Genomic DNA, 288,358 nt, shown 5'->3' with positions numbered 1-288,358 from the left:
AGGAGGAATTAGTCTGTGTAGCTGTTAGCAAAGATGGTCAGATGACAGAATGGAGACACTGGAAGATTTGGTAAGTTTCAAAATATCCTCAAAACTAGAAATAGAGGGCAAAGAACCTTCAGGGTTTCCACTTACCATTTCAGCAGGGAGTCAGACTATGTAGAACTGCGTGTATGACCCTGGGGTAAAGAGCTCCACCATGTCCCAAGCCTTATAATCTCCCTCATGTCGTTATTTTTTGTTTCTTCCTATTTTTCTGTAGTGATTAGCAGTAGATTGCTCAAAAATGAAAAACAATGGAATTTATTTGAGGTGCAAGAAGAAAAAGAGGGTTAGGAGCAATAAACCAATTAATCAACCTTTCATTCAATCTAGTATTTCTTATTATTCTTTATCATCACATCTTTATTTTTAGATTTACATACAAGTCGTGGAAATTTATTTATTCCTTTATGTCTTAACATGACTTTTCATGCCTTATGTGTAGTCAATCGAGAGATGCAGAGCATCAGGGCAGAGTGAGCTGCCCCCACTGAACTATCCCCCTCTAAGACACAACAAGGACACGCATACTCCAACAGAAGCTATTCACACAACACAGGGGACATCTGAGGCACCCACACAGCTATACACCTGAGGATTGAGGTGCTGGAATCCCCAGAGAAAGTGGAAGGAGGTAAGAGGAGCTCCCTTCCTTCCGCAAGGACTGCGACCTGAGGCTGAGACCATGCGGCTCTCAGAGAGAGGGGGCGGGGTGGCTCTCCTCGGAAAAACCGGCACTCACCAAGATCCCTCACAGCCCATGGGGAATCCCCCTATGGAGGAAGTGGAACTGTCTTGAGGGTACTTTCAACAAACTAGCCCCTCAGGAGAGCAGGGAGTGATGGCGAAGCGAGAAACCTCTGAGATCAGGGAGACAAAAGTAAGCGCCCTCCCCCACCTGTCCACCTGCCCAGTGCTTCAGCACAGCGGCCCGGCAGCCTCAGCCCAGGTGGTGCCCTGGCCCCAGAGGTGGCAGCTCCCAGGCACCCGGGCACCGGCGGTGGTGACCCCCCAGCACCTGGGCCCCACCAGCGGTGGTAGCACACCCACACTCTGCCCCCAGAGGCAGCGGCCCCCAGGTTCCTGGGCCCCAGCAGTGGTGGCAGCAGCATGCCCATGCCCAGGCCACAGAGGTGGCAGCCCCCGGGTGCCTAGGCACCAGCAGCAGTGACCCCCAGTGCCCAGGCCCCACCAGTGGTGGCAGCACGCCCATGCCCAGGCCCTAGAGGTAGCAGCCCCCGGTGCCTAGGCACCAGCAGCAGCGGGGCATGTCTGCACCCCCGCACCAGAGGAGCTGACTCCCAAGAGCCCCGGCACCAGCAGCTTGGGCCTGACTGCGCCACAGCCCCAGCTGCTTTGGCTTGACTGCACCACAGCCCCAACTGCTCTGGCTCAACCATACCACAGCCCAAGCTCCATCAGCTTGTCTGTGTCCCGACCCCAGCTCCTTTGGCTTGGCTATGCTCAGGCTCCAGCTGACTTGGCGCCAGCTACTTCGGCCCAGCTGCACTCCAGTTCCAGCTTCTTTGGCCCCAACGCGCTTCAGCTGCAGCTGCTTCAATCCACCTACACCTGAGCCCCAGCTGCTTCAGCCTAGCCACACTCCAGCCCCAGCAGCCTCCACTCAGCCGCTCTTCAGCTCAGCCAGGAGCTGACCAGAGCACCTGTGGATCGAGGTGGGCACAGAATACACAGCCCTTGACCCCCACCCAGCAGCAGCAAGAGGAAATTACAACCATATATTTTCACTATGAGGAAAAATAAGCCAACACCAACAGGCACTATGCAAAAATATATTAAATCTCCAGACCAAAAGGAAAATGACAAGCACCCAGAAATCAACCCTGAAAGCACAGAAATGTATAACCTTAATGATAGAGATTTCAAAATAGCCATCATAAAAATGCTCAATGAAATACAAGAAAACACAGATAAACAATTCAATGAAATCAGGAAATTCTTCACAAAAGGGATTGAAACTATAAAGAAAAACCAATTGGAAATCTTAGAGACAAAAAACACAATAGAGGAGATAAAGACAAATCTGGAAGCCTTAAGCATCAGGGCTGACAATGTGGAGGAAAGAATTAGCAATATTGAGAACAGCAATGTAGAAATGCTCCAGATAGAGGAAGAAAGAGAACTAAGACTAAAAAGAAATGAAGAAACTCTCTGAGAAATATCCAACTCAATTAGTAAATCCAACAGAAGGATTATAGGTATTCCAGAAGGAGAAGATAGGGGAAAAGGAGCAGAGAACTTGTTCAAAGAAATAATAGCTGAGAACTTCCCCAAACCTGGGGAAGGAGTTGGAAATACCAGTGAATGAAATAAATAGATCTCCTAAATATATCAACATGAAAAGTCCCTCTCCAAGGCATATAGTAGTAAAGCTGGCAAAAGTCAAAGATAAAGAAAAAATATTAAGGGCAGCTAGACAAAAAAAATAACATACAAAGGAATTCTTATCAGGCTCTCAGCTGATTTCGCAACAGAAACTTTACAGGCTAGGAGAGAGTGGAACAATATATTCAAAATTCTGAAAGACAAAAACTTTCAGCCAAGAATACTCTATCCAGTGAAAATAGCCTTCAGATATGATAGACAAATAATAACCAACCCTGATAAACAAAAGCTAAGGGAGTTCATTGCCATAAGACTCCCACTACAAGAAGTGCTCAAGAAGGCCCTCATGTGGAGGAAAAAAAGAGAGAGGGGATACAAAGTTTTGAACAAGGAGGAAAATAGGTTGACAAAACCAGAAAAATTGCAGCTGTCTATCAGAGTAGATTAGCAAACACTTATTATAAAACCAAAGGTCAAAGGAAGGAAAACACCAAAAATAAATATAACCTCATCACTTTAAACACAAACTCACAACACAAGATGCAATAAGATGTGACAACAATAACTTAGAAGGGGAAGAGGAAAGGGATCAAATTGACTTAGTCTAAGGGAATAGGAGGCCACCAAAAAATGGACTATCACACCCATGAAATTTGTTATACAAACCTAAAGGTAACCACTAGCCAAATAATCAGAACAGAGTCACATGTGACAAATAAAGAGAAAACTAAGAGAACCCCCATACGGAACTACCAACTGGATTGGTAGTCAGAAACACATGGGATGAGAAACAAAAGAAATGAAAAAGAACCAGAAAATGAGCGATAAAATAGCAACAATAAGCCCTCATATAGCAATAATTACCCTAAATGTAAATGGACTAAACTCTCCAATCAAAAGACACAGAGTGGTGAGATGGATTAAAAAACAACACCCAGAAAAGAAGTCAAGATGACAGCGTAGGCAGACTCTGAACTCACCTCCTCCCACAGACACAGCCAATTTACAACTACTCATGGAAAAATTACCCCTGAGACAGAACTGAAAACTGGATAAGAGGAACTCCTGCAACAAAGGACAATCCTAATTAAGGTGAAAGAGGCAGAAACTCCCTTCTGGAGAGAAAAAACGCTGCCTTCACAAGCTGCCAGCTTCATGGCTGCCCAAGAGCAGTCTAAAGGTACGCAGCCCTCCCTGGAGGCGTGGGGCTCTGAACCGGGATCGCCCCCACTGTAGGCACTTTGTGGACCCAGCACAATCGAGATGAGTGACATAATATCTGACTTTGCCTGCTACTAAAACATTGGGGAGTAGCCCCAGAAAAGCTGGTTTACAAAGAAATTAAAACCGGCTCTTAAAGGGCCCATGCGCAAACTCACCCATTTCAGAAAGCAACCGAAAATCACTAGAAAGAAAAGTGCACAGTGCTTTGGTGAAAAGAGACTCACCTGATAGGCTCTGAGTGCATTGCAGTGAGAGGTGAGACCTCTCCAGGGACTGGGACATTGGCGGCAGCCATTGTTGTGGCCTGGTGTGGGCGTGCTGACACAGACACCATTGGAGTTCTCCCTGGGGCCTGCTAGCCCAGGGATGCTGCACCCGCTAGAGCACTGATTTAATCCAGCTCAGCCAGGGCAGGCAGCCCACCCTAGAGACTGGCCCCACCCAACAAAAAGCCCTCAGGCAACTTGTGGGCTTGCATAGATTGGTGACTGGATTCTCTGCAGCCTGGCAACTGAGCTGACTTTGGTGGGACAGGGCGTGCACAAGGAGCAGGTGGAGAGTGTGGGGTGGTGGTGGAGTGTGTGGGGCTCCCGCCATGGAGACACTGAGTCCACTTCAGGAGGTCAGGGCACACACACGGTGCAGGACTGTGTTGACTGTGTGTGTTGACCTGTGGGTGGCAGGGTTTGTCAGCTGCAGAAGACTTGTGCTTCTCAAAGACCCACATAGGGGGTTTGCCCCACCTTCCAAAGCCTGAAACATTTGGGAGCTCTCACGCCTGAGGCCTGTCCCACCCAGCTGCAATCCTCAGAGAGCTGACAAGAGACCTAAAGGCTGGAGACTTATAGCGATTGTAAGCCCCTGAGCCTAACAACCTGCCACGCTGGGGGCCTACTCACTTAAAAGAAATACTGCAACACAAATGTGGTATTAGAGCTTGGAGCCAACTGTACTGGGGCTCCCCAGGCCTGATAAAGAGACTGAAGGGCCCACAACAACTACAAGCAGCTGAGCATTACAACAGCTGGCCAGGAGCATAACTCAGCCTCCCTGGGCCCCACAGAGAGAGCAAACAGGCCACAACAGAAGGACACACGTAGCCCACATATGGGTCACCCCTGGAACATTGAGAACTGAGGGAAGCACACTGCAGGCGTCCTAAGGCATCACTTATATAAGGTCATCTATCCAAGAGCAGGAGACATAACTGACCTACCTAATACATAGACACAAGCACAGGGAAAGAGACAAAATGAGGAGGCAAAGGAATACATTCCAAGTAAGGAAACAGGACAAAACCCCAGAAAAGAAACCAAGTGAAACAGAAATAAGCAACCTACCTGACAGAGAGTTCAAACAAAGAGTATTAAAGATGCTCACTGATCTGGGGAGAAGAATAGATGAACTCGGTGAGAATGTCAACAAAGAAATGGAAGATATAAAAAAGAACCAATCAGAAATGACGAATACAATACTGGAAATGAAAAATTCACTAGACGGACTCAAAAGCAGTGTAGAGGATACAGAAGAACAGATCTGCAAGCTGGATGAAAGACTAGAAGAAATTACCCAAGCTGAACAGGTAAAAGAGAAAAGAATTAAAAAGAGTGAGGACAGTCTAAGGGACCTCTGGGACAACATCAAGCACACTAACATCCATGTTATAGGTGTAGCGGAAGGAGAAGAGTGAGGCAAAGGGGCAGAGAATATATTTCAAGAAATAATAGATGAAAACTTCCCTAACCTAAGGAAGGAAACAGACATCCAGGTACAGGAAGCACAGAGATCCCTAAAAAAGATAAACCCAAAGAGGTCCACACCAAGACACATCATAATCAAAATGTCCAGAATTAAAGATAAAGAGAGAATCCTAAAAGCCGCAAGAGAAAGATAAGTTACATACAAAGGAAACTCCATAAGGCTATCAGCTGACTTCTCAGCGGAAACTTTACAGGCTAGAAGAGAGTGGCACGATATATTTAAAGTGCTAAAAGGAAAAAACTTACAGCCAAGAATACTCTACCCAGCAAGGTTATCATTCAAAATGGAAGGAGAGATGAAAAATTTCCCAGACAAGCAAAATTAAAGGAGTTTGTCAACAAGAAACCAGTGCTACAAGAAATGTTAAAGGGACTGAATTAAGGGGAAAAAAGAAGACCACAAATAGGAAAAATTATCTATTTCCATGATAAGAGGGTAATGGATACAAATGCACAAAAAAGAGGTTAGATATGATATCAAAAACATAAAATGAGGGAGGAGGGGAGTTAAAGAGTACAGCTTTCAGACAGAGGTCAAACTAAAGAGACCATCAATTCTGTGTAGAAGGTGAAAGGAACAGAGAAGGACTACTAAAACACTGAGGAAAAAAAAAGATAAAAAATGGCAGTAAGTACATACTTATCAATAGCTACTTTAAACGTCAATGGACTAAATGCTCCAATTAAAAGGCATAGGGTGGCTGATTGGATAAAACAACAAGACCCATACATATGCTGCATACAGGAGACACACTTCAGACCTGAAGACACTCACAAACTGAAAGTGAAGAGATGGAAAAAGATACTCCATGCAAATGGCAATGAAAAGAAAGCTGGGGTAGCAGTACTCATATCAGACAAAATAGACTTTAAAACAAAAACTGTAAAAACAGACAAAGAAGGGCATTACATAATGATCAAGGGAACACTTCAACAAGAGGATATAACACTTGTAAATATCTATGCACCAAGTGTAGGTGCACCTACATATATAAAGCAATTACTAACAGACATAAAAAGAGAAATAAACAGTAACACAATAATAGTGGGGGACTTTAACAGTCCATTTACACCAATGGATAGATCATCCAAACAGAAGATCAATAAGGAAACATTGGCCTTAAATGACACACTAGAACAGATGGACCTAGTAGATATATACAGAGCATTCCATCCAAAAACCGAAGAATACACGTTCTTTTCAAATGCACATGGAACATTCTCCAGGATTGATCACATATTAGGCCACAAAACAAGTCTCCATAAATTTAAGAAGATTGAAATAATACCAAGCATCTTTTCTGACCACAACGGTATGAAACTAGAAATCAACTATAGGAAGACAATCAGAAAAGCCACAAATATGTGGAGATTAAACAAAATGCTACTGAACAACAATTGGGTCAACGAAGAAATCAAAGGAGAAATCAAAAAATACCTGGAGACAAATGAAAATGAAAATACGACATGCCAGAATTTATGGGATTGTTATGAGAGGTTCGGGGATTCGATCGGAGATGTAAAAGACACTTTCCACTCCAAACAAATGGACCGAAGGTATATTTTATTATATAGAAGATAGTAAAGGCTACAGTCTGCAAACAGATACAAATAGGTCAAATATTAAGAGGGAAAAAACATCAGCCCGACTGGAAAGGGAAAACACCCACATCGGCTGAAGAGAAATGACACAAATCAAATGGAAAGAGAAACACCAGGTTGACCGAAAAGAGAACACATCAAATCAATTACTTCATATCAAATCAATTACTTCACATCAAATCAGTTACTCACAACATCCACGCCCCACTGCCGGGAGAGCCCTGTCAATCGACGTGGCTGGGCAAGGATCACACGTCCTGGGCAAGGTGTCCCTTCCACAGGTGGAACTCTCACTAGGGCTCAGTTTCCAGCAGTTTTTATATCATCAGTAATTTTCAGAGTAAGCAATTACAGAGTTTTCAGAGCAAGCATTTAGTGTTCCCATGCATAAAATGGTTATCAGTGGCGTACGTGCACTGAGCCCCCTGGCTAACGTCCCAGCCCAGTAGTTGTGTACGTGCAGTGTTCTCTTTGGTTATCGTCCCAGCCCAGCACGGATGGCCAGTCCATCCCGTGCTACGATGCTCCAAGAGCCTTGAAATGTTACAACTTGCAACTCTCTCCGTGGGAGAAAGGCCAGTTCCCACCACACAGAAAGCAGCTTTGTATTTCTGTTTGTGCTGGTGGCTGTAGGTCAACGGAGCGGCCAAACATGGCTGTACTCATGTCAAGACAGGGATACAGCAAAAGCGGTTCTAAGAGGGAAGTTTATAGCAATACAGGCCTATCTCAACAAACAAGAAAAATCTCAAATAAACAATCTAACAATGCACCTAAAGGAACTGGAAAAAGAAGAACAAACAGAGCCCAAAATCATTAGAAGAAGGGAAATAATAAAAATCAGAGCAGAAATAAATGAAATAGAGACTAAAACAACAATAGAAAAAATTAATAAAACCAAGAGCTCGTTCTTTGAAAAGATCAACAAAATTGACAAACCTTTAGCTAGACTCACCAAGAAAAAAAGAGAGAAGGCGCAAATAAGTGAAATCAGAAATGAAAGAGGAGAAATTACAACAGACACCTCAGAAACACAAAAGATTATAAGAGAATACTATGAAAAGCTATATGCCAACCAATTCAACAATCGGGAAGAAATGGATAAATTCTTAGAATCATACAACCTTCCAAAACTGGATGAAGAAGAAATAGAGAATTTGAATAGACCAATCACCAGTAAGGAGATGGAAACAGTAATCAAAAACCTCCCCAAAAATAAAAGTCCAGGACCAGACAGCTTCCCTGGTGAATTCTACCAAACACTCAAAGAAGACTTAATACATATCCTTCTCAAATTCTTCCAAAAATTGAAGAAGAGGGGAAGCTCCCTAACTCATTTTACGAAGCTGACATTACCCTGATACCAAAACCAGACAAGGACAACACAAAAAAAGAAAATTACAGGCCAATATCACTGATGAACATCGATGCAAAAATCCTCAACAAAATACTAGCAAATCGCATACAACAATATGTTAAAAAGATTATACATCATGATCAAGTGGGATTTATTCCAGGTATGCAGGGATGGTTCAACATTCGCAAATCAATCAACATAATACACCACATTAAGAAAATGAAGAATAAAAATCACATGATCATCTCAATAGATGCAGAGAAAGCATTTGACAAGATACAGCATCCATTTATGATAAAAACTCTGAATAAAATAGGTATAGAAGGAAAGTACCTCAACATAATATAGGCCATATATGACAAACCCACAACCCACAGCTAATATCATCTTCAATGGTGAAAAACTGAAAGCTATCCCTCTAAGAACAGGAACCAGACAAGGATGCTCACTGTCACCACTCCTATTTAACATAGTACTGGAAGTCCTAGCCAGAGCAATCAGGCAAGAAAAAGAAAGAAAAGGGATCCAAATTGGAAAGGAAGAAGTGAAATTCTCACTATTTGCAGATGACATGATTTTATATATAGAAAACCCTAAAGAATCCACCAAAAAACATTTAGAAGTAATAAACGAATACGGTAAAGTTGCAGGATACAAAATCAACATACAAAAATCAGTTGCATTTCTATACACTAACAATGAAGTAGCAGAAAAAGAAATTAAGAATACCATCCCATTTACAATTGCAAGAAAAAGAATAAATATCTAGGAATAAACTTAACCAAATAGGTGCAAGATCTGTACACCAAAAACTATAAAATGTTGCTGAAAGAAATTGAAGAAGACACAAAACAATGGAAAGATATTCCGTGCTCTTGGATTGGAAGAATTAACATAGTTAAGATGTCCATACTTCCTAAAGCAATCTATAGATTCAATGCAATCCCTATCAAAGTTCCAACAGCATTTTTCACAGAAATAGAACAAGGAATCCTAAAACGTATATGGAACAACAAAAGACCCTGACTAGCTAAAGGAATCCTGAGAAAAAAGAACAAAGCTGGAGGTATCACACCTCTTGATTTCAAAATATACTACAAAGCTGTAGTAACCAAAACAGCATGGTACTGGCATGCTGTCATGTGTGTCTGTAATAAAAACAGACACACAGATCAATGGAATAGAATCGAAAGCCCAGAAATAAACCCACACATCTATGGACAGCTAATCTTCGACAAAGGAGCCAAGAACATACAATGGAGGAAAAAAAGTCTCTTCAACAAATGGTGTTGGGAAAACTGGACAGCCACATGCAAAAAAATGAAAGTAGACCCTTACCTTACACCATACACAAAAATTAACTCCAAATGGATTAAAGACTTGAATGTAAGACCTGAAACTATGAAACTTCTAGAGGAAAACATAGGCAGTACACTCTTCGACATTGGTCTTAGCAACATCTTTTCAAGCACCACGTCTGACCAGGCGAGAGAAACAATAGAAAAAATAAACAAATGGGACTACATCAAACTAAAAAGCTTCTGCACAGCAAAGGAAATCATTAACAAAACAAAAAGAAAACCCAACAATTGGGAGAAGATATTTGCAAACCATACATTGGATAAGGGGTTAATCTCCAAAATATATAAAGAACTCATGCATCTCAACAACAAAAAAACTACCAACCCAATTAAAAAATGGGCAAAAGACCTGAACAGACATTTCTCCAAAGAAGATATACAGATGGCCAACAGACACATGAAAAGATGTTCAAAATCACTAACTATCAGGGAAATGCAAATCAAAACTACAATGAGATATCACCTCACACCCGTCAGAATGGCTATAATTAACAAGACAGGAAACAACATGTGTTGGAGAGGATGGGAAGAGAAGGGAACTCTCACACACTACTGGTGGGAGTGCAAACTGGTGCAGCCACTATGGAAAACAGTACGGAGATTCCTCAAAAAATCAAGGATAGAACTACCATATGATCCAGCTATTCCACTGCTGGGTATTTGTCCAAAGAACTTGAAAACACCAATGCGTAAAGATACATGCACCCCTGTGTTCATTGCAGCGTTATTCACAATAGCCAAGACTTGGAAGCAACCTAAGTGCCCATCAAGGGATGAATGGATAAAGAAGATGTGGTATATATACACAATGGAATACTACTCAGCCATAAAAAACGATGAAATCCAGCCATTTGTGACAACATGGATGGACATTGAGGGTATTATGCAAAGTGAAATAAGTCAGAGGGAGAAAGTCAAATACCATATGATTTCCTTCATTAAGTAGTAGATAATAACAACAACAAGCAAACACATGGGGGCAGGGATTGGATTGGTGGCTGCCGGAGGTTGGGGGGAGGGAGGAGGGTGAAGCAGATGGTTCGGCACAGGTGTGTGGTTATGGGTTGTAGTTAGTATTTGGGTGGTGAGCATGATGTAGTCTATGCAGAGATAGAGGTATGGTGATGTACACCTGAAACTTGTACAATGTTGTAAACCAGTGTTACTGCAATAAACAAAAAATTAAAAAAAAAAAAAAACACCCAACAATATGCTGCCTCCAGGAAACACATCTCAGCTCTAAAGACAAGCACAGGCTCAGAGTGAAAGGATGGAAGACAATACTGCAAGCTAATGGTAAACAGAAGAAAGCAGGTGTTGCCATACTCATATCAGACAAAGTTGACTTCAAGATAAAACAGGTGATGAGAAACGAAGAGGGGCAATATATAATGATAAAAGAGACACTCCACCAAGAAGACATATCACTTATAAATATATATGCACCCAACACAGAACCATAAAGTACATAAAGCAACAATTAACAAACCTAAAAGGAGATATTAACAGCAACAGAATACTAGTGGGGGATCGTAACACCCCACTTTCATCAATGGATAAATCATCCAGACAGAAAGTCAATAAGGAAATAATAGACTTAAACAAAAAACTTGATGAGATGGACAATAGATATATAGAGAGCACTCCATCCAAACACAGCAGATTACACATTCTTCTCAAGCATGCATGGAACATTCTCAAGAATAGACCACATGTTGGGAAACAAGGCATGCTTCTATAAATTTAAGAAGATTGACATCATAACAAACATCTTTTCTGACCATAACACCATGAAGCTAGAAATCAACTACAAGGAAAAAATCGGGAAAGTGACGAAGATGTGGAGACCCAACACATGCCACTAAACAACCAATGGATCATCGATGAAGTTAAAGAAGAAATCATATTTGGAGACAAATGAAAACGAAAATACACCATACCGAGGCCAGCTAGGTGGTGCAAGTGGTTAAGTGCACATGCTCTGCGGCGGCGGCCTGGGGTTGGCCAGTTCGGATCCTGGGCGCGCACCGACGCACCGCTTGTTGGGCCATGCTGTGGTGGCATCCCATATAAAGTGGAGGAAGATTGTCATGGATGTTAGCCCAGGGCCAGTCTTCCTCAGCAAAAAAGAGGAGGATTGGCAGATGTTAGCTCAGGGCTGATCTTCCCCACAAAAAAAAAAAAAAGAAAATACACCATACCAACTCATACGGGATACAGCAAAAACGGTCCTGAGAGGGAAACTCATAGAAATACAGGCCCAACTTAACAAACAAGAAAAAGCTCAAATAAGCAACCTCAAACTACGCCTACTAAAAAGAAGAACAAACAAAGCCTAAAGTCAGCAGAAGGAAGGAAATAATAAAAATCAGAGCAGAAATAAATGAAATTGAAATAAAAAAAAACAGTAGAAAGGATCAATGAAACTAAGAGTTGGTTCTTTGAGAAGATAAACAAAATTGACAAACCCTTAGCCAGACTCACCAAGAAAAAGAGAGAGAATGCTCAAATAAATAAAATTAGAAATGAAAAAGGAGAAATTACAATGGACACCACAGAAATAAAAAAGATTATAAGAGAATACTATGAAAAACTATATGCCAACAAATTGGACAATCTAGAAGAAATGGATAAATTCTCAGACTCATAAAACCTGCCAAAACTGAATCAAGAAGAAATAGAGAACCTGAATAGACCAATCACAAGTAAAGAGATTGAAACAGTAATCAAAAACCTCCCCCAAAAATAAAAGTCCAGGGCCAGATGGCTTCTCTGGAGAATTTTACCAAACATTCAACCAAGATTTAGCACCTATCCTTCTCAAACTATTCCAAAAAATAGCAGAAGATGGACTACTTCCCAACACATTCTATGAGGCCAACATCACCCTGATACCAAAGCCAGACAAAGACAATACTAAGAAGGAAAACTACAGACCAATATCCCTGATGAACATAGATGCAAAAATCCTCAACAAAATATTGGCAAACTGAATACAGCAAAACATTAAAAAGATCATACACCATGATCAAGTGGGATTTATACCAGGAATACAGGCATGGTTCAACATCCTCAAATCAATCAATGTGATACACCACATTAACAAAATGAGCAATAAAAACCATATGATCATCTCAATAGATGCAGAGAAGGCATTTGACAAGATCCAACATCCATTTATGATAAAAACTCTCAACAAAATGGGTATAGAAGGAAAGTACCTTAACATAATAAAGGCCATATATGACAAACCCACAGCCAACATCAAACTCAACGGGGAAAAACTGAAAGCCATCCCTCTGCAAACAGAAACAAGACAAGGGTGCCCACTCTCACCACTCTTATTCAACACAGTACTGGAGGTTGTGGCCAGAGCAATTAGGCAAGTAAAAGGAACACAAATAGGCAATGAAGAAGTGAAACTCTCGTTGTTTGCAGAGGACATGATCTTATATACAGAAAACCCTAAAGAATCCTTTGGAAAACTATTAGAAATAATCAGCAACTATAGCAAAGTTGCAGGGTACAAAATCAACATACAGGAATTAGTTGCATTTCTATATACCAACAACAAACTAACAGAAAGAGAGCTCAAGAAGACAATCTCATTTACAATTGCAACAAAAAGTATAAAATATCTAGGAATAAATTTAACCAAGGAAGTGAAAGACCTATACAATGAAAACTATAAGATATTATTGAGTGAAATCAATGGTGACATAAAGAAATGGAAAAATATTCCATGCACTTGGATTGGAAGAATAAACATAGTTAAAATGTCCATACTACCTAAAGCAATCTACAGATTTAATGTAATCCTAATCAGAATCCCAAGGACATTCTTCAAGGAAATAGAACAAAGAATTCTAAAATTCATGTGGGGCAACAAAAGACCCCGAATAGTTAAAGCAATCCTGAGAAAAAGGAGCAAAGCTGGCAGCATCACAATCCCTGACTTAAAAACATACTACAAAGCAATAGTACTTAAAACTGCATGGTACTGGTACAAAAACAAGACACACAGATCAATGGAACAGAATTGAAAGCCCAGAAATAAAACCTCACATCTATGGACAGCTAATCTTCGACAAAGGAGCTAAGAACATACAATGGAGAAATGAAAGTCTCTTCAACAAATGGTTCTGGGAAAACCGGACAGCCACATGAAAAGAATGAAAGTAGACCATCTTCTTTTGCCATATACAAAAATTAACTCAAAATGGATCAAAGACCTGAAACTATAAAACTGCTGGAGAAAAATATAGGTAGTACAGTATTTGTCATCGGCCATAAAAGGACCTTTTTGAATTCCATGTCTACTCAGACAAGAGAAACAAAAGAAAAAATAAACAAATGGGACTTCATCAGATTAAAGAGCTTCTACAAGGCAAACGAAACCAGGATCAAAATGAATAGGCAACCCACCAGGTGAGACAAAATATTTGCAAGCCATGTATCTGACAAGGGATTAATCTCCATAATATATAAAAAAACTCACACAACTGAACAAAAAAACAAGCAAACAACCAAACCAAAAAATGGGCAGAGGAAATGAACAGACACTTCTCCAAAGAGGATATACAGATGGCCAGTAGGCATAGGAAAAGATGTTCAACATTGCTAATCATCAGGGAAATGCAATCAAAACGACACTAAGATATCATCTTACACCTGTTAGAATGGCTATAATCACCAAGACAAAAAACAACAAACTCTAGAGAGGCTTTGGAGAAACAGGAACTCTAATTCACTGCTGGTGAGAATGCAAACTGGTGCAGCCTCTATGGAAAGCAGTATGGAGATTCCTCAAAAAATTAAAAATTGAAATACCTTATGATCCAGCTATCCCACTACTGGGTATCTACCCAACGAACCTGAAATCAACAATCCAAAGAGGCTTATGCACCTCTATGTTCATTGCAGCGTTACTCACTATAGCCAAGACGTGGAATCAACCCAAGTGTCCCTCAACTGATGAGTGGATAAAGAAGATGTGGTATATATATACAATGGAATACTACTCAGCCATGAAAAAAGACAAAATCGTCCCATTTGCAACAACATGGATGGACCTGGAGGGTATTATGTTAAGCAAAATAAGCCAGAAAGAGAGAGACAAACATCTCATGATTTCATTCATATGTGGAAGATAAACCAATACATGGACAGATAGAACTGTTTGGTGGTTACCAGGGGCAAGGGAGGTGGAGGGTGGGCACAGGGGTGAAGGGATGCATTTATATGGTGACTGACAAACAATAATGTACAACAAAAATTTCACAATAAAGAAAAAAAGAAATGCAGTTACTATGAAATACAAAATAAATTAGTTCATCAAAGTAGATGACTATCGTAAATAAAAGTCTGTACTTACTTTAAATTCACAATATTTCGACCATGATTAATTTATTTTGACTTAAAAAGTAATATGCTTTTAACTTATTTATATATGAAAATGGTATCAGACTGGAAAGTTAAATATCCAATATGTTAAACAAACATTATTGAGCCCCCGCTATGTGTAGGCATGTGCTAGACCTTATCACGTCATTTTATCTTCCCAATAGCCCTATGAGGTAGCTATTTCTATTTCCATGTTTTAGATGAGATAAGCTGATAGACAGTCAATGACTTGCTCAAGAACACTTACTTAACAAGTGGGCAAAGCAAAATTTGTACCTATCTCTGTCTGATTCTAAAACACACATTTCTCCCACTAAACCACATTGCTTTCGTGAAAAAAATATTTTATAAATATTCAAGCACCCTATGTTACATTTATCTACATAGTAGTCTGTTTTATTAAGATTCAGTATTCACGGTTCTATTATATGTGAGAACCATCACAGTTTCCAAAATTAAGATTTCCAAATTGCTTCTTCCCAAATTCCGTGTAAGGCTGTATGTAGGATATGAGAATAAACCTTCATTGGTAAACAATTATTTTTCTAATGTCCTTTGATAAAATAGCCTTCTCTCCCTGCGTATGTGAGCTGCTTGTAGAAAAGATAAAAAAAGACACCAAGAAGCCCTCTCAAGACCTGTTGTAAGTCTGTGAAAATGATATTTTCCTCCTTTGTAATTTCCATTTCATATCTGCAGAAAGACATTCCGGGCAACAGGGCTTTGACATTACTCTGTTTTTTGCTTTGTCCCTGACAGCAACCAGGTTTGCGGTCATCCCTCAGAGACACACAGCCTGTGGAGTCTTCTTCTCTAGTTAAACCATTCCCAGGATGAACTCAGGCGCCAGCCCAACCAGGTTGTCCTTCTGCTCATTACCTTGTGAGGAGTGGAATATGCTCATTACCTTCCACTCTTTAGCTCCTCCACAGTCTGAGGAATATCCCAAAGCCTATCCTAAACAAAAAAAAATTATTAAAAAGGCATTTGACTTGGGAATCCTGTTGAAAAATCAGAATTGCACTTGAAAACTAAAATGTACTTTTTAGGAAAAGCTGGTCTTTCTGGTGAACCTAATGCTACATAATATTCAGGGTAGCCGTATGCCAGTGACCAAGGCATCTGCGGGTGCTATGAGATGTCTGTAAGCTTCTTTTGTTCAGAAAGACAGCTATCACATCCCAAGGAGCCTGTGAGTGAAGGAATTCATCTTATTGTCTACAAGCTTTGGCATACAGTGGCATAAGCAGTCCTCAGCTTGCAAATGGGTTGGACTCCAAATTAATGTCAGTCTCTGATGGGTTTTCCACTAAAATCCATTATTAATGTTGGTCTATTTCTCAGACCAGCCCACACACTTGATATAAAGTGTAAGTAAGAACATTCAATTAGTTTCTAAAACAGAAGTCATTCAGAGTCTAAGCCGGCACTTGAAACCACATCTCCACCCCACTGCCACAGCCCTGGCAGGAGAGCTAACCTCAACCTTACTCTCGCCACCCCACAAAACGCTGAGGCAGGGCGAGTAGGTTCACTCCATTCTCCAGCCATGCCTCCCTGGTCTGCCTTCAGAACACCACAGGGTCAGGAGGTAGGGAACTCAAGTGAGTAGAGGTGGAAAGATGGGGTAAGGTGTACACAAAGCAAGAGAATGGAAGAGGGGGAAAAATTGAGGGTCACAGTCTTCTGTGGCAACAGTATGGAATTCACGCTCCCCTTCCTCCCATGTCAGTCTTGCCCTGTCTCCTGGTCTCTGACGTGACCAGCTTTAGGAAATGATAAGGGAGCAGTGGGCTGAGAAGGATGAGCCGCAACAGGGCGAAGTCTCGGGCCCGGGGATCACAAGGTCAGTCATCTTAAGTGTTCGTGTCATGAGGGTCACTCGGGCGCTTATTAAAAATGCACCACCCAGAAGGGTCCAGTTCATCAGCTCTGGAGCGCAAGCAGCCTAGGTGATTTTGAAGCAGACCACACTTTGAGACACAGCTATTCTAAAAGTAGAAAAGGAAAGAAATAGACTAGCCTTTATTGAACGTCTGTCTCCGGTATTTTGAATACGCACAACATGAGGGATGTAATTAAAATGTGGTTCTCCTTTTGTCTCCCACTTCCCCTTTAAGATGTGTTCAGTGAGGAAGGCTTTCCTCTAGTTCAGGTGGGGGAATGTGGTTGATTTTTCTCGTTCTCAGGAAGCTTCCCCCCCCACCACACCCCTACTAGTCTGTGAACCCCAGCTTGGGCTTACCCTGCTCCTCAAACTCTGACATGGCTGCAAATCCCCTGGAGATCTTAAAATGCAGATGATTCAATAGATCAGGTGGGGCCTGAGTTTTAGCATTTCTAACAGGCTCCCAAGTGATACTGATGCTATTGGTCCTAGGACCACACTCAGAGCAGCAAGGAGTTAGAGGGCAGACAGAGTTGAGGAAAGAGGATAAGAAATGTGTCACTTGGATTAGCACCATCATGAGTTGGCTCTGGGCCTTCTGGGCCTGGCAGGTGTTTAAAGAAAACTGTCTTATGGGGGCTCTCATGGGCTCCTCAGAAATTGGTATCTCTGGGGTTCTCTGACTTGCAGTTACCCTGACCCAGCTTATACATCTCTCTTCCAGGTTCTCACTTCTTTTCTTTTACCAGTCCTTAGGAATCACAGATCTATCTCTATCTTCTTGCTGCTAGGGTCTCTTTGAGCCTCTGGATGCCCCCACAGGCCAAGACTAAAAAGATCTCTCTGCCTCTTTCTCTCTCTGTCTCTGTATCTTTCTGTGTGTCTCTGTCTCTCGTTCTCACTCTGTCTCTCTCTCAGTGTCCACAGAACCTCTGCACAATCTTTGCCTTGACAAATCTTGGGAGTGCAGGCTGATCCCAGAGCAGCAGGAACTCCCTTGCTGGGCCACCACGGCCATGGGTCAGCTCCTCTCTCATCCTCTCAACTTCCCTGGTGAGACACAGCCACAGGGATCACACCCTACGCTTTCTGAGTCTCCCTCTCTGGTCTTGAAGTTAAGGACCTGTTATCTCCCTTTAGGAGATTAGCCAAAGAGATAGGGCTCAGAACACAGCTTTCTCCAAAGAAGCCTGTGTCGCTAAATTGTTATGTTATTTGGCAACAGATAAATGACAATGTTATGTTTTTTAAAGCAAGGGGATAATCAATGCAGAATTGAGGATAATGATTACCTCTGGACCACAGATCTAGCTTCAACGGTTTTGAAAATGTTCTAGTTCTTATGTGGGGGTTCACATAAGCACTTGTTTCATTATCCTGCACTTGAAAGGATCAGAACACACAATCCCAAAGTATGCTGCTTTGGCATATTAACTATTTTGAGTTAAAGGTACTTGAAAAATAGCATATGCAAGAAGGGTACTCGGAATTTCCCTTTTCTTCCTGAAAGGGCGAGATGAAACTCCCATGTGAAAGATGCCCCTCCTATAGCAGGAGGAAAGAAACATTCTTATCAGCAGAGACAGAAGTGGACACAAAGGGAAATCAGTATAAAACAAATGTACTTCATGTACATGTAAAGTTTTATTACGTAAAATTTGTATGCTTTTCTCCTGTTAATCTGTCTTGTGTCAGTCCCAGCCAGAGACACTGAGATTGTAGAGGAGAAGTTTTACTTCCCCTACACCTTGTGACCTATATCTATTTTTACATATCAATTATTACATGAAAAAAAGGAATTCCCAGTGTGTAAGTATATGTTATCAATTGCCACGTAACAAGAATTGTAACAACAATGTCGAAGACTTAGTGGCTTAATTGATGATTTATTCTTGCTCTCAATTTTGTCAGTTGACTGGCAGTTCCTCTGCTCCATGTGGTGCTGGCTAGAGTCACTCATGAAGCTGTCGTCAGTAGGTGGAGGGGCTGGGCTGGAAGGTCCAGGAAGGCCTCACCCTCGTATCTAGGGGTTGTGGTGCTGGCTCTTGACTGGGGCATTCTGGTTCTCCTTCACATGCCTTTTCTTTCTACGTTGTTTCTGATCATCAACAGCCCTTCCTTGTGACCTTCATCTTCAGCAGGATAGCCTCGAGTTCCTTACAACACGGCAGCTGGGTTCCCACACAGCAAAAGCAGAAGCTGCCTGGCCGTGAAGGGCTAGGCCTAGAATTGGCAGGGCATCACTTCTGCCACTAAACCTGTGGGTTGAAGTCTGTCACAAAGCTAGTCAAGACTCAGGGAAAGCAAAATAGAATCCATCTCTTGATGGAAAAAATGGCACATGCGTAGATAAACGGGAGGATTTGTTGACAGCTATCTTTGAAGAGTATCAACCACAGTAAGCCATGGAATATTTTTCCCATAAAAGAAAGGAGGGTGATCTGGGTTATAAAAACTGATCTATAGACATAAATCTAAACTTAAGAGAATTTGATGAATTCCACTGTTCAAATTGTCATCACTCACACATATTTCTATAAGGTATATGTTCTCACATGTTAACATCAACAAAGAAAGATTACATGGAAAATAAAAGAAAGAAAGTCTTAGTTCAGAGAGGAAGGACATGTGTAAAGACAGGTTGTGGGGCCGTCAAATTATCTATCCCTCGCAAACTAAACATTCCCAAAGACTAAAGATTTGTAAGGAGGATTGCTTGACTCCAAAACTATTTTTAAAAGTGAAACGATAGTTAATTCTAACTGATGCCAACTCACGAAAGTGAAAACTCCTAATTCTCCTGCCCTAGATGAGCTTCTTCATTTTACTATCCTATTTCTGTTAATAGAATCACTCTTCCCCTATCAGTGAATTCTCTAAATGTGGTGGTAACTCTTCCTTTCTTCCTCCTATCAATTCTTCCTTCAAAGTATTTTTCACATTCGCCCTCCCCCTTCAGCCCTGTACCCACAGTATAGCCCAGATTTTTATCGCATTAAAACAAGTCGACTATAATTTCCTCTTGTCTCTGATTTCATGCCCACCCCCCAAACCAGTACACTTGAGCATTCCAAAAATGCTTCTTCATCTTTCCATGCTGCCATTTAAAAATTTCATTGACTCTTCACTCTCTTCACTGCTCCTAGTGGGGGCTGGGAGGATGGTTTTCACAATCAACTAAGGGATATTTTCAAAAAGATGTCTCTCTTGGGAGATTCTGTCTGCATGGCTACTCCCTGCCTGCCCTCCTTCCTAACTCCCCCTCCCCACCCCACACGCACTCAAGAAGAGAAGAATAGTTACTGGTAGGAGTGTGTCACATCCTTTATGTGCTAGTATAGGGAAAAAACCCCTGGACTATAAGATAAAGTCCAAATTCCTCATCAGACACTTGAACTCATATCTAATCTATTTATCTTCTCAATATTTTTCCTACTACCCTTGGCTGAAAACCAATTACTGATAGAAATAGGATTAAAACAGTTAGGAAACTTGGTCCCCACTAGCATGAAGCTTACCACATAATGAGAGAGAAAACCACTAGACAAATGAACTCACGTTAAGGGAAAAGCCAGGGTGCTCTCGGCAGTGAGACAGCGCAGGCCCGCGGCTCCACGCGGGAGGAGAGCTTCAGCGTCCTCAGTCACCCTAGATTCAGAAGAAGAGCTTCTCCACCTGGGTGTCAGACAATAACTTCCTCTGTATGGAAATATTACACAAGCAACTGTTTCTTCTCTCATTCTAGGCTCACCTCATGCCAAACAAGGGCGTGGGCTAAAAGCAGGCTCAAGATCCAAGATAACATGACAATTTTCTGACAGATCCTGAAAACAAGTGAGATATATTCTGGTAGATTTTGCTACCAGATTTTACACCCAGGGTGTCTAAAATGGGCAAGAAAACAAAACAAAAAATGGAGAGACCGTGGGTGTTATTCATTCACATATTGTGGGTTGTCCTACTGTTTGTTTTGTCAGCTATTTTTATTAATAATGAGCAAAACAGAAAAAAAGACTGAATCACAAATAGAAGATGCATATTTAGGGTCTCTGGCTAAGGATCGAGAGATGACAAAGAAAGTAAGGGGCAAGGCTGATGGCTTTCTCCAAACCAGCCGGGATTGAGTCTCACACTCCAGCATTGATTGTGTACCTCTCACTTCCACCAGGGGGCGTGCGGGCAGTCAGGCCTTGGGATTATCCTCTCAGGAACCGGGGCCTGGAAGGTGGGAAGAACACAGGCTGTAGGGCCAGACAAAGCTGGGTTTGACTCCTGGTTCCAACACTTTCTAGCAATATAAGCATCAGTTTCCTCCTCTGTGAAAAGGAAAAGATAAAACCTTTCTTGCAGATATTTTGGTGCACAGTAAGAGATGGTATGTGTGAAGAAACTGGTTCACAATAGACTTTCAATAAATTGTAGCTATTATTTTTGTCAATGCTAGGCCAAAGTCACCACTATTTAACAAGTAACCACGTATCCCAATGAAAAAAGCACAGTGAGACCACCGTGTTAGCAAATCTTTCCAACAGCTCAAGGAACCATCAAAACTTCCTAGCTGTGGGATGGTAGGCACAGGTATTTAACTTCTCTAAGTTTGTTCCTCATACACATGGATAATAACATCTAACTTCTAAGGATTAAGAGAAATTGTTATTTTAAAGTTTAGGTCAAGTCAGTGCCTGGCACATAGTAAGCACCCAGTAAATGGTAAATGTTTTATTACTATTCCCCTTTTACAAATTAAAAAGTGAAGAGGAAAGACTGACACCGTTATTTTCAAGATTCTGAATTTCCAAGCATCTAACTTGACAAGTGATATCAGCTCCCATCACCCGTGAGCACAGACGAAATTACAACCCTGCCTGTGAACTTTCCCTTTCAGGTCTTCTCTTTCCTGTCCATACTGTGTTTCCTTTGCAAAAGAGGCATTAATGTTTTTACAAAGAGTCCTACTGGCTTATGTATTTTATAAGGCACTATGGAAAGTTAATTTCAAAGGCCTTTTGGTGGGGAGATGGTAATACAGCACAAATAAATTTCATCATTACCATTTTCTCCTAAGATGATCATGGTTAAGCTTTTAATCACGTACAAGGGACTAAAGATTACATCATACATATTTTGCCCGTCAGACATTCTTACTCTAGTTCAGCTCCCTTGAATTCCAGAAGACATAGGCCATTTAAGATGCCTCATCTAAGAGACTTCAGAGTCATTTCACCTTCACAAATCTTGGGGATCTCTGTACCATAAAACTGGATCCCGTGGCAGGTGTACTTGGGGGTGGGATATTTCCTGTGAGCACTGGGTGGCTATTAGCAGACAAACACCTGACTCTCTTAACGTGGGAGGAGTCAAAGAAGAAGGGCTATGGTGTTTGAGGGGTTTAGGTTTGCTTTCTAGTTTTAAGCTTTTATTTGAAGGGCAGACTGAATTGAGTCCACACCAATGTGACTTCAGCTGAAGGGAGTCTGGGGTACACACTGCAGCCCAACAACGTTTTTAAAAACATCATTTAATGGTGAGTCAGCGTTTCTGGAGAGCCTGCTCTGCTCTGGGTACTGCTGGGCCCCGCGACAGAGTTGATTGAAATAGACCCTTATATTTCTCCCTGTTGCTGAATTTCCAAGTATTGACTGGCACTTTTCGCCATGCTTTAAGCCTGCTACGTTCTTCTTTATCTGTTGAGGTACCTTTGTTTGGAGATGTGGTAAAGAATCTTGAGTTTCTCTTCCGCAGCAATTCGTGAGATAATTATTCTCCTCCCTTGACTGACTTCATGTGGACACGGCCAACCTAGGTCATTCCGGTCAAAACAGCGTTTCCCCAAACAGCGGAGCTTTTTCCCTTGTCCTGAATGAAGCCCATGAGGCCCTCAAGTCAACCTCCAGCAGACACAGTGGGTCACAGGTGCTTAATAAGCGTTTGATTACATTTAGATTTTCCTTTTATTATCTAGAAAAGTGCTGCTTCACCTTCTAGGTATGGATTTGGTTATGTACCCTGAAAGCCTCAGGTAAAACGATGTATAGACTCCTGTGCAAGAGCCTCAGAGTAGCACCAGGAGGCCGAGGGATGCGGGCCACGCAGCACGGCGCGCGCCGGGCCTGCAGGGGGCCCCGCCTGCGGCTCCCCCAGGCCGCGTCGCAGACGACCAGCCGCGCGCGCTCTTTGAGCGTCTGGGTCCTCGTCTGCGCGTTTGGAATAGTATTCCCAACTGCGTGAGGTTATTTTGAAGATTAAATAATATAATGAATGTAAACTGTGTGGTACATATGAGACATTTAATAGATGTTCGTGTCTTTTTTTCTTCTCCCCTAGGAAAAATTTAACTTTGCCAAGTTTGCCAAATAAGGAAAAGGCCCCCAAAGTTGCTTGCTACTGCACGGATTATAGACTCGTTCTTATTTACCCAAGTTCTTGAGACGTGTCGGGCACATTCCAACACCAAAGGAAATTAAATGTTCCCCTACCATCCACTCTACCCACCAGGGCCCCAAAGCACGTTAAAATAACATTAGGGCGACGAGGAAGCCGCAGTCGGGCTGGCGGGGACAGCCGCAGGCCCCGCCCCGGCGGCCGGGCTGTCCCGCGGGCTCCGCAGCGCTGGGCCGGGGACCACGAGGCCACGCCGCCCCCGCGCCCCGCCGCCCCGGTCCCCGGGGGAAGGGAGGGCGAGGCGCGCAGGCCTCCGGGGCACTGCGACAGCCTGCTGGGGACCCCCAGTGGTCACTAGGAGTCATAGGTTTCTCTGCGAAAGAAAGCTTGTGGCCTGGGGGAAGAGATCTGAGCTTCAGGTATATCTGTCTTCCTTCTCTCCCCAGGGATGGGGCTTTTTCTCGGAAGTTAGTGGTAAGAAAGCAACCACTTTGTAATCTGAACAGGCCTCAGGTTTAGAAACTGAAGTTCTATGTGGCAGGGACATCGAAAAGATGGCTTCGAATGAGGAGAGAGATCTGCAATGTTCTTGGTAATCCTCAACAGGAAAGCAGGAGGCAGAGCACGCAGGTTGAGGACTGAAGGAAGCATTAGTGTCCTCCACGAGCCCTGCTTTGCCGAGGACAGCCGTCCCTCTGACTGCACACAAGGGCCCGCGCCTACATCCCCTCCTGCAGACACAGGAGAAGAAATGCGGCAGTAAGTCAGGAGTGACCGGCTCATAAACGTACCGCTGTGGCTCGTGTATTTCTGCTTCCTGAGTCTTTATTCCTCTAACGCTGGAGAAAATAAGCAATAATAAAGCTGTACAATGCTGGGGAATAAATAGTAAACGATTCAGCCTAGACTCCAGGCGCGTCTGGAGAATAGAGACGGACCCAATAGCGATTTATTTACAAGAGGTACCAAGACACTCCTGGGTAGGAACTTATCCTTTTTGGGAAAGACTAGGAGAACACAAGTTTGTTTCAGAGAGGGGTGGTAGGGCTGACTTTGAACACAACATAGTTTTTGTCCCTCAGATTAATCTCCAACTCAGCCCTCCAGGCTGCTCAGCTCTTTCCTGACAATGAGGGGGCCAAAGTTCAGTGGTTAGACGAGGCACGGCAGCTTCAGCAGGACCCAGAGACAGCAGCCTGGGCAGAGCCATTAAGACCCCACCTTCGGAAACTTGTCACCTCATTGTCCTTGCTGTCCCTGCCAACTGCCCTGCCCCAGTGGTCACTGGAGTTAGAGCTGTCACTCTTGGCATCAGCAGTGACAGGAAACATTGCCCCAGACTGCCAGAGCTGAAGAGGAAAGTAGCAGACAACACAGGTAGGCAAGGGGCTAATTTGTTCATTCAAGCATCCTTCAAGTGTGCTTGCTGTGGTGGGTTGAATGGTGGCCCCCAAAATATATGTCCATGTCCGACCCCCATCACCCGCTCTGTGAGCATGACCTTATTTGGAAAAAAACATCTTTGCAGATGTAATTAAGTTAAGGGTCTCCAGATGAGATCATCTGGGTGAGCCCTTAATCCGACGACTGAGAGACACAGAGAAAGATGCAGAGAGACAGAGGAGCGGTCATGTGCAGATGCAGGCAGGGGTTGGAGTTATGCAGCCACAAGCCAGGGAATGCCTAGAGCCACCAGAAGCTGGAAGAGGCAAAGAAGTCTTCTCCCCAGACTCCGCAGAGAGAGCACAGCGCTGCCAACGCTGATTTTAGACTTCTGGCCTCCAGAACTGTGAAAGAATACAGTTCTGTTGTTAAAAGCCGCCCTGTGTATCGTCATTTTTAAAGGCAATCCCAGGAAACTAACACAGCTGCAAAAAAATATTTACCGAGCATATTTGCCATGCTAACACCGTGCCAGGGTCTGGGAATACAGCAGCAAACAAACAAGTCACTCCTGCAGAGCTCGTCCTAGAGGAGGAGAGAGAGGACACTGGAAAACAAACCAACGAGAAAATTCTGACAAATATGTCAATCATGGTGATGTGGTAAAGAGTTATTGAGGAGTGCTACTCCAGACAGGGTAGTCAGGGAAGGCCTCTTCGAGGAGGTGACATTTTAGCTAAAACCATTCAGAAATGCCCAGAAAAATTTGGGAAGAATTGAAGTGGGGCTAGACTTTTTCCAGAAGTCAGGGTAGAGCCAGGAAAATGTTACTTTGTAATATTTTTACTGTTACTGTGCCCCCTTTAAGATTCCCAAAATCGTTTTTCAAACTGTGTTCCTTGGAGCCCTAAGGTGTTCTGCTAAACCCCTCCTGGAGCCAAAGGGGGAGGAGATGTCGAGCGGGTTCAGGCAGGGCTCTCTCTCCCCAGCGTCTCTGCCCATCAGAACAGCTGTAGGCCTGCCAACTTTATATACACGTGGCTTCCAAGTAAGTTCTTACTTAAGAAAGTGTTCCATGGCTTAAAGAAAATTTGAAAAACACGGCCTCAATTTGGCATAGCCTAGGAATCATGAAATTATGCTGCCAATGGTTGACTAGGATCTACACGGCCTAAGTGAAGGGCATGGAACTTTCTCTCCTTCCTCCGAGACTCTGTCTCCCCTTTGACTGACATCCACTCCTCTAAAGTATCCCCTTTTCTCCTTAGAAAAGGAGACTTTACTTAACTGAAAGATATACATTGATTATGTGGAATATTTTTTAACTTATCATACAATAGTTCACTTTTCACTCTTTGCCTAAATATTTTCTAAGGATCCTACCCTGGTAAAATGCTTGGGTTGTTCAGAGCAATGCTAAAATGAAGCCAAGGACCATCAAACAGAATTTGCTGTTGGGAGCGCTCTGCTCCCCTCCCCAGCCATCCACAAGGCAATGAGTGGAGCAGGGCACGCTAACGCTGAAGAACGCCACGGCCTCAGCCAGGCCAACTCTAGACTCCCAAAACCCCCAAGTTATCAGTTAGCATTACTGTCACTCTGTGAGTGACAGAAAAAACCTGAGTAACAGTGGCTTAAACAAGAGAGAAGGACATTTTTATTTCTCTCTCCAAGAAGTCTAGGTCATCAGGCCAAGTCCAGGATGACACTCAACAGAGTGAGGGACCCAGGTTCTTTCCGTTCTGTTGCTCTGCCATGCACAGTGACTCCTGTCCCAAGGTCACTTCATGTTTCCAAATGGCTGCTTTATCCAAATTTCTACCAACAGGAAGGATGAAGTGGGGAAAAGGGTGCGTCTTCTCATTTTAAGAATGCTCCCCAGGAGCTGCCGTCAGTACTTCTACTCATAGCTCATTGGTCCAAACTTAGCCACAAATGAGCTGAGAAATGTAGTCTTTTTCACCAGTAGCCATGTGGCAGCCTAAAATTCGGGGTTTTATTACTGCCCTCTGCCTACTGGATGGCCTCACCTTGCTCTGTGCTCACCCACCCCCTGAGCTCCCAGAGCCTGGGACAGGCCGGCTCCCTGCCAACAGAAGGTCTCTGCATGTGCTCTTCTCCTCCTCTGCACCACTCTTCTCCACTCCACAGCCCAGCCGCCTTACCTTTTGAATTCCTATTTATCCTTCAGATCCAAATCAAATGCGCACTCCCAGCCCCAGACAGGCTCAGGTGCCCCGGTGTGTCACCTCAGAGGAGAAGGTGCCTCCCTTCTGCAGCGCTCGCAGTAGTCCCGCTTTGACAGGTGCCCGTGTGGTTATTTGATGCATGACTATCTCTGCCTCCAGACAGCAAGTCAGCTGTCACTGCTGGAGCCCCAGGGTCCCGGGTGCCCCTTGCTTAATATTCGCTCCTTAGAAGATGCCCAATAAATACGTTAACACCATTTAAATTTTCTGCTTCAGGGGCCGGCCCCATGGCTTAGCAGTTAAGTGCGCATGCTCCGCTACTGGCAGCCCGGGTTCGGATCCCGGGCACGCACCGACGCACCCCTTCTCCGGCCATGCTGATGCCGCATCCCACATACAGCAACTAGAAGGATGTGCAGCTATGACATACAACTATCTACTGGGGCTTTGGGGGGAAAAAAAAGGAGGAGGATTGGCAATAGATGTTAGCTCAGGGCCGGTCTTCCTCAGCAAAAAAGAGGAGGATTAGCACGGATGTTAGCTCAGGGCTGATCTTCCTCACAAAAATAAATAAATAAATAAATAAATAAATTTTCTGCTTCACAAAGTGCTGCAAGTTTCCTTGGGAAAAAAAAATCTGTTTATGATAAATGCAACATATATGACTAATTACAAACTTTTTCTTCCATTACACCTGCCTGAGTTATGGTTTTATGCAAAATAAAAAGAAAATATTAATTTTTCCTTCTCCATAATCTGGAAAGTCTGAAGATTTCTTTCTTTGCTGGGGGAGGGTTGCTTGTATTGGTGAACTTGGGGCTGGGAAAGTGGGGGGGGGGGTTACTTTATTTCTATTTTCCAGTCTTCCCGACAGCTCCAGACCCTGGATGTTTTCTCATCCACTCCCAAACTCATTTGTAGCTAGATTTACATTTTTGCATGATTCATCCTTGAACATATTTCTTAAATATACTGTAGTCAGGGTAGTAGCCTAGCTTTAATATTCGAGCCAGTCGGCTCTAATGTTAACAATACAGACAGCGGTTTCGGTCCTCTACCTGGAGCAGTCCCCTGTCGGCGGCTCTGCTGACAGCCTCCTGGTTGCAGTGCGGCAGCCCGCGCCAAGGGGAGGCCGTGGAGTGGGGCTTGTTCAGGGCATCAGAACTGCACAACCACCAACACTAAGTTTTCACTAGAATTGAGTCACGTCTTTCTGTATCCCCTTTGTGTAGAAATAGCCAAGAATAATAAAACCACCGTGGGAGGGAGAAGAAAGAATCAACAGCTGACTGTATTTGCACTGTTGTCCCGTCGTCTCCCCTACATGACTGCATTGTTGAGTTACCTCGAGTCAGAGATTGTTCTTAATAATGATGAAACGGTCATAGTAGCTAATATTCATTGAGTGCTTACCATAGGCCAGGCAGAACCATGAAAATAAAGCATTAGGGAACAGTCAGTTAATCTCATAATATAAAACCAAATTCTCCAGAGCACCCTGTATTTGAAATTCACTGTGTCTGGAAGGATAGGCATCTAAATAGCATGCAACACCTCCACCGGTGAATTGGTCGGCTCAGCTCACAAGCCTTTGGCTTGAGCTCCTTCCCTCACGCATCCAAATCTTGACATGTGTCGTCATGGATACCCTTCCTCCTCACTTAGGTTTCAGATTACTAACTAAGCAACTCTTCAGGTGTTGAGTGATTTGTTTCTTAGGTGCATTTCCCCCTCAAAGGAAAGTTAGGTAAGAATCCAGTACATTGATAAGTAACCCACAGCCTGCAGGCTTCATGCAGCTCACCTGGCTTTGTGACACTGTCTATAAGATAACTTCAGGAACAAAAGGTGAAAATATTAGTATTGATATACGATATTCCCACCCATATACACATACTTATAAAACCTTCCCCATGCTTCCTCTTGCCTCTAGGCCTGTACACATTCTGTTTCCTCTGTCTGAAACCCACAGCCTCCTTTTCCTAGCAAATTCTGAATCATCCATCAGATCTCAGCTTTCACATCCCTCTAAATCCAGGCATCCGATAGGATGCTCCTATTGTATAGCATCTCTCATGGTATTTTATAAAAGGGCTATCTATTTGTCTGTTTTGCCCAACGGATGGTAAGCTTCAAAACACTAAGGATCATGTCTTCTATTTGTTTCTTTTATTTTTTGCATAAAATGCAGGCAAAATAAATACATATATATTTTTTTAATAAACACATTGACTGTCATAGCCCTAGACAATGACCAAGGATGGACTGCAACACTGCTTCGTGGCCAGCTCTAAGTTGCTTGATTCTCAAATGTAAACTGCACCACAGATTCTTTTGCTTTTGTTGGAAGAACAACAGCTACCCAACCATGTGGATATGCGAAACAAACCCATCCACCTAACTCAGTCCCAAAATAAACTAACACTTCAAGATTCCTTGCCATCAAACGTATCTTCAATAAGTAGCTTATTGGAGATATTGGTAAAATTATGGGAAACTACTTAATGTGAGAATGTATGCAAATATACGAATAGAGTGATCACTGCTCAAAACTTTCAATGATTGCCTAATATCTGTAGGACAAAAATCCATATTTCTGAAACTGGCATTCAAGGCTCTCCACGATCGTGTTCCTTCCTACCTTCCCAGCCCTTTCTTCTCAGCTCATCACACCTTCTATATTCCAGGCACATCGACTTGTTATTCTCTCTATGAGCCCAACATGTGCAATCGTCTGGATCATAGTGATGATAACTAACCCTGAGAGTGTTTACTGTGTGCCAGGCTCTTTCTGAGCGCTCTCCATATGCTAACTCACTTCATCCCTACAAGAACGCTACTCAGCGGGTATTATTAAGATCCCCATTTAGAGACAAGCAACCCGAGGCACTTTTCTTCAGGTCAATTAGCATGCAGCAAAGCCTGGCCACTGTGTCTTAACCCCAGTACACATAATTGATAGTTTTGTTCATAGAAGGTATTTAACAAATATTTTTGGAAATTTCAGGGAGAAAGAGGCAAACAGTGAAAAACAAGATGATACATGGGTTATCCTGTGATTATTTTATATTTTATATTTTTCTCTTTTTTAATATCATGTTCAAAGCCAGTGAACACATGTATCTAAGTAAAATAAATTATTATTTTTTTAAACTTCAGTGCATGGTTGTGTATCCTAGTTGTTAGTTTTCAGTTCTTCTTTGTGAGCTGCCGCCACAGTTTGACAACTGACAGAAGGTTGTGTGGTCCCATGACAAGGAAACGAACCGGTCCGTGGTGCTGAGAGCACCAAATGTTAACCACCAGGCCACCAGGGCTGGCTCAATAAATTCTAATAAAACTGAGAAAACTACCTAAGACTTTCTTTCTTCATGCCTCAGTGCCATTTCCTCCCCACTCACCCCTCAGTCTTCCAGGCAAACAGCTACTCATGCCTCAGGACTGAGCTTAAAGGTCACTTCCTAGGGAAGCTTTCTCTGAAGCTCCCACCTAACCCCCCAAGATGATTAGGAACTTCCTCTTCTGTAAGCCAGGGCACTCCTGCCTAATTCTACAGAGCTCATCTCCTTGTATGGATGCTGTTTGCTAGACTTCTCATTAGGCCGGGAGTGGGGGACCACGTCCTTCATCTTTCTGTGGCTGGAGGAGTTGTCACGTAGCTCTCCCCACACCCACAGCCCCCAATCAGAGGAAACCCCACTGCTGAATGCAGAATTTAGCCTATGCCTGCACCCACTCCTGAGTAACCAAAACGTAGCCCTTCTGCACCCCACTGGTGATGATCGACTCCCAGGGCCGGTCAGGGGGCACGCTCCTCACTCAGGGACAAAATTTTCTTCCCTGAGTATCAGTTTAGACTTTCCTGTCGCTGAGAATAAAATTAATGTTTGTCCTTGGAAGGTGTTGCTTACATTACAGGTTGGCCAGTAAAGGAACCAGCAGGCCTGCAGTTTCCACCAGGGGACCAGAGCCCAACCCTCCCTCCACCCCAACCCCCACCTCCCCCACCACCATGCCCAGAGGGTGGGCTTTCCCTTGAGGTTTGCGCTGAGGGAGGGGGCGGGGGAAAGGAGGTAGATTTTTCAGACTGAGCTGCTTGCTTTAAAAAGGGATAGTTTTTGTGGGATGTTGACCGAAAAAAATAAAACACCCTGAGGGTAAGAGAGCCATGGTCCGGCAGATAGGGTTGCTCAGGGGGTGCTGGCCTAATTAGGTGCTTTCCTTCTGACAGTCAAGGCAAAGCACAGTTGGCTCAGCTGTCCCTTCTACTTTGTAATTCCCTCTACCTTCGCCCTCTGGTACAGGAATTCCCAGTCTCACTGCACACCCATGTTCTTTGCAGCATTATTCACGATCGCTAAGATATGAAACAATCAAATGTCCATCAACAGATGGATAAAGATATAGTATATATGGATATATTGCTATATATATAGGAACATACATAGGAGTATTATTCAGCCAGGACAAGAAGGAAATCCTGCCATTTGCAACAACATGGATACACCTTGAGGACATTATGCTAAGTGAGATAAGCCAGACAGAGAAAGACAAATACTGCATGATACCACTTATATGTTGAATCTTAAGGAAAAAAAAAAAGTCAAACTCACAGAAAGAGAAAGTAGAAAAGTGGTTGCCAGGGGTTGGAGGGGTGAAAAAAGTAGGGAGAGGTTGGCAAAAGGGCACAAACTCAGCTATAAGATGAACAAGGTCTGGGGATCTGATTTAAAACGTGGCGACCATAGTTGATAACACTGTATTGTACAACTGAATTTGCTAAGAGAGTAGAACATAAATGTTTTTATCAAAAAAAAAGATAAATAGGGGCTGGCTTGGTGGCGCAGCCATTAAGTGCGTGAGCTCTGCTGTGGCGGCCCGGGGTTCGCATGTTCGGATCCCGGGCGCACACCGATGTACTGCTTGTCAAGCCATGCTGTGGTGGCGTCCCATATAAAGTAGAGGAATGTGGGCACGGATGTTAGCCCAGGGCCAGTCTTCCTCGGCAGAAAAAAAGAGGAGGATTGGCATTGGAAGTTAGCTCAGGGCTGATCTTCCTCACACACACAAAAAAGATAAATATGTGAGGATGTGAGGTGATGGATGTGTTAACCAGATGGGGGCAATTTCTTCACAATGTATACGTATACCAAATAACCATGATGTACACTTTAAATATCTACAATTTTATATGTCAATTATACCTCAATAAAACTGACATAAAAATAAGTTAAATAAGTAAATAAACAAGCAGGCAAAAATTTTTTTTTAAAAAAGGAAGAGATTGGATGAGACGATTTTTAGGAGAGTTTTTAGACTCCACATTCTAGTATATAAATATAAAATAATAATTCTCCAAGTTTAGCAAGAGTAGAAAGAAAAAGATGGAATTCCCAATCTCAGAGAGGGCTTTCGGAATGCTGAAGGAAAGGAGTGGCAGGAGGAAATGGACCCTGTTCCACCCCCCACCCTGGGCTCAGTGGTGCTAGAGGGTGCTGCATCTTGGGTGGTACTGAATCACGGCCAGGAGCAAAGCTGGGCAAGCACAAGACTCATCGTGCTGGAGGACCATTCTCAAGCAGGCGGGTAAACAACAGAGGAACACAAAGCTTCAGATTTCTCCAAAGGAAAGGAAAGCACCACCTCCTAAGATGAAAAGTTTGGATATAGAAAAATCTCATCACAGGCATTTAGTAAATGTTTGGTACCAATGCAAAACCCTAAAGAAATATTTTGACTGTTCTTCTGTAAGTCAAAGCCTAGAGACTTAGACACTTGCCTTAAATAACTCTCCGTACAGTGAGAGGGAGGCAGTATAGTCAAGCAGGTAAGAGCCAGGTTCTAGGCAGTGCTGTCCCATAGAACTTGCGTGATTATGGAAGATTATGGATAACGTTATATATCTGTGCAGTCCAATACAGTAGCCCCTAGCACATGTGGCTACTGAGGACTTGAAATGAGGCTAGTGTGACTACAGAACTGAATTTTAAACTTTAAGTAATTTGAATTTACAGAGCCACATACGCTAGTGGCTACTGTATTGGAGAACACAGCTCCAGGGTCACGTTGACTTTATTTGAATCCCAGTCATGCCTTTTACAACCCACGTGGCCTAAAGGAAGACAGTAAATCTCTCTAAGCTTCAGCGTCTTCGTGTATAAAATGCAAGCCTTAATAACACCCGTTCTTTGGGGAGTGCTGAGGATTAAATGAGACAATGCATGTAACTGCTTAACAGAGCGCCTAGCACAAATTACATGCTCAACATACGTTAACCAATTATTACTGAATGTCAAGACAGACGATAGCAATATGACATACAAGAGTTTTCAACTGAAATAACAGAAAAACAGTCATTTTAATAATGGAAGAGTTGCTCTCTGTCCTATTGCCATATTTTATTTTCTTCATAGCACTACCACTCTCTAGAAATCATATTATTGATTTCTTCATTTATGTGGTTTTTATCTGTTTACCCTGCAAGAACATAACAGCCATAAGGTGGTTTGTTGTTGTTTTTAATAAGCCCAGGATCTTGACAGCCCCTAACCTGTGATGAGTCCTTCATAAGCAGTTATTGGGTAGATAACAAATTCACCTAACCTCGTACTGCGCTTCTGGGAACCTGAGTCAAACTTCTGCATACCAAAAGAGAAAAGAAAAGAAAGAGGCATTTTTTCCCCTATGGATAGTCCATAGTGAAAGATTAATGATAGGTAAATATGTGATGATTTTATAACATAGCACAGATTGGTTAAGCCAAAAGCAAATCCTATTTTTTCAACATTTGAAACTTCAACTCTCTGGATGTTTTATTATATAGTTACTCAAAAATTACCAAGTGATTTAAATTACTGTACAAAAAAATTGCAAATAAAAATGATATTCTATCAAAATTAATTGCCTTTTATTTTTGCCAAACTTGTTTTTAAAGAATTCAATCAAAATATGAAAATGTTTTCCAGAAAATAAAACTCAATTAACATAAATGAAATGGAGATAATTACACTTTTATTCAACGATATTCTTCAAATGCATTTTGCAAACTTTAGTACTCAGCAAAAGTACATAATAAAGTTTTAAAACATTTCAATTGTCTCTAATTTGCAGTACCACCATAGTCAAAATACATTAAATTACTAAAGTTAACATTTACATGATATCACTGCCACCAAAGTATACTTAATATAAACTGAACTAGATTATAATTTACTGGGAAGAAAGCTCTACTAATTGCCAGAGCAGTGCTTGAACAGTGATTGACATCTGTAGCATTCAGAAATGCAGTCAGGATTTACAATCTCAAAGGATCTGTAACCTAATGCTTCAAATCCAGGCGAGAATGGAAGAAATTAAGAAATACACTCTATTGTGGATAAGGAAAGCTGGTGTATCTTGTTTGCTTATTTTTTTTTTTTTTTGTTAGTGCCGACAAATCGACTACTAGTGACCCTGTGTGCAGCAAAGCTGAATCCTGCCTGGTCTTTTTGCAGCAGCCTCTCACCTTCCGGTGCTCTTACAATGCTCCGCTATCATATAGGTTTCCATGGCCAATTTTTTCGGAGTTGGGTGGCCAAGGTCCTTCTTCCTATCCTGTCTTAGTCTGGAAGCTCTGCTGAAACCTGTCCACCATGGGTGACTTTGCTGGTATTTGAAATCCTGGTGGCATAGCTTTCAGCATCACAGCAACACACAGCTGCCATAGTATGACAACCAACAGATGGGTCATGTGGTTCCCTGACCCGGAAATGAACCTGAACCGCCGTGGTGAGAGCACTGAATCTTAACCACTAGACCACCAGGGCTGGCCTTGCTTACTTTCTCCTCTTTAGATCATTGGGTATGACCATCAGGTCTAAAGATGGAGAACTGAACAGTTTTGCATCAGACATTTAAATTCAAAATAATAATTATTATAATAACTAACCCTTATATAATCCTTACTATCTGTTCAACATTGTTCTAAGACTTTATATGTAAATTGTTTAATCCATCTGTTTACTGGTCTGATAATTCAAAGCCAACAATTCCAAACTAAACTCATTACCTTCTTCACAAACCTGCAAAATCATTTGAGCCATTTTTTTAACTGTTGATTGTTATAAATGTACCCTCTTTAAGAAAACTTGAAAAATCACAATATAGGGATACAAAACAGATTATTTTAATATTGGGTGTGTTGAAAATGCATGCATGATACATGACACAATTAAAATGCAGCTTTACTTTTGGTTCCTCATCATTTCTTTAAAATATATGCAGTTGGGTATCTCCTACACCAGGATAAAAACTGGAGCAGGCTCAAAGCTTTTTTTATTCACTTTTCAGTCACAGTCATACAATGAGTTTAAGTCACCAAAAAAGTCTCATCCAAAGTTAAATGTCCAGTCTCACATAATAATTAAAACTCCAAACTTGACTTTATGTTCGTTTTTCTCTCCCCAGCTCCGGCTTCCAGCTGGAGATCTGCAACAAGAAGGGCGCCTGTGGCTGGCTCCTTCTCTACTACTTTGCATTGCTTCACCAGCCAGAGGACAGGTGCCTGGCCTGGGGGGACCTGGTCAGAGGAGGGGGGAAGGGAAAGGGGCACGAAAGGACTAACTTTTCATGAGCTGGCCTCATATCTCATGGTCCCGGCAGGTGACTCAAGTCTCCCCTCTCTGTGGTTTTGGGGCTTTAGTGGGATCCTCAGTGCTTACCACCGTGCCACTCCCTCCTGCAATCCTCTTACCCAGAAGGACGTGTTCTCTTCCAGGTAGTCACTTATACCTCCTTTCTCAGATACACTTCCAGGCTCCCTCTACTGAGGACTCCTCCTCACATCAGGAGGCCTACTGGACAGATGCAGAACTCACATTGGATTGCTCCTGTGTAGCCTACATCTGCTCCATTTGAACCACTCATACACCCCCACCCCAACAAAGTCTTGGAGGCGGGCTGACCCCAAAGCAGCAGCAACCACCACCAAAGCAATTGATCAGCCCTTATCTCTCCCTCGAGACTTTCTGGGCAGGAATCAGACCCCAGACCACAGTGCACTTTAGCTTCTCAGACATAAGTTAGCACCAGTCCTCTAGGTCTCACAACTTAAGGGAATGCATTTCAAAGCCCTCCAAGTGTCCCTTGTTTCACTAAGCTTGGGTTAGAATGGAAAATCCCCTGCTACCCTTCTACCAAAGTGGGGTGATGCCATCTCAGACCATGAAAAAACCTCTCTCTAAATAAATTTCTTTGGCAATCTTCTCTCTCTTTCCATACTCTCAATATTTTTTATATCCTTGATCTGCCAAGGCAGGGAACTGGTTCTCAGAGATTCCCTTTACTAAAGTCTTCGTTTATAGATTTGTCTCACACCCCATTTTGCTAGGAATATCTGTTATATTTGTGCCTCAATTGAAACAGAGGCATGAAGAGTCCCATTCTAATATGACTGTTATAGTTAGCTGAAGGCTAAGCGTCTGTAACAGAGGGACCTAAAATATAATAAAGTAAGACTGAGCTTTAACTTTTTGGACTGGAAAGGGGAAAGGATGCTTTGCTTGATTAGTTTAAGACTCAAGTTCCTTCCATCTTGATGCTCAGGATCCTCCAGGGGAGTGTTTCTCAAACCTGTTGGTCTCAGAACACGTTTATACTCTTAAAAATTATTGAGAACCCACGAAAATCCAGAACACTGGCATTGTCAAATGCTAGTGAGGATCTGGAGCAACAGGAACTCTCATTCATTGCTGGTGGGAATGCAAAATGGTACAGTCCCTTTGGAAGACAGTTTGGCAGTTTCTTAGAAAATTAAGCATACTCTTACCATATGATCCATCAATCAAACTCCTTGGTACTTACCCAAATGAGTTTAAAACTTAAGTCCACACAAAAACCTACACATAGATGTTTGTAGCAGCTTCAGTCATAATTGCCGAAACCTGGGAGGAACCAAGATGTCGTTCAGTAAGAGAATGGATAAATAAATTGTGGTACATCCAGACAATTGAATATTATTCAGCACTTAAAAAGAAATGAGCTATCAAGCCAGGAACAGAAATGGAGGAAACTTAAATGCACATTACTAAGTGGAAAATCAAATCCGAAAAGGCTACATACTATATGATTCCAACTATATGACATTCTGGAAAAAGAAAAACTATGGAGATAGTAAAAAGATCATTGGTTTCCAAGGGTTAATGGGTATGGAGGGATAAATAGGCAAAACACAGAGGTTTTTAAGGCAGTGAAGCTATTCTACATGATACTATAATGGTGGGTACATGATATTATACATTTATCAAAACCCATACAATGTACACCACCAGGAGTGAACTCTAATGTAAAAAACGATCTTTGGGTAATAACGATGTGTCAGTGTAGGTTCATGGGTTATAAGAAGTGTACCACTCTGGTTCAAGATGTCCGTAGTAGTGAGGCTGTGCATGTGTGGAGGCAGTGGGGGTGTCAAGGTGGGGGGTGCATGAGTGGTTCAAATGGAGCAGATGTAGGCTACACAGGAGCAATCCAATGTGAGTTCTGCATCTGTCCAGTAGGCCTCCTGGTGTGAGGAGGAGTCCTCAGTAGAGGGAGCCTGGAAGTGTATCTGAGAAAGGAGGTATAAGTGACTACCTGGAAGAGAACACGTCCTTCTGGGTAAGAGGATTGCAGGAGGGAGTGGCACGGTGGTAAGCACTGAGGATCCCACTAAAGCCCCAAAACCACAGAGAGGGGTGACTTGAGTCACCTGCCGGGACCATGAGATATGAGGCCAGCTCATGAAAAGTTAGTCCTTTCGTGCCCCTTTCCCTTCCCCCCTCCTCTGACCAGGTCCCCCCAGGCCAGGCACCTGTCCTCTGGCTGGTGAAGCAATGCAAAGTAGTAGAGAAAGAGCCAGCCACAGGCGCCCTTCTCGTTGCAGATCTCCAGCCGGAAGCCGGAGCTGGGGAGAGAAAAATGAACATAAAGTCAAGTTTGGAGTTTTAATTATTATATGAGACTGGACATCTAATATTTGTATATGGGAACTCGCTGTGCTTTCTGCTCGATTTGCTTCGAACCTAAAACTGCTCTGAAAAATAAAATATAAAAAAAAATTTCTTGAGGATCCCAAAGAGCTTTAGATTTTATGGGCTATATATATCAATAATTATTGTATTAAACATTAAAACAGAAATTTTTATAATATTTATTCATTCATTTAAAAATAACAATAATCATTATAAGTAAACATAAGTAATATATTTCCAGGAAAAATGACTCTATTTACCAAGACAAAAATTTAGTCAGAAAAGTGGAATTGTTCTGTTTTTGAAAAATCTCTTTAATATCTGGGTTAATGGAAGTCAGCTGGAGTCTCATATTTCTTTCTGTAACCAGTCTGTTGCACTATGTTATTTTCATTGAAATAGATAAATAAAACCCAGTCTCACACAGAATTGTAGTTGGAAAAGGGAGGGTTATTTTAACAGTCTTTTCAGATAATCGTGGCTATTCTTGTTTGATATTATACCAAAACTTGACAAGTGGTAGTTTCTTATAGATTAGGTGCTGAGTAGAACCTGAAACGTGATATTAGAGAACTTTTCATATTCTGTTACATTAAAATCCATTGGTTTATCTTACAATTTGAATGTCTTTTGACTATGCGTGATTTTGTAATGGCATGAATTAGTCATTTAGAAAATATTCGTTCACTGAGTTAATGCAAGTTTTCCAAACGTTGACACATTCCATTATGCAATATTTTTAAAATATATTAATTAATACACCACCAATATCATCAGAAAAAGTCTTTAAGTATTAGAAAGCTGTGGAGGTCGTGGTAGTAGAATACAGGTTTTCCATAATTCTTCTTTTTGCTTGAACACTCAAATTTATCATTGGCTGATTATGCTCATTTTCAAAAAAAAATGTATTAGAAATATTTTTAATTTTCTGTATGTTTAGATTTATGACATCTTAAAAAAACTTTCTGGCTGGAAAGATACTGCCCCTTCTGGGCCTAGCCAGTTCTTCCACTTAGCAAAGGGCCCAGCCAGAGCACACCTTTGATAGGCAAACTGACTAGTCCAGAGCCCTCCCTCCTTTATCTGGCCAGTACACCCCAGGAGGCAATATTCCTCTGCCTTAAGCACCCCAGGGCCAGATGGCAGGCAACTAGGGACCATCCTCATAGCCTAAAACCCACCAAACTTATTCAAACTAGCCAATCCTAAACTGTTTACCCTGCCTGCCTTGCCTTTCCCACCAAAGGCCTAATAAAGGAAATGGCCTAAACCTTCCCCTGGCTCCTGTATTCTGCCTCCTGACCGTCCAACCCTGATGGCTTTCCCATGCGGCCCTGCATGGTGTGCCTCCTGTCTCTGGGACCTATGAGTATAGTAAATCTGGTTTTCCCTGAGCCTCTCCTCCACCTTCTCTTGTGACCGCACCTGACTGACCATCTCATAAAAGAAAACAAAACTGCCAAAATTTGCAAGTCTAAATAACCACAGTTTTTCTGTCTACTCATTCAAGTAGAAATCGTGTTCCACAAAACACAAAAGATCAGCCGTTGAAACAACAGCACAAGGGGCTCTGAGACAGTCATTGTACTTAGGTACGCAGCAGAAAGGCAGCATGCATACTTGCCGTTTTGTCACAGAGACTATTAAAAAGATGTGTATTCAAGGGTCAACATTTAATAAAGTTAGTAATTTTACTGCTTCATCAAGGACTGTCTTAAGTAAAACTGACATTTCACTGCTCGAGTGTGGAAAGGAGCTGAATGACAGCTAGTACAACGTAGTGAACTGCCTGGATCTGTGCTAACATGACAGTGGTTTTACCCACTCTTGACTTTGCACCATCAGTGCAGATGTCAACACAGTGAAAAAGGCAAATAACAACTTATTATGATGATGAAAATAGCTGTGACCTCTCAGACCCTCAAAAGTGTCTTGGGACGTACAGCAGTCTGCACCACGCTTGGAGATCAGCTGCCCTGCAGCTCTGTCCACATCTGCGTGGTCCAGGGGAGGTGACCTCCACATCAGCCTCTTCGAAGGAGAAGAGCTAGTGAAGCAAAGTGTGTATGTGTCACTTGTGCTCACACGATACTGGCAAGAACTTGGTCACTTGGTATTAATTAGTTATTTCTGGGTAACAGCCCCCCCATAAAACTCAGTGGCTTAGAGCAAAAACCATTTTCTCCCGCTCATTATTCCATGGGTTAGCAATTCAGACTGGATGCAGCTGGGTAGTTCTTCTGGCCTCTGTTGGAATCTCACTTGCATCTTCAGTCAGTTGCAGGTCAGCTAGGTGGTATTGCTACTGGGAGTTGGCTAACTGTCAGATGAAGAAATGAGGCGACTAACCATGTGTGTCTCACCGTCCAGCAGGCCAGCCCAGGCTCGTTCACAGAAAACAGCAAAATTACAGGAGAGACAGATGGTACAAAAGGCCTACTGAGGCCTAGGTTCAGAAGTGACACAATATCGTACCCACTGTATTCTGTCAGGCAAAGCAGGTCATCAGGCCAACTCATATTCGAAGGGGGGGGGAGATAGACTCTACCTGTTGAAAGGAGAGCAGCAAAGTCACATATGGATACAGGGAAGGGAACAACTGCAGCCAGTCTGCAAGCACTCTACCACACATGGCCAAAACTAGCTGCCAAGAAGGGTGATAGAGTCTTGAAATGGCAGCCATAAGCTCATGAGTAGGAAGAACAGATTTAGCGGGAACAAATGAGCAGTAGGTAAAGATTTCAACTGTTCCCTAATTCTAATCAAAATCACTAGTAAGTTTTTTGGAGAACTTAACAATTTGCTTCTAAAATTTATGCAGAAAAGCAAATGGCTTTTCTAGATAAAAAGAGCCAACACAATGCTAAGGAAGAACAAGATGGGGCACCTGTCCTTGCAGATGTCAAAGCCAATGGAATAGAGTAGAGGCCAGAAATAAACCCACACATATATGGAAACTTGATTATAAAGGAGTATGTATTACGTATCTGCGGAAAATTAAGGACTAAAGACTTCAATGTGAAAGGCAAAACCAGAACAATTTTAGAAGGCGATACAGAATGTCTTTTTGTGTGTGTGTGTGAGGAAGATTGGCCCTGAGCTAACATCTGTTGCCAATCTTCCTCTTTTCTCCCTTTTTCTCCCCAAAGCCCCAATAGATAGTTGTATGTCATAGTTGTGCATCCTTCTAGTTGCTCTATGTGGGATGCCACCTCAGGATGGCTTGATAAGCAGTGTGTAGGTCTGCGCCCAGGATCCGAACCTGTGAGCCCCAAGCCACTGAAGCGGAGCACGGGAACTTAACTGCTATGCCACCGGGCTGGCCCTGCAGAATATCTTTATGATCTGGAGGAAAAGAAAGATCCCTTATGTAAGACTCAAAGTTACCATAAAGGGCGAGGAAGAAGGCCACATTTTTCTATACAGAAATTTGGGCTTTCTGTTCATCAAAGACACTATAAAGAGCTGGTGTGGAACTGGGAGAAGGATGGATCAATAGATGAACAGAACAGAGAGCAAGGCAGAAATGGCTCACAATAGTCACAAGCCACAAACTGGGAGAGAATATTTACAATACAAATAATCAATAAAAGATTGTTTTCTAGAATTTATGAAGAACTCTGATAAAGAAAAAGAGGACAAAAGACATAAACAGGCATTTCAGAAGAGAGGAAATCTTTATGGTGAATAAATATACAAAACATGGCCAGTCTCATTCATAATTAAGGGAAAAAATTGAAATCAAAATCAGATGGCATTTATGCCTGCCTGATTTTGCAAATTTTAAAATATCCCACAACGTCAAATGTCTTCATAGTGAAGATGTTTAGCAACAAAAACGCACACTGCCAATGGAAGCACAATCCTTGTGGGAAAGTTTGACAATGCATAATAAAGTTGCACATGGCCTACTCTGTACCCAAGCAATTTTTGTCCCAGGTGTATGCACTGGAGAAAGTCTTACTCATGTGCATGAGGAGACATAGACACTAGTCATAGAAAAATTGCACATTAGAGCAAAATCTGGGGAAAAAACAAATATCTAATAATATTTAAATGAATAAATAAATTATATTTTCATATTTTGGAATTCTATATAGAGTAATTAAAAGTGAATGAATCAGCAGGAAGGAATCTCAAAAAATGATTATAACAACACAACAAAAAAAGACAAAAGCAAGTCATAGAAAAAATATCCCGCACAATTCCTGCTATGATAAAGTGCAGCGCAAACTGAACAGCATATTTTCTAGGATTCACTCATAGGAGGTGGTGCTGGTTTATTCTGTTGCCAATTTGACTAAGCTAAGAACTACAAATCCCAGAGTTCCCTTCCTGTATGGTTTGAGGTTAGGCTTGGCCAAAAGAGGAACTCAAATAAGATAGTGGAGGCAGAAGTGAGGCAGCAGCCCGTGTTCTTGAAAGGTGTGTGCAGTCAAATGTCGTGATGGACGGACACAGCGGTGCCGAGGGTCTCTCTTCTGCTCGGCCCCCTGCCCTTGTTTCTCACTGCCGCCCTCCGACCAGCTGCAGGCGGTTGGCAGTGGGCTCACAGAGTGGCAGCTATGCCGAGGCACGCACTTCCCATAGTCTCCTCCCTCTTTGCAGCCCCCTCCAGTGGCTGGACGGGCTTGGATTCCTAGCTTTTCCTTGAGACTCTAGCTTGCCCATCCACAGGGTACTTCAGGAGGCTGGTTAGTGGCTTTTCCTCCATTTCTCTCACGGCCCCTTCCAGATCTTCACTGAAAAGTATAAGGTGTAATTCCTACAAGAAGCCCTTTATCCCACATCACTCCCAGTGGCCTGCTTTCCTGACAAAACCCCGACTGACAGAGTGACAAAACTATAAAGATGAGCAAGAAAACATCTCACACAAAACTCAAGGTACTGTTCTCTGGTGGGGAGCGGAAAGGACAGCATTAAGGAGGGACACGCAGGGGACTTCTGAGGCACTGGAATGTTCTTTTTCTTAAGATGGGTGGTGGAGACACAAGTACCCATTTTATTAATAATATTTTGTTAAAAAAACAAAATTCAGGGGCTGGTCCTGTGGCATAGTGGTTAAGTTCGGTGCACTATGCTGCGGCGGCCCGGGTTTGAGGGTTTGGTTCTCAGGTACAGACCTACACCACTCGTCAGCCATGCTGTGGGGATGGCTCACATACAAAATAGAGGAGGATTGGCACAGATGTTAGCTCAGGGCAAATCTTTCTCAGGAAAAAAGAATTCAACTAAGTAAATTTGAGGATCTGATTGGCTTTATCAAATGATTCAAGAATCAGGCAGCATCTCATCTAGCAAGCAGAGAGATACTCCAAGGAGTTATACACAATGGAAGGCTTTTCTAGAAAGGAGGGCAGGACAAGGACGTCATTAGTAAAGGAAAAATGAAAGTGTACTGGAGGAAAGTAAGAGTTCAGGGTGACGACAGCTTCTCATTGACTGAGCTGTGGTGTTTTCCATTGGCTGGGCTTGCTGCTGAGAGAGAAGAAAATCTTCCTTCCTCCTGCCAGGGTAGTAAAGTAGAGATAGCTTCCTACTGGAGATGCAAAGTACATCTCTTCCTGGTTAGGGTAATTGACAAGGAGTAGTAGGGTGTGAAAGCTCCCCCTACAGGCCTTCCCAACTCCAATTTTGGTTGAGGTTTCCTTTACTAATTTTCACAATTTAAGTTGTGCCAAATATGATAAATCTTACAATTAAAAGTTAAAAATAAACAAAAACATATAGTGAGAGGTTTCAAACCAGAGAGTCTAAATCTTCAGGGAAAGTCAAGAGGAGTATGCTGCGGGCCGCCGCAGCATAGTGCACCGAACTTAACCACTATGCCACAGGACCAGCCCCTGAATTTTGTTTTTTTAACAAAATATTATTAATAAAATGGGTACTTGTGTCTCCACCACCCATCTTAAGAAAAAGAACATTCCAGTGCCTCAGAAGTCCCCTGCGTGTCCCTCCTTAATGCTGTCCTTTCCGCTCCCCACCAGAGGACAGTACCTTGAGTTTTGTGTGAGATGTTTTCTTGCTCATCTTTATAGTTTTGTCACTCTGTCAGTCGGGGTTTTGTCAGGAAAGCAGGCCACTGGGAGTGATGTGGGATAAAGGGCTTCTTGTAGGAATTACACCTTAAACTCAAAGGAGGAAAAAAATCTCATTGGTCAAATAGAAAAGCAGTGTTAGATCCCTGAGACTCAGTCTATGTGCAGAGAGGGGCAGAAGGAGCAGTCAGATCCAGAGAGCTGGAAAGTGAGATGACAGACTGCTCACCCCCAGAGTAGGGAGTGTGGGCAGAGGGGTGATCGTATCAAGACAGGGAGGGGAGTGGAGGGGACTCTTCCCAGGGGACAGCCATGTACCAAAAGCAGCAGAGTACCTTGATTTTACCCCAGAGGGGAAGCATTGTCAGGAAAGATAATGTGGTCCCAGGTGGATGGCCGCAGCCAGAAACGGTATTTACTGCAGGGATGTCTTGTGGAGAAACCGAAAGACACGACAGAAGGTGGGATTTTCCCAAGTAGCCCTTATTGGAGACCTGGAGAGCTGGGGGAGCACCACTGGTGAGCTGGGAGTGAGGGTAAGCTGGAGTGGGGGTAGACTTCAAGTAAGGGGAAAGGGGAAAAGAGTGGTAATAACACTAGCGGCCACCATATACGGAAGCTTAATTATCTCCCTGACATCTAAACATTCGTCTCTTCTCTTTGCTAACTAAACTGACTTCTCTGACCATCTTGGTTGGTCTCATGACTTTCAACACCAGCTACAGGCTGCTGATTTCCTTTTCAGCCTGAACTCCAGGTTTTCATATCAGAAGGCATCCTCAACATCTTGCCTGGGGTGTATAACTGTCATCTCAAAGACAACATGTCCAAAACTGAGGTTCTGACTACCTACATCGGCCACCCCACCCACCCCAGCCCCATCTGCTCCTCTAACCGTAGTCTCCCTCTCAGTGTGATGACTACACACTAACTATTGCTTAGGCAAAGAACGTGGCATCTTTCTCGATGCTTCTCTTTCTCTTTTACCCTACATGTAATTCCTTGGTAAATTCTGTTACTCTGCTTTAGCCACACTGATCTCCTTGCTCTTTCACTGACCCACCAGACCCTCCTGCCTCAAGCCCTTTGCACCGGTTGTTCCTTCTACCTGGTATGCTGTGTCCTGAGAAAACTGCTTGGCTGGTTCCTTTGCCTTGTTTAGTCTTTACTCAAATATCTTCTTTATGAGGCCTCCTGCACTACCCTAATTAAAACCACAAACCAGCCCCCCAGCACTCTCTATTTTTTTCTTGCTTTATTTTTCCTCTTACCATTTATCATCATTCAATATAATGTATATAAGTTCTCGTTTAACTTTTGTTTTATTACACACACCCACAATGGAATGTAAGCTCCAAGAAGGTAGAGATTTACGTCTGTTTGGTTCACTGCTGTGATCCCAGAAGTGGACCAGCACCTGGCACATAAGAAGCTCTCAATGAATCTTTGCTGAGTAAATGAGGGAAAGAACGAGTGGGGCTTTCGATCCATCAGGCACTGTAAGTGTTCCACATGGGTTACCACGTTGTACTCTCACAATGCCCATTGAATCATTCCCATTTTAGAGATAAGAAAACTGAGGCCTCTGGAGAGTTCATTCGACTTGCCCACGGTCACGTGGTGGCGAGTGGCAGAACTGGAAATTAATCCCAGCAGCCTGAGTCCAGAGTCTTCGCTCTCGACCCCAAGCCTTTCCCAGGCTGACGGAGCAAGTCCAGGACACGGTCCTGAGGAAAAGACTGAAAGTCAGGTGCCAGAGAGACCAGATATGAATAAAAGTCAGGAGCAGAATGATAAACAGAGTTGGAGCTAAATCCTTAGAATCAGATGCAACAGGGTGACAAGGGTGCCAGTCCGCCACGGAAGGGGTGGGAATGGGGCTGTGACCAGGGACTGTGTGCAGAGGGCCATTGCACATCCTTAGAAGCTGGGGGAGATGTGTTCTCTGCACACGTTGGGAGAAGAGCTACAATGAACTGGTTCCAGAAGGTTTGACAGACGGGAAGGCGGTACAGACTATGGATTTTGTACCATTATTGTGCTACCAGCACCCTTTCAATTGTCCCTCATTAGGCTGGTGGCCAGGAGAAAATGTGATATAGAAGAATGATTCAATTCACATATGAACTATCAAAGCCAGTTACAGAATACAATATAAGAGATTGAGACTATATTTCTTTATTTATTTTTCTTTAAATAGCTTTGATTTAGAACACAATTAATATTTATTACATATATATTGGTTCTGCTGGATCCTGACTCAAATGACATGACTTTGGGAAAATCGATTCCCTCGCCATGCCTCTTTCCTCATTCCTCTCTGTACCTCATGAAGCATGCGTCATTAGCAGGAACAGTAATAGTACAAACCTCATAGGGTTGTGAGAGTTAAAGGAGAAAGACATGTAAACCCTTAGAACGTGCCTAGCATTTAATAAGCATGCCATAGATATTTATTATTATAATAATTATTATTATAAAGAAGTTAAAACCATGTATCACAGATATAAAATATAAGGCTACTTTGTCTTTTATTACATATGAGCATACTCCCCTTAAGGACTTTGAAGTAACTTATGTCATGGATAAGAAAAAGGAAAAGTTTGATGAAAATGAAGTTTATGGGAGAGGAGCTAAGCAGCATAATAAGAATTCAGAATAAAGTATGTAGCTAAAGTTTCATCAAATAGGGAACCATTATTTGAAAGAATGTCAAACCTCATGTGGAAAATCGAGACTAGTAAGCAAGGCCGTGTGGTTGTCAGCATATTTGAGACAGAGAAACATGATCCAAGAAGAATGACAGAATCTCATCCGGACACATTAAAGACCATCCAGTCCCAGAGGACAGTGTGTCATCTGTCTGAGGGTGGCATGACCGCTTAGACCTTCGTTGCATCTGAGGTTGAGTCATATTGACAGCTAACCGGCAGGAGACTAAACATTTGCATTTCCCACCAAACAAAAAGTAGAAAAGAAATGTACATTAAAATAAATTCTGAGTTAATTTCTTTTATCCTGACATTTTGACCAAGATTTGTCTCAGAAAGACCCCTATTACAGTGACGAGAGAATGATGCAAGTACGGGAATCTCTCCTACTTCTTGCTTCCAAGTTGATTGTCAGCCCAAGGCTGGCAGACTGCAGACATGATTTTCAGTAGAAAACAGTATGATTTTACCACTAGTGCCTGGCCCACAATTAATGAAGGAAATCCCATGCTCCTAGGCCATCTTTCTTCACAAACAAGAGAAAGTCACATTGAACGATGTATAAGAAAAATTAAAGAAAATTCAAGATCTGGAAGATTCAAAGGACTTGGACTCAAAGGAATGATTTCAAAGGAGGCACACACTGAAGCACATACACTGGACATCATGTATTCACTCACGGGTTCATTCAACAAACCCGCCAATTCCCGGCTGCCTTACCTTAGCAAGGAGCATCACCACTCTAAGATTCAGAGAATTTTTTAATCGGCAAAATAAGAATACAAATGGTCTCTACTCACAGGATTATTTTATGTGTAGGATAACGTACGCAAAGTGTTTAGAACAGGACATGGCATGTAAATTAAAGCTTCATCCGTATTAGCCATTATCCTTGTTGTTATTTCTCAGGCTGAGTATTTCCCTTTGGGCTAGACAGCAGGCCGTACCTGCCTTGGGTAGACAGGGTGAACAAAACTTGCCCTCGTGTACTGTGCCTGCTGTCAGTCTCCTGGTCATAGAAGCCGAGTCAACCTCTAGACCAGGAGCCCCTGGGCCAGCAGATGCCCTTTGGCCCCTCAGCCTGTCTGTACCCCACTTCTCCAGAGAAGGTGACCCTGATGGTCAGAAGCGAGGAGAACAGGAGCACGTTCTGCCCTAGGCGCCATGTCTGATCCTGCTGACGCCTGGCATCTCGCGAGTGAGGGCACTGGGAAGAGCGGAAGTCTGGAGGATCAGAAGATGGGACATCCGGGTAAGGAAGTCCAACCCTGGGCTCCAGAAGAATGGATCTGTGAGTATGTCAAATAGAGAGAGCCCACCCAGCTCATCCATCTTTGCTGCTGTGGTAAAGTACCACTGCCTAAGCATCCACCGAGAAGCCGGGCAGGAGGAGGGGTGAGAAGAAACAAGGAGATACTTGAGGAGAGCCCTTTTGAAAGAAATTGCGTGGAAGCTCACTCAGAATTAAAATTCCATGATAATTATAAACTACTGCACAGGGGAACATCTTACTACAGCAAAATGCCACTAAATATGTGCCTTGTAGTATATCTATGTTAATTAAGGACTGATAAAATCTGAAACCATAATCTGTGATAAAGATTAAAAATACGGTTTTGCAAATGGATTTTAATCTAGAAAATGAAGTGGCCACAGGATGGCAGTAAAAGGTAAGAGATAAGGATAGACCATGTATTTTATTAACCCTTAAAAGCCCTTAAAAGTGTTTTAAGATATACGAAAACTTCGTGTCTGAATAACTTGTACACCATTCTTAAAATTAGATACAGAAACAAACAACAAAAAATCCTAAATAATAGAGTTCTTTGACTAAAGTTGGTTTCCCCAAGTAAGATAATGCCCAATTTATGATTATGACATCTTGAAGATTCTGCACCTCCTATACCTGTCTTCAAGTTTGAACCAATGTTATTACAAATATATTATAGAGTAACTAAGTTATATTTTAAAGAGAAATCAAAAGCATAAGCAAGCTTTCAATCTCAGTTTCCCTTCAGTTCTGAACTTGATGTCTGTCCTCTGCCCTCATCCCATTTCCAGTCAAAGTCATTAATAATCTCAAATAACATTTTAAACGTTCTCTGCTCACTGAAAATAAGCCTTGAATTCAAAATCCTGGTTAAAGTCATCTGCATGGTGAATTCTCCACACTCATAAGTGTAAACGAAACTCACTGATGTACTTCAAATTTTAACTGTCGTAAAGTTATTGCTTCAGAGTTCATGGGCAAATAGCCAATGAAAGAGCTTTGATTCAAATGAAATCTTGTCAAAGAATATCAAGGACAGCCTTGATGGGGGGAACCAGGCCTTATAGGACAAAGGTTGGAAGTGTCATGCATGTTCATGAACTCATTCTACATCAATCTGTTAGCATACACGAGGTGCCAGGCAGTATAGCTCATGCTAGAGATAGTGGTGGGAAAGACAATTTGCCCTCGAGGAGCTCACAGTCTACAGTCAGGTGCCACATAATGACGTTTCCGTCATCGACAGACTGCATGTATGAGGTGGTCCCATCAGGTTAGTACCATACAGCCTAGGTGTGTAGTAGGCTACACCATCTAGGTTTGTGTGCTACCGTGCAAAGGGCACGATCTGCTTGCCACGAGACAAAAGCCAATCATCAAGAGACAAGATGGTGGAAAAGAAAGGACAGTTTATTACAACTTGCTAGGAAGGGGGAAGATGGCCGACTAACGTCTCAAAGAACCATCTTAAGGGGCACAAAATCTTACAGCAGTAATATAGGCCGGTGGGTTATAGGGGAGGGGGTTAGGAGTTGACCATCTGGTGTTACAGACTGGGATTGCCACACCAGATCTTTCAGTTGTCACTGATGATGGCTATCAGCATAGACTCTCTGTTCAGGGGTCATCACATTCCTAAGGAACTCAAAAGAACAAAGTGATCATCTTATCGCAGCTGGAAGGTACATGCACAAGCAGGGGTCGTAAAATCTACAGAGCAGTTAGATCTCCTGGAGGGTGCAGATCCAGCTGGGTTAGTTAGTCAGAGGTCATTCAGAGTTACAGTAGGGTTTCTTTTCTACAATATGGCTTCCCTCATGTCAGCCTTGTCTTAGGCCGGTATCATAAGTACACTCCATGATGTTCGCACAACGGCGAAATCACCCGACAACGCATTTCTCAGAACATGTCCCCGTCCTTAAACACGCATGACCATGTAGCTAGGACGTCGGGCAAGTAGACAGGTCGATACTACACAGGGTGACAACTGCTCAGGTGAGAAGTCAATGCACAGCAAGCACTGGAATGTGACCTCCATGAGGATAGGGATTTGGGTCTGTTTTGTTCATTACAGCAGTGCAAGAACAGCTACGTAATTTTTGAGACCCACGACAAAATGAAGAAGTGGGGCTCCTTGTTAAAAAATTATTAAGAATTTCAAGACAGCAACAGCAGAGCATTAAACCAATCATGGGACTCTGCTGTGCCCAGGGCCCATGAAGCCAGCCCTGCCCCATGCCTAAAACAGTGCCTGGCTTACAGTAGACTTTCAATAAATATTTGTGGGAAAAAAAGGAAGGAAAGGAGAGAGGAAGAACAGGCGGACGGAGCGCAATGAGGGTCTTAGAAAGAGCCTAAGCCGGACTTGACAAGTCAGCCAAGATTTCTGAGACCGTCTAGTGAAGTTGAGAGGGAAAGGGAAGGTAGGATCCCCAGGAAACAGCGTGGATGGGGAAGGCTTTCCTCCGAAGGAAGCTCGTGTGCACAGTCCACAAGAAGAGGGAGAACCTGGCTCAGGGAGGAGCTAGCAGGCATAGCAGGTCATGAAAGTAATTTGGTAAGTGTGAACTCACATTTTTAAGAAAGAGAAGGAAAAAGAAGGGCAAATATTAGAGTACATGAGTACATCCTCCATTTTTCCATTAAACTTTTATCTGATATATTATACATATGTGTACACATGTGTACACTGGATCACAATGTAAAACGCTGAAAATTAATTACTGAGTTAAGATCAAAAAAGCCTGAAATGCCCTAGGCTAGAGCAGGGCAGGAGTGTGACGGGAGGAGGAGTGGGGTGGGGGGAGCAGAGAATCAAAGGTGAGCCTGGAGAAGTAGCAGGGAGTAGTTCAGGACAGGCCTGGCAAACCTTATTAAAAATTTAGATGTCATTCTGATGGCATTAAGTCACTAAAAGTTTTTGAGCAAGAATGACTGATCAGATCAGCTACCACCTAGAATATCTTCCCCCCTTGGCAGCCAATCTTACCACTCCCTGGTTAAAAATCTGAATTGCCTGTCGACAGCCCTTAGAATAAAAATGTAACTCTTCACCTGGTTTACAGGGCCCTTCTGGATCTGAGACTGAGGCCAGATCTCACTGGGGCTGACTCCTACCTAACCCACCTGACCCCTACATGCTAGACCTTTCCTTTCTCCTGCACCATCGGCCTCTCCCAGGGTTGTCCCGGGAACATTCTCGTCCCACTTCCCTTCTGCTTGCTCTCTGCTTGGTGAATTCCTCCTCAACCTTTGGCCTCACGTTAAAGACCCTCTGGGCTCCTCGGGGAGCCTTTCTCTGAGCTCCCAAGCCTTCTCTTCCCCCATAATGAGATCCCCGAAGCCCTATCACATTCAGCATTTGAATGACGATTCGTTCACGTCTCTGTTCCCGCCGGGCTGTAACCTCGGCAGAGGCAGAGACGGTGGTGCCTCATCACAGTGTCCAGCATGTGAGCGGCCCACAGTAGCACTGGATAGACAGGTATGTTCCAAGAGTGGATATAAACAAGTAGGGGGAACCCACCTCCTGGAAGCACGGTTCCAATTAAAACTATTATAGCAACGCAGACTGCAGCGAGATGAAAGGGAGCAGAGAGGAACAGTCAGCTGCAGGAGCCATGTGGGATGTACAACTGACAGAATGCTCATCATATTTCATATGCTGAGCTAATTGCATTTTACCTGGCAGCTAGGTGCTTTCTCTGGCAGAGGTTTCTTCCTACAGAGCAGCACCACCGTGAAACTCCATCTGGCTAATGTGAAGGGAGAATTGTGACCCTAAAGGAATTATGAGTCATGAGCTACTCCAGACTAATGTATCTCCTTTACTATTCTGGTGAGCTCCCCAGGCAAAGCAGGAAAGAAACCAAATGCTAATTCTCCTACTTCAGAAAATAATAGCAGCTTGTGACTTTGGGTTAGGGCTGGGTGGCTTTTAACTTGAGAGAATATTTCCTTTCTCAGTACCTGCCTTGAGATGTAATGTCTGTCCTTGAGAGATTTCCACGTGCTTAACTTAATTGGTCCGTAATTAGAGGAACCAGGGCTTCGGCAGTTCATGCTCCGAAGACCCAGCCCGGAGGATCCCCATGTGTCCTTCAGCGCAAGCAGGCCTTCTGCTTACTGTCCTGAAGAAGGAACCCCAGCCTTCGCCTGGGACTTCAGGAAAAACACTAAGAGAACTTGATTTATAACCCCAGGAACAGTTCTCAGATTGGCTTTGCTCCCAAATTCTCTAGCTCCCTCAAAGTGCTCTGCACTATTTTTCTTACCAAATTCCCCCGAAACTCTCTTTCCCCACCCCCCAAACTTGTGAATTTTTTTTCTTTCTCTGATCTTTATGTAGACTTTGCTTCTCGTAATCTTCCCCCTTCTCTTCTCACCTCTGGGGTCCCGTTGACCACTCCTGACTCGACTCGACCACTCCTGACTCCACTCCTCGTGGGACTGAGGAGTCTGCACCCAGCTCGAGGGTTAAGCTGGCGTTGATACCAGACTTGGACCTGCTGGTGCCCCCAAGGCGCTGGGCTGACCGCCACTGGCTTGTCTTCTCCAGTTATCTGCTCAGAAGCAGACTGTCCTCTTGAGTTCAGGGGAGGGTAGGGAGCAAAGGTAAGCTAAGTGAGGGAATAGTTTTCCCTTTTGGGGTGGGGATGGGAGAAAGGCTGGGAATTTCACATGTGAACCATATTGTACATAAAACTAACTATAGACTCCTTAAGCTTATACATTTTATATAATAATAAAGCCAAGTAAAACTTACAAATTCTATTTTAAACACTAAAAACAATAAATTCAAATTTACCGCATTAATTTAATGTGAAAATTAAAAGGGTTTTGCTGAATCTAAGTTGCCACGTCACACTTCTTAGTACATGACGGCTTTGAGTTCGGGATTGATATATTATCCTGTGGGAGGTGATGACTCGATGTGGTCACCACTGTTCTCTAGTCAAACTACTGTTCTGCAAAATAATTATCTCTGCTGTGCACAAATGATGCCTACTTGGCCTTCATCTGACAAGAACGCTTCAGTTACATATTGTCGACTTCTGTTTTTTCTCATTAGCCTATGATGATTAAAGTGGTACTATGTGGGACCAACATAATTATAAACACAAACATAAAAGGAGACAAAGAAAATGAGAGGTAGCCCTCAGAAGATGATCCAAGGGATCCTAACAGCACAAATACTAATGTTTTGGAATAGCATCAAAATGAAAACATAATATGTTTCAGTTTCTTATAGATAACTTATGCTTCCTCAGAGGCCTTGAGACCCTCTTAGAGAAATGCAGCTCTGGAGTCTTGGTTGGTGACTACTGCCCTGATATTAACATTGCCCCTTTGTTTCCCCCTCCTCCGTCATCACTTCCCCAAGAGCAAAAGCAACTAGCCCTTATCCGGTTGTGACATCCAACTTTTAGGAAGAAGGCCTATCTTAAACAGGTTCTCCGAAGTTCGAAAGCTCCACGTGCTCTCTGCCTCCTCTCTCTGAACTCAAAGCATTTATTGACGGTTAGGATTGGCAATTCATCGTTGACGCTTTGTCTGTTTATTGCATTATCTATTGTTATTACTGAATGACTTAATACCTGGTCTCTACCAGATTTGATCTCCACTCCCATTCCCAAAGAGCAGTAACCAGTATCTTGTTCTAAATTTTATTTGGATCCTCACACTATCTAGGGACATAATATCCATGCTGATCGGTAGGAAAGTTTATCATTTTTGATCATTTTGTGCTCTTATTTTTTTGAGGACGATTAGCCCTAAGCTAATATCTGTTGCCAATCCTCTTCTTTTTTTGCTGAAGAAGATTGGCCCTGGGCTAACATCCGTGCCCATCTTCCTCCACTTTATACGGGACACCACTACAGCATGGCTTGATAAGCAGTGCATAGGTCCATGCCCGGGATCCGAACCTGTGAACCTTGGGCCACCAAAGCAGAGCATGAGAACTTAACTGCTATGCCACCAGGCCAGCCCCCATTTCGTGCTCTCTTTAAGGCACCCCCATAGTCTTCCTCAGGTCCTCACGTGGTATTGCTCTATAAATCCTCTTGACTCCACTAATAATAATTAGTTGTATACTGTGTGTCAGTTTGGATCCTCTGAGAAGTAGACACCAAAAACAGGATGTGAGGTGTAAGAGATTTATTGGAGAAAATGCCTGTGAATGGAAAGAAGCAAAAGAAGGCAAGGAGAGCCTTCAGACCATGAAGTAAGTGTGACATTTGTGAAAAGAGAGAGGGAAGGACAGATTAGGCAGGAAGAGCCTCAGACAGAAGCACCGTTCTTAGAAAGTCTCAGCTGGCCAGTGAGGGTCCCCACACTGAATCTGAGCTGCCCCTGGTACCCACACCATAATCAGTGATTGGCTGGGGGCAGCCTGGGGGAAGTAGAGAAGTGTGGTGGATGCAAACGTGTGAGGGCTGGGCTGTCAGTTCACTACGTTCCCCATGGGAGATTCTCTTACAGGGACACTGGAGTGGCGCATCTCCACAGCCACCACATACAGCCTGACATGAATGAGTGTAACCAAAGTGTTTATGCTTCCAAATATGTTTGCATCTAAACTTTTGTACAGATATCTGCATTGTAAGCTTTATTACAAATTATAAAACAAACATTGTAAGTATTTCAGAAATCATTGAACATGTGAGAGATTTAGACAAAGAGGAAACTGGAGGCCTTTGATAAACTCCTAAAACTCTAAAGACTTCCAAGGAAGAAAGAAAGCAGTCTCCTACACTTCCCTCCCCAGTCTTGAAGCATCTCCGGACTGTGCCTAGTGCTTCTGCTCTCCTCAGTCTCCTCATTATGCTCTTGCTCGCCAAAGGACAATACACAACAGCGTCAGGTAAAACTCAACCAAACAGTGCCTCTCCCACGGAGAATGGTTTGGGAAAAAATTATTCAACTTTTTATACACCAGTTAAGTTTACAGAATAAGTTCCATGCCTCAACTTGATTTTGTTGCATTGTTCAGGTACAACTACAATGTGTTTCCAGTTGAGGTAATTACTCGACAACTTGGGAAAACTCATTCAAGTCAAGTCAGCCTCAAGAAAAAGTGACTTTCTCTGGCACATTTATGTATGTATGTGTGTATGTATTTGTGCCAGAAATATAAATTTTAAGAGTTTTTGAGTAAATGCTTGAAGGAAAATGTATTGCAAATGCGTGTTTTATTTGTTTGTTTTCTTTGACTTGTTTATTTTCTGATAATATCCCAAGGGGAGAATGGGGGCAGTGTGTTAGCCAGTTGGATGCTGTAACAGAATACCATAAACTGGGTAGCTTAAACAATAAACATGTATTTCTCACAGTTCTGAAGCCTGGAAGTCCGAGATCAGGGTGCCAGGGTGCTCAGATTCTTGGTGAGGAACTTCTTCCTGGTTTACAGATGACGAAGCCTTCTTGCTGTATCTTCACACAGCAGAGAGTGAGCTAGCTCTCTGGTCTCTTCTTATGTGGGCACTAATCCCATCATGAGGGTCCCACCCTCATGACGTCATCTAAACCTAATTACTTCCCAAAGGCCTCACTTTCAAATACCATCACTCTGGGGGTTAGGGTTTCAACATATGAATTTAGGGGGGACACACATTCAGTCCATAGCAGGCAGGAATAACAGAAGAGAAGAGGCATGCAAAAGTCTTAATTTTCCCACAGATATCTCAGAGATGAAAGCAAAGGTAGGCCAAACACAAAGCAGGTGCTTTACCGTCAGCCCCTGAATCATCACGGTTACTGAGGCTGCTCTGTTTCTTACCAATAGGAGGCAGGGATGTAAGTAAATGAGCGAAGAAGGCCTAAAAAGGTGTATCTGAATTCACGGTGGGAGGGGTGGAGGCTGTGACGAATTAGAGAGAATCTGGCCCATTTAAATAGGACAGCAGCTATTCGGCTGCAGCCTTGTGAGAATTTAGTTGTGCTACATCTTGTGTTGTTTAACAGTAATAGAGTAATGTAGGTTTTTATGTGAAGTCTCCTTATGATTAAATGTTGGTTCAAAAAAATGTATAAAACACTCTTCAGGCCAAACCAACAGGGCTACAAACCAGTTTTACTTTACAGGCCACTAAATTTCAGCCTCCTCCCTGCTGTGATGCCTTTCCCAGAGGTCCTTACATTGTAATGGCTTGTAAGCCTTTAAAGAGAAAAACTCTGGCAAACTTTGAGACTTTCAGGGGGGGATATTGGACACTGTACATTCTCAGCATCCCCTAAATCTCAAATGTACACTATTGTCCATTCTAACTAAGTCTAAGACTAATCTTGGTTGGAAAACAGTTTAAATGAACACTTTGATTTTCTACAAGATCCCATAATAGTTTTATATCATCACATGTGAAAAAGGGCATAGTCATTATTTTTTTGTAGGTATTCTAATTTTACTTACGAAGTAAAGCTCTTGGGGGGCTGGCCCCATGGCCGAGTGGTTGAAGTTCCATGCGCTCCCCTTTGGTGGCCTGGGTTTGCAGGTTAGGATCCTGGGCATGGACCTACACCACTGGTCAGCCACACTATGGCAGCAACTCATATACAAAATAGAGGAAGACTGGCATAGAGGTTAGCTCAGGGCCAATCTTCCTCAAAAAAAAAAAAGGAAAGCCCCTGGCTTAAAGGAGCTTCTCCCCAGGTGATGTATTTTAAGAATGACAAGCCTCCCAGGTTTGCCCTAGACCTCACATTTGCCTGGCCATGGACTATATGTGCTGTCAGTCACCACCCCTAAGTTAAAAGGTACTAGTATAAAAGAAAAAGTAATTATCTGTTCAAGACCTGATTCTATCGCTTAAGTGCTTGAATGGCTCCCAGAAGTTCCGCTGGGAACCTCAGGCCCAGAAGTGCTAGAGCATCTCATCTTATCTGTTGAAAAGTTAAACTAGGGCATCTTATCACCATGGTTACAGAGTTCTGTGGGTAGTCTTGGTCCCTTACCAACCAAAAAGATCAGTTAAGTGACCAACAGGGAATCTGGAGAGCAGCTGCACTGACAAGCTGAGGACAGCGAGGGGCCCTGGGCAACCTGAGGCGTCTGGGAACTGACACATATGCCTTCACCTAACGGGCTACACAATACTCACAACTGCAAAAATCAGTGTGAATCTGGGCTTATTTAAAAATTAATTAGACGATACAAGTATTCAAAAAAAATGTATTGAAGGATAATTATTATTAATATTCATTACACATATTTAAGAGTAACGAAATTCAATTGAACCCGAGAGAAGCAAAATGTATGGTCTTCATTGAAAAATAGAAATGTAGATGACTGTGTCCATCCCACTAACTTGTGCTGGACACCTTCTATGTGACAGACATTGTGCTGGATGTTGCGGGTGATACAAGCGGGTGATACAAACAGGAAAGGGGCAACGTCCCTGCCTTCAAACCTCTCATAAGCTAATCAGAGACTTGTAAAGGCAACAATTATTAGCCAGCATAATCAGTGCTATGTAAATGTTATCCACAAGTTGTTATGGGACCCAAGAGAAAAGAATAATTCTTTGCGGGGGTGGGGCCCGGGAGGCTCCCGAGCGGAAAGAGCATTAGGGCTGGTTCTCCACTGGTGAGCGGGCAGAGAAAAGAGCCTGTCCAGAGGCCCGGCTGTGAAAGAGCGCCACCTGTAGGCAGAGACGGGAAGAAGGCCGTTGCGGCCAGAGCTCCCGGAGTCCACGGTGTAGGGGCAGAAGCAGAGGGAGGCAGGGGGAGCCGTTTGGAGCTAGAATAGGCAAAGCCTTTCATACTGGATTTAATACTGTAGGCAACAGGGAGCCAGTGGAACTTTAGTCAGAAAGCAAGATGATCAGATTTGATCTCAAAGATCTCCTTAGCTGCCATATGGAGAAAGAATTAGAATAGGTAGAGCCCCACATCAAATGTAAAATGAGCACACCGCATTGCTGCACCAGCCTCCTTGTGATTCAAAGCACTCTTCTTTCATTAAATATACATTCTTAAGAAAAATTTCTGAAAATATACACATCAACTTTCTAGTAGAATGTATCCATATCCTCAAGGATTTTATGGATAGAGAAGCACCTCATGTGATAACTTTGTATAGTCTCTCGTTAATGAATGGGTTTAATTAATCACTTTTTCAGAATTCTGAGACTTAAAGATTTGTTTGTTTGACTCTCATGCATTTTGCATTTCAGAACCTTGAAAATATGTCCCCGCACATAGCTCAAAGAGATTGGAGATTATTTTAAAGACTCCTCGCCCCCACCCCCCAAAATCGATAGCACTCCCTTGGAAATAAATTATTTCTGGTATCTATAATACATTCTTAGGAAGTGAAATGCAAAAAAGAGAAATAATGTTCCAGAGTAAAAAGTGGAGAAATAAAGAAAAACAACAAAAAGGAAACCAAGGAGAGTTTGAAACTGCGTTGTGCGGCGTTCCCTGGGTAACAGTAAATATTTCTTACCTCCCTCCTCTGCCACCACTGACGAGTCAGGAAACCTAGACGTGAAACCTAGACAATATTTAATCACAGCTACAGTCCCCACTAATCATCCATAGACACAACCCCAGCAGCTTCTGTCAGCCACTGGAGCCCGAGGCAGAAAGAATCCCCAAGAATTATAGAAATAGGACTTCACTCATAGCCCCGTAATAATTTCCTGCTGATTTCACAAGGGAATATTACTGAATTTAATTTGGGGAAAAAGATACAGTTATGACCATGTCTCCAGGTAATATGCTAACCATCCACATACATTATCTATTGCAGCAATGTAACACCCTATGTTTCCCGTTTTGCAGATAACAGCCCTAGAGAAGCTAAGAAATATTCCTCAAGTCACACTGTGGGTAAGTGGCCCAAATAGGATTGGGTAACTTAATTCCAAGTTTTTGCTCTCGATGAAGGAGAATAACCAATAGAAGGAAGAATTTCAAGTGCCAGCTGAGTAAGAGAAGCAGTGAATTCCATAGTTTTTGAAAGAGGGAGCCTCTTGTCTGTGCTGAAGCGTCAAGGAAATGTTCACCGTGAGGGTGGCACTTGATCTGAGCCTTGTGTGTGGACAGGTTGAAAGATGAAGAAAGCCCATTCCAGGTTTGAATTTACTAGATCTTAAGATCTGTAAGTGATATAAGATGTAAATTTGTAAATAATCTTCCACTCAATAAATATATCATGCATCTATTATGTGTAGGCTACTATGCTGGAGATACAATGGTGAACGAAAAGGTAATGTGAGAGAAACAACACTTCTTTAAAAGTTGTTTTAATGTTCCCTGCCTTACAGGGTTACTAGGTTGACCAATATAACTGTAGCAAGGAGCTGGTAGAGAAAAAAGTAAGACAAGGCTGTCAATGTAATTTGGAGTGAAAGTCGTGGAGTACTAAATTTGTAATTGTGATGACCAATGTATTTTTATGTCATACTTCAATCTAAAATAATTCTATAGTGGCTTACAAAGATACTGTAGTGAACAGAATAAAATATAAGAATCTGAGGAAATTGGAATAAAGAAAAATAAATATAAAAAAATAAGATGAAGCTGGGATAAGGTCAGTCAAAAAATCAAATACGTGCTGGAAGGGGCTATAAATGTGGCTCTATATTTCCTAGAGTCAATACCCATCCGCCCACTCCCAAAATCGTCAGTTATATGATCCTATAAGACACACAAACCATTTGATTAAGAAAAGAAAATTTAGCTTCTAGTGGTAGGAATAACGATAATAATTGCTGACATTTATTGGTTATCATATGCAACTACCACGGCTTCATTAATTTACATGTATTTTCTCACTTGACGATCCCAATAACCCCATGAGACTGGTACTGTTACAGTCTCCACTTTATACAAAAGAAAACTGGGCCTTGGGGAAGTTAAATGGATTTCCCAAAAACACATAACCAGTAAGAGGATCTGGGAACCTCCAAATCAGGCAAACTCTTTGCCAGCCCCAAACCCAGGAACCTAACCTCTAGGTTATATCGGAAATAAATTTTCCCTGTCAGTTTTTAATAAAATAGACCAAACAATGTATACGAGTGCATATATTCAGTGTGGCTATAAACCACCTGGGGATTCTAAAATGCAGACTCTGATTCAGTAGATCTGGGCTGGAGCTTGCGATTCTGCATTTCTGCCCAGCTCCCACGAGATACTCGTGCTGCTGGCCCACACCACACTGTAATTGGCACAGCTGTAGCAAACGATATCCTTAGTGTCAAGGGAGTCTGTCTTATAGCATCCCTTAAAGACAGTGGATGGACCAAAACAAAAGCATTTCAGTAAAAGCATTTCTTTTTAAAATCAAAAGTATACAAGAAACGGGGGCCAGCCCTGCAGCACAGCAGTTAAGTGCGTGCGCTCCGCTACGGCGGCCCGGGGTTCGCAGGTTTGGACCCCGGGCTCGCACCACCGCACGGCTTGCTAAACCATGCTGTGGCAGCGTCCCATATAAAGTAGAGGAGGATGGGCACGGATGTTAGCCCAGGGCCACTCTTCCTCAAGAAAAAAAGGGGAGGATTGGCTTCAGATGTTAGCTCAGGGCTAGTCCTCCTCACACACACACAAAAAACAGTATACAAGAAATGTAGCAGAGGAATGGTTTGACCTACCCAAGGAATTTAAATATCCAGAGAAAAGATGAGTATCCCATTAACAATACACCTTATATTCATATTAGTCTATATTTAATTGCAACAAAATTGTAACCAATCACTTTAACTAGAGACAGGTGCTGATGACTCGATCTCAGTGAGGTGGGTATTAAGTGCTAATTATACACATGGCTGTGATCTACTGTGAGAAAGTTAAAATGGCCAAAGTAGAGTGACATTCAAAGGGATAGGGAAATGGCATCCTATTCTCATGCCTAAAAAACAGATTTTTCTAGAATAATTGCTACATGGCAGCATTCAAGATAAAGAACTTCTCTTTTCAATTAACAAAGAGTGGGAAGTAGCTTCTGAGACCGCTGCTTCAAGCCCACAAGTTTTTAACAAAACTGCATATGTTCAATCACTATTTTCTTTTAATTTAGAATCTGTTGCCAAGGAAACATCAATATCTAAGCACATTCAAGGTAAATCTTTCTTCCTGTTTTTGAAGTGAATAGTTTGGCAAGATAGCACTGAGTTATAGAGTTTAGTTAGTTCAGTAGTTTGTTAGGTGTAATCCCAATCACTGTGTCCTTAATAAGTAAGCTGACCTCCTTATGCCTCAGTTTCTTTACCTGTAAAGTAACTATGATTATACTGTTGTACTCTCTTGCAATTTAATTCTGGGGTATGGCTACTTTATCTGATGTATGGTTTGTCATCTCATTATGCATGATCAAGAATTTATAGATTCAAAGTCTTCTGTGTGATTACTCTGTGTTGGGGAGGTGGAAATTCCCCCCTCTACCTCTCTTGAGTTCTTGTGGTTGGACTAATAATAAAATTGACACAAGACCAGATTAACAGGAGAAAAAACAATTTAATACATACATATGGGAGATCATAAAAATGATGCTCTCCAAGATGGGCAAAGCAGGCTGCTTTTATATCTTTTCCACAAAGAAGCAATAAATTTGTGAGGATTGACAGAATAAAGAAACTTAGGTTTGGGATATGTAATTAGCGAGGAATATAAGCAGAGTTTAGGTTTGAGGTAGTAAATTAGCAAAAGTAACAAAATTTGTTTATATATGATTTTTTGGCCCTGAATTCCTTATCACTGGTGATAGGATGCCTCAGTGTCCTGGAGCAAGGAGGGTACCTTTCACATGGGAGATTTATTTCCTGCTTTCAGGGGGAACAGAGAGAGAAGGGTTAAAACTTTAAGTCAAAACAAGTAACTTTAATTCAAAATAATCAATATGCTATTGTGGGATGTTTTGGGGCAGCCTGCCCTGGGCCCCAACAACTGGGAAGGAAGGGGACTAAGAACCCCCATTTGCTTCCTCAGTAATGCAAAGCCGATATTTGGCTTGCCAAAAGGAACTGGAGCGATGTGAGAGCAGAATAAATTTTTTAAAATCCTGTCCCTATGAATATTATATAATTCAAGTTTCTCAGTTTCATGGTGCTTCAGAACTTAGAGTCAAGGAAAGCCGCAAACTGAGATGTATCTAACAAGGTCCTTCTGGGTCATCAGCTACAGGGTAGATGATCACAAATGAGTGGATTCTGGTAGTGTGCCCCAGAACTTTATACAATTTGAAAGTTCCCTTTAGAAAAAGAATGCAAACTTGTGAATCCAAAAATAGTACAAATGTATCAGGGAATAAGGAAGAAATCACAGCAAATAACAAATTAGAAACTGACAAATACTATAAATATCCAGAAAAATAACATAATTTTATTAACTTCCTGACATACTTCCATTAATCTTTTTTTCTGTTTTTTGGACTTCATGCTCTTTGAGCACCTTTTTGTATGACAATCATTTTATAATTTCTGTAGAGAGAATGGAAGGACTTTTGTATCTCTGTAAGTAGGGTCGTTCAAAATTTATTTTACTGATAGTTTAGAAAAGCTTTTTTCAGCTTCACAACTCATTACTGGTAACTTCATATAAATTTTAGGATTGTAGTCAATATTGGGAAGGCTTTTATCAAGTTTCTTTAATGTGAGCTCTAGGGTTTAGAAGAATTTTCTACCAGTTGCATCTAGTTTAGTACATATCAAACCATTTCCTCCTCTACCGCCACATAGTTCTGATGCTGGATACTGTACACACCTTCAACAGCTTGACCACACCTCTGGCCTTGCACCTGCACATATCACGGTGGGCAGTTGGAGTTTTTCTAGAAGCCATTCCAACACCAAGACAGCCAGCAGTAACTCAACTGTAGAAGTGTGTAGGGTGTGAGTCAAATATGTCCTGTAGATCCCAACTCAACTCCCCCACGACTGAAACCCAAAAATGCCTGCAGCCCTTCAGTGCCAGTTGATGCAAAGGCATATGTGATAGAGAAGAAGTCAAAACGAGAAGAGAAAGCGATCCTAGCCAAATGTACTAAAAATATCTTATTTTTAGTACATTTGTGAGGGGTCTCTGCCAGTGAGGCACTGAAGCTTAAACTTCACTGCTCATTGTAAGTGACCTCTGACAGAAAATGACTGTTTTCTCATTTTCTCATGTCAGACAACTTTAATACAAACCCACGTTCAATTTGATTATTTCATGCAAAAAATTGTGCTATGTGTGTTTTAAACATTAGCTCATTTAATCCTCACAACAGCACACTGGGGAAGTTATTATTGCACAACTGAGGAAACTCAGGCTTCAAAAGTTAAACCACTTGTCCAAGATTGCAAAACTAGTGCCATCATTTCCAAAGCTGGCACACACACAAGTTTGCTCTCCTGCTTCCTCGAGAGAATAGAGCGAGTTTAGGGTGGAACAGAACAAGAGAAGAACTTACTATGCTTCCTTTGACACAAGAAGACCATGGATAGATATCAAAGTCTCATTAAGAATTTTACATGCTGCATCAATACCTCCTAGCAGTATGATGTAATCCATGCAGAAATAGAAATATAATGATGTACACCTGAAATTTATACGATATTGTAAACCAATGTTACTGCAATAAACAAACAAACAAAAAAAAGAAAGCATAAAAGCAACACTAAAAAAAAAAATACCTCCTAGCAGTAAGTTGCACCCTAGGCTAAGAATCCAAAAAGTTGGGCCGGCCCCATGGCTTAGCGGTTGGGTGTGCGCGCTCCACTGCTGGCGGCCCGGGTTTGGATCCTGGGCGCGCACAAATGCAGCACTTCTCCGGCCATGCTGAGGCCGTGTCCCACATACAGCGGCTAGAAGGATGTACAGCTATGACATAAAACTATCTACTGGGGCTTTGGGGGGAAAATAAACAAATAAAAATTATAAAAAAAAGAATCCAAAAAGTTCATTCAGATATTGGCACTGCCTTTGGGCAAGTTGGGTAAGCCATTTGCCAACAGTTTAACTCAGTTTTTATCACATACCAAATAATGTTTTCTAATAAAAAATTAAAAATATTATTTTCATTTTTGATTCAAGATTCAACAGACCTTTCTAAATAACATACATGTGGCTGATTTGATATTTCTTATTAAGGCAGTATGTATATAGATTGTGGAATCTATCCACACCCTGGAAGAGTCTGCATAATAAAGCATGATTATAATAAAATTATCCTATTTGAATCCAAGGAACTACTAGTTATAATTCTCTTTGGTTTCCTGGCTAAGCTTATATCCATTATACCAGAAAATCTTAAGGTGACAATGGACTACCAAAACCCTAGCTCTGTTCAGATATTTGAAAGCTGTCTATTTACTATTTAGGTTCGCACTATTAGTCTATTCCAAATCCCTCCAAAAACATGGCCAACACCAGGAAGCTCACCTACGGGAAATCATAGACAGACTCTGTTTGAGGATCTTAAATACAGTATATGCTGCATTATGCACCAATCCCCTTTCACAAACATTTCCAGACAGATGTGCTCCCCCTTATAATCCACCAGAGAAATGCAAATTAAAACTATAAGAAGATACCACTCTACAATGACTGGAAGAGCTTAAATCTAAAGACTGACAAAACCAAGTGTTAACAAAGATGTGGAGAACCTAGAACTCTCAAAACTGATGGTAGGGTTGTAAAATAGCACAATCACTTTGCAAAAATATTTGGCAGAACTAACTAGAGCTAAACATATGTATACCTTACAACCCAGCAGGTTCATTCCTGGTTATATATCCAAAAGAAATAAGTGCTTATATCCAGCAAAAGACATGTACAAGAATGTTCATAGGCACTTTTTTGGTGATAGCCAGAAACTGGAAATAACCTAAACGCCCATCAAAAGTAGAAAGGCTATATTGTGGTAAAATCATACAATGAAATTCTACACAGAAATGAGAACGAACTAATTTCAACAGCAGGCAACAACAAGGATAAATCTCACAAACCAAGCATGAGTGAAAGAATCCAGACACAACAGACTGTATAGTATAATGTTTACAACAAAATTTACAAACAAGTATGAAAGCATTCACAAGCAGGCAAAACTAATCCGTAGTGATAGATACCAGGATAGTAGTTACCTGGGCGTATTGACTAGGAAGGAATGTTGGAAATCTACATCTCCATCTGAGTGGTGGCTTTTCAGGTGATATATATGTAAAATTCTTTGAGTTGTAGCCTAAGATTTGTGTACCGTAAGTGTATGTCATACTTTAATGTAAAATATTTTTTATACTGACATCAAGGCAGACCTGCCACGAAAAGAAAAAGAATGGAGACATCAAAACAGCTCAACAGGAAAGCTGGGAGCATATAGAAGAGAGCCGAGTTTCAACCACTGCACCCTGGAAGGAGCATAGAGGAAGAAGGAAGGGGGGCAGCAGAGCCTGGGGTATCTCTGAGCCAATGAATGTGTACAAGTTCGTTCTCTCTCTCTCTCTCTGACTCTCTCTCTCCTCCAATTTCTTTATTTCTTGCTTTTTGCCCTTGAATCTGTGCCCAACTACAGAAAGAAAAGATAGAAGCAGAGCTTTGGCTTCAGGGAAATCCTGACCTATCACACTCTGGTTTTGCAGGAAGGGTTCTGCTTCAACTCTAATGGATGTGCAGCTCATGCCCTCCTTAACACTCAAGTAGCATGAAAGTCAAAATTGAAGTGAGTCCTTATATAGCGTTTCTAATTGTGGTTAGGCTTTATCAATTACTTTAATTATTACAGCAACAAAGAACTGTTAGAAGACTGTCGATGCAAATAATCCATAATCAATCTATAAATCACAATTTGGGATGAGTTTATTATGAGCCATGTCTGAGAACTATTGCCCAGGGGGCTTCCTTCCTTAAGGAAGGAAGGGCACCAAAGCAGCAGGGTGTACCGAGTGGTTATATACCAGCTTGTAACAAAGAGCATACATCACATATGACAGGAATATCCCTTTTACCACAGCCACAAGATGCTTTGCCAGCACAGCAGGTCGGTGGTCACAAGGTGAGCACAGTAGGTCAGTAAGTAATCTCTAGTTTCTAGGACGAGATGCTTATCCTTAAGGAAATACTGATATGGGGGGAAGCTACATCTCTATCTTTAAGGGCATCATTCTTGTCTTTGGGACATTGTAAACGTTTAAAGCAGATATACGATGCATACTCAACAGGTCACATCAGGCCTTTCTAGAAAAACAAGGTCAGACCAAATTAGTTTTAAACCAAATGGCTTCCTCATATACTCCAATACAGCCTATTGTTTTTCATTTATTTATCAAGACATATTAGTACCCTAAAACAACCTAAATCAATGTTAGTTGGAGAAGTTTATAGAAATCCCCTAGAAGAATCTTGAAAAATAAATTTAATGCCATTTAGTGGTTATTCCTATGGTATATTTTCACAGTGGCAGGTTTTGGTTATCTCTGTAACAGCCTTTGAAATATTATTTAAAAATGGAATATGGTAAAGTGGGTATCATTGTGAAGGTAAAAAATCCACATTTACATGATGATTTAACTTATTGTCCTAGTCTTATGCAAATGATTTGTGAAAGTATTCCTGGCTCAGGATAAAATTTCCAGAGTTATATCTCAAACAACATAGTTGAAATGAAGACTATGTCCTCTGGGAAAAGGTAAGAAAATTTGAAGTGGTTCTTGGGATAACAAAAATACTTACCACAGGTTCAAGTAAAGAATTTAGTTTATGGATTTTGGATTTTCACATTGAAGAATTTTGAATTGCTTCATAAAATATGAAAACAAGAAAAAAAAATCTTTAACCATTTCATCTACATCCTTAAAAGTTTGTGTGTTCACGTTTGGACAAAGAGGAGATTGCCTAAGATTCAGTCATCTTGCATATGCAAATGCAAACTTAAAAGTGAAACAAGTATTTTAAACACAGCTTAATAATTTTTTTGAATTCTAGTTTGACACTTTTGTCATCCTCACATCATGTTTCTGAATTTATATTCCCAGGGGAGAATTGTGCTACAATCTAAATGCAATAAACACAGCTAACTATATTTAAGGTTAAAAATACCACTTTGGGGGGCCAGCCCTGTGGCATAGGAGTTAGGTTCACATGTGGGTTCACTGGTTCAGATCCCAGGTGCAGACCTACTCACGGCTCATCCAGCCATGCTAAGGCAGCATCCCACATAGAAGAAGTAGCAGGGCCTACAACTAGGATATACAACTATGTACTGGGGCTTTGGGGAGAAAAAGGAAAAAAGAAGTTTGGCAACTGATGTTAACTCAGGGTCAATCTTCCTCAAAAAAAGAAAAAATACCACTTTGTAAGAATAGGAATATGTAGCTCTTGTTTAAAAAAAAATGCAGTTAGAGAATGTGGCTGAGTTATTGGCTAAGTTCTCACTAGGTACCAGTAATAAACCCAAGAACCTGCTCTTGGAGTATCTTTGAATTTGTAAAGAAGGAGGTGTTAATGATTCGGGATAGTAATGTTAATAGAACTAGTTAAGAAGTTCGAAACCCTATTCTACCACTCACTCTATGACCCTGCACATATTACTTAACTTCTCTACACCCCTGTTTCCATATCTGTTAAATGGGAATGATAGTACTACCCACCTTGTAAGGTAAGGCTGCTCTAACCAGTGAATGCTAAAATACTCGTAAAGCAGTCAGGAAAATACCTTACACTTGGCAAATACTCAATAAACGTGAGCTCTTCATCCTTTTCCCTTTTGTTAACAATATTCACAGCCTTTTTATTTTTCCCCACAAAGGACTTTTCATAATACAAAAAGTGAATACAATAAAATACCATAGTAACCTAATAGAGCAGAAAATTGAAATGTAGAGACATAAAACAAGTTTATTTTAAGCAGAACACCACATGTCATAGATTAGGCTAATGATGAGTTTAGCTCCTTCACAGTGGATCTGTGGGTGCCAGCTAACACATCCAAGAAGCCAATCTCTGGTGTGACAGGTTTCTTCCTTCTTTCCATCCCACTACTTCATATAATGCTCACTGACTGGAAACTTAGCTGAGGTGAGCAGTAATGAAATCCAAATGAAATACTCCTCTCTCCAGAAGAGGTCAAACTCCGATCACAGGGAGACACGTAAGCAACACTGTGCTTAAAGGATTTTGAACAGCAAATTGATGATGCAGCAGCAAATAAAACTACAAGTAAACAACTAACAGCAGCTTCAGTCGAAGGTTCCACAAAGCATTGGAAGGCCACAGTGGACAAGTGAGAGCGAAACCCCCCGTGTCCCAGGAAGAGCAGGACACATGTTACAATTTATAAAAACTCCCCATTCTTTTATTTGGCAAAAGCTTGCTTTTAGTCCCAATAACATTCTCCAGAAGTTCCTGGGCTTCTTGGATCCCCTGTCTTGCAGCAACATTAAGGAGCATTTCTACGTCCCTAGGAGAGGCAGTTGGCAGTGTAAAAAAAGAGTAAACCGAAAGCAGCTGTGTGTCCACGTGTTTCGGCTAAGGGCCAGGTGAACACATGTTTAGACTCAGTCTAAGTTACTGAGGGAAGCACATGCCATTTCATCTGGGTTTCATCATGAATGTCTTCATAATAAAATCAGAGCTACTCTAAGAAATAGTCTAACAACATCAGAGTCCAGCTGGATTCCTTTGCCCTGTTTAGAGGAGTTTTTCTAGCCAAGACTCTTAGGTAATGTCTGAGACACCCCTCTCTTGCAAGCAAATTCTGTATTTGGGTTTGGGAGTGGTAACTGGAGAGGCACTCGATTCAACCTGCCCACCTGTCAGTTGTAAAACTGCCAACCTTCAGTTGTAAAAGAAGACGTATTGACTACGCCATTTTGACTTGGCTGCCTCAAAATGGTCATTTCAAAATTTCATTACCAAGTAATGTGTGCAGCTAACATCCCTGAGTATTGTACCAATGCCCAAGACTCACCCCATGCCTCAGCCCCTCATGGAGACTCCCTCTTTCTGAGCTTTCTCTACCCCCCAGCCTGAGGCAGGTTAAGGGATGGAGTTGGGAAGGAGGGGGTTGTGCACATTACTTGGTAAAGGAATATATGTCAGTTATATTACTTAAAGAAAAACAAGCTGAAAGGTTAATGGTTTATTTTGGGGGCTCTATCAAAATGTCTCTGACTCAAAATGGCTGCATAAAAATGTCACACACCACGAACTATTCAAAAACATGAAGAAAAACTTCTCAAGAGAAAGTAGTAGTATTTCTCTTGATGACTGTGAGTAATCAGAGGAGGATTAGTCCAATAGCACAAGGGGAATTTGTGCCCAAAGAGAGCTGTCTACCTTATATCCTTACCTGTTCCATTCTGTTTATAAGAAAATACTATGAAGCTGTACAAGTGGTACCCCAGGGAGCCTTAAAAATTCACGGGAGACCATAAGGACCATGAAATAACCTGGCCTTTCATCTCAGCCTCACGGAATACCTTAAGAATTTAAACAGTGGGATCTATGCACATATATGAGTTTTGGATTCCCTTGCTTTGTGACTTTTATCATAACGCATAGCAACGTAACTGAGAAACTGAATTTTTTGTTTTATTTACATTTAAATGGCCCCAGGTAGCTGAGGGCCATCATATTGGACAGTACAGATTATGTAATTACTGCCTTGTTATTTTATTCTTTTCATATTAACTATGATTAGGAAAATCAGTTGTCAGAAATACAAGAAAATGTACAAAAGTTTACTATTTCTAATGCACAAAAATTTTGAAAAATGAGTAGGAAAATAACAAAATCCAATGGAAAAATGGACAGACTGCATGAGTAGGCAATTTGCAGGAAAAGAAATAAAAATTACAATAGATGTTTACAAAAAAATGTTCAACTTCACGATTGATAAAAATGAAAAAATTTAAATGAGACATCTTACGTTGTTATTCAAGTCGGCAAAGATTAACAAATGATTAAAAACAATATTGATAAGTCTCTGAGCATTTATACTAGAGTGAACTTGGACAATCTTTCAGGACGGTTTGGCAATATGTGTCAAAAGCTTTAGAAATGATCCTTGCCTGACCTGAAAATTCCATTTTTAGTGATTTTTTTGGTGAGGAAATAATCAGACGTGCAAAAAGATGTCTGTGAAAAGCTCTTCCCAGCAGCAGTTTATGATAGTAAGAAACTAGGAAAAGGACCAAACAGGAAATAGTGAAATCTTCAAGTGAATGAAGGTACATTAGTACATATATTAACTAAAAAAAGTCTGGAAGAATATTCATTGAAATGTCAAAAGTAGTTTTTACTGTGCTATGGGATACAGGCAATTTGGGGGTTTTTTAAACGTTTTCCTCATTAGGAATAATTTATTTTGTAAATCATCAACCATCAATTCTATTTGTAAAATACACGGGGGGAAATCTTGCCTTTGTAATGCTTTCCCCACCCCATTTGTGACAGTGGAAGCCATCGCTGAAAGATAGAGAGATTTTTCAAACTTGCCCTTTCATTGAATGGTCCCACGTAAGGGCCTGGCTTACACAATGTTGTTTAGGGCAACACTTCTAAAACTTTAGTGCATATACTAGTCATCCCAGGATCTTGTTATAATGGAGATTCTGCTACAGTAGGGCTGGGTGAGGGCCTCAGTTGCTGTGCTTCTAACAAGTGCCCGCCTGGTGATGCCAATGCTGCAGGTGTGTGGCCTACACTCCCAGTAGCAAGGGTTTCAGCCAAGTATAGTTAATCACCAATCACACTTGGCCACTCTAGAGCCGTGTCATTCCCTTCCTGATTCTCAAAGCTACTTCTTCTGTCGGTAGATGAACTTTGATATCAGAATATCAGAATATCCACTTTAAGCTTCGTTTTGAAACGTGTTCCTGAAATGCCTTCCTCTGCTGGTTCATGTTTACTCTATAAACCTTTGTAGACTTCTGGAGGAGTGGTTCCACCTGACTACACATTACAGTCACCTGGGGAGCTTCCTCTGCTCGATTTAGTTGATCTGGAACTGCGCGTCCGTATGTTTCAAAAGTTCCCCAGAGGATTCTAATATGTGGCCAAGTTTGTCAACTGCTATTCTAGAAGGAAGAAAGAGAACATCGGAGAAGGATGAGCTCATCAGTATATGAGCAATGGTATAGCCATAGCTGTGCTCACTCTTCTCTCAGATAAGCAAACACTGCTCTGGATTGCAGGAGCCTCTGTACATCAGCATTATCCAATAGAAATATAACACAAGCCGCATGTAATTGTAAATTTCCTGGTAGCCACATTAAAAGTTTTAAAAGAAATAGGTAAAATTAATTTAAACAATACATTTTATTTAACCCTATCTATCCAACACATTACCATTCAATATGTAATCAATATAAAGAATTATTAATGAGATATTTTATATTCCTTTCTTCATATGAAATCTTGGAAATTCAGTGTGTATTTTTCGTGTACAGCACATCTCCATTCAGACTAGCCTCATTTCAAGTGCTCAGTTGCCTATGTGGCTAGCGGCTGCCACATTGGACAATATAGCTTTAAAGAGTACTATAGAAAACTTCCATTTCAGGGGATTTCTACTTTTGAATAAATTGAGACCTCATGAACCCAAAGCCAGTTCTCTATATTAAGAGAGTTTGGCCTTGCGCCTAACTTGTCCTTATTTTCTACCACTGTCTCTTTGTAGAATGGACTTTCTAACATCTCAGAGCCTATTCACTACCATTCTCTAACCTCTAGAATGTGACGTAGGGTGTTCAAGTGTATGTTTCCAAAGTTATTCTTACTTTCTCAAACTGCAAAGATAATATGAGATATTTTTCTGTGAGGACTCATCAGGCCAATGCTACACAATCAGAATCAAGAAAGCTGCCTGTGGAAAATTTAGCACACCGAATACAAATCAGTTGAATAAAATTTAGGCCAAAATATGGACTAAACAATACGTAAGATGTATTTCTACCTTTAAATTTCAAATAATGTGTCTTTGGTGGTCAAGAGCTCAAAACTTTAATAGACAAGGTAATGCTAACACAGAGCACTGGTAATAAAATTATTGATGTTCTGAATCTTGACCTAGAATGGTACATGCTCTCCATGTTAGCTCTTTTAAAGCTAACCTATCGTCTGCTTACATTGTGTGGACTGTTTGTAAATGCATCAGCCACATCACCTCCACCACTACCTACCTCACCACCAAGTGGAAAAAGTGGAAAAGGTACCAAGACTTTAATATTAAGAGAGTTTATATCTGTACCTTATTTTTGTTCTAGGGTAAAAGCACCACAATTATAAAGTTTTATATTTCAGCTCTTCCTGAAATGATAACTCTGAAGTTTTGCTTTTGGTAGATGTCATCTTTCTTACCTAAACCAATGCATTGCCATCTCTTCGTCCTTCACCACACCAGCTTCTGGGTAAAATCAAAAGATGTCATACACACAAAGGGACTCAGTTAACTGCTTGATGCTAAAATCTATAAACGTATAGAGACAGAAATCTAATCAACAAACCCCTCCCCATCCCTTTCTCCCAGGAGAGTGAGCACCAGAGAAACAAAGATATTACCTTTCAGGTATCTCTGGACAACAACATGCTGGGCACTGGGTACCCAAAGTGAGCATAAAGATGTGCCACATGGAAATGGAAGCTCTGGGAGTATAGCCAGATGTAGAGCAGAGAGACTGTGATTCCCACTATGGCCAGGAGCTGCAAAAACAGAAAAGAAAAAAGGGGACAAGAAGAAAAGTGTGGGGATCTACTTCAGATGTTGTTCAGACGTGGAAGGAATGAGTCTATTCTATGAGACAGGCATTTCAGGATGAGGTGCATATGATTTAAAGACGAGGTGTGTCCTTTATAGGTCTCTGTTGGGAAAAAAAAAATTTACTGTCACTAGTCTTTTAACTTACTTTTAGTCATTCTGATATTACTTTTCCTGGGTTATGCAAGATAACTGGATTGGGTAATTAATTAGGATTGGACGCTAACCAATAGGATCTTGGCAGTTTATGAAAGGAAAAAAATGGAGGCAGAAGCAAAGGAGGAAGTAGAGAAAAGAATTGACGTGTTTGTTTGTTGTTTGGGCAGGAACTCGGTGGGGGCTAAGAAACACAGGGTGGGGGAGGTTCCTGCCCTGCTCTGCCACAGTCTGGAGAATCCACAGCCCTGGCCTGTTTCTCCAATACCTTCTGCTGCCCCTGTAGAAACAGAAGACCTTTAGACCGCATTTTCCCCTTCCTCCCTAAAGAGTTCCAGGTGAGCCAGTGGGCCTCCAGAAGAGGAAGGAGGATGAGAACCAGCCAAGATCATAGCTGTGTTAGTTTGCTATGGCTGCCATAACCAAGTGCAACAGACCAGGCGGCTTAAACAATGGAAATTTAACTCAGAATCGTTGTAAGTACAAAACAAAGATTATTAAATATTTTTTAATGGTCATATTGAAGATACAAGAGAGAAGACAATTATTATCTTAGCATAATCCAATATGGACAAAATTTTAAGTTACAATTGTAAATATTTATGCTTATAAATATAATTATGAATTATATATTACTCTAAATAATATCCATAGTACAACTTCAGTTTTGATGGCGTATCTCTCCCCTCATTAGGGAATTTATTGGTTATTCACAAAAATGTATGGCAGGGTCTATGTGTCAATCTGTGTGTGTGTTTGTGTGATGGTACTGTTGTTCTTTGTTTATTGTTGGAGGTGGGGTTTTTTGGGTTTTTGGTTTGTGTTAGGAGGCTTGTTTTATTTTAATTTTTTTGTCCTCTTATTAGGGTATCCAAAGTCACCTCTGCTGATTCTGCTTCATGAACAGATGGTCTTTCACATATTTCTATATATCACAAGGTTTCACAGCAGACGAATGTCTGTCAACTCCTCAAATCCTTTTGAAATATTTCATTTATTCAGTATTTTTTTGAATGTGTCTGACGCTGTTCTAATCACTGTGGATAAAATAGTGAAAAAACATGCAAAATTCACTGCCCTCTTGTAGCTTATATTATAATTGGGGTGGAGAAATGAGGGAACAGAAAATAAGTAAAACAAATAAGTAAAACTTACGATATATTGGACGGTAATAAATGCCATAGAGAAAGAACAGAAGGAGAATAGGAAATGTTGCAAGGCAAGGGCTACAGATTTTTAAAGGGTGAATGAAATGGGTGGGCAGAGGAAAGTAGTGTGTGATTGTGGCTTTGTCTAGTGGAGTGAATGCCAAGAGTTTCACAGGATGCTCAGAAAGATTTAAGAGAATTATATCAGCAAAAACACTCCCGGCTTGAACCCAAAGGGACAGAGATAGTACAAAATGAAGAGGCCATTAGACCCCCAAATTTCTACTTGCAGGAAGCAGGCTAAGAAAACTACTCAGCTGCAAACACATGCTACCTGTCATGAAAAAGGGAAGGATGAATCCCAGATTAGAACCAAGAGCTCAGGGGGCAGGGCTGAGAGCTCTGGAGAATTATTCCCGGACCTTGAGACCCAATCGAAGAACTTCCAATCTTTGCCTGGCTGGACCTCAGAATTGCTATGGACTGAAAACTCCTTTGTGCCCCCCATTTCCCCCCTTTTTGAACTAAAATGTCCATGGCACTTTTCCCGTGCCTGTCCCACCATTGAATGTCGGGTGTATGGAGTCAGGTAACTGTCTCTGTAGTCTCACAGGTCACAGACAGAAACTGTATTCAAGAAGTTGTACTTAAGGAACAACACGTGAAGTGCCTCACTCACACCTGGACCTGATTTAGATGATGAGATTCTGAACTTTGAGGTGATGCTGTAATTGGATGAGATTTTGGGGGACCTTAGGAAGTGGCAGACCAAGGGGAACACACAGAGTCATGTAGGGAAGAACATCATGTGACAGCAGAGGCAGAGATTGGAGTGATGCATCTGCAAACCCAGGCATGCCAAGGATGGCCAGAGCCCCCAGAAGCCAGGAGAGAGGCATGGAGCAGATATTCCCTCAGAGCCTCCAGAGAGAACCAAACCTGCCAACCACTTGACTTCAGACTTCTGGCCTCCTGAACTGTGAGAGAATAAATTTCTGTTGTTTTTAGCCACTAGTTTGTGGTACTTTGTTACAGAAGCCCTAGGAAATGAGTACATCTTCCAAAGCAAAGGCTAGACGGGCTTACTGTTATAAAAGATTTGAGTTCCCAATTCTCAGAGTTCTTGTCCTGTAATACAACCCACTGCATGTGCAGGTGTCACCTGATTCTCTTAGCATCACCCTGTGGGAACTGGGGCTCGGAGAACTGGTGCAAATGCTGATACTCTGGTTACTGCCATTGCTGTCATAAACTGTCCTTTATCACTGACCCCACAGTCTTGTGCCTTGTGCCAGCATCCATGAAACTGTAGCAGGCTAATTGGTTAGCTTGTAAGTAGGATAAAATCTCAGACTCTTCATAGTTCTTGACAGGGCAGACAGAACTTGCTGATGAATTGGATATGAAAACTAAGAGAAAAAGAAAAAGCAAGGATATCCTCAAGGCTCGTGACCTGAGCAATAGGGTGATTAGTAGTTCTATTTCCTGAGACGGGGCAGACTGTTGGAGAAGAAGGTATTTTATTCTTTGCACTCTGTGCCCTGGTTATACCCTGAACTTGCTGAAAGCTCCGTATAGTTAAATCAGCACTAGTAGTTCACTTAACTCTTCTACCACTCAGCTTACATTTCTCTATTTTGTCTTCCAAACATCAGGAGACATTTGTTTGCTAAAACTCAAAAACAGTATACCTACATCATAGCTATTATATCTATATCACAGCTATAAATTCCATTTAAAAAGACGATGAGGTTTGTAGGCTGTAAATTTGTGGGGGGGCCGGCCCCGTGGCTTAGCAGTTAAGTGCGCACGCTCTGCTACTGGCGGCCCGGGTTCGGATCCCGGGTGCGCACCGACGCACCGCTTCTCTGGCCATGCTGAGGCCGTGTCCCACATACAGCAACTAGAAGGATGTGCAACTATGACGTACAACTATCTACTGGGGCTTTGGGGAAGAAAAAAAGGAGGAGGATTGGCAATAGATGTTAGCTCAGAGCTGGTCCTCCTCAGCAAAAAGAGGAGGATTAGCACGGATGCTAGCTCAGGGCTGATCTCCCTCACAAAAAAAAAAAAAAAAAAAAATTTGTGTGCGAGCACTGCTGGCTCATAATGATCACTACTTCCTTTTCCTAAGCATTTACAACCTGTGTCTTAATACTACTCTTTCTAATTACTCTGATCACTAAATTTCATAAAACAAAAATTCACTTAAATCTGCTGTGGACAAGTGGCTTTGGCTTTTTTTACCTTCATCAGGGGTGTTAGTTGCCAATGAATTGTGCTAGTTTGAGATCCACTAAGGATAGATCACGTTACATTCAAATTAAACTATAAAAACTCCAACTATAGGAACTCTGTGAATTCTCTAATATCCCGTTGGAATCTTTCCCTTCTTTTTTCCCTGCCCTCCCATCCTTTCCTGCCATGAAGATGTCAGTGAGTCCGGAGCCCAAGCAGGACCAGCGGGAGGGGTTGCTGTGCAGAGAAGGCTACCGCGTGGTTGGAAAATGGATTACAATGAGACAACAAATCAACTGTTGAGCATAGCAGGAAATATATTAAAGATAATGAGAACCACATTCTTAGAACCACATTTCTTACTATCTGAGAAGGAATTTAGAACATATAAAGAGCCTGCTAGAAAGAAGCCCAAGACACAGGATTGAGTTAAAAGTTTCAGCATGAAATCAAGTTTAAAACACACACATATATGCAGATAGTTATAAATGTATGCTTGTGTATACACACACGTGTGTGCATATATATACATATGCATAAATTTCCTAGCTCTCTCCACTGAAAAGGCCTAGATGCAATGACACCTCAGTAGCAATGAACACACTGAGCACCCAGGTCTTTATTTCTAAATATGGTCCTCCACTAAAGGAGACTAGGGTTCCTTCAAGAAATGACGAATTCCAGGGCTGAAAGATGGAATGAACAAAATGTTCCTGGAGCATCATGTTATCCCTGAAAGTCATGTTCAATGAACGATGGGATATATCAAAAGGATACAGCGGCCGGCTTGAAGGAGCTCCCATTGGCCAAATCTGGCCAATATCTGCAATAAATAATGAGATTATCATGTCAAAAGCCACTGAATAAAATCGGACTCCATGAGTCCATACTAAAACAAACAAACAGAAGGAGAAGGGAAAGCTCTTCTTTACAGTAGAATGTCCACTAATAAATGTAAAAGGAATGATGCAAATAAGGAATCACCATTTGGCAGCCCTCATTATGACGGCTGATGCAGGCGGAGTTATCAGTGAATACTAAAGCTGATGTGGGAAACTTGATGAGGCATAGGATATTAGTGTAAAATCTTAGAATCTCTGCCTCCAAATGTTAATTGATTATTAAAGGACAGTTGAGGACATAACATGGAATGTGGTAGAAGTGAACATAAGATCGAGTGGTGGGGCAGATCAACACTGTGCTCCTGATAGGCGGCACTAAGAAAAGCACGGCGTCACATCTGTGCTTCCTGCCAAGAGGGCCTGACTTATGTCTGGTTCTGAGGAAACAGCAGACATACCCAGGTTTAGGGCCATCCTATAGCATAAAAGGCATATAGTATTTAAAACTCAGGGGCTTGAGAGATAGTGCAAGACTAAAATTATTCCATGTTGAAGGAATCTGAAGAGACACGACCACTAAATGTAATGCAAGTTCCTGGACAGGACACTAGACAGAAAAAAGGAAGAGAAACATTAGTGGGACAGTTGGCAGAAGGTGAACGAAGTCTGTGGATTCCACGGTAGTGTTCTATCACTGTTGATTTTCTTTTTGGCTGCACCGTCTGTTGTTACAGTAGCAGAGTATTCCAGTTTGGGGAGGAATACACTGCAGTACTTAGGGGGTGATGGTCAAGAGGAGAGAGAGGAAAGGGAACAAATGCAGTGAAATGTTATCTGATCATCTACCGAGATGACGAAGAGTTTTTGGGTTATTCTGACAACATTTCTATAGATTTGAAACTAGTTCCAAAAAAAATTTTTTGATGTAAAAAGCAATATCACAATTCTTTAAAAGTATATATATAATTGGTTTATTAACCCAATCTGCAAGCTTTTTCTGTTCCTAGGTATATAATTCATTTGGACCAAAAAAATATATAGGCTAACCTATGGAGAGCAGCAAGGCCATTTCCACAGCCTGCTTATCCAAATGGCAATGTTGATAAAGAAATAAAAGTCGAACAGTTTTGCTTTGTCACTGTCCTCTGTAAATTTATACCATCAGCTCAAGGCAGTGAGTCTATGCCTTTCTTCAAAATAAATTTATGACCATTTTTATTGTTTTTTCCAATTTTAAAAAGCATCTGTTTTCTTCTTGTAAGCACATAAATGTTACTTTCTTATATCTTCCCTTTACTGTTTGACTCTTCAGTTTTTTACATGTTCTTCTTTTATTTGGGTTCATCAGCAAATGCCCATGTAAACATCAATCTCTTGAGAGAATGCTTTATCTTCTTTCTCTTTTGGATCATTCAATCATTTAAAAAAAAAAAAAGAGGGCCAGCCCTGGTGGCCTAGTGGTTAAGTTTGGCGCACTCTGCTTTGGCAGTCTGGGTTCAGTTCCCAGGCACAGAACCACACAATTCGTCTGTCAGTGGCCATGCTGTGGTGGCGGCTCACATACAAGAAGAGGAAGACTGGCAGTGGATCTTAGCTCAGGGCGAGTCTTCTCAGAAGAAAGAAAAGAAAGAAAGAAATTGAGCCAGGCACTATGCTAGATATTAGGTAGTGAACAAAAGCAGATTGAAACAAAAACAAGAACAAAAACACACAGAGTTAATGGTGTGGAAGATAGGTACTAAACAAATAATAAAATATGTGAGTAAACTTCCAGCTGTGGTAAGTACTAGAATGAAACCATGTAATAGGAGGTTCATTTTGTCATTTCTTTGTATCAAATAGCAAGGGTTAGTTGTGGTAAGATGAGGCTGGAGAGGGAGACAAAGGGCAAATTATGAAAAGCTTTGATCAAAGGCTGTGTTAAAATTTTTGGTCTTCATTTTCAGAGCAACAGGAAGTCGCTGGAGTGTTAATGTGTATGGGGAGGGGGAAGATGACGAGTCGTGGGGAACATGATCATTTTGAGTTTCAAAAACATCACTCTGACTGCAGTATAGAGCCACACCCTCCAAAGTGGAGGACGCAAGATGTTCCACTAGGAGCAAGGAAAATATTTGAACTTCTATTAATGTACTGTATTACAAACTTAAGCTTTACTAATATTTAACCCAGGGATTCAATTTAGTCTGTATATCAGGTGGTCATATACCACGTTCAGTGGTTGAGGGGGAAAGCATGAGTATCCCACAGCGCTGACTGGGGAACCCTCGTCCATTCATGCACTTTCATGTATTGGCTGATTCAGTTTATATATGCCGGGCTATGGACGTAATGCTTAGTTTAATTGAGATAATCTTCCTAAAGTGAACACAATCTTAAAAGGACTCCTGTAAGAAACCATGGGATGAATACTAACATTGTAAGGCTTAGTAATCAAGGAATCACTCTGGGTTTCTGACTTGCGTGACTCCAGTCACCGGAACAAGAGGACCAGGTTTGGATGTGTTGAGGGAGAGAGGGTGCAGAGGTTTGTCAATTTTGTTTGGATCATATTGGACTTGAAGTTCTGTAAAGCAGGCTTTGGATGGAGGTGTTGGAAAGTTTACAGATGTCTAGACTAAACATTTAAGTCATCTGAGTAGAGGTGGTAATTTACATTATATATAGTCTTTAATGAAATCAACTTTAAATATCAAAATTTCAATTTTTGAAAGCCTCATGTCTGTCTTCCCCTGTTGCCAATAATTAAAATTTTATATTTACTCTGATGTTTTTAAAGTTACCCTTTCTAAAGTTAGGGGCAAATGTTTCCTATCTGGAATCTTAGAAGAGAAGTTCACAGTATTTTTTTATGAGTAAACATATTAATGACTTTTTATATGAGTGCTTGTTTAAAAGAGGCAGTTGAAATCAGCTGTTTCATTTTTTAAAGTATAAAATTTTCAAACATACAGAAAATAAATTAGATACCCATGTGCCCACCCAGCCATTTTTGGTGGGTTTATATTTTGCCATATTTGCTCCAGATTTTTTTTAAAGAAGTAAAGCATTATAGAAATAAAAGCACATCCCCTGTCTCTTCCTAGAGGTAACCACTAAGCCTGCGTTAAGAGTGCAGCCTTCTAATGAATGTTTTTCAGTGAGAATGGGCTCTAGTTATATCTGGTTATATCTGTATCAGCAGCTATATCAAATCTTACAAATAAACGTTAAGGAAAAAGAGGAACTCTCAAGTTATTTCAGTATTTCACATAGTTGAATGAAAATAACATTGACTATAACAGCATTGCTAAGGCTAACCAAAACAGCAAACTGCTTTAGTCTGGTTGGAATTTTTTCATCCAATCTGGTGTGTGTCTATATCATCAATGATCAGAAGCCAGAGATTATTTTAAAATTGCAGTTTTTTTGGTAGAAATCTGTTAAAATATGAAATTCTTTAAGTGAAAAGATAGTTTTAAAAAGATCCTTAATGATGAAAAGACTGGAATCACTTCTGGCTTAGGATACATGCCTGATTACTCATTATCTTAGTCCTTGACTATGGTCAATTCTATAAATTTGAGGATGTAATTTGTGCTAAACTCTGTGGTTACGAAGATAAACACATGACCGAAACCTTGCTCTCAAGTCTTTCAAAGTTGTGGAGCAGAGATACAAGCAAATTGTGAAACAGCACGATAAGTGCTTTAATAAAGAGGCAGAAAGTACAAAGGTACAAGGGGGAAAGGATGGTATCTAATCTGCCTGGTGGATTTCTTCCAAAGGTTCTGCCACCGATATGACCAACATTTTTTGGCCTACAAAACAGTTAACACGAAAAAGTACAATGCTCTTTTTTCACTGGTTTTGGAGGCAGAGAGAAGAGCCCTGCGCTGGCCATGGAAAGCTGCTGTCCTTCACTGCCGAGCTTAGACACAGTCGGTGCAGTTTCACGTCACAGATCAACACGCAGATGAGCTCTCAGATTCTGTGTAAGAGAAGTGAATAATTTTCATATAAAAATGATCCAAATTATGAATGACCACTAAGGTTTATTATTCCTTTATGACTGAAATATACATTTTATTATTACTTAATTAAATATATATCAATTTTATTCTCAACCCTGAGCTTCAAAATAAATTACAAACTTTGACATACACAGTGGAATATATTTCAGATTAAGCATCTAAAACCCCCTTAACTCTCAACCATACAATTCCTATTTGGGTGTATCAAGGCACCAGAGTGTTGAGGAACATTTTAAGCAGTTGGTTCCAAATATTACAATCACATTAGCAAAGGGCTTATCATCCCTATCACTTCTCTGAGCCATGCCACCCTGCCTTTATCCCATTCCTAAAAGCCTCATTCTCTAACTTAACACTTCTTGTCAACAAGGAGGCAGTAAGCCAAATAGAAGAAAGCAGTGGAGGAGAAAAGAAAGAGAAGAGGGGAGAGAGAGAATGGGGGAGGAGGAGGGGGTGGCAAGAAGGAAAGGTAGGAGGAAAGAAGAAAAAGAAGAAAAGGAAAATGATTTGGAGCTAAACACGTTTGAGCTGTAACTCTGCCGCTTTTTACTTCATACAAGTTATTAAACTCTGATAGTTTTCTCATCTGTAAAATGGGGATACTACTACTTTCCCATTCAGGCTGTTGTAAAGAGAGAAGGAAAAGAGTACATACAAATTATTAAGTTTAGTGCCTCACACATAGTATGCCCTTTAAAATAACTATTATATATTGGGATCTGTGTCTGTATACAGCCCTGAAGTATTAGTAAGTAACACAGGGTCAGGAAAGCCTTCCAAACGAAAGAAGCTCGTACGTGATGAGAGAACTGTCAACACATGACAGCAGACAGACCTGGACTCTTGTTCTGCTTCTGCCCTTTCCTACTTGTGTGACTTTGGACGAGTTGTGTAACCTCTCTGAGCTGCATTTACTTCACTTTTTAAGTGAGGAGGATAACGTTAACAACTTACAGTGTAGATTTGAACATGGGCTGAGCCCACGCACCGAGCACTCGGCACAGGGCCTGCCGCGTGCGAGTGCCCAGGAGTGAACCGCTCACCTCTGCAGGCTGCGCACTCCACTCTTCTTCAAACCGCCTCATAAACTCCTAAATCTGTATTTAATACCCAAGTTTGCCTTTAACTTTTGTAATCTTGAACAAATCAGTATATTTCTGGGCCTCAGTTTCCTCATTTGAAAAACTTTACAAAAAGTGGAAAAATCAGATAGATTAGATGACCCGTAAAGCCAACGTAGAGATTAAACGAGAAACGAATGCAAAATCACGTGTATCGTAAAGCTCTGTGCAAACATAAGATGGCATTTGATGATGCTGGAGGGGAGCAAGAAGTTTTCCTCCACCCTCTTAGGGTCCCCGGCTGGGCCTGAAGATTAAACTGACAAAGACAGATAAACAGGAGAAAAACATACACATTTATTTAAGTTTCACATGACACAGGAGCCTTCACAGGGAAATAAAGACCCAAAGAAATGGTGAAACCTGAGTGTTTTTGTGCTAGGTTTGATGAAGAGTGGGCAGTTGTGGAGAAATATGATAGGACAAGGGGGAGTAAACTGGGGGTAACTTAGCAAGGCCTGTGTGTTCAGATTCTTTCCCGTGTCCCTCGGTCTTAGAGATAAGGATGCTCCTTTCCTGAAGGTATAGGGAGGGCACCTCTCACATGAGGGTCTTACGATCTAATTCAGGAGGGAAGTGCTGGGAAGGTCGGAGAGACCTCCTGTTTCTGCTGTTTTCTCAAGCTCTTTCAGCTTAACATATTCAATATGCCAAGGTGCCATATTTTGGGGTAGCCTGTCCTGAACCCCATCAATTTCATGATTACGATGATTTTCTTCTATAACTTTGTTTTCTAGGTAGTTATAATTCATATATATTTTTTGATTTGCTTAGTTTTCCACGTGCCCATATCTAATTCATCCCTTGTTACTTCACAAATTGTTGACTTCCTCTTGGTCTATTCTAACACTTGGGGTAATTTCTCAGCTTCTCCGTTTTCTTGAGGACACACCTTCCATCCTGCTGCTCCAATCTAGACTATTTGTCCTCTCCACTTGCTCCTCAGCTGCCTTCCTGGAATTTCCTGTCACATCATTCTAGAAATTTCCTTCACCTTCCTTCTGTCCTGGATCCCTCATTCTTGGATCTGGGACTTCCTCCTTCTTGGTTTACTTTCCTGTTCTGGTGGAGAACAAACGTCCTCTACTAGCTTCCTGTGAGATTGCATGAGAGGTCAACTTTGAGACCTTTGCATATCTGAAAATGAAAATGTCCCACTTCTACCATTACACTTACCTGATAGTTAGATTGGGAGTAGAATTCTAGATTTGAAACACTTTATTCTTAAAATTTGAAGGTATCGTTCTATTATGTTCCAGGTACCATCTTTGGTGCTGAGACAGCTGGTGTTCTGATACATGCTTCTTGGTATGACCTACTTTTCTTTTCTTTTATTCCCCCCACCCCCTCACCCCATCCCCTGGAAGCTTTTAGAATCTTTGTTTCTATAGCCAATGTTCTGAAGTTTCTCAGTGATATGCATTTATCTAAATTTTTTTCTTCCTATTGTGCCAGGCACCTTCTTTCACCCTGGTGTGACCTTATAGTCTAGAAAATCCTGTTCTTGAGTTTTGGGAAATTTTCTTGAATCATTTGTTTGACAATTTTCTCCTCTTCATTTTCTCTGATTTCTTTATGGAACTCTTATTATTCAAAAGTCAGATTTCCTGGAAGGATGCTCTAATTCTGTTTTATCTTTTTGTTTTCCTATTCACTCTCTATCTCTCTCATTGGTTTCCTGCCAATTTAGTGGGGTTTCAGAAGGGAGCATACATAAATATAAATTTATGGCACTATATTTAACTCAGAGTCTGATAATTATAACGGAGCTGAAGTTTTGCAGGGAACTAACTGCTCCCTAAGAACTAGTGGCTAACCAGATCATAAAAGGCCAGTGATTAAATAGGCAATTGATATGGGATTATCCTTTTTATTATTCAAATTTGAAATTATTTTACATGAAAATTTCTATGAGGCTGCCTGAATTAATACCTATTAAATAGTCTAGAAATGTATCCACAGAATTTAGGATAGGGAAATGATTTCAATTCCCAGGGAAGAGAAAGAAAAACAAAATAAATCCCTCGTGTGGAACCTCTACCTGTCTCTAACGTTAAACTGGTCCCGAATGTCAATGGCATTCTCTTGGCCATAAAAACACCCAACAAACAAAATACAACTGTGTCCTTTTTACTACTGACCTGATTTAAAAAGTGCTACAGTCACTAGAATTTACTTTTTAATTTGTAGAGAACAGAAGAAAAAGCCAAATTTAATTTAAATTCTTCCTGTATAACTATGACTTGAGGGACATCCAAGTATTAGTGCCCCTGTAACTGATTATTGGAGCTCCCTTTTAGCTAACAGTGGTTTTCAACATGCCCAGTATGTTTCCTCCCCACTTTCACTCCCCCCATGTTGCCCAGGACCGATCTTTTCTACCACACGGACACACATGGATTACAGGCACTGCTAGGAGCTTCGGCTTCCAACATGGAGAGAAGTCTGTCATTCAAGAAGTAATTGCAGGACTCCTGCCATCACTACGGGCGAAGCACTCGCAGGAAGAAGAGGTACGCAGGATAACGCAGGAGACAGTAGCAGCCTTTGAGAGAGTGCAGCACAAAGTTAACTGGAGAAGCCATAGGTCCCCATTATTTTGTAATTTACTCAAGATCATCTTTTCCCTCCCAGTTTACCTGTCTGCTGATCAGTTATTTATCAGAACTGAGGACATGACAGGATAGCAGGGCTGTGAGTACAGGGTTAACACCAGGCTAGGGCTGGTGCAGGCCTCTGAGGAATATGTCCTCACAGTGCCATTTCCTGGGCCATTACAGAGTTAACATAACACATGGAAGGTTGTGTCTATTTTGCTTTAATTACCCTTGATCTGTCTGTGCAACTGCACCTGGGCTGGGGTGTGTGATTGGCAGGAGGCCGCAGGCTGACATGACTGGAACAGTTTCAGAGCTAGGTAGGAAATCGGGGCGGCCTCACTGTGGCCCGGGGACCACGCACACCTCCTGCCCTGCGGCTGCCCTACGAGCTGAGGGTGAGCGGTGGCTTCTGGGCTTCCTGGTGAGATGTGGGGGCTGTGCCTACTGTGTCTCCTGTCTGTTTCCTTCCATAAAGTGGAGCAAGCACAGTGTTAGAGTAAAGCTGTGTGTGGCTTGTGCGTCTGATTAACAACTTGGACTAGTAGCAGCCACTGTGGCACTGCACAGGCAAGTGCAAAACTGTTATCTCAGGTCGTGTTTAGTTATTATTATTTTCAGTAAGTTTAAGCTATTTTGGTTTTATAAATTACCAATGTATTTTATGTTTTTATACTTCTCAATAAATGTTTAAATGTCCTAAACTGGTTTTCCTAAAGAAGTGAAGCTAAGGACAAACTAGAGATAATGAGTAAATTCCATAAATCAAGTTCAAGTTCTCTTCCACTCAGACTCATTCATTCAAATATTAAAGGGGTTACAGTGTATGAGGCAGTTAGCTGGACAGTAGGGTTACAAAGATAAAAGAGAACTTATAAAATGTGTGTGTGTGTGTGTGGCTGCTTTCATACTGCACCGGGGTGAGTATGTGGAGCTATGGAAGAAAAGGAGGGTCCTCTACCCCTGGCTGTGGTCTATAGAATGGATTGGACGGCTCCAGGATGGGCCTGGAGAGAAGCACAAGACCGCTGAGTAATTCAGGTGAGACGGTGGTGGCTGAAATCAGTCTGTGACAGGGAGGGAGGACTTGGAATTGATTGAGTGTAGCGGAAGTGAGGAGGGGTGAGTTGTGAGGGAGAAGGTGTAGGATCCCAAAAAGGAAACCCCAACTCCAGTCTCGGGAAGGCGCGGACCCACAGACACAGAAGACCGAGCTTGATGCAAACGCAAGAGGTTTATTAAGTGGAGCTCCGGGTCGACACGTATCTCTCGCAGGAGACAGAGGAGTCGACCCCGGACCTTAAAGGGCAAGTTCTTATATAGGGTTTGGAAGCACAAAGCGGGAAAAGGTTGGCGCGGTCTTACATGATTGGCTAATTTAAAACATTTAAACAGTTACATTTTATGGCACGAATTGCTATGGCGCGAAGCGATTATCAGGTTACACACACGCGTCTCCATCTGGACCCCCTCCACCCCGACCCTCCCAAACTTATCCCTCTGGAGCACTCTCTTGTTCTCAATTCTTCCCCGAACAGTTTAGGGTGGGTCTTTCATGAATAGAGTCAGTCAGGATCGATAAACGTTCCCTCCTATACCAGGAATCCTTAGGGCGTGGAGGTGCCTGTCTCTAAGGTAGTAACTTTTTAATTTTTAATACAATTTTACTTCCTTCAAAGGTAGTAAATTTAATTTTGGAGAAGTTGAATTTTATTTACCTGTAGGATTTTAAGTGGGGATTTGAATGAGGAGCTCAGAGGAACAATCTATCTGGAAATAGATATTTGGGTGCTGTTCACATGTGGGTGATACCTGAAGCCATGTAACTTGAGGTCACAGAGGAAAGTATCCAATTGAAGGGGGTTAAAGGAGGTTAGATGATGGAATCTGAGGGAGCATGGACATTTAAGGGGTAACAAGAGAAGACTATGTCATATATATCAAGAGGAGAGAGGGTTCAAGACATGAATAGTCAGCATTGATGGGGTTCAGGACAGGCTACCCCAAAATATGGCACCTTGGCATATTGAATATGTTAAGCTGAAAGAGCTTGAGAAAACAGCAGAAACAGGAGGTCTCTCCGACATTCCCTGCACCTCCCCCCTGAATTAGATCATAAGACCCTCATGTGAGAGGTGCCTTCCCTATACCTTCAGGAAAGGAGCATCCTTATCTCTAAGACCGAGGGACACGGGAAAGAATCTGAACACACAGGCCTTGCTAAGTTACCCCCAGTTTACTCCCCTTTGTCCTATCATATTTCTCCACAACTGCCCACTCTTCATCAAACCTAGCACAAAAACACTCAGGTTTCACCATTTCTTTGGGTCTTTATTTCCCTGTGAAGGCTCCTGTGTCATGTAAAACTTAAATAAATGTGTATGTTTTTCTCCTGTTTATCTGTCTTTGTCAGTTTAATCTTCAGACCCAGCCGGGGACCCTAAGAGGGTGGAGGAAAACTTCTTCCTCTGTCGCAAAATACTACCTGTCAACTGTGAATAATATTTAAACGGTCAAAATAATGAAAACTGAATATTGATTCAGCTAAAAATGAAGCTGTAGCTATACTAGAAGAGGAGAGAGTAACTTCACGTTTGAGGGGCAGGAGGGCAGCAGTTAGAAATAGGGACTTGATCACCAGTATATACATTGAAGAAAATCGCATTAAATGAATGTTATTTAGAAATGTGGCAGTAAACACCAAGAAAAAGATGTAAAAGAATTCCAAGTGGTTTTCTCTGAAGAGCAATAATCAGAGGAAGGAAGCAGGAGAAGACTGCCATTTGTAAACTATAAGCCTTGTGAAATACTTGACTTTTTAAACTACGTGTCTGTATAGCTTTGAAAGTAAAAATTTAGTTTAAAAAGTAGAAGAAATATGACTGCTTTATCTTCAGAAATTCAAATTTAATTTAAAATGATGACAAATTAACTTCTCTTCGATGGTTGACCTAGGAAAGTAAGGATTGAACAGTTTTAGACGCGTGTATCTTCCTGCTGGCACATGCTAAGGGCATAATAATTCATAGTTACCAATACTATTAGAATACATTGTGAGATGTGACATGCCCATCTCGAACACCATCACTGTATAACCGTTCTGCCAAAATTAAATGGTGCTGCTAGCTGCAGTCCCATTTGCAGCCAGTGGTCCACCTCTTGGGCAGCTACCTGGACCAATTGAGGTGTAAGCAGAGGATGAAAACAGTGTTTTCATCACTCATTGTCCTCATGGGGCATGTTTGTCACAATTGTTCCAATTTAATCTCACGTTTACAGCAATGAGAACTAACATAGTGCTGGCATTTAGTTAACTCTGCTATAAATGCCAAAACAAAACAAAACTTTGCCATTTTAATTGCCACGGATATTTTGATGAGGACTTTCTGCTGTACCATCCTGGCAAGTTTTAAATGGTTGCAAATTATAGGTATCTTGGAGACATTATTGATTTTAAAGTGCTTAAAACTCAAAAGATCTATTGCTAAATTATTAATAACTGGTATTTTATACAGACAACATAGTCATATAAATTTACCGGCACTCTGCACAGGAGGGAGATGAGTAGCTTCTCCCCGTCTTTCTTTATCTGTGTAGTTTCACGTGGCTGGTGATAATTCACCCAAAGCAGACAGAAAACCTTGGATATAACAACAAAAAACAAAGGGCAATCTGTTTCCTTTCAGAGGCCAGGGCTACCCATATCATTCAACCTATAAGAGGGAATCACATTCATTATACATTTTTATTTGGATTCAGCTGTAATTACTCAACAGCAAACTAATGAAATAGAGCCCATTAGGGGAAGACAGCTTCCAAGGAGTGGGCTATTTATCTTGTTGCTGGAGGAAAGAACTCTCTCCTAAAGCAGGAACAGGACCATTTTGGTATATTCAGCAAGTTCTCAGTCATCTGGACTGATAAATGGAAGTTGTTTTCTGATCAGAACCAAAGAATAGAGTTCCATTTTGTTGTTTTAGGTCAATGGGAAACTGAACCTCTTAAGTTTCAACTGAGGGACAGAAGAGACACTTTCTTGAATTTTGTATCATATGCATATATTACTGAAACTGGTAAACAGTTAGCCATTAATGACTAGGTAGCTAGTAACTAAAGTTTTTTTGCGATTACTAATTATAGCTTTTAGTTGTTCACCCAACCATTGTTAGTTGTGCTGCTTAGGAAATATACTATCCAACTCCCACTAGGTTCCTATAGATAACATCTCCCTGGTGCCTGGGTCACCATGGTAACGGATGTTTGAGCTGTTTTTCAGGAATTAGGACTCCTTGTCCAGTTCAGGCCGATTGAGACCACCAACCCATCAACTGGGTCTGCACAAATGCTCAACAAGTGACCTTTTTGACATCAAAGAACTAAAACTCCACCCTCAGATCATGAGGCCGCCACCATTTTGTGAACATGCTTCCTAAGAAGAGGCATGCAGCTTGACTACACTTGTGCAGATCCTCAATTACCTCACTTCTCCTTACCTCCAATCATCTATCTCCACACTTCAGACTGCCCTGCCCACTATCCCATAAATATCCCTGTCTCTATTTTCGGGGAGGCAGATTTGAGGCTCATTCTTCTCCTTCCTCACTCGGCTGCCTTATGATTAAACCTGCTCTCTGCTGCAATCTTGTCATCTTGGTGATTGGCTTTCTGGGTGACAGGCAAAAACGAATCTGGTTTGGTAACATTACCTTTTTTAAAAAACTAATTTCTAAAAACACTATATGTGAGGGTATATCTATAGTCTTATATTCTTCATATAATTGCTATCACTCAGACATCAGTGTTGCCTGTTAGCACAGCAATTACAATAGTTTCTGTTCAAGAATATTTTGTAAAACTGAGGTTCTACCTTAATATAGTCCATGGCTTCTTTTTCTTACGAATACATCACAGCTTCTCCCTAACTTCCTTTGGTTTCTGGTGTGTTTGTGTATGTGTTCAGAGCTGGGAGCTGAATTTTATGCTCCAGGAAAGTCCTTCCAGTTTCATTTCTTTGGGGCATATTAGGTGTGCAATGTCCATCAGCCATCAAGTAAGAGAAAAGAAATGCGGAGGGAGAGAGTGGTATATTTAAATGGAGCTGTAGGCAGTAATAGAAATCAAGACTGGCAGCCTTAACAAGCCTAAAGTTGTATTTCTAGCTACAATAATGTCTAAAATAAAAGTTAATTTGAACTTTTTTGTCTATTGATAAATACATTTTCTTTACTTGGCCGTCACAAAACTGCTGACATTCCCCCTCCCACCACCTCTGCAGCCCACGTCACCTTTGTTTACCTGTATTTAAATAATCTCCTCCTAATACCTTAGGGTAAGAGTCTGTGAAAATATGAGCAAGCTGAGAACACTACTAAGCAAGTCTGAGAGTAGATTTTTATTCTTCTCACATAATTTCTTCTCACAGAATTTCCATTTTTTAAACGCTCTAAATTTTCAACACCAAACTTAAACTAATTTTCAAAAGATAGAAACATTAACTGAAATTGATACCAGTTCTCCAACTTTCCAGTTAGGTTTGTATAGATTAGACTGTGTTTATGTGGTTCCTAGCAGCTGGCTAAAGCATGGAAAAATGTAAAGCTATCTATCTAGTGTCAAATAATTATTTTGACTGAATTTTAATGAGTTTCTTTTGCAAGTTGTTTGTAAATAAATTAACTGGTTAATTCAGGATATTCAAATTTGTGTGTATATATAAATTTTGAGAATTTTTTGATGTGTATAATCTTGAATAAATCTATCTTCATTATATTTTCCAAGAAAACTGAAATATTTCACCTATAAACTCTTAAATCTGGAGCATGTGGGAAATCACAGTGTGGTTCCTATTTTATGTAACTATGACTGACAATTGATGGATTTCTCTCTCTCCCCGAGTTCCGACTTGCGTCCTGGGATTGAGCACCTACCTCCCACTTGTTCCAGGAACCCTGAGCTTGCGCCTTGTACTTCCGGGGCAGATTTGCTTCCAGAGCACAAATGTCACCTGAGTGGGGTCTTCTTCTCTGGATTTGAGGCATAGGGGCTTCCTCTTCCTCTTCCCTCCTTGGCTTCTCTGTTCTCTGTGGAGGCTTTTGTTGTTGTGTTTGGCCCGCACGGACTCTCCAGGGGGCCTCTCTTCTTCCCTCTCCTCCTCTCACTTCTACTCCCTTTCATCCTCCCTCGGCCCAAGCGTCACTTGGTAGCTGATTTTCCTCTTCTGATTTATGCCTGAGGTAACGCAGCTGTCTTTTAAAGATAAGAACTAGACAACAGAGACATCAGACAGACATAAAGAATAACATAGAAAAGACAAAAAGCTCCTTTCCCTAAAAATAGCTTTGTCATTAGCTCTTTTATGCTGAACACTTTGTTTCCACTTTTCCCTCTGTTTGAACAAACCAAGTCAGTCAAACTACCTCACCTGAAGAAAAGTACAACAGTGAGAAGGAAATCCTTGTCTGCAGGCAGTTTTTACCAGAGTAGTGTAATATGAAATGGGGCTAACTTGAATCTTCTTTTTCAGTAACTGTTAACGTTATAGTATGATAAAAAGGAAGTGTTTTTGGACAAAAAGAAAGTATAGGATAAAAAGAAGAATCAGAAGAAAATGAACCATGAACACCAAGGAAAATGGGAAGCAAAGTAAGGTCAGCTAGAAAGCATGAAGCAAATATAACACATAGTTAGATTATACTGATCAAGTTAATTCGTACACTGGGACCCACAAAATGGAGGCCCCCCCCTTGGCCAGGCTCACGTCACAAATCTAAACCTAAGTCAGCCTGTATTTAGGGAAACACCTCCTGTCTAGGAAACCTAACGTACACCAATCACAATCCTCCAACTCAGTTTTAGCGAGCTTACCATAGAAAAGAGAACCCGCCAGCCTTAGGAGGAAATCCTGACCTCCTAGCCCATCTTCCCCTTTCCACATTGCCTCTTCCAATGTCTGTGGAACTCTCTGCTGCCCAAAATCCCTCCGGAAGAGCGGTCCACTGCTTGTGAGGACTGTACTCCACACCAATCCATGGATTGTTTTCCCTTGAATAAAGGACATGGAACTGTTACTAAATTGTTTCATTTTGTCATTTGACAATATATACAGTCATGCATCACTTAATGACAGGGACACATGCTGAGGAATGCGTCGTTAGGCGATTTCATCGTTGTGCAAACATCATAGAGTGCACTTACACAAACGTACATGATATAGCCTACTACACACCTAGGCTGTGTGGTACAGCCTATTGCTCCTGGGCTACAAACCTGAACAGCATATTAGGTACTGAATACTCTAGGCAATTGTAACACAATGGTAAATATCTGTGTATCCTAACATATCTAAACAAAAAGTACGGTAAAAATATGGTATAAAAGATAAAAAATGGCACACCTGTACAGGGCACTTACCATGAATGGAGCTTGCAGGACTGGAAGCTGTTCTGGGTGGGTGTTTGAGTGAGTGGTGAGTGAATGTGAAGGCCTAGGACATTACTGGACACCACTGTAGACTTTATAAACACTGGACACTCAGGCTACACTAAATTTATAAAATAATATTTTTCTTTCTTCAATAATAAATTAACCTTAACTTACTGTAACTTTTTTACTTTATAAACTTTTTAATTTTTTTGACTCATAATAACACTTAGCATAAGACACAAACACATTGTACAGCTGTACAAAAATATTCTTTCTTTATATTCTTATTACATAAGCTTTTTTCCATTTTTAAAATTTTTTATTTGTATTTTTTTTTTACTTTCTATAGTTTTTTTTAAAAAACTAAGACGCAAACACACACATTAGCCTAGGCCTACACAGGTTCAGGATCATCAACATCACTGTCTTCCACCTCCACATCTTGTCCCACTGGAAGGTCTTCAAGGGCGATAACATGCATGGAGCTGTCATCGCCTATGATAACAGTGCCGTCTTCTGGAACACCTCCTGAAGGGCCTGCCTGAGGCTCTTCTTGAGAAGATGTCACTCTTTTCAGAAATATGTCCATGGTGGTTTGCTTGGTTTGTTTCTTTCTTTCATCATAGATTTGCTTGTAAGCAGATAATGCACTACGAACATTCCTCTCTATTAATGAAAGTATTTCTGCGTTTGGGTCCATGTTTTCAAACTTTTTAAAAAGTGTATTGAGGTCTGCAAAAGCTTCTACTAATCACTTCACTATGAATTTTCTTGAGGGTTTTTCTTCTTTTTCTTCTCCTACAGTTTCCTTTTCTCTTGCCTCTTCTTCAGCTATGCATTCCTTTTTTAGTTCCAACAACTTCTCATTAGTCAGTTCCTCAAGAACCACCTCTAGGAGCTCCTCAATGTTATCCTCATCCACACTAAAGTTAAAGTTGTTTGCTATCTCAACTACAGCTTTGTTGATTTTTGCAACCTCCTCATCCTTGGCAAATCCTTTGAAGTCATGGACAAACCCCTTGAGTGCCATCCATACACACTTTGGTAACATCACCCCAAGCCCAAGCAAGGTTCTTGACACAGTCATAGATGTAATCCTTCCAGAATGGCATCAGTGTATTCTCAGTGTCCCCCTCAGTTGTAGCAATAGCCTGGGCAAAGGTCCTCCTCAGGTAGTAGGCCTTAAAAGCTGCTATAAGTCCTTGATCCATTGGTTGGATCAAAGAGGTGGCATTTGGAGGGAGAAACACCTCTTTCATATTGGGATAAAGATCACCAATAAAAGGAGGATGTCTGGAAGCATTATCAACGATAAGCAAAATCTCGAAAGGTACGTTATTCTCCAAACAGCACTTCTCAATTTTGTTGGTATAGCAATTCAGGAGGGCATCTGGGCAGAGGAGCTGGGTCATCCCTGACTTCTTATTGCTCCTACAGGACACTGGCAGTGTGTGCTTATTGATGTGCCTGAACGCCCTGGGGTTCTCATTGTGCCAGATCACAAAGGGTTTCAATGTATAGCCTGCAGCATTGCTCCCAAGCAAGACTGTTATCCTGTCCTTAGAAGCCTTGAAACCTGGCATTGAATTGGCCTCCTTTTGGATGAAAGTCCTTTCAGACATCCATTTCTAGAATAGGGAGTTTTCATCCATACTGAATATTTGCTCTGGCAAGTAATTTTCCTCCACAATCAGCTTACCTAGAGTTTCCAAAAACTATCCGGCTACCTTCACATCAGCGCTCACAGAGTTACCACTCACTTTCACATTATGTAATGAATAATGATTTTTGAGTCATTTAAACCATCCAGAGCTACCAGTAAATTCAACATCCAGTATTTTCTTTCAACATCACAAACTTTTTGCTTTGGCCGTGATTGTCATGGTGCTGAGAGGGATATGCTCCTGTGTCTGGTCTTCAATCCAGGTGATTAGAAGTTTCTCCAAGTCTGATGCAGTCCCTTCTCGAATTTTGTTAGTCTCGTCGCTTTCAATGAAGGAGATCTTTTTTTTTTTTGGTGAGGAAGATTTCACTTTCAGCTAACATCTGTTGCCAATCTTCCTCTTTTTATGCCTGAGGAAGATTAGCCCTGAGCTAACATCTGGAAGCAGATCTTTTAACAGCTTCTGTCCCTTTGTTCTTGTTCTTCAAGATCTTAGCTATGGTGGAATGGGACATGCCTGACTGACGAGCAATAGCCATCGCTGATTTTCCACCTTCGTAGTTCTTAATCACTTTTAATTTCGTTTCCAGGTCAATCACTCAACATGGCCTCTTACTGGCAACACTAGCAGTGGATTTTGTACGCTTAGGGAACATGAGGAACAAAACAACACAGATTAAATCTAGCACAAGAGGAAATGATGCAATCAACAGACTCGGTAAACATGGGATGTATGAGGCTGCTGCTGGTGTAACACGGCATACTGTTTTTTATAAGTAGAAAGAGTAGACTCTAAAATAACAATAAAAAGGATAGTATAGCAAATACATAAAGGAGTAACATACCTATTTGTTATTAAGTATTATGTACTGTACATAATTGTATGTGCTACACTTTTATACCAGTGTAGTAGGTTTGTTTACACCAGCATTACCACAAACACGTAATGCGTTGCACTACAATGTTACCATGGCTACGTCACTAGGCGATAGGAATTTTTCAGCTCTATTATAATCTTATGGGACCACTGTTGTATATGCGATCTGTCGTTGACTGAAACGTCGTTATGTGGTGCACAACTGTATGTAAATTTTATATATGCATATATTTGGGCAGGCGGGAATAAGTTAGAGTTGAATGACTTCATTCATTGCGTAGGAGAAATCCTGTGACTCAAGTGGGAAAGCAAAGTGCCACTTATCTCTCTCCTCTTGGGAGCAGTGGCCCCAGACTGGGCAGGTGTAGAAGAGATAGCCTCTGGGGTAACGATGGTCCCACTAGCCCTTTGTTTTCCTGGATATTCCTCAAGGGAATATGTGCATGCAGCTAGAACTGGCCTCACTCCTCTATCTGCAGGATGTAAATCATAATGTAATAAAGAGAATGATCAACACGTACTCTGCATAGGAGTTAAGGGCATGGGCTTTGGTGTCAGATAGCTGGGATTAAGGCACTGCCTGCCTGACTGCCTGCCATGTACTACTTCATGATCTAGGACCTTGCTACTCAATGTATGATCAGCAAGCCAACAGTGTTGGCCTTCACCAGGGAGCTGATTAAAAATGGAGAATCTCAGGGCCCACCCCAGACCTACTGAACCAGAATTTGCTTATTAACAAGACTCCCAGGTAATTCTTTTGCAAATAAAAGTTTGAGAAACATTTGTCTAGGGTGAGTTACCTAATCTACACATGTCCCAGCTTCCTTATTTATAAAATGGGCATACTAGTACTTGCTCCTAGCATTGTGGGGATTAAATGAGAAATATATGTAGAGGGATGGCAAATGTCCAATAACTATTAATAAAGACAAGTCATAAAATATGGTTCAGGATTCTGAAATTGAATTCTATGCTCTAGTGCACACACAATTAAATGTTACTAAAGCTGAGTTTTAATTCTAAATGCTAACTGACTTTTATGACCATTTCCCCAAATGAAATAGTCATTTTAAAATGAGTAGTTTCAAAAGGGCCGTCCATACTAATGTCTAGCTAAGCAAGTCATCTTACTTTTCTGGAAATCGGTTTCCTTATCTGAACACCTGGCAGACCTGAGCAGACTGGCTAAGGTCCTTCCTAATTCTAAATTTTGATTTTACAGTATTTGCTATGAAAATTAATACTCTTATTCACTGATTAATTTGGAATGTCACAAATTAGATGGAATGATGGTATAATTCTTTGCCTTTTAATCGATGAGTATTTTAACTTAGAGGGAAGAGAAAAGAACAAACAAGGAAGGAGACCAGAGTAAGACAAAACCTGAAGGAAGGACTGAGAGGAGTCTTGTGGATCTCTGATTTCTCTTCCATAAATATAAGATCTCTAAGGCTGCACACAGTCAGATATGTTAAGCCAGAGATTCTTAAACATCATGGTGCATAAAAATCATGTTAGCCACTTGCTTAAAAATACTAATTCCTAGGACCCCATCTCTTGAGGTTCTGATTCAGGGAGTGTGAAGGACGAAAGCCTGGAATGGGTATTGACAACAAGCACCCCAGGGAATTATGAGGTCAGCAGACCACAATTTGAGAAATACTGTGCTCAGTGATTTTCCTTATGTCAAACACAGCTTGATCATTGCATATTAGATCATAAAATATAAACATATTTTTTACTCACCCACAAATAAATCTTCATAAGCACTCCATAGTGTTGTACATAGGTAGAACTACTGTCATTTGGGAACTATGAATATGAGTTTCAACTTTGATGTAAGTTCTGTGTTGGGCATGATGAGCAGCAGTTAAGCAAAAAATTTAATGCTTAACGTTTCTCTTTATCCTTAACTATAAAATAGTATCGACCTAAAAGTGTTCTTATAAGGATCACATGAAATAACTATTTCAAAAACTCTAAAGCAACTTTAAACACCATGTTGATGATAGCATTTCTTCAGTTCATGATTCTTTACAAGTTTATAAAGTTCTAAAGTTTACCGCATCTTGTAAATTTCTTTCGTGGATGGCTATTGTTTCTACCTGCCTAACAGTCCTTCTCCCTTATTTTGGTAACAGAATCCTTATCTTCCTTTGGGAAACCTCTGTTCTTGAATTCTTAGGCCATGTTGCTAGCAGGGAGGAAGGGGCTCAAGTCTGCGTCATGTGCCGTGACTGGCCTAGCAAATCAGAGCACGCCCCTCCCCCCGCCCCTGTAATCGGTTCAGGAATTTGGAAGTGACGCAAGCCCAGCCAATGGGAGCCAGCCCCAGATTTTGCTGAAACCATTGGGAAAGAGAACTCTCTTTTTGAAGTCGCTAAACCTCCAGCTGAACATAATTTGGAGTCACGCTCGCCATCACAAAAAGAAGCCAGTGCAAAAGAAAAGAAACCCAAGAGTTTGAAAGAGAAAGACATGTCTGACAACATCGTTTGGGGCCCTGAGTTACTCACACCCAGGCTTTTCCAACACAAGAGCCACTCTTTCTCTCCTTCTCTTTCCTAGCTAGGCGATTATCACGCAGTCAGAGGTTTTCAACGAATGTTGACTAATTTGTTTGCTAATGAAATAAAAATTCTTAGTCACAGGTGACAAGTCAAGGAGGTTGTTCTAATTCATCATTGCAATGTTTTGGCGATTCATTCAAAAATACATAATACGCGTATATAACTGTGAAGTTTCTTTTTATTTAATCAGCATAGCAACCAAAAACATCTTGTATAACTACTACAGGTGAAAATTAGGCGCTATCCATAAATTGTTATTCTTCCTTGTACAATTCACCAAATAACTCCCTTACTTGTTACCAAAAACCGTTCGGCTGGGAGGATGAGTCATAGTCCAGTTGTCTGATTCCTGCTTAAAACGTCAGAAGGCAGAGCTCTCTGTTCTCTTGTTCCTTACTGTTTGTGAGATCTGGAAACCGTCACTTACCCTCGGCTCCTGCATCTGTAAGACTCGACTAGAATAAGGGGTTCATTAAGTAGGTAGATTTGAGGTTTCCCTCTTTGTTCATACAGATTTTTAAAAATTAAAAGGAGGGCTTCAAGTGAACAATTCTTTATTCTTTTAACATGCTGCCATCATGTGGTTGCTTTGCGCATTCACATTCAAATGTTTCAAAGATAACAAATGTTTATGGAGACCCCCTCATTCAGCAAGGTGGAAAGGAGAAAGCCACCGAAGAAAATGAAACGCAATAGAATACATTCTTCCCAGAAGCTTAGTGCAGGGTATGGGAGAAAATACGTATAATTTGCCAAAGTTGTGAAATATATGTGTAATTTGCCAAAACGCAAGACTGAATGTGGTGGGAAACTAAAAAGACTTAGACCAAGTGCAAAGGAGACTTAGGGGAGAGTCAACCGTCTTAGACTCCACGCTATTTTTAAAATCGCAAGGCTGTAATTTTAATAAAGCTATTTAATAAAATCTGACAGTATTTGCCTACACTATTAATTCCTTGCAACATCTCAGCACTCATCTCCATTTTAATTCTGAGTTGTTTGAGACCAGTGGAGAATTTGCCATACGTCTCAGTAAACTAAAAGCAAAAGCGAGGCTCTTTGTTCATAGTTTAGTATAAAAATACCTTGGACTTGTAGAGCTTTGTATAGTTTACATATTGTTTTTGAGTCCTAGGAAGTAGATAAGGCAGATGGATTAGAGAAGTTTCCATCAAAATTTTCTGGCTCTAGTACATTTCTTTACTGCATTTTGCTTTATATATAGGTGCTCAAAAAATGTAGTTTCATTTGATTGGATGAATCCATGAGAAAACACTTGTGAGTTTTGAAATTTTGCATATGATTTCCTATAATCAAAGAAAAATTCAGTAAAATTAGTAGGATTAAGTTCTGTTGCAATATTAATTGTCAATTTGTTTCCAGAATAAATTTTAGCACCTAAAGAGAATTAGAGAATTTGTGCTTTTTTAAATTACAAAAAAAAATGAGTTTTAGGGCTGCATAGAGGACATATACCTACCAAATTCTACTTATACTTAACTGCCCAAATCATGTCTGAAAATTATTCTTTAAAAATATTACACTGTAGATTGTGTACTGAGAGGTCTTCTTGGGCCTGCCCACATTTGGAAATGCCATTATCTCAGACTCCTGGCCCTCAGCACTACTTTCTGCCCAAATTAGAAGCCAATAGAGTCTTTTACAGTCTTAAACACAAATTTTATTAAGTTTAGCAATGAGATTAATATTGATTGTGCCCCCCTCAAAATTCATATGGTGAAGTCCTAATTTGTAATACCTCAGAATGTGACCTTATTTGGAGATGGGATCTTTACAGAGGTTTGTTGTTAGTGCCGCTGAGTCAATTCTGACTGCTGGCGACCCCGTGTATAGCAGAGCAGAACCCTGCCTGGTCTTTCTGCGCCATCCTCTCACCTTCTGGCACCACACCAAACAATGCTCCACTGCTATTTACAGGGTTTTCATGGCCAGTATTTTGGAAGTGGGTGGTCAGGTCCATCTTCCTATTCTGTCTTAGTCTGGAAGCTCCATTGGAACCTGTCCACCATGGGTGACACTGCTTGTATTTGAAGTCCCGGTGGCGTAACTTTCAGCATCACAGCAACACGCAGCTGCCACAGTATGACCACCAACAGATGGGTGGTGTGGTTCCCTGACTGGGAAACAAACCTGGGCCCCAGCGGTGAAAGCACCGAATCTTAAACACTAGACCACCAGGGCTGGCTGTTTACAGAGGTAAGCAAGTTAAATGAGATCATTTGGACGGGCCCTAATCCAATATGACCGGTGTCCTTATAAAAATGATAAATTTGTACACAGAGGCATGCTCAGAGGGAAGACAACGTGTAGACACAGGGAGAAAACAGGAACAGATCCTTCCATCACAGACCTCAGAAGACTCTGCTGATGCCTGGATCTTGCACTTCTAGTCTCCTGAACCATAAGATGTTAAATTTTCTTGTTTAAGCCATCCTGTCTGTGGTACTTTGTCACAGAAGCTCTGACAAACTAATACAATTAGCTTGGGGAAAAGGGGTTATATTCACTTTTTTTTAAGCGGTATGTGTCTTTGTGACTAGCCCTAACTTAACTGTTGTTAATTCTAGAAAATATAAAAACAGTAAATTGTTATTTTCATCCAGAAAATGTTACTGTGTTAAATCATTTTTGAGAAAAAGTAAGCCGATGGAAAGAGATCATGTAATTTAAAAATCAGAGTAAAGGATTAAAAATTGATAATTCCAGGCATAAATTTTGGCTTTGGTAACTATTTCTCCAACCTTGTCCTCCTATTTCCTGTCCCAGCCAAACTCTGATCATGCTACGTGAAGAGAAGACCAATTATTTTCCTTCTTAGCCCTCAGTATTTTAGCCCTCAGTATTTCAGGCCTAGAAAAGAAATAAAGTATTAGTTTTATCCTCAAGTGGCAATCTTTTTTTTTTTTTTTGTGAGGAAGATCGGCCCTGAGCTAACATCTGCCAATCCTCCTCTTTTTTCTGCTGAGGAAGACTGGCCCTGGGCTAACATCCATGCCCATCTTCCTCTACTTTATATGGGACGCCACCACACAGCATAGCTTGACAAGCTGTGCGTCAGTGCGCGCCCGGGATCCGGGCCTGTGAACAGTGGGCCGCTGCAGCCTAGTGCTCGCACTTAACCTCTTGCACCACCAGGCCGGCCCCCTCAAGTGGCAGTCTTTTAAAGATCTCTGCCCAAAGAAGAAGAAAATAAGTTTAGAACTACGGATAACAATTGCCAATCTTTTTGACCATCCAGAATCTAGACGCCCTTCCAGTCATGGAGCCTCCTCATCCTATGAGGCAGAGCCTGCCACTGACTCCGGAAGCTAAGCATGCCTGATACTGGTCTCCATAGCATCTCTTCAAGTAGAGCGTGGACACCTCACCCGGACCACAGACCAGGCGGAGCCTAGACCGACCAAATCAGATACGGGTCCAAAGAAGCAGAGCTTACTCTGAATCCATGCTAGAGAAGCCAATAGCAGCCACACCCAGTTCCTAGGGCAACAGGAGCAGCTGTGCTAGCAGCAGCCCCCAAGTCTCTTGTCAGTAGTGATCAAGCCACAGAGGACAGCACTCGGCACCACGATGGAGGCGTGGTTCTGTAAGATAACTAGTCACTATTCATGGATGAGTAGCCTGGTCATCCGTCTGCCAGAGATCCTAGAGCTACCTAATTTGTGTTTAAATCATCCATAGTTTCTGTTGCTTCCAACTAAGAACTCTGACATAAAGAACATGTTATGTTCTTTTTTATTAAATTAAATTATTTTATTAAATTTATGTTATTTTTTAATAAATATAGAATTCTATAGTTATTTTTCTTTTTACACAGTAAAAAATTTTACTCAGTAAATAGAAATACTAAATGTGTATTTAAATTCTTCACAGGAGGAGGGAGGAGGGCAAAAGGGGTGACTGGCTGGACACGTGTGTACAGTGATGGATGGTAATTAGTCTTTGGGTGGTGAACATGATGTAATCTACACAGAAATCGAAAAATAATGATGGACACCTGAAATTTACATAATGTTATAAACGAATGTTACTTCAATAAAAATAAATAAGTAAATTCTTTACGAATAGTTGAGAGAGAAGGGACAGAGGTAAATAAGAAAAGGAAGATAGGGAATGAAATGCAGAAGAAAGATGATCATTAAGAATTCCTCAAATTTTCCTTTTTAATTATTTTAAGATTAAAAACCTTCTGTCTTGACTTCTGACCATTACTTAGCCTTATTTTACATAATTTTAAAAACCTGTGTCAAACTTATCTTTAAGATACCTAAGTAGAAACATTGGCAAATGATATTAACAGATAAATAACAAAAATGGAAAGACAGCCCTTAAACACATGAAAACACGGTCAACCTCACTCACCATAAGAGAAAGCAATTTAAAACAGTGAGATACTGTCCTTCACCTGTCAAATTAGCAAAACCCCAAAAGTTTGAAAATACATTGTGTTGGAATGAGTGTGGGGAAACAGGCCCTTTCATGTTGCCTATGGAAATACGAATTGGAACAATTGCTGTTTGGGAGGGAAATTCAGAAGTATCCATCAAGATCACACATGCTCTTTGACCCAGCAATTCCATCTCTAGGAATTGGTCCTGTGGATGGATACATACATGCACGAAACTACAAAAGTAAAAGGATATGAATGACAACTGCAATAGAGAGCTAAGCAAGTCAGTTCTGAAACATCCAAACAATGGAATACCATAAAGCTGTTAAAATAAACCAGGAAGCTCTCCAAATGCTGCTATGGCGATCAGAGCAAGACTTATTGGTAAGTGGAGAAAAATGCTTGATTACATAGTATGTTACCATTACGGAAAAAAATAATAATTATAATTCTCTTTATACCTATGACTATTTGTGTGTATATGCTTGTATATGGGTAAAATACCCCCAAAAGTTCTCATTAAAAAAACTGCTAATACAAGTTTTGATTGCTTCTGAATAGAGAAAATAAGTGTCCGGGAAACAGAGTAGACAGGTAGATTAGATGGTATGTATGCCTTTTTGCACCTTTTGGATTTTATAATATATTTCTGTATTATCTATTTAAAAATCATAAAAAAGTACTAAAGGATACACGCTCACAATAGGTATATAAAATATGGTAAATCATTATTTATTTAACCATAAAGAAATGTAAGTATAAAAAGATCTATCAAAACCATAAAAATAAACAAAAAATACCAATACTTTATCAGGAATTGGATTCTTGCAGAAGATAGCCATAAACTGGTTTCTAGTTAAATAACCGAAGTCTGTTGTTTTTTGCTGATACAGTGTGGCGGGTAGCTTCCTCCATGCATCTTTCCCGCTGTCCCTACATTTCCCCTTAGGCCTAGGAGGACTTGACAAAGCAGAAGTGGACTTGTCCAAAGTCGAAGAACAAAGAGGAAGAAGGCTTGCATGTGTTCAGGGAAGAAAAAAGACAGGGATACAGGTTGGAGCGGGAGAGGAAGGGTCTTGAATCCACGAACCACGGTCACACACCCGTGACAGTCCTGGCTGTCTCAGACTTTGGAGAAATATTGTTCAAACACCCAAAGTAAAGCAAGAATAAAGAAGGCCCTATAGGGGATAGCAATGTGGTGCTGTGCATGCAAGGTACACCGAGAGCTGACAGTTCAAGCTGAAAGGACCTTAGATATTATACATAATCCACCCAACTCTTTAATTTTTATATATGAAGAAATTGAAGTCTAGGAAGGTTGTGACTAGCCCAAAGTCACGCAACCTAAATGCTGCAGAATTAGGATAATAATCAATAATCAATGTCTTCTAACCCAAGTCCAGTGCTTTTTTCTCATAGACACATTCATTGCCTTCCTCCCCGTGAATGATTCCTTTACACAGTTGCCTCTTCTGTTTTCAGTATCAGAAAGACAAAATATAGACACGTATTTTCCTCCTGTCCTGGCAGTCGTGCAGTCAAGGCTGCTACAATATTCGATCTTTCAGTTTGGGATGACTGCTTAGGCTGGCCTCCAGTCCTACACACTAAGGATGAGCGAAGCGAGCCCTAGTTGGGTTAATGCTGTGTTCTAGCCAGGAGTGTTTTGAGTGCAAAGATCAGAAATCCATTTGAATTAGCTCAAGTACAAGGAGAGCCAATACTGGGGATACAGGAGCGTTGTTCTTAGAGTTTACATAGTCCAAGGAGAGGAGAGAAGTAAGGGCTTGTTTCATATGAAATGGGAAGTTGAGAAACAAAAATGTTTTCTATTCTCTTTCACTTTTGCATCTGACAGGACAAAATCTACAAGGAATAGATTAAATTCCTGCAGCTGAATCTTAAAAAGCTATTATAGCAAAATAGAATGGGTGAAACATGGCTCAACCATCAGCTATTGTAAAAAAGAGTCAAGATTTCAGCTAAAATTTTAATATGAACTTAGGACATATTAATAGAAGCATAGGGCCTAGAATAAAGAAAGTAATCTTCTTTTCTATTATTCATACCACTTCTGGAATATTGTACACTGTTGTAGGCACCATGAGAGAAATAGAGAAACTAAAAATATCCAATGAGCAGTGGTCAGACTGGTAAAAATTTTGAAAACTTCGTCTAGAGGAGACAGAAGCAAGAGAAACTGATTGTTCTCTTCAAGCATTTGAGGAGCATTTAGTTAAGGATGTTCTGTGTAGCCATGGGGAGGAGGATGGATTGGTGAGGCTGTGGAAATGGAATAGTCTGTGGTGGGCAGCGTTCAGCGTCACAGAGGGTCATGTGCAAACGGGGATGGATAGCCACATGCTTTGTTGAATCTTTTTAGCACGTGGCCCAATTCAGGAAAAAAAATATTTATAGGTCACATTTTTTTTTAACTCAAAGTAGCTTTATTGAATTCCACTGGGGAAAAATTTTTACAACTTAGATTACATTCTTTAACAAACAGCAGAATATTGGGAAATTTTGTAGCCATTAAAAGGTTAATATATAGACATGTTTGCAAAATAGCAACTTTTTTAACTCCTTGCATTGGTGTAGTGCTGGAGTTCACAAAATGCCCTTACATGAATTATCTCATTTTTTTTTTAAACATCTGTGCAAGGTAAACATTACTATCCCCAGGAAACCCGTTGAGAGAGGCTCAATGACTTGCCAGAGAGGCTAGCAAAGGAGGATAATGTTCAAGCAACACTTGGTTCTCTCCATTCAATGCAAACTTTAATAATCAAGATGGTTGCCCTGGAGACGTCTTTTCTTTTTTATCACTGCTTAGCATGAAGCTGAAAAAGAATCAACCACTGCATCCCAAGCTAGGTGTGCCTGCTCTTTCAATTACCCAGAGAATTTTCAAATGAGAGTGTGTTTATTGAAATAAACGAAACATACTTTGTACAACTAAAAGAAGGCACTGCTTTTAAAAGTGCATAATCACTTATCATGCTAAACAAAATCTCTGTAATATTGTGTTTTTTCTGAATATTTTATGAGAAAATATTTTCTGTATATTTTACCTTTAATCCTCAAATATATTAATATTGGCACTATGCATCTGGACTGCGGATGGCTATGTCATAACCTACAGATGATTAGTTTTTTTGTTAACTTGGGTTCCAAGAATATGGAACCTATACATCCAAGAAAAAAGAGGCATAATGATGGCCTCTAAGATTTTCAGGTTGTACCCAGCACCTAGCTCATTCCCTAGCAAGTATTAGGCACTTTATAAATATTTGTTTAATTAAGAGGGCTTTTTCTAAAAAAATCACACTTGAACAGGTATCTGTACACCAATGTTCATAGCAGCATTATTCACGATAGCCGAAAGGTATAAACAACCTAAATGTCCTTTGACAGATGAAAGGATAAACAAAATGTGGTATATACATATAATGGCATGTAATTCAGCCATAAAAAGGAATGAAATTTTGACACGTTACGACATGGATGAACCTTGAAAACATGATGCTAAGTGAAATAAGCCAAAAACCAAAGGACAAATATTGTATGATTCCACTTATATGAGGTACCAAGGGTAGTCGAATTCACAGAGAGAAAAAATAAAATGGGGATTGCCAGTGGCTGGGGGAGGGAGAAATGGGGAGTTATTGTTTAGTTTGGGAAGGTGAGAATGTTCCAGAGGTGAATGGCAGTGATGATTGCACAGCATTATAAATGTCCTTAACGCCACTGAACTGTACACTTAAAATGATTAAAAAGGGGGCCGGCCCCATGGCGTAGTGGTTAAGTTCGGCGTGTTCTGCTTTGGCAGCCCCGGTTCTCAGGTTCAGATCCTGGGTTCAGACCTACACCACTTGTTAGCAATGCTGTAGCGGCAACCCATATACCAAATAGAGGAAGACTGGCACAGATGTTAGCTCAGGGTGAGTCTTCCTTAGCAAAAAAAAAATGATTAAAGTGGTAAATTTTATGTTATATATACTTTACCATGATTTTTTAAAGTAAAATAAATCACGTATTTACTTTAGTATATGTAATTAGAACTTATACCCTGACTCTATGCTGACATCTTTGAGACTTAATGTAGCAAAGTAGCTTAAGTTTTTTTTTTTGGGGGGGGAGGAAGATCAGCCCTGAGCTAACATCTGCCAATCCTACTCTTTTTGCCGAGGAGGACTGGCCCTGGGCTAACATTCGCGCCCATCTTCCTCCACTTTATATGGGACGCCGCCACAGCATGGCTTGACAAGGAGTGCCTCGGTGCGCGCCGGGAATCCAAACCTGGGCTGCCACAGCGGAGCGCACGCACTTAACCGCTACACCACTGGGCCGGCCCCTTAAGTTTTTAAATAATATTTTCTTTAAAAAAAAAATCAATTGAACTTCAGGTTTCCAGTCCAACATGTTAGAAGCATAGACATCATCACTACATCCCAATGACAAGTAAAAAGCTGAACAAACTAAAAAAAATCAAGAACTCTTCTTAGCTCTGTAAGAGAAATGAGATCACAGGGCGAACCTCTGCTCCCAGAACTGGAGAGACAGAGAGATGGATACAGAGAATCACAACTTACCAGAGCAGAAACCTCTGTGGGAACCAGGGCCAGGGTAGGAAAACCTGAACTGTAACTGACTAATTCCTGTAGACTCAGTGTGGACAATTCTGAGAGTTAAAAACTCCAGGGGGACCCAGTCACAGGGGCCCTGCACACTTTTGTGAGTTTTACCTCCAGGAACTTGATCTGGTTCTCACAGCAAATATCAGAGAAAAATCCCCTCAAGCTTCTGGTAGGAGGAGGAAGAAAGCAACCATTTTGAAATATGCCAGAGTATTCTGTTCTTAACATGGTCTGTCTTCAGGAGAGTATTTAACCAGAGTCTAACTGAACTGAGGTAGCAGAGCCTAACTGAACTGAAGGAAGGGAAAGACCCAACTCCATGTCACTCTATCCACCCCGTCCCACCTAAAAAGAGGAAAAAACTGAGAATCACATGTAAAATTCACAGTATAGAGACACAGGCTCACTAAAAGACTGAGACCTAATCATAGGACTATGGAACGCTTCTACTATCCCAATACCTTCCCACCATATTACTTAAAGGCCGATTTACAGTACTTCTTTTTATCCAGTACATCTTGTCTAGCTATAAAGAAAAATTACAAGGCACACTAAATGGAAAAAACACAGTTTTAAGAGACAGAGCAAGCATCAGAACCAAAGATATGGCAGAGATGTTGGAATTATCGGAAAGGGAAATAAAAACCACTATGATCAATACACTAAGAGCTCTAATGGACAAAGTGGGCAGCATGCAACAGCAGATGGGCAACATAAGCAGAGAAATGGAAATTCAAACAAAGAACCAAAAAGAAATGCTAGAGATCAAAAACACTGCAACAGAAATGAAGAATGCCTCAAATAGACTTATTACTAGACTGGACATGGCTGGGGAAAGAATCTCTGAGATTGAAGATATCTCAGTAGAAACCTCCAAAACTGAAAAATAAAGAGAAAAAAGACTGGGGGAAAAAAAACCAGAACAGAATATCTAAGAACTGTGGAACAACTACAAAATGTGTAACATATTTGTAATAGGAATACCAGAAGGAGGAGAAATAGAGAAAGGAACAGAAGAAATATTAGAAACAACAGTGACTGAAAATTTCCCTAAATTAGCATCAAATACCAAACCACAGATCCAGAAATCTCAAAAGAACACCAAGCAGGATAAATGCCTCCCAAAATGACATTTAGGCATATCATCTTCAAATTACAGCAAATCAAAGATGAAGACAAAATCCTGAAAGAAGCCAGAGGAAAAAACACTTACTTATAGGAAGTAAAAATAAGAATTAAATCTGACTTCTCCTCAGAAATCATGCAAGCAAGAAGAGTGTGGAGTGAAATATTTAAAGTGTAGAGAAAAAATATTCCAAAAACCTAAAATTCTCTACCATGCAAAATTATTCTTCAAAGTGAAGGAGATATAAAGACTTCCTCAGACAAACAAACATTGAGGGAATTTGTTGCCAGTAAACATGCCTTTCAAGAAATGTTAAAAGTTCTTTAGAGAAAAGAAAAATGATATAGGTCAGAAACTTATCTACATAAAGAAAGAAAGAGCATCAGAGATGGAATAAGTGAAGGTAAAATAAAAACTTTCATTTTTCTTATTCTTACATGATCTAGCAGATAATAGTTTGTTCAAAATAATAATAGCAAATATGTATTTAATTATGTAGTCATATATATATGCTTATATATAAATGAAATGAATACAGCAATGATACAAGGGATAGGAGGGAAGAATTAGAATTATTTTGCTATTATAAGGTACTCACATTACACGTAAAGCAGTATAGTGTTATTCAAAAGTGAACTTGGATTAGTTGTAAATGTATACTGCAAATTCTAGGGTAACTATCAAAAAAAGTTAAAAAAAAGAAGTACAACTGCTATGCTAAGAAAGGAAAGAAAATGAATCATATAAAATGCTCAATTAAAACTACAAAAGACAGAAAAAAGTGGAAGACAAAATTGTAACACAGAATAACGGCAACAAATAGAAAACAGTTACAAATATGTTAGGTATTAATACAACTATATCAATAATGATTTTGAACATCAATGGTCTAAATGCCCCAATTAAAAGACAGATATTGGAGTTACTCAATTTTCCTGAGTTTCTCCCATGTATACATGTTATTAAACTTTGTTTGATTTAAAAAAAAGAAAAAGACAAATATTGTCAAAGTACATCAAAAAACAAGACCCAACTATATTTTATCTACAAGAAACCCACTTCAGTGAAATATAGACACATCTAGAATAAAAGCAAATGGATGGAGAAAGATATACCATGCTAACACTAATCAAAAAAAAGCAGGAGTAGCTATATTAATTTCAGACAGAGCAGACTTTGGAGCAAGGAAAGTTATCAGAGATAAAGAGGGTCATTACATAATGATAAAGGGGTCAATTCTCCAAGAAGATATAACAATCCCTAATGTGTATGTGCCTAACAACAGAGCATCAAAAGACATGAGGCAAAAACTGACAGAACTGCAAGGAGAAATAAGTAAATAGATGAAGCCACTATCATAGTTGGAAATTTCAACACCCTTCTATCAGAAATGGACAGATTCAGGGGCTGGCCTGGTGGTGTGCTCTGTTTGGTGGCCCAGGGTTCACAGGTTTGGATCCTGGGTGCAGACCTAACACCGCTCATCAAGCCATGCTGTGGCAGCATCCCATATACAAAATAGAGGAAGATGCGCACAGATGTTAGCTGAGGGACAATCTTCCTTAAGCAAAAAGAGGAAGATTGGCAGCAGATGTTAGCTCAGGGCCAATCTTCCTCACCAAAAACAACAACAACAAAAAAATAGAAATGGACAGATCCAGAGGCAGAAAATCAGTAAGGACATAGTTGAACTCAACAACACCATCAATCAACCAGATATAATGAACATCTACAAACTAATTCATTCAACAACAGCAGAATACACATTCTTCTCAACCTCACATGGAACATTACCAAGATAGACCACATTATGGGCCATAAAACACACCTTAACAAATTTAAAAGGATAGAAACCATACAATATCTACCCTAAGTCAGCAATGAAATTCAATTAGAAACCAATAACAGAAAAGTAGATGGAAAATACCCCCAGATACTTGGAGATTAAACAAACTACTTCTAAATAACACATGAGTGAAAGAAGAAATCTCAAGAAAAATTTAAAAATATTTTGAACTAAGTGAAAATGAAAACCCAATTTATCAAAATTTGTAGGATGCAGCAAAAGCAGGGCTTACAAGGAAATTTACAGCATTGAAGTCATATATGAGAAAAGAAGAAAGATCAAAAAATCAATCATTTAAGCTTCCACCTTAGGAAACAGGAAAAAAATAGAAAATTAAATCCAAAGTAAGTAGAAGGAAAAAAAAGTAGTAAAAATTAGAGCAGAAATAAATAAAATTGAAAACAGGAAATCAATAGAGAAGATCAATGAAACCAAAAGCTGGCTCTTTGACAAGACTGATGAAATGAATAAACCTTTAGCTAGGCTAACTAAGAAAAAAAAGAGAGGACACAACTTACTTATGTCTGAAATGAAAGATGGGACATCACTACAGATCTCATGGACATTAAAGGATTATAAAATACAATATCAAATCATTTGTTGTACACCTGAAACTAATATAATGTTGTATGTCAATTATACCTCAATAAAACAAATAAAAAAATAGCATAGGAAGAAATAAAGAATCAGAATAAATTAGAAACAAATCAGTTCATTGTAGGAACTTAGCATTTGATCAAATTTCAAATTAGTGGTGAAAAGAAGGTGAAGTAAAAATTTTTTCCCTCCTCTTTTTTTTTATTGAGGTATAATGACATATAACATTATATTAATTTCATGAAGTAAAGATTTAAACATTAAAAATAAAACTACAAAAATACCAAAAAAGAGGATAATAAAGGAATACTATGAACAACTCTATGCCCATAAATTTGATAAGTGTGATAAAATAGACCAATTCCTTGAAAAACATAATTTGCCAAAACTCACACAAAAAGAAATAGACAATGTGAATAGGACTATATCCATTAACGAAATTCAATCAGTAATTAATAACCTTCCAAAATAAAAGCACTAGGCCCAAATGGGTTCACTGGTGAATTCTACCAAACATTTAAGGAAGAAGTTATATCAGTTCTCTACAATGTCTTTCAGAGCATAGAAGCAGAGAGACTACTTCCTAACTCATTCTATGAGGTCAGCATTACCTCAACACCAAAACCAGACAAAGATATTATAAGAAGAGAAAACTACAGACCAATATCTCTCACGAACATAGATACAAATATTTTCAAAGAAATATTAGTTAGTCGAAACCAACAATGTATAAAAAGAATTATACACCACACCCAAGTGGGATATATCTCAGAGATGCAAGGCTGGTCCAACATTCAAAAATCCATTAATGTAACCCATCACATCAATAGGCTGAAGAGAAAAAAATCACATGATCTTATCAATAGATGAGAAAAAGCATTTGACAAAATCCAATACCCACGATTTAAAAACTCTCAGTAAACTAGGAATGGAGGAGAACCTCCTCAACTTGATAAAGAATATCTACAAAAATCCTTCAGGTAACATCACACTTAAGAGTGAGGAACTAGAAGCTTTCTCACTAAGATTAAGAACAATGTGAGGATGTCTCCTTGACTACTCCTTTTCAACATTGTACTGGAAGTCTGAGCTAATGCAATAAGACCCCTTCCCTCCAAAAAAAAAAAAAAAAAAGAAAGAAAGAAAAGAACAGGTATACAGGTTGAGAAGGAAGAAATAAAACTGTCTTTGTTTGCAGATGGCATGACCACCTATGTAGAAATTCTGAAAGAACTGACAAAAAAAACTCCAGGAACTAATAAGCAATTATAACAAGGTTTCAGGATTCAAGGTTAATATACAAAAGTTAATTGCTTTCCTATATACCAGCAATGAACATGTGAAATTAAAAAAAAATACCATTTATATTACAACCCCCCAAAATGAAATATTCAGCTATAAATCTAACACATATAAGATGTATATAAGGAAAACTACAAAACACTGCTGAAAGAAATCAAAGAAGAGCTAAATAAATGGAGAGATATTCCGTTTTCATGCATAGGAAGACTCACTCTTGTCAAGATGTCAATTATTCCCTACTGGATCTGTAGATTCAATGCAATCCTAATCAAAATCCTAGCAAATTATTTTGTGGATATTGGCAAACTAATTCTAAGGTTTATATTGAGAAGCAAATGACTCGGAGTAGCTAACACAATATTAAAGCAGAAACACAAAGTTGGAAGACTGACACTATTCGACTTCAAGACTTTCTATAAAGCTACAGTAATCAAGACAGCATGGCACTAGTAAAAGAATAGGCAAATAGATCAGTGGACCAGATTAGAGAGCCCGGAAATAAACTCACATAAATATAGTCAGCTGATCTTTGACAAAGGGGCCAATGAAGAATGGAGAAAAGATAGTCTTTCCAATAGATGGGTGCTGGAACAGTCGGACATCTACATGCAAAAAAAATTAATCTAAACACAGACAAAATTCACTTCACAAAAATTAACTCAAAATGGAACACAGACTCTAATGTAAAATGAATAACTTTAAAACTCCTAGAAGATTACATAGGAGAAAATCTAGATGATATAAAATGGTCATGACATTTTATTTTATTTTATTTTATTTTTAATTTTTATTTATTTATTTTTCCCCCAAAGTCCCAGGAGAGAGTTGTATGTCATAGTTGCACATTCTTCTAGTTGCTGTATGTGGGACGCGGCCTCAGCGTGGCCAGAGAAGCAGTGCGTCTGTGCGCGCCCGGGATCCGAACCCGGGCCGCCTGCATTGGAGCGCACGCACTTAACCGCTAAGCCACAGGGCCAGCCCGATCATGACATTTTAGACACAACACCAAAGACCCAACCCATGAAAGAAAGAATTGATAAGGCTGACTTCATTAAAATGAAAATGTTCTGCTCTCTGAAAGACACCGTCAAAAGAATGAAAAGACAAGTCACAGACTGGGAGAAAATATTGGCAAAAGACATATGTGATAAAGGACTATTATCCAAAATATACAAAGAACTGTTAAAATTCAACAATAAGAAAACAAACGGGGCTGGCCCCATGGCTTAGCGGTTAAGTGCGCACGCTCCACTACTGGCGGCCCGGGTTCGGATCCCGGGCGTACACTGACGCACCGCTTCTCCGGCCATGCTGAGGCCACGTCCCACATACAGCAACTAGAAGGATGTGCAACTATGACATACAACTATCTACTGGGGCTTTGGGGAGAAAAAAAAGGAGGAGGATTGGCAGTGGATGTTAGCTCAGAGCCGGTCTTCCTCAGCAAAAAGAGGAGGATTAGCATGGATATTAGCTCAGGGCTGATCTCCCTCACAAAAAAAAAAAAAAAAAAAAAAAAGAAAAGAAAAAAGAAAACAAACGGCTCTCGCCAGATTATCCAGAGTGCTTCATTGTGGGAGCTGACAATATAGGCTCCAAGCAGAGGCAGCAGATGTGCGTGTCCCTCTGCAGGGAGGCTGTGGTGCTGATGGGCAAGAATACCATGAGGCACAAGGCTCTCTGAGGGCATCTGAAAAACAACCCAGCTCTGGAGAAACTGTTGCCTCATATCCTAAGGAATGTGGGCTTTGTGTTCACCAGGAGGACCTCACTGAGATCAGGGACACGCCCCTTGTGCCAACGCCCCTTGTGAAGTCACTGTGCCTGCCCAAAACACTAGTCTGGGGCCCAAGAAGACCTCCTTCTTCCAGGCTTTAGGCATCACCACTAAAATCTCCAGAGGCACCATTGAAATCCTTGGTGATGTGCAGCCGATTAAGACTGGAGACAAAGGGGGAGCTAGTGAAACCACACTGCTTAACACGCTGAACATCTCCCGCTTCTCTTTTGGGCTGATCAACCAGCAGGTGTTTGACAATGGCAGCATCTACAACCTGGAAGTGCTTGACAATCACGGAAACTCTGCATTCTCGCTTCCTGGAGGGTGTTCGCAGCGTTGCCAGAGTGTGTCTGCAGATTGGTTACCCAACTCTTGCATCAGTACCCCATTCTATCATCAATGGGTACAAGCGGGTCCTGGCATTGTCTGTGGAGACTGATCACACCTTCCACTTACTGAAAAGGTCAAGGCCTTCTTGGCTGATCCACCTGCATTTGTGGGTGCCCCCGTGGGTGCTGCCATCGCTGCTGTTCCTGCTACCTCCACAGCCCAAGCCAAGGTTGAAGCAAAGGAAGAGTTGGAGAAGTTGGATGAGAATACGGGATTTGGTCTCTTTGACTAATCACCAAAAAGCAACCAACTCAGCCAGCTTTATTTGTGAAACAAAGAAATACAGTCTTACTTCTCTTAAAAAAAAGAAAGAAAGAAAACAACCAACCAATTAAAAATGGGCCAAAGACCTTAACAGACACCTAACCAAGGAAGATATACAGATGGCAAATAAGCATATAGAAAAGATGTTCCACATCACGTATCATCAGGGAAATGCAAATTAAAATAACAATGCGATAGCACCATACACCTATTAGAATGGCCAAAATTCAGAACCCGGACAACTCCAAATGCTGACAAGGATGTGGAGCAACAGGAACTCTCATTCATTCCTGGTGGGAATGCAAAACTGTACAGCCACTTGAATGATATTTTGTTGGTTTATTATGAAACTAAACATCCTCACTGTATGATTCAGCAATTGCGTTTCTTGATACTTACCCAAAGAAGTTGAAACCTTCGGTCCATAGACAAACCTGCATGTGGATGTTTATAGAAGATTTTTCATAATTGCCAAAACTTGGAAGTAACTAAAATGCCCTTCAGTAGGTGAATGGATAGATAAACTGTGGTACATTTAGACAGTGGAATAGTATTCAGTGCTGAAAAGAAATGAGCTATCCAGCCAGGAAAAGACTTGGAGGAAACTTAAACGCACAATACTAAGTGAAAGAAGCCAATCTGAAAAGGCTACATACTGTAAGATTAGAGGAGAGGAAGGGATGAATAGGCAGAGCACAGAGGATTTTTAGGGCAGTGAAACTAATCTGTATGATATTGTACTGGTGGATACATTATACATTTGTCCAAACCCATAAAATGTACAATTTCAAGAATGAACCCTAACGTAAACTAAGGTCTTTGGGTGATAATGATGTGTCAATGTAGGTTGATCAATTGTAACAAATATACCACTCTGGTAGGGGATATTGATAATGTGGGATGCTGTGCACATGTAGGAGCAGGAGGTATATGGGAAGTCTCTGTGCCTTCCTCTCAATTTTGCTGCAAACCTAAAACATCTCTAAAAAAATAGTCTATTAAAAATAATCAGTTGATTTTGAAATAACTTAATACTAAGATAAGTAGAAATATCTAGATATCAAGCATGAAAGAAATAGTTATCTTTTCCCATAACTAAAAATCAAATTCTCAATAAGCATAAATGCCTAATTAATTTAATCCTTTTATAATTATTAAGAATTACATTTTAATATATATTTGTGGAGGGGAAAGTAAAAGCCATTTACCAGAATTTATGAAGAAATTTGGACAGGATACTTCACTTTGACAAATTGTTATTTAGTAACATTTGAAGAATTCTCTCAACGTACTATACATGGACCATATTTGGTTCCATGGAAAATAATTTGTTATTCTAACTATTCTGAAAAAGAAAAAAAAACTATGTAGAAAGGCAGGACCGAGTGTAGGTCCAGCTTTAATACATAATAAGGTAAAACTATGCTTTACAACAATGCGGATGGTAGAAGTATGTGTCATTGTTCATAGCCTTAAACAGATTGGTGGAGTTGGAAAAATACAATCTACAGAAGAAAATTAAGTAGAACAAGCAGTATATAGACCAGGAATTCTCAGCTGGTGCCACTCAGACTGGCACAGGTACTCTCCAGGCAATACAGTGTTTTCTTAGCAATTAATCAGAATTTGCTCCTCCTTAATATCCATGTTCACCACAAATGACATGTGCATTTTCTGCAGACCCTGCCAGCCAGCTACTACCCACCCATGACTTGTGGCCTGCCTGCAGTAACTATGAACTCTAGGTTGTTGCCATGATCCTTAGCCTTCTCTGCCCAGTAGTTACCTTTGATGTGTCCCTCCCAGTCTAAGCTTCCTGCTAAGGATTATCTTTTGCTATCTAACTCTCCTCAATTACCTTAGCCACTTATGGTTATTATATCTCATAGTATTTGGGTAATATTATTGGTTTGGGTGCCTCTATCATTGCCATAGCACTAAAACATATTTATTGTTTTCATCTTTTAATAGAATTTCTGAATTGTGTTTTAAAGGAATAGCAATAAAATATGTGCTCAACATACTATAGCAATTTTAATGTCTTAAAACTTGCTGTAAATAATGAATAATTTCAGGGGGAAAAAATGTGCTGTTTCCATAATGACAGATCCAGGTTTTTGATGGGTAAGTGAAAATTGCTATAGAGCAGGGGTTGGCAAACACTTTCTGTAAAGGTCCAGATAGTACCTTTTAGTACTAAATAGATAGTAAATAGGTAGTAGATAGATAGTAAATATTTAAGGCTTATGTACCATATGGTCTCTGTTGTAACTACTCTCTTCTACCTTTGTAGCCTGTCATAGACTGAGTTTCAATAAAACTTTATTTACCAAAACAGATTGTGGGTGACAGTTTGCTGACCCCTGCTACAGACAATAAGAACTAACAGCAGTTGGAGAACAAAACCCATATACGTACACTATACTTGGAAGTGTAGGCAATGGATAAAGTGTATTCTAGGCAGGGGAAACTGAATGTGGCACAAGGCACAGGCATAGAACTGACCATTGGTAGAATCCCCAAACATGTCCACGTGGAGGAAGAATTCACTCAGGCCTGGGGATAATGAAATTGGAGGATGTTTACATGAATGTTGCAAGTCATGGTAGACAAATTAGTAACAGCTCTGAAAGTCTGTTTGAAGAATTTGGACATTACATTTCATAAAATTCTCATTATGCCTTTATTTCATTCCAAGCATTACCAAAGGCTATGGCATCTGTTTGAAATGTCTCACTGGACAACCTTTAAATCATAACTAAAATCTCAAGAATTCAGCAACTCCAGAGACGGGAAGTAGTATATGGAAGTAGAAGCATGTGATAATTACAGTGCAACTGCTCTCACATACACTCTCATTTTATTTTTACAGCACCCCTGTAAGAATTAAACTGTATGAAATCATGCATCAGTGTCCCTTTATAAACTACAAAACATATTAAGAAATAAGATATTTATTTATGTAGTATTAAGACAACCTAATGAAATAGGGTAAGGCGTGTGTTGTAACTCCACTTTGCAGACCTGGAAACTGATACTTGAAGAGATTGACTTTCCCAGGGTCAAAAGGCCAATGGCAGAGCCAGTATTGTCGGTGCAGCATAGTAGAAAGAGATCTAGTTCAGACGTCAAAAGAGTGAGGTTCGAGAATAACTGCAGTAGTGATTAGCCATGTGACCTTTGGAAAATAAATCATTTACTCTTCTGAGTATTAGTCTTTTAACTTATAAATTGCAGTTGGTAGTAATAATATGACACTATATCTCAGAAGCTGTGAAAGTAAATTAAGATAATGTGTCTTCGCTCTTCCGTGCTCATTTCCTTTCTCCTCTCTCCTTAACCTTTTCTTTTATCTGCACCCAATAATCTGAGCAGGCATGTGCCCTGTCACTCTCCAGCTCTACCTCCTGGGATCTCGTAGTGTAGTCTTTATTTTTCAATTTCCACTTATATCTTAATCAGTTTCCATATTCTCTGGTTCAACATCCCAAGTGAGGAAATATGATTGGTCTGAATCAGGGAAACACACCCCCAGATGAAGACCTTAAAGCTATGTCCTTGAGCAGCCAGACTGAGGAAATAGACTGTAAGAAAGAAGGAGGAAATTGGGGCTACAAGTACTTGTAGTGGAAGCACCTACAAATCAACGTCAGTTATTGCTCTGATTCGTAGTCTAGGGTACCTTCTAGCTGCCGGACCTCGGGAAACATGAGCTGCAGTGGGAAATTACTTTCTGGGAAATTCCAATAGCTGATCTCTAATATAAGTCTCAAATGGTAAATTAGTTACTTACGAACTCCGTACTCCATTATTCAAATTTTCTACCAGTTGAGAGAAAACCACACCTTATTCTTAGACTTGTGTGGGTGTCTTGTGAGTGAAGATTTCATTTCTAATCAGTCTCTTTTGCCCTGTTGGGCAATTCCCAACACAAAATACTTTAACAACTTTAAGCTCCTTTTAGAAGATAAAAAGCCAGTATCTTAATCTGCCTTAAAATATAGGATTTCAGAGTTGGCACTTATCTTTGAGTTAATTTAGACCAACTCCCTTCTTCTATAGGTGAGGAAACAAAAGGTCCGAGGAGGTACAATGGCTGCCCCGAGGTCCAGCAGCTGGCTGGAGGCAGCGACAGCGCAGGACCTGGAATTTGGCTCAGCTCTAATACCAACCGTAGAACTTTGTTTTTCCAATGAGACTGTATAAATGAAATGGAGTTTTTCCACATGCAAGTTTTCCAGATAACTAAAAATGAAGCACTAGAAAATTATCAGCCATATTTGACATCTGTCCTGATGTGTGTATTTTATATTCTCCTGCCTTTAAAAACAAAGCAGAACTTCATTTTGCCTTTTAGAGATGACTCATTTTGCATTATGAACATTAATTGCTGTGTTATTGTATAAGGAAATCCTAAAAGACTATTGAAATATGAAAAGCTTGATCAATAGCGATTCTCTGTGTCTTTAGTGGAAACTCCATGGGTATTTGTTAGTGGATTTCTTCTACTTTTGCTATCATATTCTTTACTTGTTAGTCAATGTTACTTTTCAATGGTTCAGCTTGTCCTCATCCTCCCTCACACCCCTATTTCTTCAGATGTGTAGTCTAAGTCTTCCTAAATCACTAAACTTGATTTTACATGAAAATGTTAGTCCTTGTGGCCTGAGAGTGACTTCAATCCTCTTTTTTAGAGCAGGGGATTGAAGTTCATGGCAACTGTTTTCCTCGGGGGCTTAAAAACAACAGTTGGAGTCTGGTTCAAATTGAAGGCTAATTCCAGATTGACATGTGCTATAGTCTGAATGTTTGCGTCCCTCCCAAAGTCATAGGTTGAAATCCTAATCCCCAGGATGATGGCATTAGGAGGTGGAGACTTTGGAAGATGATTAGGTCATGAGGGCAGAGCCTTGATGACTGGGATAAATGCCTTATAAAAGAGAATCCAGAGAGACCCTTCACCCCTTCTACCATGTGGGGAGGACACAGAGAGAAGTCGGCCGTTTGCAATCCAGAAGAGGGCCTTCTCCAGAACCTGACCACGTGGGCACCTGATCTCAGACTTGCAACCTCAAGAACTGTGAGGAATAAATGGTTGTTGTCTATGAGCTGCCTAGTCTGCGGTATTTTGTTATAGCAGCCCGAATGGACTAAGACAGCATGCTACCATGACATATGTGGATTATTTTTGTTTATTAAAATATAATGACTCAACTTTCTCTTCTCCATCCTCTTCCCTTTGCTTGCCCTTTCCCCTCCACTTCCTTTCATCTTTCCAAACAATTCAGTCCTAAAGATGTTAGGTGAGCAGATCGAGGCAGGAATCAACATAAACGGGCTGACTTACTTGAGGGGTCAGAACCCATGAGGAATAAGAAGGGCATCCACGTTGGAAAGGAGATGGTCCAGTTCGTGGTTTCAGAGTGTGAAAAGGCTGAGGAGGGCATCCATGCAGGGAAAGGGGCCTGGAGGGAGATGTCAGCTCCCAAGTGGAGTGAGGAAGATCTCTACATGGGGACAGAGCCCTGGCAGGGACACTTGGAGCCCAAAAGAATGAGGATGATATGCCTGGCTGAGAACAACCTGGCATCAGGTGTGAGAGCCTGAGCTGGATGAGGAGGACTTTCAAATGGGGTAGGATGAAGGGAGGATGTTAGAGCCTGGGCCAGGTATGGAAGGTATTACACAAGGGAAATAAATAGGGTGGAGAATCAGAGCCTGAGCAGAGTGAGAAGGGCATTGACCTGGGGAGGCAGCCCATTCAGAGATCCAGAGCCTGAGGAGAGTGTCCATACAGGGGGACAATTTGGTATGTTGTTTCAGAGCCAGAGTGGGTTGAGGAGGGAGTCCACACGGGAAGAGGGCCCAGCTTGAGGTGTCAGAGGTCAAGTGGGATAAAGAGGCCATCCATGCAAGGAAAGGTCTAGTGCAGGGTGTTAGGGCCCAAGGGAAGCGAGGAGATCATCTATGCAGGGAAAGTGACCTGGAGTGGTGTACAAGAGCCTGAGTGAGGAAGGTGCAGTGGGCAGGAAGCTAACCCAGTGCAGGGAATCAAAGCCTAAGCATGAGGTGGGGTGTAGGAACTTCCACGTTGGGGAGGGGCTGTAGCAGATTGAGCAAATAAACATGAAAAGGGAGAAAACTAGAATGAATTCTGTGTTGTTTGATTGGAATTGAAAGTATCAATTAAACACATGGATTTCAATACATATAGATGGATGTGGAAATTGAAGCAGTTGTAAACGTGTGTATGTATGTTTATACATATGTGTGTATCTATGTGTGTGCATATACATACACACATATGTATACATACATATATTCCCTACCTCTAACCACTGATAAGGCCTTGGAGTAGTGACCACCCCCATTCCCATCCCCAGTAGCAACAGGCACACCAAACACCGAGATCATAGCTTATACATCAGTCTTCACTCAAAGGAACAAGGGATCCTTGAAGAAATGACTGATTTCAGGGATAGGGTCAACAAAGTACAAGATAAGCCTGGGTATCTTATGCCTCCAAACAAGGAAATGCCTTGTGAATGAATGAATGGGACATATCAAAACCACACCAGCATCAGCTTGAAAGGGCTCCTACCAGCCCAATCTACAACCACTGAGCATGGCAGTAATTGTAGTAAAAACTATAATGCATTGAATAAAATAGAAAATCATGGATTCAAGATAGATGGATAGATAGATACATAGATAGATACATAGGTAGATACATAGATAGATGATAGATAGAGAAAGAAAGAGAGAAAGAGGGAAGGAAGGAAGGGAAGAAGGAAGGAAGGAAGGGAAGAAGGAAGGAAGAAAGGAAGGAAGGAAGGAAGGAAGGAAGGAAATAGAAAATTTGATGAGAAATAGAATAAGGAACAAAGTTTCAAAACACCTCTACACAAAACACTTATTAATTACAAAAAGAAGAGGAATAACTTCACAGTGGAGAGTCTTGGCAGACTATACCTTAATCAAGTGATCCAAGCTAATAGCACCAATAATGAGACAAGCTGAAATCATGAGCCACTGATGGAATGCAATGAGAAGAACAAGGCATCATTTCTATGACATGTATTCCTTCCAAAGATGCCAAATCTGAATGTAATTATGCAGAAACATCAGACAAATTCAAACTGAGAGGTATTTTACAAAATAAGTGGTCTAAAATCTTGAGAAGTGTCAAGGTTGTGAAATTCAAAGAGAGGCTGATGGATTATTTCATGAGAATGAAAAAGACATGGCAACTGAATGCAATGCGTGATCCTGAACTGGATCCTTTTGCAATAAAGAATATTATTGGGGGGCTGGCACAGTGGCACAGTGGTTAAATTCAGCATGCTCCACTTTGGCAGCCTGGGGTTCACGGGTTCAGATCCCAGGCGTGGACCTACACCCCTCATCAAGCCATGCTGTGGGCACGTCCCACATACAAAATAGAGGGAGAGGGGCACAGACATTAGCTCAGGGCCACTCTTCCTCAAGCAAAAAGAGGAGGATTGGCAACAGGTGTTAGCTCAGGGCCAGTATTCCTCACACACACACAATAATAAAATAAAAATAAATAAAAATTTTTAAAAAATTATTGGGACAAATGGAGAAACTTAAATAGGGTCTCTGGACTTGAGGTGGATTTGATGTAGTAACGTAGAAATGGTGATTTCCTGATTTTGATGGTTATGCTGTGGTTATATAGGAGGATGTCCTTGTTCGTAAAGAATATACTCCAAAGTGTTTGGCGGTGATGGGTATCGGGTCAGCTGCTTACTGTCTAGTAGTTTAGGGAAAAAAAGTTCTTCATATTGTACTTTTAACTTTTCTGTATGTTTGAGATTTTAAAATTTAAAAAAAGTATATGTGTGTTTTAATACTTACCTCTTTCATGACTTAAATGTTACCTTCTCAGTGAGGAATTCCCTGACAATCCCTTTAAAACTGCAGCACCCGCTCAGCACTCCTCATCCTCCCATCCTGATTTGTTTTCTTCATAGCGCTTATCCTCAACCATTCAATATAATTTACTGATTTTTTCCTCTGAGTCCCCAACCCTCCATCCCATTCCTAGAACGTAAGTCCTTGAAGGCAGGACTGACTCTGTGTTTGCTCGCTGCTGTAAACCAGTGTCTAGAACAGTGGCTGGTACATGACGAATATTCAATAAATATTAAGTTACTGAATAGAGTTTGTTGTTCAGGGACAGATTCTATTTTTGCTCTATGAATTGATGGGTCTTTGATCATCAAAAACCCAGAAGGCTTTTTGTTCCATTAAGTTCAGTTCTCAGTGTATTAACTAAGGTAGGAGGTTAAGGATCCTTAACACTCAATTAATTCCCTCATCCCAGCTTCTAATTAAAACTAAAATTCCAAAAGTAAACATAATGTGTAGATATCAACAAAGCAATAAAACAGATCTCACAAGTTGGTAATAAAATATATTGTCATATCTCACATATTAACATGTGGTTCATTTAAAATCATCCATATCTTATACATGAATGGATGAATGGATAAAGAAAATGTATTATATACATAGGATGGAATATTACTCAGCCTTAAAAAAAAAAAAAAGGAAATTCCACCATTTGCAACAACGTGGATGAACCTGGAGGACATTATGCTAAGTGAAATTACCCAGTCACAGAAGGACAAATACTGCATGATTCCACTTATATGAGGTATCTAAAATAGTCAGACTCATAGAAGCAGAGAGCAGAGCAGTAATTGCCAGAGAATAAACAGCTATAAAGTTTCAGTTATGCAAGATGAATAAGTAAAAGTTCTAGAGATCTGGTGTACAACATTGTGCTATGGTTAACAATATGGTACTGTACACTTGAAATCTGTTAAGAGGGTAGATCTCATGTTAAGAGTTCTTACCACAATAAAATAAAAATTAATGTTAAAAATATAACACATGCCTTGCTCATGTTCAGATTTTGCCACATAGTTGATGATATATACTACTTCCTGAATATTAATTATTTATTCATTTTCCACAGACCACTCTTCATTAAATCAAAATTTTGCCTTTCTAATATATATGAATTTCACTTGTATTGAAAATGGCTGTTGAATATATTATTGAGTCATAGAAATTTAGTACTATTATGCATATTTAAGTCTATTTTGAGTAAAGTTGTTCCCAAAATTGTCACTTAATTACAAATTACCATCAATAATTTATGGCAACTTTAAACCTTATTGGTGAGTAGATATGTTTGTTTGTTTGTTTTTGGTGAGGAAGATTAGCCCTGAGCTAACATCTGTTGCTAATCCTCCTCTTTTTGCTGAGAAAGATTAGCCCTGGGCTAACATCCATGCCCATCTTCCTCTGCCTTATATGTGGGACACCTGCCACAGCATGGCTTGATAAGTGGTGCGTAGGTCCGCACCCAGGATCTGAACCTGTGAACCCCAGGCTGCGGAAGCGGAGCTCATGAACTTAACCACTACAGCACCAGGCTGGCCCCTAGATATGTATTTTTAATTCACTATCTCAAATATCTGTGACATTTTGAAATTTCTACATTTCCCCCCATCATATAAGTCTAACACAGTAGAGATTTGGCTTTGTTTCTCATACCCTAGAAGTATAGTTCTTTGTTTAGAAATAGGGCTACAGGGGTCCAGCCTGGTGGTGTAGTGGTTAAGTTTGCCCGCTCCACTTCAGCGGCCCAGGGTTCAAAGATTCGGATCCTGGCGCAGACCTATGCACAGCTTGTTAAGCCATGCTGAGGCAGCGTCCCATATAAAGTAGAGGAAGACGGGCATGGATGTTAGCCCAGGGCCAGTCTTCCTCAGCAAAAAGTGGAGGATTGGCATGGATGTTGGCTCAGGGCTGATCTTCCTCACAAAAAAAAAAAAAAAATAGGGCTACTTGTTGGCAACATCACATATCTACAAGGCACTCTGAAACCAAGGCAATGCAATAGTTTCTTGCATAGTGAAGGGCAAAAATTGAAAGATGTTTGAAGGACATTTCAGATAGGGGAAGCAATGTGAACAAAAGCAGGCGATCAAGGAAAATATGGGGAAAACACACATTTCTGGGTAACTGAGGGACAGAAATGGGAGAGAGAATTTTCACTATATACCTTTTTTTAAACTTTTAAATATTTTTGTTGTTGTTGTTGTTGTTTTGTTTGTTTGTTTTTTTGTGAGGAAGACTGGCCCTGAGCTAACATCTATTGCCAATCCTCCTCCTTTTTCTCCCCAAAGCCCCAGTAGATAGTTGTATGTCATAGCTGCACATCCTTCCAGTTGCTGTGTGTGGGACGCGGCCTCAGCATGGCCAGAGAAGCGGTGCATTGGTGTGCGCCCGGGATCTGAACCCGGGCCACCAGTAGTGGAGCGCCCTCACTCAACCGCTAGCCACGGGGCCGGCTCTTAAATGTTGAAATATGTAAAAGTTTAACCTTTTCAAAAATAAATAGATAGATAAATAAATAATTTTTTTTAAAGTGGAAAAAGATCAATCTGGATTGAAGGACAATTAAGAATAGTGAAAAGGAAGGATGAGGAAATGTGGAAGAGCCAGTTGATAAAGGTATTGGAAGTGCTAGCAGTATCCACGGGAATATACGTAATCTATTCTCTCTATTATTTCACCTGAAAAGACAGAACAACAGTGTAAAGAAAGTCTAAGGTCACTGTAGTGGAATGAGACTTAGCAGGCAGAGTCAAGAACCCACGTGGAACTCTGCGTTCGTTGAGCTGATCTCATCCTTCTACTGATGGAAATACGTAGAGACAGATGAAATGTGGTTTTTAATGCTGTTTATTAGGAAAAAATTTTTTTTGTGTTCGTTTTCAAAGTACTTTGTAGCCCTCAAGTCATTAATTACTTCAAACAGATGTTCACGTTCTTTCCTGTGGCCTCTTTTTCTGAGAAAAGGATAGGGGAAAAGGTTACATTTTCTTCAGTTCTCTTCTCATGACTCACAATTATATTGTAAGAAAAACTTTTCATTAATGCAGGATGTATAAGCGCCTTAAACAAGTTAGAGAAAACCTGCCTTCAAGGCCCTAACAACACTGTGCATTATCTGCAAAATGAAATTATAAATTCCTGAAAACAATCAAGTCAAAATTAATGTTGCCTGTTGCTCCTCAGGATGGTACTAAATTTACCTATAAATTTTTGAAGAGGTGGAACTGTTTTAGGTGCTGAAATAAAAGAAACACACCAGAAGACTTGCTATATTAAATATAAGGCATAAAACTGTAAAACTGAGGTAATTATCTGTATTATGAAATTATTACTTCTTTACTCTGGTATCTTTTAATGGAAATTTTCAATGTGTTTATTTGATTTATTTTTAAAAATCAATTTAGATAATTTTTCAATTTGTAAAGTGGAAATAGTCACGAAATATTGCCAGTATTGATTCTTCATGCTAATAATGTGTTATCTTGGCATGATGCTTTAGAGTGAAAACTACCTCCCTGCGGCTCCTGCAGTCTTGACACCAGCCTGTCAGCATTCCCATTTTGCCCCAGAGAAGTGTAAGTGTACTCACAGAGGTTGATTTGACCAATGTCTCTTAGCTGGGAAGGATTAATGTCAAATTCATGTTGTCTGAATTCAGTTTTCCTCTGTTTTCCACTACTGCCTCATTACTCCTTATCTTTCGTGGTCCATGTTGGTACCCTGTGAACTTGTGTACAAGTTCCATGCATGTTATTTTGGTATAGCCAAAGCAAAACAAAATCAACAACAAAAACATGTAGATAAACTTATCTTTAAAGACAGCTAAGCACAACTTCAAACAATAAAGTATTCTATATATGATGAAACCAGAGTGGCTGAAAGCCAGCCTGGTTCATTCAAATCAGATATTGGGGTTGCCTTTTATAGAAACGTTTTTTAAAAGGGCAAACTATGATGCAAAACATAGTTTTGGCCCCAAACAATGGCAAACTGCATGACTACAAGCAGGTTACAATTTTTTTCCTCCCCTACACAAAGATACCATTTCTAGCAGTTTCATCACCTTTTTAAAAAATTTTTTGAAGGGCTGGCCCCGTGCCATTGCAGTTAAGTGCACACGCTCTGCTGCTGGCGGCCCGGGGTTCGGATCCCAGCAGGCACCGATGCACCGCTTGTCAGGCCATGCTATGATGGCGTCCCATATAAAGTGGAGGAAGATGGGCAGGCATGTTAGCCCAGGGCCAGTCTTCCTCAGCAGAAAGAGGAGGATTGGCATGGATGTTAGCTCAGGGCTGATCTTCCTCACAAAAAAAAAAAAAAATGTGAACTTTTCCTGAAATTTTCAAATCGTAGATACTCGATTTCAACAATCATCAATATTTTGCCATATTGTTTACCTCTCCTGCACTTAAAAATAATTCTGGTTTTGGTTGGAACATGCAAAGCAAATTCCAAAAATCATTTCATTTTTCCCCTAAATATTTTAGTGTTCATCTTTAAAAATAATAAAATAAGGAACATTTTCTTATATAACCAAATGCCATTATTTTATCTAATAACATTAACAATAATTCCTTAACATTACCTAATGCTAAGCTCATATTCAAATTTCCCCAACTATTGAAAATCTTAAAAAAAAAATTAGGGATTCAAGGACATCAGCTTCCAAATAGGGTTCACACATTTTATTGGGTTGTTCTGTCTCTTAATTCTTTTTTAAAATCTGTTAATCTGGAATAGCTTTCTTCTCTCTCTCAACTTCTCTCTCTCTCTCTCTCTCCCTGCCTTCTTCTCTTCTCAATGCTATTTCCTGATTGAGGAAACCAGGTCCGTCTACCATTCTACATGTGGCATTGTCCATCTGGTGTCCTTTGATTTTTGGTGGCCAAGAAGTTAGTTCTAAATACTTGAATAGTAGATGTGAAGTGAACTACACAGCCCCAACTATGAAAGATTCTTTTAAAAAAATTATTCGAAATAAACTTAGAAATAGTATCACCCTCAGTCTTCAGCGGAATATACTATAAAGACAAGATGGTTTTACCACAGATTGATGACCTTTAAATGATTCATGTGAAGGTTGCAAAATGGGAATTTTTCTAATTTTATTATTTCTACTGTATTTATTAGCTGGAATTCTTTTGTTTAGAAGAATTTTTCTTCATCAATTAGTTCAGTATAAACTGAAATACAATTCATACCAGAGAGACAAGATAAATGTCCACTTCTTCACCTTTAATTATCGGTCTTTAGAGTAATGAGTTGGTGCTGTGGACACTTCCAATGGCATCCAATAAATTTTCTTTTCTCTCTGTTTCTCTCTCTCCTTCCCTCCTCCTCCGAGCCTTTCCTTTCTCTCTCCTCCTCTCCTCTCTCTGTCCTCTCTCCTCTCTCTCTTTTCTTTTCAATTTGAACTCATTGCTTTTTCTACATTCAATGTATTTGACTTAAACTTATGGTCATTATCCTTCGATGTTCAAAATTATCCCATTTTGGCCAGTGGGAGATTCTTCAAACTTTTTCCTGTGTCCTTTTAGCAGGACTCCAAAACCTTTGATAGTGTCCTTTCTAGAACAATATAACGTCACCAGCTCATCATATACATATTCTGCCCCAGCCCTGGAATCAGCCATTTCTCCAAAGATTCCTTTTAGTGCGAAATGGTATTTAGAGACCAGGATCTTGCTACTAGGGGTATTGACTGCTATTGCCTTGCCATTGCTTCTACAGCTTTTCCTTGGACAGAGCTAAGATATATGCTTTTTAAGAGGAGGGGGAAAATCATATGTTCCCACTGATACTGACATCCAAATATAAGATTACAGGGTCTTAACTTTTTTGATTTTATATTCGTATCCTTTTTCCTTATGCTAAATTATTAATACTTAAGAAAATTAACATACTTAATAATTTGCTTTATTCTATAATATACATATAACAATTTTAAACATGACAATATTGATACTATTCCCAACATTGACGATTGAACGAAGTGTAAGACTTCTTGGTAGTTCTTTTTGTCTTGATATTATATCCCACTGAAGATTGAGAGTAATACTATTTCTAAGTTTACTTGGAATAATTCTTTTCTCTGTTAGCATATGGCATCAGCTTAATATTCAATGAGGTTTATTTAATTCAGTTTGCTTTAATATTTATAGATTGCTTATTAAATTTTTGTTTTTTTAATTACATAAGAACATATACAACATACGAAAGTAAAAACTGTGAAACAAGAAGTTTGCTTTCATCCCTGTCCTTTCTACCCTCGCTCTTGCTATAATAATTTTTATTAATTTTTCGTTTATCCATCCACTATTGTTTCTTTTTGCAAATATGAACAAATATGCAACTTCTTACACAAAACAACAAACTAGATACCCTATTCTGCACTTTTCTTCTTTCACTTAATAGCATATTCTGAAGATCACTATGCATCAGTATGTAGAGATTTTCCTCCCTCCTTTTACAGCTCCATCTTACCTCATTATGATGATGCCCCATAGTTTATTAATAAGCTCTCTGTTAATGATCATCTGGGTTACTTCCAATCTTTTGCTATTACAAATACTGCCACAATCAATAACCTGTAGGTAAGTTACTTTATATTTTTCCAAAGTACAGTCTTTTTAAAAGTAGGGAATAATGAAAACAAGGATTCTTTAGTAGGGAATGTTTGCCAAACTTCTCCTTCTATTGTATGGTATTAGCAAATGGGACTAGCGTCCTAATAACAATGTATTACATAGATACAGGTCTCCCAAAAACACCTTCACATTGATTGTTTTTTGGCTATAAACTAGGGATGTTAGTTAGGGAGAGCTAACTGCTGTAACAAACAACAAAATTGTGGTGACAACACAATAGAAGTGTCAGTCAGGTGTTCCCGGCTGGCAGGTGGCCTTCTGTGTGTCCATCTTGAGGATCTGACCTCCTCTCTTGCTTTGCAGTCTCCTGCTTTGTGTACCACTCTCAAATACAGAGAAAGAGGGCAAAGAAAGCACACTTACTTCTTAAAGCCTCGATGTAGAAATCAAACGTCACTTCCACACACCTTGATGAGAACCCATCACATGGCCACCCCTCCCTGCAAGTGAGCAGGAGTTCTGGTGGAATGCTCAGGAAGAAGAAATGGGTTTGGTGAACGGTGAGCTAGTCTCGGCCGTTCAGGGCTCTGATTACCTACTTCATATTTTTCAGTATATTTACTCCAATTCTTATACACAAATCTATAACCCATATAAAGATCATGTCAGTGAAAAGGTGCTGTGTCCTTCTTTCAAAATAGCCTTTGGCAGTGTGTGAAACAAATGCAGCAAGTGAGCTTACAGCAGATACAATCTTATAAATGTCTGTATTTTCACATGGGCTATCATTCAAGGCAAAGTTTCAGCACCTAGGGGTGGAATAGGGAGATTGGTCACCTCTAAAATATGCAAACTGAATAAAAATGTGATGCTTTGTAAATGCAGTTTGGAGTGGATTCCAACTCCTGGTGACGCTGTGTACAGCAGCGCAGAACTCTGCCTGGTCTGTTTGCACCGTCCTCTCCCCTCCTGGTGCTCTCTCAGACAATGCTCCGCTGCTGTTCATAGGGTCTTCATTGCCAATGTTTTTATTTTTTATTTTTTTTTATTTTTTGTTTATTGCAGTAACATTGGTTTATGACATTGTAAAAATTTCAGGTGTACATCATTGTACTATGTTTTTAGAAGTGAGCGGCCAGGTCCTCCTTCCTAGTCTGTCTTCGTCTGCAAGCTACGCTGAAACCTGTCCACCAGGGGTGACCCTGCTGGTATTTGAAATCTGGGTTGCAGAGGTTTCAGCATCAATCACAGCACCACGCAGCCACCACAGTGTGACAAGTGACAGATGAGTGATGTGATTTCCTGACCGGGAATTGAACCCAGGCTGCAGGAGTCAGAGCTCCAAATCTTAACCACTAGACCACCAGGGCTGGCTATTTCAGCTCCTAATCATCTGGAATTTTCAATATGTCATTGGAAATTGAACTATAGATTGAATTATCCATAAAGAAGGTTTATAAACCAACTTGGAGAACACAAAATATAGAAATTTTCAAATATATATTTTACAAGTTCTTGAGGAACTTCGATACATTTACAAATAATTAATGCTATTATAGATTTTTTAAGCAAATCTAGTATTTGTTCTTGTCAATACTGTTTAGCAGCCACTTGGAATGTTATATATATTCATATGTAAAAGTATTATAAATTTGTTATATATTTATATTTATACATAGCATATATGTATTCATCTTTGATATTGTATTTATCTTCAAGTGCTCTATAATTCGTAATAGTCATTAATTTGAACAAGTCCTCTCTGCAAATTAGTAAAGTTTTATTACATTATAAAATCAATGATGTGAAACAAGCACTTCTACATTATAACAATATATAATAACATTGATTTGTCAGCCTTCTCCCTCTCCTTACAGATTTTGTAAAATTCCTGAACTGTTAGCTTAGTTGGGAGAAAAAATGACTTGTTTCACTTTTGAGAATTAAGATGAGTACACTATTTTAATTTTAAAACAGGAAATAAAAATCTAAACAAAGAGCCAGCATGTAAATTTCCATGACCTGTGGTGTAATCTGATAAAGGACTGGACGGCTCTTGCCTAGAGTTGTTGGCCTGATCTATTAATGGAGGAAGACATCGTCCCAGACTCTTTTCTGCTGAGATTCTGTGCAGTGGAGAAGGTTTGTTGAAGAAATGAATGACTATTTCACGAAACATCAGGACACTAGAAGACAATGAAAACAGTATTCATCTAGAAAGAAGAGCATTTATATCTTAAAAGTTGTTTGAGTTTACATATTTCATTTAAGACACAGAAAATCATAGGTATGTATGGTCAAAGGCACTAATTAAATCCTCTTCTGAGAAGTTTTTCATTCAGAAGTACAAAGCTATAGAAAGAGCATGGAGAACATCTGATCCTTTTATCCCTGAATGTCCACCAAGTCTATTTCTTCATCTTTTAAAATGAAGATAAGCCGTGCTTATGTCTACCTGAGAAATTTTTAAGTTGAAATGGGCCTATAGGTCAAATTCCATTGAAGACTAATAAAATGCCATGTGAATGTACGGAATCATCAGGAAGCATTTTACAGCAGTTAATCTTGCTAAATATGACACCTCAAACCTACTAACTCATTAATCACTATCTGATAACCATACATCTACTCCTCTGAGCAAAAGCATAGCTCTTTCATTCTTTGCCTGGGCCTTGACAATATTAAACATCAGTAAGAGTAATTCTATCACAAACTAGGAAAAGCTCCTTAAAGCAGTCACAAGAGCTAACAAGAGGTTTCTCAGATAGATTGTTAGCTGTATTAGTTACCTTTCACTAGGTTGTTCTGTGCTAACAACAATTCCAAAGTACCCACCCCCTCCCATACACACACCACACAAAATGAAGTTGGGAAACTCCAAGGGTGTGGGAAACCCTTTAGATTCTTCTCTGAGCCATTTCTGTCCAATGGAGAGGACTGGGGAGTCACAATTATCTGTAACAATAGATGTCACAGCCACACCTTTTATATATAGTTTTTACCCTGAGACTGAGTCTGTGGAGATGTGTGAAGTATAAATTGCGCGGCTTTAGACTGTATTTTTTTGTGGTCCCTCCCTTTCCTCCTCAGGATGATGGTGGCATTTGGATCCTTCTAGTACTAAGATAGCTGTGTAGAATTTCAAACTTACAGAATTTAGCCAATGGGCTTATCTCAGTCATCATTGTCTTATAAGATTGGGCAAAAGAGATTTAGATAAGAACCAAGAGTTTTGATAAAACGAGATTTAGTCTCAGAATCTATGGCAACATCATCATCTTTAGTAAACAGAGGAGACTAATGAAGATCAAAAACAGATTAATGTTCATTACCCAGAGCCGGCAACGCACATCTGGAAATGTTCTAAACATCCTCTTGTTAGATGTTACAACTACAGGGAGTTTTCTAGTTTAGTATGGAATCATCATGCCTAGTGAGACCCCACACTTCACTCCTCTGGGTCTTTTTCTTTGCCTGCTCTTCAGCTTTCAACTGTATTCACTCTCCGTATTGTCACCTGCGGTGTTAAATTAATTAAAGAGGCCATTAGACTGAGATGGCAGCTTAAAATCTAAGCCTGTAAATGCCTCAAGGTTAAGATATGGAAACCTAAAGACAATCACAAACAGCCACCTAACCTTTAAGCTATAGCCAAACAAATAATTTCCTTTCTTTGCTTGCACACCTTCTCTATGCTCTATAAGTCTTTTCCCCGGGCTCCTGTCGGTGGAGCACTGCTAATCACTTCCACTTTGGTGCTGTCCAATTCCAGTTGATTTTTGCTCAAAAAAACTCAAACTTTTTAATGTGCCTCAGTTTATCTTTTAACAGTTCTGACATCATCACCTAACTTTTTTGTTAGAAATACTCCTCTGGATATATCTTTGAAACTTTTTCCTTTCATAAGCTCCTGCCCTTATTGCCAACATACCTACTAGAAAATTCCACTTGAATTCCCCTAATGTCAACTTAAATATTTCATAACTTTCCCGACTTACCTCTTATCTCCCCTCTGTCCATCCACAACTACTCTCTTGGCTTCCCCATTTCTAAAGATGCTGATTTATATCCCAGACCACTAATCTAAAAAACTGGGGTACTTCTTTTATGTTGTCTCTCATTTATCCATGTCCACCTCCTATGCCTTCCTAAATGTCATACCTAGTCAATTACTAAACATTAGAGATTCTTCCTTCAATATGTTTTACATCCTTCTCTTGGTTTCAGTGTTACACTGGTTTTAGGCTTTATACCTAAGTGACATACATCATCTTTATAAGACTTCTAGCAAAAATTTTCCCTTTTATGATTTGACTTGTACCCTATGCTAGATGAGTATCCTCAAATCAAGGAATACTGTATTCTGTCTTTCTGAGAAATATTAATTGGTTTCTCAGTCTGCTATCTTTCTCCAAGATTTAGGGTGCTGACTTACTGTAATGGTTAAGGTCATGTTCAGCTGCAAGTAACAGACAATCCAAAATAAAAGTGGCTCAAACAGGGCCGGCCCATGGCTTAGCGGTTAAGTGCGCGCGCTCCGCTGCTGGCGGCCTGGGTTCGGATCCTGGGCGCGCACCAACGCACCAGTTCTCCGGCCATGCTGAGGCTGCGTCCCGCATACAGCAACTAGAAGGATGTGCAGCTATGACATACAACTACCTACTGGGGCTTTGGGGGGAAAATAAATAAATAAATAAAATCTTAAAAAAAAAAAAAAAAAGTGGCTCAAACAAAACAGATGTAAACGTCCGGAGAGATCCAGGGCAGGTTTGATACTCCATAGTATCAAAGCCTCTTGCTCTTTCCACCTCATTATTCCTTCATCTCTGACCTACATTCTCAAGTTCTTTTCACGGTGCAAAACGGCTTTCCAACTCTGTCTTCATTCCAGTCAGCAAGAAGAAGAAAAGGACTTGCCTTTTGGAAGGAAACTTCCTGAATGTCGGGCCTACCACCGCTGCTTACACACATTGGTCCAGACTTATTTCCACAGCTAAACGCACTTACATTCTAAAGACCAAGTGTCCCACTAAAAATTGGAGTTCTATTACTGAGGAAGATGGGCAAATAGATACAGGGTTATAACCAGCAATCTCTGCCACGCCTACCTTCTGCTACTCCCTTACACCAGCCATTCTAGTGAAACTTTCCCCTTGTCCATTTAAACATAAACCCTTCAAAACACTCCAGCTCACAGTCGCCTCTGTCCTTTAAACTAGAGGAATGGTCGATTTGACAGCCAATCATATACTTATTTTGTAACAGTCTTATTGAAGTGATCTTAATGATTAGAGCATTTTCAAAATTTTCCTCCCTGTCTAATCCTCTCAGCTAGATCGAGGGAGGAACCTAGGCCCTATATATCCTGTCTCCCAACTGCTCTTGCCTGGCGTGTTGCCTGGCACGTTAGTGCAACTTAATGGCCATGTTTTAGTTTACCTAAGAGGCTGACAGCATCAAGCTGGAATACACCACATCTGTCCCTTTATTAGCAAGAGATTACGTATCCTGTGTTATGATGTGTGGTATTGCATCTCATCTCAGGTACATATGTACAGACAAAAGACGACAATACAATAAAAATAATGTATTAAATGTCTACAAATATCTTCTTGCCATTATGTTAGAAATGTATGATAGGGACACTATTGTGCATGTGGATTTACAATTTAGCTGGAGGGGTAAAAGTTACAAAATACTAATATAGGCAAGTGAAATCTTATTTGGGAAAACAATATCAACACATAGACTCCCTCCCTCTGCCTAGCAAATCCTAGAGATCAATAATAGATAATGAAAGGATAATATAAGAAAAGACCCTCGATTTTTTATATTAAAACAGCAAATTTCCAAAAATTCTGAGGACTGTTAAGTAAGGAAAAAATAAGTTCTGTATTAAAAGAGATAATGGGTCCCATGATCTTTGAATTATTTTTCCTGAAACGGCAGTGGATCAGGTAGAGTAGATTCAGCTGATCTTGTAACCTGTGCCCTGTAGTATTTGTGAATTAAGTGTGTATAATCTGTGGTCGTGGGAAGTGTATAACTGGGCAATTTTGCATTTAAATCCGTGGCCTTGGCTTCATCAACACTGAGTCAAACACACAGGCTTCTCTTAACATAATCATATTTATGTTGAGAATTCAGGGAGAATAACAGCTTTTGTGCCACAAATATTAAAACACCACTCCGTATATTCTTCATACTTCATGAAATCCTCTCACAGTTCTATGAGGTTGGCTTATCTGGTGCTGTGAATTTCTATTTAATAAATGAAGAAACCGTGGCTTAGAGTTTAACTTACTTCAGGCCATATAGCTAGTGAGTGGCTGCCAGACGCATTCTCCGTTCTTACACTCCAGGTCAGTATTTTGTATTCTACTGCACTGGAACTCAGTTATCAACCACTGAGCGAGTTGTTGAAGGTACATCCTTTCCTGGATGCTCTAGGTAAAATAATTGGGAAGTCGTTCCTATTTGCTTAAAAATAGATGTGTAAAGCAAGACGTATTTGAGAGATTTGAGATTCCCAAGTGTGAGACTATCTCTCAAATTCTCAATGTAAAAAGTCAAGAACAGTAGTTAACATACATGCTAGTGTTTGAAAGGAGATAGTAACTGGTCATAGAAAGTCGGCCTGAGTTAGGGAAAAGCTATTAAGGAGAGAGTCAATAATATTAGGGCCATCGAATTCTTTGTTTAGTTTTTTATGACAAGAGAGCACTTATTAAGCAGCTAATTGAGTATGACATTGAACAAAAATAATTATATAGTTCTGGCTATGTATATTATATACATGTATTAGTATAAACACAAATACAGGGTAGATAACACAAGAATATTAATGTATTTGCACCATGCCTTTTCCAGAGCAGCAAAGACAGTAGAAAATCTTCACACAACTGTTGCGAAAAGTGGAGAAACTGATATTGTCCTGTTCTCCAAAGGAAGAGGAAAACTATTGAACGTAGTAAACCAATTTTGGGTTTTAGTCTAGATGTTGGATGACTTGGGTGTGTACACTTTGGGCGGCTTTCAGGCTGGCTGCTTCCACATCAAAGGAAGATAACGTACTAGACAGGAAAAAAGATTTAGGAATCAAAAATATTTTATTTCACCCCTCCCCAGCAACCATTGTAGAAGATAATAGTAGTTATCATTGAGTGCTTACGGTGTGACAAACGTGCTAGGGAGCACAGTGCATACCATCTCCTTTAATCTTTTAACAACCACGTGGAAATAGGTGTTACTACACCGTTTTCATAGAAGAGGAACTTGAAGCTCCAAAAGATTAGTAACTAAGATGACACAGTGAGAAGGAAGCAGTGTAGAATTAATTCATGTCTACCTGCTCCTGAGCTGTTCTCTTAACCACTATTCAGTGAGACGGCAGTGAATTCCTTTAGTTGGGCCTCATAGCAAAGAGCACATATTCTCTAAACTGGAAAAGGTATTAATGTTGGTTTGTGAGTTATAAATCAGGAAGCCTCCCTGGAGTGCAGGTTAACTATTACCTCAGGTTTCATAGCTTTTTATTGTCATTATATCAGTTCAGTGGGGAAACTGATTAACTCTTGCTATTGATGACATCATAAGAATGCCTCAGTTCCAAGGGCAAGAAATAATAAGCCTTAAGGTCAAAATTGTTGGGAACCTCTTCTCTAGAATTTATCTCCCAGACATAGGGAGGTCCCTTAATTTGATAAGATCTTTCAAATTGAAACCCAATCTAAAATACTTAAGAGTACATATTCCAAAATTTCTTCACGTTGGAAATATTGAATTACGTTAATGTGTAATATGCTATTAAACACTGTAAATATTAAAGATTTAAATCCCTACTGTCTCTAAGCAGTTGGAGATGTACACAAGTGTTATTAATCTATTAGTTGGAAGACTAGCTGGCATCATGATAGTACTGTGCGTACAGTACTATTTTTTAAGCCCACCATTTGCAATTGATTACATGGACCATCTGTAACTGCCTGTGAATCATGTGGGGAGTTAGCCCACTGACATTTACTGAACATTTGTCATGTGGCAAAATGTTTAGTATAGAAAAGTTGACACATAAGAGCTTTGAGGTTTCACTAAATCAACTTTATAGACACCAGGCTATAGGCACAACCTACCAATACGTAGTCTCCAGAAAAATCTGGTGTATGATTCAATTAAAGAATACCGGGCCAGCCCAGTGGCTTATGCACGTTCTCCCCTACCCGTGGCCCGGGGTTCAGATCCCGGGCGCGCACCAACACACCACTTCTCCGGCCATGCTGAGGCCGAGACCCACATACAGCAACCAGCAGGATGTGCAACTATGACGTACAACTATCTACTGGGGCTTTAGGGAAAAAAAGGAGAAGGATTGGCAAAGGATGTTAGCTCAGGGCCAGTCTTCCTCAGCAAAGAGAGGAGGATTAGCATGAATGTTAGCTCAGGGCTCATCTTCCCCACAAAAAAAAAGAGACAAGAATACCGCCTCACCCGGAGCCCTCCCTACCTAGACCAAAAGGTCTTTTGTGTCCAATGAGATGACTGCTCCACGGTTTGTTCCTATGGAATTATCCATGGGGGGGTTTCAAAAGTGAAGAGGAAAGAGGAGGTGGGAGATACAGCTGAAAATGAAGTGGGACCGTGATCAGCTGGCGGCTGGGGACACGCAAAGGGGCAAGAGACGCAGAACCTCCATGGAGGCTGTGGTTTGCGGAGGCCTCCGGGCTCCTCTGACTGGACGGGTTCGCGCCACCTGTCACACGGGAGGGGAGGAGCCGCGGGGACGGGCAGGGGGCGGGGACGAGGGGCCCCGGAAGGAGGCTGTGGGCCCGCGGGTCTCCGGGGGTGGGGGAGGGGGCGGGAAGTACCCCGTGGCCACTTCACGTGGTCCCCGGGGCCCGCTAGAAAACCGGGGGCCGCCGCTCTCCGCCCCTCCCCTGACCCTCAGCGCCTCCTCCCAGACACGTGACCGCAGCCTGCAGGACTCCGCGCTTCCGAAGCAGAGCTCACTCTGTTTCTTCCCTCCCGCCGCCGTGCCCTTCTTCTGCGTTCCCATCCCTCCACCGTCCCCCACCCCCCTCCCCACGCCCCAATAGTGGTTGGAGCTTCGAAGCGCCCGCCCCTCCGCCCTTCTCTTCGCTTGCTCATTGGCTGAGTCCTCAAGGACGCGTCCCGAGGGCGGGCAGCGGCCATTGGTGGGATGAGCAATCCGAGTTCCCGGATGAGGGAACATTCTGCAGTATAAAGGGAGCGGGGAAGGCGGGAGACAGCGCAGTTTGAATCGCGGTGCGACGGCGGAGTAGGCGCCGGATCTCGCTGGGTGTCTGACTAGTCTTTTTTTCTGCCTTGCTTGTCTGAGCTGCCGCAGAATTGGAAATGGTAAACTTCGCGGAGGCGCTCGAGGACCCCGCGGGTTTGTGCCGGCGGGAGGAAAACCCGTTAGACACGGAGACGGGGTGAAGTGGCGACGGTTGGGAGCGCGCGGAGACGGGGTTGGAGCGCGGGGGGAGGCGTTTCGTCGGCGGCGAGCGGAGCAGGCTCGGGTCTCGCGGCGGCGGCGGCTGGGTGGTGCGCGCGGCGCCGCCGGGGGCCGCGGCGGGAGCGGGCGGAGGCGCGCGGCCGCGGCGGGGCGGCGCGCGGCGGGCGGGGTGGGGACCGCGGGCCGGGCCGGGGCGGCCGCGGCGCTCGGCGCCGTGGGGGAGGGGCGCAGCCCTGGTAATCCTATCTCCGTTTCGGCTTGGCTCGGGGCGTGCGCGCCGCAGGCTGGCGGTAAGGCTGGGAAGGACTCCGGAAAGGCCAAGACAAAGGCGGTTTCCCGCTCGCAGAGAGCCGGCTTGCAGGTCAGTGGCGGTGGGCGCAGCTTGGGCATCGCGGCGGTTTTCTTCTCCCCCTCTTGTTTACCGTCGCTCTGGGTGGGCGGTGCGGCTTTGCGTGGGTGATGCGGTGTCGCGACTCGGCCCGCCGACACAATACCTCTCGGGGAGGGGCGGGCGCTTTCTGCGCCGGCGTCCCTGCGCTCGCTCGGGCGCGCGTGGGATTTCGCCGTCTTTGACTCTTGCATCTTTGTGCATTTATGTTTGCGCTTGGAATGAAGTTCCCGGTGGGCCGCATTCATCGGCACCTGAAATCTAGGACGACCAGCCATGGACGTGTGGGCGCGACTGCCGCTGTGTACAGCGCAGCCATCCTGGAGTACCTCACCGCAGAGGTAAATGGGTGTACGCCTATAATCTGGAAGAGGTTTGGCGGGGTGGTGAGGGAGGCGGCGAGAGCAAAGGAGGAAAGTGATGCAAGAAAACTCCCAGGCCCTGAGCGCGCGAGGAGGCTCTGAGAACGCTAGAGGGAGCTGGTGGTCGTTAAGGGGTCCTGCTGAGCTTGAGTTTGCTGCTCTTCGAAATAAAATTGCTGTATGCCTCCTGCCTATGGTTTTCGCATGTCTTGCTATTCAGGTAGTGGGAGGTGGTGACGATTGGTAGCTTTAATGAAGATTTGATTCTACTCTCTGGATCTTTACTTTAAGGAAAGAAGGAAGGAGATTGATTAGATTCTGCTTTCTAGGTACTTGAATTGGCAGGAAATGCATCAAAAGACTTGAAGGTAAAGCGTATTACCCCTCGTCACTTGCAACTTGCTATTCGTGGAGATGAAGAATTGGACTCTCTCATCAAGGCTACAATTGCTGGTGGTGGTATGTAAATACTAAAATTTTATTGTAGATTTCTTTAGAGAAGAGAATTCTTTTTTAGTTCTCATTGGTAATTTTTAGTTTAGAAGAGGACCCAAGTATATTTTCCCTGATCTGCATTATGGTTGCATCCTTGAATTTTGTTTGTATATATAACTTAATGAATTTTTACTCTGCATTGTTGAGCTACTCATTTAAAGACATCTTCCAAGTTGGACGTTGAACTGTCTTGGCTTTAAGTACTGTGTGATTTAAAAAAATGTATATTAAAAAGTAGAATTTCTGTCCCTCTCCTAGGTGTCATTCCACACATCCACAAATCTCTGATTGGGAAGAAAGGACAACAGAAGACTGTCTAAAGGATGCCTGGATTCCTTGTTATCTCAGGACTCTAAATACTCTAACAGCTGTCCAGTGTTGGTGATTCCAGTGGACTGTATCTCTGTGAAAAACACAATTTTGCCTTTTTGTAATTCTATTTGAGCAAGTTGGAAGTTTAATTAGCTTTCCAACCAACCAAATTTCTGCATTCGAGTCTTAACCATATTTAAGTGTTACTGTGGCTTCAAAGAAGCTATTGATTCTGAAGTAGTGGGTTTTGATTGAGTTGACTGTTTTTAAAAAACTGTTTGGATTTTAATTGTGATGCAGAAGTTATAGTAACAAACATTTGGTTTTGTACAGACATTATTTCCACTCTGGTGGAGAAGCTCAATAAAGGTCATATCCCAAACTAGTTGTGTTTTTAATTCGCTTGATTGTAATAGGAACTACTTTGTTTTGAATAAGTATCTCATCCAGCAATAACTTAAGCATATTTCTTCCCTTGAAATTAAACCTTTAATTCGGTAGATCAACTAAGTCAAAAGACCTAAGTGTAATTTTTTTTTTAAGTGTTATGTAACGAGCTATTGAAGATGTAAAAACTTGTGCAGGGGCTGGAATGGGACAAGTTACAGTGTTGGGCTGTTTCCAGCTCCGCTCTGGCTGTCCTTGCTGTATGTGCCTGTGCCGGCCCGCGGCCCTGCTGCTGTGGTGGACTTGGGGAGGGCAGGGCAGGTGGGGAAGTCCTGTATGTATCTGTCTCCACAGACGGAACTTTCAGTTCAGACTTTGTATGTGATGCGCTGTTTTAAAGTCGCCCTGAATTGTTCAATATTCGGTGACATCTTTGGGGTACATACTATTCCCATTTCACAGAAGAGACAGGATTTCTGTCACTCCCGAGTTACTTTATCTGCTAGCATGGCTAACAGTAGCTTGACTGAGCCTTGTAGAAGTGTGTGTTTGGTGATTGGGTTGAGTGGATCATTTTGACACTTGGGTTCCGGCAAGTTCTTCGTCTTAAAAAATTTAATTTGGATGAAGACATTACCAAGCACTAAGTGGCCCTTTTCCCCCTCACCAAGGACACCAGCATGACGTGGTGCAGGATTTCACAGGGTGATGTCATGAAAAGGGGAGAAGGGGAAAATCGAGTAGTTCACTTCTGTGGTGGTCACACATGCCCAAATAGCTGGTTCCTGCCTTGTTTTGGTCATGAGGAATTAGAGTTTTCTCTAAATCTGTTTTTCACCAGAATAATTGTTAACTACAAATTAAAAGTGTGTATCTTGTGTCTCCTGGATATACTGAGAATTTAACGGAATCGATCAGAAAAAGGGTGTGTGGCTGAAATGAGGCAGAAACAAGCCCCGGCGTTGGGGTCAAACGACGCTCCAGTGGGTTCCCACACCTGCGCCAGAGCCCCCGCGGGGACCCTCCCAGGCCGCGGGGCCCGGGGCGGGGCCTTCGCCCCCGGGAATTTTGAGGACGAGCGTGCCCCCGCGTCCGTCGCCCTCGCCGCCGGGAAGCTGGGCCCGGGCCTGCGCGGCCGCGCCGGGACGGAGGTCAGGGGGCACGGCGCCGCCAGCCGGGCGGAGCCCCCCGTCCGCCCCCGCCCGGTCGGCTCGGACGCCAGGCCCCGGCGCGCGGCCGGGGCGGGAGGGAGGCGGCCCGCGGGGCGGGAGCCGTGGGAGAGGCGGGGCCGCGAGCCCGCCCGTCCCCCGGCCGCCGCGGGGCCGCGCTCCTCCCGCTCGCCCCCGCACGCCGTCCCGCCGGCCGCGCTCCCCGGCGCGGCTCCCGCCCCTCGCAGCGGCGCTCCGGAGGAAACGGAAGCAGGCGCGCGCCATGGAGGGGAACCGGGACGAGGCGGAGAAATGTGTGGAGATCGCCCGCGAGGCCCTGAATGCCGGCAACCGCGAGAGGGCCCAGCGCTTCCTGCACAAGGCCGAGAAGCTCTACCCGCTGCCCTCGGCCCGCGGTGAGCCTCGCGCCCGCCCGCGGCGGGGCCCAGCCCCGACCCGCCCCCCGGGCCCCGTCCGCCGCGGCCCGAGGGCTGCGCCCCGGCCCGCCGCCCAGGCCGGAGTGCCGGCTCCCCGTCTCTGTGCGGCAGTGTCCAGCTGTCGTTCTTCCGGGAGGTTGGTCTGTCCTGCCCTAGCAGAGCGGGGCTTCGGGTCTGGGCGTCTGGTGGTGTGGCGCCGGCCCCCCGGCCTCACCCCGAGGAAGGCCTAGGCCCTGGTGGCGTGAGAGGGGCAGGGAGCGCGAGGGGCCGAGGTAGTCTCAGGTTCCACCACCTCTGGCTGGAGCACTGTTCCCAAAGCAGACGTTTCCGAACGCCTGAGATGACATTGCTTTTCCCCGGCAGAGAGTTCCTTTGGAAGAGAGGAGCACAAATTTGACAAGAGTGGTAGAGAGTCAATAATGATTTGCTAGATAGTATCTGATTTGATGACATCATAATTATCAACAAATTAGGCAGATCTCTAAGGAATGGAGTACTGGACTGCCTTTAGTTGAGTTCACCGTGTTCCTGTCTTGCTCTCCAGGCTTTAAGGTAATAATAGTAGGCAACATTTAATGAGTACTTACAAAGTGCCTAGTACCTAGTGTTTTCTATGAATTATTTCATTTACTTCTCAGAACAATCCTGTGTAGAGGTACAGGATTCATTTGACCAGGTTTACCCATTTGGAAACAGAGTTTTTGATGACCAAGTGAATGACAATATCTTACCCAAGGTCACAGAAATTAGTAGCAAAGTCAGAATAGTGCTTGAGTTTTCCAGCTCCAAATGCCCTTTAACCACTACACTCTATTGCCTTGCTAATAGGATACTGGCTCACTTGATGCTCACAGGTATTTTTAGGTTAAGAAGAAAATTACTGATATGTTAATAGGAATATGGGGCTACCTGTTTTATTTTGTTCTTGCTTTCTTAATTTCTGTCTCCATTATTGAGCTCCTTGTAGTCTTTGCTTTTCTCTGTCCTTTTCATTACATGTTGAATACTATACCAGAGAGGACAGGAAAGTGAAAGAAAAGAAAGGAGTTGTGGATTTTTTTAAATGTGGCAAAAAACACGTAAAATTTACTGATTTAACCATTTTTAAGTGTACACTTCAGTATGGTTAACCATTTTCACATTGTCATGCAGCCGATCTCCAGAATTTTTCATCTTACAAAACTGAAACTCTATACCAATTAACCAACTTCCCATTTTCCCCACCTGCCAGCCTCTGGCAACCACCATTCTACTTTCTTTTAAAAATTTGACTACTTTAGATACCTTATATAAGTGGAATCATATAATATTTGTCTGTTTTTGACTGGCTTATTTCACTTAGCATAATGTCATTGAAGTTTATCCATGTTGTGATATGTGATAGGATTTCCTTTTTTAAGGCTGCATAATATTCCATTGCATGTATATACCACGTTTTCATTATCCGTTCATTTGTCGATAGACATTTAGGTTTCTGAATCTTGACTATCGTGAATAATGCTGCTCTGAACATGGGTGTGGAAATACCTCCTCTTTGCTATCCTGCTTTCAGCTCTCTTGGATATATACCCAGAAGTGGGAATGCTGGGTCATATTGCTAATTGTATCTTTACTTTTTTGAGGAACTGCCATACTGTTTTCCACAGCAGGTGCACAGTTTTTCATTCCTGCCAACAGTGCGCAAGAGTTCCAGTTTCTCCACATCCTCGCTAACCCTTGCTATTTTGTTTGTTTTTGATAATAGCCATCCACACAAGTGTTGAGGTGATACCTCATTATGGTTTTGATTTGCATTTCTTTAATGATTAGTGATGTTGAACATCTTATTATATGCTTGTTGGCCATTTGTATATTATCTTTGGAGAAATGTCTGTGCAAGCCCTTTGCCCTTTTTTTAATTGTGTTATTTTTTTGTTGTTGTTCTTGAGTCGAAGGAGTTCTGTATATACTCTGGATAGTAACCCCTTATCAGATATATGTTTGTAGTTTTTTTCTCCCATTCTGTAGGTCATCTTTCACTCTGTTGATCATGTCCTTTGATACACAGAAGTTTTTAAGTTTAATGTAGTCTCATTTTTCTGTTTTTGATTTTTATTGCCTGTGCTTTTAGGGTCATATCCAAGAAATCATTGGCTGAAGTTAAGGTTTTTTGAATCTCCCTGCTGTATGAATACGATTTCGTTTAGTCATTGTCTAGTCCTAGAGGGACAGTTTTAACATTAAGCAAGTAACCACTCGAGACAGAATACCTTGGCTTTTGAAGCCTAGCTTTTCTACCTACTAGCTTGTAACCTTAATTTTGGGCAAGTGAGATAATGTCTCTAGCCTTCAGCTTTTTCATCTGTAAAATGGGACAATAATGTATGGATTGCGTAGGGCTGTTGTAAGGATTAAATGAGTTAATACGTGGAAAGCATTTAACAGTAAGCACTCAATTATTTTGGTATCATTTCCATTTAAGAAGTGTGAGGCTCTGAGAATTTTTAAGCTTGCAGTCTATCATTCTTTATCATATAAGCAGCTCGAATCAGTCTACTAAAGGATACTATAAGATTTCAAAGCACAACACAATTGTTGCTCTTAAAGACTTGAACATAGGAAAAATGAAGAAATATAACATTGAAAGTTAATAGTATGATGTATTGGAAGGCAGTATGTGATTACCAGATAAAGTGATAGGGTACCGTTGTGATGTAGTCTGAAAACCTAGTCCAGATGCAGACTTTGCCTCTGACAGCTTTGTAACCAGGGACGAATTACTTAGCATCTCTAAGCCTCGTTTAGTTATGTGTAAAATGAAGATTTCATCACAGAGTTGATGTGAGCATTAGCTAAAATAAAGTTAGGTGCAAATACTTAGCAAAGTGTATTTCACATGGAATATTCTCGGATGTTTATTGGAATAATTTAAGAATTCAGGGGAGGGAAAGATGTAGAACATTTGTGTAAGCGTCTGATAAAATATTTAGTGTAGAAGGAAATTGAAGCTATTGGTTAAAATGAAATTTAAAATTTTTATCCCTGAATTTCACCTCTTCTAGACTACCATCAAACCCTTATAACTCAGTTTTGACAGAATGTTCCTCTGGATGCGTTTTCATGCTAAGATAGGCCAAAGAAGACATTGCATCTTGATTTCCATTATTCTTATAGAGTGAATGGGAAAATGTGAGGCTAAATTCTAGCTAAATTCCAGAATTTTTGTCTTCTTTAAATTTTATTCTTGCCAGGTGAGAAGTCTGATTGATAAAACACTTTTAAAAATTGGCAAGAGTTCTCTTTGAGGAGAAACTTGCTCTTCAAATGGATCTAGGACATTGCTGACTTCTAAGTTTTTAATTGAGAATATTATTTTATAGTTTCTTTATTGTAGTGGACTTCTAAGTGAATTGAATTTTACAGCTTTCAAATATTTTCATACTATGAGTTTAGTTTATGTTTGAAAGGATTGATATATGAATAGCTACTACATAGGAAATATAAATATTGTGGAAAAATAATGTCAGCAGGCAGAAAGGAAATTACATTTTAGTTTCTTAAACTGTATATTTATTGAATTATTTATACGTTTTGGCCTTTCACAGAGGAATACAGTTTCACTGTTTTAATGCTTTACATTGCTATTTTAAAACTTTAGTGTTTCACAGTAGTTGGGGGACAGTTTGGAGTATAGATTTTTTTTTCAGAGAAAAGCATTTTTAATGTTTTCAAGAATTTCATAGTAATTTGAACCAAATGGTGTCCTACAGCTTCAAAAAAGGCCATCCTGAGTCTGCTTTTATGAAAGGCTAACTCATATATAATGTGCAGCATCTGTCTGTTGTACAATAGCAATTAAAATAGTCCTCTTTTTATTTTTTCCCTTCATGTGAGAGATGTGTGTAAATTTTTTTCCTTTTTTTGCTACATTATTTTAAAGTTTAAATCTAATAAAAAATTCAAAGTTCTGTCCCCTTTTGTCTCATTTAAAATGGTAAAATAAAGCTTTTTAAACTGTTATTACACATCTGGAGTATTATCCAACCTATTCTTTTTAAGACAATTCCATTTCTTTCTATTTCTGCCTTAATGAAAATGTAGTGATGAGTACCAATTATACATTCTGAACAATTATTTCCATAGCACCAAGTTAAGTGTTATAAAATGATTTTCAAATTTCAGCTAATAGCCACAATATTTCAGACATTATAGTTAAAGAAAGAATACTAAATTTCGTTTTGAACTTTAATTTGTAGTTGTCCGACCTTGCTTACATAACTCTCTTTCTGAGTCTTAATTTCCTTATCTATAAAATGGGAATATATTTATTCAACAAATATTTACTCAATCCACACTTGTTTGTGCCATGCATTGTTCTAGGAGCAAGGGAATCAGTGAACAGTAAGACCAAATCCCTTAGAGCTTATGTTCTAGAGGAATGAAATAAGAAGTGTCTGCTGGACGTAACAGTGGCTCCATTCCCACCATTCCCCTTTCCTTTTCCAAGCCTCAGTTTTCTTATCAGTAATCTTCACAGGGTTATTATAAGGATATTTTATTAAGTGCTATAAGAACGTTGTGTATTATCACTATGGCAAAAGTGTTTGGATGGTGCCTTGGAGTTAACAGTATAATATTTGTCACTTTCTGTCATTTTTTGTTACCTATTTGAGCACAAAATACTTGCTTTAAGTTAGGATTAATGTCCATCTGGATTCAACTACTCATTCCGTGCTTAGTTAACATGTAGTTCTCCCTGCCTTGCTGCATTCATTCCTTATATTGTCTACATATGTAGTTGTTTTTCTCCTAGATTAAAAAATCCTTTGCTGTCAGGAACCATTTTAATCTTCATCATCCTTTTTATTCCAGTGGTGCCTAACAGTGTTTTGCATATACTTGTGGGGTCTATAAGCCTGGATTTTCTGGAATGATACCTGTTTATGTAATTTTATTCCCTTCAATAAAGGTGATCTGTTAAATAATTAAATGAAAAATTTATAGCTGTAAGGCTTTTTCATACTAATATATTCACAAATGAAGCTTTTCCTTAACCGGACAAGTGTACAAAAATGTATATATAAGGATTATCACTGTATCAAAAATTTGGAAAGAGTATACATGTCCATCAGTGGGAATTGATTAAATAAATTGTGTTGCATTCATCTACTGTGCATCTATTAAAAACGATGATGTGCCTCAGTAATTTTCCATCCTCTCACCCCCTCACCCTGCTTGTTGGCTATAAATGTGCAGCTGTCTTTGCTGAATTTGCAGTTGAGCCTGGTCTCGCTCCCCTATTGCAATAGTCCTGAATAAGATCTTAAAAAAAAAGGATTATTTGGACCTATATTTATTGCTATAAGATGATATACACAGTGTATTGTGAATTAAATAAAGGTAGGTTACAAACATCTGTGGATTATTCTAGTGTTGTTTAAAAATATCTAAAAAGCTGGACAGCTAGCTGACTAGAGTAACTAGAATTAAATATACCAAAGTGGTTGAGTGATTTTTTTTTCTTATGTGGCATTTATAAGTGATTTTTAGTTTATGTCTTTTTTAATGAGCTGAGCAGCATAAATTTTATAATCACACAAATAAAAGCTATTTCCAGTTAGTGGAGTAGTGGGAAATAATCTATTTGTTTTTCAGATTATCTGTTCTTATTTTAGATTCAGCTAATGGTGGACATTATATATAACAGGTGTGTAGCGGAAACTTACAAAACAAAACCAGATCTCAGTTCTTCACCTTTGGATTATCCACATAAACACTTTTAATACTATATTTACTTTTTCACTCATCGTTAATATGGAGTATACTTAAATGCAGATTATGTTAAAACCCCAAGCAAAGCAATATGTCTGGAAAGTGAATGCAATAGGATAGTTTTAAAAACAAAAGTAAATGTAATCTGGTTTGTAAGTACTATATCTGTCCAACTAATGTTTAATACTGCACATTATTGTAAATGAGATCTCAAGTGATGGCTAAGACATTAAATCAGAAAAATCCAGTATGTTCTAAATTCTGGCACTCCTTAACCTGAATCATATTGCCTTCTCATGCATTGGTTCCAGTGATTGTTAATATAGAAAACCTAGCTGATTCCATTTTTAAGATGACAAAACTGGATATTGAGACCCACAGGTAATGGAACTTTTTGAAATTTTCACTCTTTGGAGCCAAAGAGTGTTTGGTGTGAGCACATGTACACACATAGCCATTGTTAAGCAGAGCCCCTCTCTACATGAAATTGTAGAAAAATTTTTAGTATTATAATGACTGTTGAAAATCTAAAACAACTAAATGATCCTGCTTTAGCAATATCCGGGATCTAGCTATTAACATGGAAAATGTCTGGGGCCAGCCCAGTGGCGTAGTGGTTAAGTTCGCACCTTCCACTTTGGTGGCCCGGGGTTCGCAGGTTCGAATCCCAGGTGTGGACCAACACAATGCCCATCAAGCCATGCTATGGTGGCGTCTCACATATGAAAAAATAGAGGGATTCGCACAGATGTTAGCTCAGAGCCAATCTTCCTCAGCAAAAAAAAAAAAAAAAAAGGAAGATTAACAACAGATGTTAGCTCAGAGCCAATCTTCCTCAGCAAAAAAATAAACATGGAAAATGTCCAGGAAAACACTGAGAGAACATGTTTGTGCTAAGAATGGAAAATATACAGATAACTTCTAACTAGCATGCATCGGGACTTTGTGGCCACCTGTAAAGACTAAACACATATAACAACTTTCATATCTGGCTCCACCATTTTTGAAAAATAATTTCTTCATTTATTAGCTGAAATACTTCTATAAAGAGACACTTCCCCCTCACCTATCTTAGGGTTGCACAGTGGTGCAGTTTGTGTAGGAAAGACAGATTAAGATAAGTGCTTGATTGCTTTTATCAGGTTTCAAGAAAAGGAGTTGGTTCCTTTTCTTCTCCAAAAACAGCTAATTATTATTATTTTTTAGGTCTTTAGCCAGTGGGAGCCCCTTTAGTTTAGCTCCTGAGTCCTGTAGACACATTCCCAGTAGTCTTGAATAGTTACCTTGCTCTTTGGTGTAACAGAATGTTTCAGGCTCCTCCTGTATGTTCCCTCTCCTAGACCTGGAATCAACCGTATCTCCAATAAGCCCTAGTTTCTTTTAGTGGAAAATAGTGTTTCAGCATCACACTCTGGCACTAAGGATGCTGTGGCTACTAGATTGTTCATTATTTCTGGGCCTTTTCAGTGTATAGACTAGGAAATAATTTTTTTTTAAAGCTAAAACAGTGTGCAAGTTTACATTGTAACTTCTGATTCAAGTTAAGCACTTTTGTGTGTTTACTTAAATTTTCTAGCTTATATTTCTATCTCCTTTCTTCCACAGTAGTAATCCTCGTTCTCAAGCCCATAGCAAATGATAGAAGATGTCATGATTATTTATTTGCTTTATGTCACATCATGTACTTAGTAGTTTCGGAGTAATATTAGCAATACAACCCCACTCATATAACTTGAAAACTGTTAAATTTTCTTTGCGTATACTCTCCTCGTTTTCCCTCCCGTTTTAAATTTTGAAATTTCAAATTTTTATAGAAAAGTCACAAGAATAGGACAGACTTCCCATATACATTCCACTCAGGCTTCCTGTTTGATAAATTTTAATACATTTGCTTTATCATGCCCTTCCTCTCTCCCTCTGCTATCCCTCCCCCTACACACGCATGCACACGCAATTTGTTCTTATTGTATTTTTTCCTTAGCTAGTTAAGAGTATGTTGGAGACATGATGTCTCAATACCCTAAATAATTCCATGTATATTTTCTAAGATAAGGACACTCTCCTACATAACTACAGTATAACCATCAAATTCATGAAATTAATGCGTGTCTTTTGAATTATGTCTTTGATATCAAAAAGGACACATGTTGCATTTATTTGGCCTGTTTTATTCTCCAGCTATCATCTTTTCTCTTTTCTTTCTTGATCTTGGCATTTTTGATGAGTACAGGCCAGTTGTTTTGTAGAATGTCCTTCAATTTGGGTTTGGCTGACATTTCCTCATGTGAATTTTTGGAGGGCTACCATAGACGTGATGTTGTGTTCCTGGTGTAATGGATCAGGAGACACATGTTGATTTGGTCTTTATTGGTGAGGTTAACTTTGATCACTTGGTTAAGGTGGAGGTTGTCAGGTTTCTCCACTCTAAACTTACTTTTATTCCCCTTTGTAATTAATAAGTATTTTGTGGGAAAATACTTTGAAACTGTCAAAATGTCCTGTTCCGCAGCAACCTTTCACCAGTTCCTTTTAGCATCCATTGGTGATTCTTTCCTGAATAAATTTTTGATGGTTGCGAAATGATGATTTTCTTTTTTTTTTTTTTGGTGAGGAACATTCGCCCTGAGCTAACATCTCTGCCAGTCTTCTCTATTTTGTATGCAGGTTGCCGCCTCAGTATGGCTGACATGTGGTATAGGTCTGTGCCTGGGATCCGAACCCGCGAATCCACGCCACTGAAGTAGAGCATAACCACTACGCTACAGGCTGGCCCCTGATGATTTTCTAATTCTGTCATTCCCTCTATAATTTATTAGTTGGCATTCAACTTTATTTATTAGTATGGATTCATGGATTCCTATTTAATTTATTGCCATCATTGTTTATTTTGATGCTCAGATCGTCTCAGATATAGTCAGTGGGTACCCCTTCAAGCTGGCTCCTGTGTCTTTTTTGTGTGTGTGTGTGTGAGGAAGATCAGCTCTGAGCTAACATCCATGCCAGTCCTCTCTCTTTATTTTGCTGAGGAAGACTGGCCCTAGGCTAACATCCGTGCCCATCTTCCTCTACTTTATATGGGACGCCGCCACAGCATGGCCTGACAAGTGGTGCATCGGTGCACACCCGGGATCCAAACCTGGGCCGCCAGCAGCGGAGCACGTGCGCTTAACCGCTATGCCACAGGGCTGGGCCATCCTGTGTCTTTTTGGTATGTCCTCATCATTCTTTGAGCTTCCTTACTTTCTGGCACAAAAAATTTTTCAGGCCCACTTTTTACTTTCTCTGCCCTGGGGATCAGCTGTCTGTAAGGAGCCCTGATTCTTTTTGGTGTACAGTGGTACTTAGAAACTAAGATACAGACACTAGATAAGCTCATTGCTTACAGGGATGTCATTGTCCTCTCAGTAGACAGAGCTAGGAAATATACGTATATATGAATGCATATATGTATATGTATATGTATGCATATTGTGTGTTATATGTGTTTGTATGTGGGCATACACACATCGATAGTAATTTAATCTATATTAATTTTGATATCTGTGTGAGACTTACACACCTCCCTTTTCAGTCCACCACAGAGTTCATTCTAGCCTTCTCCATTTTCATAATTGTAATTCCATTCTCTGACAGTGAGAAACATGACTCCTGTTTTCTTCAGTTGACTTGTTTGTTCATTTTCCCTTGTATGTAATGAGTTGCCTCCTTGACCCCATTAATGTAGGCCCTATCAAGCTTAGCCATGTTTTTGGCTATGATTGCCTCCTTTGTTCCATAAGCTTCCTTGGTTCAGGCCTCAGCTGCCAAAGGAAGAGAAGGGAAAGGAAGAGAAGACAAATTTTTTTTCAAATAAAAGGAAAGACAGAGGACACCTACCAATTTTTAAATATTTGAACCTATCTACAGTGTCAGAACATATTATCATTATATACTATATGCTCTCTCTTTTAATCATCATTTGGTCTTGTCTCTATAGGTCACTATACATTTATCAGTCCTTATGTCATTAGTCCTTATGTCAGTGTATCTCGAATTCTTTTGGATTCCTGAAGCTTGGTCTCTAGTCAATTTCTCAGAAGGGCTCGTGGGAACTATGCTTTCTATTGGAATGTTGGAAACAGTTCATCTCTGGTCTTAATGCTTGAAGTTGGTTTGGTGGATACTAAAGCCTTGGCTCAAGTTTTCCTTTGGATATCTCAATATGTTATTCTGTTGTTTTGTGCAAGTACTACTAATGAGCAAAGTCTGATGACAATCTAATTTTCTTTTCTTTATAAGTCATTTGATCTTTTTGCCTAGATGCCCAGTTAATTTTACAAAAATATATCTTGGTGTTGGTTTTTCTGGGTCAGTATTCTTAGGTGTGTGGTTTGCCCTTTGATTATATGGTTTCAGATGTTTTTGTATTTATATCAGAAAAGTTTTCTCCAATTATTATTATACAGATTTTGTTCCTTTTATTTTTCTTCTTGGAGACTGTTTATTGTATGTATGTTGGATCTTCTTTAACTATCTTCAGTATTTGCCATTTTCTTTCTAATTTTTTGTCTTTTTCATTTTTTTCAATTTTTAAATTTTTCCCCCTTTTTATCTTCTCTTTCACTCACACATTATTTGTTGTGTGTATTAACTCTTCGTTTCTTCTAGTTTAGTCTTCTTTTTTGAATTGATTTTTTCTTTTATTTCTTATTCTTTCCTGAGTTTTATCACCTAAGCTCTGGATAGATAATTTCTAGAGTTCTAATTCTAATTTATATTGTTCTTTTGTATTGTGTATAATTTCTTAAAGTCTTTTCAGCTTGTTTTGAAGTAGTAGGTTATAGTTACCTGTTTTGTTGGCAAGTCTTTGTGGTATGCTTTTGTTGTCTTCGTAGATTTATTTTATTCCTATTCTCTTTTTTTTCTCATAACATTGTATCAGATTTCACTTCTATCATTTTCTTTTACTCATTTTTATGTGAAGTTAGTTAGCCTTTCTAAATACAGAGATCCTTCTCCAGTTTTTGTGTAATGTTTGAAAATATGTCACCTTGCTGTATAAGATCTCCTCACTCCTTTCTCCTTCCCCACTTTATCTAGAGTTTCTCACTTCTTTTTTTCTCTTGCCTCTGTCCTCTTCAGTTTGAGTCTTGTTCCCAGCAGTTTCTCCTTGGTATAACTTTGTTCTGGAGGAGAGATTTGACTGATTGGTTTTGAGAGTTTGTGACTGGAGTGTTCTATGCCCTTAAGAGTTTATTGTGGACCCTTTTACTCACATGCTATTCTAGTGAGCAAAACTCATTACTTTTTACACACTTTTCTCAGTTTTGCCTACTGTGCTATGTATGTAGTGTCCCTGTTGGTTATTTTGGAGTTCTTTTGGTCTGTGGACTGGCGAGGGCCCTGTTATCCTCTACTTCTTCCCACACAGATGATACTACAGTTCTCAGTAGTGCTCCCTTATCCACAGTTTCACTTTCCATGGTTTCAGTGACTTGGGGTCAACTTCAGTCTGAAAATATGAAATGGAAAATTCCAGAAATAAGCAATTCATAAGTTTTAAATTGCACGCTGTTCTGAGTAGCATGATGAAATCTCCTGCTGTCCCACTCCGTCCTGCCTGGGAGGTGAATTATCTCTTTGTCCAGTGTATCTACGCTGTAGATCCACTACCCACTCTTTCGTCAGACTTGGTTTTCAGATCAACTGTAGCGGTATTGCAGTACTTGTGTTCAAGTTACCTTTGTTTTACTTAATAATGGCCCCAAAGTGCAAAAGTAGTGATGCTGGCAATTCGGATATGCCCAAGAGAAGCCAAAAAGTGCTTTTAAGTGAAATGGTGAAAGTTCTCAACTTAATGAGGAAAGAAAAAAAATCATATACTGAGGTTGTTAAGATCTATGGTAACTTTTATTACAGTATATTGTTATAATTGTTCTATTTTATTATTAGTTATTGTTGTTAATCTCTTACTGTGCCTAATTTGTAAATTAAACTTTATCGTCAGTATGTATGTATAGGAAAAAACGTAGTATATCCAGGGTTCCGTACTATCTGGGGTTTCAGGCATCCACTGGGGGTCTTGGATTGTATTCTTCCATGGATAAGGGAGGACTACTTATTGTGCCCACATAGATCTTGTAGCTATTGGTGGTTCATCCTCGCCTTCTTGCATTTTGGGATTTTGTGCATGAGATTTTGATTTTGCTATCTAGTTGCTCTGATTTTATGAGGGAATTTGCAGAGATTTAAAATTTAAGCTGGTGTCACAGCCTTCTTCCCAGAATTCCCACAAAAGTTTTCATATTTAAAAGTTGTGAACCACTAACACCAAGAACCTAGACCATGCTGGCTTCTGCTCTCCAGGTTAACTTTGTGATTGCATTAAATATGAACTAAACCGTAGTTAAAAATTGATTATTTAATATGTTATACATTTCTTGTTAATAACTAATAGATTGCTGTCTAATTAAGAGCCTTTCGGTACCATCTACAAGTAGATTGTTATAAAAACTAAATTTCTTAAGTCTTTGGTGACCTCCTGAATGCACTAGCTAGGGAAAAGATATGGTAGAAAGAAGTTCTCTTATGTATATAAATGATAAATATCTATATGTTTGCAAATTTGCCAACAGCACTGCTGGGATTTAAAAATATAAATATAACAGCTTTATTGAGCTGTAGTTCACATATCATACCATTCATTCATTGTATACCATTCAGTGAGTTTTAGTATATTCACAGTTTTGCAACCATTACAGTAATCAATTTTAGAACATTTTCTTCACCTCAAAAAGAAATCCCATACTCATTAGTAGTCACTCCTCATTTCTCCCCAATTCCACTCTTCCCTCCTCACTAGCCCTTGGCAATGACTAATCTAGTTTTTATGTCTAGATTTGCCTACTCTATACATTTCATATAAATGGAATCATACAATATGTGGTCTTTTGTGACTAGCTTTTTTCACTTAGCATGTTTTCAAGGTTCATCCATGTTATAGCATATATCAGTACTTCATTTCTTTTTATTGTCAAATAATATTCCATTGTATGCACATATCACATTTTATTTATCCATTCATCACTTGGGGGATATTTGATGGATTGATGGATATATTGATGGATTTGATATTGATGGACATTTGGATTGTTTCCACTTTTTTTCTGTTATGAACAAGCTGTTTGAACATTTGTGAACCAGTTTTTGTGTAGATGTGTGTCTTTATTTCTTTTGGATATATACTCAGGGATAGGATTGTTGAGTCAAATGGTTAACTGTGTGTTTAATCTTTTTTTTGCTCAGGAAGATTCGCCCTAAGGTGACACCTGTTACCAGTCTTCCCCCTTTTTTTTTTGTTTTTGCTTGAGGAAGATTAGCCCTGAGCTAACATCTGTGCTGATCTTCCTCTATTTTGTATGTGGGTCGCTGCCACAGCATGGCCAACGAGTGGTGTAGGTCTGCACCCGGGATCCGAACCTGTGAACCCGGGCCACTGAAGCAGAACGCACGGAACTCAACCACTATGCCATAGGGCTGGCCTCTGTTTAATCTTTTAAAGAACTACCAGACAATTTTTCAAAGTGGCCACACCATTTTACATTCTCACCAGCAGTTTATGAGGGTTCCAGTTTCTCCACATCTGCGCCAATGCTTGTTATTGTTCATCTTTTTGATTATAGTCATCCTAGTGAGTGTGAAGTGATATCTTATTGTGCTTTTAATTTTCATTTGCCTAATGGCTATTGATGTTGAACCACTTTTCACGTGCTTATTAGCCATTTGTATGTCTATTTTGGAGACTGTCTGTTAGATCCTTTACTGATTTTTTAATTGTTTTTGATCCTTTTATTAGTGAATTATAAGAGTCCTTTATATATTCTGGATATATGTCTCTTTCAGATATATGATTTTGTAAATATTTTCTCCCATTTTGTGGGTTGTCTTTTAACCGTATTGATGATATTCTTTGAAGGGCAAAAGTTTTTAATTTTGATGAAGTCCAGTTTCTCTATTTTTTTCTTTTGTTACTTATACTTTTGTTGTCATATTTATACTTTTGTTGTCATATCTAAGAATGTTTTGCCTAAATCAGGGTCACAAAGATTTACTCTTCTATTCTTTTCTAAGAGTTTTATAGTTTTAGCTCTTATGTTTTGGCGTGTGATCTATTTTGAGCTAATTTTTGTGTATGGTGTGAAGAAGGGGTTCACATTCGTTATTTTGCATACGGATATTCGGTTGTCCCAGCACCATTTGTTGACCCACAAGTTCTGATATGTAGTATGTTCATTTTTATTCAATTCTGTTTTCTTATTTCTATTATGATTATTTCTTGGATACATAAGTTGTCTAGATTTTTTTTTCTTTGCAGCGCATTTGTGATCTTTCCAGTTACATTTTTGTGATTGATTTCTCATTTAATGCATTGTGCTCATAGATTGTGGTATATATGATACTAATTCTTTGAGATTTGAGGAGGATAACATTATGGTCTAGCTATAATGTAGTCAATTTTCATTCCTTGTGTACCTGTAAAGAATGAATATTCACCAGTTGTTGGATATAATGTTGTTATGTCTCTTAGATCAAGCTTGATAAATTAGGGGTTTATATCATTTGTATCCTTAGTGATTTTTTTAATCTACTCAGTGTCAGTTATTGACTGAAATGTGCTAAAATCTACCATCATGGTGGATTTCTCTATTTTTTCTTTTTAGTTCTGTTGATTTTTTTTTTAATGTTTAATTTTAACTTATGGGGAGTTTCAGGCATACACAAAAGGAGAGAGAATAGGATAATCAATCCCCACACCCTCCTTTCTTAACCATTATGAATATATATGGCCAATTTTATTTCATATATTCTCTCTACCCCCTTTTTTATGCCCCTCCAGTATTTTAAAGCAAATCCTAGACATAACTATTGTTGTTTTATAGACTCAGTGTTTAGATTTACTCACACATTTACCACAGTGTTTGCTCATCATTCCCTTCTACATCTCAGCCTGTCTGGAAGCATTTTCCTTCTGCCCAAAATATATATATTACAGTATCCTCTAGTGAAATCTTACTGGTAAATTTTCTCAGTTTTTGTTTGTTTGAAAATGTTTTTACTCTTGTGCGTTTTCTAGAAAATTAGTGCAGGACTCAAGTTGACAGTTATTCTCCCTGAGCATTTTGAAGATATTGTTTTTTAGGCTGCCATTGTTGCTGTTAATAAATAGGAAGTCTAATTTCTGTTTCTTTGTAGATAATCTCATTGGCTACTTTAAAGATTATCTCTTTTTCTTTGGTATTCTGCAGTTTTTCACCATGATATGACAAATAAAAATGTCATAAGTAATTAAATCATAGTAATTTTGAGTTATTAGCTTTAAATTTCTTAATATTCTAGTTCTAAATGGTAATTAAATGTCTAAATAGTTAAGTGCATAAGGGAATGTTTGTTTAAAAAGACCTTATGGTGAGTCTTTTTGGAGTACACGATTCTTAATTTGTCAGCTTTATGACTTTCTTCTCAAGATCATGTGTGTGTACCTTGATGTAAACAAGCATAGTATGCTATCTGTGTTTTTCTACAGCATTATTGGAAATAATTATGAAAAATGGAAGCACTGCTGGAAATAGCCCTCATTGCCGAAAACCCTCAGGTAGTGGAGATCAGAGCAGGCCTCACTGCACGAAGGACAGCCCATCTGGCGGTGGTGAAGGTGGAAAGGGCTACACCAAAGACCAAGTAGATGGAGTTCTCAGGTAGGAGCAAATATGCTTTATCTCAGCTGATGCGCAGGTAATCTTTAATGTTATAGCACCTAAAAAAGGTGTTTGAATTATAATTCAGTAGAAGAACAGACATGGAGGAACTGAACTCTGGGGGTCTTATGCTTTATGTTCTTTATAAAATCCGTCTGTAAAGTACCAACTCTATAGTCGTTTCCATCTTTTAAAGGAATTATAAGCCACAAAGCTACTTCCAGATAATTTTTTCTTTGAGGAAAATTACTTCAATTTTTTGACACAGTACAGTGTTTAGATAATATTGAAAGAGGATAAAGAATTGTTTTGTCTTATATATACATGAAAGCAGGAGAATTTCATGAGAGGAAAATTGAGGACAATAGTAACAGCATTTTCAATTATATATAAAGATATATAATACCACTTATATTAATGAAGGATTTGTTTTTGTATTTATATTCTTTCTTTAAGGCTAGCTATCTTTATATATATGCAAACACCATACTGTCCTCTCCTTTTAATATTTTTCTTACTCTGATTATTGTATCTCAGTGTTTTAGTTTTACCTCATGATACACTTCTACTTAAAGCAGAAAAATTAGGTAGAGTTGAAAAATTATGAACTGGGTTTTGAGAATCTGACTTTACTAATTTTATAATTAAGAAAAGATTTTCTGGAAATAAAATGAACCTCTGAGTATGAAACACTAGAGAAAATACTGTTTTGTTTCCTGCTGCAGCTTAAGGAAGCTGTATTGGTGTTATGCTGATGTTGCTCTCTAGGGAGACTAAAGTGTGAGAATGAAGGGCTCTACACAGTGATTAACCGGGTAATTCACGAGGAGAGTGCATTATCGTGCAGTGAACTGCAGCTCAAGTGAAAAGTCAGTAAAACTAGTTAGATTGTCTTTCTCTTTTGCCCTTTCATACCTATTTCTCTTTTAATCTTATTTCCTTTCTTTTCTCACCCTTTTTTCTCCATTCTTGCTTTTTAGTTCAATTTTTTTACTATAATTTGGAATTGAAGCCATTTTAAATCAAATGTCATTGTATTTATATTTTGCTTTTTTTCCTACGTATTTACGTACTAAGGCTTGATTGTAATATTTTATCTGAGTGTGACCACAATAATAAAAAAAAAAGACTGCCTAGTCTTGCTAAAGCCATGGTAAAGGGTATTTGATTAGCATGAATGGTAGTGAAGCACTGTGAAAATATAAATAATGTTGCTAACCACTTTTATAACTGTAGTAGTGTGTCAGAGGTGGCTGAATAAGTGAGATAAATGAATAAATGAGAGACTTGCTTTTGAATTTCTTGAAGAAAAAGCTTTAATTAAACAGTGTGCTGAGATGCGTTCCAGGAAACCACGTCTATCTGAAAACAAATTGTATTTTCTTGTAGAAATTACTTTTTATTGGGAGAACATGTTCTCAATGAAAGACCTAAATAAAGTTAGTTGTATCAGATGTGAGTTTTATTTAGAATCATTTTGTGATTTTTTTTTTCTTTAGAAAGACTATAGAATCACCTATATATTTGAAAATATCACCAAAAAAATATAGTTACAAGTTATGGAGAATAAGTATCTCCTAAATCTGTTGTTATTTTTTCTTTATTTTAAAAATCTTTTTCCTTTATGTCCTCTACCCTAGCCTTGAAAAGGAGAAGAGGAGTAGCTTGAGGTGTGATAGAAGTCAAGAAGGAAGAGCAGTACTTCACTTGGCGCTTTGTTTTAGTGTGTAGGCGGGGGGACGTCTCGAGAATGGAAGGTGATGGTGGCTGCAGATGCACTTTGTATGTGGGCAGAATGGACAGATGGAAACATAAAACATTGAGGGCGTTTCTGTCGGCTTCTGTATTCTCTGTGAAATTAGAGATGAGTTTATCCTCTGAGAGAAGACAAGAGATGAGATGGAAAGCTTGAGGAGAGTGGTGCGAGTATGGACTGTTTGCAGAGGGGAAAGGCAGAGGGAATGGAAGGGTGCTGGTTAGCCTTGAGGTCCCAGCCGAGTCTGAGACTCTGAGTTCTTATCAAGTACAAGTATTAGCCTAGCAGTATACCTGTATTAGAGATTGTTTCTCTGGCCAATAATTTTATTATACCTTTTTTATTAAATGTAGTCTTTTTTTCCTTTGGGGACTAAATATGATTGGAACATTCTTTAATAGAATCCCTAAGTTATTCAAAATACTTGAATTGGTACCTTATATAAAAGTTGCTTAGCTGAGTCATGTAACACTTATTCGTTATATTAGTCTTGATAAGTGTTGCTTTTTAGTGAGGTAACAGATTGCGAGCAAACACTTACATGCTGTATGTTTTTGTTTTTTGTTTTACTTATACACAGGGGATTTTTCTGAAGAAAGCCATGTTATCTTGTTGGTTAGCATGATTATGCAAACAAGTTGCTCAGTGACAATTTGGCTCAATGGGAGAAGCCATGCAATAATACTGCATCCATTGCATAAGTAAGAGCTAGCTTACAGGAAGACTCAAGAAAGTGTGTAACTTTGTAAAACTAATATTCTGTGAAACTAAGCACTGTTGTTTTTTAGTCAAAATATATTAAAAAATTGAGAAAAAGATGTCATGGATCTAATTTGAAGAGGTTTTTAATATCTCATTGAACAAAGGCCATTTTTTTTTTTTTTTAATTTACAAGATCAGTGTGAAATCATTAACTGGACCATCATTATATTTATCAATTAGGACACTTCTGTACAACTGCTAAGTCATTTGAATTATAAGGATTTGATTAGGATTTGATTTAAGCTGTAGTTCTTTAAATGAAAGGAAAATAAATCATTTTGCTAAACTGATAAAATAATCCCTTGTCTCAGGAATAAACAAGTTTTTCCCCAAACAACAATTAAATTTAGAGTCTATTTAAATAATCAGCTCTAACATGAAAAAAAGAATTGAAAGAGGCCCTTCCTCCCATGCCCACGGTGCTCTCTTGCACATAAAGGAAGACGTAAAGGCTCAGCCAGACGCGCTGCTCCCCTCTTGGGCTCCCTGACAGGTCTTCCTGGCCCTGCTGCACAATATTTTCTTCCAGGGTGGGTACTGGGTTACCTCTCTTTAATTATTTTCTTTTTTCTTTCTTTCTTTTTTTTAAAATTTTTTGGTGAGGATGGAGAAGAACGTTTGAATCTTTCAGTAAGGAGTGAACTGTAAAAAGTGTGACAAATGCATTTAGCTGGTGAAAAGGAACATGATGAACAAAAATATGAATTAACATAAATATATAAATGGTAATTTCTCATTCAGGTGTGAAAAATTAGGTAAATGAGTACATTTGGAGCATTACTTGAAATATGTAGTTTTTAGCCTGTCCATTGGTGATGTCGACTTTATACCTCTCTGCTGGCTTCTCAGAATTTCTCCTCTAATGTATGATGAAAAATTCAGTGCAGAGAAGATATGGTAGAGCTAGATAGAGCTAAGAATTAGTGAAATAATTGTTGTTCCTACATTTTTTTCTCTTTATGGCGATTCTTAGCTTTATGACCCATCTCTGTGGATTGTGAATTCCAACCTAATTTCCCTACACTTTCCGGCACCCTCTCCTGGGCTGCCTTTTTCTATTGCCTAGCCTTTTGTACTCAGGAAATATCAACAAAACAATTTTAGAGGATTCGTCTAGTATATAATTAAACGTCTTATGCCTTCAAACCAAATAGTAATGACTTTAGGACTGTTCAGTGTTTTTTTAAATCACTGCCTTTTTCTTTCTGCATTCAGATAGTGTCTGTCATATTCTTAGCTCTCTTTCTTGTCCCGTAGTCTATTCTCCTCTATTCCAAATTGATTTTTGGTGCCAACTACATTTTCATTACAGCACTTATCTTTGGTCCGAAAATGACTCTTAGATCCTCACCATTTCCACCCTTAAACTGAACCAAGTCATCCATCCATTCTTTCTTCATATATGGTGACAAGCAAGTCACAGTCCTGCCTTCAGGGGGCCTATAGGCTAGAAGAGTCTAGAAAAGTAGTCAGACAAGTAAACAGGTAGCTACAGTACATTGTGGTAATTGCTGGGATAGGGCTAAATTCAGAGGACTGTGGGAAGATATAAGAGGGCCACCAAACCTAGTCTTGAGGAATTTGCATTCTGGAGAAAAGGAAGAGCTAAGCTGAGGTCAGAGGAAGCTGTAGAAACGAAGTAAGCAAGAAGGGAGGCAGAGTAGGCACCAAAACCAACATCTGAAAATATCTAGAAGGGAAGAGAGTCTAAACACTGATTGGAAAAGCAAATAGAGAGGAAGAGGATGGTTACTCTGGAGTCTGAAGGGGCTCCTTTTCTTCTTTATTCTGGTTCTGAGACAGCAGGATTTTCAAGTCAGACAAACTGAAGTTTGAATCCTTACTTGTTAGGTCTTTCCTAATCACTCTGTTTAAAATAGCAGGCCTTTCCTTCCATTCCCTATTCCCCTTTGCCACTTTATTTTTCTCTAAATATTTATCACCATATGAAGTACTTTAAATTTTACTTGTATATTTGTTCATTGCTTGTCCTTCTCCCAATTGTAAATTTCATGTGAGCAGGGATTTTTTTACTGTTATTCACCGCTGTAGCCTCTGAAACAGGGTCTAAGCAGAAAGTAGATGTTCAGTAAATTTTTGTTGAAGAAGTAAATCTCAGTTCCCATCTGTTACTTTGTTTATGACTTATGGCAGTTAACCACTCAAAGCCTTGATTTCCTCATTGGTTAGGTAGGAAAAATATCTACCTAATGAGGAGTAAATGAGATAATTTGTGTAAAATAATCAGCATAATAAGATTCTACAATTCTCTGTGTGAAATCGTTGTGGCCTAGATGTAGTTTAGAATTCAGAATTCTTCATATGGTTAGAAAGGTAATAAGGAGCATGTATTATACATTATATAACATCTTAGGAGGATCTGGTAAGCACCTGTAACCTAATAGTAACATTTCTGCAGCAAAACGTGCAAATATTAACACTTAAGTGGAATAAGTGAAGACTGTGTAGCAGCTTTACATCCATTTGGGTCAAATTTTGCCTCTGAAAGAGTTCAAGTCAGGTTTTTGCAGTCAAACTGCTTATAGAATAACTTTCATTTTTCAGAGCTTTATGGATATTGGAACATGGATATGGGATTGTGGACCTGAGCCTGACACACAGTAGGTGTAGCATAAATGTCCCCCCCACCCTTGTTTTCTATCACATAGTTTCTAAACGTATTTAGGAGAGTGGGTCTCTACAAAGGCAAGATCTTTCTCTGTTTTGTTCACTAATATATCTCAGGTGCCCAGAGCACTATCTGGGACATAATTGGTGCTCGATAAATATTATTGACTAAATACAAGAAATGTCAGGTTTCATTATGAAATAAAATTGACTTGTGTTAATATTTAAGTATCTAAAGTAGAAAAATCCAATTTTTATTATTATTACTATAAAGAAGACTGCATAAAAGGTTTTTGTTGATGCTATTATAAGAAAATTTCTGTAATCTTACATAGCAGCTTCTTTCTTTTTCCCTTGTTCATATAACAAATGATAAATGCTTTCATTATAAGAGGAGAGCTAAAGCTCATGTATTCCAGAAATATTTACTGAGAACCTATCATGTACCAGCACTATGATAGTTAATGGCTTCAGTAGTAAAAAAAAAAAAAAAAAAAAAAAGATCAACCTCGTCTCTTTTCTTTGAAAACTTTGAGTCAGTCTTTGCAATTCTTTAGTTGCCAGTGAACAATTATGCCTCAGATCCTTTTACCTGTAACTGCCTCTATCACCAAGCCATTCACACACGGGACACATCTAAAGTCATAAAGTACTCCAAAAAAATGTCTAAAATGTCTGGATTTTAGTGAAGGAAAATTCTTAGTTTGTGGGAGAATGTTAACATCCAAAAGTGTTAATGTTCTCTGCTCCATTCAGAGTATTTCTTTTCCTAATATACTTTAAAGACTGCAAGCTTAAATCTATTACATCTTTAGGGTTATAAACTATGTAAGTAATCTTTAAGAGTATGCTCATCATAATTCTTATGTAACAAACATTTTTAAGTCCCATGGTATATTTTATTGTGAGATTTTGTCTTTTTCAGAGAGTGATACAGATGAATTCTCTTTAGCCTAGCCAAGCTGAATTAACTTGCCTTGACATTGACCATCAGATACTATAATTGTTGTACATGCACTAAACTGTTGCTTTGATATTTGGGTAGGTCTACATTATGCAACAACAAAACTCTTGGAATGCAATGCGTATTAATCCTTAGCTGTGACATACTTGCAAAGAGTTTTGGAATTTCTTTATGCACTTAAGAGTACTATAAAATTGTTCTTATCCTCTCATTTTAGTTAGAGTGTGTGCCGTGTCCTTCATCCACAGTTATTATGGGCTTTGCTTTTCTTCTGTGTAGTTGTGATAAATTGCACCAAGGACATTCTCATGGCCAGCTCTCCTTAGACTGGAAAGAGGTTAGAGGAATGGTCTGTGGTCAAAAAAAAGAATGAAGCAATAACCCTTAACAGGATAAGCTATCATTTGATATTGAGAAAACAATCCACAGACAGTCCTTTATACTATTCTAATAAATAAAAAGTTAGATATATTATGTGAAGTTCTTCCTTGAAATTTACATTATAACACACTGTCTTGTTCACAGCATAAACAAATGTAAAAATTACTATGAAGTACTTGGAGTTACCAAAGATGCTGGTGATGAAGATTTGAAAAAAGCTTATAGAAAGCTTGCTTTGAAGTTTCATCCAGACAAAAACCATGCACCTGGAGCAACAGATGCTTTTAAAAGTAAAGTAAACCTTTTAAAGCAATTTTACTAAGCTATTTTTTGTGTGTGTGTGTGAGGAAGATTAGCCCTGAGCTAACATCCATTGCCAATTCTCCTCTTTTTGCTGAGGAAGATTGGCCCTGGGCTAACATCCGTGCCCATCTTCCTCTACTTTATATGGGACACTGCCACAGCATGGCTTGATAAGCGGTGCGTAGGTCCATACCCGGGATCCGAACTTGCGACCCCGGGGCCGCCAAAGCTGAGCACGCGAACTTAACCACTATGCCGCCACCAGCCCAGCCCCTACTAAGCTGTTTTTCAGATCCACTTTACAATGTTTCAGAATTTTAAATTCTGCCTTTAAACTGGTGCATTTAGAAGCCAGCATAAGCAAGAGTCCTCAAAATCCTTTAAAACTTCACTATTAACTTGTTATACCAAGAGCAAAACAAATGCAGTTTGGCTTCACAAAAGCAGCATGCCAGTTTTGGCAAAGTCCTAAGTAACTTTTCTAGATACCCATGCGTGCTTTCTAGTTTGCACAAGTAATGTGATGATTATGCATGAGCTTCTAGCATATTACCATATGGTTCAAAGGAAACTAAAAGCAAAATATAGCTTTTGAGATATTAGAGAATGTCTGGAATTGGGAAATTACTTGGAGTCACTATCTGTCCTATGTTCTTAGATTGGTTTTAACTCTGGCCAATTTTTGCATTTTTTATATGTAGTTCCAACTAATGTAATTTTTTTCTTTTTAAGAATTAGTTTCTTCTTGCCTCGTATTCATTTTTCTTCATTTTTTTTGTCAATATTATTTCAGTTTTTTGCCACTTTAGTGAATAAATGTCAGAGAGCTGGTTTTGTAATTTCATATTTGTTAACAATTTGTTCATAATAGTTAACTTTCAATTCATAGGAAAATGCTTAAATTTGTGATTGTTTGTTCTTGTGAATTTGGCATTCCTAAAGCCAGTGTATAATGTTTACAGTGAAATGCTGGAGTCTTGGAATAATGAGAAGGAGATACTCATTTTTAAAATGTTCCTAAAAGATAGACGACTCAATTGATCTTTCATAAAAATACTGTTAAAATTGTTTCCAAAACAGTTTTATTTCTGAAGGAAGTTGCCAAGCAAAATACATTTGGGGATTGTTAATATAGTCCAGTAAAAGCACCGCCAAAGTGGTGCTGGTGAAGGGAAAGTCTCGCTATACAGTGAGGGCCTTCTCCATTTGTTTCCCTAAATTAAAAGTGGTGTGTTGAAAGTACAGGAAAAGTTTCTTCACTCAAAAATGCTAACTTGAGCACATACTCCCCTAAAAGTTAAAAATTTTTTTTCACATTATGAATTTAAAATAACTTAATTTAAAATTGTTGGTGTTTTTAAAACGTTTAAAAACATTTTGGCAGTGAGTTGTTTGCATATTTGTGATCTGCTAGGTGATTTTCAGTATTAATTCTTCAGTAATGCTAAGAACATTAAACTGCTTCTTTCTCCTACTTGTATTGAAGTCATGGTAGCATTATTGGTCTTGGAGTAACAGTAAGTGGATCTGCCAATATTTTTACAGCCTGTGTTGCATTTTGAAGAGGTGAGCAGCATAAGTGTCACCCCAGCTCAACACTCAGAAGGGGTTTTACAAAGTGATTGTACTTTGGTGTGATACATTTCAGAGTCTTATGCTCTGCTTTGCAAAACTAGAAACTTAATATTTATCAGTGTACTGGGAGGTGATTCATCTCTAGAGGAGAGGCTCACGTTATTCCATACACAGGAGGTTATCGGTAAATCAGAATGCCAAATTATTAATCCCAAAGAGGATCAGGATAGGGAATTGGTTGATGAGCCCATTTTTCGTTGAGTGGAAACTACATAGAAAACCCAGGTTGTAATCCACAGATGCTTGGTGAGCAAAGGTAGTTAATTAGAAAATATTACAGCTCGTGTCATCATACAGACATGGCAAGTTTCATTCATTCAGCACACAGGGTCTTTTCGTTACCTCCTGAATCATCGTATTTTATTTTTAACCAGTCGATCTTAACTTCTGTTTTTGGGTCATCAAGCTGTTTATTCTAAGCAAAAACTCTAGCTTTTTCTTTTGTATAAAAAGTAAGTATAGATTGATTGCTCTGTAGTTACCAAAACACTTTTTACAGAAGATGGAAAACACTTGCTTTTTATTTCCCCCAAGAATAGAAAAAGAGGAGGTAATTGGTTTAGGGAATTAAATTAGATAGAAGAGATATTTTTGTGTCTGTGTTTTGTAAAGCTTTAAAAATAAAAGGTTGTTATCAAGGAGGGTAGACTAAATGAACTCGTAAGTTCATGTGGCTGTTTGTTCTTTACAGGTAGGATTGTAAGTTTCTCAAAGCAGGGAATATTTTATTTACATCTAGAGAGGGACTTGCATAGTATATATAAACATACTTTTTTTTTTTTTTTGTGGGGAAAATCAGCCCTGAGCTAACATCCATGCCAATCTTCCTCTTTTTGCTGAGGAAGACTGGCCCTGAGCTAACATCCATGCCAGTCTCCCTCCACTTTATGTGGGACGCTGCCACAGCATGGCCTGACAAGTGGTGCGTCAGTGCATGCCCGGGATCCGAACCCCCGCTGCCAGCAGCGGAGTGCACACACTTAACCGCTACGCCACGGGGCCGGCCCCTATACATACTTTTAAAAAATATTTTAATGAAATGGATCTCTTTCCTTCTCTTTGACATCAGTGTCTTCAAAACATGCATTATCTTTAAAGACTCTCAGGTATTTCAGAGACTATTTGAATAGTACCTGTGCCTGTTGACATATACATGAATGTAATAACAAGGGGCATGGATTAGCTGTTTATGTGCTTGCTTGATAAATAATAATGGATCAGATGCCTGTGTCAGGTCTGGTAGTTCAGTATTCTTAACATCTGGAGTATATGTGTAAGAACAAAAAAGTCAGTTCTACCCTTTGGGCTAGTTTTTATAGAGAAATACAATAAGAGAATATGAAATATCTTCTTACTCAAAGAATTTGTAATTTATAAGGGGAAAGCAAGTCTCACACAGAACATTTAGAATAATAGTAATACCTAACATTTGACAAGCATTTTATAGTTTTCTATTACCATTTTTAAAAATTTAATCCTTATTAAAAATCTTGTGAAATAGTCAGGGGACTCATGTCAACCTCTTTTTACAAATAAGAAAATTGAGGCTCAGAGAGATCAACTGATTTACCCGGGATCTCCCAGAAGACTGAATATAATTAAATACCAAAACGTGGAATGAAGATGTCTGAAGAAAAATCAGAAAGATAAAGTAGCATTATGATCAAAGTAACTGGAGAAGACTCCACATAATACGTGAGAATTAAGAGTTTTCTCGAGATGAGAATGATTTCTGTGATTAGAGAAGGGAGAAGATTGGCAGAAGCTTGGGTATGAGAATGAGGCAAGTGATTTAAAAATGAATGAGGACTTCCACTTTTGGGAAGATGGAAAAGATGTACTTATCCCTATTCCTCACACTGAGTACAACTGAATATTATATATAAAACAAAACGAACATAAGAAACTCTGAAATGTAGAGAGAAGTTAGACCAGCTAGGGACCTTGGGAACAACAAGATGGCCGTGAGTTGCTTGGGTTTTCATTTTGCCTTTTATATCTCATACTGGGTGCTAGAGAAGCAGACAACTCTGAAACACCAGTGAGCACAGACAAACAATCTCCAAGCAAAGCCTGCTCTCTAGCCAAATGACCAGGAAACGGGCAACCTAGCAAGACAGAAAACTTTTAAGCAATAGCCATTCTACTACAGCCAAGTACCACAGAAAAAACTGTGACTTCACCCACACCCACACCAGCAAAGGCTAAGAAGAGAACCTAGACTGCCACCTGCTCCGGGCTGTAAGGAGGTGCCCTAACCCTCCAAGTGGGGTGGTAACACAGAAGACTGAGTAGGGACCTGGTCCTTCCACTCCTACCTGGCAATAACAAGGTGTCCCTTCCTCTTCCCCGTAGAGTAGTGTCATAAATGACCCCATGGAGAGTCAGGACTTTCACCACCATCTGGAGGTAAACAAAGCCATATCCTTGTGGTGTCAGTGAAGACACCTGGGGAGCAGTAATGAGGCACCCCTATTCTTTCCAGCCAAGGAAATATCAGTGGAGGCTTGATGAGGGGCTGGAAATCCCATCCCTGCCCAGCAGTAATGAGGTGCCTCTCCTTTCAGATTTCATCAGAAGCCAAGGGGGAAACCTGGACTTTTTTTCCCACCTGGGAGTAACAAGGTGGTATCCCCTCTTCCTGTACGAGAGTAGTGTCAGAGGAGGACAGTTAAAACAGAAGCTTTAGATAAGGTTCAGAGTCTCATAAGATAATACCTCAAATGACTACATTTCAGTTGAAAATCACTTGTCATAATAATAACCAGGAAAACCTCAAACTGAATTTAAAAAGTCAATCACTAGATACCAACATGGAAATCATAGAGAAGTTAGAATTGCCTAACAAAGATTTTAAAGCATCCATCATAAAAATGCTTCAATGAGCAATTACAAAAAAATGTTTGAAACAAATTTAGAAAAATAAGAGTCTTAGCAAAGAAATAGAAAGTCTGAGCAAATAAACAAAAGGTATAAAGAGTCAAAGGGAAATTTTACAAGTTAAAAATACAAAAACTGAAATAAAAACTAGCAATGAATGGAATAAAGAGCAGAATGAAAGACAGAGGAAAAAATCAGTGAACTGGAGAAAAGAAAAATAGACATTATCCAATCTGAACAATGGAGAAAATAGACTGAGAAAAAAGAAGAAAGAACATAGGCTCAGGGACAAGTGGGACTGTAACAAAAGGTTTCACAGTCATACTGTTGGGGTCCCGGAAGGACGGGTGGAAGACAGCAGAGCTGGAAAAGTGCTCAAAAAACGTAGAGGTTGAAAACTTTCCATACTTGGCAAAAGATATAAGCTTATATAATTCGAAAAGTTGAATAAACCCCAAACAGATAAACCCAAAAAATCCACACCAAGACACATCATAGTCAAACTTCTGAAAACTAAAGATGATGAAAAAATCTTAAAAGCAGCAAAAGAAAAATGACACCTTACCTATAGGGGAAAAATAATTCAAATGACAGTGAATTTCACATCAGAAACCATGCAGGCCAGGAGGAAATGGCACATTTTTCAAGTACTGAAAGAAAAGAAACTGTCAACTCAGAATTGTATACCCAGAAAAAATATCCTGCAAGAGTAGTGGAGAAGTCAAGAGATTTTCAGATGAAGGAAAAATAAGAGAGACATACCCTAATAGCAGACATACTCTAATAGAATAGCTAAAGGAAGTTCTCTAAAAAAAAGGAAACAGTAAAAGAAGGAATCTTGAAATATGAAGAAGGAAGAAAGAACATAGTAGGCAAAAATATGAGTAAATGCAATATACTTTGCTTCTTTTGAGTTTCTAAATTATGTTTGACATTTTAAGCAAAAATGTTAACATTGTCTGATTTGGTTCTAACTTTAGGCAGACAAAATATATAAGGCAATTATATTATAAATGGGGAAGGATAAAGGAAAATAAAGAGAAGTAAGGATTCTCCAGTACACTTGAACAAAGTAAAATGATGACACCAGTAGGCTGTGATAAGTTATGTATATACAATGTAATACCTAGATCAACCACTAAAACGTTGTACAGAGAAAGATGCTCATAAAACACTGGATAAATCAAAATGGAATTCCAAAAATATGTTCAAGTAACTCACAGGAAGTCAGGAGAAAGGAAACAGAACAGAAAACAAAAAATAAAATGGCAGACATAAGCCCTAACTTATCAGAAATTACACTGTAAATGATCTAAATATACCAATTAAATGACAGATTGGCAGAGGGAATTAAAAAAAACATGACTATATATTTATCTACAAGAATCTCACTTCATTTATAAGAATGTAGACAGGCTGAAAGTAAAGAGGTGGAAAAAGATATATCATGCAAACATTCATCAAAAGAAAGCAGGAGTGACTATATTAGATAAAGTAGACTATAGACTAAAAAAAATACCGGAGAGGGAAACTATATTATGATAAAAGGGTCAGTCCTTCAAGAAGAAATTACAATATAAATGTGCACCAAAAATAGGCCAAATATGTAAATCAAAAGCTGGTAGTGCTGGAAGGAGAAATAGACAAATTCACAATTATAGTTGGAAATGTCCACACCTCTCTCTCAACAATTGATAGAATGAAGAATTAGACAGAAAATCAGCAAGAATATAGAAGAATTAAACACCACCATTAGCCAGCAAGATCTAATCACCATTTATAGAACACTCCACCCAACAAGGCAGACTTTTCTTTTAAATTCTTTTCAAGTGCCCACAGATCATACTCCAAGATAGAGCACATCCTGGGTCATAAAATAAACCTCCAAGTTAAAAGACTGAAATCAAACAGAGTGTGTTCTCTGACCATGTGAAATCAAAGTAGAAATCAATAACAAAGATAATTGGAAAGTGTCCAATCACTTTGAAACTGGACAACACGCTTTTAAATAATCTATGGGTCAAAGACGTCTCAAGGGAAATTTTTTAAAAAATACATTAAACTGAATAAAAATACAGCATTATCAGAATTAGAGGGGACCAGCTACAGAAATGCTGAGAGGAAACTTATGACACCAAATGCATATATTAGAAAAGAGGAACAGCCTCAAATCAGTCATCTAAGCTTCCACCTCATGAACCTAGAAAAAGAAGAGCAAAATAAACTCAAAGCAAAAAGAAGGAAGGAAATGAAGGTGAGAGTGGAAATCAATAAAATTGAAAACAGAAAAACAATACTGAAGATCAGTGAAACAAAACTAGTTCTTTGAAAAGATCAATAAAATTGACAGATTGACAAAGAAAAAAAAAAGACAGAAATGACTGTTATCAGAAACAAGGTTACAGACCCTGCAAACATCAAAAGGATAATAAGAGAATGCTATGAACAGCTCCACACACTTTAAATTTACAACTTAGATGAAATAGATCTAAAATAACATTTGAAAAATACAAATGATCAGAACTCACTGAATCTGAAGTAGATGATGTGAACCGCTCTGTAACTGCTAAGGAAATTAAATTTGTAATTAAGAAACTCCCAAAGAGAAATCTCCAGGCTCAGATGCCTTTACTGGAGAATTCTACCAAACTTTTAAAAGAAGAATTAAAACCAATTCTACACAGTCTCTTGAAGAAAATAGAAGAGAAGGAAACGTTTCCCAATCCATTTTACAAAATAAGTATTACCCTGCTATCAAAACCAGTCAAAGACACTACAAAAAAAGAAAGGTACAGACCAGTATTCATGGAATAAAACCAAATATCCTTAACAAAATATTAGAATTCAGTAATATGTAAAAAGAATTATATACCCTGACCAAGTGTGTTCAGGGATGCAATGCTGGTTCACTATTTGACTGTCAATCAGTGTGATCCACTATATTAATAGACTAAAGAAGAAAAATCTCATGATTGTATGAATCAATGCAATAAAAACATTTGAAAAATTTCACCACTTATTCATGATAAAAACTGACAGAAAAATAGGAATAGAAGGGACCTGCCTCAAACTGATAAAAGAGCAACTACAGAAAACTTAACAAATGACATACTTTTAATGGTGAAAGACTGAATGCCTTCCTCCTAAGATTGGGAATAAAGCAAGAATGTCCCCTTTCACCACTGTTGTGTTTTTTTTTTTTTTTTTTTGGTGAGGGAGATTAGCCCTGAGCTAATGTCCGTTGCCAATTCTCCTCTTTTTGCTGAGAAAGACTGGCCCTGAGCTAACATCCGTGCCCATCTTCCTCTATTTTGTATTTGGGATGCTGCCACAACGTGGCTTGATAAACAGTGCATAGGTCCACGCCCAGGATCTGAACCTGCAGACCCCAGGTCCCTGAAGCGGAGCACATGAACCCAACCTCTATGCCACCAGGCTGGCCCCCCCCTTACACCACTCTTAATTCAACATAGAGTTGGAAATTCTAGTCAGTTCATTAAGGTGAGAAAAGGAAATAAAAGACACACAGATTGGAAAGGAAGAGATCAAATTGTCTTTTTGTAAATGACGTGATTATGTATAAAATCCCAAGGAATGTACCAAAAAAAAATCCTAGAACTAATAAGAGAATTCTGCAAGGTTTCAGTATACACGATAAAGATGCAAAAATTAATTTCTCTATTTAGAAATATTTAGTATATTCCTACATACTAGCAGTGAACATGCAGAAACTGAAATTAAAAATACGTTACCATTTACAATCACACACACAAGAAATACTTAGGTGTAAATTTAACAAAACTTATATAGGATTTGTATACTGAAAGTTATATAATACTGATGAAAGAAATCAGAGAAGATCTAAATAAATGGAATGATATATCATGTTCATGGATTTGAAGATTCATCGTAATAAAGATGTTGTCTCCCCAAATTGATATACATATTTAACACAATTTCTATCAAAATCCTAGCAAGACTTTTTTATGGATAAAAGCAAGTTTATTCTAAAACTCATGTGAAAAGACAAAGAACCTGAATAAATAAAAATGATTTATTAAAAGAATGGAGTAGGAGGAATCAGTGTACCTGATTTCAGGACTTACTTTATAGCTACACTTATCAAAACAGTGTGGTACTGGCAGAGTGATAGACACATGGATCAATGGAACAGGATAGGGAACCCAGATATAGAACCATACAAATATACCAAGCTGATTTTTGACAAAGGTGCAAAAGTAGTTCAATGGAGGAAAGATAACCTTTTCAGCAAATGGTTCTGAAGCAATTGGACATTCATAGGCAAAAAAAAAATTAACTTTGATCTAAATCTCACACTTCGTACAAGAATGAACTCAAAATGAATCATGAATGTAAATATAAAACAACAAAGTATCTAATAATAGAAAGTTAAAACGTCTTATTTACCGAGATTTTTAACTCTTAGCAGAAAATCATGGGAGCAAATCTTTAGGATGTTAGGCTAGGCAATGATTTCTTAGACTTAACACCAAAAACAGTTTATAAAAGGAAAAGTTGATAAATTGGACTTCATCAAAATCTTTTGAAAGTTGGCTCTGCATACTTTTGGCTCTGCATCCTATGAAGAGGATGAAAAACAAGCGACAGGATGGGAGGAAATATTTGCTAAGAATGTATCTGGCAAAGGACTAGTATTTAGAATACGTGAAGAGCTCCCCAAACTCAAAATTAAAAGAACAGACAGGGGCCGGCCTGGCGGCGTAGTGGTTAAGTTGGCAGGCTCTGCTTCAGCGACCCAGCATTCATAGGTTCAGGTCCTGGGCACGGACCTACGCACCACTCGTCGAGCCATGCCATGCTGGGGGCATATACAAAATAGGGGAAGGTTGGCACAGATATTAGCTCAGGGCCAATCTTCTTCACCAAAAAAAAAAGACAGACAATCTACTTAGAAAATAGGTAAGAGACATTCCACTGAAGATGCTATCCAAATGGCAAATAAGCATATGAGAAGATTTTAAACATCATTCATTAGCATTAGAAATAATACAAAGTAAAACCAAAATGAGACACCACTACACACCTATCAGAATGGCTGAAATAAAAAGTAGTAACACCACCAAATACTGGTATGGATGCAGAGAAACTGGATCACTCATATATTGTTAAGATGTAAAATGACAGTCACTCTGTAAAACATTTTGGCAGTTTCTCAAAAAACTAAGTTTTCGGCTACCATACAATCCAGCAATTTCATTTCTGGGCATTTATCGCAGAGAAATGAAAATTTATGGTTACCCATAAACCTGTACATGAATGTATTATAGAGTTTTATTTGTAATAGCCGAAAACTAGAAACAACCCAGATTTCTTTCGGTAGGTAAATGGTGAGACAGACAGTGCTACATCCATACCATGGATATGAGCTATTGGCTTACTAACAACCTGGATCAGTCTCCAAAGAATTATGCTGATTCAAAAAAGCCAATCCCAAAAGGTTTCATTCCATTTATTACTGCATTATTCCACTTATATAACATTCTGAAATGGCAAAATTTTAGAAATAAAGGATAGATTAGTGGTTATTGGGGCTTAAAGAGGGGCTGGAGGGGAAGGAAGTGGGTGTGGTTATAATATGGCAACGTGAACATGGTAATGTAAATGTTCTGTATCCTGATTGTACCAATGTCTATATCCTATTTGTGATACTGCAGTATAATTTTACAAGATAATACCCTTGGAGAAATTAGGTAATACGTACAGGGGATCTCTCTGTATTATTTCTTAAATTTCATGTGAATCTAAAGTTGCCTTAAAATGAAAGTTTAAATAAGGAAAAATGAATAAAGTGGAGGGAACTCTTTGGGTGCAATGAGACTGAGGTAGAAATGTATTTTGTAAGGCTTTTGAATACCAAAATAAATTTTGGATTTAATTCTTTAGATAATAAGGAACTGAAAAAAATTGTTGATTTTGAGTGTAGGACCAAGTAAATGAATAGAAAATTACTCTAGTCATAGTTGATAGAATAAATTGTCTTACATACATAGTTATGGATTATGACAGTATTTTCACAAATATTTTCTAAAATATCTTGATGTTTGGAAATTATTTTTTAAAAAAGAAAAGTCTTGAAAATAGAATTGGGTTGCCAATATATTAATAGTTTAAGAAATAATAGCATTATGAAATTACCTGAAATAGTCCATTACTATGTAGAGGTTAAATCCTAAAACTGATATTATCACTGGAAGTACAACTTTGGCAGATACTGAAAGATATGCTTCTTTTTTAGGTATGGGTTAATATCTTGGTGTTGTTTTTAAGTACATTGTTTGGATCTTTGATTATGCTTTCCCATTGTAGCAACATTATAAATGATAGCTATAATTTGAGTCATAGGTCTATAGTATTTGAGAATCTGAAGAAAGTTTTGGACCATCTCCTCAGATAAATGGACCATCAACCTAGTTTTTCATACAGTTGGGTTCACAGGGCCACTTGAAAGCTATCTCTGAATCCCAGGTTCAAGAAGCCCTATCAAAAGAAAAATTCTAGATTATCTGTATATAATTAATTTCAGTGTGATATATAATCATCCAAAAACAACTATCTAATGAGCATCTATTTGCTTGTACAGTACCTATGACAGCCACCACATGGGATCCAGAAAGTACTTTAAAAAATATCCCATTTTGCAAGAGGCTCACCATCTAGTTTAAGAAGCAAGCTGTATTTATGAAATGATTAATTATTAGAAATGTCAGAATGAGAATAGGGTAGTTCCTGCTTTTAGATCAAAGCATTACAGCTTTTTTTGTAAATTACCTCAAGAAGACATTTTGGTAATCAATTTACTATTGCCTCTCTTGGACACGGGAGTATGAGATGGGAAATAGAATTCTTTATAAATAAATATCACAAAAGTAGCAAAGTGAGAGAGAGAAACTAGAGACTATCTAGATTCATTCAAAAAGAAATTCAGACTTTGTGCTGGACCGTGGGGATATTGCAATGAAAACATAGACACAATCCGTACCCTCATGGAGTTTACAGTTTTAAGAGAAATAAATTCTTCAGGAATAGAATGAAGAATAGCTCACTCTGCGCTGGAGCGTGGAAAAAAAGGTTTATGGTGTAGGTTGCACAGAGTATACTTACTGTGCTAAAAAAAATTTGACCTTGAACAAGTTTCCTGGTTGTTTTTTTTTTTTTTTTTTTTTGGTGAGGAAGATTGGCCTAGAGCTAACATCTGTGCCAGTCTTCCTCTATTTTGTATATGGGTCACCACCACAGCATGGCTTGATGAGTGGTGGTGATCCCGTGTCTGGGATCCAAACCCGTGAACCTGGGCCTCCGGAGCGGAGTGTGCCAAACTTAACCACTACGCCCGGTCACTATGCCACTGGGCCAGCCCCTCCTAACTTTTTTGAGCCTCGGGGGGTTCATCTGTAAAGTGGGGATAATAATGTGATGATGTAATAAAATATTGGGTTCAGAGCCTGGCAGTTGGTAGCTACTGCTATATTATTGGTTTGAATGGAACTAATGAATGACTAGATTAGGAGACTCAAAAAGGAAGAAGCAGGATATTGGGGGATGGAGCATAATAGTAGTAAGAAAGCAAGATGGACATTCCTTTATGTTCAAGGCAGTAGGGAGACTTCCCTGTCTAGTATAAAATATTGTGTTGGGAGGTAGTAATATGTGTAATTCCAAGTAGTGTATAATAACTTTAAAAGAAATTGTTAGTGTTTTACTATTTTCTTGATTAGCCTCAAGTAGTTTTGTTGTTGTTGTTAACATGACAGTGGCTTTCCTGTGGGTCAGTCTTGTATAATATAAAAACTTTGCTTACCAACTTTTACTCATTACTTTTTCAGAGATTGGAAATGCTTATGCTGTTTTAAGCAATCCAGAAAAACGAAAACAGTATGACCTCACAGGCAATGAAGAACAAGCGTGTAATCACCAAAACAATGGTAGATTTAATTTCCATAGAGGTTGTGAAGCTGATATAACTCCAGAAGACTTGTTTAATATATTCTTTGGTGGTGGATTTCCTTCAGGTATTTTAATATTAATCATAAATATTATATTTTATGAAGCTAGAGATGCTCACCTCCAGTTAGGCTGTTTGGAGATTTATCTACCTTCTCCCCTATGTTTTCCATAGTAATATGATCCTGTGATGGTTTTTCATGAAGGTGGAAGAAAAATGTTAGACTTATTACCTTTACTGTAAGTCTGCCTTTTGCCTAAAACATATTTTAATAGTAAAAAAAAAAAGAAATGAAGAGTACAGATATTCTGTATTTTATATAAAGCTGAAGAAAGGATGTGTAAGTAGGAAATCCAGTGACAATGTCTTAGTTAAGTGCTGTTACAATTATAGGAGTTATCCTATACCCTGGACAACTGATACTGGTTCTCTGGAGATCTTTGTAGATATTTCATTAATAACATCATAAATTGCTAATTTGGATGTACGTGGAGGTATTTTCCATTGAAATATTAAAATGTCTGATTCATAGGTTATATGTAAAGTGGGTTTTTAAAATTACATTAAGATAGAAATAATTACTTGAACTAGGCTATCAAAGTAAAATATTGCAGAAGTACTACTAAATGAATAGATTTTATAGTACCAGCATAAGTAATATTGAACTCTATTTACATTTACTGTGACTTGTTTGTGTGGAAATTAATTTTCTTTAAGAGTAGCACCTCTAAGGTGGTTAAAATTATAGCTCCGGTCTTATTTACAACATTTACTTAGGGTGCTAAGTTAAACATTCCATTCAAAATTAGGAGAATCTTTATGCATATAGCAATATAATTTGGCCTGGTGGCCCTGTCTGAATATTATTGAGAAAGATTGTGGTTATTGATAGGGTATTTTATAAAGTAGCCTTTAAGGAAGGAGAATATTAAATACAAATTAATGACTGAAAGTATAACCTGTATTTTGACATATTAGGACACATAATTACCTTTCACAGAAAAATTATTCAGACTAATAATTTGACTGAAAATATGCTAGGAACAATCAGAAATCTTTCAGATAGTAGTGAATTTTCTGATAGTTGATTTACAGTTCTTTTGTTTGTTATAACATAGTTTACTTTGTCAGTGGTAGCCGTTTCTGGTTGGTCACCTTATTTGAAAACAGCTTGAATGTTCATCAGCAAGAGAGTATTTGAACAAATTGTGGTTCACCCATACCATAGTATATTATATGACTGTTTTTTCAAAAATGAATGAGAGCACTATCTCTTGATTTCTAGAGATATTTGTGATTCATTGATAAATGCAGAAAGCAGAGTTTCAGAGTAATGATCCAAGGTTTGTAAAAGCAGCCAACCACAACAAAAGTCCTCTGTGTAGGCAGTGTTAGGGAGGAACTCTCAATTCAAGTTTTCACGAAGAAAGAACTTCCACTTTACTTTAAAGGAAGCAAAGTTTGGGAAGAATGGTTCCTGTTTCCATCCATACTTCACTCACAGGAGGAGAGGGCAGTAAGCATTCACTACTTAAATATGCAATTTTAGTAATTTAAAAAAATTAAATAAATATGTAAAAGAAAATATGATTTTTCTGATCATAATTGCTCTCCCTAATTTAACCTTGTTTTTTATTTTCTAGGTAGTGTACATTCATTTTCAAATGGACGAGCTGGTTATAGCCATCAACATCAGCATCGACATAGTGGACATGAGAGAGAAGAAGAAAGAGGAGATGTATGTTTATGATATGATTACAGATCATAAAATGGCAGATTTCAGCCCAGGAAAAGTAATTAGAGTTGTCTAAAAATAGGGCAAGTTGTTTTAAAAGGAAGTAATGTGTTTTCTCCCACCAGAGGTGTTCAGTAGAGACTAGAAAAATCCCTCAGGGATGTGGAGGGGCAGGTAGAAGCCAAGGGTGGAGGGTGGTTGGGCATATGACACCTTCACATTTGGTGTTCTATGATTCTAATGAAGATACACCTGCAGTGGGTGTGTTTTGAAGGTAGCTTCTTATTGTTGGTCCTAAAGAATGTAGAATTAATACTGAAAAACGTACATTGGAGGTCACTTTCCTTATTCTGCTGCAGTTCTGCTTGATTGCATATAGCAGTTAAATGACGTGAAGTAGGAAGGTGGATGGAAAGAGCACTGGACTAAAGATTAAAAGGCCTGGGCTGCTCTGCCACTCATCAGCTTCTGTGTCCACCTCACACCCAAGCGGAAAATAACTTTGCAACCTGCTGCAGATGGATAGTGTCTGTGTGTGTGAGAGAGAGAGAGACAGCGAACACCCTCATCTGTGGAATGAAATCAGGTTAAATCAGTGTTTTCCAAATCAGGATCTCAGGTGAAGCACCTAGAAAGTTGTATTTTTAAGAATCACCTCAGAAAGTTGGTAGGTTAGGCAGATTTGAAAGCACTGAACCAGATGATCCCAAATGTCCTTTCTGCCTCTAAAAATGTATGACAACTGTTGGATTATTGACAACTACGGTTATATTACAATTTGTTATTCTTTTATGGTTTTTTTTGTAGGGTGGTTTTTCTATGTTTATCCAGCTGATGCCCATTATTGTATTGATCCTCGTGTCATTATTAAGCCAGTTGATGGTCTCTAATCCTCCTTATTCCTTATATCCTAGATCGTAAGTAGCTAAGTGAAGTTTCACAAAAAAGAATTGTTGTTTCTTACCTAGCTTCTTTTAAAGAGCTTTGTGCTCTTTTAACCTTTTAAGTGCCAAATTTCCTATTACCACAAGTGTACCAGATTTAAAAATCTCTAATTTTAAAAATAGTTACTCAAGTGATAAATTTGTATATGTTGTTAGTTTACATTTCTGTTCCATTGTGGATAAAGACAGAAGTGCTGTATTTGAACTTGATAGCAATTTAATATAATAGGTAATGTGTTGACATCAAAGACAAAAAATACTTTAAAAGACAAAAATCTTTAAAGACAAAAATAAAATTGTGATTGATCTTATATAGATTTGTGTACATTATAGGGGAAAATGACTTCACTCTTCTGTTTGTAAAATATTGATTAAATAAAAGCAAATATTACTTTTTTGTTATATGAAGTATTTATCCGTAATATACTTTATATATAAGATGTAAGGACATAAAGGAAAGTTAATGCAGCATCCATTCTAGAAAATGTTAGTGTAATACAGTGAACATCAAGGAAACTTTGTAAAATCATACTTCCAGTGATTTTATAATATTAAAAACAGATTGGTCTAAAAATAAGAAATAGTTTCATATTTCTTTCAAATAAGATTTTTATTAACTAAAAATCGAGAGAAGTTATAAGAACATAGTATGATTACCTTTTTATGACATGAGTGGTGGTTTTAGGCAATTTGGGATAATGTAAATAAATGATTACCAATATTAACTTTTTAATTATTTTTAATTGTTTTTGTTAGCTTGGTTTGTAGTAGCAGATCAGAATGTACAATTTTAATTAAAAAAATAATGACCAAGCATTTCTTTTACAGTGGATCAGGACAAACTATTAAAATGCAGACAGAAAACTTGGGAGTCGTTTATTATGTCAATAAGGACTTTAAAAATGAATATAAAGGAATGTTATTACAAAAGGTAGAAAAGAGTGTGGAAGAAGATTATGTGACTAATATTCGAAATAATTGCTGGAAAGAAAGACAACAAAGTAAGTTTATCAAATGTTTAACATTTAAAACTTATTCAGGGGCTGGTCTGGTGGCATAGTGGTTAAATTCTCGTGTTCTGCTTTGGCGGCCTGGGATTCACTGGTTTGGACCCTGAGCACAGACCTACTCACTGCTCATCAAGCTGTGCTGTGGCGGCATCCCACATAGAAGAACTACAGTCTACAGCTATGATATACAACTATGTACTGGGGCTTTGGGGAGAAAAAAGAAAAAGAGGAAGATTGGCAGCAGATGTTAGCGCAGGGTCAATCTTCCTTAAAAATAAAGTAAAAGTATTAAAAAAATAAACAAAAACTTATTCAGAGTCTTTGGAATCGATTACTCTAGATTTCTCTACTCAAGGAGTGTTCTAGAATTGCCTGGCACCTAATTGGAGCTCAGTAGTTAAATATGTTTTAATGTACGTGTGGCCTTATAACAGTGTTTGGCACATAGCAAGAACTTAATAAAGGGTATTTGTGTTATTGTTGTATCAATAAATATTTGGTTGAATAAGTGAATAATACCAAATTGCAGTGTATTTAAGATGTTGTCAGTTGTAACATGCATCATTATTTTATGTTCCTTTATTTATTTTGTGCATAGAGAAGTCCTTGGGAACACTTTATCAGTTTGTTTAGCCTTTTCAGCCTCAGCTTCCTTAATTTAAGAGGCGGTTCCACCTATAAAAAGGTTGACGATAAGAATCTGCTGCGATGCTTCATGTGAACTGAGTGTTATGGTTTTTGATTTTTTGACTGTTAACGAATAATAATGTAGACCATATAGTTTAGGCTTTGAATTAAACAGACTAAAGTTGAATCCTAGTCTGAAATTTTTAGCTGAATTATTAGGGCCAAATATTCTAAACTCTGTGAGTTTATTCTCTCATGTGTAAAATGGATGATGATGATGAGTGGGAGGAAGAAATAACTATCATTTATATAATGCCTATTGTTTCAGTCACTGTCCCAAGCACTTTACATATATATGAACTCATTTAATCTCCACAACAACACTGTGAGGTTATTATACTCATTTTACCTGTGAGGAAACTGACGCAAAGAGAGATTAGTAACTGCCCAAGGTCACAGAGGTAGTCTATGATTCAAAACCAGTCAGTTTTTCTCCAGAATCCAGGCACTGTGCTCCACAGTCTTCTTAATAATACCTAAATTTATGGGTTTGTTGTGAAAATTAAATCAGGTAGTAGTTAATGTGTTTCTCATGTAGTAAATGCTCAGAAAATGTTAGCAGTTAGCATAATCTCTCATCCACTAGGAAAAATTTGATGAAACATAACCTTTGTGTACTACTAAGAGCATTCTTATCTCTGGCCTTGGTTTCTTCATCAATATAATGGCAGTTAGAAGAGATATGACCTCCTTGGTTTCTAAGTCTCTGAGTCTGTGAAATCAGTCTGGCCTCAGTGTGGAGAAGGTTGCGTTAGACTGGTGATTTTAAATTGGGAATGATTTGCACCATCGGACATTTAGTAATGTCTGGAGATGTGTGTGTGTCAGCACGGGCTGAGGGTGGAAGGGGTTGCTGCTGGCATCTAGTGGGTGGAGGCCAGGGATCCTGCTGACGCCCTACAGTGCACTCGACAGCCTCCCAGAGCAAAGAATCATCTGGCCCAAAATGCCAGTATTGCTGAGGTTGAGAAACCTTGTCTTAGCCAAAGGTCTTAAGGGAAGTATATACCAAATTTTATTTCATTTCATTTCATTTTTTGATCTCTAGTAGCTTGCACAATCTTTGGCAAATCATAGGCGTATAGCGAATTTTTGATGGATATATGAACAATTGGATAAATAATTAATGAATTCATATGAATGAATGTATTAAAGACCTGCTTATTTTATGTTAAAAGAATGACTAGCACGTTAGGTATATCCACTTTCAAATACAGGTTCTAGTCCTCTGCTAACTATGGGTGATTTTTGGATTATGCATACTTACATTCTATTACCTTACATAGTTGAGAATTGACTGTATAAATAGAAAGAAGGAAAGGAAAGATTCATATTTATGAAAGATAGTGTAATGCTATGGTCGAAGTGCAGGCTTTGGGACTGCCTTGCAAGATCCTGGCTCCACCAACACATTACATAGGCCACGTTACTTAACCTCTCTAAATCTCAGTTATCTCATCATTAAAATATAGACCATAACAGATAATATATATGTTAACACTTAGCATAATGCCTTGCACCAGTATGTGTTCAGTGTTATTATTTATTATAATTTATTTTTTATTCCATCCCCACCATAAGCCAGGTGTTTTTGCTTCGCAAAATTTAGTTTAATCTTTAAACAATCTGGTAAGATCAGTATTAGTAGGTTTCATGGACCCTTCAGTCCATGTTCTGTCCACTATACCAAGTTGTCTACAGTTATATTGTACACATTTATGTGTCTTTTAAAGTTACTATCAAAAGTTTTAACTAAATCTGATTTTAATAAGTCGTTTTTTATAAAACAACTTGCTTTTGTTCAGAAATATCAGTGAAACAAGACAAAACTCTAAAGAGGCATGACAACTGAATACAATGTGTGATCCTGGATGGGGAGGAAATGGCTATAAAGGTTATCATTGAGACAATTGGTGAAATTTGAATATAGACTATATATTAAATAATGGTATTATGTCGTTAAATTTCCGAATTTGAAAATTGTATTGTGGTTATATAAGAGAATGCCCTTGTTCTTAGGAGAAACATGCTCAAGTAATTAGGAATGAAAGGTCGTGATGTCTGCAACTTACTCTCAAAAGGTTCTGCAAAATAATAACCATCACAGCAGTAACAACAGCCTTTATTGTAGAGAGAGCTAAAGCAAATTTGACAAAATATGAAGAATTGCTCCATCAAGGTAAAGGGTTTTAGAGTATTCATTGTAGTACTCAACTTTTGTGAAATTTTCAAAAAAAATTCAACAAATTTAGCACTTCTAGAGGTTATGGATTTTGAATGAAGATAGAAGTGGGAGGAGCTCAGTATAACAATCCATTGATTGAATGTTTCACTTGTTGATTACGATAAAATCATCTTGTTTTATAAATTAATGTCGTCCAAAAGATTGTTGGGAGGCCAGCCTGGTGGCGTAGTGGTTAAGTTCACTCACTCTGCTTTGGCAGCCTGGGGTTTGCGGGTTCAGAACCCTGGGCAGGGACCTACACACCGATCATCAAGCCATGCTGTGGCGGCATCCCACGTACAAAATAGAGGACAGTTGGCACAGATGTTGGCTCAGGGCCAGTCTTCCTCACCCCCCAAAAAAAAAAAAAAAAGATTGTTGGCCAGGGGATATTCTTTTGCTAGAGTTTTTCTGTTTAAGGGTCACTCTAACACTCTCTGATGTCTAGATTGGTAAAGTCGGTGTTTTATAAAATACAAGCAGTGATTTGAGGTAGTGAAAAGAATATTAGGCTAGGAGTTAGAGATTTGAATTAGAATCTAGACTCTGCCATTCACTAGCCCTGTGAACCTTAGTTTATCTACTTCATTTGGGAAGAATCATCTGCAAATGGACTTTACAAGTATTTACATTTGTAAATAAAAAGGGTGGAGTGATTTTAATTGGGTTGTTAAATCCTACCCTGAATGATTGAATAAAGATCATTTCTGAAGATCTTGACAAATAGAATACACTCTTACCTATGAGTATATTTTGAATGTGGTCCTGACTGACATCCTCTACTTTGGCCACTGTTTTCCAGAAAGTAACTGATTTTTTTCTTTTTTTGTTACATCTTCTCCAAGTGCTCAGCCTTTAGAAGTGTTAATAAACAGTGAAATGGCTGAGAGTAACTGGAAAATAACAATGAATAGTTCCCTGAAGAATGTTTGATTTCTAGTCCATTTTTTTTCCTTAGTCATGCTATCCACATATGAAGGAAGCCTCAGAAGTACTTATTTGCTGAATACCACTACTATGATTGGATGGCAAGCTTGCTTTCTCTTTTGTGTACCATTTTATTATGTATTTTTTTAGTTCAAGCAAACTCAGAACAAGATTTTAAATTTTTCTACTCAAATCTTGGCATAATTAATTAATGTGAAACCTTAACTAAAGGTCACAGCAGAAACGACCACTAGCAGTATTGAATAGCATATGATATCTTTAGGATACAAGGTCAAGATGATGCTTTAGAGCAGTGGTTTTTAAACCATTGGAGACAGGAGTGGAAGGAAAGGATTGATAGGATTCTATCCTTATTTCTTTGCCAGAGCAGCTCTGTGTTTGTTTTACATGCTAGGCTTCCAAATGGCTTTTAGGAGTAGGACTTGGATTTCATTCCTTTTTTAAAAAAAGTCAGTTAATAGAAATATATTGAAGGGCTTCTATAAAACATTTTTTGAGTTTAAACGACTAGGTGATCTAAATTATTACAGTCGGCCCTCTATATCTGTAGGTTCCACATCCACAGATACAGAGGGCCAAGTAAGGGACTTGAGCATTCCTGGATTTGAGTATTTGTGGGGAGTCCTGGAACCAATCCCCCACGGATACCGAGGGATGACTGTTTACTTAGCAAAATATTTTTGTGTGTTAACAGAAACAGATATGGAATATGCAGCAAAAGTATATCGTGATGATCGACTCCGAAGGAAGGCAGATGCCTTGAGCATGAACAACTGTAAAGAATTGGAGCGGCTGACCAGTATTTATAAAGGAGGATGAACTGGAATTTTATTTATACCTTTTAGCGTACTCTGTTTTTTCTGTAAGTAAGTTTAGTTTCATCATGAGAGCTGAAGAAAAAGATTTGATGTTAAAAACTAAACTGAGTAGTTGGTCCCTGAAATCTTGGACTGTTTATGACCTACTGGCTCCTTTAAATAGTAAGAAACTGAAAACTAAAATTAATATTTTAGTTATACTTCTGCAATTATTTTCACTGTAAAAGCTTATATGATTCCTAACTAAAAAGGTCTTGAGAAAAGATTATCACACCTGTAGCAGTTTCCAGTTTTAGTGATTCTCCTTTTTTTCTCTTGTCATGTAAATATTTATGAAATGATCATTTTGTGTATATACAGGTTATTGCCTTTTTATTTAAATTCTTGTAGTGTTTAGCTCCATGAGACACTTGGGTTTAAATTGATGGAATAAGTGTTCTATGACAAAATTACATTTTCCTTGTCAGATGTCAAATGTGTGGAATTTAGACAATGAAACTTTTTCAGAAAGAAAAGAAAAAACAAAAGCTGTTTAACTTTATGTAAAATCTTGTAGCATTATCAGCTTAGAGGGAATTGATATTTTTAATATTTCCATTATATTCCAAAATATATATTGAGATAAATGAACTGGTGTAGAGTATCAGTTTTTTATTTATTTGGTTTTATGAATTGCTAAGCCATGCATAGAAATGAAATGCTATACTGATAGATTTTAAAGAAAATATGAGGAAATGGCTATATGGATATTAAAAAAAAGGGTCTTCAACAGTAAATTGCGGTTATGTTATTTGCAATTCCAGTAATTACAAGGCCCCCAAATGTTCATATATATGTCTTTGAATGCTGCTAAAATTTGTGAAGAAGAGGACCTACCTATTTTTGCCCCCCATGGAAATTTGCAGTTTCTTCTTAATGATCATTTATGCAGGATCCAAAGGTAAATGGGTTCTTCTACAAATAAGTAATAAGAAAAATTACTACTAAAATAAAGCTTTGTGCCTTTTAACCTGGTTGCCAACTCTTAAACATATAGGTAGATCACAGCACACTTATTTGATCTATTTGGCCACATGCAACAGTGAGTAGAAATATAGCAGCAGGTAGAATAGTGATTTATAGCAAGTTATCCTTACAAAATTCTGAGCTAAAATCTACTCACTATTAATTCAATTAATCCTGTAGGAATTAATGTAGGAATTACAAGGAATAAGCTCCTTGTAATTACATCCATAATGTAAATTATAAAAGTCAGCTGGAAATTGAAGTTTTTGGTGCCTGTATGTTGGGTATGCAACTATTTGGTTTCTAGTCTTCTGTGTTTACAGCTGTAGTATTTTAATGATTTTGCTTCATACTCAGTTAGTGGAACATGAACCCATCTTTGATAGTTTCTTTGTGTGTGAGAGATGCTAGTTAAAGTGGCAGTGTTCTTTTGTTTAAAGATATTTCCTGAATGTAGTTAATTTATAGCCTCTGTTGAATAAAACTTCTAAAATGACCATTCTTTTTAAAATGTTCTCTTGTATCCGCTTTTCCAGGTGAATCAATAGAAATGCCTGATTGAATAAGTAGATTAAACTAAATAACATACTATCCTAGGAAAACTGGACAACTTAACCAACTTTAGTTTAGAAATGAGACCTTTAAAAAAAAAACAGCAGTGCTTAAAAGAAAATACAATTGTAAATATTTTCTTGAGCCTGTAGAATGAGTTTTTTAAAAAATAAGGTCATTGCATTCTGATTAACTTGAAAGTTCATATGCATCAGAAAACTTATAAAAATTTAAATGAAAAAATTTCATCTATTTATTTTTCCAGTTTTAGTGGGAAATTTACATTATTGTGGTTGATGCTTATGTGAATTGAACTCTTATTGACCGATTCTTTTTCCCTTAATCCTGACTTTAAGGGGATAGATGAAATTATCAAGTGAAGTGAAGGTGTATATTGTGAAGTCATACATGGCTTTTGGACAGTGTTATACTTCAGTTGCATGGCTGCATTCCATTACATTTCATAAAATGTTTGGGGAAATGTGTTTGATAAAATAAAATTTTCAAACATCTGTGGGAAATGACTGATTGAGTGCCTGAGAATTTAAGCCACGTATGAAGTATGCAACTAAAAATTAAGTCCTTAATGTCACTTATATAATGGTGTAAGGACCCAACCAAGTGTCTTAGAATTTGGGGTTAATTTTACAAAGAAGACTTTAGCTATCTTGACATGTAGTAAGATTTTCATGTTTGCTACTCTTATAATAAAAATCTCAACATTTTGCCATCTTATTTTTGGCTACGTGAGCGTTGCAATTTCATTTGATAACTTGTACTGTTCATTTAGTCATTGCCTAAAAGCCCTCAATTTTTGAGTACTGCTTTATTAGCTTCTCTAACTGGTATTTTAGAAGTTTGGCAACAATTATATTTATTAATGCTTTAACATACACAAACGTCATTGTCCTTGTGAGGATTTGGGGGAAGTAAATAGTACCTTTTCTCCTTGTCTTTTGTTTCCTTAGTTCCCAAATAGACTGGTGCTAATCATTTGTAAGTTTCAGAATTTATTTTGATCAAATATGAGAATTTAATTCTCAACAGTGGAAATTTCAAGTTATAATCCATTTAATAAGTGAAAACAATATATTTTGAGAACAGATTGCATTTGAGTCTTAAATAGTTACTTGTTTCATAATCATTACATTCTTATTTATGACTTACAAAGATTTGGTAGAGAAAAGTAAGTCCTTAAGGCATATATATGCCCGTGCATTAAGCCAATCTGCTTTTGTGTCAGTTCAGGTGTTCACAGGAACAGGAATGTGGAATTCTAGCCCTTTATTTAATTGCACTTTTATGCTTAAGTTTTCTTCTTGTTAAATCTTCAGTTACACTAGTATGTAAAATAGTTACTGAGAGACATGATTAACCTCTTGATTTCCCTTTGTTGATCAGTAATATTTTTAAATGCAGCTGTTATTTAACAAATGTGACATGTTAATATTACTTAATAGTGTATTCCTACATATTTCATTAAAAAAATAAATCTCCCACCTGTGTTAAGGCAGTGAATATTTCTTGACATTGGCCTGAGGACCAAATGAGCCATCTTTCCAGTTAAGTGTTATGTCAAGAGACCAGATGGTTCAGAAGGAGGATTTGTGCATTCCTTTAGCTTCCCCATATGAAGCTCAGGTGTAATACTACTCATATTACTCTCTGTCTTCGTATGGAGTGAGGCAAACTGAAAAGGCAGTCATAATCCCTTTTCTTATCTGAACAGAAAAACTTCTGAACAATAAATCTAAATTTTAATCTTTACCAAATAGCTGAAAATCCTTATCTATTGGCCACATTGGACTACTGCCTAGTTAAAATCTAAAATTTTCTATAAACCAATGAAAAAGAAGAGTATTCCAACAATAACTTCCAAAATTTAAAATTATTTTTTTTTAATTACAAAGAAAAAGTGAGTAGAATGAGGATCTTCAAGGAATTCTTGCATATCCCTTTAATAATCTGGCAGGCAACACAGTCCTAGAGTTCAGGCTTCCTTTTTGGTTTTAATACTATTAAACAGACACTTTCATATAAATGGAAACATTCTCCCTCAAAACATTAATTCAAAACATACTCCTTAAATTAAGGATTACATGCAACCACATTTTTTTATAAATTCCCTGTGTGTAACTTTTTCCTGTTGGTACGTGATTCTTTTTCATTTAATTTTATTATCTGCTGGTTTTGGGGCCAATCAATTTGTGAATATTCTGTGGATGTGTCCGTGTATAGGTGTATATATATCTATATTTTTTTTCCAGCTAATACCTCAAATGCGTGATTGTTTAATATACACCACACTATGTTTGCACAGAGCAGGGCTTCCATTAGTGGTGGATATTCTGATTTCTGACTTTAAAAATCAGTCCACAGAATTTCATTGATGTGAATTCTTTCTGTTAATCTTTTTCATATTTTAAAACAGATTCCTATTATAGAGCCTATACTTCAACTATAATTGTATCTTTCTATAGCAATCTGGAAATGTGTAGGGGTAAGAACTGTTTCTTGAAATGTCTTAGTTTAGTAAGTTATTATTAAAAATTGGGATTACTGGTTGCTGAGCTGTCTAATAACTGCATAGTAGATGACACTTGGCATGAATGTGAATAAGTCTCATTCGCTTCAGCACAGGAGTTGGTACATTCCAATCTGACATTCTACTTTGCCATTTAATAGCACCACTTAAGTAATAGAGATTTTTCAGTGACATTGGAGTATTTTAAGCATCAGTTTCAAAATGAATTGTTTTTGAGTTGGATGGCGGTACCAATGAGAAGAAGGAAAATCACACGTAAATGATATTTTGTGATTTATTTGTATTAAGAAATGCTTCTTACCTATTTTTGTTTTGTCTTTGTTTTTCTGGATTGCTACATAAATTTTTTTTCCATTTAAAGTTTAAATCGTGTTTTTTTTTTTTTAATAATTTTATTTATTTATTTATTTTTCCCCCAAAGCCCCAGTAGATAGTTGTACGTCATAGTTGCACATCCTTCTAGTTGCTGTATGTGGGACGCGGCCTCAGCATGGCTGGAGAAGCGGTACGTCGGTGTGCGCCCGGGATCCGAACCCGGGCCGCCAGCAGCAGAGTGCGCGCACTTAACCGCTAAGCCACGGGGCTGGCCCTAAATCATGTGTTTTTAAAAGCTGCAGGTAATTTTCAAGGTGTGATAGAATTTTAATGGAAGCCTTGTATAAGTCAAATGAGTGAAACTGGTAAAGGAGCTCTTACTTTATTTGTCTATAGTGCATTTAAGATTATACAATTAGATTTAAAAATGAAATGTCTGATTTGTAAAATATTTAGTGTTATATCAGACTTATATAAAATAAAAGTTTCTGTGTGAGAACTCTGTTAAAAAATGCATTTGATTTTTCATGAATGTTCTGCTGAATGATTTATGATGAATTTGTGTCTTTCAGTCTCTGCAGTTTATCTCAATATATGAATAAAAAGAAGGTGTGTTCTCACTGTAAAGGATTTGTTTTTGTCATGTTTTATATTCTTAATATGCCCTTTTTTTTCACTCATTCAACCATTCAACCAATGTATGAATGCCTGCTCTATCCCAGGCGGTGAGCAGAGTGCTGGGAATTCACCACCGAACAAGACAGAAATCCTCGTGAGGTTCACGTGTAGCGAGGAAAATAAATGTCAAGTAAATAACTAACTATGATTATGATGGATGCTACAAAGAATATTACAAGGTACAATGAAAGGATGTATTTAGAAGACTTAACCTACTCTGGGGGCATCAGGGAAGGTTTCTCTGAAAAAGTGAGCTAAAGCTGAAACCCAAAAGATGAGGTAAGTAGGAGTGAGGTGAATGCTAGAGAAATATTTCAGGCAATGTGCGAAGTTCACAAAGTCATTGAAACTTTATGAAAGTGAAAACAAACTTGTTTGATTATGGCATAAGGAAGCCAAGGTAAGTTAGAGAATTAAAATAAGATAGGGGCCAGATCCCATAGACCATATATAAACCATTATGACGATAATTGGACTTTATCCTAAATCAATAGAAAACCTTTGAGATTTTTGAGGAGGAGTTACATGATGAGATTTGAGTTTTTAAAATATCGTTTTAGTTGCTGTGTGGAGAAGACTGAAGGGCAAAAGTAAATGTAGGAAGGATAGGAAGTTATTGTCAAAGGATAGGTGATCATGGCTTGGACCAGAGCAGGAATATTAAAAACTTTCCAAAAATTTGGCTGTGAAACGGAGTAGAGAAAAAGGATGGGGGCTAGAAGAGTATGGTGGTTGCTAAAGAAAGCTTTTATTTTTTCAGTTGTTATTTATTACATGAGACTTTACTATCTATTATATGAGAGATCTTACTAATTTTTTTGTTCTGATGGAAAGGGGTAAGTAGAAAGTGAAAGAGTAAAGATAGAGAAAAGAGGAATAGCGGTAAGTACCTGATGTGTCCCAAGGATATAGGAGCCATTGCAAAGATAGAAGAATTCCTTTAGCTAAGAGACGCCACCAGCATTCTTTCAGAAAGGAATGCACAGAGGATGGGTGCAGATGCAGGTAGATTTGTAGTGTTGGTGGCAAGATGTTATATGGCTTGCATTTTCCTGATGGAAATAGGCAGTTTATGTAAAGTGAGGGAGGGGAAAGAATGATAAGCAGATGCTTAGAAAGAAGACAATTTGAAGGAATTATTTTCACTGAGTCAGCTAACTAGTGAAAAAGCAGGATTTCTATGGGTCCCCGGTTGGTGACAGAATTTACAGTCTGTTTAGTTGTATTTTCTCCAGCCTAATCCAGCAGCTTAGGCATAGGCATGGAGGATACAACTCAATTAACTCATCCAAATTTGGGGTTCTGTCAGGTAGGAAAGACGGTAGGGGAGGCTGAGATGTTGATGAGTGATTCCAATGCTTGACTATTGGATGTAAGCCAGAGATCAGAATTAGTGATTTCTGAGGTGACTGCCTGAGTCCAGGGTGTGCTTAGAAGTAGTATAGAAGAGAAGGTTACTGCATATGACCTTACAATTGTATTCCCAATGGGCCAAATCCCAAACCACAGCCAGAATCAAAATTAGCAAAACATTTTCTAGCTTGGCCAGTCTAAGTGATAAAATTTTTGTTTTTGTATGTTGGAGAATCAGTAAGACTCTCCTCTCCATATGAATTTGAATACCAACTAGAATTTTCACAGAGACAATGGAGCCAGCCTAAACCCAGATGATTGTAGATTTTTTTAATAGGAAAGCAGAATCAAAGAAAAATTGAGAAATCTCTGCTGTATACAACAGCTAAGAGAAATTTAAGCTAAAGAGATGCAGAAACAAAGGCTCTGATATAACCAATAAAAGTTAGAACTTTAACATGTACATATTTATATAATGTACTAGTATGCTGTGTACTAGAAATTTGAATGATGAGATAAACATTTTGTGTGCATGTGTGTGTGTGTGTGTACAGTTTCTACTAGTTTCTTCCTGAACCTCTGGGATCATCTGGTGCTCCGTACTTTGGAGAACTGGTACATAGTGCTGATAATCTTTTAGGTCAGTCGGTATTTCCCCTAGTCCTGTACCAAAAGCAGTGAACAGATCGAATTGAGTACCTAAGGAACTCTCCCACTGACATGCCATAATTTGGAAACCACCACACTCGGAAATTAGAAATCTTATTAGTTCTTTCAATTTCAGGACATAATGATGTTTGGAGAGCTTGACAAGCAATGCTCTCCCTTTTTGCCGCTCAAAAGGAAGAAAAAAAATATTTTCCAGGTCAACTACTTAGGTCATTAAGATCGAGAATTTTGTTAAAATGAAAAGTAGCACTTCCAGAAATTAAAAGTTCTTACTAGAGTTCATAGTTTTATTTGCCTCTAACCTTGGGGGCAAATGGTAGAGGGGTGGGGCGCATCAGAAGTTGTAGTTAGGGCCTGAATTAATGGTTTATTTTAATCACTTTTATTCCACAAATGTTGAATGAGTGCCTACTGAGTGCAAGAAACCTAGGCATTGTAAGAAACTGGAAAAAATCTCCAACATGACCCAGCCTTCTAGACCTTATGGTCTCATTGGGAAAACAAACCAAAACTGTGACACATATTTATGCACAACTATCAGTCATTCTTGGTAGTATATAGTAGCATTCAAGAGAATGTGATGGGTGAGGAGATGTTATAGGGAAACAAGATTTACATAGCTAAGGTGGAGAGTGAAGGGGTTCAGAATACGCCACCCCAATATATGCCACTTGGGCATATTGATTATTTTGAGCTGAAGGCTCTAAGAAACAGCGGATACAAGAAGGGCTCTCTGACCTCCTTTTTTTTTTTTTTACCTAAAAGGCAGGTCATAAAATTTCCTGTGAGAAAGGTGTCCTCCCTCCATCGGGCAGAGAACATTCTTATCACAGAGACAGGACTGATGCCAAAATGGACCTGTACAAACAAACCTACTAAAATAGCCCTTCCATTAGTTTCCCCCATATATTTCAAAGTCACTGTCCCACAATTTACTGCCCCTAGCCCAAGCCTCTTTGTCTTGTGACATCCCCATAGTCTGTTGTTGTTTGTGTAGAAAGGTACATAAGCTTTTGGGCCTAACGGCTTCTTTGGATCTTCATTTTCTTTCTGAAGGCTCCTGTGTACACGTAAAAATATTAAATAAATTTGCATGTTTTTCTGTTAATCTGTCTGTGTCAGTTTAATTCTTAGGCCCAGCCACAGAACCTAAGAGTAGAAAGAAGTTTTTCCTCCCCTACAAGAGAAATAAACATTTCAGATTAAAGGAACCTCCATAAGCAGTGTGAGAAAATAAAAGTCATGTTGATGGCAGGGTGAGGTAATCACTTTGGCTGCAGTATAGGATTCACATTAGAATGCATTCAGGGGGCCGGCCCAGTGGTGCAAGCAGTTAAGTGCACGCGCTCCGCTGCCACGGCCGGGGGTTCACCAGCCCGGATCCTGGGCGCGCACCAACACACCATTTGTCAAGCCATGCTGTGGTGGCGTCCCATATAAAGTGGAGGAAGATGGGCACGGATGTTAGCCCAGGGCCAGTCTTCCTCAGCAAAAAGAGAAGGATTGGCAGATGTTAGCTCAGGGCTGATCTTCCTCACCAAAAAAAAAGAATGCATTCAGAAGTAAAACAGAAGATGTTAGTGTCAGATCAAAGACTCAACCGTATCGTGGTCTGCAGTGGTACATCACTCAAGATTTTTTGAACAGCAGTAATGTGTGCTGTTTTAGGAAAGTTTATCTAGATGTTATTAAGTAGCTATTAATATAGTCTTGCTGAATAGAATAATGGTTTGAATGAAGAATTGAAAAAATATAGATGCAAAAATCGCCCTCAGGGAAGAACAGAGGACATGAAGAAGGAAAAAGCAAACGTGATACCTGCCTAGTCGAATCACGGAACCGCGCAGACACAGATAAGGAGAAATAGGTTTATCGGAGAAGTGTTTAGAGCATTTGAGTTACAGCTGACAGTAAGACATGTTATGTGGAAATATCCAACATCCAACAAGCAGCTGAAAATGTGAGCCTAGAGCTCAGATGAAAGGTACAGATTTAAGACCCGCATTCTCAGTGGAAAGAGAAAAATAGCAGAGAAATCCAAGACGAGATTTAAATGCCATTATCTAAAGAGTTAGGAGACTAGAATGGGTGAGGACCTAAAATAACTAGTGCAGTGTCCCAGAAGCTAAGAAATGAAAAGGTTTAAATAAGAAAAAGGAAATTGATCTTCAATGATGTCAGTTGCCATGGAACTGCCAAGTTCACTTGTAACGATTAGGAGGTCATTTGTAACACTTGAAAGCTTTGTAGTTTACCATTTCATCCTCTTAAGGATAACTAGGAATTAAGTATCCAACTCTTTCACCACGTCTGGGCTAGAGTTAATTCCTTTTGCACTCCTATTTTTAGGAATTGGAGCTGAAGATCAGTGTAAGCAAGTTTCCATAGACTTCATTTTCCTACCACCTACTGTAAGTTTGTGTTAAATGTGCAAACCAGCAAGGCACCAAACCAAAAATAATATGGGCAGTCCTTGGAAGGCACAACCTTCTAAGTCAAGAGCCAATGAAAGAAGGTTGTCCAGTATCTGCATGTGTTAAAAGTGGAGGCCGGAGGTGCACACACAACCGGGAGAACGCCACACAGCCCAGAGCTCCTCGATCCAGTCTTGACGAGGCCTTGAGTGAGAGCACATGGTGACACCCAAGAGAAAGCCAACAGAGACTAGGAAGTTGGGGTCAGAAACCGATTGACCTGGGCTTCTGATCACCGGCAATCTGCTGCTTGCTGTTCAGCTTGTAACACCATCCCTTCAAATTGTTTTACTTACAAGAAGTTTTCACATAACGCGCCCTGAAAAGCTAATGAAATTTATGCACCCTCTCCGCACAAAAATGTCTTCTTGCAGGCATTATCCGGGGGGCTTTAGGGCCCGGCGGTCTCGTAAGAATCGTCTATGCAACGGCCGACGTCCCGACGTCTGCGCAGGCGCAGGCAGCAGCCCGCGGAGGGCGGGGCGCCAGTGCGGCCGCGCCCACCGGAAATCTCAGGTCCCCGGGGGTTGGAGGCGTAGGAACTGCTTCCTGGAGCACAGAGGCCGTCAGAAATCATGTGACGACGGCTCTCCGAGGAAGCTGTCTGTGAGGCTGTTCCTGAAGTGACAGCGGAGAGGACCGGGCAGCCTAGAAAGCCAGGTAACTGGAGCCCTTTGTCCTGTGCCCAGTGCCGGGCCCCTGGCCCTCTCCCTCGGGCCTGGGTCTCGGGGGAAGAGGGTGGAGTGGCTGAGGGGGGTGCCCGGCCTCCCGGCGGCTGTCTGGGAGCTCCGACTCCCTTCGGCCTTCCTGGTCCGGGCCGGAGCCGCGCCCTCCCGCCTGGGCTGCCGAGCGCCGGCCCCGCTCGTTAGGCCGGGGTGGGGAGGGCGAGGCTGCCGTGGGCAGAGAGTCACCAGGAACTTCTCTTCCAGGCGTGGAGCTGGACCCTGCGGGAGGAAGGGGCTCGTCATGGCGGATGTGAGTTAACGCCCCGCCCGGGGCAGGAGAGGGTGGGCGTTCGGAGGAGGCTCCTGGGCGCGCAGAGGTAGCGCTTCCCAAGTAGCAGTTGCTGTCGTTTTAGCGCTCCCCTCGTTATTTCCTCCGGAATCTGGAGCGAGTGCCTAATACGAATAGATTCGCGGGGTCCTGAGTGCCTGCTGGAGTCGAGGTGGAGGAACACTCAGGTGCTTGAGATCGGGAAAATTGTATTCTTCCCGCTCCCCTGTTCTGGGGCGGAAGAGGGGCTCTGAATGTTTACTATTTGAATTTCTAAACGATGGTTTGCTGCTCTGAATCTTCTTTTCCAGCAAGTGGTCATGATGTCTCTCTAGGTTCATTGTGGCAATTTGAGATGATTTCTAGTTGATGTCTCTTTAAAAGCACAGCGATAAAACCGAAATTCTAAGTGTAGGGAATTTAATTGTACTAGTTAGTAGGAACAGCAGAGAATTAATACTCCTACTACTGTTTATGTTTATATTTTACATCCTGTTATTATTTTGCCTACATGCTAGGTATTCTTCTAAACATTGAACATATACTCTTTAATTCTTACAACAACTTTTATGAGGTAGCACTATTATTATTCTTGTGTTGCAGATGAAAATGCTAAGGCACAGAAGATCAAGTAACTTGCCTCAGGTTATACAGCTAGTAAGTTGTGGAGTCAAGATACCAACCCAGGCAGTCGGGCTCCAGAGTCCATGCTCTTGACTACACTAAAGGGTCATTCAACATTAATATGAAAGTGATTTTTCTTTTTAGGTTACAAGGTTATGTTTCAACATTTAGCAACTTTTTATGCCTTTATCACTCCATTTTTGGGTGTCTTCCATTATATATACATATATATATATATATATATATATTTTTTTTTTTTTTGTGAGGAAGATTGGCGCTGAGCTAACATCCATTGCCAGGCCTCCTCTTTTTGCTGAGGAAGATTAGCTCTGAGCTAACATCTGTGCCCATCTTCCTCTATTTTGTATATGGGTTGCTGCCACAGTATGGCTTGATGAGCAGTGCGTCGGTCCACACCCGGGATCTGGGCCACTGAAGCACAGTGCGCGAACTTAACCACTATGCTGGCCCCCCATTATATTTTTGAGACCTTATTATTCTTCAGGCAGAATCAAATCACTAAATATCTATTGAGCATCTGCCTTGCAAAGGTTGCTGTAATAAGGGCTGTGGGTGGAATAAAGATGATTAAGGTATAATTCTTCTTAAGGGTTTTTAAAGTTTAAAAAAAAGTACTTAGATATGCGTGCATTATAGTGTGAAAATACAAAGGAGAGAGGAATTATATCTGGTTTGTCTTTATCAGGAAAGCCTATTTGGAGTATTTGGTGGTTGAGGTTAGCTTTAAATAATGAGTAGCAATTTTGTTAAAAGTAAGATTGAGAGGGTGAGTATCACTAGTAGAATGAATAGCATAAGCAAAGTTAGAGGGATAGGAAAGGGAAAGGTGTGTGTGGAGGAGCTGGGACCTGTGAGTAGTCCAGTTTGGCTGGAACTGGGCATATGTGTGAGGGAGTGGTAAGAAGCAGGACTGTAAAATTAGTTGTAGACCTTATTGTAGAGAGCCTCAAATGTCTAAAGAATTTGTGCATAGTTCAGTAAACAGTGGAGAGCCATTTAAACATTGCTTCTCAACCTTGGCTGCACAGGGAATCATCTGGGGAGCACCTCCCCAGGCATCAGTGTTTATTTTTATGCTCCCCAAGTGTTTTCCATAACCAGGGTTGAGAAGCACTGCAATTATGGCTTTAGAGAAAGAAAATAATGTGATTATTAGCATTGTGTAGAACTATGTGGGATAGAAACGGGAGACCAGCATACCGTTTGGGAGGCTAGTGCCAATCATAAATAATAAAATGAACCTAAATTATAATGTCAGTTGAAAAAAGGAAGAGATCAGTTTTAAAACATTTGACTTCACAAGTGTTTTAAAAGTAACACGTGAGGTTAGGATTAAATATTACTCTTATGTTTTAAACCCAAATAACAGGATTAGTAGTGCCATTAGTGGAAACAAGAAGAGATTGAGGAAATCTGGATTTCTGATAAAACAAAATGAGTTTTTTTGTGTGTGTTTAAGATGAGAGCAGAGATAAGCTGGTGGTGATAACATGAAATAAAATGAACATTCGGATTTGGAGAATAGTAGGGATTAGAGACAAATATCTGATTTACTTGTGTGGAGCTCATAATTGATACCTGGTTGTCAATGAAATTCCCCAGATGAGAGAGCGAGATGAGACAACGTAAAATAGTCTTCTATTTCTTTAGTCCTAATTAGGTTCCATGCTAAACAGTTGACACACATTATCATTTATCTTTAGTCATGTGAGGAAACTGAGTTTCAGAGAAGTTGATTAACTTACCCAGGATCATTGAAGTGATGTTAGAAAGTCTGTCTATGGACATGGAAAGATGTTCACAATATATTCTCAAGTGAACACAACAATAGCAACAGGTTGTAAAATAGTGTGAAAATTATCATCTAATTTTATAGCTAATCTGTATTTGTCTTTCCCATTTCCAGATATGCGAGTCACTTTACATGCATCTTCTCAATAAACTTGAAAAACAATCGTGTGACATAGGTTCTATGATTATCCCTTCTCAACAAATAATCAAACTGAGGCTTAGAGAAGAAGGTTAGTTAACTTGTCCATGTCACACAACTAGTAAGTGTCAAAATCAGAAACAGAAAGAACACAAGCAAGAAAGGTTGTGAATGATGACTTAAGGTACCTGGACTGTGGATAGGACAGTATCTAGAGAACCAGTTCAAGGCGTATTGATTTTTTATATTCTCTTTCAGGATCTAAAGCGATTCCTGTATAAAAAATTACCAAGGTAAAAAATTACTAATTTGTTATTAAATAAATTCTGCATAACATATGTTGATTTTATGTAGTATTTTGTTTCTGTTTATTTTAGACTAATATTATGTGTATATTATGTTATTATTTAGCACTTTCAAATACCTAACATAACTCTAGGTAGCACAAGAGATGTCCATTGAATTTGCAGGTAAGTAACATGAGGCCTAGAGAAGTTATGTGATTTGTCTAAGGTTAAACAGCTAGTGAATGCCAGAGGGGTAGAGCTCAGATTTCTTGCCAATTTTAGAGTTCTTTCAAATATACTATCATAGGGCCGGCTCCGTGGCTTAGCGGTTGGGTGCGTGCGCTCCGCTGCCGGCGGCCCGGGTTCGGATCCCGGGTGCGCACCGAGGCACCGCTCCTCCGGCCGTGCTGAGGCCGCGTCCCACATGCAGCAACTAGAAGGATGTGCAGCTATGACAGGCAACTATGTACTGGGGCTTTGGGGGAAAAATAAATAAATAAAATATTTTAAAAAATATATATATATATATATATACTATCATAGCAGTTTACTGGATTATACTTTGAAGTAGAGTAATTGTAAGGGAAAAACCTTAAGAACTTGCCTTTACTTTTAATATTGATTTTAAGACCTAATTGCCGAGTCTTTGTAACCCGAAAATCCTAGACTTAGACAGCAGTTCATACTTGGAAAAATCGCAAGGCTTTCTTTTGCCTGCGTACAGTCCATTTGATGCACCATTTTATAAATTAGGCTCTTGTGTTGAGGACAGCACAGTTCCTTTTAGATATTTTACTGATTCAAAGGACTGTCACTTTAGTTGAATTAAAATTCATATTTAGTTTACTGTAAAAATGATACCTGCAAGTTAAGGGCATGAGAGAGAGGACTATAACTTGAGACATCCATTTTCACATTCCAGAATAATTCAATAACGTTTGAGGTAATATAGCAGAATATGTGATGTGAGATCCTTTTTTTATTTCTTATCCTCCAAATCTGTTTGAAGTTAAAAAGGTTTTAGATGTCACTTTATTTCTGTGCGTAGGAAAAAAACACTCTGGATTTTTGCCTGAATTGTTTGGTGGGGTTTGCCAGTTAGCTTGTGCCTTTACTCTGATTACAGACCACTAGAAATTAATGACATTATTTTCTGGTTTTATTATATCTATATTTTTCTTTTATATTCAGGAAGAAACACTATTGAAGTGTTAAGTAATTGTTACCATTGATTTTTTGTTAATGCAATACTTAAATTCATTTTTATTCTCTTCCTAGTATTGGCAAACTACAAAGGCAAGCTGCTGATTCTGTTCTCAACCTAATGATTACCAATACAGGCAGTCCTACTTTGCGCAGTAGTGCAGGGGCATAGAAATGGCCATACAAGCTGAAAGTGTCCAAAGCAATTTTAGTAAGCAATGGGAAAAATGACAGTTGTTTTGTGACCTTTAAAAAATTTTGTCTAAACATTAAAACCTTGCAGGGGCCAGTGTGGTGGTATAGTGGTTAGGTTTGCACACTCCGCTTCGGCTGCTTACAGATTCGGAGGTTCAAATCCTGGGTGCAGACCAATGCACCACTCATCAAGCCATGCTGTGGCGGCATCCCATATACAAAATAGAGGAAGATGGGCACAGATGTTAGAGCTAATCTTCCTCAGCAGAAATAGGAGGATTGGCAGTGGATGTTAGCTCAGCCTGTCTTCCTCACCAAAAAAAAAAAAACAGAAAAACCTTTCATATTGTTGGTTATATTTAGGGGAATGAAAACAAATGCTAAAACTAATATTTGTTTAATACACTATAATTTAAAACAGTAGAAACGTGAGAATTAGAGTGTTTATTTGTTTGTAAAAAACTTAACCGAGTGTAGTTTGAACAGTGTTTGCCTGCTTCTTTTCATATACCTTAAGACATATGAAAGGTATATCCTTAAGATAAGGAACAGGCGTCTTTTCTGTGTCTTGGCAAATTGGCTTACTCCTTTCTAAGTTTGGACCAGCTTACAACATTTTGTCCTGTCTACTTTCAATGCTGTGAAATATCTCTGAGAGTTCCTTTAATGTAGTTTTTTTGCCAGTGTCACTTCCTCTGCTACATCTTCATCCTTTTCATCACAGCCACTTTCCTCATTTATGTCAATAAATTTGCCTTCGCTGAGTTCCTCTGGCTGCACATCTAGTGCACAACAGTGGCAGTGTCAGCATTCCCTCAGCCAGCTATTTCTTTTGTAACTTCGTTTACTTTCTATTTGAATTCCACTTCCAGCATTATAACTTTTCATTTCTTTGCTGTATTTCATCTTTATTGGCCAGTTCCCTATTTCAGTTATTTATTTATTTTTTTTTTGATGTCACATGGTTTATCACTGGAAGACAGGGAGATAACAAAACTATATGCTTTGCTATCTCTGCATAAACTGAATAATAGATGCTCAGTGACCAACACACTTTGAAAGAAGTGATGTGATTGGTTGCCGATCACAATGTGCATCTGTTATTTACAAAGTTATTTACATAGTGATTTGTGAACAGAAGAGTTAGTGAAGTTTGTGCTTTATACAGTTACTCAGTTAATATACCGTACTTACTGAAATTTGACCCATGCTGTTGGGAGAAGTGGTGGTATTTAACTAAACTGTAGTAACCAAAAGTTGTCCATATTGGAAACATATAAAATGAGTGCTTTCTGTATTTACCTTGTTGGAAGTTTAGCATATTGAAAGGATGCTAAAATTGGCCGGCAGGAAGGGGTGGGAATACCACACTGGCAACAAAATACAGGAACAGAAGCAGAATTGATATTTATAAAAACAATGAAAATCTTCCGTAATAAAAGGAAAGGGATTAGTACCATGTGTTGTTTTTTTTTTCTCTGTAAAGACCAAGGCCAGTTTGATTCATATGCATGACCTTTCTTGAAAGTAGGCTTGTTGCATCCCAAGAGCTAAAAGAATGAAGAAATAATAATATTTAACACTTATAAAGTAAAGTAGTAGAATATACAGTTTGATTTGTTACTAGATGTATGTAAAGTTAAGGGATCTGGACACAGGCAGCCTGGCTTCAGAGCTGTGGGTCCATGCTTTTAATTGTTGTACTGCTGTTCCTCTCAGCAACTAAGTGAGACAGCTGCAAATATTGATGGAATGTGTTTTTGTTCATTTTTTTATTTTCTATTAAATATAGTTCTTGGACTTGTACTTTAAAATCTAGTTGTGACCCAAAGCAGTCTCAGGCTATAAGAGTCACAACTGTACGTGTTTTAAAATAACCAAATGTTTCATCATTATTTGAATAAAACTAAGTATGTTTTTGATTACTAACATAATATTTGCTTTTTTGGAATAAAAATGTTTGTTATAGTAAGCTTAAGATTTAGACTTCTGCAGAATATTGCATAAAATTTAATTTATTCCTTCTAAAAGTATAATGTACTTATTAATGCATCATAGTTATTTTCAATTATTAATAAAATCTATTCATGTTATTTTTTGTTCACTATGTGTAGAATTGGAAACACCTTTTATATTTGTGACCTGATTTCTTTAAATGGGTTATTAAGTATGTGAGTGATTTTTCTACTTTGTTGGACATTTTTCTGTGAAGTTGAAATCCATTAACAAGAAAGTCCTTTTTTTTTCTAATTCCTCTTTTAAATTAATTACCATGAAAATAAGAAAAAGGAAGCTACGTATGGTGACACAAATATTTCTAAACATTTTTGTAGTACTCTTTCCCTGTTTTTTAATTTGCTTATTTTTTGAGTAGGCAATACATTCTTAAAGTTCAAGATGCAAAAGTTAACTGAAGGACGGAAAGTGAGAAGCTTCCCATCCCTGCCCTCCAGCCACAAGTTCCCATCTCAGGGGCACTCTTGGTTACCTTCAGAGAGATTTTATGCACCTGTAAGCAAACATGTATATAAGCACACATATTTACACATATACGCATTTGTCTTAGTTCAAGCTGCTATAGCAAAGTACCATAGACTAGATTTCTTATAAACACTCAAAATTTATTTTTCACAGTTGTAGAGGCTGCAAGTCTGAGATCAGGGTGCCACCATAGTTGGTTTCTTGTGAGGGCCCTCTTCCTGATTGCAGGTTGCAAACTGCTCATATCCTCACTCAGTGGAAAGAGGGCTAGCTAGCTCTGGCCTCTTATAAGGACACTATCCCATTCATGAGGTCTCCACCCTCGTGGCATAATTACCTCCCAAAGGCATCCAGATACCATCCAGATACCATCACATTGGGATTAGGGTTTCAACATAAGAATTTTGGGGGTGACATAAACATTTAGTCCATTGCAACATATACAGACACACACCTACTCAAGCTTTTACATAGATTGTTGCTTCTTGTACACACTATTAAAGACTTTTTTCGCTAGACACTATAACTTTGAGGTCAGTCCTTCTGAGTACATAAAGAGCTGCTGCTTTGTTTTTTATGGCTGCAGAGTACTCCATTCATTGTATATGTATGTTGCAACTTATTTAACTTGTCCTTCTTGGTGGACGGTTAGGTTTCTAATCGTTTTCTATTTCAAGCAGTGTTGATGTTGATGACTGCACAAAGTAATTTGTGTGTGTACAGGTAGCTGTAGAATATATTCTGATATAATCTAGTTTTTAACTTAGAAAAATATATTTGTTTTATGTATTAATTTTATAGAGTATGCTTTAATCTATAGATAATTTCAAGATTGAATAATAATAGAAAATAATACCAGTAAATATTTATACACAGTTGTTTCATCATTCTTGTTTTTAATGTGAGACAGATAAATGGTTTTGTGTGTAACATTTTCTCCTCAAATTTTAATAACACTTCTCTGACTTAAAAGTTTTTGACAATGGGATTTTTAAAAAATTTAATTTCAGTATCTTAAGTTAATATTGAATATTCCTCATTCCTAAGTTAAAACATTAAGATTAACACAATAAGGAAGGGATAACTCTGGGTGATAGCAGGAACATTGAACATATTTCTGAGTTGCTATCTACAGTTATTACAAGATAGTTACAAGGCTATAGATTTTGTGTAAATGTTCAAGTTTGAGACTGTTTTCCCACTGTAGTTAACACTTTACTTTTGTGCTTTAGGGATTCTCACTAATAATTTAGTACTTAAACTACAGTGGTAAATTACGTCATTGGTGTGCACAGATGGCACCCTGATGTTAATTAATAATAATTAATATTTTTGTATGTTAAGTGTGTACCAGCCTCTACTTTACATGCATTATTTTATTAAATTTCACAATAGCCAAGTGAGATTGTTGACTGGGGCTTAGAGTTCTTTATAATTGGTCCAAGGTAGCCTTTAAGTTTGGTGAAGGCAGAGACTCTGTCTGTTTTTGCTTATCATGGTATCATAAATATTATGTGCTACAGACGCTAAGCACTTGATATTGGAATAAACGAGAGGAAGTAACAAGTCTTTCTTTTTGTCACTGTAACCACTGCTGATAACCTCTCATACTTTTGTAAACCATGGAATGATAATTAGCAATTTTAATGAAGAATGAGCTGTTTTAGATCTTCATCGATAAACTACATAAATTTGTAAAGATTATAAACATGTAAGTAATACACATTTGTTCCATTTCTAGAAGAGTTTTGGCAAACACATTATAGGAGCTTATGATATCAGTAATTGACTTTCCATGGTTTTTCAGTAATATACAGGAAAATTACCATTATGACTTTGGGGTACATATTTTGAGATAATGTTTTATAATATTTTAACTTTTTTTGTTTCTAGTGTTGAAGGGCTTCATGCTATTGTTGTGTCAGATAGAGATGGAGTGCCTGTTATTAAAGGTAAACTGAGCACTTTCATGCCAGTGTCATTTTTGCTTTTGAATAAAAATGTGTTTATATCTCAATAGTGCAGAAGGCAAGCATATAGGACCTATTTCATTAAGTTCAGGAGATGGTCTTAGTTTGGGGGGAAATGTTTGCTTTTGTATGTTGCAGGCTGGGTTGGAACTTATAACTTATTACATGTCAGATATATCATGTTAACATCCAGAGTTTAAGCATGGATTTTTCACAGGCCCAGTTTCCCATGAAAGATGTTTTATGGTGTAATGTAAACCGTTAGTAAATCTAAGTGATGAGACTGGGCATGTATGCAGCTGGGTATATTATACACAAAGACTCCCTGCAATATATACTTTTTATTAATATCGCTAGTAGTTTTAAGATAAGCATCCATGCATTTTAATCAACATATATTGATTGTTTAGAATTGAAAGGAAGTTTATAAATCACCTAATTTAGTTCTTCCATTTTATAAACCAAGATGATTTAAGTGCAAAGAGTACATTGTCAGCCAAACTTGCACGAGTCAGTGGCAAGATAATAATAGAACCCGTCATCTCATAATGTGTGGTCCATTGTGCTTTCTATCCCACCGTCAGACATGGGTGGCCATGGGCAAGGCACTTGCCTTTTTCCTATGTTTTGTAATGAGGGCTTTGAACAAAATAATCTCAGAGGTTTTTCCAGCTCTAATGTTCTTTCTGAGGATCTCTGTGTTAAAGCCTTAAGCTCTACACTTATTGGTACAACTGACTCCATTCAGACCTTTTAATGAGTGAAAGAAACTTAAAACAGATGACCAGCTGCAGAATTAATAATATCTATAAGTGATACTACTGTGGGTTTTATGAGCCCAAAGGTTTTTGAAGCTTTTTTCATTACTTTATTCTAGCTTGACTCTTAGTTAACTAGAATATTCAATTTATTAAATGTACTGATTAATCTGTGTTTTAAGGTAGATATTAAGAAAATATAAACATTTAGTATTCTTTTAAAAATAAAAAAAATTGTGAGAATCAGCATTTCTTCTGTTAGTTATGGTCACTCAACTTCCAGTTATCAGTTTTTTCCACCTAAATTGGTGAGCCTCAATTAGTGATATGATTTTCAATATTGTGAAGCATAACCCTTGTGCTTGATTTTTTTACAGATTTATGTAAAAAAAGAAGGTGCTGTAAATCTTCTCCCGACCATACCCAATGCATAATTTTTATTTAAATCATTTGTACTTCCAGTGGCCAATGATAATGCTCCCGAGCATGCTTTGAGACCTGGTTTCTTATCTACTTTTGCCCTTGCAACAGACCAAGGGAGCAAACTTGGACTTTCAAAAAATAAAAGTATCATCTGTTACTATAACACCTACCAGGTAAGTTCATCATTATCGAATGGTTTACTGATTGCCACTATTGTTTTTATGTCTTCTATATAAAATAGTTTGTGTTATCATTCTAAATTTTAGTTTTGAAGGGGATGGAATTTTAAAATCTTAGCCTTCAAATTGGTTATGTTAAACTTTAGTAACTTTTTTCACATTTTATACCAAGAATTAATTAATATGGAAAAGTAGTTAAAAAGATTTAATAATAATGTACATGTTATCCTAAAAAGAGTAAGTCAGGTCACTATTACCTCCAGTAGATGGTGCCCTTAGCTTAACAACTGTGATTTCTCAAATGACACACTTGTTGTTGTTGTTGTGACAGATGAAAAATTTCTCTTGAATCAAGTGATAAGTATTTGTTATTGCTGCTAATTCTTTCATTTGGTTTGGAATATATATATAAAATCAATGATATTATTAATAGTGGGAATGAAATTGGTTGCTACATACCTTTTGATCTCCAGCTGCATTTTCTTCTGTATAATAAATTAATCACTTCTGCTTTAGAGCAGTGTTTATCAGAGTATGCTTCATATACTACTGATGTTTTATTTTAAAAGTTATGTATTTTAATGTGTATTAGGCGAAAGATAAGCAACCCATCTGACCTTTAATTTCACTGATAAGGATTAGGTTGAAGCTAGGGTTTTTAAAAAGATAGATGATTTAAAATTAATTTAAATTAATTTAATTATAGTAGGACACAGGAGGGAGAAAAATCATGAAGATATGACTATTTGAATAATTGAGAAATACTGCCTTTGCCATTTAATTATCAGTTATTTATTAAGCTCCTACTATGTAATTGACTGGGCTTTAGAGATAAAAAAAGATGAAGACGACACAGTCCCACCTTCAAAACTTTCCAGGCTAAGTAGTATTGATGTCTCTAAGAGATATCAGTAACTCTGCTTTATGGAAATATTTATTTTCAGCTCTTTCATATTTCATGATGTAATACAATGATGTTGGGCTAGTATCTTACACATTGACTATTTAAAAATTTTTGAAAGATTAAGAGATTTCATTTGAATTATACTTCCTTTCCACAATACAACGTATTATTTAGATCTCATTTTCTTTTTAGGTGGTTCAATTCAATCGTTTACCTTTGGTGGTGAGTTTCATAGCCAGCAGCAATGCCAATACAGGTGTGTTTTGTCTTAAATATAGCTTTTAATTCTTTATAATACCATTTCTGAACAGTCTAATATGATAGAAATAGTAGATTTAGAGTCAGAAAACCTGAACTCATGGTGCAGCTCCACCATCTATTCCTGGATCTCCAAAAAAGTAACTTCTCTGAGTTCTCTTTTCCGTATCTGTATAATGGAGCTAATATCTGCTTTCTCCATCTTACGGAGTTATTTTCTAGTTCAAATCAGACGGTGTATGGGTAAGTGATCCTTTAATATAGGAAGGAAATTGAAGTTCTCTCTTGAATGCTACATCTTGCTCACATTAAAACAGCTTAAGAAAACAAAAAGAAAGTAGGGAAGATAATCAAACAAAACACATAAAATGATCAAGGATGAGTTGAATTCCATATAGACCAATCTATTAGAATTTTTAAAAATTGAACAATCGTAGGCAAGATGAATGTGATTGAGAATTTAAAGAGTGAATAGGATGAACATATTCACATTCTTCTTGTGGGTTGAAGAATTTGAGCACAAACACGAGGAAGCTGTCCTTTCTGTAAAGGAGAGTAAGATCCCATTACATCCAGTAGCTTTCATGGGGTATTTATGTATAAAATGACAGTATTCAGTTGAATTGTAATTTATTATATCCCTTTTGGATAAAGTGGGATTTTTTTTAACGTCTGTCTCCGTCAGATTTGACTGTTATTTAGGACTGTTATACATTCCTTTTCTGTTTTTTTCTTTCCAAGCTGTTCCAGCATGTTCTATTCCCAGCTATGTAACTGAAGCCTGTCCTTACATGCCTCATCTTTAAAAGGAGAAGGGTAGATTTGATGGTCTATTAGATCTCTTCCATTTCTAAATGTTTTGGAGCTGTACAGTACTACATGTGAAAACACATTTTAAATTCTATAGGATAGTAGTGGTGTCAGTATTTTAAGTATATTAAACCTCAGTTGTGATAATTCACCATCACATGCCAAATCATCAGTTGTTATAAATTATAATAATGTACAGAATTATATTTCAGTACGTAGAACAGTTCCTTGAGAATCCCAGGTGCTTTTAATATTCTGTGAGACAGAGGAAGATCTTTGTGTGCACATAAAAGAAGCAGTATCTAAGGTCTATGTCCTTTCCCTCTGGTAAACTAAGGAGAAGCTGTATGCTCATTTCTAGACTAGTTTGTCTTCCAGATTCATCATTGAACTTCTTTTTAAACATGGAAGTGTATATTTTATACTCCTACCTTTCATCTTTAAAAGTAATTTTTTTATTTGAAATACTTATTTATGCTTTAGCTTTATTCAATTTATAAAATAAATTTGATTATTTTGTTTGCTCAAGATTGAAGCAGCCTATCTACCTTTCTTTTGAAAGTCCATTAAAGTTTGCTCAGGAAAAAAGTGTGCCTTTTTTAGTAAAAGTCATGTGTATTATTTCTGAATCACTGCAGATTTTAAAACAATAAGGTATAAACTAAGGTTTTCCTTTCAAAACTAATAAAATTATAGTGTTTGTAATTCATTTTTTATCTTCCAATAAAAAAATATATTTTTCATTTATCTACTTCAATAATAGATGATGAAAATAAATTTCATAATGAATATGGGTTTTTTAGTTACTTTCTTTAGAATTACAATATTTTGTTTTAGTTACAGGGAATAAACTGTCTCATTTACTTTTTAGTAAGTAAATTTTGACAAGGGGGAATTTAAGTCAAAGACTTTTTCAGGAACATTTTTCTAATGTTCTAATTTTTTAAATCTCTTTGTTTTAGGACTAATTGTCAGCCTAGAAAAGGAACTTGCTCCATTATTTGAAGAATTGAGACAAGTTGTGGAAGTTTCTTAATCTGACAGCAGTTTCGATGTATACCTTATCGTCATTATAACAGACACAATAGCAATCCAGCAATCTTTAGACCACAACAATACTTGTATCCATGTATTCAAGAAAGGGCCCCTTTTTCCACCTTACACTAAAGACAGAACCTATAGATATAATTTATGGACAGATTCATTATCTTTTCTTGTGTAGGGCCTTTTCTTATTTAGTTACATCTGGGGATACTGCAGAAATGGTTCAGTCTATCACAGCTCCCATGGAGTTAGTCCAGTCACCAAATATGGATGAGATTCTATTCAGTGGGTCAGAATCAAAATGGAACCACTTGAACCACTAAGTGCTCCCTATTGTACAATACACCCAGGCTTACAGAACGCGGAAAACCCGTTTTATTGTGAATAATAACGAGGACATATTTTTCTTCATTTTTTTATTTCTTTGCATCGAGTGTAAGGAAGATAAAATGGCATAGTAAAAGTAATAAAATCAGTACAATCACTAACTTTCTTATGTATATATTATTTTGCAGTATAGATGAATATTACTAATTGATTCTTCTCAGAGGGTGCTGCTGTTTAATGAATATGAAAATGATAGCTAATGGTTTTTTCCTCCAGTTTGCTTTCTGTAACCAGTGTTTTAATGTTTGTGTGTTCTTTATAAAATTTAGATGTGGTTCATTATCAGACTCTGTTTCCAATATTAGTATGTATGTAAACATGATAGTACATCTATTTTTTTCATACGTGAGTGTAAAAAGTATTTTTAAAAGTACAGTTTGAACACCATACAGGTTTCTTTTCACAGAATTCTTTCAAAACTTTAAAGAATATAATTAACTTAATTCACTCTTTCAACTGCCCAAATAAGTAGTGAGTATTTCTTATAGGTATTGGTTTTGGGACTGTTTTACCTAGCATAAAGTGTCAATTGGAAAATAGACCTCATCCATGAGGCTCATTAAATCTCTATGAAATTGGTGTCACAGTTCTAGAATATGCCCTTTGTATTCAGGAATGCAGTCCATCATTCGAGGTTATTAGTTTCCTCCTAGGTTCTTTGACAGTTTGTCACTGGTACGATTTAGTACACATGCATCGAGCACCTACTATGTGCCATTCACCGGAGCTGCCACATAGCAAAATTCTGAGAGCACAGTTCACATTTTATTTCTGTGCTCCAGGAGTGCGTTTGACATGGAGTGTGTGCAGAGGCAGTCCCTAGAGTTGTGCAGTGAGGTGGTCGGCCAGGCACTGTGCCTGTTTGCTTCCCTTCTTCACTCTTTCCCTCCCTCCCTTCCTCTTTCCATCCTGTGCAAATATGAGAGTAAATTGTGGTACCTACCTTGAAAGAATTTATAGCTCAGTAAATGAAACAGGTATAGGAAGTGCTGAGATAAAGCTATGGGCAGGATGCTGTAGAAACACAGAATAGGGGCATTTAAATTGGGCAAGAACAACAGGGTTTACAAAGAAATAGAGGTAAGAGAGAGAGTTTACCTGCAGGGAGCTATAAATAGTTAATTGTCACAACCTAATGAGGCACACACCCGTTAGACACACCCATTAAAGTCTAGAATTCTCATTATCTGGATTACTATTTAATAGTGTTCAGGAGATTTTTGCCGATGCAATGATGCATGAAACAAGAAACACTTCTTTTATAAATGAGGTGACCAAAATTTTAATTGCAAGTAATAATAATTATATATCTAAAAACCCATGAAAGAAAACTAATAAATGGAGATATTAACCTTTGTGGAGTGAATACAGCTACTGTTAGGATTTCTGTTTCAAGGTGTATAATAGATAAATTATTCTGTAGTTCATCTGGAAAAATAAGGTGAAGATCTCTTAAGAAATTTTTGAAAAGGTAATATGAAACTAGATTAACTTTGTTGTTGTTGTTGTTGAGGAAGATTAGCCCTGAGCTAACATCAGTTGCCAATCCTCCTCTTTTTGCTGAGGAAGATTGGCCCTGGGCTAACATCGGTGCCCATCTTCCTCTGTTTTATATAGGATGCCGCCACAGCATGACATGACAAGCAGTGCGTACATAGGTCCACGCCCGGGATCCAAACCTGTGAACCCTGGGCCGCCGAAGCAGAGTGCACGAACTTAACAACTACACCACTGGGCAGGCCCCTAGATTAACTATTTTTAAAAGATAATATAAAACTAGATTAGGTGTACAACTAGACAGATCAATGGAACAGACTAACCCAGAAACAGACTTTAGTACATACATATATGAGACTTAAAACGTTTTAAGTATGACATTATAAGTCAGTGGGGAAGGGATTATTCAATAAGTAGGACAGGTCTTTTTTATGCCTTGCTGATGGAAGTGTAAATTGTTATACCTTTTATGTAGGACAGTTTGACATTCTGTATCAAACTTTCAAATGCACATAACCTTTGATCCATTGTATTAGGATTCTCCAGAGAAACAGAACCCACAGACAAAACGATGTTACATTTGGGCACCCCACGGCCAGTCAAGTTGACATAAAATTTACCATCACCCTCAGCCATCACAATTCCACTCTAGATGTTTAATCCTCCGGATGCGTATGGACTTCTGCAAAATTATATATTTGCAACTATATCATTGTAATTTGGTAATATCAAAGGATTGTAAACAACCTAAATACCTTTCATAGTTAGGATGACCGTGTGTTCTATTTTTTCTAACAGTTCCAGTTTATACCTACTGTTCTTGGTGCAACACTTATTAGTGGTCCTTTCAACTCTCAGGTGTCCCACTTTAAGAAATTACATGGTCACCTAATCATAGAGGATTGATTAAATTACTACATTTGACCAGTGGGAAAAAGAGTGAAGAAGACTTCAGGTACTGAGATGGAATGATCTCCAAGACATAATGTTCAGTGAAAAAAGCATGATGTGAAACTGTAGTATGCTACAGTTTATGATAAGAGGAAAAAATATATGTGTTTATACTTGCTTGTATATGATAGACTGTCTCTGAAGATACACAGAGCCTGGTAACGTTGGTGGCCTCCAGGGAGTGGAACTAGGTAGCTGGAGTACAGGGATCCCAGGAGTGAGCCTATTCACTGAAAAAACGTCATTGTACTTTTTTTGTGTGTGTGTGTGTGAGGAAGACCGGCCCTGAGCTAACATCTGATGCCAATCCTCCTCTTTTTTTAGCTGAGGAAGACTGGCCCTGGGCTAACATCCGTGCCCATCTTCCTCTACTTTATACAGGACGCTGCCATAGCATGGCTTAACAAGCGGTGAGTCGGTGCACGCCCGGGATCCGAACCGGTGAACCCCGGGCCGCTGCAGCGGAGCGCGCGTCCTTAACCCCTTGCGCCACCGGGCCAGCCCTGTTCCTTGTACTTTTTGAATTTTTAAATATTCAAATATAATAAAATTAAAAATTAAATAAAATCAGCAAACAACAAAATTTCTAATAAAATGGTGGTGAGGTATTTGGGGAAGAAAGTTTTACCAGTGTTCACCAAAGAAACAGCCAACAGGATGCAGTCGTATTAGATTTATTTCAAGAACTGGTTTACATGATCGTGGGAACTGGTGAGTCCAAAATCGCTAAGGCAGGCCAGAGGCTAGAGAATCTCGGGCTGGGGCTGAGGCTGCAGCCTTAAGGCAGTGTTTCTTCCCTTTGGAAAGCTCAGTTTTGCTCTTAAGGCCTTTCAATTGATTGGATGAGGCCCATCCACTTTATGGAGGATAATCTCTTTTATTTGAATTCAGTGTATTAGATGTATTAAGCACATCTACAAAATACCTGCATAGCAACACCTAGATTCATGTTCGATTGAGTAATCGGGTAGCGTAGCGAAGTTGACGTGTAAAATGAACCTTTGCGGTCTACCCTTGTCAGTTTGGCACCAGTACACATCTTTTTTTTTTTTTTTTGTGAGGAAGATCAGCCCTGAGCTGACATCCATGCCAATCCTTCTCTTTTTGCTGAGGAAGACCGGCCCTGAGCTAACATCTATTGCCAGTCCTCCTCTTTCTCCCCAAAGCCCCAGTAGATAGTTGTATGTCGTAGTTGCACATCCTTCTAGTTGCTGTATGTGAGACGCAGCCTCAGCATGGCTGGAGAAGCAGTGCGTCGGTGCGCGCCTGGGATCCGAACCCGGGCCACCAGTAGCGGAGCGCGCGCACTTAACCACTAAGCCGCGGGGCCAGCCCCCAGTGCACATCTTCTTAAACCATAGTTAATCTCCAATTAAAGACAATAACCAAGTTACACTTCTGTCTAACGTGATACAACTATCCTGCGTACACTGAGAACATTGTCAACCCTTTCCCCAGAGAGGATGCAAAGTCCTTGGGTGATGTTCCCTTTTCTCCTTGATATACTGTAGCTTAAATACAGTAATGTAAGGTTAACCATTATTAATGCAGTTTATGTTAGATGATGAGAGAGGAAAGAAAAATATTTGCTTAATATGTGTGTGTGTAATATATACATACTTGTATATGTACACAAACATTCATAACAAAATAAGGAAGAAATATAATAATCACAGTCCTCATTTTTCCAACTAGGTATGTGGTTGTAGCTGATATTTATAACTACCTTACATTACCCATTCCATAGTCCCTCTGCCCTCAGCAAGCAGCTCAGCTGGTCGTGGTTCTTTGCCTGGTGAGGTGACCCAAACCTTCATTTCTGAAGAATCTGAGCCATTAATTGTCTTGCCTGCACTGAATTTTGTAGTTTTCCGTTGACTTTAGTCACAGAGCTTAACAGTACTAAGATCCCCTAGAGGATCTCCTGTGTTTTGGACATACTCTTTCTTACCTCCATTGTGCAGTAGCAGCCCAATTTCCCCTTAGCAATCAGGATCACTCACCCCAACCAGTACTGTAATTCCCTTCTTTGCCTATTGATTCAGAGGCATGAGGAGCCCAAAGTAGACACGTGGCAGTCCTAAAGTCCAGTGTAATAGAATCATGGTTGTATCCCCTGGTCGAGGCAATCCTCCCTTTGGAACAAAGACCTGTAGACCAGCGGAGCATAAGGATGTGGGGACAGGAAGCAAAAATTATGCCAGGAGGTCACTAGGGGTATATAGTGAGTGGTGCCATGCCCATTTCCACCCCCTTGATTCCTGGACCTGTGAATCCTGGCTATGGGAGAAATAGCACCATATATTGCATGTTGATTTAGAGCATATGTAGCCTCCTGGAAAACATTGCCCCAGCCCTCCAAGGAATTGCCACCTGGGTAGTGCTGTAACTGAGTCTTCAAAAGGCCATTCCACCATTCTATCAAGCCAGCTGCTTCAGGACGATGGGGAACATGGTAAGACCAGTGAATTCCACAAGCAATATAAGAAATATATTTCTTCCAAAATCCAAAGAGGCCCATTAGGCATTGTGCTTCTTTTTTGGTTGTGGGAGGGGCTAGATGCAACAAGTTATCCTTTACCTTAGAAAAGATATCTTGACCTGTCCCACACCACTGGACCCCTCGAATTTCAGTGAAGTAGGAGGCCCCTGAATTTTTGCTAGATTTATTTCCCACTCAGACAAACAAATGTCTTACCAATAAATCTGGTGTTGTTGCTCCTTCTTGCTCACTAGGTCCAATCAGCACAATATCATCAAGGCAATGGACCAGTGTGATGTCTTGTGGAAGAAAAATGTGAACAAGGTCCATGTGGACTAAATTATGACATAGGGCTGAAGAACTGATACCCCTCTGTGGTAGTGAAAGGTGTATTGCTGGCCTTGCCAGGTACAGCAGATTGCTTCTGGTGGTCTTCACCAATCGGTATCAAGAAGAAAACATTTGCCAGATAAATGGCTGCGTACCAGGTACCGGGGGATGTGTTAATTCGCTTAAGCAATGGAATCACATCTGGAACAGTAGCTGCAATTGGAGTCACCACCTGGTTAAGTTTGTGGGAGTCCACTGTCCTTCTCCAAGATCCATTTATCTTCTGCACAGGTCAAACAGGGCTGAAGGAGGATGTGGAGGGACTCACCAGCCCTGCATCCTTCAAGTCCTTGATGATGGCACTCTGAAGCCCCTGCAGAAATGTGGTATTGCTTTTGGTTTACTATCTTCCCAGGTAGAGGCAGTTCCAGTAGCTTACATTTGTCCTTTCCCACCATAATAGCCCTCACTCCACAGGTCAGAAAACCAATGTGAGTATTTTGCCAGTTGCTGAGTATGTCTATACCAATTATGCATTCTGGAATGGGCGAAATAACCACAGGTTCAGGAACCCACCAGACTCACTTCTCTAGTTCCATCCTTGCTTCTGCTGTGGAAAATCCAGTCCCTCTCAACTCCCTTCCACATATTTCTGGGCACCCTCAGAGAACCCTTTACATGTAAGTACTCCTGAAACCAGTTTTCACAATCACTACACGGCACCTGACCATTTCATTTGCTCTTGTTCTCTCTGGGATGAGCTCTGCCCCTCAAACCCTGGCTCTACTGCTGCTGCTGACTGAGAACGTGGGTGCCAGAGGCTGCTGAAGGCTAAGGGCACCATCTTGCCAGCTGTGAGTGTGACACAATTTACTGTCTCAATGTCTGCCCTTGAGACCGTAGTGAAACAGTTTCTTTAGATTTTGCTGAGGGGCTGAATAACAGACAAGAATGTGCTCAGAACCACCCTTTCCCTATAATGGTGTCCATAATCCATCAATAAAACATCAGCACCTCAACCTCTCTACCTTCAGGGGAACTCTTTCTCAAGAAGGCTCTTGGTTTCTTTTAGCTGCCAGTCCGCTAGACCAGAGCTGCTCAATACGTGGTCCACAAACTGGGCTGTTCTGTCAGCAGTATGTGACAAGGTCAGCACAGAAACTCAGAGTAAGTGTTTAAAAACTTACGGTTTCACGTAATAACTTTATGTCTGTAGAACCCGATAATAAAAAATGAGATTATGATGTTTGTATTTTTTACTTCATTTTTCTAATAATTTATTTTTATTGGATTTTACAAAATTCCAGTCTGTCATAGATCAGAAATTTAAAAAAGGAAAATCTGGTCCTTTGCTACAGATGATTTAGGAAACTCTGCTTCACACCATGCCCAGACAGCCTGAATCTGTACTGAGCAGAGCGTAGGCTCGCGCCTGGAACTCTGCGATACAGCGGACTTGGCTGGGAAGAGTTTGCCAACAGTATGGGTTTTCTGCAGCCAACCTGAAGTGGTAGAGAGGGAGCAAAGTAGGACTGATGTTCACCCTGTAATAGTTCTCTTGCTTTCTGCCTGAAACAAGGACACAGTATAACTTCCTGACCCTCAGACCCAGCGTGTGTGAGAGGTGAGGACTGAAGAGCCCACTCTCCTGCATCCCACGTGGGTGGGAAGAGAAAGGCTCTGGCCCACTGAGTGTTCAGACCGCCAGTGGCTCTGGAATAGGGGGCAGGTTGCCCTCAGAGGCTGTAATAGCCATCCACACCATGGGGGTCACTTCCCTGGTCTAGAGGGCGCAGTGCTTCTGTGGGGCATGACATTCCCAGGGGGAATTCTGAGAATAGCTGCTAATCCTTTGGCTGTGTCTTAAGAGCTACTTCCTTATGATAAGCACACACCTGTTGGCAGACAGGGCCTGACACACACCCCACTGGCTATTGTCTCAAACAACCCCATTCTGATCTGCCATTGGCACAAAACATCCTCCGTCGTCTTGGACTTGGAGAAATAGCGGAGGGCCCTTCACCAGGCTCCTTGCAGGAGGTGAAATCATGACCACTTTTCAGGGCTGCTGAGAGCAGGTCTAGCATCTAGCATAGTACTAATTACACAGTGGGTATATGTTAGCTTGCCCTTTTCTCAAAAGCTCGAGAAAATGGCTTTATCCTCGCTGAAGCACACTCTCCACCGTATAGCTTTGCGTGCCTCACTTGTTGTATTCATCTTATTTACTTCTATACATCATCATGTATGTATTTATTATCTTTTCCACATCCAACTAAGAGCTCCTTAAGGACTATATCTTCAACTCTGAATCCCTCTTAGCTCATAGTCTAACCAAAGTGGGTCTTTGTTGCTATTTATGATATTAATCTGTTCTATTTCTTTTAAAGTATAGATATTAAAAATATATTTTAATAGAAAAATAGTACAGGCACAGAAAAATCATGCTCTTTTTAATAAACATAACCAAAGAATATAAATAAACATGCTATATTTTACAAAAAGTAAAAACAATATTACCTACACAAAGAAACACCTTTGGTTCTGAGAAAACAACACATAAAAGCACACATCTCAGTGAGGATCCGTTTGTAACCTCTTACTTGGCAAACTGGACACAATAATTATTTGTTTTATCCCATGTGATACAAACATTACAAAGTACATTACAAACCTTGTTGAAAAACACAAAACTATAATGTCATTTCTGAGTCCTAGATGTTGAAATAACAGAAGAACTTGATTTAAGAAGGTAAGCCTTTGCACGGCAAGAGCAGTGTTCCATCACAGCTTTGTACCGTGACCTTTCCATTTTGGGGCTCTTCCTCCCTTTTATCTCCCTTCAAACCTCAGTCTAAAAAAGCAGTATGAATAAAGATAATAGAAAGGGTTAGAATCTATTCATGAGCTCCAGATGCCAGGATCTCATTCTCCGGTTTGCATCCCCTTACTCTGGTTTGAAAAGGCTGTGCGCCAAACGCGTCATTATACACTGCATGTGCATTTAGTGTTGCTCCCTCAACTGGCAGCAGAAGTTGCTCCTGAATAAGATGCAGGTGTTCAGCGTCTCAGTGCAAAGTGGTTCTTACTTCTCGTGGGCCGACCCTACTGCTCGCTCCGGGAGAGGATTGTTCTAACACACTCTCCTTGAGAAGTCTTTTTCAGGCTGTTTGGGGAAATGTTGGCTGAAGATAACTTAGTGCTTACAAGTGCTCTATTATTGTTATAGTTATAATAATAATTACTATTATAGTTATGATTAGAGTTATAATAATAATTATTATTAAACTACAAGTTATCTACTACTTTATTACTCTTCCTTGATTTATGTTTTCTCACACTTAAAACATTTCCCCCAAAATGATTAAAAGAGATGTTTTTTAGAGTGTGCCTTCCTTTGTCTTTATCATCCTACTCAGTTGCCCATGGGACATTTAGTTCTCACAGGTTTATCATTAGAAGGGCAGGAAGGACCCACTAGATTTCTGAGCCTTCTACCAAGACAAAATAAAATGAAATACAAAAAAATAAATGGAAAACAAACATTTTCCATTTTAGTTTTGGAAATTGTTTTGTTTTGTTATATAAAGGATAAAAAAAGCAAAAACAACCACTGTCCCCCGATCTTTGATGTTTGCTGTCTCGATATACTTTCTGAAGATGCAGCCTAAACCTCAAAGTGTACAGCTGTTTCCTTCCTGATTGACAGCACAACCTGGCTGTCAGACGAGCTGACCATGACACAGAGTGGGACTCCAGGTAATGTCAACCGGCTTGAGGACCACAGTGAGGGAAAACAGAATCCCCCTGTCTGACACTGTCTGTTCTGAGAGTGAGCACACCCGGGTGCCATCAGAACAATGATTGCTGGTATTCTCAAGGAGATGACAACGTCCCGAGGGGTTGCAGTTTTCCGTGAGTCAGCAAATGTGGTGTGTTCTGAAAGGTCCAAGTCAGCATCTGCTTTTGATTTGTTTGTGAAGAAAAATCCTTAGTCAGCTTGGCTGGAGCCTGCTATGGATCACAGCATGAGGGAAGATTCCACGCTGCTCCTGGGCCGGGGCACCCCTTGTGGAGAAAGGTCTATTTAAAGATGAATGACCGGGATCGGATGGTGCCTTCCCCTTGGTCGAGCTGTTTTCTTATTTGAGACTGTAATGAACCACACATACGTATGTATTTATTATTGAGTTAATGAACTCTGGCTTTTAACAAATATTAAATAAAGCATGCTGATTATTAAGGAAACTATGCAACCATAAATTATCACATGCCCCCACCACCACTCAAGTTTCAATCTGGTTTTTTTTTTGTTTTGCATTTTTCTCTAGAGAAATATTTTGAGTAGTTACTAAAACATGTACAAATTGGGAATTGGCCTAATACAGTAATCCATAAAATGCAATAATACTCTTCAATGAATCAAAATGAAGACATAGATCTAAATTTACTGATATGGAAAGATGTTCATAGTATATTGTTAAGTGGAGTGAGCAGGTAAAGAACCCTAGAGAATGATTAAATTTTGTTTTTAAATATTTATTTGCCCAAGGAGAAGACTGAAATTGTGTGCATTTGATATATTTTTACCTTAATTTTTCTATAATGATTATAGGTCACTTGCATATTTATGAAATAAAAAGAATAAAAAATTGATTCATATCTGAGCAAAGGTTTCATATGGCAAAGTATTTCCCATTGAATATCAAACACATTGGAACTGTCTCTAAATGAGGGGTACAGAATATTTATTTGGATTTCAACAGAAAAGACAACAAAGAGCAAAAGTCCCAATATCTAGAAAGGAATATTCAACAAGATTCTATATATAAGCTAATTTCATAAAAAATATATACAAAAAATTGTTTACGTTTGAAAACATTCAGAGTTTCAAGATGGTATCTATAGGAAATTTTGGAAAGCTTTAAGGACATGTTCTTGCCTAACAACTCACTGATTTGCAAACAGATACAAAAAATGTATGATACTGGTAAATTTTAATAAGCACTACATCTTCCCGCTGGGAGGTACATAGAAAGCAGATAAAATAAACCACCTTTTGTTCTTGAACTGCACAAAGTAACATTTACACTGGAAACTAAGCCAAGTTCCACTAGCAAGCTTCCTTCTCTGACAATTTAAAAGGATTTTCCACTATAGAAATATGTCAGCTTTCCTCTGTCTGACCTTCTGGTCCCAAATGTCCTGCTCCAGGCAAAATTGGACCAACCTGCACACTTAAAGGAAAACGGGTAGCCACTCGGGCGCGAGGCCAAGGCTCTGGGGCTGAGAATCCTGCAGTTCCGTCCTTTCTCTTTTACCCCTGTCTCCACCTCGTCCATGTCCCAGAAGAACGAACAGACTATTCTACAAAGCCTGTAAGTAGACAGCCCATTGATTCCCTGGGATAGTCTGACTCTTTCAGTAGAAATATGTTTGAAATCATCAACATGTTATTTCCAGGTACTAGGCAGCCAGAAGACTCACCAATTTCCAGCGTAATATCTTGATCCACTCATCAGCTTCTACTCCTGTCTTTGCACAGAGATAAAATGTCCTGAATGGAAATACCAAGCTGATAAGACAAAAGAAAGAATGTAAGATATTCCAGATGGTTAGTTGAATATATATTAGTTGAACACTAATTAGAGTATTTCAAGGGAAAAAAGAATTGACAAAGAGGCTGGGGACGCAACTTGCAGAACTGGTCTATGCAGAGCTATTCCTGCCAGCACACAGCAGAAACGTCAGGAAGTTGTAGATTCATATTGCTGTTACAGGCCAGATTTACATTTTTTAATGAGAATTCAAAGAAGAAAAAAACATGTCCAGGACATCCCCAGCTCCTTTCGTTGCTCGTGTCTTAGACTGAATACGACATATATGTGTTTATGCAGCTGATCTGTCAAATGACTCAGAAACTGTGCTGTGATTCGAAGAAGCAGCAAGACAGATAAGAGAGAGTTTACTAAGGAGCTCATTTGTGTCAGTGTGCCTCAATGAGGACAACGCTTCCCTCTGTGGATGGAGGCAGCTTTAACTACTCAGGACAGAAAAAAAGAATAAAACTTCTCAACTATTCATTTTGCCCACTTCTAGCCATGAGTTAGTCTGTGCTGGAGGGAAGATGGACTTTCCTACTGGCACGAAAGATGTGTTCTAGGAATATGGTCACTCTCCATTTGACTGTCTCTGGCTACAGAGTCAAAATCATTTGAGTAACGAGGTCAGCTCAGCTTACGTCTTGCGCATACTTCCTGTCTTTACAGTTGAGATGCAAAATACTAAACATCTTTTTCGCTTTCATGAAAAAAAGCAAGTCATGAACTGAAGTTCAGACACCTTTCTATATCCTAAAGCCTATGCAGCATATTTTGTTTAGACCAGTAGTTAGTGTTGAATAGACAGGCGAAAAGTCCCTGTGCACAGAGGGTAAACCTGATGTGAGGTCTGGTTGAGGGGTGGGTGGACGGGGGAGGCAGGGAGGGATACTGTGTACACACTGTACAGAGCTGGTTTCTGGAATTCTCATTGTTTGGTACTCCCTGTGGGAGATATTATTAATTGCCTATTAGTACAGATAATTTTTTCCTTTCTTCTTGCTAACAGAACCCCAGGCGATAAATTACAATTAGTTGAAGCCAATTATGATCATTCTAGTACCCTTTTCCAGCTTCCCCCACTGCCAGCGATGGCCATGGGACCCAGTGTTGGCCAATGAGATATGAGGGGAAATCTGACAGAAGAGTTTCTGGGAAAAGGTCTGCTTCCCTGATAAAAAGTGGACAGACGGGGCTGATGCCATCCCTCCATCTTTCTTCATGACTTAGATGAAAACATGGAGCCTAAAGCAGGAGCAGCCTTCTTGGCCTCTGGAGTGGCAGGCATGAGGAGAAGGCCCAGAGCACTGTGCAGACAGCGGACCTGACCTTGTCAAGGCAGCTACCTGCCTCCTGCTGTTCTTCGTATGAGAAATGTAAACCCCTGTGGGCTCATTTGGTACGTTTATGTGAATTTAAAAAAGATGTCCATTATTGGTTGATATTATAGAATTAACATTAATTTCCTTAGAGGTGATAATGGTATTGTAGTTCTACAGGTGATATTTCTTTTTTTTTTTTTTTTTTTTAAAGATTTTATTTATTTATCTTTTTCCCCCCAAAGCCCCAGTAGATAGTTGTATGTCACAGCTGCACATCCTTCTAGTTGCTGTATGTGGGACGCGGCCTCAGCATAGCCAGAGAAGTGGTGTGTCGGTGCGCGCCCAGGATCCGAACCCGGGCCGCCAGCAGCGGAGCGCGAGCACTTAACCGCTAAGCCACGGGGCCAGCCCTACAGGTGATATTTCTATTCTTAGGAGATGCGCATTCAAGTATTTGGGGTAAAGTGCCATAATGTCTGCAACTTCCTTTCAACTGGTTCAGGGAAGAAGTGAATAGAGACAAAACGAATATGGCCAATATTAACAATTGACGCATCTAAGTGAGAGGAATATGGGCATGAGTTTTTCAACTTCTGTAAGATTGAAAAACATTAGGGGCCGGCCAGGTGGTGCAAGCTGTTAAGTGCGCGTGCTCAGCTTCGGTGGCCTGAGGTTCACAGGTTCGGATCCCAGGCACACACCAACACACTGCTTCTCAAGCCATGCTGTGGCGGCGTCCCACATAAAGTGGAGGAAGATGGGCACGGATGTTAGCTCAGGGCCGATCTTCCTCAGCAAATGGGCATTGGATGTTAGCTTGGGGCTGATGGAAGGGAGAGAGGGAGGGAGGAAGTAAGGAAAAAACTTTAAAATAAATGTTGATGGGAAATAAGATACTTCTTTCTCAAGACACTTTACTTCTCCCAGTTAGAAAATTGTCATGATACATTGATTACATTAGAACAAAACACTTTTGTGCCATCTGCCAGAAATTGTCATAACAATACAAATCACCCCTCGTTGGAGTCAACCAAGTTTTAATTAAATCTGAGGAAAAAACTCCAAAGGAATAAAGCTGTTCAAGATGTGAATGGCACCTCTTATGTGTATCATACTTGTGCAGTGCACAACCTAAACAATTGTACCCAGCAGACCCGCCTATTTGTTTAAGTCACTTTAAATGAGGCATTATGTCACACTTAGCTGAAATCCCTCTTAATATATATGCCCTGTGTGATGTTAAATACGTGTCCCTGAGATCAAAACATTTGTACACATTCCTCAGCTAAAATAAATGTCTGGCGAGAAGATTTTTAAAAACATTTTCTTTATAAAACAACTTACCAAAAACAGTTTACTCTTTCCTGTGAATAATCAAATTGTACAGCCGAACATTCCGTTAAGTCTAGGATCCGAATTGGTTCTGGTGACTTAAAAAAAAAAAAAGCAACCTATGTCATTATAAAAAAACATACAGTCTGTTCATCACTTGATCCCCTAACACATCTTCCACTATGTGCAACTGGCAGTTTTACTTTCACTAAGGGGACAGACAATAAAAAACTTCACTAAGGGAGGTCATACACTCCTGATCTGGGAATTGGCCTATCATGAAACTGGGCATTAAGAAGAGACAGATCTGCTCATTTAAATTGGCTGGAGATGGATTGTAACTCATGAAAGGGAGCCATATTTTTCTCTCATGTTTTTAAACTTCTACTTTCTCAGAAATTTTGTATAGAGCAAGGGAGAAGAAATAAGATAGTTTTAAATTGGCTTAATGAAATGGGCATGGCAAAAGGACATGTTTTTAATAAAGGGGGAGATTGCCACAAGAGACAGTTAACACCTGTGGCAAGAGGACAATTCCGTTGCTCTAAACAGAGGCAGTGCTGTGCCTGGGGAGCTGCTCTCGCGGGCCTACAGGGAAGTCTCCGCGACACACACCTCGTCTCTGCACAAGAACTCGGTTGCTGTCAGGAGTCAAGAACTCACGTCTCCAATCATTTACTGGGTGTTGTAGGTGCTCCTAAGGAAAACCTCAGGGATTTGGAAGGCAGATGTTCCTTTCATCTAGAGAGCTGATTTTTACGTGGAAAATATATTATCCTGTTTCTCACCATCTGGTCTTTGAAGTACTTCAGTTCATTCCTGTGTAAAGTGAACCATCTTGTTTTCCAGGTCTGAGAAAAAAGATAATTAAAACACATAGGTTTTGAGTACAGGAATGCAATATTTGAACTAGACAATTTCCTTTTGTTTTAAAAGTGTCTAAAAGATTAGGTGCAATAAAATATTCTTGTGGTGGCATTAAAATAACTCCATGCATTAAGCTCATAATGAAGGCAGAGATATCATTAACATATTTACACAAATAAAAAGAAATAGTCTATCATAAACATGCAAGGTGATTCATAGCAAACCATTAAAATTGCCATCTCATTAACTCTATAGTTAGATTAGATGTCATTTTTGGAGCACCTATTGCAGCTTACATACTATCCCTGGACATTTATATATCTTATAGCTAATCCTCATACAATGCACCAAATATCGTTATTCTTGTTTTACAAATAAGCAAATTGAGGGTTAGGAACGTCCAAGCACATCATATTCTAAACCTTGCCTAAGAATTCCGTGGCACTGGTGGCAAAAACTATTGTTCCCCACTGTGTCCTTCTGATTTACTAACCCTGGATAGAAGCTTAATCTTATCCTGGGTGGCAATGTACCCAGTTAAAAGAAGTCACAGAGGATTTGAAAATAAATATGCTATAAATATGAGGATTTCCCATCCTTAGGGAGCATCCAGTCTAGTAGGGACACAAATAACTAAATATTGTGGTTGGATTCAAGCAGGCTGGTACCCGTGAGGGTCTTCTTGGCACATTAACATGAAATTGAGTAACTTGACAGGTACAGTCACATAAATGGGGGACAGTTGGATACCCTGGACTAGTGAAGTCCTTAATTATGTTTTCTTTGGGACTTTATAACATAGTTACATAAGTGCCAGTGATATTTTTGGCCTATTTTTAGGTAAAGATTTTATATAATTTTGACTTCTTTCTTGTTAAAAAAAAAAAGAAAAAAGGAAAGAAGAATTCTATATTGAACTTGCTATTTTCATCCTCGATCGTTCCATTTACAAGACTGAATGTTTCCCTGGGTATTACCTGTAGGCTACTCTCACACATTTGGCGTTGCCAAAGAATAGTCAAGTGATTTTGCAGAATTTTGACCAACATGAGCCATAAAAATCAACTCTTGAAAAAAGCAAAAATTATAACTGGGTCAAAATGAGTAGCCAATTATGCTTTAAAAAGAGTGTCACGGTGCGAATTGAGTCTCCGGGACGTGTCCTCCCTCTCCGTGTCTGGCGCCGGCAAAGACGTGCCCCTTACCTTCACCAGGCCTCCCTGCTTGGTGAGGTACCCTTCCTTGGTGCCCAGCTGAAAGAGGAAGAAGCACAGGTGAAGCCCAGACTATCCCAACATGACGGCTGTCTTTCTGTTTCTGTCCTATTTAAAGTGAAACGTTTGTCTGCCTTCGCCCTTGAAACAACCGCCTTTCATTCTTCCCCTGGGCCCCTGCAAATCCTCGCTGTTGTGAGACTGTTTTCAGATGGCCCGGTCTAGGGTAATTCTATAGCAACAGGCAGCAACTGAAAGACTCTCTTCTGACTGGAATTAGCAATCTGCAAACAATAAACCATGTCACATCACTTCTAAAAGTCAGTGTTGGGCAAACCGTGTCCCGTGGATCCCACCACAGGGGCCTTCCACACATCAGGGCCTTCCACACATCAACACGCACAGTACTGACACTGGGGCAACGTATCTGGGGAACTCTGGATGAAGCAAAGTAAACGGATTTCTTGACTTCAGGGCTTCCCAGAGTGTTGGTGTCATGCTGGTATGCTTTGTGAATTTTTAAGAAGGAACCTTAGAAACAGCATTTCCAATATTTATTTTATCACATAATCCTCCCCACCCCACCCCTTCTTTTTCACAGACCATCTCTTGAGACCCATATTCCACGGGACAGACTTTCAGGAGAGCAGATTTATTTACACTTGATTTATCCAAAAGAGATTTGAAGTGAGAATGAGTTATTTCTTAACTCACATATCATTAATTCGAGGGTAACAACAATATCACACACTTAGCTGGCACCTATGAAATGTAAGGAACAGAGGGGAGCTGTGTAAAAAGAAATTTTCATAAAACAAGGACTCTACGATGACGAAATTTATAATTTCAGAAATTTCTGAAGAAATTGAATTCCTGGTGGGAGATTTTGTTCTATTATCATATCATAATATATCTTGTATTAGTAAAAAAAAAAAAAAAAAGAATAAAAACTGGGAAGTGACTTGGTTGGCATCAAGGTTCTTTTTATGGGAGTTTCCAGAGCATTTATTTCTGAGATGAATTCTCCCTCCCAAATAAAAGGAGGAACAGCCACCACCACAGTAAAAAGAGTTGAAGCAAGAAATAATATACACCCACTTCTCTAAAGTTCTTCTGGCGTTAAACTAAGGATGAACTTCCCAGGTGTTCATTTAAAGAACGTTAAACAATATTAGTGAATTTGATATCGAATAATCAGTTTGGTTTATTTTGACGTTAAAAGAAATTGAACTGACTCAGTTGAGTTTAGGTATTATATTAAGGAAATGGCAAGAGTTGATATTTTGGGTTGTTGTAGGTTAACATCTGCAGAGGCAAAATAATAAGGGTAAATTGTTACACAGAAGACCTGGAGAGAGTTATTCATTGAACTCAAACTAAGGAATGATGTTACCAACTCCATCTTACCTTCATCCAAACAATATACTATAAATCGACTATTTGTCTAACGTTGTGATAGATAAGCAGGAGGCTGCAGAGGGAAGAGCTGAGAATACTAATTTTATTCATGGTTTCAGGAGGTAAAAAAGGAAGTAAATATGTATAGATTTAGCTTTAAAAAAATCTATGGTCTGTAACAGGAAAGATGTTTATGAGAGCCCCAAATTGGAAACAACCTAAATATTAAAAAATAAAGAGTTAGCTTTCCTACCATCCTCCCACCCTGCCTGCCTACCTTCCTTCAATTCAGTCACAGGCCCCCGGGTGGGGTGGAGCGAGGCCGCCTCAGCGAGCGTGCGCTGGGCGCTTGGGGGATCTAGCACAGGGTGGGACCCCAGCAGGGCACAAAGAGCGGCCCTGTGGACCACGGCAGGGACAGCAGCTGGTGTGAGGAGTCGAAGCCTGGCAGGGTCAGGAGGGCTTCCCTCCGAGGGGGTGGAGGCGGCAACCAGTGCAGTTTCAGAGCCAAGTCAGGCTTGGTGGGCATCTCTGGTGGGGGTGGGAGTGACAGTGGCCAGGCAGTGGTGTTCCCGGCAATTGGAGATTGAACAACACATGAGTAAATGTATTGAAGATAATGGGATCCATATTCCTCACTGTGGGGAAAGGGAGTTACAAATATGAAGAGGGAAAACACTAGAAGGAGCCTTGTGGTATTGGATTAGGATTGGAGGTATCAGTGTGAACCTGCAGGTAGACAAAAAGATAATATGTGATAGATTGAAATACAAATTAATAGACGTCGACATGTATATGCACATATGTGTATACACACATATTTTCCCTATCTCTGTTCTCTGAGCAGGCTGAGAGTGATGTTCTGATAACAATCAGCATGTGGCACCCAGATCTTGATTTCTAAAGTACCACTCTCCAGAAAAAAAGAACAAAATTTCTTGGAGAAATAGCTGATTCTGGAGCGGGATGCAAGGAAAGTTCAAGGTAAGCCTGGAATATTCTGCTGTACCAGAAAGGAAGGAAATTCTCAAAGAATTATGAGGCTTTATGGACACAGAAGTCACCTTACAAGGGCTCTTACTGGCCAAATCTGGGAAATTTTGAAGGATGAAAATACATAAGATAGTCATGATTATAACCCATTGATATAAAAATAAATGATAGATAAATTCGGAGAATAAAAAGCTTTCCTTAGAGTAAAATAACAACCAATAAATGTAAAAGGAGTAAGAGAATCACAGAATCACCATTTAGCAACAATAATAGTAATAATTAAAATAGCCAAGAAATATCAATGAATGCTAAAATTGAGGGATAAAAGTTTAATGAGGAACAGGATATTTGCTTAGTCTCAAATAACTTCCCATCACATCATATTTATTAATAACAAAGGGAATAAAGTGATCTTAGTGTGGAAAATCTGGCAGACACCGATTAATCAAGTAATCGAGCACTCTGTACCAGGACAAACTGAAATCGTGTTCCACCTGGGAGGATGCAGGGAGAAGCGTAAAGCATCACTTTTGTGGTATTTCTACCAAAAATGCAAAACTTGAGTCTAAACACAAGGCGATGTCAGACAAATCAAAATTGAGGAACAGTTCACAAAATGACTAGCCCTTAATTTTCAGAAGTGTCAAAGTCATGACATCAAGGAAAACTTGACCAAGTGTTCCAGAGAGAAGACTCGAGAGGTCGGACAAGTCAGTGCAGCCCATGACTGTGGATGGGATCCTCGTGCTGCTCTAAAGGACCTTGGGAGGAAAACCAGTGACACCTGAATGAGATCTGTGGCTGCGATGGTGGTGCTGTATCAATGGTAATTTCCTAATCTGAATGGCTCTATATGGTCACGGGGGCGAATGTCCTTGTGTGTAGGAAATACACACTGAAGTATTTGAGTGATGGGACATCGTGTTGGCAATTTACTCTGAAATGGCTCAGGAACAAACAAATTTCTTTGTACTGTTCTTGCAATTTTTCTGTAACTTTGAAATTATTTAAAATAAAAAATAGCATGTAAAAACATAATAGAGGATTAACTAAATTATGATACATCCAAATTATGGAATATTAAGAAATTTGTTTTAATAATGTTTTAGAAGACTATATAATGACACAGAAGATGTTCACAATATATAATTAATTAAACAAGCAGATTGCAACTCTATTTACAATGAGCTCATTGTATATATTCATATATATTAAATGTATATTTATTCAAGAAAAAAGACTGGAAGGAGAGACACCACAATGTTAACTGTGAGAAGTGCTTCAAAGACAAAATACTGGAAGAGGCCGTCTTGCAAGGGTGGTGTCCCAGACGAAGAACTATAAAATGTGTTAAAGAGATAACAGAATAGAGAGGGAAAGATGTTCCAGAAGCAAAGGAAACAGAAACTTTAGAAGGAGAGAGTTGTTAAAAATGCTGTATTTCACAAAAGGGAAGCTAAGAAAGCTAATATTTTAGATAGGACCCATTCTATGTCAGGCACTTGAATTCTATCATCTGACTTAATCTCTACCAACATAGCTAGTTGGTATTTCACACTTCCCAGGTCCAAAACAGAACTGCTCTGTCCCCTCCCGGGACGCCGTCCCCTTGCTGTCTGAGCCATCCGCTCACTGGCAGGAGGGCTCAGTCCATGGCTCTTTCGTTCACTGACTACATTCAATCCATCAGTAAGTCTTGTCTCTTCTTCTTTCAAAACACGTCCTGAAGTTGGCCAGTTCTCGTCCCTTCCGCCGGTTCTAACTACCAGTGCTTATGTGCGCCCCCCCCCGCCCCCCCCCGGGTTTCAGCCACCACCACCTCTCACCTGGACTGCGGTAACAGCCTCCTGCCTGGGCTCCTTGCCTCCAGCTTTGCCCCCACTCCATTTTCCACTTAGTAGTGAGAATGAACTTTTTAAAAATTTAAACACAAACATAAAATTATGCTACTCAAAAGTCGTGTGCTTTCTCGTCAGCACTCAGAACGGAGGTGAACCCTGGACCTTGCCCTACGAGGCCTTTCGCGTTGTCCGAAGCAGGCACACCTGACGTTGGGCAGGCCGACTCCTCACTGTATTGCAGCATACTCGCCCTCCACGACCCCTGCCTGTTGCTGGGAACAGTTCTCTGGGGGGTCCCTCGTGTTTCCGTTTGTCTTCTGAGCAAGGCACCGACAGCCCTTTGTTCCAGACCAATTTTTACAACATGTTTATATAGCCAACAGCCTTAGAAATAGTGTCTCCCTTCAGAGGACAAGGCGGGCAGCCAGCAGTCCTCTCCCCTGCAGCCCCACACTGTGGCGGGCCACTGGCTTGCGAGTAGGGTCAAGTCTCCGGCTCTTCACGGTTCTCGACAGCCACTAACGCCAGTCGTGCCCCAAAGCCTTGTGACAACTAGAACATCCACAGACTTCCAAACGTAGTGGAAGTACTACGTCTTTCTTTTCATGACATAGTACTCTCTGGTTTTATATTATTATGCTGATTATTGTCTGTGATGCCCTCGCTGGAATGTGAGCTCAATGAGGGCAGAGCCTCTGCCTAGTTTACCGCCCACCACCAGTGCTTAAAACAGCCCTGAGCGTATGGTAGGCACTTGAAACAAAGTTTGTCAAATAAATGAAATAGTTAAATGTCATCCTATCTCAGGAACCCAACTCGATGTTGTTTATAAAATATATAAATAGTAATTCCCCCAAATGCAGTTGCTGAAGGATGGCAAACAGTTTTACACAAGTTTCTACATGTCTGGGCAACAGGACATCTATTTTCATTTTCACTTCAAGCAAGAAGTTCTTTTTCCTGTAAATAGGACTTAATTCTCTTCCTCTGTGGCCAGAGCTTGTGCAAGAACTGCATCCCGGAAAGAGCAGACAGAAGTCTGGGAGCCCTCAGAGCCCAGGGTGGGGTGAAGGCGCAGTCTCCTGTGGGCTCTGGGGCTAACAGAGAAGGCTGAGAACTCTCGTGCTCAGGGAGTGACAAGAGCATTCTGATCAGACGAGCACTGTGTCCCCGTAGCCTGCTCAGCTATCAGTCATTCCTTGGTGAGGAGTAATGACAGACAGAATCCACTAGAGAACCTTCATAGTTTTCTGTCTATATTAATGCACAACATACTTCGTGGGCTTTGCTATATATAGTGTGAGTGCAGTCATTCTCAACCAGTCACTCAGCACAGTTTTAAAAGCTCCATTATCCAGAACCTTCTGTGTATGGTCATAATTAGATACTTAGGCAGGTGAATCCATCTGATGCCTGGAGCGAGCAAAGAAGGGAAGTCATAAGGCTTCCAAAATTTGGTCTAAAGAGGTCTATTTCTACCTAAGTACGCTACATCTCATGCTCACACCAACTCTACAAAGTCGGTGTCACCTGCATTTACTTTTGATAAAGGACACAAGCGGTGGGGTGTGGTTCACTGAGCTGAGAGGAGAGGTTTAGGGGACGTGTAACAGGAGGGCGGGAAGTTCAACTGAGAGTGCAGATGGAGAAGAAGTTGAAGAGATTGGTGTGGGGTGGGGAAGCACAGACAGGACAGTCATGAAGGGTCGGTCCGCTGGGAAACAGAGAATTGGTTAGAGTGTGGGTCTTGATTTGTTCTTTGGTCCGTTCTGACTTGGGACTATTTATTGTCTTGCTTCCCTAAATTTCTCTAGTTCTGAGGTCTGATGCTTCCTCCTCCAACTCCAACAAAGCTAAAATAATTCTCTCAACCAATTTCCAGGATTTTTGTTTTTGAGTAATGTAGCATAGTAACAGAAATGTAAATGTCATGAACCTGGGTAGGCTGTGAAGTTACAAAGACGAGCTGTGATTCCTGTCCTGAGTTGTGTCCGCCGTTGGGGAGGGCAGACACACGTGCGGGTAGTTAGCCTCCAGCGTGACGATCCCAGAAGAAAGGCAAGCAGAGGGTGCCTGGGAGCACAGAAGTGGGGCATTTTACAGGGAGCCAGGAGGGGTCCAGGAAGGCTTCCTGGAAGATATTGATCCCTGACACAAGTCTTAAAGGATGAGGGGAAGCAGTGGTGGGAGCGTTGCAGGTGATGCAGGGAGCACAGCCCGAGAAATGCACGTTGACAGAGGCAGGTTCCGCAGTGTGAGCGTGAGAGCAGCTGGAGGTGAGGCCAGAGAGGCCAGAGGGGCCAGGTGGCCAAGAAGACAGCGGGCTCCACGGAAGTTCAAGCAGGGAGGTCACATGGCAAATATGCTTGTTGAGAAAGGTCTCTCTGGTAGCAGGGTAGAAAAAGTACTCCAGAGACAGAAAGGTCACGCATGTTTTAATATAATTTGTAGCTGAATATCTTCAAGTGGTTATTTTTCAAGTGTAATGGTTGCTGTCTAGAATTAGTTCTTGATATGGCACTTGCGTGTTGTCCAGATGTCTTATACCAGGAGGATTCGGCAAACAAGGAAGAGAAAAAGAATAGAGGAGCCTCGAGCATAAGGAAGGGAAGAGGGTGCTGGCGAGGAATCTTCGCAGAGTCACAGCTCACAGAACAAACAGAAATGGACTCAGGAGCACGAGAGTCCTGGTTGGGCTGACCCTTCATTCAGTAAGGGGAAAAATAACATCCTGAGGGTTTATAGGAAAGGTGGAGAATATTTTTCTTCTGTAGACAGTTGAAATATAAAAGAAAATATTTTTCTTCATTGGAGAAACTTGTCGAAGAATAACAGCGTAGCCAACTATGTGAACTTAAACATCTCTTGCCCACTCTACCATGAACTTGTTTGGCTAGGTAAGGATGGAGATTTAACTGCCATTTTCTAAGTATTTAAAATCCTATCACAATCATGTATTTTTTTACGATTTTCCCTGGACCAGATGAACTGAGTGATAGGCGTCAAACTTTACATTCCTGTCCAGGTTTTATATCCCAAGTTAGAATTTTTATGTGAACAAACACACTTTAAAAAGGGTATAACTCTTATTGCACATTACCACTCTTAGCTAGTGAGAGAGCTGTGCTCAGATTGACGGCCACTTACGGAAGGCGCAGTGGGCACCAGGTCGTCTTCTGTTCTTCCTGTCTGCATTGCTGTGTGAACCCGGACGGATTCATAGATGGAAGGTTCCTCCACTTTTCGTGGATAGGGATGTTTCAGAACAATCAGAGTGCCTGAATGAAGACAGAAAAACACAGTCAAATGGTCTCCCCAGAAAGAAGGTCTAAACGCTAACCACCAGGTAGCTGCCACTAGACTAAGTCTCGTGTTGCACATGCATTCACCTGCTCCTTTTCTCAGCCTGTATCAAGTACCAACCGTGTGCCAGACACTGGAGATGTAAAATCATGAGATGAGTTCCGGCCTCGTGGTGCTCAGACAGAACTAGCAATCGGTATCCCTGAATGGACAGTCACTGAAATGAACAGGGTGATGGGACCAATGTCAGTGATGTGAACGAGCATGCTGGTGGCACCCGGGGATCCTGAAGAACCCTTCTATGGACACTCAGAAAAGCTTTCATAGATATGGCGACATTGATCTAGACCTTAAGCAATAACGGGAAGTTTTCCAGGTAGGCTTTACGAAAGCCATGAAAACAAAACCCAGCAAATCCCCTGGGGTATAGGAGGGTTTAGTCCACTGCCCTTCTTTCTTACTGGTTTCAGAACAAACTTGTAACAAATCAGTGGATCTCAAAGCAGGACTCGCAGCGTTCTCCCCACGGTCTCCTAGCACCCGATTCACAAACTAAACTAAACGAGGCCTTTGCTTATCTTAAGTGGACATGGTGTGAACAGGCTGGTGTCCGTGTGTGACTGCCTTCACTTCCATCTGGGGGAGAGAGTCCAGGCAGGAAAAGGGCTCAGTCCAGGGGCCGGGCTTGGGGGCTTGGGCACGTCACTCAGACGGCTGAGAGCAGTTCTGACTCAACACTTCTGACATTTCTCCCTTCTGTATCCTTCCTTTCGCCAATCAGTCAATCAGAAACTAGAAACCTTGACTACAAAAAAGTAAGCTAAGGTTTTTTTCCCTCCTTGCCATGGCTTCTTGCTTTTTATTTTACTAGAGTCTTTTATATGGCAGGCCCCGGATTGTACCAGACACCAGGGAGATGTAAAGAATTCAGTAATTCACTCAACAAAGATTTACTGAGCTCTGCTATGTGCCAGGCACTTGTCTAGGCTCTGGGAGACCAAAGCAAACAAAGAAGGTATAGCATCTGCTTTTACAGTATAGGAGACATAAAACATTTGAAAAAATACAGTATGTCAGGTGAGAGAAGTGTTATGAAAAACTAAGAGAGCAAGGTACAAGAAGAGAAAGCAGAAAGGGTGGGGTTGGGAGCAGGTGGTATTTTATGTGGGTGATCAGGGGAGACATTTGAAAGATTATAGAAAGAATGGACCTTAAAGTGGAGTAAGAGAGAGACAATGAGGAAGGAGAAGTACCTCCACTACAGTCAAAAAACCCTTAATAATAATGATAAACCTACAAATGAAACAAAACCTTTCTACGGGGCCTGAGTGCGCACTATGTACTAACTGTGAAAACAGAGCCGTGGCTTCTGGTACCTGGGCCCGGATAACACACTGCTGTGAAGTGGAGAGGAGCGTTGAGAAAAGCCCAGAGAGGGTCTGTCTCAGCCCCGGAGAAGGCTGGGGGCCTCTGGCCTCATCCTCTTTCTGCATCCCATTCATGTCGGTAGCATTGGGATCAGAATGAAAAATGGCTTTGCAGTTACCGGAAGCCCGGTCCTGCTCCTGTGCATTGCCAGTGCTCTTTTGTGAACACGACCCTTTCAGGAGAACAGACCCAGTCATATTGGGACGAGGGGCCAGTTACAGTTTTACAGTCACAACGAAAGCAGCGACGACTGAATCAAGAGCAGCCGTTGTGCAGGCTCAGGGGCTGTGTGAACACAGTTGCAGCATGGCAGACGCTGCAGTCACCGGGCATCACGGGAGGAGCCACCCTGCCGCTCAGTCCCCACTGGCCCTGGACGGCCACGCTGAGCTCTGTTTCCTCCTCTGACAAGTGAGAGGGCCTGCCCTCTCTTCACCAGGCTGTCTCAAGCGCCAAATCAAAAGGTTTGTGAAAGGGTTGTAAAAATCTTAGATGATGTTATGCTTTGATATAGAGTATTTTTAAATCCTTAAGTGAAATTCCAACGATCTCATCTTTGAGAACGTGGATTTTAAAATGTTAAGTTAAAAAACACATGTGTAACATTCTGCTAAGACTAAAATGGCAGCCGTCTAGTCATCACTGGCTACAGTGCTAAGTAAATCGGTGCCTCTTAAACACTCCCCTCTGACAGGGGAGGAGAAGGAGACTGGAGCCTAGGGCTCAAAGCAGCTCACAAATTAGAAAAAATTTGAAATCTTGTGTTTTATCTTCAAAGTTGATGCTAAATTTTCATCCTATTCCATATGCTTAATATGAAAATAACGTTTTAAATGCTGATCTAGGAAGATGCACCTAGTCTCGCCTCTGTCTTTGCACGTACAACCAGGCACACCCCTCCTGGTACTAGTTTCCTGCCACTGTAACAAATTGCCACAAACTCCGTGACTCAACTCAAATTTATTATCTTACAGTTCTGGAGGTCAGAAGTCTGAAATGGGTCTCACTGGGCTAAAACCAAGGTGTTGGCAGGGCTGCTTTCCTTCTGGAGTCTCTAGGGAAGAATCCATTCCTTGGCCTTTTCTAGCTTCTAGACGCTGCCTGCATTCCTTGACTGGTGGCCCCTTCCTCCATCTTCAAAGACAGCAACAGCGGGTCAAGTCCTTCTCATGCTGCCCTCTCTCTGGTTCTCTCTCTTCCACCTCCGTCTTTCCCTTGTAAGGACCCTTGTGATTACAATGGGCCCACCTGGACAATCCAGGCTACTCTCCCCATCCCAAAGTCAGTTGATTAGTAATCTTAATTCTGGCTGCAGACTTAATCTCTCTTGCCACATGACATACCATACTCATAGGTCTGGGGAAAGATGAGGTCATCTTTGGGGGGCCATTATCATGACCGCCACAGTGTCCATCCCTGGGAGATAAGCATAGCCATAGGCAGGGGCCAGGTATGCTGCCGTGTAACAATCTTTGGGCAGGGGGTGGAGTGGGGGGTGTGATTGCTGCCTGAGCTGCAGTGCTGTAACCACTTGGTGTTATAAAGCCATTGCCTTCCCAGCACGTGCGTTTCCAAACCCGGTGAGCCCTTCAGAGCAGGTATGGTGCCAAGTTTATCTTTCTATTCCCACCTCCTGATAGAGTTTCTCAAATAATGAAGTCTCGATGAATGAATGAATGAATGAATGAATGGGTACCACAGTAATTCAGGTTTAAGGCAGGAAAGAGCCTGGGATGGACCAGCCTCCCAGGTCCACACCCACCCTGGCCTGGGGCAAGGACAGAACAACAACTTCAAGTACACTCGCCAAATCTCCATGGGGGGCCCAAATTCTGTCTCAGAACCTCTTCTAAAATTTAACCAACAAAAGCTAAACTGAGATAAATGACATTGAGTCAATCAGGAAAGTAGAAATGACTGTAGATTAGTTTTAATTAGCAATACCATGAATGAGGCTAGACTGAGTGGTGGAATGAAGAAAATGACAAACTACTTGTAAAATGATAACTCCCACTGATAAAAATCTGGTCTCCTAAAAAAAAACAGGGCTCCTTAGCTGATCATTCTGCCCAAGAAAGGGCCAATACATAGACTCCTTGGCACAGCTGGTAGGCTTCAAAATTATTTCCCCTTCTGTAGAGACTGTCCCACCCTCATACACAGAGGGAGATCCCCACAGACCTGAGCCTCCCCTGCAAACACCTCACCTCGCCCACACTCACTGGACTTGCTTCCCGGGGGATCTACTTAGTTATTTCTCTAAGTGGACAGAAGGGCCACTAACTTCAGTTTCTGAACTACATAAGAAAGACTGCTGTTTCCTGCCTTTGACATGAAACCTGGTTTCAGAAATGCTCGGGGGAGGTGCATTTTCAAGGTGATCAGAGCAGGACTGGGGCAGGCATTTCAATTTGCTGAAAGCTTCAGAATTGCCATGATCACTGGCCTGATTCCTTGTCATCTCTTGCTGGTCAGCTTGCCTTTAAATTCTGGGAGGGAACACTAATATTCTTCCAAAAATTCTACTTCTTTTCCCGTACCCCTCTTTTTTTTTTCGATTCAGCTAGCCAGGGTTGGTTTCCATCATTTGCAATCAAAAGACACTTATCTACTGTAGCCACCACAGACTCATAATTTCCACCCAAGGTCCCAGGTAGTGCCTCGGCTCCATAGGAGAGGAGCTCCAGGTTAGTGACAGTCAGGCCACCTGAACTCCAGGACTTGGTTGGAAGATTCAGATGAAAGGCAACAGGAGGGCAGGCGCTGGTAAAGGGAGGAGAGAGGAAGACCTGCAACCACAGGTCTTGGAAACCTGGCTGCAAGTCTCACTTCAGTTTCTGAACTATACGAAGGAGACTGCTGTTTCCTGCCTTTGACATGAAACCTGGTTTCAGAAGCGCTCGGGGGAGGTGCATTTTTGAGGTGGTCAGAGCAGGACTGGGGCAGGCATTTCGGTTTACTTTGGCTGAGCTGTGACTTACAGGACACCCACTCTGTAATGGGATGAGGTCGCGTTGGAGGGGTCCTGATCTTGGATTCCAGCAGGAATTCAGAGAAAGAATAAGAACAGTCTCAGGCCTCAGGCCTTTATTTGTTGTCTGAAATAGAGTGTAGCGCAGGGCACTCGTAGCTTCTGAACTGGAAACTTCCGTTTAGAACATTCATTTTAAGCACTAAAGCTAGTGCTTACCCATCAGGTTTCCCACATAGATGGTAAGATGTTTGAGGGCGAGGATGATAGCTGGTTCATCACTGTATTGTCAGTGGCTAACAGTGCCCAGCTCACAGCTGGCACTCAATGTATATTTGTTAAATTAAATTAAAATAAGATCACATCCATCCATGTTTCCTTATTGCCCTCAGGTTCAGAAAACAAGCTTTACAATGGGCTTACGCATGGAGAGTTCCTCTATCTCCTTCTGCCAATAGGAAGTAGCTTTCTAAGGGGGTTTATGGGAATATTCAAGATCTTTCTCCTTTCTTCTTTGCAACCTGCTCTGCAAATGGATTTAACCATCATAAAATGGTGCTGGTGAAACCATGTTCATTTACATACAAAGGGGCTTTACTATTCCATTTCCAGTCTCACAGGGAGAAAGACACTGAGGTAGGAGAAGCAGTTAGCCAGGGCAGGAGAAGATTCTGCTAAAATATCGAAGTCAAGTCAGGTCACTCTTTTTGGAGTAGTCACTTGATTCTACCTGTCATATGAATTCACCATGGAACTGGCTTAAAATTTGAAGAAGACATCATATACATTTGATAAATACAAATTCGGTTGTCCCTAAATTAACTCTTCATGATATACCCCAAAATGTACCGCTCTTGTGTATAAAATGATGAAATGAATTACCATAAAAGGGCTTCATTAAATAACAATAATGATTATTTATGCCGTGCCAAGAATCATTCTAAATGTCTTACATGCCTAATCCCATTCAATCTTCACAGCAAGTCATGAACTATTAAGGTGTGAACTATTATACTATCAGCTCAATTTCATAAGATGGTGAAAGTGAAGCTCAGAGATGTGACATAACCTGACTGAGGACGCAGCTGGTGAATGGCGGAGACTGCAGTTGACCTGGGAGTTCGTGTGTTTACTCATTATACCACATGTTATTCTCAGCCTTGGTGTAGTCACCACCATGGAAACTCTCTATGGCATGTGAAATGTTGTACTTGATCTATTCTGGGCAAGAGATCATATTTATAAGCCAAAATATGAAGAAATGGATTCTTTAGGAGGAAAGGAAATGTGAGTTTTGCCTCAACCTTTCTCACCAGGTCTCATTTTCTTCATTTGTGAAGGAGAAATTAAATGGTCTCTGAGCTGCCTTCCCATTCTAACAGTCTGTGAATCTAGTTAAACAGGCTGGCTCAACTGAGGGGCAAGAAATACTGGGACACTTAGGAACCAAATGTGGGTCCTGTTTCCTGTCAACGTACGATATTCACTTGAAATACTTTACCCCTGATGTCATTTTATCTTTGTGTCTCATTTTCCTCTTCCTCCACCTTCTCATTTAAACTTCAAATTTGATTTTACCTTATTGTATTCACATAGGCTTTTTTATATGTCTCCTGAGAGACATGAATGAGATGGGCCTACATACTTGGGGGATGTTTTCTAATCAGCCTTTTTATGTTTTAAGATTTGTCTAGTATAATTTTTCAAATGGCAATTCATGTAAATAAAATAAGAACAGCAATAAATACAAAGACAGAAGTTCAAATTGATTCACATTCTGTAGAACAATGGCTTCACATCACATACCAAAAATATTATTATAGACTTTGTGGAAGAGACAGAGGGACAGGACCGAAAAACGTATTGTAGCCCTGCTGCATCCCACAAACACTCTATTCCACCGGTGTGGCAAGGACTCTTCCCACCCCATCCATTTATGGCCATGCTGTGCTGTGGCAGTACCGTCCGCAGTGTCACCGTGAGGCCAATGTCAGAGGACAGCAAGATGAATGGGAAGCACCTATGCTTCAGACTAGGATGGCCTGGATTCCAGTCTCAGCTCTGATGTTTCCTAGCTGTGCAAACTTGGGCAAGTAACTTAAATTCTCTGAGTTTTGATTTCCTTATTTGAAAATGGGCCCACGTTATACATTGCTGTGGGTGGTTCAGAAGATTAAATAATAATTTGATAAATGTGAAAACATCTAATAGAATGCCTGGAACTCAGTAAATACTCCACAAATGTTGGTTTCATTCTCTTTCTTGCCTGCTTTTTTCCTTTTCAAACACACCTCATTACAAACAAGAAAATTTATATTTTTTGCAAACATAAACTAAAGAAGTGATTCCTGGTTGTGGCTTGGCAAAATTCCAATTATTTTCAGCAACATCACACAATTCTCAAATTAAAATTAATTTTAACTTAATTGTTTTAAAATGCCACTTGAGTAAAATGGCTGGTATCACAAAATAAAATAATAATAACTGTAGCAACTAGCAAGAGGTTGGGAATCCCCACATTAAAACAAAAAGAGAAGTGGAAATATGACATTTACGAAAGAACCAGATAGGATCTTCAAAACTGGGAGCCAATGACTATAAAGGGTAAACACAGCCACCACACTTGACTTACATCATGATTTTTCATGCTGGTGAGATGATTAAAGTCACAACACAGTAATTCTCATGATAAATCGTGTATGACAATTTCACATACAAAAGTATTGCAATAGAAACAAAAGGTAATTTCTGTTCCAGTAATATTTGGACATTTACGTATAAAGATAAATGTTGTCTACATTTTCAAGACAATATGTATGAAACTTAGCTAATTGTAAGAGGATACAGTAAAAATTAATAATGGACCAAATATCCACACTAATAAAAAAAAGTCTCAAATTTCCAAGTCTACTGGAGTTGAATTTAGAAGCCATGTACAAATATGAAGAGAAGTTTTATATAACGTCTTACTATTACAAATGAAAGGCAAATTCTGAATTTATTCATTACTGAGCATACATACAACACAAAGTTATTTCAAGTTATGCTTTGTATCAACTTCAGAAGTAAAGATCAACTGTCAGAACCTCACTGGCGGCAGTGTTGACACGTGAGCTGCGATGCAGGTGTTGGTAATGGGACACCCAGAATGTAATGCTGTCGATCATTATTAGCATTTATTCTTTTAGGTGCTGGGACATATCAGAAAACAAAACTGAAAAAATCCTTCTCTCATAGAGTTTACATACTAGTGCAAAGAATTTTTTGTGTGTGTGTGTGAGGATGATCAGCCCGGTGCTAACATCTGCCAATCCTCCTCTTTTTTTTGCTGAGGAAGACTGGCCCTGGGCTAACATCCGTGCCCATCTTCCTCTACTTTATATGGGACGCCACCACAGCAGTGCTTAACTGCTGGGACGCTTATCAAGAGGTGCGTCGGTGCGCACCCGGATCTGAGCTAGCTAATCCCGGCCGAACGCAGCGGAGCGTGCATTGAACCGCTTGCGCCACCGGCCAGCCCCCAAAGAGTTTTTTTTAAAAAGTGAATTATACAATACGTTAGAAGATAAAAGGGCCATTGAGGACAATGAAGTGAGAGGGGACATTGTATGTCTCTACAATATACTTGGGAAACAATTGGGTTTTGAGAATTAGAAACATCGTAAGAGTGTGCATGGGTATTAATAAGGAGAAACTAAAGTGAACAGAGACTTTAATGGACATTGGACAGAGTAAATGCACATTATAGCAGGGAAAGGGGAGATTATAATAGCAGCATCTTAAGATTGTCAGGAGGCTTAGATCTTTTTTAGGAAATCTTCATTCTTCAGATTAGGAAACAGAAATCCTGAGAGTTTAATGAGTAGAGAACAGGAATAGAATAGGAGAAGAGATGTCGCAAAACAGCATTTATCCCTTAGGTTAACACTTTTACCTATCCTGAGTGCAAATATTTTCTTATGACCCAGAACCAAGTGTTCTGGGTTTCCCTCTACTGAAGACATTAATTATGTATAATTGTAATGCGAAAGTACAAGGTTGTTGGTGGTTTGGAGGTCTTCCCTGTTGCCCTCAGAGGTAATGCCATCCCTGCCAGTGGATGAGGGTGAGAAAGTCTCTCTTAAATAAACTCACTGTCCAGGCACTGCTGGGTGAGGCTGGCCTGAATGGGGTCTGGGCTGAGAGAAGTGGCCTGAAATACCCAATTGTAGTCCTTCCCATTCTGGGGATTTGGAGGTGAGAACCCTGGCAGGACCAGAGCGCAGGCAAATGCTTCCCCTGGTGATCTTTAATTAAACAAAAACTTTAAGAACAATTTGCACTTCATCTGGTGGTGAACAAGGAATCATCAACCAGGAGGTCTCCTGATCGCCGGGAGCCAATTCTTAAATGAATAGGAAGAGACCTATTTTTAGTGGGTGGCATCCCGGTTTCCATTCACCATTATTCATAGGTCACTGTGCTGACTCTGTGGCTTCTGAGGACCTTCTGGGCTTGAGAGTCATCATGACTTCAGCATGCTATCTTGTTTCCTGAGGCCTATTACTCCCGGAGGGGCAAAATTGGAACACTCTGTCATGGGTTTTGCCCCTCGTTCCCAGCCTCGGTGGCTTTGCCTTCATGTGGCTGGGACAGATAAGAGGAATATTTCTTAGAGTTAGTGGAATCTAATTCAAGGGCTGGAAGCTAGGAAGTCAAGTACATATCCATCAGCACCAGGGGCCTGTAGCAGGGGTTCAAACAGCAACAAATTCCAGGTTGGATAATGAATAGAACAGAGGAGATGCAGTGGAGAGGATAAAAATCTTAGTTTCCTGAGTTTTATTACAATAGATAAAATAATTATAGTAATGACAATGATATGGCAAGCTTTAGCTTTGGAGGAAACTATTGTAGGAGTCAGGATTATAAATCCTTACAATCCCTAATGCATTAATCTTCAACCTTCTTTAGTTAGGTTAATGTATTTACAGGGAAGCTTAACGTTGTCCCAAAATCAATGTCAAGGAGCCTTTACTTTGGAGCAGTCTTAGTTGAGCCTCTTGCCTGGTGATTGGGTCAGTGCCAGAAAGGTTCAATCAGAAAGCACTGTGTTCGCATTGATCTTAAAGTGTTTTGAAACCTGTTGCTGGGAAGAATACGTACCTTTTTTCTAACTTGGAGAAAGTCCAGGAAGAAGCACAGAGAATGACCAAAGGAATTGAAAATAGAGTCTAGGAGGAGAGTTTAAAAGAAAAGAGCTGACTTTTCTTGAATAAAGAAGAGGAGGCTGGAAGATAACAATTGTAATGGCTTTGAAGGCTACAAAGAATTCCTACTCATAGTCATTCATTCATTCACTCAAAGTGCCACGCACTATACCAGGACCTGGCGGACATGGGGAAGGACAAAAATAGAGGTAAACCAAACAAAGTCCTTGGCTTCAAAAATCTCTTCTCCACTGCCAGTGACCAAGAACTGAACAAAGTTGTGTGTAGGGTTGTACACAAGTAGGAAATAAGTCTGATGTGAAGGGATTTGAGAAATTGATATGCTTGCCAAGGCCAAAGTAGCAATGGAAATAAGTACATCCCCACCTGCCTTTGTTTATGAGAACTACTGCTGGTTAAATGGTGAAGTAATTTTCAGAAAAAAAAATTACAGCTTCAATTTTGTAGTTTGGAATATTCTATTATAGCCTCGTGTGGTCGGTTAAAGTAAGGCAATGATTTCGTATTTCCACTGTGATTTTTCATCTACACTCGACACTGTATGATTCATATCAGGGTTTATCCAGGCCACAGAAATGGCAGAAAAGGAAAAGCCGGTGGTGGCATCTCTTCCCACCACACTGAAGTTAACAAAAAGCCCACTGGCCCTGTTTACTAGGAAAACGAGTATGCACAAATTCTCCATACCAGCTGTGTTAGGTCTTGAGTTCCTCTTGTGCCACAGGTTCTTGGAATTGCTCAGCTTTTGATTAACTGAGAATTATCATCATTTAGGGGCATAAAAAATTATGATTCTATATCACAAATATAGGGGTGATCTTTTACTTACTTTATTCAAATAGTATAGACAAATGATAATTCAAATACCAAGATAGTGTGTTTTTTGTTTTGTTTGTTTTTTAGTTTGAATTTTCAAGTTTGGCTCTAACCACTCAAACAGGAAAATTCAAATGTTCTGCTCTTGAGTCCATACTTAAGTCCAGTTTACAAACTTACAAGAAACCAAGACAAGAGAGACAGAATTTTACGATGAAATGAAGGAACTGCTCAGGAGAGCAATTTCTGGTCAATATCTTCAATATTCAGTGATCTTTGTGGAAATTTAAGTATGAATTTTATTTAAAAAATGCTCAAGATTATCGTTTATGGGGCTCCCTGATATGCAAACTGCCCATACGGAAAATTATGAGGAATCAAAAAGTTGTCCTTGCTTTTGTTCTTTCTTTGTTTATTGTACACATCATTATAAAATGAATAGGTCATTTTAAAGAAATTGTGTGCTTTTAATCAAGCCACTAAATAACTCATTCTGAGAAAACTATCTACTTTGTACGAAGTATATTGTTTTCTCTTGAAGATAATGCTGAAATACTGAAACATATATATATAATTTATTAATGTAGCATATGGCACAGTAATTGGAAAAAATTGTTTCTAAACATAACCAATTGCAAATCATATGCACATAATTCAATGAAAGTGACAGCTATTTAATTGAAATCGGCTTGTCCCTCCTCCATCCTGAAACAAGGTCTCCTAGGTCCAGTCACCAGCTGTTCGTAGCTTACCTGTCTCGCTTCCAATCAAAGGCTGATTTGCAAAATGCTTGACAAAATCCTTCAAAGATGGGAATTCATTAAAGCCAAATTTAAATGAATATCCGGTATATTCAACATGAAAGTGTTTGACAGAGTCTTTGGCTCTGAAAGAGAAAAAAAAAATGTTTCACATTTAACAAGTGAATATCTTTTTTGAAGGGAAATATAACCTTAGGTATTAGCATCACCATTTAACCCTTCTGTAAACTGAGAATTATGACACAATCACGGAAACCGCTGGCATTTTTAAAGCACTAGTTTCTTTTGGCAGAGCGAGCTCTTCTCAGTTTTTCACTGTAATGGAAGACAAGACAATCTCTCTTGCACATTCTCTGACTTAGGGAAAGAGTCCTTGAACATTAACCCCCTTAAGGGGCATGACTTACAAAGGGCGGGGAATAGAGAGATAGAAACGGCAGGTCACACCCTGCCCAAGTTCTCCTCTGCCCTCGGCCCTCCTTTCTTTCTGGTTGGGGAGTCCGTCCAAATTCTGCTTCTGACACTTAGTGAGTTATGCGAGCCCAGCCCTTTTCCTGCCATGCCTAGTCCCCTGCTTACTGAATACAATATCAAAATTTCGTACATTGTCATTTCCCACCTCATTTTTGGAATGAGACAGAGCATTAAATAAATTATAAATTATGTATTTAAATGTCCTTTGACTTCCACTTCTCCTCTCCTTCTATGCAGGGCATGCTCCAATTGGAGCACGAATCTGAAATCAGAATCACCTGGAGGGCTTGTTAAAACCCAGATTTCTGGGCCCTACCAGGTGAATGCCTGATTCAGTGGGTCCAGGGTGGGGCCTGAGAGTTTGCATTCCTAACCTGCTCTCCACGGTGCTGCTGGTCTGGGAGCCGCACCTGAGAGCAGCGGCTCTCATCCAGCGGGACCTCCAGTCCTCCCAGGACTTGCTGCCGCTGTCCCTTAGCTCCTCCGGTTCCCTTCCTTGCAACAGCTTCCCCTTTGTTTCTGGCCAAGCGTCCCTTCAAATATCACCTACTCTGTCAAGTATCCGTGAAACTTCCAGCCGAGTTGCTGGCTTTTTCTCTTCTCAAGCGCAGCACTTGTGCTGTCTTTCCTGTCATTAGCGCACTCGGGTTTCAGAGAGGTGAGTGTCTGTGGCCTGCCTGCCCTATGAGGCTGTCCTTCCTGAGGGCGGGCTCTCTCAATCTTCCACAGCACTTGTCAAAGGGGTTGGCACAGACTGGACGCTCTTGCGTATTTATTATTAGGAGAGTGAATGAATGAATGAATAACAGCAGTCATTCTCCTGAGCTGGTCAGGGTTCCTGTCGCCTCTGCTCGTGGTTCTTTTTTTTAAAGCATTTCCAAGTGCTTGTAATGGAAATTAATAATTTATGTTTTAAATTTTTATATCAATATAATATAATATATATATATCATCTATTTGTAAAGGGCTTCTGATCTAAATGTCCAGATGAGACATATGTAAGTAAAAAGTTAACATTCTTTCATACAATAATTCCACAGGTTTGTTTGATATTTTGGGAGATCTGTGCAATACAAGATCTGCAGCTGAACCACTTGATGAAGCTTCTAATAATTGCTGTCAATCAGAGAAAGCCCAATTCCTGCTTCCACTCAAACAGAATTCTATTTTTGATGAATAATTTTCCCAAAAATGTTATTTAGAAAATTTGTGAACAAAACATAGCAGAGTAACTTGAAAAATGTCAGTGAATGTGGTTTTTTTCTCTGTGACCCTCTTATTTACCCCATCTCCCTCCCACCCATTTCTCCCACTCCCCTTACAGTAGCCTATAGACTTCCATTGTCCCCAGAAAGGGAAGGTGTGGCAGGCAGCATTCTAACATAGCCCCAATAGTCTCAGCCCGCGGAGTACATACACCTTTTCCCAATTATTCAATAAAATGCTAACGTAGATGCTGCTATGAAGGGATTTTGCAGATAATTAAGGCCCTAAGTCAATTGCCCTTAAAAATAGGGAAATCATCTGGATGGGCCTGACCTAATCATGTGAGAGTTTTGGTAAAAGCAGAGAGTTTTCTCTGGCTGGTCGCAGAAGAAGAGATCAAAGAGACACTTTCTAGCTAGCCTAGAAGAAAGCAAACATCCATGTTGTGAACTGCCTATGGGGGTCACTTGGCAAGGAACTGTGGGTGGCCTTTCAGAGCTGAGAGGGGTCCCTATGCAATAGCGATACGGGAAATGAGGAACTAGTCCTACAGCAGCAAGGAAGTGAATGGAAAGGAATGAAGAGGAGAGGAGGAATGAAGGAAGAGATCATCAACCCCCGGAGAAGCCACAACCTCAGCCAACACATTTATTTCAGCCTGGTAGGAGCCAGAGCAGAGTCCAGCCATGGACTTCTTCTTCATGCCTGGACTGCTGATGCACAGAAACCGTGAGAGAATCAATTTATGTTGTTTTAAGCCACTAAGTTTGTGGGTAATTTGTTATGTAGCATGGAAAATACAGAAGGCTCCAAACCCAAAGAAAAGATAAGAAGGTATGTTAATTTTTGGCTTTTGAGCTCAATGAAGCCTGCCGTCAACTATTTAGGGAAATACTTTTGTAGCCCATTTTTTCCCCCATCAGAGGGAGAGGAGATTTTAAACAAAACAAAATGAAACAAAACAAAACAAAACTTTCGCTGAGGTGGATGGAAAAGAGGATTCAGAGAAAAGAGAGTGTAGATGTTGCTACTGAGTTAGTGACAAGGAGACCTGGACTATGTGGAGCAGGAAAGAAAAGAGAAACCTTTCTTATGCCAGATCAGCGTAAGGGGCTGCAACATGAAGGGAGCCTGTGACTTCCATTCAACGGTCTACGGAGGCACCATCAGAAGAGTAATAAAGCAGAGATGGTTTGAGGTTAATGGGTGGGTGGCTGAGGGCATTTCATGGAGTCCTCACGTCTGCAGTCTAAGCCAGGGGCAACTGCCTAGGCACCCAAAAGACGTGGTACATGCCAGCAGAACCAAGGCGACAGATGCCGACTGACGACAACGCCTCCCCTGGTCGTCTCACGACTAGGTCAGCTTCTCTGATGGAGAGGCCAGCAGGAGGAGGAGGACTGGACCATCACTGTTTGTGGCTGGGTGTACCTCGTGGGGACTAGATTCACAGTGTTAACATTCAGCGAAATGGAGCCTCCAGGAAGAAAGTCAGTCCCTTTATAGAAAAAAATGAACAGTTGCATTATTGACCGCTTGAGTTTTTGATGACGAAAATTGCACAGCTACAGATCATTCTGATTTTTTGGAGGAGGCAAGGAACAATGAAAAGGGTGCTGGGCCGGGTTTCGGGGGTTTGGATTCTGATGCTGTTTCTATTGCTGATTTATTGGGTGCCAGACACTTTACCACTTTGAGTTTCCGCTTCTTCATCAGTCAAACAAGAGGTTTGGATTAAGCAATTCATGAAGTCTCCTTCAGTTCTAACTACTTTTCCCTGCCAATGGAAGGAGCAAGAAAGTTTTCACAGTCTCACCATTCAGAGCTTGGAGTACTCGACATGCTGGTCTAACATGAATTGAGAGAATTTTGTTATCTGGCAATTTGAGTGTGATGATCAAGTCAGTGCCCATATAAGTAAGAGATGGAACCACGTTGAATTCATAGAGTTCTTAAGCATCTTACCTCACAGAGAGAGAGTACAGCCCGGTCCTTTCATTGCTGTCCCTTAGAAGGTAGCTGCCGTCACATCCATTTGAGAGGAGAAGAGCCTCAGCCGCGTGGCGTGTGAGGTTGCCGTGGTACCACCTAGGAAGGAGAGAACAGCACTTTCACTCAGGGCGCACACAGGGTGACTCCTCCTTCACTGAGTTTCCTCTCAAAGATGACCTCAGCAATAGTCTCCACCACAGGTAGCCCAGAGACCGAGCTCTCAACCAAAACCTCAGGACAAAGAAATCCCTGGGTGAGGCTGAAGGGGAGAGCAGAGAGAGTTGGCTAGTAGCAGAGTGTTAGGGGTTGAATGGTGTCCTGAAAATTCACAATTCATATGGAGAAGTCCTAACCCCCATCACCTCAAAATGTGACCTTATTTGGGAATAGAGTCTTTAGCAAGTTATAATAAGGTCATTAGGTTGGGCCCTAATCCAATATGACTGGTGTCCTCTTGCAAAGAGGGGACATTTGGAAATAGGCTTGCAAACAGGGAGAATGTCATGTCAAGGTGAAGAGAGCCATCTACAAGTCAAGGAGGGGGGCTGGAACAGATCCCTCCCTCACAGCCCTCAATAGGAACCAGCCCTAGTGACACCTTGATTTCAGGCTTCTATCCTCCTGAACTGTGAGACAGTAAATTTCTGCTTTTCAAGTCACCCATTTTGTGGTACTTTGCCATGGCCACCCAAGCAAACAACTGTACAACGTGGAGGCTGGCCTGGTGATGCAGCAGTTAAGTTTGCCCGTTCCTCTTCGGTGGCCCGGGGTTCGCCAGTTTGGATCCTGGGCGTGGACCTACTCACCGCTCATGGAGCCATGCTGAGGTGGTGTCCTGCATAGAAGAGCTACAACTCTACAACTATGACACACAACTATGTACTGGGACTTTGGGGAGAGAAAAGAAAAAGAGGAAGATGGGCAACAGATGTTAGCCCAGGGCCAGTCTTCCTCAAAAAAACAAAAAATGTACAATGTTACTTTATAAACAGAAATTTTTTAAAAGTCCAAATCAAAAATAACTGAAAGAATAGGCTTTGGCCACTTTTCTCTCTTTCTTTTGGTCTCTTTCACATTCTCTTGCAGGTGTGGTGCCCTGGTTTGCAGTGTGGAAAACCCCTGAGCTGTTAGACTAGAGCCCATTGTTGTGAGTGAGACTAAGTTGAGCTTGAGGAATTCAGATGCTATACTGAGACGCAACCCTCACTAGATATCATTTCAAACCGACAAAGATCTGAAGAGCTGGGGAATTCCTAAGGACATTCAAATTGATCTATGTGTTAAAAGTTTGTTTTAGAAAAGGTAACATATATCCATGGTAGGAGGAAATAAATCCAAATAGTTCAAAAAAGACAGTGAAAATAAAGCTTTTTTCTCCCCTTGAAGCCTCAGTCCTCCTGTTCCTTTTCCCAGAGGACACCAATGTTAGCCATTTTCAGGTGTTTCCTCCTAAGGGGTATCTATGCACCTAGAAGCATTCAGGTATGTCTCCCCCCAGTTCTACGGAAATAAGAGCATTCTAGGCACACTGCTCTGCACCTGGCTCCTTTCCCCTAATGACAGACCTTTCACGTTCTTTTTAATGACTAGGTAGACAGTCCAGGGTGGGGATTAGTATTGTGGCCTCTGAGTACCTATCCTGGTGATACCTCTGATGAGCTGTGCAATCTTGGGCAAGATACATAACCAATCTGAGCCTCAGTTTTCTCACCTCTAAAACAGGATTAATAATAGTCATACCTCGTGGGCCAGTTGTGAGTACTGCTCACATTAACACACATGAAATGCTCAAGACAGGCCTAGCTAACAGCAGAACTTAGCACAAGAGTGGTTAAATGAAGCCATTGAGCTCTGCAAGGCCATAACTTGTGATGTATGCTCTGTGGTGTGATTTTCTTGTTGCTCAAATATAATTTTTTTATTATTCTCAACTTATTTCAGATAACAGAAAGCTAGGTACTGGGGACAGTTGCTGCTGCAAGGGACCCACAGTCCAGGGCAGTGGAGAGGAAGGGGACACGGGTAGTTACATAAGTACCCCGATAATGTCACTGAACTCAGTGCTGTTAAAAAGGTGGGTGTGGTGCACAAGAACATGGAGGAAGAGCCCTACTCTGTGGGTGAGGGGTCCTGCTGTCACGAACCACACTGGCGGCCACTGTGATGTCCCCATGGCATGAAGTTTTAGCCTGATAATGAAAAGTGAACATTAAGACCATCTGTGGAAGGAAGTTTCTACATAGGTCTCCAAGCTGTGTGCTTTCTAAATCTGCATTTCCTAATGTTTGTTTCTTTAGCATATTTCCTCTTTGGGGCAGAGATGCCTCCATCTTGTATTAGAAACATATTTGCTTGCTGAAAGCAATGGCAAGGAGAAACATTTTATGAGAAAACCCATTGAGTTATTTACCCACAAAGCAGCCCCCTTCACTGAACTGATCCACAGACAAGTTCAGATCTTCTCACTACAGAATGCTTTCAAAGGACAGTCAGAACCTGGAACTAAGGTAATGTTGTATGTCAATTATACCTCAATAAAAAAAGGACGATTGAAGGAATTACAAGCGAAGCTGTAAAAAACTTCAGGTTTGGCTACAACCAAAATTCTAATTCTTATCGATAGGTGAAATCTCCACAAGTTCACAAGTTCTTGAAACACATTTTTCTAATAATTAATTTTTGGATGAACATTTAAGCATAAGATTCAGTTTGAGCCAGTAGATCACTTACTTGAAGCAACAAAATTTGATCAACAAAATTCTAAAACATAAAACATTTGGACATTCTTTTGGATTCTTTTCAATGAGATCTGAAGTATGTGTTTAAAGCATTTACAGAATTATTCTGATAATTATAGCTTGATGGCAGTTTCTACTAAGAAATTTTTTATGGTGATCTTTTAAATAATAACTATAGACCATAAACACATAAGAAATACTTGAGTATAAAGCAAGAAGAATCCCATTGTGTTCTGAGTGTTAAATTTTGGGTGACGGCTTGGTTGAGTCAATATTGCCATCTCTTGGGGGTTTTTTTTAGGTAGTTTTTTTTGAGGAAGATTGGCTCTGAGCTAACATCTGTTGCCAATCTTCCTCTTTTTCTTTTTCCTCCCCAAAACCCCAGTACAGAGTTGTATGTCCTAGTTGTAGGTTGTCTCTTGGGTTTTATGGAGTCCTGGGCTTGGGCAAACCTACGACAGAATCTGCCAGGCAGCCACCTCCCCTTCCTGATGTCTGTGAGGCGATGAGGATTTTCATCCCCCAAAGACCTCTTCCACAAATGCCTACATTTCCTCTTTTCATTGAATTAAACACTCCTTTCTTAGAAACTTTTGATGAGCACATCTTCCAGGGAAGTGAGTATAGATGCAAACGACACTGCGTATCCGTTGTAGGAATATGTCACCTTTGGTAAGGATGGTTCAAGACTGTGTTCATAAAGAGCTAAAGATTGAAAACATAGTAGAGTTATGTTGGTAGTTTTCCTATGATCAACCTTCTCTACCTTCTATCATTCAGCTTTATAAATCTTTATTTATTACCACACAGGTCAAAGGGAACAAAAATGGAAAAGCCAGGCTAGGCTTCAAGAAACCAATAATCTGGTCCGAAGGACAAAACAAGCACTTTGCAAACCACGTCCAAGAGAGAGTGACGTACCCAACAGAGGTTCCTGGAAGAAAGATCAAGGCCATTCCTTGAATGAGCCAACATCTAAGTAGGCCTTGTAGGACATGTAAGTTATTTTTTAAAGTGTGTATTATTTTTTTTTCTGATTATAAAGCATATGTAGTAAAAATTGAAATATATGCATGTACAGAAGAGAAAGTGAAAGTCTTTCACAGAAGAGGAAATATGCTTTTCAAATAATCAGTCTCACTACTATCAGAGAAATGCAAATTAAAACAACAATGTGATATTTTCTTTATCCACCAGATTGGCTAAAATTGAAGAGTGTGACAATACTAAGTATTGGAGAATTTGGGGGCAGTGGCTATTACGGTCTGCTGTTGGTAGGGGTATGAGTTGGAGGGGACTTTATCACCTCTAGTGTAAGTGAGCACGCACATGTGAATAGTGGTTCCACTTCTAATGTCCGCCTAGTGAATCGCTTACACCAGCAGAAGGAAATATGAACAAACGTGTGTACTGCAGACTTATTTATGAGGGCAGAAATCTGGAACCATCCTAAATATCCACCAACAGTGAGATCATAACCAAAGTTGAGCTCTAGGAGGATGAGACCACGTAAACAGTCCACCAGAAGTGTTGGAAAAGCTGTGAGAGTTTTTTGGTTGCGAAATGAGCAGGGCAGGGGCTAGGTGCTCCCAGCACTTCCTGAGGGCTACCGGGAATGCTCAACGTCCCATAAAGAGCAATGCAGTCCTGAAAACAAGAGCTGTCCAGCTCTGAGTCCCAGTGGCACCCCGCTGAGAAACACTGAGCGTTTGTGTATACACACGTCAAAGTTGATAGATCCCAAGCATACTGTTAGCTTAGAGGAACTAGTGGCAGGTACAGTAGGAAACCACTTAGTTTTAAAAAATCTCTCCCTTCCTCAAAACAATACAACACATATACATTTACATATAAAAATACGTAAAAGCATAAAATAAAAGTCTGAAAAAAATATACACCAAACTCATAAGTATGGTTATATTAGTGGAAGGAACCAGGTTTGAGGTTGTTGTTAAAGGAGACTTTAGTTAAAATCAAACTTTCCTAATTTAGCTTATTCTGACAAAAAAAATAAAAAAATAGACATATATTAATTGGGTAACTAAAATTTGAAAAAAAGAAAATACTTAATTTCTCCCTTAATCCAATTTCCAGAGATAACCCTGCGAATAATTTGCTTTATGTTTTCATTTATTCAGCTACTATCTATTGAACACTGGACCTGACCTAGCACTTGGGTGAGAGAGAGAGACAAAGAGAAAGAGAGAGGGAGCGACTGTTTCTCTATTTAAAGTCTGGTGGGATTTGGAGTGACGATTGTTCAGGGAGCTATTCCGTGGGAAGGGAATAACAGGAGTGAAGTCCTGGAAGCAAGAGCATGCCAGGTGTATACAGGTTCACAGCCCCGCAGAGTGGTGGGAGTAACTCAGGGTGAGGGCCAAAGGGCAGCAGTCAGGTGTGTGAGATACACTGCCTCATATGCCGCGTTGGATACTGACAGCTTCTTGGCTGATGTCTGTAGGGCTTCCTATGGCTCAATATGACATCCAACAGCTCATTACACAGAGTCCTAATTACATGGACCTAAAGTTCCTGTAATTGGAACTGTTTAAAAATTTTTTTTCGTTATTCTGATTATTATGGGGAAGAGTCAGATTTTAAGGGGCTTGAAGCTTGTAAGATTTGGAAGTCTCTTTAAGAAAATTAATATAAAATTACAAAAAAATTAAAAAAGAATAATTATTTAGAATGAGAAATCACAAAAAATTACAAATTTAAAAAGCTGACGTATATCACAAACATCACAAAACCAAGAAAAATAACTTATTTTCATTAATTAACTGTTTAACATAGCCCATATTTTTTCCTCTATATTTTTGGCTGTATCATCTTTGCTTATTTCTTCATATAATAAGAATTTTATAATACAATTTTCTAGAGAGAGACTAGAACAATAGTTCAGTCTTTCACCTAGAATATTTTTAAAAAATATTGATAGTATGGAAAATTTGTTTTCAGCTTTATTGGTAATGAAATTTTTAGGATTGTTGGCAAATTCGGGGACTTCTACCAGTTTCTCTCAAATATGACCTGTAAGATTCCAGGGCATTTTAAATTTTAATGTGCAGAGACTGATCTTAAATCCTGTTTGAACTGACGACATTAATTATCTGCATTGCTAAGGTCTGCCCCAGGGAGGGCCCTGAAGCTGAAATGTCATTGGCTTCACAGTAAACTCACCTCTGGTGATTATAAAAGTCATATATGCTTTTTATTTTTTTAAAAATTAAGCAATTAGGGCCGGCTCTGTGGCTTAGCGGTTAAGTGCGCGCGCTCTGATGCTGGCGGCCCGGGTTCGGATCCCAGGCGCGCCCCGAGGCACCACTTCTCCGTCCAACGCGAGGCCGAGTCCCACGTACAGCAACTAGAAGGATGTGAACCTATGGCATACAGCTGTCTACTGGGGCTTTGGGGGGAGGAAGGTGAATAAATAAAATCTTTAAAAAAAAAAAAAAAAATTAAGCAATTAAAAATGTTTACCTTAGTACATAAAAGCCACGTAGAATAACCCATCGTAACCATCAACTTGGTTTATAATTCTTTTAATTTTTGTACAGTGTGTGAATAAAGTGTAAACCTTCACAAGACTCTTATCTGATCTTTTCCTACAAATTGCTAATGACGGGGAACTCCCTGCTTTACAGCTCAGCTCAGTCCGTACTTCCGTGATTGACGGCCAGGACGCTCCGGCCTACGCTGAATTGCTCTTTCCTGCTGTGCAGCTTTCGACAGTGGTCCAAGAGCGGCTTCTGGGAGTTATATAGACCACAGACAGTTAAAAGCATTTAGAACACACTCTCTCCTCTTTCCATCATCTTCATCTTCCTCTTTTATGACAGGCTTTCAGTCCCTTTGTCACCCAGGGACCTTATCACCCAGAGACTTATCTCTTCTGAATACTTTCCAAATTTTTAAAATCTGTCTTAAAGGTAAGATCTGACGTGCAAAACGAAGGCTCACGGGCTCTGCCTTATTGGAGCCGCGGGCGCGCACTAAGGCGACCCACGACTGGGTCGTTTCTTGGCCGTTGCATCACGCTGCTGATTCCCATGGACCCTGCTGTCGGTGAAAACTCCAAGAAACTCTTTTTCCTCTGCTGCTCCTTCGAGTCTCCCCCACTGCAGTACAAGGTTGACGTTTTTAGAATTAAGTGCAATAAGAAACCTTTTTACTATTGGGAAATGCCTAGTGAAAAGGAATGTTAATAAGCAGCTGACTTGGATCACAAACATCCACGCAGTGTCAGCGGGAGTTTTGGCCAGGGAGACTGTGCTTGCTCGCCAGTCGTTTCCTCAGCGAGTCCGTCCGCTCCAGCGACTTCTGACCCGCTAGCTATGTGACCCCAGGCAGGCAGCAACCTCAGGTTCCTCATCTGTCAGGGTGACTGATAACAATGCCTCATAAAAACCCTCTTATTTTCATATGTTCGAATGCTGTCTTCTTTTATAAACTTTTATATGATTCTATAACTTTGCGGAAGAGAACAAGATAGCAGATTTGCTAATTACACAACACATTCTGACTATGCCAGACATTGCTCTGGGTGCTGGGGATAGTGTGGAATAAGGTTCATTTTCCTGAAACTAAAAAAAAAAGTATTCTTTTGATCCCATTTTCCCTTAAGAAGCAAAAAAGAGCAATAGACTACTATGTATAACAATACATTCAAAGCAACGTTATTTTCTCCTTTCCCCCCACACATTGCCATCATCATGTCTCAAGGCTAATAGAGGCAGCAGAGCAGGGACGCATCAAGCTTCTAAAGAATATTTGAACTGGGTTTATGAGATTATCAAAACCAGCAATTGACCTTGAGGGAAACAGTGGTATTATCCCTTCCATGATACAGTAACAAATTAGGAAACACCGCCCACTGAAGAGTTTTCTCAGCTGCGTCTCAGTGCGGTACAGGAAATAAGCTCGACCACGGAGAACAGACGAGGTAGATCCAGAACGCTGGGCCTCAACTCAGCCTCTTCTCCTCTCCTCCCAGGGCCCCTTTCTGCTATAGCCTTCTGGGAAATTGCCCCAGCATATTGGAGCCTTCATAGATTCTTATCCCTTTGGGTTTTAATGTCTTAATATACTGATGTAAGTTTATATCTCATTTTGCTTTGTCTTTTAAAGGAGAGGCTTTCAAACTGTTTGAATTGGCCCATGGTATAAAATACATTTTGAATCTCTCTCTCTATACACATTTTTATACATATACACACACACACATATACTTTACAAATATGCACAAAAACCCAAAAATTGTTACAGGAAACACTCTTCTTCTATATGCTATTTACTATTTTCTATTTATTTTTAACAAATATTGATGGTGACCTACTAAATTCAAATTAGGAACACTAATGGGTTTCACCTGGTATTTGAAAAACAATGCAAAGCCTTGCTACTCAGTGCCCTGGGACCTTGTTAAAAACATACATTCTAAGGCCCCCTGCACCTGTTGTGTTGTAATCTGAATTTATCAAGAGCCCCATGTGATTGGTATGCAGTTTAGAGTTTGAGAAATGTGGAGCTGAAGGACTCTTGGTCCTAAAAACTTTAATTCATTTCAATAACCTCGGTGGTCTGAGTTCACAGTGTGTGGTATCTGAAGAGGAAGACAAAAGAGGGCAAAGCAAGGTGCTAAGTGGCTCTACAGCACCAAAGAGGAGCAAAAGAGAAGGCTTTCCAGGCTAATATCATCAGAAAATCCCCAGGTAGCTGCCATCTTGGTGATATGGACAGTGAATAGGATAGATTGGGGAGCTCCCAGGGTGCTGGAATGATCAGGCAAAGCTTCACAGAGGAGGAAGACCACGAGCTGGAGATTGAAGAATGAATATAGAATTCAATAGGTAGTGAGAGAAAAGGGCATTCCAACAGGCGCAATGGCATAAGCAAAGGCACTGAGGTTGACATATGCATGGTATATTCAGGAAACAGAATGCCTAGCTGGAACAGAGGGTCTGTGTTGGAGAGTAGTGCAAAACAATGCTGGAAGAACAAGTGGGCATGGAAGGTGACCTTGCATGTTGAAACATGAGCCATGCATCCATCTAGACTACATATTTCTTGGTGAGAAAATTTCTTGGTAACCCACGTCAACAGCTTATTCATATATTTGATGACATATATTTTTCTTCTTCCTGACAAAGAGAAGTAACATAGAACCTAGATTCTGTCCCATCAGAATTATAAAGAGGACATACAATTCAGCCCAAAGCAAGAACAGAAACTCCTGATTGTACGAAAGCAGCTAAAAGGCCCTGGAGTTGAACAGCCAACAAAAGCACTCTTCTTTAGAGAATTTTCTCTTTTTTCTTCATTTTCAAAATTATTTTTACTTTTGAATGACGCTGACACACTTTCTGAACTCTCTAGACTGAAAATGGCAAATGCATAGCATACGATGCCACTCTCCTTTTCCACGGTCATGAATCTGTTTCTTTCTTGCTAAGCCTATATCCAGCTTCAGAATCCTTCTGAACACAATGGTGATAGGACATAAAATGAATCTATTAGGCAATCCCACTCTGAGCAATCATAACTTGGGTTAATCTGTCCTTAACACTTGAGTCATTCCATGGGATTGCTTGGCTGCTGATTGTTTTCATGTTCATTTGTTCATAGGGTTGGTGGTGGATACTTCAATTTCATAAAAAAAAAGTGTTTGGCTCTCTATGCCATCAGAAATCATGGGTTTAGGATAAGGAAATGTCTTATTTAGTTCAAGAACTATCATGCTGCAATTTGTATGAAGTCAAGCTATGACATATCTAAGACAAGATGGTGTTGTTCATAGATACATGTTAAGTCTTGTATTCACAAATGTGGGCTTATCTTTCCATTGATCGTAGCAATGGACCCTGTCCAAGTAGAGAGAACCAAGCAGAGGCTTTGCAAAGGATTTTGAAAGTTCTAATCTAATGAGGCTTCAGATAGGCACAGTGCGATGCATAGGGGAGGCTGAAGGAAGACTCTCCACAGTCTTTCTTATCAATAAAGAGGTTTCTGTGATGGAACCGGCTTGTTTGTGGCTTTCTATATTGCCATTCTAAATGCCCACATTTACATGTGCTAATAGCAGAGCTGAATGGTGAAGCCAGCTGCCCCGGGCTTTAGGAAGCATACCTGCATGACGACAGACGCAGAGTATGTGAGTATCTGGTCAAACAAAGAATTAAAGGCAGGCCCTAAGTTTTTTTAGTGGGAGTCAAGGCTCAGCTGAAGGGAAACAGGACTGAAAGAAAGAAGAGAATTCTGTGGGAGTTGGAGACCAGGATAACCTGTTTTGAAGGAGTCTGAGGAATGAGGCAAGAAGTTCTGAGAGATGGAAACAGATAGAGAGAGACAGAGACTCAGAGATTCAGAGACATAGAGTGGCACAAAGAGCCGGGGACACAGAAGTTAAGAGCTGTCGACAGAGAGAGATGCAAAACTGGAGACAGAGGAAGGCACACAGCTCACACAGAGAGCCAGAGCCCACAGGGACGGTGACTTAGGGAACAGAAACACAGACCCAAACAGTGTGGTCCCAGAGACAGAGGCAGAGAAACAGAAGACAGAGAAGGAGGCAGACACGTGAAGAGAGACTCACAGAGCCTGACTCAGAGATGGATCAACACACCCAGGAAGTCAGAGACTTGAAGAGGCCAGAGGGGCAGAGCTACCGACTGGGAGGAGGGGTGGCAAAGTGCATCTCATCCCAGCAGAGGTCCTCCTGTCCAGTCCCCAGGGCAGCCAGCACAGTGCAGGAATGGCTGCAAGACCAAAACACATCCCTGCTCCCCCAGAGGTTGGGGCTCAGGGAGTGTTTGATTTGGAGTGGGAGCCAGAGGTCAGAGACTGACTAGAAAAAACACTTCGTGGATAAGAACTTGAGGAGAATTAGAATGGCTGGGCAGAGATCCAAAACCAGAGGTTCTCTCAGGAGGGCTCAGCTCTGAGTGGAATCAAGCTTGACTCTGCACTTACTCTGGTTACTCTTGCAGCCTATACTTCTCAAAATGCTGCCTCAGGGTAACTGTCTTCAGACTGTAGTTGCTGTTGACAACCTACCATTGTGGGCTGGTACAGGAGACAGACAGGGCCACTTTCAGGAAACTACAGCTACAGAAAAGAGCCTCAAACTTCAGCAGATATAAAAAGTAACAGAAAGACCCTTGTTTCATTAGTTATCTCCTCTCTTTTCCATTGTTCAGATCATGCCTCTAAACTAAACATCATTTTGTCCCCCTGGTGAAAACTTTGGCTTGTAAGGGGACTGAGTGAATCTGAGGGTAATAAATGCAAATACAGCATCAGTGTTGGGGTGGTAGAGGGCTGAAGTCAGGGACCTTGAGTTCCGGTTTTGGCTTTGACTCAACTTGGGGCAATTCAGACATTTAGACATCTGTTCTTTGTCAAGTGGTGGGCTTGCAAGGAGCAGACAAAGATGAATAACCCATAGCCCTGCTCCTAAGGAGCTCACTGTCAGAAGGAGTTCACTGTGCTCAGCCTAGAGCAGGTGGCAAACCTCTTAGTGCCTTCGTATTGGCATCTGCAAAATGGTTCTAAGATTATCTGAAGAATCAATCCAAAACACAGACTCTACTGCTGGTGAGGCAGAAGCCAATGAGCAGTAACATGAGACCCAGGAAACTTTAGAAATTTACAACAATAAAGTGAACAAAGAACTAATTAGAAGACGTTTGTGACATTAAGTTTTTCAAAATTTCTTTGATGTCCTTTTGAAAAACTATACAAAAGCAGTAGAACTTATTCTTATTTGGATGTGAATCCCTTACTGTGCTTAGCTCAGTGGAATTACTGGCTTCAACCTCTGTTCCTTCCTGGCTATTCCCTAGTCATCACTCTAGTTTCTTATTCACCAATCTGTAAACTCCCTCACTAATTAGTTTCCTTGGCTCTGGACCCATTGCCACCTATCAGGCTCAACTACCAGATTAATGTACCTAAAAACAAAATACGAAGACCGTGTCATTCCATGTACCTATAAACATTCAATGATTCCATACTGTCAAATGGAGTTTGACCAAAATCCACACTCCTAATCTATTTAAGGCCTTCTGGAATTTGGACCAACCTAAATATCCAAACTTTAATGTAGGGAGACAGGCTGGCCTGGGAAACAGACCCGGAACCTGCCTTGAGACAGACCAAGAAGCAGATGATGGAAAAATATCCTACCAGAAAGCAAGAGCAAAATTATGTATGTGGTATGGCCACGGTTCAGTCTGGGTGTGTGTCTGAATGTCTGTGTGTGTTAACAGAAAATATTTTTAAAAGACTGGAGAGAAGTTGAACAATATGTCATTCTGGGTGGTGGTACCTGGCTGACTTTTTAGATGCTTTTCTTTATTTCCCAACATTTCAATAATTAATACATACTACTCTTATTTTTAACAGTTTATTACAAAGAATTTCAGATATATACAGGAAGGTAGAAAAATAGCATAAGTAATATGTAAATAACACCCACATTTAAATAATACCCATATTTTAGGTAGAATAATTTTTAAACTTTTGCCATATTTTCTTTATATATTTTTGGATGAGCATTTTTAAAGTTAATTACAGATATCATGACACTTTAACCCTAAGTAATTCAGCATGTCTCTAAAAAGTGACATTCTCTTACGTAACTACACTTTTATCAAAACAAATTAACTTATTTCTCTTATGCTTTTTAAATTTATAAATATTTTTAAACAAAGAAGGTGTATCAACAGATAACGGGGTCGGGCATTAGCGGACAAGGAGTTGGGGAGCACCTCCCCAGAGAGTCTGGAGGAGAGCAAGCAACACGGTTAAGACTCAGTTACGCAGCCTGTGTTGGGTTCAGACAAGTCCACACCAGGGAGTAGGAGCCAGAAGGGTGTGGGCTCAGAATAGAAATTTACCCTCTAGTGGAGTTGGTGAGAGCAAGAAATTAACCCAGGCCTTAAAAAACAAAGGCTAAGAGGGCCCAGCCTGGTGGTGTAATGGTTAAGTTCTCGAGCTCCAATTCAGTGGCCCGAGGTTGGCGGCCGGAATCCTGGGCACAGACCTATGGACTGCTTATCAAGCCATGCTGTGGAGGTGTCCCACATACAAAATAGAGGAGGAGTGGCATGGATGTTGGCTCAGGGACAATCTTCCTCAAGCAAAAAGAGGAAGATTGGCAGCAGATGTTAGCTCAGAGCCAATCTTCCTCACCAAAAAAAAAAAAAAAGGGGGCTGAGTATGGTTATCATACTAGAAAATAGAAGAAGAAAGCCAGGTGGAAGCTTTGTCATAGATTGAGGCTGAGGTGGGGATTCTGGGAGGTAGAGACCAGAACCAACTGACTGAACGATGATTAATTAACTGCTGGGTCCCAGGAAGGGTCTGAGTCCATGTGGGCTCTTTTTATTTTCTGAATACTCATGTGTTTTGTCACTTTTACCACCTTATTCATGTCATTTTCTTTTTAGAAAATGTCCTCTTTTCTGACTTTTCTGACAAAAATCCCATCGGTCCCAAGGCCGTCTTCTCCACATCTTGTGGTCTTCCTTCCTGCCGTAAGCTGTGTGCTTTGTCTAGATGCTGTTATGGCCTTCAGCCCCTCTACCCTGTATTCTAACTACAGGTGCGTGTGCATTCTCTGTCCTCTGCTCTGCGAACCCCTCGAGGGGACAGCCATTTCTTCTAAATTTCAGTAGCCCCACGCTGCCTTGCACAATGTGATCATTCAACAGATGAGTCTGTGAATGAAAGGAAGAGCGAATGAATCGAACGGTGACTCCACTCCATGTGGAGAACCGGGTGGACAGATGTCCGCGTGTCAGAAGAAGGAAGTCACCATCACCCGTAGAAGAACAGAGCACGCAGCTGCAGAGGAAAGTCGCCTGAGTCAAGGAGAGCTGAAGGTGCACACTAGCTACACACTCTCACAGCCCCCAGAGCCACCTTCCATTTCCAGAAGCCAAGATTCCGGAACTGTGCACAGAAGAGGAACAAGCTTTATTGCTCTACTTAGTATCACAGCTCTGTAAACAAGTTCCTTTAAAGCTTTGACTTCATTACACTTTTCTTAGCGTATTCAATTTGTCTTTCAATAAAGTTTTGATTAATTAGGATATTGGCCTGTCTTTGTGTGCATGTGTATTATGTGAAGAATATGAAAGAATAACGTCTTTTAGTCATAAAATTTGTTGGTTGTAGTAATCATAGAACTTTGTTTTTTCCTCTCAGTTCACACGAGCACTCATAAATAGTGCTAGTATAATAAGAAGCGAGAAACTTGATGGAAATTGGAAAGTTGCATTAGTGGACAGGCACATGGGCTCTGGAGCAAGACTCCTGGATTTGAAGGTTTATGAGCGCGTGACCTTGGGAAGCTCTGCCCTTGACTCTTCTCATCTGTAAATGAGGATGACAGTACTGAGAGTGTCTACCTCGCAGTGATGTGTGAATTTAATAAGTTATAAGTGCAAAGGGCTTAAAATAGTGCCTGGCATGTGGTGAGCATCCAATAAATATTAATGCCATTATTAGAACACACAGCTTCTTTATCATCGGGAAGAGCGTCGGCTTTGGGAAGCTCCTAAGCATTCCCTCCGCTGCACCACTTGTGAGGCCTGTGACCCGGACAGCTCACTTAATTTATTTGAAGTCACCCTTGCACCTAGGAAATGAGTACAATCACACCAGAGTGCAAGTCTTATTGTGAAGGCTTAATGGCAAAATGGATGTGAACGGCATGGGGCTGGCACAGAGCAGGGGTCAGTAAATAATGCCTGTTGCAATGGGAAAGCAACCTGGTGTGGTGGGATAAACATGGGCTCTGGACTCACATTCTCTGGGACTTTAGGCAACTTGATTTCTCTGCTAATGTCTCCTCGTATGTAAAGTTGGAATACTAATATTTTTTGAAGATCAAGCTGGTGTATGCAAAATGTTTGCCTCATAATAAGAACTCAATTTGGTTATTATTATTTATTCCCCGGGTCGGCAAACCGCCACTGGAGGGCCAGTTCCTGCCAGGCCACGTGTTTTTATAAGAACTGAGAGCCAAGAATGGCTTTACATTTTTAAATAGTTGGGGAGAAAAAAAAAGAAGAATATTTTGTGACTCATGAAAATAATACGAAATTCAAATTTCAGAGTCCATAAATAATATTCTATTTGAACACTGTCACGGTCCTTTCCTTCTGTGTTATCTATGGCTGTTTTTTGCATGACAATGGCAGATGCGAATAGTTGCAGCAGAAACCATAAGGTCTGCAATGCCTGAAATATTTATTTCCCAGCTTGACAAAAAGATTGCTGATCCCTGATCTATTCCAACCTTCTCTTATGTGTGAAGGGTAAAGGGCAGAGCAGTTAGAGACGTTTGGATTGGTTTATTCAAATATCCAGAGCTCTGAATCTAGTTTCTTGACACTGGCCAGCACAGCCCAATACTGACACTTTCTTATAATATGTGAGATTTGGGAAAGTACATAAAAAAGAGAATATTTATTACATTTCTCTCTCGAGGGAATATGTATGATGAGATATTTAAATATTTAATTTGAAAATACCCTAAAATATTTTGATTTTACAGTATCCCTTTTGTGTCTGTAGTGATATAGTTTATAAAGGCTTACCCCTTTACAGACTATATAACTGTACTACTCCTACCTTGTCTTGTAGGAACCTTTGTTATAATCAAAGAATTTCTGGAATTTTAAATTGTTAACTTGCTGACGAGTCTACACTAGTTTATCACTTAGGTGACATCTCTAGTATTTATTACTTGTTTCATTTCCCCATTGTCTCATTTTGAAAGCAGCAAGCAGCCAGACCTCTGTTCCCAGCCCACTTCTTGCTTCTCACCTACCTTCCCCACCCCTTCCCCCAATCCCAGACCGCAAAGTGTAAGTGAAGCCCAGCAACAGTTGAAGACGGTTGTATTTCCCCTTTGCTTTTGGACACATTAATACATTTAGGCTGAAAGAAAATAAATGTTTTTAGATGGGCACTCTATAAATGAGACATAGAAACGCATCTGAGTTGCCTGATTTAGGTACTTTAGAAAAGAATAGACCTATGCTCTGAGCAAGCCGTGCGTGTCCTAGAAGGAAACGTGAAGGATTCGCTGCAGTTCAGGCTTTAATTTACAGAACTTACATATTCCAGAGGCTGAAGGAAAATAGGGGCCGAAGAACAGAGATGTACGATATCGCTCAAATTTAACCACGGCCTCGTCTGCTCATATCTATCAGAAATATAAATGTAAAAATCTACCTAACTACTCAAATAACCTACTAAAAATAATTTAAAAATTAAGTCATTAAAATCATCCACCTTTTATCTATCAACTACATTAAATCATTTTGTTTCTATGGAGCTCTTTAAAAACTGAATGAATCAGAAGTTTTAGTACAGACCATACCTCACCAGTGACTAAAAGCTTCAGAGGAAAAGTTTCATTTCTATTCAGAATTCTGCCAGAGGCAAATGGTCATTTTCAAGTTTCTCAGATATTATTGCCTATAAAAAGTATATCAGTGATGTCCTGGAGCAGCAAGTACTGGCTCAAGTCCATTGTAAAATTCTCAGGAATTTTGCAAGCGGGTTGTTAACATCTGGACAGCCTGAGGTTGCCCTTGGCTGGAGTGTTTACACCAGGGAAGCAAGCCCACTCCCCAAGGCAGGGCTCCCCCAGCCCAGGTGGCTTATCAGCACGCCCACCGCTGAGGATATTTAAATAAACCTGCTCCTGAGTGCTCTTATGGGGCGTGAAAATGTTCTAAAATTGATTTATGGTGATGATTGTACCACTCTTGAAAGCCACTAAAAATTATTGAATTGTACACTTGAAATGAGTGAGTTTTACGGTCTGTAAAATATATCTCAATAAAATCGTTAAACAAAATGCTTCCAAACCGACAAACAAAATGTCAATGTTTATTAACGGCTTTAAGATTCGGGTACATACCCAACAAATGAAAAATAAAGCCACGTTTACTCAGCGTTCCCGACGGATTTACGTCCTTTGCAGTGACTCTCAACCTTGGTCTCACTCTAGAATCACTTGGAGAGTTTAAAAAGGAAATGCTTACCCCTAAGATACTGACGTCATTTGTCTGGCGTGTGGCCTGGGCAGGAATTTTTAAAAGCTCCTTTGGTGAGTCTAGTGCACAATCAAGGTTGAGAACCACAACTATAGAGCAATTTCTCCAGATAATTGTAGGAAACCATCCTCAAATGTTTAATAAATTTCCAAGCCTTCTGAAATAGAAAAGTCTGGACAAAAATGCACCTTTTTTGGGGCCAGCCCCATGGCATAGTGGTTAAGTGCGCACACTCCACTGCTGGCACACCGAGGCACCACTTGTCAGGCCAGGCTGTGGCGGCGTCCCACATAAAGTGGAGGAAGATGGGCACAGATGTTAGCCCAGGGCCAGTCTCCCTCAGAACAAGAGGAGGATTGGCATGGATGTTAGCTCAGGGCTGATCTTCCTCACAAAACAAAAGCAAAAAAACCAAAAATGCACCTTTTTTGGATGTTTCTGGGTTGTGTTGAACACCTATTCTTTGCACTTGGAGGGAAGACATGCTTCTGTTTCCTTGCGAGGTTTCCTCGTGCTCGCTTCCCCTGTGGGCATTATGGTGGGGAGAAGTGACATCATCGAGTTCATCTTTGTCATCCAAGCCAGTGCCAACAGTACTCAAGCCCAGGCTCCAGGATTGTCGAATTAAAGGACCAGAATTGAACCTCCTTTGTCTCTCTTCTCCTTTGTGGTTTCCTACTAATGGTGGGCTGGGGATATAGATAACCAAACATGTAAAGAATTGTGGTTTAATAATGTAAGAAGGCTCTAAGTGAGAGTCCAAGGGTCCAGTTTTAATGCCTGGACTTGGTGACACCTGTTTTGAATGCTTGGGGGGCATTTTACCTCTTTTGTTTGGGGATTCAATCCAGAAGGATAGAGATGTCTTGGAGCTCCGACTTCCCAACAAGGAGAGTTTACTTTATTGAAAATTCTAGCTGTTCTATCTGATTTACTTTATGAAGGTAGAGTTCAATTCTGAGACTTCAAGTTTAAAATCTAAAGACAGGGCTTATTGAGAACTTCTACAGTAATACCACGCAAAAAGACGCAGCCTCTGCAGTCTCCATGCAGAGAGATTCATCCCTGTCTCACTCTTTCTCTGGGTAAGAACGGGGGCCAGGGCAGGTTGCAATCCCAACTCTGCTGTTTAATTGGTGTGCGGCCATAGGCAAGTTATTCAACTCCTTTGGTGTTCGGTTGCTGCCTTCGTAAAACAGAGAGGATAACAGCTCTTACGTCACCGGGTTGTGGTGAAGATTAGAGCTGTTTCTTAGCACAGGAGGCACAGGTCTCGCCTCTCGCGAAGCACAGGTGTCGAAACCAGCCCCGTCAGGATATTCCCGAGGCTTTAGGGAAGCCGTGCAGTTTCTCCAGGAAATCCCCTACTCCTCTCTTGGGTAATACTTGCTTCTTTTATTAAATATCCTGATGAGTCGTCTCTTCTGGTCCCTTTTTAAAGACAGGACTGTGATGACTCCAACTACGTGAACTTATAATCTGTTTGAGGCAGAAATTTTACCCTCTTCCTGACTTGTTAGTATTTAAGCCTCAAAGTTGCCCCTGCGGACACGGATACATACAAGAGCTCACAAAGGCAGTGTCAGGAGAAAGAAACATATGTTATGGGACCTTGCTGCAGACACTTCCTCATTCTTTCTTGTTTGAAAAAGTCCCTCTCCTATATAGTAGGGTAGGCTCTCTGTTTGTCTTACCACACGCAGTACAGTCCTCTTACTGCCAGGAGCTTAGAGCTCAAAACTTTTTAACAGCACATTTAATCATAAACCAGATCAATACCAAGGACACCTAGCAACAATGACTCACACAACTCACTTCCATCCCTATTCTCAAAGAATATCCAGCGTTTGATTTTCGTTCCATTTTCTCCACCTACCTGTTTTCACACCTGGAAAAATAATACATGCTTTTACAACGCAGTTGGCCCCAACAGGAAGATACCCAACAGAATCCAATGAGTAAAGTGGAAAGGAGAGAAGCCTGGGGTGGCCCAGTGCTAAAGATGGTCATGAATCAAAGGGAGCACTCGCTCGGGAGTGGGGAGTTAATGTTCACCCAAGAAGCACTTTGAAAAGAGGCTCTGCTCTCTTACCCCAGGTCCTGGAGCAGCTCAGCGTCTCCATCCAATCTGCTCCACAGATCTGAAGGGTCCTGGGTGCTCATCTTCCCTTCTACAGATTCTGCTCTGCCCATTCGCACTCCTGTCGTCCACTGAGCACCTGCCAGGTGCTGTGGGGAAGAGGCAGGGAGAGATGGGCTCCGTGGCTCCTCAGCTCTCCTCTGAGAGAGAAGTTGGCTGGGCTGTGCGAGTTCAACCGACAAGGAAGTGAAACTTGGTTACTCCTCCCACCGACACTCACCACCCTGGCCCTGAAGCACCAGCAGGAGTGCCTGTCAGTCAGAAAATATGCAAACTTTGGCAGCTACCCCGAGGACACCCACACGCATCATGCAACATGCAGTTTCTGTCAAAGGAAATAAAGATGCGCCCACTCCACCTGGGATTGGACTACTCATCCAACTCTTCTCGTGAGGCCAAATCATAGTTTCTCCTTAGTGCTGGTTTGTAGAGGAAGGCGCATGCACTCATTCACCCCCACCTTCTGTCTCACACACAAACACACAGAACACTGAGAAAGCTTCTATAACAGGAACATCTCTAGAGTAGGTAAAGAAATTAGAATCAAACCACTAGCTTTAATCCTGAAGCCTGGTTTTTAGCACTTTCCAATATTTCTGCTTCAATTATCCGAGCTTTCCAACATGCCCTTGGCGTTCAGATTGGGCATGATTCACAGATAATCATCATTTCCTCCATGGAAGAAGGAGTAGGTGAGAAGAAGGTAGGAAAAGTCGTAGGGAGCCAGCCTGGTGCTCAACTAGTGGGGCATGTTAGAACTCTGGGAGTCTTTCGGTTCCGCTTGCTTCCTTGGGCTTACTTGCAGCTGGTGTTGCTTCTTGTCCCTAGACACATGTAGGGAATTCTAGCTCCCTGAAAGTCCTGAAGGGAAACGACCGTAACTGAATCCTTGGGAATTGGACAAAGTACAGTAATATATGAAAAAATAACATATCTTGCTTCCTGCCTTCTCTCTGTATGTACCTGCAGGAGACAATGTGCTTCTGGATTCTCTCTCTCTCTCTCTCTCTCTCTCTCTCTCTCTCTCTCGTCATGCCCTGACTCACTCCGCATTCACCAGGGTGCTCTATAACTTGCTTCTCTCAGGACCATCTGCAGACAAGCATTATTGGCATCTCTAGAAGCTTGTTAGAATGCAGAATTTGGGGTTCATTCCAGTCCGTCTGAACCAGCATCTGCATTTGAACAAGATCTCCAAGGTGACCCCCTTGCACATTAAAGTTAAGGAGACTGCTTAATAGGGTACCAAGACAGCAGAGCTGTTCCTGGAGGAACGGCAAATCTGCACCCAGCGTCATTCTATGTCTTTCCTAAGGTTCTTGCCTATTACCTCTGTTTGTCGGTGACTTGTGAAACCCTGACTTATGCTGATTGCCAAGGAGAAAATTCCTGAGTGTCTAGAGACAGCTTGGAGGAGACTAAGCTCCGACAATACACCGTAACTGAGTGTACATAAATATTCACAAGTCTTTGGGCTACAGTTTGCTCGGAGAGGAGCGCAGTGTCCACTTGCAACAGAGGCCAGTCCCGGCCAGGGAGTCGCTGAATGTGCGCGCGGGAGAGGAGGCGGACAGCGGGCAGCAGATTTCCTGTTCCCGTTCTGCAGCTTTTTCTGCAGTGTTTTAGTATCTATTTTGTTCCTGTTTTAGCAAATTCTGGTTTTTCTTTTCTTAACCTTTTTTTTCCCAGGAAAGTAGCAGAATTCATTAAGATGACCTTCTTCTCTTTTTCAATCTTCCTGCCCCTCTCCCGTTCTCGTTTTGCTGTCTCACTTGTTGCCCTCTCCTTTGAAGTCACCCTTTCGTTTGTCACTTATTCCGTTTTTCCAGGATCCCTCCCCTCCCTGTTGCCCTCTACTCCACCAGCTCCATGGTCAGCATTGCAGCCATGCCAGGTGCGCAGCGTTACTAGGTAGTTTCCACAAAATGCTGGACATTCATAAAAATATTTGGTAATATATTTTACATTAGATTGTTCAAATTTACATTTTTTTATTAAAGAAACTGAAACTTTTGCTTCCAAACACCTTCCAAAGAAGTTCAAGTTATATTTTTTAAAACCACATAGTTCCCTTCTCACTTATCTCAATATGCTTTTTTCAATCGTGCCGGTTCATAGCACTGAATTCTTTCCATGTGGTATTGGACATAGACATGGATGCAATCAAGCTGTTTTAACAATTCTGAACATCTTATTCTTTGTTAGGAAAATATTTTATTTATCAAGAAATGTTAGGCCTTTATTGGAGTGGCTATCATACTCAAATCATCAATTTTCTTGTAAAGAGAATTCAGGGAGAACTATTTTGTCCAGATTTGTATTTCTTTATTGGAAGAATGGGCTTCTGATGCTTGGGACTCCTCTAAGGGTAAGTTTTTAAAAGAAATGACCCCATTGTCATAGTTGAAGACGCTTATTGTTCTTTTGCTAATTTATTTATCTCTACAGAAAGCTCAAGTATCACAATGTGCGCCTTTCGCCTTTCGCCTGGTCCCTGGCAGTGGCAGCCCCGCCCACGCCCCCACAGACTGAAGGAACGGCTCTTGGACTCCCTTGGTTAACTGTTTGCTGTCAACCAAGCATGGTCTCTTCCTCTCCACCATTTATGTTGGTGGGAAATAAAGGATACATTCTGGAAAGGGAAACCATTGCTTGGGCTCACCATAGATTGGGGTCGAGGGACTTTTATTCTGTTTCCCACTGTCTGTTCTCTCTACCCATGAACGTAGAAGAAATCTTTTTTTTTTTTTGCTGGGGAAGATTCACCCTGAGCTAACATCTGTTGCCAATCTGCCTCTTTTGCCTTTTTTTATGTGAGCCATGCTGTGGCAGCTCACGAGTGGTGTGGTTCCACACCCAGGAACTGAACCCGGGATGCTGAAGTGGAGCATGACAAACTTTAACCACTAGGCCATCAAGGCTGGCCCAAGAAATCATCATTTTATATTAAATTGGAAGAGAGGAACAGCAGAGAAAGAAATAGCTGACCATAGTTTTTCAGCTGCAGACCAGCTCTCCATAGGGAGGGCTTCCATCTCTCCTCTTAATTCTGTGGCAAGCTCAGAGCTGCCATATTGCTTTTAAAAATATGCCAATTAGGGGCCAGCCCTGTTGCACAGCAGTTAAGTGCGTGCGCTCCACTGCAGCGACCCGGGGTTCAAAGGTTCGGATCCCGGGCACGCACTGACACACCGCTTGTCAAGCTATGCTGTGGTGGCGTCCCATATAAAGTGGAGGAAGATGGACAGGGATATTAGACCAAGGCCCGTCTTACTCGGCAAAAAAGAGGAGGATTGGCAGATGTTATCTCAGGGCTGATCTTCCTCACACACACACACAAAAAATAATAATAATATCCCAATTAGAGTTTTCCTTCAAGCCACCACCTCTGTGTTCTCAGCCACAATTATGTGATCACTTAATATAGTACCAAAGGCTAAGGCAATTGGTTGTCTTGAATTAACTGGGAATCTATTTCATTTTCTTCTCTTGTCAACATAAGCAGTCCTAGTTTCTTTGTTGAATAAGGCTGTCTGAATATGACTATAACACACCAACTTCAAGGTGTTAAATTTACGCTAATCCCTTACTCTCTCAGGAGAGCAGGAAACTGGGAACAGAAAAATAAAGGGAGTTTCCACAGAAGGGGAAAAGAAGGATATAAACACTTTGGATTTTTTCTTCCTAACACATTCCTAAAAAAGCATGGTTTCCTGAATGACTTAAAATTCTGAAAAAATAAGCCCAGTGGACCCATGGTGTGAGCTCCCAGATGCTCAGAAATATTTCATAAAGGTGAATTTTAGTCATTGAGAAGTAAAAGACAGCCAAGCGGAGACGTCAGCTAGGCAGATGATATCCAAGTGGTGGTGAGAAGGGAACTCTGTTCTCCCTCTTTGATCCCTTGTGGTCACGACTGGTCACATATAATTCATGCCTCTGCTGTACCCTGCCACCCCACTCTTCTGGCTGCTATCCTCATCATTCCTCCCGGGAGTCATTCTACTTGCTTTTGGTCAATTTTTCTTCTGCTAACTCTTTTAGGCCATGTAGTGTGCTGACCTAACGTTGATCTCTGGCATGTGTTTTGGTGTCTTCTCTCTTCTCTGCTGCTGCATGTGGAATCCCATTATCACCTGCTTCCAGATTCTTCACCATTTAATGGGCTTGCACCAGGCTGCCATGGGCCACGTTCTGTTTACACGGGTGTCACTGCTGCTTCCTGTTCTTCAAAGTTCCTTGGGATAGCGACTCAATGTGCTATGTCAGTCCTTATTTCTCTCTAGATCTATATCTCTACATGGCTCACTCTTTTTTGGGAGTGTGGGGTGGGGAGAGTGAAGTTGTTCTGGAGTTACACTGGCTGGAGGTGACCCATTTCTTAAAGTTGGTGAGTTATAGCCATATTCAGACAGCGTTAGCATAAGGGAACTGGATCAGGCTATGTTTGAGAATTCTCTCATATTCTTTCCAGAACCACTCTTTAGGCTCTATTGTTAACTAATATTGATTATATCACACTCCTTCCTTACTTGGAAATTTTCCTCGCATTGATGATTTTAAGCAAGCAGATTTCTGCTGGATTCCTCAGACCGTTAGTCATGTCTGTGTATGTCTAAATCCCAATTCCAGACAGGGTCTCCAAAACCCCATGCAAAACAAGGAATGAGTCCAACTGGGTAAGGAGTGAGGAGTGGGGGAGTGTTAGAACTCCACATTGTATCCTCAGCTCCAGCGTGACTCAAAGCCTACTTCTGAGAAACTATTTGGCCACGTTACCTCCTTTCTCCTTCCCCAAGATGGAGGAGACTCAAGATCTGCTTAATTTTAGTCCTGTAAGGAATACACATGCTTTTGAACACACTCTCCTTCTGCTTGGAATGCCCTCCCCCTACGCTCTGTCTGGCCTACTCCTTTTCATTGTCCAGCCTCAGTGTACATTTCACCTCTTCTTGGGAGGGTTTTCTGGCTCACCCCTTCTGCAGACAGGGTCTGGTGGCCTTCATGCTGCTGAGCATCTCTACAGCCATAACATACTTGGCATATCGCAACAATAACACTTTTGCCACCGTATTGAGATGAAAGTGTTGTTGGTTTTTTTCTTGACATATTCCTCAAGATGAGACTCTATTCACTGGTGTGAGAGGGCACTTGGGGAGAGCTTATGTCACGTTCACTTTTGCATGCCTTCCTCCTGGCACAGGACCTGGCGCGTAGCAGCAGTCTGCCAATTCTTGCTGAATGATGGTAAAGACCCTTTCTGAAGATTCTGATTGAAAGCCAAAAATAGGGCTAATTTTTAATTTTAGGTATTGTGTCAGTTTAGGTTTCTAAAAAGTAGATGCAAAGATGCAATCAAAAGTTCAGGAAACATCTTAAGTGGAAATGCTGGTGAAGTAGAAAGGAGAGAAGGAGAGTGGAAGACGGGGAGAGCCTCTGAGCACAGTATGGAGCCATGTGTTAGCTTCCAGGGCCCCCATAACAAAGTACCACAAACTAGGTGGCTACAAATAACGGAAATGTATTGTCTCACAGTTCTGGAGGTTAGAAGTCTGAAATCAAGGTGCCGGTAGGGTTGGTTCCTGCAGGAGGCTCTGGGGGAGATCCGTTCCGTGCCCCTCGCCTGGCTTCTGGTGGCCAGGTTGCTGGCCATCCTTAGCATTCCTGGGCTTGTAGCCGCATCACTTACTCTTTGCCTCTGTCGTCACACCACCTTCTTCTCTACGTCTTCTAGTGGCTTTCCTATAAGGACACTAGTTATTGGATTTAGGGCCCATCCTAATCCAATATGACCTCATCTTAGCTAATGATATCTGTAAAGAGTCTACTTCCAAATAAGGTCACATTCTGAGGTTCTAGGTGGATATGAGTTTTGAGGGGACACTGTTAAACTCAGCACACACTGACACTGAGTTGTGTGTGAGACAAAGAAGAGGAATTGAGCACAAAGAGAGAAAAGAGAAAGAGAAAGAGAAAGAAGGGGAATTGAGCACAAAGAGCCTGAGATTGCTTGTGAGACTAAGACAGTCTCGGTCAGGCCAATGGGGAGCCCCAGAACAAAAACTGCCCATTAGAGGAAGTTGCACTGGGCAGGAATAGCCCCACTCTAGTGCCCCAGCATGTTCAGTCCCTGGCTGGGAGCAGCCAGGCGAGCGAGCGGCTCTGGTGCGAGCGGCAGCAGATCCCAAAGGTGTGGCAGCTGGAGGCCCCTCACAGCAAGTTATCTCCCGAGGAGAGTCTGAGAGGTGGGCTCTCATGGCTGCCACAGGGCTCTTGAACATAAGAATCATGTTCCCTCTCTTCCTTTCTACCAAATAATTGTGACAAAAGCAAGGGCCTGCTGGCTCTGGAGCAGCTGAGGAACTACAGTGAGCATCTCCCAATGTCCCAGGCCACTGGTCAGCTCTAGAAGACCATGTGTGTAAGCATCAATCATGGCTTCCCTGAGTCTTGGCTCCCGGGGCCCAAGCACTCCAGCTGATCATCTCCATCTCCAGACAAACCAAACAAGTCTGCCAGAAACATACACCGGACAGAAATCTTCCCAGCCTCTCCCCTTTCCTCTTTCTGATTTTTCCTCTTCGCTAATGTTTTTCCCACTTTTCATTTTCAATACGCAATCTTGAACTCCATTCTCAGCCTTCCTTCTGTAATGTGAAGTATTTGTTTCATTCACTAAGCTAGTCACTTGGTTTAATTCCTTTATATCATCGTCAAGTATTTGAAGGTTCTACAGAAGTAGTACAGCTGTGTAGATCACAAAACCCATTTCAGGGAAGGTGGAAAATCAAGAGTCCCCTGCAGCAGTGGGGAAATTCTTGTCTTGCACTGAGGTTCCCTAGGCATCTCACTGGGATGTGTCACCCAGAAAAAGCTCCATTCTCTCAGGACTTCCCGAGGGCCACATGTGCCCTCATCCGCTGTACATCCATAGTAGAGCAAAGCTCATCAGGGCCACAGGAATGGGATGTCAAGGATCAAGGTCATGGCTTCTATGCACTTTATCTCAGTTCCTACCAGTATTTTCAGCTGCACGCTACTGAAGTAGTGATAGGGTATCTCCTAGATTATAAAACAAATACATGTTTAGCACTCTCCTCCTTCCCTTCAATCCAGCCCTTCCCTCCTCCTTGCTCCTCCTTGAACTTGGCTCATTTTGGCCTCAGGGCTTTGTAATTGCTTTTCCCTTTTCCTGGCTCTCGATCCCTCCAGATCTCACTGTGGCTCCCTCTCTCACTTCATTCAGGTGTTTTGTTCAAAGATCACCTTCTCAGAAAGAGCTTTCCTTACAGCCACTTCTAAAATGCTTCTCCTCCTGCCCCCAGCCCATCATTCCTATTCCTTTACTCTGCCTTATCATTTCCCAAAGCACTTAGTGTTGGTTGTTAAAATACTAAAATACTTCCATACCAGTTCATAAACAGCCACTGCCCTGAACCCCTGAGTGTCCCTCAGGCATCTTAGGGCATCCCTCCCCGGACACCTGAGACCTTTCCACTACCCTGTAAACGAAGGGCCCTGTCCCAGCGTCCATGTCTGATTCTTCAGTGCCTGTGATGAGTTAATTGTATATTTAACAGGTGTATTGAGGTATAATTTACATACCATAGTATTCATTTCCTTTAAGTGTACAATTCAATGATTTTTAGTAAATTTACAGGCTGTGCAACCATCACCACAATCCAATTTTAGAATGTTTTCATCTCTGCAAAAAGATCCCTGTACCTGTTTGCAATCGAAATATTTTGAATACCACTTCTGTTTAGCTTTACCTGAATTAATTATATAGGATATTTGCTTACTAGTTGTGGCAAATTGTATAATATATACATATATATTCTCTATATTATCTAAGTGTCTATCTCCCATCCCACATGATCTTCTGCAATGTGATCTTGTCACTCCCCCATCAAGAAGTGGTACCTAATTCCCCTCCTCTGAATTTGGCCTGGCCTTGGAGATTCACTTGTGACCAATAGAATGTGGTGGAGGTGACACTGCATGACTTTTGAGGCTAGGTCACAAGAAGCCTTTGCAGTTTCTGTTTGGTCTCTCAGACATTCCCTCCATAGTGTTCCCTTTTGGAACCCAGCTGTCATGCTGAGAGAAGCCCAGGTCACTTGGAGTGTTCCATATGTGCTCTGGTTGACAGTCATAGATGAGCCCAGTTTGAGTCATCTCAGTCCAGGTTCCAGATATGATTGAAGAAGCTTCCAGATCATTTCAACCTGCAGCCATTTAAGTCAGTCCCAGTGGTTGGAGTTTCGCTAGCTGAGGTCCCACACATTGAAGAGCAGAGACTAGCCATCCCTTCTACGCCCTGTTCGAATTTTGGCTCTAAAGAATACATGTAAATAATAAAATGGTTGCTGTTTTACGCCACAAAGTTTGGCATGGCTTGTTACCCAGTGATGGATAACTGAACACTTGCTTATCATATGGGTCACTGCCTAGAATGTGAGCTCCAGAAGGCAGTGACCTTAAGTGTCTTGACAGCTACACATCTGTGATGGTTAACATTATGTGTCAACTTGACTGGGCCATGGGGTGCCCAGATATTTGGTCAAACATTATTCTGGGTGTTTCAGTGAGGGTGTTTTTGAATGAGATTAGCATTTAAATTGGTGGATTGCGTGTAAGGTAGAATGCTCTTCATATTTGGGTGATCCTCTTCCAGTTAGTTGAAGGTCTAAAAAGAACAAAAAGACCAGCCTTCCCCGAGCGAGAGGTTTCTCCAGCAGGCTGCCTTCAGACTCAAACCAGGACCTGTGCTCTCCTGGGTCTCCAGCCTGCCCGCCCACTCTGCAGACTTAGACTTGCCAGCCTGCATAATCATGTGAGCCAATCCCTTATAATAAATCTCTTTATCTACCTACCTATCTACCTATCTTTCTATCACCTATCATCTATCTATCTATCTATCTATCTATCTATCTATCTATCCATCCATCCACTCACACACATCCTATTGGTTCTGTCTCTCTGGAGAATTCTGACTAATATAGTGGACATAGGCCCTAAAAATAGTGGTTCTCAACTGGGGGCAATTTTGCCTCCCAGGGGACATTTGGCAGCATCTGGAGACATTTTTGGTTTTACAGCTTGGGGAGCCTACTGGCATCCTACATGCTGCAGAATATCCTACGGTACACAGGACACCCCCCACAACAAAGTGTCATCTGGCCCAAAACATCAAAAAGGTCAATCTGGTCTACCTCAAGCACATTTTTTTTCTCATTCCAAGAGCATCCTAAAAACAATGATACCATAAATCCACTAAAGGTGACTATGCATCGTCACCTACCTAAAGAGAGAGCTGAGATGGAATAAAAAGCCAGCCCTTCTCATTTGCCTCTCTCCACTTTACTAGACTGCCCCCAAGAACAAGTGTGGCCCAGGGAATGGGGGCATACCGTAGGTGTAGGGTGGAGTCCTGTACACTGCAGAGAGCGACCTTATGGAGGATGTGGTTAAAGGGGCCTTGGCAGAACCCTTGGCACAAAGGGTAGAAGAAGAGAACAGGAGGGGACTTGGTCTTCAGCACGTGAGGCAATGTTTCTGGGAACTTCCAGAAATGACTGGGGAGGATGTGAGGGATAACAGGATGAGGTCCTGCCTCTTCTAAGAGGGGCTGAGAGTAAGTGAGAGAAGTCAAGGAACATTAACCTGGGATATGGAGGTCACCCTTCCTCTGTGTCTGCCATGCATTCTGTGCCCAAGGCCATCACTGGCATTCAATCAGTTCTGCATGGTTGCAGGAAGCCAGGCTGATTGGTTCCTTGGTGACATTTGCCATCAGACAGTGTTGAAATAACTGAAGTTTTGCCCTCAAATAAGAAATGCCATCACCCTCAGGGGTTATAAAGGAACAGCTCTCCCTGTTGGCAGCAGGTCATCTTAGTCTTTTTCAGAGGAAGAAATAACTGATATATTTAGCTGGATCAGGATTTAGAAGTTTTCAAGAGGCTCCTGAAATATTCAAGAGGCTCCTGAAATTCTAGAAAGAGAAAGGTGTGAGCAAGAGGAGGAAACTTAACCAGGACCTGTAAAAGAATATAATAATGTATCTATAAATTAAAATGAGTTTCCCTAATCACTTTCATTTGGATATCATGAATGTTATCTTAACTGGGCAAAGCAGGTTTCAATATTCTCGTTATTTTTTAATAGATGAGAAAACTGGGGCTCAGAAATGTTAAGGAACTTGCTAGAAATTAACAGCACTGGGAAGAGAACTTGTGTGCATCAGTCAACGTCCAGTTTAGAAAAGAGAAGCCATTCTAGATATTTCATCCAGAAAGGGATATAATGCAGACAATTGGCTACAAAGATGTTGGGAGAACCAGAGGAGTAAGAGGGAAATCACGAAGCTGTAACCACCTTTGAGCTAGGCTACATAAGTCCAGGCTTGCTGGTGAGCTGAGGGAGACACTGCCGCTGCTGGTCTGGGCCACCCAGGAGGCCACACCTCTGTCCATGCGGCTGACGACTGGCACTGGTGCTTCTGGGGCTGCAGCCGCCACCGTCGCTGCTGGGGGCTCCTGCTGTGGGGGCACCGCCTAAAGAGAAAGGAAAAAAAAAGATTTCTTGTTTTCTCTAGTGTCCCAGTTAGCAAATTCTCTCAGAAGACAGCTGGCAAGGGAATCAATGAAATGTTGTTTGTAGGCTTCCAGCCCCCTGTGATACAAGGAGAGCAGAAGGGGTCAGGAAAGGAGCTGAGAGCCAACGATGAATAACTGGCACATAATATTTTCCTTCTAGGTTCTTTCCACTATACCTCATTTTCTCCTGTGTTAGGGTGTGCTAAATTGCTACTTCAGAGAGACCCAACATTTAACAGTTCAACACGGAGGAAGTTTAGTTCTTTTTTTTTTTTTTTTTTTTTGTGAGGAAGATCAGCCCTGAGCTAACATCCATGCCGATCCTTCTTTTTTTGCTGAGGAAGACTGGCCCTGAGCTGACATCTATTGGCAATCCCCCTCCTTTTTTTCCCCCCTTTTTCTCCCCAAGGCCCCAGTAGATAGTTGTATGTCATAGTTGCACATCCTTCTAGTTGCTGCATGTGGGACGCAGCCTCACCATGGCCACACAAGCAGTGCGTCGGTGCGCGCCCGGGATCCGAACCCAGGCCGCCAGCAGCGGAGCGCAAACACTTAACTGCTAAGCCACGGGGCCGGCCCCAAGGAAGTTTAATTCTTAGTCACACAACTGTCCAGCGTGGATATCAAATCAGTGGAGACGACCCTCCATCTCACAGTCATCGACAAACCAGGCTGACAGTGGTTGTGCCATCTTGAACACATGGATTCCAAAGTTGCTCTCAGTTTCATAAATCCAGTCCGCGTGGGGAAGCAGGTGAGGGAGGCTCTTACGGGAGGGGCTGATAAGAGATAACATATAACCACTCCTATTTCACGTGGCTCTACTGAACTGCACCGGAGCCTGGAAATGTGATCTGCTGTGTTCAAGGAGGAGAGCAGAATGGACTTTTTGTATTGCTAGTAGTGTCTGCCGCACCTCCCGTGAATGTAAAGATCTGCGTTCGGAGCCTTCAGATCAATGCTTTAACACAGAATGAAGACACCTGGCTTGAGGAGAGTTCATATGAAAAAGAGTTTGGATTTTGGTAGCTTTCTTACTCACTGTGAGACACCCATGAGATAGTCAGGAAAAAAAAGAAACAGATTAGGGACATTTTAGGGAACATTTACAGAAACAAATGGCACCGATACCCACGGAGGTCAAAGGCCTGCACCCCCAGCCCCCCTTGAGAACATAGCTCCATGAATTGTATCTTTTTCTGTCTGCACTCTAGGGGTCTCCAACAAACTAAAATGCGTCCAGCTAGGAGGGTGGAGCGGTTGATAAATCCCAGCAGAGAAACCGCAAGGAGACTGTGATGGTTGTCTCCTAGCGTCTGAAGGGCCGTGGAAAGCAAAGGAGGCTGTGTGTGTGGCTCCAGGAGGCAGGGCTTGGTGGGCTGGGCTGAGGGTATGCGGCTGGCAGCAGAGAAGGCTTTTCAATATGAGAGTTCTGGGCCTGCAACCCTCTAAAAACTAGTGCTTCTCCAAGCAGTTTTCAGCAAAAAATAAGTTCAAAAGGATGACTGTCTATACGGGCAAAGACTTGAAGAGAAATTCGTAAATGAGAAAATGCAAATGCAGGATCCCACTGGTAATCTAAGAAACATAAGTGGTGTTAGCAGTGGGATACTTTTTTTTTTGCTTATCAGATTAGCAAAAATGAAAAGAAACAAATAACCCTCCCTCCCAATCCAACCACCTGATAATGTTTCATGTCAGTGAGGTCTGGTGTGGTCAGTATTTTCATGCACTGCTCTGCGTGTGCAAACTGGCCATTTAGCAGTATAACTTCTAAGGCCTTTGTAAGAAGTACTTAATCTTTGACCTTGTAATTCCATTTCTAGGAATTTTTACCAAAATAATTAGACAAATACAATAATAATACAATAATCTTTACCTTTACGTTATCTATAAGAATGATAGGTTGGAAGCAGCCTAAATGCCTAACGTTAACAGAATGATGAAGAATCGTACAGTATAGCCATAGAGTGGATTATTATGTAGCCTTTAAAAATGAGATTTATTAAGGGTCTTTAATATAAATATAGAAACAATCTCAATCATGTAAAGAAAAAATTGACAGAAGAAGGAAATGCAGGAAATATATCAAAAGTAGGCTGGAAGCAGCTCTGAATAGTGATATTATGGACAATTTTTTAAGTGCTGTTGTATTGTTTCTAAATCTTCTAAGTTATAAAATATCACTTTGATAATTGGGAGATATGAAGTCAAAAACCTATTTTTTTCTTTTTTTTGCTGAGGAAGATTTGCTCTGATCTAATATCCCTGCCAATCTCGCTCTTTTTGTATGTGAGCCACTGCCACAGCATGGCCACTGACAGATGAGTGGTGTGGTTCTGTGCCAGGGAACCGAACCTGGGCCGCTGAAGCAGAGCCGGTCGAACTTAACTACTAGGCCATGTGGGTTGGCCCTGAAAACCTATTTTTAAAAAAATAGAAAGGAGTATGCTCTCAGGCACCTAAACGTTCAATCAGAGACCAGATAGTGTAGAAAGCAGGGGAGCGGGTGAGGTGCATGGGGGCGGGGAAGTGATGCGCTGTCTGCCCCTGCGGAGGAGGTTTCTACCATTGCCATCATTTGGAACTGCTGTGCTGGCACTAATCAAAGCAGACTGACTTCTCACGGGGTTTATTATTGTTTTCCAATTCTTACTGGCTATCCTTGGGATTAAATTGCTCCCAACCTACTCCCCCTTAGCCCACTTTTTTAGCTACTGGTAAAAAGATTCTTATATTGGAGGAAATCACTTTTAAGATTCCTTTTAACTTCAAGATATTGTGACTTTTTGGAAACAATTATGCAGGGTTGCTGAAGCTATCTTGCACACGCATAATACACGGCATGCTTTGTGTTGAAGCCAGGGCCCATTCGCATTCGACAAAACACCTCATCGCAGTGACTCAACATGCCTCGGACAGAGCAGTGTTTGTACGTTATTCCAATCATTTTAAGGAAGCACATGTACGTATGGTTGAAGAAGAGTGCTTTGTTTACGGGTCTCCTAATTTCCTAGAACTGCGGTATGGCTTTCTTATCAAGTAATGCAAACAGTAATGCAAAGCCTTTACTTCAGCACTCACTCTACCATTTTAAGACAGTGTGTCTTAAAAACACGCCAACATCTGCATTTGAGGGTTAGTGTGACGGGTGCCGTTTGCGCTGGGGAAGGGAGGCACCATCTGGATGGAAAGGTCACGCTTAATCATCTTGGCACTGGTTCCTGAATAATGAAAGCACCAACTGAAATGAAACCTGAACACACCAGCTTCTGTTTTTAAGTTTGCAAAAATTAGCTGCTAACTCAACCAAATGAAACTATGTCAGGTTTCACAGTTTTGAATCTTGTGGGCTTTATTCAAATCTTTTTTGTCTTCTTGGTCAGACATTTGAAAAGATTGCTGTGCTAACCAATAGGTGCAAATCACACAGAGCAAAAATCCAAGTGGCCAGCTGAGGTATTTCTGAGACACTCCAGAGTCCCCGAGGGGCGCCAGAGTAGAATCAGGTTATGAAAATGGGTCAGCCTCAAAATCGCCCCTAACAATGTCGGTGTGGAGGTTGTGCAGAGCGAATGCAGCAGCTCAGCTAAAATTTCAAAACGTTTTGGAAATTAAGAAACACGAGAGGTCTTAGATCTTCCATCGAGAGCGTCATAGAGAGAAGCTACTTCAACTGCTCTGTTTAACGGTTGGGCAAAGGGATTGGAAAATGCTAAAGCACTTGCTCAGGTCCAGGAGCTGGTTCGCAGTGGAGCTGACTCAGCCCACTGCTCCTGCCTTGCTGATTCCAGTGATACACAAACCAGCAAACTTCAGTGCTTTTCTTAAATCACAAAGTGTTTTCTGGGCTAGAATTAAATTTATAGGAAACCTGAACCTCAGATATATATTATTTGTCCACTTGGAGCTTGCGCGAAATAAACTTCAGAGTGAAACCGGGGCTCACATGTCCTCATATAACTGTCTTCGAAACTGCATCAACAAACATGTATTTCTTAAAAGAGCCCTAGAAGCTTTGAAAGCTGACATGATAGAAATGATAACTTGACACTAGGCACAGGGGGGTTTTCGTTTGCGGACCACCGGGCTGGACTGCAGCGACGAGGACGCGCAGCCACTAGGTGGCGGTCACACCGCGCTGGGGTGGGGTCCGACCGTCTTATCCGGAGTGGAAATTAGGTCCATCGCTTTTTTTCCTCCTGTCTGTAAAAGTGTAGTTCTGTATTAAAGAAGCCGAATTTAAGCAATATTACTCAACACCACATTTATAGAAGGTATATTGAAAACCAAACTATTAAATGATTCAGTTATAATTCATTACCTGTCTCACCAAGTTTTAAACGGTTCAATTCTTAATTCTGCTCTCCTTCCCTTTAAAGATTTGGAACTTTTACTGAAAAAGATTTGAATGAGTAAAAGTGATTTGAATCTAAAACTTCAATTTTATACCTGAGAAAAGATTTTTTTGTTCCTGCAATTACAATATATTTTAAGGACTTACTTTTCCCCTCATTTAGAAAATGGAAATCTTCAAAGCATTTCATGTTTCATTTAAAATAAGGAAGGTAGGTGACTATGAAACTGCTGAAGTAGAGTCCTTTCACTGTCCGGTGCCTGGGAATAGTGAGGAATCTTCTTTAGGTTCTCAGTCTCACAATGCAAGCAGTTTGAGAAGGGCCCGTGCTGTCAGGGAACGCAATTCACCACAGCAATAATGATTGAGGTCATATTCGCTTACAACATTGTGTAATTTCAGGTGTACATTATTGTGTATCAGTTTCTGTATAAACTGAACCATAGTCACCACCAACAGTCCAGTTTTTATCCATCACCATACATATGTGCCCCTTTACCCCTTTCGCCATCCCCCGTCTCCTTCCCCTCTGGTAACCACTAATCTGTTCTCCTGATCCATGTGTTTATCTTTCACATATGAGTGAAATCATACTGTTTGTCTTTCTCTATCTGACTTATTTCACTTAGCCTAATACCCACAAGGTCCATCCATGTTGTCGCAAATGGTACCATTTCATCTTTTTTTGTTATGGCTGAGTAGTATTCCATTGTGTATATATAAATATATTCCACATCTTCTTTATCCATTCATCAGTTGATGGGCAGTTGGGTTGCTTCCACGTCTTGGCTATTGTGAATAATACTGTGATGAACATAGAGGTGCATAGTCTCTTTGAATTGTTGAGTTCATGTTCTTTGGATAATCCCAGTAGTAGGATAGCTGGATCATATGGTATTTCTATTTTTTATTTTTTGAGAAATCTCCATACTGTTTTGCATAGTGGCTGCACCAGTTTACATTCCCACCAGCAGTGTATGAGGGTTCCCTTTTCTCCATGTCCTCTCCAACATTTGTTATTTCTTGTCTTGTTAATCATAGCCATTCTGATGGGTTTAAGGTGATACCTCATTGTAGTTTTGATTTGCATTTCCCTAATAATTAGTGATGTTGAACATCTTTTCATGTATCTGTTGGCCATTTGTATATCTGGGATTTATTCCAGGGATGCAGGGATGGTTCAACATCCACAAATTCATCAACGTGACACACCACATTAACAAAATGAGAAATAAAAATCACACGATCATCAGGGCCGGCCCAGCGGCACAAGCGGTTAAGTGCACGCGCTCCGCTGTGGTGACCCAGGGTTTGCCGGTTAGGATCCCGGGCACACAACCGACACACTGCTTGTCAAGCCATGCTACGGCAGCATCCCATATAAAGTGGAGGAAGATGGGCACGGATGTTAGCCCAGGGCCAGTCTTCCTCAGCAAAAAAAGAGGAGGATTGGCAGATGTTAGCATAGGGCTGATCTCCTCACAAAAAAAAAAAAAAAATCACATGATCATCTCAATAGATGCAGAGAAAGCATTTGACAAGATCCAACATCCATTTATCCTAAAAACTCTCAATAAAATGGGTATAGAAGGACAGTACTTCACTATAATAAAGGCCACATATGACAAACCCACAGCCAACATCATACTCAATGGTGAAAACCTGAAAGCCATCCCTCTGAAAACAGGAGCAAGACAATGTTGCCCACTCTTACCACTCCTATTCAACATAGTACTGGAAGTTTTGGCCAGAGCAATTAGGCAAGAAAAAGAAATAAAAGGGATCCAAATTGGAAAGGAAGAAGTAAAACTCTCACTGTTTGCAGATGATATAATTCTATATATGGAAAACCCTAAAGAATCCACTGGAAAACTATTAGAAATAATCAACTACTACAGCAAAGTTGCAGGGTACAAAATCAACATAAAAAAATCAGTTGCCTTTCTATACACTAATAACAAGCTAGCAGAAAGAGAAGTCAAGAATACAATCCCATTTACAATCGCAACAAAAAGAATAAAATATCTAGGAATAAATTTAACTAAGGAGTTGAAAGACCTATACATTGAAAACTATACGACATTATTAAAAGAAATTGAATAAGATATAAGGAAATGGAGAGATATTCCATGCTCATGGATTGGAAGAATAAACACAGTTAAAATGTCCATATTACCTAAAGCAATCTACAGATTCAGTGCAATCCCAAGCAGAATCCCAGTGACATTCCTCCTGGAAATAGAATAAAGAATCTTAAAATTTATATGGAGCAGCAATCTTGAAGTAGAATAAGTTCGTCACCACTCCTTCCTGGCCCATGGGTCTGAGGTTTCTCTGTTAATCATGTAAAAATAGAATCTTTGGTATTTTAGATATTTTAATGATAGTAAAGAGAAGTTCCCTTAAAATGTAAATGTGTTTTGTTTTTGGCGTTTATAAAGGGGACTATTACAAAGCTGAATTTTTTCTGGAAGGTTAGGTGGAAGGAGGAAGCAGAAGGACAGAATTATGAGGAACTAGAGAAGATTTAAGAAAAATTTTAAAAAATATGAAGAGATCAGGGAAGCTAAAAACAGTTTCCTGGCTCAGTGGGTGAAATAGGTGACTGTTGAAGCAATAATATACTGGAAGCGAAAAGGATGAGTCTCGCTAGGAGGGAATTTAAGGATCTAAAGACCTTGTAGGAGCAAAAATTAATGGCTCCAGAAGTGGGTGGGGAGCTTGGCGTTGGGACCCTGGAAACCGGAAGGCCAAGCCTGGGAGCAGGGCTCCTCCCAGCGTGGCCCAGGACCACTAGCCTCAAAATCCCCACCAGGCCAGGCCCAGAACCTGCGTCTTGGACAGCCACCACAGGTGCCTCTTCTGCCCTCCGAAGGCTGAGGACCCCTGGAGACTGTGGAAGAGCCTGCAGACCAAGAGTGGCGTGGGGAGAGATTGTCAGGTTTCTGGGTGAATGAGGAGGGCCGTGAGCCTGAGCCAAGAAAACTGAGCATCTCGGACCCAACACGTTTGCAGCAGCCAACACTCCGGCACGAAAGGAGGTTCAGGCATTCCCTTGAACCATCTGTGTGTGCTGGAAGGCAGTGGGCTGGGAAGGGAGAGAAAGGAGAACTTCCAGAAACAGGAAAGGCCAGGATCTTTTCATGCTTGCATGACATGACGGCAGCTAAGTAAACTCAAGCTCTCTTGGCCCCGTGTCTCTGGGCTGCAGCTCGGCTGAGACCTGGCTGTGCCAGCACTTGGTGGCTCCCCTCCAAGATCCTCCAGGTGACTCAGCAGACAAAGCCTTCACAGGAGTCACAGGTTACTCAGTATCACCGATGATTCTGGGCCCCCCGGGGAGGGAACTTGAACTTTATCCAGAGTAGCGTCCAGATACATACATGCCTGACAGACAGGGGCAGAGTGGAAAGGGATGGGAGCTGGACTTCAGGGAGTGACAAAAGGGTCTTCAGGGCTAGGGGAAGGTGGGGGCAGTGGCTCTTCCCGACCCCGCCTCAGCCTACTCTCTCTTACCCTCCAGCACCTTTGTGTCCTGGAAAGAAAGGGCACTGTTATACTCAGTAGTACAGTTGTTTCCTAGGTGAGCCAAGTCCCTTCAGCCTTCTGGGGCACCCACTCCTTTAACTAAAAAAGTAATTGTTCCAGGCTCTCCATCCCATACTCTGTGGCAAACCCAATGGTCTCCCCAAGATTTCTATGAGTTCTCGGGGCATACACTCTCACAGTTACTGTTCCCCCAACTTCCTATGTCCCCTGAAATCGAGGGCACTCAGCCAGCAGATGTCCTTCTCGGGCAGTGTTCCTCTCCGCACCTCCTGACCTCAAGCGGACACGATCCCTCCCACGTCACCTCTCTTGCTGAAGAGGTGGAGACGGCTGACTTGACGAAAGCTTTGCTTGGAGAAGTGGAGGAGGATCCCACTACAGCACAGCTCAGAAAGAACTTCGCAGTGAATGGTAGCCTCTCTGTGCTGAGCTTCTCTTCAGCACGTCCACAGAGCGGTGCCCGGGAGTCAGCGTTGTCCTCTGGCCACTACTTCCCATCATCTTGAAAGGGGCCGTTTCTTCTTCCAACCTTCTCGCTCTGTGGCCCCTTCTCCAGAAAAGAGGTGGACACTTGAAGGGAAATGTTCTCACCTGAAAGAGCAGAATTTTAGAGACCATTAGGAAGATGATGATGAGTTCCAGGTGACAGCAGCCTAGAGTGCAGCTGCTCTGGGCAGTGGAGGCCTGGAAGATGGGCGGTTGGAGACCGTGCTTGCAGCAGTGTTAAAGCTTCAGAGACCTGAGGCAGAGACTGGCCCAGAACAGAGCAACAGCTGGAGCAGAGGGAGAGCAGAGCTGCAGCTGGAGGCCTGAGCGTGTGTGCAATTCTCCTCTCCCCTCTGGGAACCTCTAGATGGACACAAGAGTGGGAGATGACTGAGACCCAGCCACCGGTGGGTGGAGGGCATTGATCCAACAAGCATAGGGACAAACTGGTAAAGGGACTGTGCCTAGGACTGACAAGCTGATGGGTCTTGGGGACATTTAAGTAAATCTGCCAAGGAATAGAATGGTGTGAGTGTCTTGTGTCTTCATAGCCTACTTCAACATACAAACACGATTCATTGTCTTTCCAACATGCAATCCCAAAATAAAGAAATCTACAGTACCCTGGGAGCCAGTGATCTTAAACTTTATTTATTTATTTACTTTTTTAATTTTTAATTTATTAATTTTTTAATTGCAGTACCATTGGTTTATAACATTGTATAAATTTCAGGCGTACATCATTATACTTCTATTTCTGCACTGATTACACCATGTTCACCACCCAAATACTAATTACAAAGCATCACCACACACATGTGTCTAATCATCCCTTTCACCATCCTCCTTCCTCTCCTCCCCTCTGGTAACCACCAATCCAATCTCTGTCTCTATGTGTGTGCTTGTTGTTGTTTTTATCTTCTACTTATAAGTGAGATCATACGATATTTGACCTTCTCCCTCTGACTTATTTCACTTAGCATAATACCCTCAATGTCCATCCATGTTGTAACAAATGGCTGGATTCCATCTTTTCTCATGGCTGAGCAGTATTCCATAGTGTATATATACCACATCTTTATCCATTCATCCCTTGATGGGCACTTAGGTTGCTTCCAAGTCTTGGCTATTGTGAATAATGCTGCAATGAACACAGGGGTGCATATATCTTTACGCATTGGTGTTTTCATGTTCTTTGGATAAATACTCAGCAGTGGAATAGCTGGATCATATGGTAGTTCTATCCTTAATTTTCTGAGGAATCTCTATACTGTTCTCCATACTGTCTGCACCAGTCTGCACTCCCACCAGCAGTGTATGAGAGTTCCCTTCTCTCCACATCCTCTCCAACACTTATTGTTTCCTGTCTTGTTAATTATAGCCATTCTGACGGGCTTGAGGTGATATCTCATTGTAGTTTTGATTTGCACTTCCCTGATAGTTAATGATGTTGAACATCTTTTCATTGCCTGTAGGCCATCTGTATATCTTCTTTGGAGAAATGACTTTTCAGGTCTTTTGCCCATTTTTTAATTGGGCTGTTAATTTTTTTGTTGTTGAGATGTATGACTTCTTTATATATTTTGGAGATTAACCCCTTATCAGATATATGGTTTGCAAATATCTTCTCCCAATTGTTAGGTTGTCTTTTTGTTTTGTTGATGGTTTCCTTCACTGTGCAGAAGCTTTTCAGTTTGATGTAGTCCCATTTCTTTATTTTTTGTACTCTTTCTCTTGCCCAGTCCGACATGGTGCTTGAAAATATGTTGCTGACACTGATGTCAAAGAGCGTACTTCTTATGTTTTCTTCTAGAAGTTTCATGGTTTCAGGTCTTACATTCAAGTCTTTAATCCATTTTGAGTTAATTTTTGTGTGTGGTGTAAGACAATGGTCTACTTTCATTTTTTTGCATGTGGCTGTACAGTTTTTGCAACACCATTTGTCGAAGAGACTTTCCTTTGTCCATTGTACATTCTTGGCTCCTTTATTGAAAATTAGCTGTCTGTAGATGTGTGGGTTTATTTCTGGGGTCTCTATTCTGTTCCATTGATCTGTGTGTCTGTTTTTGTGCCAGTACCATGCTGTTTTGGTTACTATAGCTTTGTAGTATATTTTGAAATCAGGGAGTGTGATACCTCCAGCTTTATTCTTTTTTCTCAGGATTCCCTTGGCTATTTGGGGTCTTTTGTTGTTCCATATAAATTTTAGCATTCTTTGTTCTGTTTCTGTGAAAAATGTTGTTGGAACTTTGATAAGGATTGCGTTAAATCTGTAGATTGCTTTAGGAAGCATGGACATCTTAACTATGTTAATTCTTCCAATCCAACAGCATGGAATATCTTTCCATTTCTTTGTGTCTTCTTCAATTTCTTTCAGCAATGTTTTATACTTTTCAGTGTACAGATCTTTCACCTCTTTGGTTAAGTTTATTCCTAGGTATTTTATTCTTTTTGTTGCAATTGTAAATGGGGTTGTATTGTATTCTTAATTTCTCTTTGTGCTGCGTCGTTGTCAGTGTATAGAAATGCAACTGATTTTTGTAGGTTGATTTTGTATCCTGCAACTCCACTGTATTTATTTACAATTTCTAAAAGTTTTTTGGTGGATTCTTTAGGATTTTCTCTATATAAAATCATGTCATCTGCAAATAGTGACAGTTTCACTTCTTCCTTTCCAATTTGGATCCCTTTTACTTCTTTTTCTTGCCTGATTTCTCTGGCTAGGACTGCCAATACTATGTTAAATAGGAGTGGTGACAGTGGGCATCCTTGTCTGGTTCCTGTTTTTAGAGAGATAGCTTTGAGTTTTTCACCATTGAGGACGATGTTAGCTGTGAGTTTGTCATATATGGCCTTTATTATGTTGAGGTACTTTCCTTCTATACCCATTTTATTCAGAGTTTTTGTCATAAATGGATGCCGTATCTTGTCAAATGCTTTCTCTGCATCTATTGAGATGACCATATGATTTTTATCCTTCATTTTATTAATGTGGTGTATCACGTTGATTGATTTGCAGATGTTAAACCATCCGTGCATCTCTGGAATAAATCCTGCCTGATCATAGTGTATAATCTTTTTAATATATTGTTGTATGTGATTTGCTAGAATTTTGTTGAAGATTTTTGCATCGATGTTCATCAGTGATATGGGCCAGTGATTTTCTTTTTTTGTGTTGTCCTTGTCTGGTTTTGGTATCAGGGTAATGTTGGCTTCATAGAATGAGTTAGGGAGCTTCCCCCGCTCCTCAATTTTTTGGAAGAGTTTGAGAAGGATAGGTATTAAGTCTTCTTTGAATGTTTGGTAGAATTCACCAGGGAAGCCATCTGGTCCTGGACTTTTATTTTGGGGGAGGTCTTTGATTACTGTTTTGATCTCCTTATTGGTGATTGGTCTATTCAAATTCTCTGTTTCTTCTTGATTCAGTTTTGGAAGGCTGTGTGATTCTAAGAATTTGTCCATTTCTTCTAGATTATCCAATTTGTTGGTATATAGCTTTTCATAGTATTCTCTTATAATCTTTTGTATTTCTGAGGTGTCTGTTGTAATTTCTCCTCTTTCATTTCTGATTTTACTTATTTGAGTCTTCTCTCTTTTTTTCTTGGTGAGTCTAGCTAAAGGTTTGTCAATTTTATTTATCTTTTCAAAGAACCAGCTCTTGGTTTCATTGATTTTTTCTATTTTTTTAGTCTCTATTTCATTTACTTCTGCTCTGATTTTTATTATTTCCCTTTTTCTACTGATTTGGGGCTTTGTTTGTTCTTCTTTTTCCCATTCCTTTAGGCACACTGTTAGATTATTTATTTGAGATTTTTCTTGTTTGTTGAGATAGGCCTGCATTGCTATAAATTTCCTTCTTAGAACTGCTTTTGTCATATCCCATAAATTCTGGCATGTCGTATTTTCATTTTCATTTGTCTCCAGGTATTTTTTGATTTCTTCTTTGATTTCTTCATTGACTCAGTCATTGTTCAGTAGCATTTTGTTTAATCTCCACATATTTGTGGCTTTTCTGTTTTTCTTCCTATAGTTAATTTCTAGTTTCATACCGTTGTGGTTAGAAATGATGCTTGG

General features: G+C 40.2%; 4 protein-coding genes, 1 long non-coding RNA gene and 1 pseudogene across 14 annotated transcripts; 5 read left to right on the top strand and 1 right to left on the bottom strand.

Moving 5' to 3' along the window:
• Positions 1-110,814: 110,814 nt before the first annotated feature.
• LOC101404202 (large ribosomal subunit protein uL10 pseudogene) lies at positions 110,815-113,590 on the top strand (annotated as a pseudogene).
• Positions 113,591-137,360: 23,770 nt separating this feature from the next.
• Positions 137,361-139,561, top strand: H2AZ1 (H2A.Z variant histone 1). The gene is made up of 5 exons (XM_004430998.3): positions 137,361-137,519; positions 137,903-137,980; positions 138,235-138,348; positions 138,699-138,828; positions 139,123-139,561. The coding sequence occupies exons 1-5, from the start codon at positions 137,517-137,519 to the stop codon at positions 139,182-139,184; spliced, it is 387 nt and encodes a 128-aa protein (XP_004431055.1). The 5' UTR covers positions 137,361-137,516; the 3' UTR covers positions 139,185-139,561.
• A 1,345-nt stretch (positions 139,562-140,906) lies between these two features.
• Positions 140,907-189,357, top strand: DNAJB14 (DnaJ heat shock protein family (Hsp40) member B14). Of its 5 annotated transcripts, none has more exons than XR_015552966.1 (9): positions 140,907-141,127; positions 156,462-156,633; positions 163,269-163,414; positions 175,808-175,993; positions 177,570-177,664; positions 178,469-178,578; positions 179,434-179,606; positions 182,322-182,481; positions 184,169-184,298. XR_015552966.1 is itself a non-coding variant. In XM_087434635.1 (9 exons), the coding sequence occupies exons 1-8, from the start codon at positions 140,995-140,997 to the stop codon at positions 184,291-184,293; spliced, it is 1,140 nt and encodes a 379-aa protein (XP_087290761.1). In that variant the 5' UTR covers positions 140,908-140,994; the 3' UTR covers positions 184,294-184,336; positions 185,096-186,374. The 5 variants fall into 5 exon arrangements, 3 of the variants coding, with proteins under 3 accessions (XP_087290763.1, XP_087290761.1, XP_087290762.1); XM_087434635.1 differs by lacking the exon at positions 182,322-182,481 and adding an exon at positions 185,096-186,374 and having other exon boundaries at positions 140,908-141,127; positions 184,169-184,336; XR_015552965.1 differs by lacking the exon at positions 182,322-182,481 and adding an exon at positions 188,816-189,357 and having other exon boundaries at positions 140,909-141,127; positions 184,169-185,232.
• Positions 189,358-194,398: 5,041 nt separating this feature from the next.
• Positions 194,399-219,186, top strand: LAMTOR3 (late endosomal/lysosomal adaptor, MAPK and MTOR activator 3). 6 transcript variants are annotated; one of them, XR_015552968.1, is made up of 8 exons: positions 194,399-194,543; positions 194,813-194,858; positions 197,710-197,744; positions 203,511-203,569; positions 204,808-204,941; positions 206,044-206,107; positions 211,180-214,464; positions 214,683-219,186. XR_015552968.1 is itself a non-coding variant. In XM_087434639.1 (7 exons), exons 2-7 carry the CDS (start codon positions 194,850-194,852, stop codon positions 211,200-211,202), a joined length of 324 nt encoding a protein of 107 aa, XP_087290765.1. In that variant the 5' UTR covers positions 194,399-194,543; positions 194,813-194,849; the 3' UTR covers positions 211,203-219,186. The 6 variants fall into 6 exon arrangements, 3 of the variants coding, with proteins under 3 accessions (XP_087290765.1, XP_014643397.1, XP_087290764.1); XR_015552969.1 differs by having other exon boundaries at positions 211,180-214,777; positions 218,825-219,186; XR_015552967.1 differs by having other exon boundaries at positions 211,180-218,988; positions 219,074-219,186.
• On the bottom strand, positions 216,047-265,427 carry DAPP1 (dual adaptor of phosphotyrosine and 3-phosphoinositides 1). The gene is made up of 9 exons (XM_004430994.3): positions 265,244-265,427; positions 246,312-246,434; positions 242,658-242,791; positions 231,325-231,455; positions 223,937-223,984; positions 222,653-222,715; positions 221,877-221,962; positions 219,098-219,185; positions 216,047-217,762 (listed from the first exon to the last, which is right to left on the bottom strand). Exons 1-9 carry the CDS (start codon positions 265,342-265,344, stop codon positions 217,694-217,696), a joined length of 843 nt encoding a protein of 280 aa, XP_004431051.1. The 5' UTR covers positions 265,345-265,427; the 3' UTR covers positions 216,047-217,693.
• Positions 220,104-227,456, top strand: LOC147916522 (uncharacterized). Its single transcript, XR_015552970.1, has 3 exons — positions 220,104-220,609; positions 226,191-226,327; positions 226,975-227,456. It is a non-coding gene; the product is annotated as an uncharacterized LOC147916522 (long non-coding RNA).
• Positions 265,428-288,358: the final 22,931 nt, after the last annotated feature.

Source organism: Ceratotherium simum, chromosome 8 (genome assembly GCF_057802395.1).
Source record: "Ceratotherium simum simum isolate JZ-2026a chromosome 8, ASM5780239v1, whole genome shotgun sequence".
NCBI classification, from domain to species: domain Eukaryota; kingdom Metazoa; phylum Chordata; class Mammalia; order Perissodactyla; family Rhinocerotidae; genus Ceratotherium; species Ceratotherium simum.
Note: the sequence above shows the minus strand (reverse complement) of the source record. Positions and strands in the feature narration are given on the sequence as shown.

Excerpts from the sequence above, each read along its gene's own strand:
- DNAJB14 (XM_087434635.1), top strand. The coding sequence starts at position 140,995 with ATGGAGGGGAACCGGGACGAGGCGGAGAAATGTGTGGAGATCGCCCGC. Across the intron at positions 177,665-178,468 it reads GAGAAGAAGAAAGAGGAGAT|GGTGGTTTTTCTATGTTTAT; the intron begins GTATGTTTATGA and ends TTTTTTTTGTAG. Across the intron at positions 179,607-184,168 it reads CTGGAAAGAAAGACAACAAA|AAACAGATATGGAATATGCA; the intron begins GTAAGTTTATCA and ends GTGTGTTAACAG.
- DAPP1 (XM_004430994.3), bottom strand. The coding sequence starts at position 265,344 with ATGGGCAGAGCAGAATCTGTAGAAGGGAAGATGAGCACCCAGGACCCT. Across the intron at positions 219,186-221,876 it reads GAAAGAGTAAACTGTTTTTG|CTTGGTATTTCCATTCAGGA; the intron begins GTAAGTTGTTTT and ends TTGTCTTATCAG. Across the intron at positions 217,763-219,097 it reads AGATATTACGCTGGAAATTG|TCTCAAATAAGAAAACAGCT; the intron begins GTGAGTCTTCTG and ends GGTTCATTACAG.
- LAMTOR3 (XM_014787911.2), top strand. Across the intron at positions 197,745-203,510 it reads CTGTATAAAAAATTACCAAG|TGTTGAAGGGCTTCATGCTA; the intron begins GTAAAAAATTAC and ends TTTTGTTTCTAG. Across the intron at positions 203,570-204,807 it reads TGGAGTGCCTGTTATTAAAG|TGGCCAATGATAATGCTCCC; the intron begins GTAAACTGAGCA and ends TTGTACTTCCAG.
- H2AZ1 (XM_004430998.3), top strand. Across the intron at positions 137,981-138,234 it reads CGCAGAGAGCCGGCTTGCAG|TTCCCGGTGGGCCGCATTCA; the intron begins GTCAGTGGCGGT and ends CTTGGAATGAAG. Across the intron at positions 138,349-138,698 it reads TGGAGTACCTCACCGCAGAG|GTACTTGAATTGGCAGGAAA; the intron begins GTAAATGGGTGT and ends TCTGCTTTCTAG.